At 43.3% G+C, this 220,591-nt stretch overlaps 4 protein-coding genes and 1 pseudogene across 9 annotated transcripts; 2 read left to right on the forward strand and 3 right to left on the reverse strand.

The window, feature by feature from the left end:
• Window positions 1-7,586: 7,586 nt before the first annotated feature.
• Window positions 7,587-60,508, reverse strand: CDC123 (cell division cycle 123). Its single transcript, XM_075552376.1, has 13 exons — window positions 60,214-60,508; window positions 53,209-53,280; window positions 46,538-46,595; window positions 46,050-46,082; window positions 43,458-43,553; window positions 40,516-40,622; window positions 31,116-31,164; window positions 28,097-28,172; window positions 20,042-20,164; window positions 18,632-18,660; window positions 12,250-12,378; window positions 8,762-8,899; window positions 7,587-7,823 (listed from the first exon to the last, which is right to left on the reverse strand). The coding sequence occupies exons 1-13, from the start codon at window positions 60,285-60,287 to the stop codon at window positions 7,797-7,799; spliced, it is 1,011 nt and encodes a 336-aa protein (XP_075408491.1). The 5' UTR covers window positions 60,288-60,508; the 3' UTR covers window positions 7,587-7,796.
• On the forward strand, window positions 20,254-20,846 carry LOC142450585 (ornithine decarboxylase antizyme 1 pseudogene; annotated as a pseudogene).
• Window positions 60,509-60,581: 73 nt separating the features above from the next.
• On the forward strand, window positions 60,582-89,674 carry NUDT5 (nudix hydrolase 5). Of its 5 annotated transcripts, XM_075552381.1 has the most exons (10): window positions 60,582-60,772; window positions 77,371-77,474; window positions 78,696-78,763; window positions 83,394-83,443; window positions 84,401-84,508; window positions 85,966-86,061; window positions 86,660-86,761; window positions 88,084-88,092; window positions 88,222-88,275; window positions 89,430-89,674. In XM_075552381.1, exons 2-10 carry the CDS (start codon window positions 77,412-77,414, stop codon window positions 89,537-89,539), a joined length of 660 nt encoding a protein of 219 aa, XP_075408496.1. In that variant the 5' UTR covers window positions 60,582-60,772; window positions 77,371-77,411; the 3' UTR covers window positions 89,540-89,674. The 5 variants fall into 5 exon arrangements, with proteins under 5 accessions (XP_075408496.1, XP_075408492.1, XP_075408493.1 ...); XM_075552377.1 differs by lacking the exon at window positions 88,222-88,275 and having other exon boundaries at window positions 60,589-60,772; window positions 88,084-88,155; XM_075552378.1 differs by lacking the exon at window positions 88,222-88,275 and having other exon boundaries at window positions 60,589-60,768; window positions 88,084-88,155.
• A 2,216-nt stretch (window positions 89,675-91,890) lies between these two features.
• On the reverse strand, window positions 91,891-132,432 carry SEC61A2 (SEC61 translocon subunit alpha 2). Of its 2 annotated transcripts, XM_075552374.1 has the most exons (12): window positions 132,311-132,432; window positions 128,044-128,111; window positions 126,146-126,211; window positions 113,157-113,235; window positions 108,724-108,855; window positions 108,253-108,362; window positions 101,669-101,826; window positions 100,507-100,663; window positions 98,273-98,470; window positions 96,099-96,290; window positions 95,545-95,621; window positions 91,891-93,171 (listed from the first exon to the last, which is right to left on the reverse strand). In XM_075552374.1, the coding sequence occupies exons 1-12, from the start codon at window positions 132,315-132,317 to the stop codon at window positions 92,985-92,987; spliced, it is 1,431 nt and encodes a 476-aa protein (XP_075408489.1). In that variant the 5' UTR covers window positions 132,318-132,432; the 3' UTR covers window positions 91,891-92,984. The 2 variants fall into 2 exon arrangements, with proteins under 2 accessions (XP_075408489.1, XP_075408490.1); XM_075552375.1 differs by lacking the exons at window positions 101,669-101,826; window positions 108,253-108,362 and having other exon boundaries at window positions 91,892-93,171; window positions 100,507-100,667.
• Window positions 132,433-137,251: 4,819 nt separating this feature from the next.
• DHTKD1 (dehydrogenase E1 and transketolase domain containing 1) lies at window positions 137,252-204,572 on the reverse strand. Its single transcript, XM_075552382.1, has 17 exons — window positions 204,340-204,572; window positions 189,428-189,583; window positions 178,915-179,126; window positions 178,129-178,323; window positions 175,282-175,551; window positions 170,821-170,992; window positions 169,239-169,437; window positions 167,433-167,745; window positions 166,313-166,397; window positions 165,135-165,274; window positions 156,390-156,540; window positions 154,720-154,826; window positions 144,778-144,942; window positions 143,680-143,762; window positions 142,182-142,351; window positions 140,273-140,358; window positions 137,252-139,474 (listed from the first exon to the last, which is right to left on the reverse strand). The coding sequence occupies exons 1-17, from the start codon at window positions 204,476-204,478 to the stop codon at window positions 139,373-139,375; spliced, it is 2,745 nt and encodes a 914-aa protein (XP_075408497.1). The 5' UTR covers window positions 204,479-204,572; the 3' UTR covers window positions 137,252-139,372.
• Window positions 204,573-220,591: the final 16,019 nt, after the last annotated feature.

A 220,591-nucleotide genomic window follows, 5' to 3' on the forward strand; every position in this document is an offset into this window, starting at 1 on the left:
AAATGGCTCTGCGAGGCCTGCCCCCCTCTCTTGCTCTCTGGTAATCTGAGAGTGCTGGAGCATGCGCGCTGCTGCTATAGCTAGTTCTCTGCCTCAACCTGTGAGCTACACTACCTGTGAGTCAGGCCAATCCATGGACCATGTAGCTAGAACCTGAGGCTCCTTCTAGACCTGCTTTGCCACGCTGCTGGTGAGTACACTGTTTGAGCTTGAGTCTGGTCTGTCATCTTGCATTGCTTACATTCAATACCCCATCCCGGCCTGCTTCGCTAAGCTCCCAAGCTACTGAATGTGGGTGACCCACCATGCTGCTTGCTGCCTGTGGGCACTCTGCTTGCCTTGCCCCAGGGAGGACTCTGAAGTCGGCTTCCTTGAACTTGGACCTGGCGGCCCACAAGTTGAAGGACTTCCAGTATATTAATTATTCCAAAGAAGTGAGTTGAACTGAACCCTCTGTACTGCTGTGTGGACCAATTATCTCTTATATTCCTTCTTGCTGTATAACTCTATCCTCTTACATATATATAAAATCATAAATGTGCTGCCTTTGTTTCTCCCTGACAACACAGGCTTCAAAAAGGTGACACCTGGATTTGAGGCGGGGGGCGAACCATATAACCATATAACATCACTTTGGGTAATGAATGAGTAAATGAATAAGCTAAACAAGGTGCTGACTAAAGTAAGATAGATTTTCCTCTGTGGATTATGAATCAGCAGGAACTTCCAAAAATGCAAGAAAATATTTCAGAGTGGTACAATATCACAAAAGTAACTGTGTAGTCTCCCTAAACTTCCCACTTTAAGGTTAATACCCTTTCAAGGACTAGCTGTTTGTGACTTCAGGGAGCCTCAGAATTAGTCACACAGCACACCCTTGAAATACACCTGTCACATCCTAGTACCAGAGCTAGCTTCTCGAAGTGAAGCACCTTCCTCAGTGTTGTGACGCCTTTTGATGTGGCTACATGGCTGGGTCACGGTCCCCAGTAATGCAATCAAACCCGTCTGGGTGCTGACTGAAGGACGGGCTTTTGTGGATGTAACAAAAGTTCCCAGTAGTTAATGTTCAGGAGCCCTTGTGACGTAGGTTACGAGTTGCACTGCTCACTACCAAGGTCAGCTTCTCAAAACTGCCAGGTATCCCAAGGGAGAAAGATGAGGCTTTCTACTTCCATAAAGATGTGCACTCTTGGACACCCACAGGGATAATTTTACCGTGTGTTTGGGGTCACTTGAGTCGGAATCGACTCAATGGCAATGAGTTTGGTCTTGGACTAATTGACTTTCAGTAGTCCTGATTTTACACATAGGGTCTAATAGCAGAGCTCAGACTTTGCTGAGAAAAATCTGCACCTGTGATCGATAGCTTTTGCCGATGCCTGCGTGACCTCCCCCGTCTGCCCGACATTCCAGCTTGCATAGGTCCATTCCCTGTAATCCATCCATTTTATCTATTTAAATATAACTAAGATAACATACAATACAGACATTTTAAGTACAAATATATTTTATATATAGGTGCTGCTTCTGTAGTTGAATCCTGATTGGTGAACAATTTTATTTATAAGAGCTAACAAATCAACTCGCTGAGGGGAAGGGATTGGAAGTTAATGACATAAACACCATAGGTAGAAAAGGTATTTAAGCTGAAAGTAAAACTTGTCCGCTCACTTGCTGTTTATAAAATGACTCTGATATTCTAACTTGCGGGTGTTTTGGTTCCTAATCTTACTCTCTATGGTTCTAGATCAGGTATGATTCATCTGGGGTCTAAAACATGTATGTAGAACTGTTCTGCACCTATAGCTTCTGAATCACTAGATTCTCAAAGAAATCCATTTCCTCTCAAAATACTATGAGGCAATACCCCTGCCTCTATCATTTGTGCTCAGTTTCCCACAGACTGACTGCACCAATGCTGTACATGAATAGTTGCCTCTCTTGCTACTTGCCTGGTTCCAAAATTATGGCTGACAATTTATAGCTACTTTCTCCTCAGCAAAAGGAGCAGACGGTTTGTAATTTGAAGGGGAGCGTCACATTAAATATTTACTTCATTAAAAGTCCATAAATACAAAAGGAGATAAGAACAGGACATATTACATAACCAGTCTCAAACAAGCAAGAAATTCACTGATGCAGAAAACACAATTTAAGTCATCTTCAGTTCATCTTGAGGTTTTAGAAAATTAAATCACAAGCCCCAAATGATTATTTGTATTGCTAGATATTAAATTGTTTTGTACAAAAACTGTAATCAAGTGCAAATTCACATTAAACGCCCGCCTGAAGTCTTTTGACAAACTAAAGAGATCATTTCTTACATATAATGAACAATTTTTTTCTTACTCAAAACGTGTATTCAGAAAGCCACTGTTGGAATAATTTCATAATGGCCCCAGGCCTAGGTAATCTCAGGTTCCAACATGTGCTTACTCCCCCAGGTTTGGCTGATCCGAACCCAAACTACCCAACGTCTTTCACATCTTCCTTGGGAGGAGTCACTCTCTCCCTGCCATCGAGTTGGGTCAGAGCAACCCTGAAGGACACGGCTTCTAGAACTGTCCCCGTGGGGTTCTGAGCCTGACTTTACGTGAATAGAAAGCCGCGTCTCTCTCCCTCGGGGAAGCTGGTGGCTTCAGCTTGCTGACCTCTCAGTTAGCAGCCCAAGTACCCACTATTCCCCCACTAGAGAGGCGTGGATAAGCCACTAGATTCTTAAATTCGTATCCAAAAGCAGCAGCTTGATTTCCCTTTCTTGAGATTCTTTGTCTTTCTCGTCTCAGCAAAACTGTACCACCTTCGTCCAACTGAGAACAGCAACTCAGCAAATTTAAGGGACAGTGGGTTTCACCGGGACCTGGACAAAGGAGGGGGAGAATGGTCACACCACTTCACGTGGCCAGCGTTGCTGAATGGAACATGGAGGAATGTTGACTTGGCGTGTGCTCTGCTGTCTATCCTCAACAAACGCTTTTAAACACCGCACCTCGCTCCACCCGGAACCTCAGTATTAGCCCTGCGCCTCCTTTCCCTTCACGCTCTCACCTCCGGCCGTTGCTCTCCCAATGTATCTCCAACAGAGCCAGGACCAGGAGGAGCTTAACCAGCCATTTATCCCAGCTCCCCACCACCACCACCACTAGGTCTTGTTCTGACGTCGATTTCCCACACAGGAAGCAGAAATACACTCCACAACGAAATCAGATTGTAGTTCTCCTTAACGTCGAGTTCAACCCTCCCAATGGCTTCCTCACTTTACCACGAAATCCCACCATCTGCCCACGGGCGACGAGGCTGTGGCATGAAATGGGCCCTCTCTCCCCTCACCCACATGGTCATTGCTGCTCCACCTCGACTCAAGGCCTCATGGTGGGACACTGATGACAACTCATAGTGATCTGATGTGACAGAGTGGAACTGCTCTCTAGTTCACTAGGCTGCAATTCTTATAGGAAGTAGATTGTCAGGTCTTTTCTGCCGGGGAGCAGCTGGTGGGTTTGAGCCACTGATCTTTCTGTGCGTGGCTAAGGGCTCCCCCTGCACCATCTGAGGCATGCTGTCCCCTCCCCTCCATGGCCTGTGTCCCCTCTTCACATCTTTGGCAAATGCTTTATCATCCTCTTTGAGTCTCAGGTATATTGCCACTTCAGAAATTCTGCATCCTCAAAGCTGATGTCTGTTCACATATTTCATTGCTTCTTCTTTACTGTTTCTTCACCAAAAAACGCCAGGCTAATACATTCATGTACTTGGTTCTCACTGTCTGCTACGTTAGAGCAATGCAGGTGGTAATGCGCAGGACATGTACACAGTACTTCACATGGCCCTGGGCCCAATAAATGCTTGCAACATGCATGTGGGACTATAACAGGTCACTGTAAGAATCCACCTCTCCCTTTCCACCCCACCCTCCTGGTATCACCACTCTCACCATTGGTCCTGAAGGGATCATCCACCCTGGATTCTGTTTCCAATTCCGATCTGTACCAGTACACATCCTCTGGTCTAGCCAGATTTGTAAGGTAGAACTGGGCTCATAGGGGGTGGGGATGAATCATTTAGGAACTAGAGGAGTTGTATGTTTCATTGTTGCTATACTGCACCCTGACTGGCTTGTCTCCTCCCACGACCCTTCCCTAAGGGGATGTCCAATTGACTACAGATAGGCTTTGGGTCCCCACTCCGCAATCCCCCTCATTCACAATGATAGGATTTTTTGTTCTGATGATGCCCGATACCTGATCCCAACACCTGGTGATCGCACAGACTAGTATGCTTCTTCCATCTGGGCTTTGTTGCTTCTGAGCTAGGTGGCCACTTGTTTACCTTAAGACCCCAGAAGCTGTATCTTTTGATAGCCAGGCACCATCAGCTTTCTTCACTCATTTGCTTATGCACCCATTTGTCTTCAGCGATTGTATTGGGGAGGTGAGTAGACAATGATAGGATTTTTTGTTCTTTAATGCCTGATAAATGATCCCTTTGGCACCTAGTGATCACACAGGCTGGTGTGCTTCTTCCATGTGGGCTTTGTTGCTTCTGAGCTAGATGGCCACTTGGTGGAAAGGGGGAACAGATTACAAGGATCTACATATAACCTCCTCCCCGGGGGATGGACAACAGAAAAGTGAGTGAAGGGAGACGTCAGACAGTGTAAGATATGTCAAAATAATAATTTATAAATTATCAAGGGTTCATGAGGGAGGGTGGAGCAGGGAGGAAGGGGGAAAAATGAGGAGCTGATACCTGGGGCTTAGGTGGAGAGCAAATGTTTTGAGAATTATGAGGGCAATGAATGTACAAATGTACTTTACACAATTGATGAATGTATGGATTGTGATAAGAGTTCTATGAGCTCCTAATAAAATAAAATAAAATAAAAAAGAATCTACCTCTCTTCGTTGTTGTTACCACAGTCGATAGGTATTTTGGAGTGTTTTATCTTGGTTTCTTTAATTTAAAAAGGACATATTTGAAAGCATTATCTGGTCAGGTTACCAATGACAAACTCATTGCCCACGTCCCACCACATGGAGCTTTTAGCTATTTCTTCAAATACTTTGTTTCTATGCTTTATATTCTTCAAACCTCTTCTTAACATGTGTACATAATACATCTGTGTGACTCATGAACAGACATTTCACATTTATCTGATTTTTTAAGCATAGTGATTGAAACTGCTATGAACAAGACAATACTTGAATAAAATAAAAGGTTGAGTTAAATACAAAGTCAGACTGTGAAATAGCTTTAAAATGTATGTCCCCTCTCAGGATTGGTCTGGTTAATAGAAACAAGAAAATGTGTTCATCTTTCAAAGGCAGTTATTTCTTTCTCTGTACTTAACACCTCTAGTTAATTCTTCCATACAAAGTATATGAAATAAATTTGTATTTGCTTTTGGGTTTTAAAAATTCTGCTTTGAACACTGTTTTATTAAAATAAGTCTGTACTGTTCGAAACTTATCTATGAAAAAGTATCATGCTAAAAACCCCGAGGGAAAAAACATTAGGCCAGAAATTCGCTCTTGTTTTTTGGTCCCGACGGTGCTATTGTTAAGATCTTCCACAAGGTTTAGCTACTCTGGGCAGCAGTTTTGTTCCTCAGAAGTAAGAACAAAAAGGAGCAAAGAGAAAAAGACAGAAGGAACTGGGGAAAGGAGGTGAGAAGGGAGAAGGGCGACGGGGCAAATATCCGCTCTGCAATCCCTCCCACTCAAGGCCTCCTGCTCCTGTTGGAAGAGCAGTCCCTGACTTGGGGCCAATGCTTCCGCCGAGGCTCACGGTGTGTGACCCACTATACCACACGCTTGCCTGGACGATGTCACCTAACAGTCTTTTTATGATGACTGGTGCCCTTTTACAGGTAAGAAAACATCTAAGCAAAAAGAATAAAATCTGTGACATCACGTTTCTACTTGCTTTTTTAACAAACATAATCGCTAGTTACCAAAAAGAGAAATAGCTGAGTAGATGAAATAATGAACTGAGAAAATGCCTATCAAAATATTAAGGAAACACAGAGGACATATGGCAAAGCTGCTAAATTAGGAGCCCGTGCTATTACATGCCACGGCTTGCTGTCACCGTCAACAGCTGCAATGCCACGTCTTCTCATTAGAAGCTAAGATTTTATGAACGAGCTAACGCAGGACATACAAGCGGAAACCCTGGCTTCTCAAAGAAGGAATGGACGATGTCAGTGAAGGAGCATTCAAAACTAACTTATGGGCAGGCCTAAATGATAACTGACCATAGGGAAACACCACCTTCAGATCACCCTATATTTCATATCAACAGGAAGATGATCAGGTGAAATACAGGACACTGAGGAATCCATGCACAAAAATTAGGTTTCTAAAGTGATGTGTATTAAACCTGATGATTTTATCAGGAAAACAAATACAAAAATGTCATGCATTTTATACCAAGAACGATACTGCTTATGAAATTTTGCCTTGTCATTTTATATCATCCAAAGTTTTTCAAGGTCCCAAATCTATTTACCCCTCCCTTTAACTGCTGAGGATCATTTTGGAGAAGCCGGCTTTCAGTTCGCGCCTTTCAACACATTCCCTCATGGGGGTTAACAGATTCCCCGCTGAGTGGTTTCAAAAAACCCCCATTTTTTTAAAGCACCTAGATGTACTTCACTCAAATAACTGGCCTCCGAAATGGTATTTGATGCGCGGAGTCCACATGTCGCCAGCGCATCTGTGTTTTGCAATCCCGATACCGGCAGAACAGTTGTCGCTGTGGACTTTTTCTGTCAGAAGAGAGCAGCAGTGTGTCCGTGTTCCTAACGGGGCAAGCCCACACCGAAGCCAGCGTTCACAACAACCAAGGAGCGGCTCCACCGTCCTATGACTGTCGCCTGCCTCCCTAACAGGACACGGAAACCCTGCTTCGGGCACCCTCGCCCTGCGGGCAGCACTCAGCCACGTTCTCCAGGGTGCAGAAGCGCATCTCCAATTACTAACACAGCCTGAGAGCACATCACCCCAGGGGAGGGCATCATCTGGTTCCCTCGCACGGTGGCGGACAGAGCACAACACACAAAGCGCCCTGTGCGGGTGCCTGGAACACAGCGAGCGCCCAGTCAATGAGGCGTCACCATGACGGACCAAGAACGACTACAATGGTGATTTAAGGAAAGCTCATCTACCTTTCACGTGTCCAACAGTTTCTTTAAAAGGGCAAACTACAAATAAGTCTCTGATGGTCTTACTAACATCCAGTAAGGTGGTGATGGTCGTATACAGACATACATTTTCATGATTATCTGAAAGCCTGTCTGAAAGTCTATTCTTTTAGCTCTGTCTAAACTGAAGCTAATCTGATAGGAAAATTCTATGAAAATCCTAAAAGTAGAGAAAGTATTTTTGGTAGTAATATAAGGTTCTGCTTTTTTAAATGTAGAAATATGGACTAAGAAAGAATCCACTTCTACATAACAAATGTAAAGCTGCCCGCCTACCTGATAGCTACAAAAATATTAGCACAAGAAATATAGACATCTCTAACAGACTGCACCCAAAGAACAAGTGCTTCCTCAGAAGGACTTCAGCAGCACAGCATGGTTTCCTATGTTTATGATCTATTTATTATGTTTGTTTACAAGTAGCAAAGTCCCTCCATTTTCTTCCAGCTGGATATCCATGAATGTCAAAAACTGTTGGCTTCCGCACTGCCTACCCCACCCCGTCAGATTCGGGCTAAGAGGGAGTGACGCCCTATGACAGCCTCCTGCAGTCGGGCGGTTTCCTCCTGAAGATGGTCTTAAACTTGCGTCAGTCATCCTCTTGCTGATTCCTTTTCTGTCAAAGGAAGCAAGAACACGTTAAAGAACACTCCATAACAGGCAGGGCTGCCCTGCCAAGAGCACATTTTCTGCCAGCAAGTACAATTTTCTAGAAGTCTTGGCAAAGATGTGGTTGAAAAGGATCACAGAAGCACATAGGAGATTCATTAAACTTGTTTATGACTTGGCTCCTGGGAAAATGATCCTCGGTTATTGGCATGTTTTCTTCTCTTGCTTCCATACATGCATCTTTCCACACAGGGGCCCACGTGGGAGTGCACACAAATACCCACACTCCCTCCTGACACACCACAGCAGAGATGTGATCTTCTCTTAGTCTGAAAATAGCATATCTACTTTCTTCAACATCAGAAGTATTATGAAATGATTCAGAAAGCAGGCCCATCACAAAACCATTCATTCTCACTCCCACTATTGCCAGTGAGTCAGGTCCAAATCAGAGGACCTGTTCCATAGAGACCAGGGCAGGACTGCCCCCGGGGGCTTCCCGACTGTAACTTCCTGTATAGGAGCAGAAGACCTCCTCTTTCTTCCATGGAGTGGCAGGTGGTTTCAAACTGCTGGCCTCGTGGTTAGCAGCCCAATGTGAAACCCACCATACCAACAGGGCTCCTTCATTCAATCAATTAAGAGAAATGCTATTCTGCATTTCATTATAAATCATTTAATTCATTAGTTCTGTTCCTTTAGGTCAAAAGCATATACCGTATGTACTTGAGTATAAGCCGAGTTTTCCCAGCACATTTTTAATGCAGCTTTTGTGGTAAAATTAGGTGCCCGGGCTGATCATTGGGTCGGCTTACACTCGAGTATATATAGTTATAAAGTCTAGGCAGCACACAACTAAAATATTTAAAAGTCGATCTGAAAAGAAATATGACTCGCATGATAGAAGATGTGATGGCCACCCCCCATCCCAACCCCCTCTCTTACCAGTTTAAGGAAATCAATCAGTTTGTGAGCATCTTCACCAGTAGAGAGGTCTACAAAATCCTTGGGTAGTCGGTAACTCAGATAGGGACTCGGCTGTACTGTAACTTCACTATCTGTGCAGCGAAAAGCTGGAGAGTCCTTGGGGAAAAAAACCAAAAAGAAGTATTGTAACTCTTTAGGTCGATCCTCGAGATTCAAAAAAGATGCTGCCAAAACCATTTCAATGTTTTGAAATAACTCTACGTATTCAGTAGACAATAAATGGAAGGAATATAAAAATTGCATTCCCCTGGAAAACGGAGGCCTGACTAGGGAAAGAGCACAACATTGCAATCCCCAAGTTCTACTAGTGCACAGATAACACGTGAGTGTCTATCAAGTTAGTGCTGGGGAGACCAGAAGCCTTGGACCAGCCATCTGGCCTCAAGCAAGCGCACATGGGCCAGAATGCCTTATGAATATTCGCATTATTTGAGCGCCTGGTTGGGAAGTGCTGCTGAGGAGGTAAGACTAAGAGTGAGGGCAAACGCGTGACTGGGATCCTATTAACACTTTCATACTCTCTCAAGTCACCTTCCTATTCATTTGCATATCTGTCTCCTCACCTATGTAAAGTGTATCATATCTAAAGAATTTTCATTCTTCAATGTATATGCCTGCAGTCTACGTCTACGATTTGCATGTTGTTCTAGATACAAACATATTTCACATAGCTGACCACACTATCTGTCAAGTTAAATACATTCGTAAGCCAAGACGGAGACCTTGCATGGGCTTGGAGTTCACTGATGGCAAGTGTCGGTGGGAGATGAGAGGGTGTCCAGCCAAGGGAGACAGGCCTTGACACCCTATAGAGGAGACCGCACCTTACAACAGACAGATCGGACAGCTGACAAATACTTGGTAAGCATGTACTTTGTGCTGGGCCTTGTTCCAGGTACTGGCTACATATTGGTAAACAACACTGGTAGACAGACAATAAACAAACAGCAAGCAAATAGAGGAGGCGCACTTTCTGTGGGGTGGGGGCAGCTTGGGAAGAAGGCAGTGCCTATGTCTTTTGTCGTTCCTTTAAAAGAAGAAATGAGGATGAAAGGATTTGGGTCATCTTGCTATTCTTAAACACATGGTTTCTATCCAATTAACTGTGCCCTCAACAAGATGGGTGGGCACGGTGGCTGCATCAATGGGCTCCGGCACAGGACCGGGCAGTGCTGCCGACTGTGCTTCCCAGATGGCTCGACGGCACCTGCCAGCATCGCATTTCAAGATCACAGTGCAGGAGTCACTGAGGTTCTGCTCCGTGGTCTCTGAGAGCAGCGCTAAGGACCGGCAACTCGAAGCTGCCAGCGAGGATGAGATGTCTGTGCAGTAACCCAGCGAGCAGTGACTGTGCGCGGCATCGCACTGTGCTCTGGGAAAGCAAGCGGAAACCAGCACCAGCCTCAGGCAGGGCATCGGCAAGTGGCATGTTGGATGGCAGTGTCACGTAGGTAGAGCTGGTCTGACGCAGGTCTAGAGAAACGGCACAAATGCACCCAGGATAATGAAGGTGAAGAGATGATTTCCGACACGGGAAGAGGCGCGGTGCTCACAAGGGAGGCAGAGAAGGCGGAAGAACATCACGAGGGTGTGTTGCAGTAGCCAGGAGAGAAGCGTGAGGAGGGGCACTCTCCAATAGCGCCAAGTGCTCGCAAGGTAGGGACTGTGTGCGGGTCACTGAGACCTGTGGCAAGTCCGTGATGACTCCGTTAACAGCAACTTCTACTGAGTGGTAGCCACAGCTAAGTGGAGGCAGGTGGGAGACTGCAGACGTGAGAAGGGGGAGAGCCAGTAGCAGGGAGAACAGATTTCAAGCTAAGGAAGTTGCGAGTGATAAGTGGTTAAAAATAAACAGTGACTAAAACAGGTATGATTCCACCTATAGAAGAATATGAGTATATGAAATGGCTGAACAATACTAGCTTAAATTATTACAGATGGTAGGATCTCAAGTCCTGTCCATTCCTAAGTCTCTAGTTTGGTTTTTTAAAATCATTTTATTGGGGGCTCGTTCAACTCTTATCAAAATCCATACATCCATCGTGTCAAGCACTTTTGTACATTTGTTGCCATCATCATTCTAAAAACATGTGCTTTCTGCTTGAGCCCTTGGTATTAGCTCCTCATTTTTCCCCTCCCTCCCCACTCCCCTCTCCCTTATGAACCCTTGATAATTTATAGATTATTATTATTTTGTCATATCTTACACTGTGCGATGTCTCCCTTCACCCACTTTTCTTTTGTCCATGTCTCTAGTTCTTAAAAGGATCATGTAAAAATACAATTAATTTCTTAAAAGATATAAAATGCTCACAAGATAATGTTAAGTGAAAATTTTAGGGTACACTTCAAACACAGTATAAAAGCTCTTCATTTAAAAGGTTCATGTGCATGGGGATGCTCAATTCCAACATAGAAACAGCAGTGCTCAAGGTAAGGGGATTGTGGGTGATGTTATCAATTTAACTAAAAATGAGTGTGTATGACTTTTATAACCAGAAAAAAGAAGTGATACAAAGTTGTTGTTTAAGAAAGGTTGGCTGTGGCAATGAAAAAGAAAGGAGATACCAAGGTACAGATAGGGTGTTAAAGAACTTTTTTTTTTTTTTGTAGAAAGAAAAGATACTGAGCAGGTGACGAGATCAGACCTGAGAAAAAGGTTGCAGACTCATGTGTCAGTTTGATGATAATTAAATGGAATGAATTTTCATCAACACATTTTTTTTGTCCTTCTACAGCAGGAAGGGAAAGAATCAGCCGAGAAAGGTAAAGGCTGACGGCGTAGAAGGTTTGCGAAGGGTGGACAATGAAGGACACAGTTGATTCACTGCCAAAGTCAATGCCGACCCCTGGCCACCCTGTAGGCAGGGAGAACTGTGCTGAGGGTTTCTGAGACTGTAACTTGGAGAGTAGAAAGCCCTGTCTTTCTCCCATGGAGCGGCTTCAGATTTCGAACTGCTGACTTTGCAGTTAGCAGCCCAATGAGTAACCACGATGCCACCAGGGCTCCTGGGAAGCTGATGAGTGAAGCTGAATAGTCCCAGGGTAGGGAAGTGAAGCATTAGAGGCCCCCTTGCAAACAGAGGCCACACATGGGAGAAGATATCCACTCTGTGCCACTGGCTAGGTACCCGCAAGGTTTGGCAGCCTGGGGCTGGGGGCAGACGAAACAGACAGTAGGACTTGATGTGGAGTGCAGATTCTTCCAGGTGGGTGGCAGATGGAGCCATGGGAAAACAACCATCTGGAAAATGCACCAAAGGGTCAGCGTTTTTCTACCTGAGGTTCGCTGAGTGAATCAGAATGCACATCCTCTTTTGACCACCTGCCTGGACAGACACTAGCAGTAATCTGTGTTATATACTACGCATGCCTCGCCAAGAACAAGCAGACAATAACTTAATTGAACTGAATGTATGTCTTTTATGATTTTTTAAGGGTCTCACCTGCTCCAAGGCGTCCCCTTCACTAACATCAGCTTTCAAGTTTTTCCCGGATATCAGTTCTTCCCAAGTAAACAGCAGTGAATCTGTTACTTCGCCAAAAGGGTTAAAATCGATTAGCCACACCTTTCCCTGTAATGTAGATGCGGAAAAAAAGTCACAAAGAATAAATTAAAAATTAGTATTTAAAGTCTAGAGCCATTCTTATCAAAAAGATACTCTTTGGATCATTTGTCCTGAAAGAAGCTAATTTCAGACGGTGTTTCCTCCACGTCCTATCTGAGACAAGGCAGCCTGGTAAGGAAAAGCCCAGAGGACTGAGATCCTAACTCTCCCTCTGGTCACACTGAAATGTTAGGCAAAAAAATACAAGGGAGGAGGACACCGAACGGCTCACAGAGAAGTTCACCCAAAATAGGACAACTGCAAGGCATCCTGGTGGTGCCAGGGGTAAGTGCTCAGCTTCTACTCAAAAGGCTGACAGTTCAAAGCCCCCAACCAGTTGCTCCTGGGCAGGAAGTCTACAGCAGTGTGTTTCTGTAATGATTACAGGTTTCCTCTGTCTTACCAGGTCTCTATGAGGCTGAATTCCCGTGGTGGCCATGTGTAAAGCAAGGGGGAGGAAGCAGCATGACTGCACAGATTCCAAAAGCGTGCTGACTACATTTTGAGCAGGGAGCAGGCAGAGGCGGGGCAGATGGCAGCAGTCTTGGGGAGCGGCCCCTGTAGCTCCTGAAAGGCTGCTGCGAAGGACGGCCTAGCGTTTTCACGAGTGTTTTAATGTAGTATTTATTTTGTTTGTACGGAACACAGCTTAAAAGCACATGAAGCAGAGACTGAAACACTATACAAAGATGTGAGAGAAATTCCTCTCTGCTCCTATTCTGAGAGCAAACCTAAGCCAGGGCCCTCTGCCATGCCGTGGATTCCAGCTCCTCACTGTCCCACGTGGGGCTCCGCAACGGTTCCTGTGTACAGGAGCAGATGACGGGTTCGACCCGCGGGCCCTCGGTTAGTGTGAACTGGCCCAGCAATGGAGAACAGAGCTGGGAGTCTCTGAGATCCGGCGCGAAATTCAACCCAACACATTTGAGTGTCGAGATCTTAGTAGTTAATGCAGTTGTTTAACGTTTCTTTGCATTTTTTATCTTCCACCAAGTTTTCTGATGGAGCCATTCAGATAGTTACGTGGTTTCTTATTTACAATCAAGCCCTATATTTTCTATACATTTAGATGGGTCCTGATCTGATGTGTGTGTGTGTGTAAACAATACATATGCCTAAGAAACTAGGTGAGAACCCCCGGTGGTGCGGTTGGGTAAGGGTTGGGATCCTAAGCACAAGGTCAGTGGTTTGAACCCGCCAGCCTCCCTGGGGGAGAACGATGAAGTGAGCAGCTCCTGTAGAGATTTACGGCCTCTAAGCCCTCTGTGGGGTTGCTATGAGTCAGTTTGGAGTTAATGGCAATGGGCGGGTTGGAAGGAACTAGGCAGCATTACTAATACCCAACACTGTGTCTCACTCACCAACGTTTCAGTAAAATTTTAAGATTAAAAAAAAATCAGGATTTGCTTCAAAAATCAGAAACACGTCATAAGTAGCAAAGGAGGTTTTTGGTTTACACAACACCCGAGAGAAAGCCTGAAACATCTCGTCACTGGAGCTGCTTCCTCACGTCAATTCAGCATCCACGTCTACATTCCTGGCCCATGTGCAATAGTATGAATCATCAATCAACTACTTGGTTCACCATCAGCTTTGTTTTTGGGGCTATTACTAAGCTACTGGTGATACAGTCTCCGTTATTTTAACAAAATGGATGTATTATCATAAAAAATCCTTTCTACGTGATTTTGTAAAGCCAATCCATTATTAACAGAAATGGCAGGGGGATCATTATTAAAAGATAGCCCGTTATTGAAGGAATATTGCACTCTATACACAGCAACTTGGTCACACTAGAAAAAAATGAAAATAAATCATCACTGTTAGGGCTGATAGCTGATAGTTTATTCTGTACCTTAAGAGTTATCCTCTAGTCCAGATAAATCAGAAAGCAGAAACACACTAGCTGTAATCTGGAATAAAACTGTAAAGATCAGGCTTTTATAGCTCTAATAATAGTTCTCATGTGGCCTCTCAGACATAAGACTTCCAACAAAACTCTGTCTTTGGGCAATCCATCAGGTAGTAACTCCTAAGATCTGTCTATCAACTGAGCTGACCATCTGTGATAGTTAAATGCTGGGCCTACTTGGCTGGGCCAGGGTCCTCAGTGGCTTGGCGACAATCCCGTGTGATGGGATAGTACAACATAATCAACACTATGACTGGATCCAACCTAATGTAATCAACCTAATGTGAGCAGCCAGCAGCTGTGGTGGGCTGAAGCCCTTAATTGGGTCACAGCCTTGATAGAGTTAGAAAAAGAAACAAGAACTCACAAAAGAAAAACACGCAGAGTATGTGTATGTGTTAAGGCTGTTATTCATAGTCAGAAGCCATAAAATTATTAGTATAGTTGATTTCTTATAATGAATTAAGAGCAAGCTGAGACAATCACAAAGGCTTAATTTCTATAATACATAATTGTTATTCTTAGCTGCCATTAAGTCAGTCCTCAATTCAAAGCCATTCTATACACGCACAATAGAACTGGACCACTGTGACTGACATGCTTTTTTCTTGGGGGGGTGGGTGATTTTTGGAAGTAGTTCACCAGACCTTTCTTCCTAGTCTATTGTAGTCTAGAATCTTCCTTCAACTCTGGTGCAGCATCATAGCATCACACAGGCCTCCTCTGGCCGACTGCATCTGAGGTGCAGTGGTGCCAAATGAAACCTGCGCCCCCACGTGGAAGGTGAGGAGTCTACCACTGAACCATACCACCCTTCACTACAGAAAGCACTCCTTCCTGCCTGCTGAGGGGCAAACAAACAAGCCCACAGGGGGGTAAAAGGAACAGGAGGCAAGAGTTCACAATTATATAACAAGAGGAAAATTGAATCTCATGGAAAAGAAAAGCAATATAAATTGAACTTACATTATTTCTAATCAATTGGAACAAAACAAAAGCAAAAACCTCAAAACACGTGACAGCGCATCTGTTGGGGAGCTTTGAGGGCGCAGGTAGGTACTGGCCTTCACTCCCACGGAACTCAGTGGGGTCGCATTCACGTTCTCTACTCATATGTTTTGCCATTTTACCCAGGAATGCTGGTTTCTGGTAATTTACTGACAGACAGGCTTGTACACACAGGAAACAATACGTGCGCGACTGATTTACCACTGGGTTTGTGTCTGATAACTGACTGAGGAAATTAAACCATTCTGAACTAGCATGTGTCTAAGAATAAAACCCAGAAGTAAAACAAAAGCTGACAGAATTATAAAGGAGATTTTAGCATACCTTGCTCAGTAACTGACAGGTCAGGCAGACAGAAACGCGGAAATTATAGTTTTTTTTTGTTCATTGCCTTTAAAGATTTTTTGGGTTTTTTTAAAAGAGAACTTTTTTTTCCAGAAGCTGAAAAAAGACAAAGGTCTTTCTTCAGAGCTAACAGAGAAAGAAATCCTTCCCTCAGACCTTGCAGCCTGAATTTAGATGTCTAAGTTCTTAACTGAGAAAATAACTTCCTGTTTATGAAAGCCACACACTTGAAGCACGTCTGTTACAGCAGCACTTAGAAGCTACGACACCCCAGCACTACTAACTTAGTTGGTCACCACTTGGACACATACAATATGGTTAGACTCCAGTAACACGGAGTCATGTGCACAGGCACAGTAATAGAAACATCGACGTTTCACCAAGTCCAGATACATTTCAGTTATATTTCATCTAGGAGATTATCACAAAGAAGAGTTCACTTCCTACAGGAATTGCCAAAAAATCCATACAAAAAATATGGATTCAAGAAAGTGCCAGGTACACGTGGCACTGGGCAAATGCAAGTGCACTTTGTACGCCGGCAGACATCTCTCCTTAGGAAGGGCCCATGTTTAGACTGGCAGCGTTCTCACTTTCAGGAAGTGTAGCTGCTTTCAGTTCAGTGAGATCACAGCAGTAATTATTCATGTACATGTCCAACTCCACTTATTCATAGAACTCTCTCACCGCCTGGCACATGGGTGCCTACCAGCCCAGCCCTACTGAATTACAGCAGCTCTTACCATTTGCTAGGGAAATAGTGAAAAATTGGGGAAAGTCTCCAAATTTTCAAATGCCACTATAAAATACACTTGCCTAAGTTTTACTGTGTGTAAAATGGGGAAGAGGGTGTGTGAGGGGGTGAGAATAGTATATACTTCACAGGGTTAGATGGATTTAGGGGGATACCGAATTCAATGAAAATGGAGTCGTTCTTCTGAGCTGCGTATTCAGGCAGTGAGCTAAGTTTATTTACTCATCCACTGGCTCAAGCCTCTGGCCACCAGGCCATTCCCTGGAATGTTTGTAACTCTGTCATTCCCCATTTGAAGGTCATCTCCTGGAAGGTTAGAATATTATCTTCTTTGAGATTTATTACTGGGCCCTGGTGGCGTGGTGGGTATGAATTGGGCTGTGATCCACAAGGTCTGCACTTCGAAACCATCAGCTGCTCCACAGGAGAATGATGGGGCTTTCTACTCCCATAAAGAGTGGCAGTTCTACAGGGTCGGCAGGGGTCCGAATTGACGCAATGGCAATGAGTTAAAACTTGTCAGAAGCATAGTATCTTACATATTAAAAACAAAACCAACAGACTCACTGCCACCGAGTCAATTCCCATGAATAGCGCCCCTACATAGGTCTTCCGCGATCTGTCAATATTAGGCAGGAGGCACCATCTTTCTTCCAAGGAGCGCTCCATGGGTTCAAACCACCAACCTATGGTTAGCAGTCCAATTACCAGACAGCGCCTCTAGTGATCCTTAACTCAATACATTCTGGCTGCTTGAGTGATGTGACTTGGCTAATGCCTATCTCCTAGCAGCAAACCCAGGACCAGAACCCTGGCCTCGTGTTTCATCACGTTTAAGTGTCTAACCATTTCATCACACGGGCTTCCCACCCGCTGTCTATGGTTTGTTTCCCCGAAGCTGAGAGTTGGCCAGGAAGCAGCTCTCTTCTTAACCCAGGACAGATGTATAGCCCCTTCTTCTAGCTCTTGACCACAAAACCTTGAACAGTACAGTAGGCGATGCCTTGTGATTAACACGTAGTGAAGGCAGCAGCTATTGGAGAATTTGACCATGTGGGCCATGTCATTTTGTCCAAAAAAAGATTCAAAAATGCACATGCATTACTGCAATGAGGTTCTGAGGAAAAGAACAAGTCAATTCTGTGGGTATGCAAGTAACCTATTTGGGAAACACATCTTCCTAAGAGCTAATTCAATGAGCTCTACTCAGAGGGCAACCTTTAATAACCTGACTGTCGTTTTTCTTTAATTACATGATCTTAACAGTAAGAGAGAGACCTGTACGATTTTTACATGGTTTTGTGTTCTTTTTCCTGAAAGACTGTCTAGTGAGGTGAAAAGGAGCCCTGGTGGAGTAGTGGTTACTCCTTGGGCTGTGAACTGCAAGGTCAGCAATCTGAAAGCACTCCACAGAAGGACAGGGGGCTTTCCACCCCCCTAGAGTCAGAGCCTCAGAAACTCACAGGGCCAGTTGCACTGTCCTACAGGGTTGCCGTGAGTGAGCGTGATTTGGAGTCAGGTCTAAAGCATACAGTTACATTGTTCTAATCCTCAACATCTCTAGTCTAAAAATAAAAGGAATGTGAATCATGTTAGCTGACTAAAAATGATTGTTTAAGTAGAAAATGACATATTCCTGGCCACATTTGAGTGTGTAAACGGTACTATTTTAATCAGACCTCTCACAAAAGTACAAACTAGGACACAAGGTGGCCATTTAACCATCTGTTAAACAAATAATCCTTAACCATATGAAAGGTAATTGATTACACTATTACACATTCTTAAAACAGCATTGAGAACTGGCCAGCTCCACATCACAGTGGCCTCCTGTGTCAGAGAGGACCGTTCCCTAAGGCTGTGTGGTACTCGCTGTCCCTGTCACTGATTGTAATCGTCTCAGAACCAGCTCTCCAAGCCTTGCTTCCCTGGACCCAATTAGTGGGTCTGCACTGCCAACTTTTAACTATGTCAGAGAGCATAAACCATTCATGCTACCCAGACACCTGTATGCCTCAGGGTTTGTATATCTTAAGGGGAACTCTGGACCACTGTAAAACATTCACACATAATTTCAAGGCTTTAGCTGATCTGAGAAAATATTCTTTGAGCAGGAGGATATTTACAAACATAATGGTAGATTCTGCTGACTTATAAGATCGACCCTGATTCTAAAGCATATAAATCCAGTTTCTACTTACCCGACTGTCTCGGTATATATCAAATACAACTGAAAAGGAAAAAAGTTCCAAGTTAATAATAAAGTAGTACACTTTAAACAGATGAACTAATAATTTCATGATCTAAGTTTATTTTTGAAAATAAAAATGTCTTCTAGTATTAAACAAACACTATGGACATATCTGGGGATTTAATGTTTCCAAATCTCAAACATAAAACAGTAACCTGCAATGTTATATCGCTATGATCCTCCTTCCCTTGCCCCCCCCCGAAAATCACAAGCCTTCACAATTGAAAATTCAAACCAAATACTAACATCATCTCAACCAGCTCCCTGTAGACAAGTGAACTGCACAAGAACCACAAAGGAAACTGTCCCTGAGGACAAACATCCAACACTCATCCCTAACTCGATGAAGAGTGAAATGAGCTAAATTTAGCATAGGAAATCATAAAATCTAGCTATGCTTAATGGCATGAGTAATCCTTTACAACAAATCTGCTCTAAAATCCAGGTTTGGCAGGTGGAGAAAATAAACATCAGAACCAATTTTATGACCCATAGATAGTTTCTACACATATGGAAGGCTGCAAAAATTTCATGGAAAAATGCAATGGCAAGAGAATGGAATTTTTTCCAACGGCCAGGTTCGCTGCAGTTGGACCACGGCTGGAGGAAGCTCCTAGAGCATGGTCTTAAGTCACTCTTCGCATACAGAACTGAACTCAACCTGGGCTCAATGTCTAGGCAAATGCTACACAAGTCCAGAAGGAGAACAATAACCCCTTTGAATCATCAACCATCCGAGGTCAAAAGGGCAGCACTTCCCTAAAGGCCAGTTCAGCTGGGTTAGGAGAGGGGGAGGAGTGGGCACAGGAGACCCCGGGAGGAAGTGTGACAAATGATGTTACGTTGGGGGAATTGCAATTGGTAAGATGAAATATAATGGGTTGAAAGTGAATTAAAAATTGACCTGCTCTGTAAATCTTCACCCAATTCACATTAAAAAGGGGAGAAAAAAGGTAATGAAAAATGTCCATACACTTTCTGAAGCCCTCTCATATAATATACGCTCAATTCTTACAAATGAAGGACAGCGGTGTACCCTGTGCCTTGTTCTGTTGGATCGTTCAACTAAAGACCCTAGCGAGGAAGATCACTTGGCAAGCGAATTCAATCACATAACTGATACACCCCAATCGCTAAGGATTTAAAAATATCAGAAATCGTAAGAGAGAAAGCTGCTTCCAAAGAAATCAAATCACCTCTAATGAAATGACATAAATTTAACATGTAAACGATCAGTTATGCTAAATCATAGCAAACTGCTGAAACTGCAGGCCTTTTATCCACTTTAAAAATATTCACCACTGTCCAATAAGGGTCAGAAACATTATGCATTCCTGTCCAGTCAATATACAATACTCACAGTCTTCATCTAAGAATTTATATTGTATGTGCTTCTTGAAAAAGTCTTGAATGCATCTGCAAATTTCTTCCTTTTGCTTAGAAATATGATCATAGTATTGTGTGTAGTCTCTCTGAGAAATTCCTGACATAAAATATAAAGGAAAATATTTTATATTATTATCATACAGGATTACAGGCAGAAACACCAATGTGATTTAAACTTTTTTTTAAATGTTTGAAAACTTTTTGGGCAAGAAGTACTACAGTAGATTAAAAACCCAATCAGAAGACTATGGGATTCCAGGCTTCCCCCTCCACTGCTGTAGTAACCTGGGTTCAGGGCCTCAGGGGTGTTCCTGATGCCCCTCACCCACCTGCAACATTACAGATAGGCGAGGGGAGAGTGAGAGGGGTCGCAATCTTTCAGTCAAGTTATTTTACTCGGATCATCAGTGGACTGTACCAGAAGAGCTAGTGTCTAATGACAAGAAGAAGATTCTTAATGTCTAGTCCAGGATCACTGAGGCCAAACACAGCACCTGGAGGGCTGTGCTGAGTGAGCGGCAGCAGCCTCTACAATGAGATGCCAGGTGGTGTCCTGCCCGAGGGGAGCAAAGGCAGTCTCGCAGTGCTCCCCAAGTTTGCTGAGGATCAGCTCTGCGTGCATCACAGGGACAGAGATGGCAGAGCCACCTTGCTCCAGACCTTGAACTTTCTAGGCTTTGAGATTGTGAGACCAGGGTATCCCCTTGTCCCCAGGAGACCCGCCCGACGCCTGCTTCATGGTCTACACGCTGGAGAGGGACTCCTCAAAGGAGGGGTAGCAGCCCGCCACCTGCAGAGGCTGGCCAGCCCAATGGCCCTGCCCACAGAGGCTGATTCCCTTGTGGGTAGGGGGGGTGCCCCAGCTGCCCACTCTTCCTAAGTGTGCCTGCATGTTGTATTGTACAAATAAATGCTCACTCCAAATAATAATTTTTTTAAACTATGGAATTTTAATTAATCCACTGCATTACACAGACATAAAACTATCAGCTGTAGAAAGGGTGACTGCTAAATTTTTATTTATCATGCATTCTTATTTTTGGAAATAATAATTCTTATTTAGTACAATGGGAAATGTATTAAATAAGATCTCAGTCATAAGAATAATTCTGTTAAAAAAGTTAAAGGCAACTTTATTTCTTTTTAATTAAATACTTTTATTGGGGGCTCTTACATCTCTTATCACAATCCATGCATTCATCTATTGTGTTAAGGACATTTATACATATGTCGTCATCATCATTTTCAAAGCATTTTCTTTCTACTTGAGCCCTTGGTATCAGCTCCTCATTTTACCCCCTTTCTCATGAACCCTAGATAAGCTATAGATTATTAATTTCATATCTTACATCATCCTGTCACCTTCACCCACATTTCTGTTGTTCGTCTCCCTAGTAGGGGGTTATATGCTGATCCTTGTGATTAATTTCCCCTTTGTCCCCCCTCCTTCTCCTTATCCTCCTGGTATATCTATTCTCATTGTTAGTCCTGGGGGTTTTTTCTATCCTGGATTCCCTGTGTTGTGGGCTCTTATCTCTAGCAGTGTGCATGTTCTTGTCTAATCCGATTTGTAAGGTAATATTTTAATGTTTTAATCATTTTCTTGGGGACTCACACAACTCTTATCACAATCCATACATAGATCCACTATGTCAAGCACATTTGTACATTTGTTGCCATCATCATTCTCAAATCATTTGCTTTCTACTTGAGCCTTTGGTATCAGCTCCTCATTTTCCCCCTCCCTCCCCCCTCCCTCATGAACCCTTGGTAATTTTTAAATTATTATTGTTTGGTCATGTCTTACACTGTCCGACATCTCCCTTCACCCACTTTTCTGTTGTCCACCCCCCGCTGAGGTTTTATGTAGATCCTTATTTATAAGGTAATATTGAGGTCACGATAGTGGCGGGGAGGAAGCATTAAAGAACTAGAGGAAAGCTGTGTGTTTCATCAGTGCTTTACTGCACCTGACTGGCTCAGCTCTTCCTGGGGACCCTTCTGTGAGAAGATATCCAATTGTCTACAGATGGGCTTTGGGTCTCCACTCCTCATCGTGGCCCCCTTCCCATTCGCCTTGGTATGATTTTGCTCTGGGTCTTAGATGCCTGATACCTTATCCAATTGACACCTCATGATCACACAGGCTGGTGTGCTTTTTCCATGTGGGCATTGTGGCTTCTCAGCTAGATGGCCGCTTGTTTATCTTCAAGCCTTTAAGACCCCAGATGCTATAGCATTTGCTAGCTGGGCACCATCAGCTTTCTTCACCACATTTGCTTATGCACACATTTTGTCTTCAGCGAACGTGTCGGGAAGGTGAGCATCACAGAATGCCAGGTTTATTAGAACAAAGTGTTCTTGTGTTGAGGGAGTACTTGAGTCGAGGCCCAATGTCCATCTGCCACCTTAATTCTTAGCATATAGATAAAAGTACATAGCTCTATTTCCCTATCATTATATATAAATGTATTTCCATATGCACATGCTTGCAGTTAACCTCTATAAATGGCCTTGGCCTCCTGGTCTTTCCTCTATTTCTAAAGGCAACTTTAAATGGCGCACATCGTCAACTGCCATTGCTTTGATTTTCCCAAAACCTTCGCATCAAATTAGTATTCTTTTCCAATTTCTCCAGGAAAGCTTAAAACAACCCTCATTCGCATTGTGCCTCCCACATTCACACTGTATTTCATAGGAGCACTCAAGTTTTCTTTTGATGAAACCATCAAAATAATAAGCCATGGAAAAGCAAGCATTTCTCTTGAAGAGTGACTTGCTGATGGAATTTTCAATACACTAACAGGGCTATTGTAAAAACCCCATCAATTTATTCTAGTCCAGTGATGGGGAACATCCAGCCCAGGGGCTGTGTAAGGCCACCCAAATCATCAATATTAGCCAATACTACACACTTCACCAAGGAGAAACAATTCTAGCCTTCACACTAAGGGTAGGCTAATTAACTGTTGGAACAAACACAGCGGGCTAGTATTGATGCTGATACTTTTGTATGGCTCTCAAATACTGTTACAAATGTCAAAATAGCCCCTATCAGTAAATGGGTTCCCTATCCCTGGCCTAGTCCTAGGAAACAGGTCTCTGCTCTTAAAGAAGGGCTTCTAATCCCTCAATTACATGCCAACAGAGTTCACATCTTTAGATGAAGTCAATAGCATTTTATTCCACAAATATCTGACAATAAAATAAATGTTAACAGTCCAAATTTCAGTAGTTAATATGTGTATCTTTCAAAAAATAAACAGTTGACTGCCAGCCAAATGATGGTTTGGTCAGATGTACCATGCTGTCTCTTAAGACACAAGAGACTAAGTAAAACCAATAGAGAAAACAGTCCTGGAACCTGCACATCATGTGAAAGGATGAAGAATGACATCAAACATATTTGAAGGGGAAACTGATTGAAAACAATGAACAAGAAGAGAGCAAGCAGAGGACCAGCCAGCCCAGAACAACTTGTGCACCTTGAGAGAAAGAGCAGTCATCCCAGGTAAAGTGGACAAAAGGCAACTTCTTCCCAGAATACGCAGTAAGACTTAAGATAGCCGTGGAGACATGCTCACGGCAACCCTGTGTCGCCCTGCAGCATCCTCACAATTACTGTGCTTGAGGCCGCGGTGGAAACCACGGACCAACTTGCCTCCCTGAGGGACTCCCTCCCTCTTTTTCGCTAACCCTGCCCTTTAGCAAGCAGGATGTGCTTTTCCAGGAACTGGTTCTCTCCGGATAAATTGTCCAGGGTGCTGAGTACAGACTCAACAGTCCTCGCTCCTGAGACGGGCATTTTCTGCTCTTCGGGCCGTCCGTGGTACTTTCAATGTTCTTCATCAAAGTCACTATTCACAGGCATCACTGCTCCTGTGGTTTTCCTTATTTGCTGTAATAGGAAAAATTAAAAACACCTGGCTGGGTCAGGCCCACCTGAGTCCTCAAAGTGGCACCTTGATTCTTTAACATTGTAAAGAGGTCTCATGCAGCAGAAATAACCGACACCATATGTTGATTTCTTGACTGTTTCTCCCACCGTGGACTCAGCGAGATGAAATCCTTGGCAGCGTCCATCTTTCCTCTGTGCACCATGTCTATTGGTCCAGGGTTCAGGCTTTTTTTGTTGTTGCTTTTTTCTTACACTGAGTTGTCATCCACCCACACTAAGGCTGGAGTCCTAGATCTTCATCTGCGTAACACAGAAACGAGATCTGCTGGGGTAGGTTTGTCCAATGCAGTACGTTGTCTGATTTCTTGACTGCTGGTTCGTGGATCCGAGTAAATGAAATACTTCACGACTTCAATCCCGTCTCTGTCACAGATGGTTCAGGTATGAGGATTTCTGTTTACTTTCTGTTGACGGGCAATCAGTATTAAAGACTGCTGTCTTTGACCTTCCTCAGTAAGTGCTTCAAGTCTTCTTCACTTTCAGCAAGCAGGGTTATGCCATTACAGGCTGTTAGCGAACCTTCCACCAGTTGTGATGTTGCGTTCTCCTTCAGGGAGGCCAGCTGCTAGCACCACGATGACTTGCTCAGCACAGACTGAGGAAGACGGTAACGTGTAAAGGATCTCCTGTCTGTTTCAACAGCTGCCTGGTGATCTGTGTACAAAAATTCTCATTCTCGTCAGTGTTACTCATAGTTTGTTGTGGCCCATGCAATCAAATGTTTTTATATAGTTAATAAAGTATGAATAAGCATCTTTCCGGTATGCTCTACTTTTAGCCAATATCCATCTGATGTCAGTAATGACGTAATCCTCATTCCATATCCTCTTCTAAATTGGCTTGCATTTCTGTAGCTCCTTTTTGAAGCAGCTATAACTGTTTTTAAAATATCCTCAGCAAAACTTTACACATACTAGTCAATAATTTCTATATTCTGCTGTGTCATCTTTCTTTGGAATGGACACAAATAGAGATCTCTTCCAGCAAGTTAACCATGTGTTTGGCTCCCAAATTTCACGGGCTAGATTAGTGAGTGTGTCCAAAAGTGGATTGGAGCTCAATCAGTTACTTGCAATATTTCAGTTGGTACCCCGTCAATTCCAAAACCTTGTTGTTGGTACTGCCCTCCGTACAGCTTGGACTTCTTCACTCAATACTATCAGTTCTTGATCAAGTGACCTCCTGAAACGGTTGAATGCTAACTTGTTTGGGTGCAGTGACTGTGTATGCATCTCCTTTTAATGGCTTCTGAATCGCTCAATATTTGCCAAGGGAACCCTTCAATATTACAACTCAAGGCTTGAATTTTTCTTCAGTTCTTTCCAGTTTGAGATACACTCAGAGTATACCTGTATCTTGGTTTTCTTATGCTAGGATTTTGTTTTACTATTTTTCCTTAAGCTGCCTTTTGAAATTTCTTGTTCAGCAGTTAGCTTCTCCATCTTTTCCCACACACACAGTCATGTTGATTCCTGTGTATTTCATCACGTGAGGACTACATGTAGGGTCACCATTTGCGTTATTGAAAAAGGCACTTGCAGTGAAGAAGTCACTGGTCTTAAAAAACTCTATCATGCAATCTTCGTTCCCATCACAAACTCCCTATTTTCCAACTGCTCATCTTTCGTCTATGTTTTCAGCTTTCACATGCTAAGCACGGTAATTATTGATGCATCTTGATTGCAGCTCAGTCAATTTCAGACTGAAAAGGTCGGTAGAATCCTTCAATTTCTTCATCACTGGTTTTAGTGTTTGGCACATAAATTTGAATAATTGTTGCTTATCTGATTCCCTTGTAGGTATATAGATATAATCTTATCACAGACATTATGGTACTTCAAAATACATGTTGACGTGTCCTTTGTGACAATGACTATGATGCCATTTCTCCTGAATTTGTCATTCCTGGCATAATAAACCATGATTGTTTGATTAAAGAGGCCAACACCAGTTCTCGGCTCACTAAAGCCCAGGATATCAATATTTATGTATTCCATTTAATTTCATTTGATTGACTTCAATTTTCCTGGATTCATACTTTTTATACTCCATGTTCTCATTAGTAATGGATATACTTGCAGCTGTTTCTTCTCATTTTGAGTTGCATCACATCAGAAAATGAAGTGTTTTTGTTGTTTTTTTCCCCAAAATGAAGTTCTTAAAAGCTTTGCTCCCTCCACATCCTTGAACTCAATGCTACTTTGAGGAGGCTGCTCTTTCAAGGTTGTACTGTGAGTGGCTTATGATGAGGGGCTCATCATCTGGTACTACATCAGACAATGCTTCACTGACTCATACGATCTTCAGTGACTACTCCATCGGGTGTGGCGAGTCTCTTCCTTCTTCCTGCTGTTCTCGGTCTGTGAGCTCTGATGAAAGCTGTTGGCCGTGAATGACTCTGCTGGCATTTAAAATATTGGTGGAACAGCTTCCAGCATCACAGTAACATGCAAGCCACCAGAGTTTGTCAAACTGACAGATGAGTGGGGAAAGTAGAGCATACATGGGAAATTATGCAAACTTCTGAGCCATAATCAAATACCACATCTAGGTCAAATGAATTAATAGAATCCACGAAGACAATGTGCTGCATCCTACTTTGTTAAGTGGTATCTAGGGTCTTAAAAGTCTCAAGGGGCCATCTAAGACACAATAACTGGTCTCTCCCATCCAGACCAGGGAAGAGTGAAGATGAAGCAACCCAAGGGCATGATTAGCCCCAAAGGTTAACAGATCACTTGAACCAAGGCTCCCACCAGGCTGAGACCAGAAGAACTAGAAGAGTCCTGGCTACAATTACCAATTGCTCTGATCAGGTTCACAATGGAAGGTCCTTGGGTATCGTTTGGTCATTGATCAGTGCTAAAGAACTTTGTAACACTTGCCCAAGTCATGCACAGACCAAAGACTGCATGACTGAGAGGTCACAGAGGAATAGGGAACAGAGAGAGGAAGCCCGTGGGCAGAGCTGGAAAAAAAAAACCCAACCAGTTTCCTCACTGTTTCTGATTCTGTAACCTGTTAGCTTCCCTAGTCATCCCTATAATCCTAATAGAGGAGAAAAAAGTATATACCAAAATACAAAATTATAAACAGATCAGACTTCCTAGTCTGATAGAGGTTGGTGGAGCACAGATCAGACTTTCTAGTCTGATAGAGGTTGGTGGAGCCCCTGAGACTACACTACATAGGCCAGGAGATTATATTTTGGCCAAACAATAGAGCTTTAAAGCCAACAGTGATACTATTAGGAACATACTTCTCACAGTATCCGATTATATGAGGCCACAGGGTAACATTTGCCCCAAAAACAAAGTTCTGAAGGCAGGAAGAGATAAAAAAGATGTGGTACCCAGGGAGGAAGAGTGGTTAGATTGAGGAGATTCCAATTAATGTCATAATAAAAAAAGTAGAAATTTTTGAATAGAAAATTAAATTGCTCTGCAAACTTTCACCCAAACCATAATAAAAAATTTTTTTTAATTTTTATAAAGAAGGAAATAGTGTTAATTTGATTATACTCAAATAATAACTTTTCTTAGTTTACCCCATAGAAAACATGCTTAGATAAAAAATAACAAATTATTTTGGTATTTAACAAGGATAAAATGATGACAAGTAAAAGGAAAAAAAGATGACAGGAAAAAGAGAAGGATGAATTTTTAAAAGTAAGGCACTTGTTGTCCTTATATTTTCTCTTGCAGAATAATAAACAGAATACCCCAATAATAGAAATAAAGACCCAAAGTTTCACTTTCATGGTGCCTAAGATAAGCAATGTAGTGATAGCTCTACTTAGGAAAGCTACTAAGAAGAAGCAAGTCTACCCTCAGTATCTGAAGTAGGAATGGCTAAGGTCCTCCCTTGTCCCAGGGGCCCAGACCGCCACCTTGCTCTGTACACTGAATACGGCCTCGATCCTGTCAGCCGAGCTGTCAGAGAACCAGCACCAGTTGGCTGGTTAGAGGTAGCCTCTGAGTTAAAACTGATTGACATACCTGTCCTAAGTATTCATTCTCATCAAAAATCTATCTCATTTAATGAGTACTTATGGGGGGAGGCGGGACTCACCAATAAGCTTGTTTTCCTTGACAAAGCATCGGAATTCAGCTCCAGGAATTAATTCACACCATTTTCGGAGAACAAGCTGTTGAAAAATGTTAACACTATTATGCTACATGGGAATATTCACTAGTCTAACAGCCAACACCATTCTAACACTGTACTGAACAAATGCCATCATCAAATGGTTAAAAAAAGGAAGAGGAAACAAATGTTCTTTATAGGAGAAGTTGGGAAGGTATTTGTGATCTACTATTCTAATCAACAGGCGTCTTTTTGTTAAAATGCTTTATGAAAACAGTATCTTTGCCACTTAGTGTTTTGAGAGCTCAGACAGAATACACAACCCCAAAGGCGACTACGGTAAATCTTCACAACTGTGTGTTGTGATAAAATGCCCTGTGCTTGATAGACTCTCCACCTCCTTAAGGGTATCAGAAATTACCTACCTTAAGTACATGGAGCCCTTGTGGGCTATGCACTGAACTGCTAATCCCAAGGTCAATGGTTCAAACCTACCAACTGCTCCTCAAGAGAAAGATGGGGCTCTTTACTGACATATAGTAACAGTCTGGGCAGTTCTACCCTGTCCTACAGGGTCCTTGTAAGTCAGCCTTCAATAGGTGACAGTGAGTTACCTGAATCATCATTCTGTAACATTTACTCTGATACAATAATTATTGTTAAGCACAAAATATCATTATAATCTTTCCATGGTTTTCCTGTTATTTTAAAGTAAACCAATAGCCCATGTCATAAATCTGTCTCATAACTGAAAGTTATCCAATACATGCAAACTCCTGTATACTATTGAATGGTTGCAATTTTATAATGGCAAATGACAAATATTTGCTTTTATTTTCTTTTGTAAATTGTTCTTTGGGAAGTTTAGACTAGATGTTAGTAATTAAGATATATCTGGGTAGTGGTTTACTTATATTTTCTTTTTTTGAAGAAAAATTATCTATTTATTTATTTTTAATGATTTTATTGGGGACCCAGAGCTCTTATAACAATCCATGCATCATGTCAAGCTCATTTGTACATATGTTGCCATCATCCTTTTCAAAATATTTTCTATTTGAACCCTTGGTATCAGCTCCTAATTTTTTTCCCTCTTTCCTTTACCCAACCTCCCTCATGAACCATTGATAATTTATAAATTATTTTAATTTTCATATCTTACACTGACTGCTGTCTCCCTTCACCCACATTTCTGTTGTTCATCCCCCCAGGAGGTGTATACACTGATCATTGTGATTGATCCTCATATTTTCTTATATTTAAAATTTTGGGGGGTATTAATGTCAATCCTCAACCTACAGCCATGGAGTTGATTCTGACACATAATAACCAGTAACCCATTAGCAAGTTTCCAAGGCTCTAAATCTTTATGGGAGCAGATGCCGTAATTTGACCTGCTGAAAAGCATTACCATAAGTAACAAGTCTTAGGAGTGAAAGACTAGGTAAAATATGCACATATAAGTTATGTTATCCAAGAATGTCTAATTACCCTAGAAAATGTCCCACACTGTGCCATTAAGTAGGGAGAGGGGAAGGGAATCCTCATGAATGATATATAAAGATCTCAACTGTATACATCCTATAAGATCTAGCAATTGTTTGGTGGCCTGGTAAGAAATTAAATAGCATATTAACAGTTCTGCAAACAGATGCTATGCCAACTTACACACTCAACACTACTGAGTCAAAAGGCAAATTTTGTAGGTATATGTATATACAGAGATGGCTGAAAACAATGAAGAAATTTCTTTAATTCCTTGGACTAGTTCTAATTGGTAAGTCTAAAAATATAAATATTTTGCAATTATGGAATAAAGATAGCCATTGTCTCCACATAAAATTATAATCTTTCAACATGTTGTGAATATTTAACTTGCATTTAACAATACAAGTAGAAAAAGAACAAGCAGGAGTGACGATCCAGGAGAGACCACTGTGGATGTAGCAGAAAACCAGAATCAGCGTCTAAAAGAAAGGTCTATGCTTGGATCCTTGATGAGAGTTGAAGAGCAAGCAGTTAGCTACATTCAAGGGACTCAAGAAATGTGTGTGTGTGTGTGTGTGTGTGTGCATATACCTTCAAACTTAGAAAAACGTAGGATAAAATTGGGATTTCCTACATTTAAATTCTTACTAAATTTTAACAAAGCAGTTTCATACTATTCGTTTATGCTTATTTCTGTAAGTTTTTTGTATAAGTGTGAAAGATGGAAAAACTAAAATGGTCCATTGAACCTAAGTGGTAATTACAGATACACACATATGTAAATTCTGCATGTGTGTATGAACATATATATATATATATATATATATATATATATATCACACTTACTGCCATGAAGTCCATGCCAACTTACAGCGACCCTATGAACAAGAGAGAGCTTCCCATGTGAGTTTCCCAACAGAAACTGTCCATGGGAGTAGAAAGCCCTGTCTTTCTCCTGAGGTGGTTAAGACAAAGATAGATGTATGTATTCTGTAAGACATGGTTATGAACCCACTCCTTCCTGTCAACAATTAGGTTCCAAAGACAAGAGTTTTATGCAAGAAGCACTCTTACGTGAAAATGGAAGATTACCACATCAGAACGCAAAGTGGAGGATAACTACCAAATTACATTACTATGTGCCAATTCACCTCACTACCTAGCTGCCAAATCTCTTGAGTACCATGGCCTAGCCAGGCTGACACACACCCTGTCCCAGTCAGTGCTCTCCTCACGGTGCACCCGGCTGCTTGCACAGTGTTAATGTTTACAGTAACTGGATGATACATGGCTTACTACTCTAATAAATGTGAGATGTCAGATAAAGAAATAGTCGATATGCGCGGCGTTGATGTATTTTTTTATGTATAATTCTTCAAATATTTAAAACTCACTGCTCTCGGTTCTCAGAGAAATTAACCCAAAATACTTCATTAATTCCACTAAGAATAAATATCGATTCCCAACACAGCTTCATTTAGGAGTGTCAACTTCAAGATATAAAGAAGTTTCTTACCTCATATTCCATACAAGGATCTGGAGAATCATCGGTACAGTGAATGAATCTTCAGGGGAGACAAAGAGAATTCTTCTATATATGGGTAGCATATGCGTACATTATTATTTCTATTTCAACGTGAATGTACGGTTTTACTAGAACGCATCCAGAAAGAAGAGACTAATTTAAATTCAATGAACATTTAGTCAACATTATTCTGTGTCAGGCATTTCCTAGGCACTTCAAAATGTTTTCATATTCAATCCCGCCTCCAAAAATATGAAGTTGCTATTATAATCTCCTTTCTACCCTCAAAAGGCAAGGTAATTCAGACTCAGAAAAGCCCAGATTAAACACAATGCCAGACTATATCTCAAACTTTCTACCTCCAGATTCTAAATGACACGAACACAGCAATGCCACCTGACACACTCTCACTGTACGCTTCCTTATAGGTCTGCCATTCAAAGCCACCCTGTGTTCATAGAGCCTTTGTCCTTTTTCCGAGTGCCAGTTAAGAAAATATTTGCTAGACCAGTACAGTCCTCTAGTAAGCATATTTCCTTCCTCTGTAAAAGTTCTGTTTCGTGAGTTAAGCCAAGTGCTGTGCAGGGCACTGAGAATGCTAAAAAGACTGAGCCGCTCCTGTTTACTAGGTCAGTTTAGTATAAAAAGCCTAAGAAGGAGAGAGGGGAAAATCATAACACTGGAGCGAAGAGATATAGAACACTCAAAGCACAAAGGAAGAACTGCTAGGTTCTGCTTCCAATATGGTCAGAAGGTTCTGGCAACAATTCGGAGATAATCTTGGTAGAGCGTTACAGAGGATACCAATGGTCATGAAGGTAGTTATGAGGAAGTTCTAGAAAATGGAAAGTGACATTAGTGAAAAAAGAGCAGGGAAATTATGCTAAGGAATTTATCTCCATCATGACAACGCACCCAGTCACTCTTTTACAGAACCAGTAAATCATTTCCCCAGGAGAATGTCATTGGGAGCCTTGCCCCGTGTACCGCACAGCCCTGATCTGGTCTCTTCAGACTTCATTTTGTTCTCAAGACTCACAGAACATTTCACAGGAGCATGATTTGAGTCCCTGGACAATGTGAAAATTGTTATTTTGATGTGGTGTAAATCAGAGAGCACAAAATTCTTTAGGGAAAGACTTGAGAGATGGCAACAGCCCCTTTGGATGTGTGTGAACCTAGGTGGAGGGCATGGGAGAAACACTGGCTTCCCATTTTGCTTCATAAAGGTGTCTGAGAGTTTGTGGAGATACAGTTTGACTTACCCACAAAATCTGAACAAGGAAAAGGTTTCCTATGAGGTACTATTAAAAAGACCACAGGTTTTTCTACCAGGAGGGTTTTCATTCTCAACATTGCTGCGTCAGGCAGGGTGAGAGAGGCGCACTGTGAGAGGTCTGTTGCCAGCTGTAGGCCTCTTTGCTGGATCTGCACCATCAGAAAGCAAAGTAGCAGGGCACAGGGTAGAAGTATCGAGCTGACTGACTTTTGTAAGACAGTAATTCCCAAGCAAGGCCTTCAAACCAATGACTTCAGACAGAAGAGGCAATTAGGCTCCCCTAAAAGCTACCGAGTCACAGAAGTTAGCACGTTTTCAAATGCTTGAGAGTGACTACTATGTGCTAATCCTCCTCAGCCAGGGTTCAGTAAGGTCGATTCATCTTATTAGGAATTCTACTAGAAAAATAAATACATTTTATTCTAAAAACATTCTTCTCACATCCCTTATGATCCAAAATGAAAGACAAAAAATAAAAATATTAGGAATCCTCAAAGTCGTATGATAACAGCAAAGTTCAAATAAATATACAGCCATCGAGTCAATTTTGACTCACAGTGATCCTCCAAGATGGAGTAGAGGAGGGCACAAAGAAGACAGGTAAAACTGCCCCGAGGGTCTCTGCGACTGTAACTCTTTACAGGAGTAGAAAGCTTCCTCTTCCTCCCAGATGATAATGGAAAAGTGCATGACAAAATAATTTTTCAAGAGAAAAAACTTTACAATATAGTATACTTTGTAAAAAAGGAAAAAAGGACCACAAACTATCATTTTTTGTGAAACAAACCTATATATGCAGAAACAACCAAATAATTACAAAAACTTAGCAACAGTCACTTCTCAGCGTGATTATTAATTTCTTTTGTTACTAACATTGATTTTATAAGAATGAAAATACGTTTATTTTAAAAGTTACTATTTAAACTTAGAGTTTACTATCATGATAAGAGTTCAACGTGTTGCCTATCTTCTCTTACTGTAAACGTATCTAAAAGGAGATAAAAAGAGAAAACATGAGGAGTCACAAACAACACAGAATTATCTTAATGGTTCCTATAGCAATAGAACTACTATGAATTTGATTTTCAACTGTAACTTTACCTGTGTGATTGCTACAATCTTTGGAGATTAAAAATAGAGGCTAGTTTCTTATTAAACTACTACAAAGAACAAGGTAGATAGAGGTTTGATACCTATGTATTTAAAAAATACTAAAGAAAAACCAAAAGGGGGAGTTATCAAACAAAGGTCTTCACTGCCAATTTTTTCAAACACCTTTTCATTCCTACAGATTATGATTTCAAGCCTGTTCCTCTTACTGCTATTCTAAAATAAGTATACAGTTAGCGGATCTGCTTGATCTACATTGGACATGTAAAGTGATTACACAGGCTTTTTCTTACTAAGATGATTCGCCAGATGACCACACATCCTTCCTGAGAGGAGCAGAAAGCACTACGCCATCAGGGTAGGACCCAATAGAAAGGTCACCAGGAACACATTGGGAGCTCAGCTGAAACGCTGCGAAGAATGTTTTCTATGTGACTATTCAGAATTTGTCTACATTCTTGACGAAGTAGGTTGAAAAAATCAAAAAAGAAAGAAATGAGTACTACTAAGTCATGGACTTTTAACTTCTCCTAAAAATGAATGCCCCCAAAATTTCAGGTTAAGGCAAAACACCAAGAGTCCTTAAACCAGTCTCCTGTACTGAACACAGTAGTAGAAACAATACTAGCGGAAAAGGTACCGTAGGTATTTTAATAGAAACCATGAAATATTTTGCCGTGTCCATGTCACATTAAAGTAATGCAGGCGCGGGGATAATCCAAACCTTGCACGTGAAATGCTGGGGGAGGGGAGTAGAAAGCCTGCTCGGTCTGCAGAGGAGCTGGTGGCCTCATACTGCTGACGCTGCGGCTAGCAGCTCAACAAGCAACACACGGGGCACCAGGGTTCTTACTCCAGCTCCTAGGATGCAACACAGGGTTGCCAGCCATGCGACTGTCGGAGAGTAGGCGACAACTCCTTCCTCCCTCAGAGCCTCTGGGCTTCCAATCCAGGGCTCCTTCTAAAGCACTCGAAGATACCAGAAACAAAACCTAAATAAATAAAACTGCCACCGACCTGATGCAGAGGGCTTAAGTGGAGAGCAAATGCTTTCAGAGTGATTAGGGCAAAGAATGTACAGATGTGCTTTATACAATTGATGTGTGTATATGTGTGGATTGTGATAAGAGTTGTATGAGTCCCTAATAAAATGTAAAAAAAGAAAAGAAAGAAAATGATTAGGGCACAGAATGTACAGATATGCTTTATACAATTGATGTATCTATATGCATGGATTGTGATAAGAGTTGTATAGCCCTTAATAAAATGTTTAAATAAATAAAACTGCCATCATAAATAGAAAACATTACCAGGAAAGCCTTCCAAGCAGGAAAAACCAAAGACCATCACCGCTTTTCAGAGGCATACTGTCCTGGGTGTTCTCCAGGGGCTAAGTCTCACTGTGAGGAACCCTGGCGGTGCAGTGGTTGTGCCTCAGGCTTCGAGTGGAGAGGTGAGCAGCTCAAACCGGCAGCCTCACCACGGGAGAGCGAGGGAGCTTTCTACTCCCACAGAGTGACAGTTGAGGAAGTCATGGGGCAGTTCTAGCCTGTCTAACAGGAGCACTGTGAGTTGGCTTCAACTCGATGGCAATGAGTTTAGTTTTGGTTTAATCCTCACTGATAAGCTTTCTGAGAAATTAAAAGTTACATTGTACTTCACAGTAAACAACTCATAAGCAAAAGAAAAGCGAGGTAATCATGGGCAGCCAAAGAAAAACAGAATTCAGTGCCAGGGAAGCATTAAGTATCCAAGTTCTGGGATGGCAGCTTTGATTGCTGTTTAGGAAAACATAGGACCTTTCACCCTAAGGTCAATGGTTCGAACCCATCAGCCCCTCTGCAGGAGCAAAATGAGGCTATCTGCTCCTATACTGATTCACAGCTTGAAAACCCTATAAAGGGCCACTTGTGAGTCAGAATCTACTTGCTACCAATGGGACGAGATAAAAATTAAAACACAATCTAAAGAGAAAAGATGTGCTCCAAATAAGTGGTCTGTATATATCACAAGGTAAAAGGTTCTGCTAAGCCCATTTATATACTGTTTGGTGACTGTTTCCTACTGGATTTTATGATGAATAATTAATTATAACCTTAAGAAAAAATTTGTAGCTGAATTTAAATCACTAAAGCAGGTGAAGTGTGTGGACCTATAGGCAAATCTATTCCTCTGTTGTCACAAGTCCCACAGAGAAATAACTAATAGACTTAAGTTGTCACTCAATCAAATGAATACCAGGGTCACTGGTCCCCCATGCTCTGACATACTGAAGTGGCACTCCATGAAATAATTCATGACAGCCGCTTTGTGGCTCACGTAAAATGATGACAGCTAGGCAGATAATTCAGTCAGCAAATACAACACAGAGTATGCTAAATGGATCACTTTCAAACTTACACAGTTTAAAGTTTCCTGTCTATAATCGCCACTTGAAGAATCTCATCTCAGTTGCCCTGCCGAGTCAATGCCAAACCTTAGCAACCCTACAGGACAAGGCAGAACTGCTTGTGTGGGTTTCCAAGACTGTGACTCTTTACTTAATCGCCTCGTCTTTCTCCCACGGCTGGTGGTTGTGAACGCTGCCCTTACAGTGAGTAGCCAGAGCATAGCCACTGTACCATTAGGAAGGGGAGTTGGGGAAGGTCCTTAATATTCTATTCCAAATAACAACTATTGAAGACACTTGCTGGTTGTCTACCCCACTATCACCCTTCCACAGAATCTGACAGCTCAAACAATGGAAGCACTTGTGCTTCAAGATCTCCTCCCTAATAGATGCATATCTGATTACTCGCAGTAGTCCGGGAAGGGGGCATCAGCATCATCTGCGTACTTGGTAGAAAGGCTTATCTTCGGCCCCACTCCAAGTCTACACACCAGAAGCTGGGAGCAGGGCCCAGCAATCTATGGTGATTCTGGTGTATAGTAACATTTAAAAATGCTCATGGCAATTCTTTCTTTTTATAAGACACTAGATTAGGCTGGGCAAGTGTTTAACAAACACTGTGAGGAAATCTCCTGAGACGCTTCCAGGAATGTCTAGTCAGAAAGATGAATGGGAGGAAATTAACCGGTGCCTATTTTTGGTGTCTTCCCGTGATACCTGGAATGGTAGCAGCATCTTGTGACCAAAGCCCAGGCCAGTATCTTGAGAATGACAAAGGAGACAGACTGAAAGCACCTGGGTGGGTCTTTGGTGACCTTTGCAGACCGCTGATTAACACTTGGAATGCCAGATTTCCTGACTCCCTGTTAAATAATATACACTTGTAAAATCCTCTGTGTGTAAACTGTTTGTAGTCAGTCTTCTATTAACTTGCAATCCTTACTGTAAAATCTTTGTTTTCTTCTTTGCAAACCAAGTCAAAATTGTATACATAATAAAACCTCTTTTGTAATTTGAGGAATTTGAAAAGATAAAAATGTGCCTTTATGAAATCAAACTACAAGGACCTTTTAGAATCACATTACTGCAATTACTGGTATTTTAAATTGCCTCATAAGCATGTGAAAGTTGGACACTGAGTAAGGCAGACTGAAGAAGGATCAATGTGTTTGAATTACAGTGCTGGAAAAACAGTGAAAGCATAGGGACAGCCAAAAGAACAAACTAATCTCTCTTAGAAGAATATCCAGAATGCTCTTTAGAGGCAAGGATGGCAAGACTTCATCTCACAAACTCTGGACATGTTGTCAGGAGACCTGTCCCTGGAGAAGGACAGCATGCTGGTAAGGGGGGAGGGGCAGCAGAAAAAGAGCACGGTCCTCCTCTCGTGGGTCAGACTGGCTGACACAGGAGACCCCTACAAAGTACTCTCCATGACACTTAATACATCTGTCAAATCTGCAATTTCTTTCTTGTAAGCACTTTTCAAACTCATCTGTTTGATGGCTCCATCATTTGTTTCTTCACCTCTTCTATATCAACTGTCCTTTCGTGCCCCTCTTTATTCGTAGAAACAAGAAGTCCCACAGAGTAAGGTCAGGTGAGTAAGGTTCATGGGGCAAAAGAGGCATGCTGGTTTTTGTCAAAAACTGGTGCATTGAGATGGCTGCATGAGCAAGTGCATTGTTGTGGTGGCAAAACCAGTTCCCTGTCTGCCACAAATCAGGCCTTTTTTTGTTGCACACTGTTACACAATCGTTTCAGAACCTCTAAATAGAAAGCTTGATGAACAGTGTGGCCTGGTGGAACAAACTGCACTACAAGTCGACATTCTCAGCAGTTTGGGAAGTTGACGGACATCCAGGTTTTGTGGGGAGCGGACAATGGGAAGAGAGTGTCTATGGATGAGTCCTTTATTCTCATAGAGCAAGAAGCCGGTAGGCTGGGTTTCTGGGGTGGAGGGAGGCCTTCACCCTTGTGAGTTGGAGGTGAATCCCAATCACATTCTCATAATTCCTATTGTGCCCCACTGTGTCCTCCCACAGTAGTGCCGCCTTAAAGCTCCCTCTTCCAAGCGCCTGGCTCACTGCTATGTGGTCTGCGCTTTAACTCCAGAGGCAGACGTGCTACTGCTCTGTAGGCGCTGACAACTGCTCCCCTGCCCGCCCCTGGCACGGGTAGGAGGCTCCTCCTCCTATGCACTCAGAGACTTCTAGGGTCAGGGGACAGCCCACTTTGGTATGCATGTGGTTATCGTAATAAGGGGGGCGTGCATGCCCCCCAAGAGTACATAAGCCTTGGTTGGAAATATATTCTCTCTGAGAGGACATAGTTCTGGAAGTCATGGTGGCCCTGATCCTGTCTGATGTCGCTTTAATTTTACCCCTCAATCACACAACTGCCCTTTAGACCCATTTGATTGTGGGGCTGGTACCCCACAGGTGTGTCATCAACCTGTATTAATTAAGATTCATTCCTAAGAGTGCCTTTAGATCAGACTTGCTAAGTCAGGCGGGGCACATGGTTCTTATTTAGGGTTACTGTAGTGCAATAAAGACTCAAAGTCTTCCAAATGGTCTAAAAGCTTCACGTGCGGGAGTAAAGGTCATCGTCATGGAAAACCATGTTGCACGCAGGGCTGATTCAATCCTTGCAAAGTGAGCAGACTTACATAACACTTCAGGACGCATGGGCGTGGCCTGTAAGGCAGACATGTCTAACCCGGGCCTGCCTGTATAACACTCAAACCACGTGACTCCGAGATCCGAGCTAGTGTGCAAGCAGCATGTAATGCACTTCTTTATTTGGCTTCGAAGGACAGAAGACAGAGGTGAGGGTGAACTACAGTGCAGGAAAGGGCAGGAGGGCAGGAGAGCAGTACGTAGGCAGTTTTTGCACCCTGGTTCTCCTGTTTAGCTTCTTCAGTTTGTGATATGTCTTATAAGAGAGGTCCCTAAAAAGACTCAACTGAGATCATGTGATTGCTTACTATGGGAAAGATGGGGAGTCTAGAAAAAATAATTGTTCTTTTGATGACCCACTAAAAACAGCACAAAGAGCCCTGCAAGTGCAGTCTCCTCACCATGGGGGCAGCACCCGAGCTCTTGGGCTAGAGAGCAATTGGCAAAAGGAGGAAAACACAGCAATTCCACTTCCAGAAATGCACCCGAAGGAAGTGATTAAGGAAGTACACTTCAGGAAGGACACAAAGATGAAGCTCGAGGATACTCACTGCAGGAATGTACAGAATCTTCAAAATGAGGACCTAACCTCAGTGCCCACACACACAGTACTGGCCACACAGGTTATACCACGGGAACACAGTGGAGCAGTCATATCACCACTGAAACTAGGACTGAGGCAACCAAGGTAGGCGAAGGAGCGCTGGAGTGTAGTGGTTATGAGTTGAGCTGTGATCCGCATGGTTGGCAGTTTGAAGCCACCAGAAGCTCTGAGGGAGAAAGACTGAGCTTTCTACTCCTGTAAGCAGTTACACGAAACCGTCTCAGAACCCACAGGGGTCACTATGGGTCAGCACTGACTCCATGGCAGTGAATTTGAATGGCAGGTTAAGCTACTCATTAGATAGGGTTAAGTGCAAAAGCAGCCTCCTAAGCAATATGAACTACATTATCCCACTTTTTGTTTTTAAAAAATATGTAGAGACAGAGATACTTATTTTATACTCATACACAGAAAGAATTAGAGAAATATTTATTGTGATATGATCATGCGTGGGTACTTTTACATGTTACTCTTTTGTTTAACGATGGGCCCTGTGGTAGTTATATAATCGTTGGTTAATTTGCGGATCAAGAGTGTAGGGGTGGAGTCTAGCCTGTCAATCAGATCATAGCCAATGAGGCCTCTGTGTGGGTATGGCCTTCTCCTGAGAATTCTGGGAAATCTGGTATTTCTTTCTTGGAGGTGGGAAACATACTCTCTCTTGGCTTACTCCCTTGGAGACGCTCTATTGACAAGACCCATACATGGCGCTAAGCCCTGGGAGCTGGAAAAGCCACATGGACCTACCCTGATGTAGCCCTGCAGCTGGAGAAGCCACGTGGAAACCCCTGCCAGCACTGAGATGCTTACAACACCACTGGATCCAAACACTTTCCACCCACTGGCCTGTGATCTTCCTGCACTCAGCATCATTGCATGTGTTTCATGAGTCTGAAGAGGACTTTATAGATTGGTATTGGACATATGGGCTTCGACTGGACTGGGTTGGGATGCTTTCTTAATGTACAATTACTTTTAATGTAAAACTCTCTTATACACATATGCAAGTTTCTATGGACTTGTTTCTCTAGTCTACCTGGACTAACACAGACCCTGATTTTGTTTTTCTACAATAAGCATATGTTAGTTTTATAATAAGGAAAAAATTACTGAAGTATTCAATGCATGGAGAGATATGAAATACTTGATACAAATGGATATTCATTTTATAACATTTAAAAGAAAAGAATTACAGAAAATAAAATAGGTTAATCTGGGAACATAAAAGAGTTGTTATATGGAACTGCTGTTTATAATACGAGACATGATTGTATTTCACTTGTATAAAACCTTGCACAAGGTCTGAAGAACAAGAGACATATACTTACGGCTGAGTAAAGTCTCGAGTGATGAAATCCGAACTCTTGAAAAGCAGAAAGATGTCGCTGAGGGTTTTACATTTCAGAGAGCTATTCATTGCTATCCAGTATGCATCCTAAATGATAAAGCGCATGCTCGTTAATATGGACTCCGGGTTAATTGCTATGGATGAAACTCAAGCCTACAAACAAATTGATAATGCCTATGACCTGGAGGGCTTAACAACAAAATCAAGCACGAGATTAAGCTATCTTGTCAAACATCAAACTATGCTCGGGAATCACACTGCTAACAGACACTCGAGTTATGATGTTGAGATGTTAGGTCGTCGCCCTTCAGGTCAGGCTCAGACACTGCATGTTTTTCCTACTGATGGGGAAAGAGAGGGAACAAAGTGTCACAACCACTGACATCTGCACTAGAGGATGAAGACCATGAAGAAACAGGCTGAAGAATTACTCTCCAAGGAAAAGGAAGTCCTTTCCCGTCGTCCTGTTCCTGGGAAATGACAAGTGGAACACAGGACATTTGGTGACAAGGGCAATGAAGACACACGTCTATACAGTGTGGAAAAGAAGGAAGTGAGTTATTCTGAACCCTCACAACTTTAAATAGTGATTGTCTCATAAAGTTTATTGAAAAATGCCTAAAAAATAGTAGATGTTATTTTTTAAAATCTACCTCATAGGACAGCACCTTAATCTTAAGAAAATAATTGCAAAAAGCTATCCAATCATCCATACTGCATGGAAGCAGGCACTCACACCTAACAGGCGCTCAATAACCAACGAATAACTTCAACCGCCACAAAAGCCTACCCACTGTAAGTGGGGAGCCTCAACGAGCACGGAATAATGAAAAATATTGCTACTATAGAAATTAAAGGTTTACTGTTGAAGGACTCACAGTAAACCAATAATTTCTTATACTTTCTCTCAATAAAAAGACTCTTAGTTATCAATGACATATTGAATATACACACTGCACTCCACTTAAACAACAGTGTGGACATAGAAAACCATAAAATTGATTAAGGTAAAAATTAACTCCAAGGAAAAGAAAATATGGAAGAAGAAGAAAGCACAAGCACTTGTGTTATTGTTAGGTGCCTTCGAGTTGGTTCCAACCCAGACCCCACGTGCAAAAAAGAACGACACACTGCCAGGTCTTTTGACAGCTGGCAAGTGTTGAGCAACTATGTCAATCCATCTATACAAGGGTCTTGCTCTTTGTGGTAGTTACATAATCTGGTGTTGCTTTGAGGACTAAGAGTATAAGGGTGGAGTCTAGCCTGTCAATCAGAATATAGCCAAAGAGGCCTCTGTGTGGGCAGGTCCTTTTCCTGAGGATTCTGGGAACTCCTATATTTCCTCCTTGGTGGCTGGAAACACACTCTCTCCCTGCTCACTTCCTGCGAGACATCCCTGTGGAGAGGATACATGGAAAGAGGCTGATGGAGCCAAATCTCTGGAGCTGGAGAAGCCATATGGAGACCCCTGCCAGCGCTGAGCTGCTTACAACGCCACTGGATCCACAAGACTTCCCACCCAATGCTGTGATCTTCCTAAACTTGGCATCACTGCATATATTACGTGAGGACTTTATAGATTGGTATCCGACATCTGGGCTAATATCAGATTTACAGACTTGATCTACCTGGGCAGGGCTGTTTTCTCAATATTCAATTGCTCTTGTATATAAAGCTCTTTCTAATATACATGAGTGTCTATGAATTTGTGTCTCTAGTCTACCCAGACTCACACACTCTTTTTCACTGACACTCTATTTTAACAAGCCTGATGTCTTTCTCCAAGAAAAGTAATCACATACTCTATTACAAGTAATCATAAGAGAGTACATTAAAAACTAAACCAAAGTCAGTGCCACTGAGTCGATGCCGACTCACAGCAACCCAATAGGACAGGGAAGAACTGGCCCCTGAGTTCCCAGGACTGTAACGCTTTATGGGGGTAGAAAGTCCCAGCCTTCTCCCAATAGGGTGTATTACCTCAGAAATAGAACAGGAGTATCATTGATGTGTGTATGATACTAATGGTAAATACCGAATCTTGATCGAACCAAAATTATTACATAATGAGGGCGAGAGCCCAGAAAGTAACTGGGACAATGGCTGTGCCTGTCAATTCTTAAGTGGAAAGTCAATAATCACTACCTAAAATTGAAAAACAGGAAATAGAGATGAATAATAAAAAAGAATCTGCTAAAATATTTGGGAGTGGGAGAGCGCTCTGCAAAGAGTATAAAAATATAGCAAAGCAGGCGCCAGACCCACTGACTTCTGTGGCAAGCTTTGAGGTCTAGGTGAAATTTTAAACTACGTACACTACGACTAACTTTCTTAAGTAACCAAATAAAACAAAGCCTAAATACATCATTCCTTTTACAGTAAGAAAAGGCGCACGAGACGATTTTTGAAAACGCAGACAAGTCCTCAATTCCTTCCATGAGTCTGGCTGACATAAAATTGTTTTCTATCAGGTAAGAAAAACAATGGTAAAATGTTCTACATACTCTAACGTCTCAAAATTCCTTTGTCAGTGCAACGTTAAAATAATGAAATACCATTCGAGGAGAAAATATTCCGTTGATTTAGAAAATTACTCTATTTTTAGTTCCTGTGACATTTTTTGTTTTATTTCTCAACAGAAAAAGACTTGCTAAACTTAGGCGAAGGACTAAGGCTTTACAAAGGGCAGAGAACGAATTTCCTCGGAATTTCAACACAAGAAATAAAATAAAATAATTTTTTTAAATCTCTTGCCAGGATATTAGCATTTCACAAACTCAGGAAAGTGCACAGGAAAATACTCTTAACTCTTGAGTATCTTTTCTAGAATTAGGAATATAATTAGACTCATGTGGGAATGAGAGGAATTCAACAGCAAAGCACTGTGTTGAAACAATAAGAAAGTCACATATGCAACCCTACCCTTGGGGCGCTCCAGTTAAGCTTAGGAAAGACACTGCCCCCTAACAAATTGATAGCTTCTTGAACTTCAGTGGTGAACTCAGGAAATTCTGGTGCCTACAGAGAGAAAGAAGAAATGAGTTGGGCCAGTCAGTACAATCATAATAAATACGGAAAATAAGATCAAATTCTAAGTTTTATAGTTTAAGGTACCCAAAATAGAATTTAGAACACAATCACTAGCAGAAATTCTGAACTCAGCTACAGAAAGTTAATGATCAAATAACGTGAACCAGTCAGAGGGGAAAAAAAAAACTGCTTAAATGTCATTAAAAAAAAAGACAGACTTCAGAAAGAACCTGGGCATGCGAGGAAGGAAAAACTGGATGTCATAAAATATATCTAAATTAAACCGGTATTTCAGTGAGATGGAATAATACCCGCACGCACTCTCCACCCCACATTTAAAGTGCAAGAGACTTTCCATTTGGTGGGAAAAAATCTTGAACAGATCCTTCCAAGGCTTCAGGAGAATGAACGATAAATGAAGTGGTACATTGTATTTAAATACAACTGTTTCCAGACAAGTACTAATATAAGTAAAACTCAAAAACAGGGCTCAGATCAAGTTAAAATGTTATTTCCTTTATGGTTTACTTTAAAATGCCTATCTTACATAAGTGACTAAAACATCCTAAGCATTCATTTCAACTGGGAGGTATTTAGAAATACTCCTGTAAAGGAACTTTAAAATGAAGGCCATTTTGCATTGTTTGACGACATCGCTGTCAAAGAAGTGCATGAAAATAAACTAGAGATAACGAGGAGTAATTCATGTTAAGGGGTGTGGAAGTGAAGTTTTCCGGAGACAAAATCATTATAATTAATGTCTGATGATTACACACACACACACACACACACACACACACACACACACACACACACACACAGTTTCTCCGGAGCTGTCTATGTGAGCTATCCTTTTCATATGTGCTGCCCCTACTGGACAGCTGCAGGCTGTCCATCTTCACGGGAACAGATAGCCTAGGTTTTCTCCCTTGCACTGATTGGTGGGTTAATAGTCCAAAACTTCACCTGACCATGCCACATAAGTCAATTATATCCTCCAAAAACAGAGCAACTAGTTTATGCCAAGTCTCAAGTTCTAATCCAGCTCTAACAGAGAGAAAACTAGGACAAGAGTCTGGGGTACAGATCAAAGAAGTAAAGATTTTAAATAGCAATATGGTCTCACACTAGAAATCAGTTTTAAGCAAGAGGGCACTGAGTCAAGGTGGCGCTCGCCTGGTTCCCTGGTTAAGTGCTAGTGAAAAGGTTCGTGATTCATACCCACCCAGTGGCTCTGCAACAGAAACACCTCGTGTCAATATTCCAAGCAAGGAAACCCTGTGCAGCAGTTCTACTTTGTCACGTGGGGTTGCTGAGTCAGAGTGGACTACATTACACCCAATGAGTGCATACAGAATGGTGAGACCAAGGGCAGATTAGGCCACATTGCCTTCTGTTGCACATATAAGCGGGCTTCGAAAAAAAAGTTCATAGAACAATCCCTATCTTTTAATCCCATTTTTTCCACAAACTTATTGAAGCCCCTTTACAAGTTTGGTTTCTACACTGGCTAACAGGATTTTTTTAGTCTATTGACTCAATCTACTAGACTACTTCAGTTTCAGAGACTTGAAGTTAAACTGCAGCAATTTAGAAAGGGTTTCAAGATGAATGACAGCATTCAAAATTCCACCCACCTCCTCTACCCAAATGACCTATGATTACCTTTCTATGATGGAAAGAGGTAAAATCTGTTATGTCTTATTTACATATTTTTCAACATCCCTAGTATATAAGTGGGTCTATTTGGAATTTTCTTTTCAGTTAATATACGTGCTTGGTGCCCTCATTTATGAGTTAAAGAGACTTTCTAATATGTGTTGAAGATTTTTATAAAGTCAACTTAAAGTCAACTTTACTATTTAGTGAAAATTACATTTTAACACCAGTAAGCGTTTTCTTAGAGTTGTGCTAGAATACAGGCTCTCTGTAAAAATAGCTTTCTATTTTGTACCTATACATTTATCTTTAGAGAATTTTAGAATACTATTTCTTGCTCAGTCTTTTCCTTAAAATACAAGGGCACTTTCATCCTGAAAGACTATACTATGGTCAATTGATTTCTGCATTTTTATATAAAATATTTAAGTCAAGTAGTTCTCTACCCTTATTTAAAGGAATTGTAGGTTTATGTCATGTACAAGTATTTGAGTAGGTATAGTTTGCTTGTCTTCACTATAACTTAAATTCCTCAGATCTCAAGGAATTCAGAATCTCGTGTTAGGCTAGATATCTTCCTTCAACACTTAACACAAATAAATCAAAGCATCACACATTCATTTTGTAACTAGAGAGGGAAAGAAAGCAAACCATGCTTGATTATTTAAGAGTGATTAAAATTATTTCTCAAAATAGTAAGGACAGGCTCACAGAGAAGGCTATTTGAAATGGGGAGTACATGGGGATATGCATTTCAATGTAGTGTCGACCCTTGTGTGAGTCGAAGCATGAGGCCCCCTCACCGTGGTGCTACTCTGTCCTTACCGTCAGTGTGGCTGTGTTCTCGTCATCCGACCACTGCATGGGGAAGAAGGCAGAAACCAGACATTAAACCCAAGTAATGTCAACACTAGAGTGACGCTCCTTTAAAAAATCATCTCTGTGACACCAAACATGCAACAATTACTTTGAAATCAAATGAGAATGTAAGGGGGCAGGTAAACCAGATTCATGGAAACAACAACTAGATTGAAATAATGAGAATGCTCCTGCTGCAGAAAGAACATCACCAGTCACTAAGCAATTTATATAGAGTTTGTTGATGAGTTCTTACTCTGCTACTTAAAAAAATCTTCATTGAAAGTATAAAAGATGATTTATAAACACAAAATACATGTAAAGTACTATGTAAAGTGAGACATTCATGCAAATTTGCATTTTTATCCAGCGTGTGCTCAGATCTGAAGTTTAGGACCGTTTCAGAGATCACCAAAAGGGGGAAGTGCACAGCGGACATCCTGCTTGGTACCGACCTGAATTTCTTCTGCCTCATCATCACTGTCTGCTTGAGAATGAGTTGGTGGGTCCTCCCTAGAAAAATGTATAGGAAAAGGCTTTGGTGTCAGAAGAATAATTTCCGGGGTACTGAGTATATATATATATATATATATATATATATATACACACACACACACACATATATATACTAAAGAAAGTCTTAGCATTGGAGGACAACTTTAGGGAAGTTCGCTTTCTGAGACGGAAGCTAATGAACACCAACATGAAATAAGTAAGAACACCTACCCTTCCAGGGAGAGACAGACTAAAACCACTCAGCCCTCTTCTCAGAAATCACTCGAGCAAGAGAAAGACCACCTCCAGCACTACCTGTGATGGCTGAGAACGACCTATACCTCTGACCCCAACATACCAGAAGGGGTGGCAGAGGAGGAAGATAAAGTAAGGACTGCAAAATTAAGCATAATCCTCCCCAAAAGGAGAAGACAACGAGATGAACAAGAGAGAAGAAATTAATAAATGTGGAGGATTAATCAAATAGATCCTACATCTAAATAATAGATATCCCAGAAAAAGACAAGAAATTAGCAAAATATATTTTTAATTGTCCAAAAACTAAAAATGTAATCAAGAAAATGAAAAGGCCAAGCAAGTGCACAGCAAAATGGATGGTAACAAAAATTGAAAAGAATGCTTATAAAGGTGCCCACAAGTCTTCCTATCTCTTTATGCATGACTCTGCAGGGCAACTGTGCCAGCCTTCCCACTGAGAAATGGCGTTGATCTCTAGCCCCCTTTAACTTAACGTGTGAAGAGCCCTGAAGGTCCAGTGGGTTGTGAAGTGGCCGCGAACTGACAGGTCAGCAGTTTGAACCAACACACCACCCCTCAGGGGAAAGGTCAGGCTTGCTGCTGCTTTAAAGAGTCACAGCCTGGAAAACCCACAGGAGCAGTTCTACTGTGTACTGGAGGATGACTACGAGTCGTAAGCAACTAGATGGCAGTGAGCTTGTTTCTGGTCTTCTGCTTTGTTCATTTGTTTTTTCAACTTAATGTCTCTTGGAAGTGCCAAAGAGCCCTGGTGGCACAGTGGTTAAAGTGCTCAGCTATGAGCCAACAGACTGGCAGTTCAAACCGGCAGCTACTCCCGGGGAGAAAGATGGCACAGGCAGCTTCCGTAAAGAGCACAGCAGAAGCCCTATGGAGCAGTCTAACTATGGAGCAGTCTAGCCTGTCCTATCAGGTCTCCGTGGCAGAACTGAGGAAACGACAGTAAGTTTCAGTTTGGGTTTGGGAGCGCCAAGTGTTTGCAATGGGTTGCTGACCTAAAAGCTGGTGTTCAAACTCTGCTACCAGCTCTGAAGAAGAGAGGCCTGGAAATCTCCTTCTGTAAAAATTGCAGCCAAGAAACTCCTGTGGAACAATTCTACTCGGTAATAGATGGCCTTGCAGGAGTTGGAACTGACTCCAGGCAAGGGGCACTTACACACGAGGTTTAAGGATATTGCTTATATGCCTATCTCTACGGACATACGTCCAATTGAGATGTGAATGAAACCACAAATTTCCTGTAAAAAATTCATTTAAAAATAACATAATTATACACTATGAGCTTATAAATGAAACCCTGTGAAGCTATGTATTTACAAAAATGTATAATATTTAACATTATACAACATAGGAGATACTGGGTCACCTGGGTTGGACAGTATGAGGAGCCCCACTGCCCTGCTGTTTTTACATTTGATATTTACGCTCTAAGAACTTTTTGACTTCTTTTATAGTTATTACTGAAGTAATGTGTTCATGAATGACACTGGTGTAATGGAATTAAAACTCAAGCTTATGCTCGGGTCAAGCTGACGTGTATCCGCAGAGACAGGTATTACCACACAGAAAATTTCGAGATCAGAAGGCTTAGCGGAAAATGAGTTTGGATGTACAGTTGCCTCATTCAATGGCTGAAAGTCAGCATAAATGGTAGGAGGGAAATGTAAAAGGTGTCTGTAATTTTGGTTGAGGAAAATGAAATGCATCAAAATGACATATGCATTTAACCTACTGTTAAATTACGCTTATTTCAATACTCATTTTGACCAGGAGGATGTGGCTCAAGTGACAGCATGTAACTCTGAGCCCAAGTGTCAAGAGTCCTTACAGATTCCCCTGTGGCAGCAGCTCTCAACCTGTGCATTGTAACCCCTTTGGGGTCAAATGACCCTCTCACAGGGGTTGCCCGGTTCCTAACAGTAGCAAAATTACAGTTATGAAGTAGCAACGAAAATAATTCTATGGTTGGGGGTCACTCCAACATGAGGAACTGCCTGAAAGGGTCGTGGCATTAAGAAGGCTGAGAACCACTGCCCCAGGGCATTTCTGGACTGCTGCTGCTGCTGCCAGGGAAAGAAACTCGGGCTGGGCTTCCTTGGGATGAGCGAGCACATGGAAAAGCAGCCCAAGACGTACAACAGCATGAGAGGCCCAAGGAGAATTGGCCCAACATCAGCTGAGCCATCAGTGACATAAAAGTGCTGAACTTTGTACTTAGTACTGTCAGTCATTGAGTTAGGGGATGTGCGTTAAGCACCAATTGATGGTAGATACAGGTGATTATCAGGAAATACACAAATAGGAAAGAGAACATCCCAAGAACGTTAGTAAATACAAACAGGTCACAATAAAGGAACACAAATCAAAGTGACATGGGATTTTGTAGCAAACCACAAGAGTGAACAATACCTTCAAACTTAGGTTGTTATTGCTATGGGTTCTGACGAAAAAAGAAAAAAGCTCTGCTGGGCGGGGCTTTCCTAGTACAGTTTTCCCACTGGGTGAGCACCAAGAACTCCCTCTTGAGCTAGTGCACCCAGTGGCGTAGCCCGGGAAGGGTCTCCCTGGTACAGTTAATGTTTTTCCTAAAAGCAGTTTCACTCAAACCTCGTTTTTTGTGATGGCCGATTTAAGAGAACGGCATCTGGCTGGGGAATTTGTTTGCTGCTCAGGAAAAATGCCGCAGAGACTGTTGTAATGTTAGACTCAGCTTATAAGGACAGCGCTATGGGAAAAACTCAAGTGTACAAGTGGTTTTCTCCTATCCAGAAAGTTAAAATGTCAATTGATGACAAACCGCATTCTGAACATCTGTCAACTTCCCATATGGACGAAAATGTCCACAAACTTCACTTGTGCTTGAAGACTGATGACAGACCATGGAAGACATGGGGAAGTTATCTGGGTTATCTTAGAGCTCCGTTTGGCTAATTGTAATGAACGCTTTGAGAATGAGCGGGTCACTGGGCAATCCGTGCTGTGGGTTCTGACTGATCAGCAGAGAGCTTGCTTGGCGTGAACATACCGCGCTTTGGAAGAGCAGTTCCACAGCGGCTCAGACATTTTCCCAAGGTATTGACTGTGAAATCAAACATCAATCAAGCCAGTGGAAAATGCCATCACCACCTCGGTCCAAAAGAGCTTGTCGAGGAAAATCAAAGATCCAGGCGATGCTCATTTGTTTTTGTTTTTTTGATGTGGGAGGAATAGTGCATTGGAGTTTGTTCCACCAGGTCAGACTGTTAAATTATTTAGAGGTTCTGAAAAGATTGCTTAACAGTGTACAGCCAATAAATAAATAAATAAGGCCTGATTTGTGGCAGATGGGGGACTGGTTTTGCCACCATAATGCACCTGCTCATGTGGCCATTTCAGTGCACCAGTTTTTGGCAAAAAACAGCATGCCTGTCTTGCCCCACTCACCCAAGCTTGCTTCATGTGATTTCTGTTTGTTCCCTTGAATGAAGAGGGACATGAAAGGACAGCGCTCTGATGACGCAAAGGAGGTCAAGGAAAAACAAGGAGGGAGGTGCTGTCAGCCATCCAAACACACGAGTTTGAGATATGTTTCCAAGAAAGGAATTGCATATTTGACAAATGTATTAAGTATAATGGAAAGTACTTTGAAGGTGATAAGTATGTTTTATAAAAAACTTTAAATACATAGCTTTGAAAAAGAATCCTTTTTTGAAGGTGAACTGATAACAAGGATCTACATATAACCCCCTTCCTGGGGAACGGACAACAGAAAAGTGGGTGAAGGAAGACATCGGACACTGTAAGGCATTACAAAATAATAATAATCTATAAATTATCAAGGGTTCATAAGAGAGGGGGGAGCGAGGAGGGGAAAAATGAGGAGCTGATGCCAAAGGCTCAAATAGAAAGAAAATGTTTTAAGAATGATGATGACAACAAATGTGCAAATGTGCCTGACACAATGGGTGGATGCATGGATTGTGATAAGTTGTACGAGCCCCCAATAAAATGATTTTAAAAACAAAAAGTATATATACCTCATCTAAATTTATACCTACAGTTTTCAAGGTTTTACCTATAGGACTGCTTCAATCCCAAACTAGTACCTTTTTGCAAATAAAGCCCTTCTCAGTCTCAATAAATGGCATTTGTATTCACCCAAATGCTCAATCAGAAATCTGAAACTAATTCTTGACACTTTCCTTGCCATCACCAAAAAATATTTCAAATCCATTCACTTCTCTACTACTTTCATATCCATCATCTTTGTTCAAACTACTAGTAGTCTCATCTGGGCCAATACAATAGACTTCTTAAGGAGCCTTTGATTTCTCCATAGAAACCCATCACATGCTGCAACCAAATGTCAATCAAGTCACTTGCTAAGATCTTTACCCCATCTTACCATTTTCCTCAGAACACATTCTAAGCTTGTTATCTTGAACCACTCCCCAATACACGTAACCTTTTCAAAATGCAAACCACCTCCCCCTTCCTACCAACTAGGAATCGTGTATCACTCTCCACTCCAAGGCTCAAGGCTCCTGTCAAAGTGACACCTGAGACCAAGATCCCTTTACTGTGACTCCTCCTCTGTGACCCACTCTTTTACCTATTTCTGTAGCAAATAGCCAGGGTAGCAGGGTTCACCAATCAGACCTCCATTTAAGGCAGAAATGGGAGGGAAACAAAATCCCAGAAGCCAAAAGAATTAAAGGACCAGGTGCCTATTTGGGGGGCACATGCCATTTCAGTCACAGACCTCACGCTGCTCCTTGTCTGCACAGACAATAAAATCCCTTTCTGGTTCTTTTGCACAGAGTGTGGGCTTTATTTCACTTGGTTGATAACGTAAGACAAGGACCCACAGGTTTCAGCACCAACCAACCAACCAACCTCACCGTCAAGCAGCCATCGAAAGGATAATGGCTCACAGCAATCCTATAGGACAGGGTAGAACTGCATCCGTGAGTTTCCAAAACTGTAACTCTGCATGAGTTATGTACATAAACTTTCTCCCATAGAGTGAGTGGCTAGTGGTTTTCAACTGCTAACCACGTGGCTAGCAGCCCAACACATAACCACGAGTCCACCAAAGCTCCAAGCAACAGAGGATACTCATTTCTCAAATATGTCATGAGCTTACATGCCTATGAGCCTTTGTTAAGGTTGCTCTGTCAGCCTGCCGGGTTTCCTAACCTCCTTAACATTCTTCAACTGACTTCCCTCAACCTTTTTATTTCAGAGACAAAAACATTACTTCAGGGAATTTCCTGACTCTGACGACAATCCCAGAAGCCCAATGATCTAATGTCAGTTGCCTCCAACCGTCTATATCCTTCATAATACATTTCACTTACATATTTACTTGCATATTCATTTAATGTTCACTCCTACTAATAGCAATGATGATGATGCGAGCAGTCAATGTTTAAAAACACGCACTAGACTTTGAGCTAGTATACTGTCCCTTGCATATTATTTCTTTTGATTTTCACATCAACCCAATGAGGTGCTATGCAGAATAAAGGAAAGAAACAGATAAAGAATGGTGGGCTAGCAAAAACTGCTATTATGCTATTTTTTTTAAGACCAGGAGGGAAGAACACAAACGCTGTCTGGTTTTTTAGCAGAATTATGAAGAAAACATTAAATTCAATAATTCATTAGCTTTTTCAAGTTCACTCGGGGAAAAAAAGATTTACAAATCGTCTCCTCCCCTTTATGAATATAGGAACTAACCGAACAACGCAGATGTGGGTGGGTGGGGGTAAATTCTAAGGAACAAAATGTTAAGAAATTAAATGATAATTCCTAATAAAACTTTCAGTTTATGATGAAAAAAGATATGTTATCTTAAAAACAAAAGAATTTAAAACACAGCTTCCCCACCCCAGCAGCTCCAGAGGAAAAGTTGTCATATTCACTTTCTAAAGGCAGAGATTAAAGTAGCATAATTTCTCAGCTAGTAACGACGAAGGGGCACTAAGTCATGCTTGGTAAAGAAGAAGGGCAGTGAAAAAGAGGAAGGCTCTCGCGGAGATGATGACACCCAGTGACTAAACAATGGCCCAGGTACAGGACCAAGTGTGAGGATGGTGCAAGATCGGGCTGGGCAATGCTTCATTCTGTTGTGCATGCGTCGGAAGTGAGTGGACGGCATCTAACCATACCAGGTCTTGAAAATATGTCTGAGTAAGCATCGGGCAGAAACCAGGGAGAAAGATCAGCACGCAACTGTAGCTAGGAAAAAGGGAAGGCCTGAGGGGACTGAAGGGTGCCTAAGCTAAGGGGCAATTCACTGTAGATGGTATAAAATGTTCAACATTCCTTCATAATAATGTTCACAGGGTAGGTGTTTTCTGATATACGTTACCTTCCCGAAACCACCAGCGTTCCATCATCCAGTAAATAATCCTTCACATTCTGAGGAAGTGGAAGAATGACACTAAAAACAAAACACACCAGAAAAGGAATCACTGTAAAAGACCAAGCACACGCAGAGGAAAATCAATTCCAAACTAACCTGTGAAGGACTTGCTTCCCTTACTTTAATATGAAGTGAAAATGGTTAATGGCCTACACTTGGTAGCATTGAGTAATGTGAATAAACACTGCAATAAACTAGATTGTTAAAACTATCACACTTGTGTTTGTGGTTAAAAAACAAAACAAATCCAAAGACGCAGATGGAGCTCATGGTATGAAAGCAAGACGCTCAGAAGAATTGAGTATACACAATATTACATGCATTTGAAAAGAGGCCAGTACATATTGACAGGAAACCTAACGAAATAAAATAGAAGACTAACCACGCTTGAGCACTTGCTAAGATAAATGGCTGAGTAGAACTGACCTGGAAACCACTCTGTGGTTGGCAATGGCATGTAAGGCTAAGAATTCACGATGTGTTTGGGGGCAATCTATTCAATTAATAACCAGAAATATAATGCTGATTAATGGGGTATTCTTTGTGTTAATTTGTTTCAGATAATCATTCAGAAGGCAAAGCCATTCTTGAACTTAGTTAGAAATCAGTGGGACAATGTGCTTCGTACTCTGTTCATCATTAGAAATTCCTGCCACTGATATCTAAGATATAGTGTTGTTTTGACCTTAAAGCACATATATTGTAAAACAGTAAAAAGATTATCACCTGCTTTTTAAAAATTGTTCAAACATCACTGAGGTTTTATTGATGGGTTGTGGATGGTTCTTGTGCACAAAAAAGATTATCCATGGGCATTGTAGTTATAATTATTAATATTTTATTTATTAATATTCAATTTTAAACATCTAGTCTTTTCTCATGCTTTAAAGTTAAATTAGCAAATCAGGTTAGTCTATTTCTAAATCTATTAAATTGTAAGCACTTTTAAGTGAAACTTTGCCTCAAACTCCCTTAATAATTTTCCACTCTATAAAAATAAGCTATTGGACTTTCTTTTTAAATTCTTCAATTAAGTACAAATTGGCTTTCAAGTATGTAGTTCATAAGGTTAACAAATTATAGGGAATCTAAGATTGTTCTAAACATTCCAAATACTACCAGAAATGCAAAATATTTTCTATATATTGTAATTTATTCACAATTCTAAACCAATTGTCCAATTTAAATCAGAACCATAAGGCTAATTTATTATGTATACATTAAATTGTCCTCCAAATTTTGTTTGTTTTTTTAATCATTTTATTAGGGACTCTTACAGCTTTTATCACAATCTATGCATCCATCCATTCTGTCAAGCACATTTGTAATTGGTTGCCATCATCATTTTCCAAACATTTTCTACTTGAACCCTGGGTATCAGTTCATTTCCCCCTCCCCCACCTTCCTTCTCCCATGAACCCTTGATAATTTATCGTTTTTTTCATGTCTTACACCAACCGCTGTCTCCCTTCACCCACTTTTCTGTTGTCCGTCCTCCTGGGAGGGGATTATATGTCAATTATTGTGATCAATTCCTGCCACCTGCTCCGTCCCTCCCCCATTCCCTTTGCCCTCCTGGTATCGCTACTCTCAATATTGGTCCTGAGGGGTTTATCTGTCCTGGATTCCCTGTGTTTCCAACTCTGGTCTGTGCCAGTGTACACGCTCTGATCTAGCCAGATGTGTAAGGCTGAATTGTGGTCATGACAGTGGGGAGTGAGGGGACCACATTAAAGAACTAGATGAAAGTAGTGTGGTTCGTCGGTGCTGTATTGCACCCTGATTGCCTTGTCTCTTCCTTGTGACCCTTCTGAAAGGGGATTCCAATTGTCTACAGATGGGGTTTGGGTCTCTACTCTGCCCTCCCCCTCATTCACATTGATATGATATGATACCTGATCCCATTGACACTTCATGATCACACAGGCTTGTTTGCTTCTTCCATGTGGACTTTATTACTTCTCAGCTACATGGCCACTTGTTTATCTTCAGGCCTTTAAGACCCCAGACACTATATTTTTTAATAGCTGGGCACCATCAGCTTTCTTTACCACATTTGCCTATGTACCCATTTTGTCTTCAGTGATCATGTTGGGGAAGGTGAGCATCACAGAATGCTAGGTTATTAGAACAAAGTGCTCTTGCATTGAGGGAGTACTTTGTTCTCCAAATTCTTAAAGATACCAAATAAATTTAGCACAAAAAATAATAAAACTCCAAGTCTGAGCTATTTTATTATCTCTATATTTTATTCTGGGAGAAAAATGAGGCTTTCTACTCTCGTAAATAGTCATAGAAACCCAGAGGGGCAGTTCTGCTGTGTCCTACAGGCTTGATATGAGGTTGAATCGACTTCATGACATTAGTTTTGGTCTTTTTACAGTTCTTCCTGGGGTTAAAGACACTTAGCCACTAAGAAAATATCCTGCTCATAAGAATTAGGGATTACCTTTCTAAGAGAATTTGACATCTACCTTCTCAGAGCAGGGGAGGGAGTTCTGAAGACAACTAGAGTAGTTTTCTTCATCATAAGAAGAGATGGAGTCCACTTTCATGCCAACAATGTTTGAGAACCCAAGATGGGGTGATTTCTGAGTCCACAGCCCTTGGTTTTGAGTTATACTCATTCTCAACTCTAATTTAAACATACACTCCTCCCTCCAGGGTGCATCTTCCCTTGGCTGGATAAAAAATATCTACTGTTTGATTCTATTCTGAATTCTTTGCATGTTTCCCATCAGGCAGGTCCACAAGTCCACAGGTATTAAATGAGATTGAGTCAGACCCTGTAGAGTTCTCAAGAGTCACCCACCTTTACAGTCACAGTTCTAAGGAAATCCTAATGACATGATATTGAATTTATATTATGAAAGGTGACAAGGATACAAATATTATTTTATTAACTCAAAACCTAGGAGAGGAAGAAGATCACTATGGAATAAGTCAGAGTAGAACAGGGCTACCTCACAGATGACCAGTGCTCCCAAGACATAACAGGAAAAGGAAATAAGCCTGAAAGACCTGAAGCCAGGTAAACCATACAAAGCCAATGAGGTTGTCAAAAAAGAGCTCATATCTGTTACTGAAATCCACTGTGCAGGCAAAGGGTCAAATGAGGCCTGACATTAAGCAACAACAAAAAAAAAAGAAATACAAAGTACCTACTGAGCCAAATGGATGTAAACAAGTTGCACTAACAGGATTTTTAGAGCCCATAGGGACCTCTGAAAGACTGCTCTCCACGATCTTCCTATTTTCGGAAAGATGCAAATTGAAAAAAGGTTAAAAGACTTGACCAAAGTCACCTGGCTGTTCATGTTAAAGCCTAAGCCAAAGTTCTGGAACCTGTCCAAAGAATGAACTTGTGGTCGTTCCTACAAATGAAGCGTCTTTTAATTTGATAAATAGACATGGGCAGGTCTCGGAGATATTGCAGGTTTCGTTTCCAAGCACCGAAATAAAGTGGGCATCACCATCAAGCGAGTCTCAGGGCTTTTTTGGTGTTCCAAGCACGTAAGAGTTTACAATATCTAGCAGGTCAACAGCATTGTGAAAAAGTAGGAAACACCGTGAGAATTGTGAAAATGTCCCATGAGACATGAAGGGCACAGATGTTGTTGGGGTGGATAAACAGCACTGATAGACTTGCTCACTGCAGGCTTTCCAGAAGCCTTCCATTTGTTTTAAAATTTTAATTACCCACAAAGCGCAAATAAATGAGAATAAGCAGCAATTTGCTGAAGATGCTGGAGGGTGAAGGTGGAGGAGGTGAAGAGCCAGAATTCAAAGCCAGTCAGATTGCTCCACTCCCCAGTCCGATTCTTAACCACTCCACGTCGCTACTGAGAGCAAAGACGAACTAGGTCACAAGCTACAAAAGGTATTTGCACAGAAACCAAATGTCAGTTTGAAGTGTACTCTTGAGTTAAAAAGTCTGACAGGTTCACCAACACACCTCTACCCATACCAACCAAAGAAATAACCCTCCTGAGGATGGGAGGGTGGGGGAGAGGGGTTAAAAAAGAGGAGCTGATACCAAGGGCTTACCAGTGGTTCTCAACCTGTGGATTGTGACCCTTCCACAAGGGTCGCCCGGTTCATAACAGTAGCAAAATTATAGTGATGAAGTAGCAACGAAAATAATTTTATGGTTGGGGGTTACCACAACATGAGGGACTGTATTAAAGGGTCACAGCATTAGGAAAGTGAGAACCACTGGCTTAAACAGAAAGAAAATATTTTGAAATTGATGATGGAAACATATGCATACATGTGCTTGACACAACTGATGTATGAATTGTTATAAGAGTTGTAAGAGCCCCCAACAAAAGGATTAAAAAAATAACCCCAACATCATCTCAAACCTATTTTTAATTATGCAAAGGGCTTGGAATTTCAATTAGAAAAATCACATCCATACTTGAAGACAAATGTAGATATAGAGTTTCTACTGTGGTCTTTGTTTTGGATGGTTAGATAGTTTATTGTGCCAGCCTGGTCAATAAACAAAAGTGGGATTAACTGAAGGGCGGAAAGGTAATTGCCGGGTGAGCCTCACCTTTCTTGTCTCTCGCTCTTTAATCATGGGACCAGTGTGCAGCTGCCTTGCTTGTTCTGTTCCTCAATTTAAAGGGCACACTACCTGCGGGACGCCTAGCCTGTGGACTGTCTCTCTGTAAGTTGAGGTCCCTTTAAGACCACTCAAATGAAATTTACATCTCCGGAGCTGAGGACTGACAGGTGGTGACCTGGCTGATGATTGGTGCTGATGGTTGGTGACCTGCCTTGCTGTTTGCTGCCTGTGCTGGGATAGCCTAGCTCTCGCTCTCTAAAGAGGACTACCGGGCAGCCCTCAAGACTTGAAGGACTGCCAGTGTCTGACAACTCTCTCACGGCAGTGAGTCACACTGAGCCATTTGTACTGCTTTATAATTTATCTGTTCGTTTCTTGTGTTATATATCAATCTATTTATAACTTAACTGTTCATTTCTTGTATTATATATCTGTTTATAATTTAACTGTTCTTGTGTTATATATCTATCTTTATATATATATATATATATATATATATATATAAATTATCAGCAACCTGGTTTTATCTCTCTAGAGAACCCTAACACAGATGGACTTCAATCACCATTAAGGACAAAGATGATGATCTTTTGAGCTGTCCTTTGAGGCTCCCTCACATACATACATCCACACATCCTCCTGTGGATAAACTGGAAACAGATTCTGTGTATGAATAACACAATTGCCAAGAGTATTTTTGATTTTTATGACCTCCATGTGCTTTTCCAACAAGATTTCAAAAGGTTCCTCTTCTGCACTCTGCACCCAGATGAAAATGAAAACAAGTACCTTAAGTGGCAATGGGGAGGATACCAAGAGCTCAAGTACAAAGAAAATGTTTTGAAAATGATGATGGCAACATGTACAAATGTACCTGACACAATGGATGGATGATGTATGGATTGTGGTAAGCACTGTACAAGTCCCAATTAAATAATTTTTTAAGAGAGAAGTGGCCATCTAGATCGAAAGATGATTCTAGTCCCAGAAACCCAGTTTTTGATCTAGCCTTCTTAGTGAATGAAAGCCTATTTTTGCATCATGTACCAGATGCTATGATTGCTTCTGAAAATCTGGGGGTGTTCTTCGAGCTGCTTTGCCTACATTAATTCAAATGAGAGGGTTTAGTGTAGGGTATAGTGTATATAGTGTAGGGTATGGTGGTATTGTGTATATAGTGTAGGACAGTGGTATGATGTATGTAGTATAGGGTTTAGTGTATATAGTGCAGGGTATGGTATATATAGTGTAGGGTATAGTGTATATGGTATGGGGTATAGTGTATATGGTATGTGTAGTGTAGGGTGAAGTGTACATAGTGTATCTGGTATAGGGTATGGTGTATATGGTATAGGGTGTAGTGTATATAGTATAGGGTGTGTGTGTAGTGTATGGTACAGTATATATAGTGTGGGTATAATGGTACCGGGTATGTAGTATAGGGTATAGTGTATATGGTGTGGGGTATGGTGTATGTGTGTAGGTTATAGGGTATATAGTGTAGGTATGATGGTATGGGGTATATCGTATAGGGTATAGTGGTATGTGTATATGGTATGGGGTGTGGGGTATATAGGGTGTGTTGTATATAGTGTGGCGTACAGTGTGTATAGTGTATATTATGTAGTATAGTGGGATAGTGTAGGACTGTGACCCCATGACCCCGCAGGCTTGCTACTCCTGCTCTGAATTCCAATCTCGCGTTAACTCACAGGAGTACTTCTACCCTATCCTGCGGGGTCTCTCTGAGTCAGCATCGACTTGTCAGCAGTGGGGGGTGTTTTTTGTTTGTTTTTCTTGTCCTGCAAACCTGGGATAGAGTCCTTTTTCCAGAGCATAAAATTAAGAAATTAATATTGTTCAATTCCTTTTCCAATATGCTTTTTCACATAGCCCACTGCCATACCTAACAATATACATCTCATGTTTTCGGTTGGACAATGGGCTGAGGTAGGAAGGTTATGCACCACGGTTCTCATTTTACCACAAGCAGTTAAGACCCTCAGAGTCAGTCTGTGGTAAAGCCCAGTTCTCCTGAATACACTTGCCTCTCGGTGCTTGGCTCTCATCTTTAAGAGTGAGGCCAACTCTCAAGCCTACACTAGGTTAATTCACTACTCATCCCTCGCCAACCCTCACTGCGCCACGGCCCACCGTCCTTACGCCTCTGCACACACCCCGAGACTCAAACGAGTGCGCGACATAGACTAAGCTTGTCACTTAATGCCTCCACTTCAAATACCACTCGGAAGTCGAAATCTCGACACAGGCTCCCAACCAGTCGGTACAAGGCCTGTACGTCTCGGCAGAGATGGGATTTGTCCCCAAATGCGCACTTCCCGTGTGATTATCGGCCCCGGGTCACGCCTCCCTCGTACCTCTTGATAGTCAGGCTTCGGAACAGGGGGTACCACGCGGAGAACTGACAGTGCAGCACATGCTCCTTCTTCATCTCCAGCTGCCACGACCGCTTCTCCCCGTTCTCCCCAGGCCTCTCCCGGAACCCCGGTCTCTGCTTCCGGAAGTGCCCGCCGAACTATTTTGGTGAAAGGACTCTTCCGGTCTCCGCATTAAACTGATGAGACAAGAGTGGGACAGGTGCTTTGAGCACGTCCGCACATGCCACAAAAAGCGGTCGGGCCCCGGAAGCGGGAGTCCGGAAGTGTTGCGAAAGGAATTTCGAGAGGCGTCCGGTGCCTCGGCGCGCCGTCGGAGCTCGCTGACCCGGAAGGGAATCAGCCGGAGCGCTAGCATCGCGGGAGTTCTACGGGAGCCGCGAGGGATGCGAGCGCGCATCCTCCTGAAGCGCCGCGAAACGCCGCCGTCCCGGCAGTGGCGCCCCATCGACGGAGGCGGCTGCCTTGGCTCGGCGTGTTGCTCTTTGCTCCTCACACCCGTCGGAGCCGCTCCCTTCCCTGCACCCTGTGGAGTGAGTGAGTGAGTGGGCGCGGGCTGTGGCCGTGCCAGGTTTCTTTGGGGAAAATGAGGAGGGAAGGGAGGGAGCGCCCCTGGAGCGTGCGAACCGTGCAGGCAGCGCGCGCGTCTCCCCTCCTGCGGACGGGGCTCGTTTCCAAGAACGCGAGGGGGATTGCTGTAAGCGCCGAGAGAAAATACCATCAGAGGAAAACTGGGAATTAGAGGGAAAAGATACCTGGGATACTTGGCGTAAAAGGAGCGGGAAGCACCACAATTCAATGATAATTTGCCAATTGAGGGAATGGCCCCTTTTCGTGTGTTCGTGAGGGTTATGAGAGCGAGGGCATCTCGTCTGTACCGCCTTGGGAAGCTGGGCTCTGCAGATGAAAAAGGCAGTCAATGTTTCAGAGGAGAGTTGTGTTCTTTAAGAGTAAACTTCGTTTTTTCCTGCCCCGCGGGAGTAAGCAGCCTGGAAACAGAACAAAACACAACCAGATGGTTTTTATCAGCATCCTTACGATGAAAGGATCATGCTAGCACTTGAATTCTAACTTGAAGGACCATGTTTCGCTATTGGCTTTCCCTACCCTCATAATTCAAAACGTTCGTGGGGGAAATTCCATGTCCTTTACATTCAAAGTACCATGAACTTTGTGAAGCCTCCTAGTATTTTTCCTCTTTCAGTTCTGGAGAAAGATGAAGCTTTCTGCTCCCTTACAGTCTTGAAAACCCCAAAGAGCAGTTTTACTCTATCTTGTTTAAAACAAAACAAACAAGAGAAAGAAAAAAAAAAAAACAACCTACCTCACAGCCAACCAGTCGATACCGGCTCATAACAACCCTATACGACCGGGTAGAACTGTCCCAGTGGGTCACCCAGACTGTAACTATGTGGGAATAGAAAACTCAGTGTTTCTCCCATGGAGCTGCCGCTGGTTTCAAACTGCCGAACGTGTGGAACAAGGGCATCCTAGGGATCGCTGGAGGCATAGTGAATTAGGGTTGTCCATCTCCAGGTCAGCGGTTGGAAACCACCTGCTGCTGCTTTCTGCTCCGGTAAAGATTCACAGTCTCGGAAACCCAGAGGAGCAGCTCTACACTGTCGTAGTAGGATTGCTGTGGGTTCTAATTGACTCCATGGCAGTGAGATTAGTTGTCTTAGCAAATCACCAGGCCTTTTCATCATCTGTGGTGCTGCTGAGTTTTAAGTGCCAACCTGTGGATAGCAGCTCAGTACTTTAACCAGTGCTTCACCAAGGGTCGTCTTACTTCCTCACCCCTCCCCATGATAACATTTTTGATACAGACCAGAAAAGAGAGGATTAGGAAACCTCTATTTTCCTTGTTTCCCTTAATAGAGATCCAAAGAAGACTTGATTGTTTTCCAGGCTCTTAAGCCAATGGAAATCCTGCAGCCTCTGGAAGATGGGGCTGTCTGCTCTCGTATCCACTCACATAAAGATTGAACTTGTCTGAAACCTCAAAGGGCAGTACTATGCCACCTTATATGGTGGCAGTGAGTTGGGAGGGAAGGGGTTGCTTATTTGTGGTTTGTGTGTTTTGTTTTACACAGAGGGAGGGGGCGTGGACGCACACACATTTACATATCCTTAAAATCTAACCTCTTCTAGTGTGGTGGGTTGTGCATTGTGCTGCTAGCCACAACGTCAGCAGTTCATATCCACCAGCTGCTTCACCGGAGAAAGATAAGACTTGAGTTGCCACAGAGGTTTCCAGCCTCAGAAACCCATGGGGTGGTATTTTACTCTGAACTTGGGGTCAGCAGTCAACACATAACCCACTACACCACTAAGGGCTCCTACCCTGAAACATGGCCGCAATTATGATCTCCAACTTAATTGGAGGTGTTGCAAGACCCTGGAAATGCTGATTGCTGAGTCAGAGCCAACTCAACCATCTGATAACCGCATTCTTAGCCTCTTTGTTTGCCTCTACTGGAAGCCTGGCTGATAACCGCAAGATGAGCATTTTGAAACCACCAGCTGCTCCCGGGGAAAAGATGAGGATCTCTACCCCCCTGGAAAGAATTTCAGTCTTAGAAAACCCACCGGGCCAGTTCCCTGTCTCCAAGATCCCCATGATCTGAATCATCTCCATGGCAGTGGGTTTTGATTTTTGTAGTTGTTGTTTCGGAAGTTTTGCTTTTACTTCGTTTTGAAGTGCTTTTCGAGATCTTTGAACAAAACGTTTGTAGCTTTGTTCCGTCAAATCCATTCCAACTTACAATAACCCATGTGAGAGAGTAGAACTCGCTCTCGTAGGGTTTTCTGGGCTATAAACTGCCCTATCTCTCTACTGTTGGTGAGGTTTGAGACACCAACCCGTTGGTTAGCAGCCAGGCGATTATCTGCTATGCTACCAGGCCTCATGTGACAGTGGATATAGTTGCATTTTCTGAAGCGTGCTGGAAAAAAAAAATGCCACACTCAGATGATTGTGGGGAAGAGGCTTATTGTACAAGTCCAAGATTAAATAATGAAAAATACAGTTCCTTTTCTGAATCCACAGTAGTTGACTTAATGTTCTAGATCAAGAGTTCCAGTGACCTGCTGGTTTACTTTATTGGCGCATCTGTCCTGCATCTCAAATATGGGGTGTCCAGATGTGCATGCTGCACTTCTTTCTCTTTGTGGTCTAATCTCCTTAGCAGAGCTGCTTCTCCTTGGAATTGGTGTCATTTGTCTGGAAGCTGTTTTGGTGCAGTGAACTCCGCTGCAAGGAAGTAAGGTGTTAGCTTGCCTTTGAGGCCGCCCTGATCTAAGCCGGTGCTAGCTTTTGCCTGTTCCTCAGAAGAAGTTCTTTACAGATGAATTCCTGCACTGCTGGAAGTGATTCATCTTCCCAAGGTTAAGGGGAGTCACTTCACTGTGGCTTAGCCAGAAATGTAATTAACTAATTATAAGGGGCCTAACAAATAATCTCAATGTTGGTTTCCTCCAGAGACACTCCACCAGACCTGCCAAAAATCAAAAGAAAGGGGTGGGGGGGAACCCTTTGTGGATTTTCATCATTACCAAATTAAATTGTTTCCAGTCATTATCAAGTGAAATTCAGGAAGTCTTGTGCATAATTGGTATCTATAAGGGAAAAGTACTGACAATGAATTACTTTGCATCAAGTAACAAAGTGTTACTATAAACGGTACAAAGGAGGGGCTGATGCGAATATTCCCTTAAAAATGAACGTCCTAAACATTTTTATGATTATAGCCAAAATTATTAAATATGGCTATACCAATTTTTGGTGCCTTAGAAATCAAATGGCTTTTTACCACTTAATCATAAGCAATATTTTCTTTCAAAGTATTTTGTTGTTTTTCTAACCAATTCTTAAACTTCTAACTGCCTGGTTCTCTTTTTGTTGATCAGAAGCTTTCTTTGCTTAGGATTTCAGCTCGTACCTCTTTTATTTGGTTGTGAATAACTGGTGTTCCCAATACTCAACTTTTATCCGGGAGTGAGTAGCCAACAAATAATGTATTTGTTGCACTATTTGGAACCCTTCGGTAAGTGGCTAGGATTTGTGCATGGTGATAATTGAGTAAAGAGAGGCCTGAATGTGAACGCAGTCTGGTTTTTGAGTCTCGACATATTGAATACCTGCATTACTCTGGTCCAGCTGTTGTTACTAACCCTGAACCACCCACGTTTGTGAATCACGTGTCTTCTCTCAGCGGAGGATCACTACCTAACTCCAAGCGAGCATAGATAGCAACCAGAGTTTGTGTTGTGCCATCTGCATGGTTGTGTGCTTTGTTTGCCCGAAACTTTGAGGAGGAGACCTGGTGGCCTCGTTGGGTAAGCGTTGGACTGCTAACCACAGTGCCAGGAGTTCAAACCTACCAGCCACTCCTCAAGAGAAAGATGAGGCTATCTGTTCCTGAAGGGTCGGTATAAGTTGGAATCAACCTGATGGCAGTGGGTTTGGTTCTGGGTGTGGGGTGAGTTTGAGGAGGAGAGGCTGAGATCCAGGCAACACTTGTGCACCCCTGCAAGTGTTAGCATCACCCACTACATGTTAGCTTCATCCACTCGAAGTGTGTGCTTTTAGTTTGCATGGAAGTAGAGAGGCCTGAGACCGATGGGGCTTGCCCAACTATGGTGCAATTTCCAAACCTTGCCCCAGTTAGTGTCTCTGCTTTTGTTTTTGTGCCTCTATTTAATGGAATGCCTTCTGTGAGTTCTTTGGTGCCCAAATCCTATCTTTTAGTAGTAGCCTTATCATCTAACCAGAAATCTTGCAGGGATGAACTACTAGCCCTGGGGGGCTCAAGATCATGGTCAAGCGGGTGGAGAGGAGCATTAAGATCAGTGGGCATATCACTGTCCCCAAAGATTGTGTTCTACATGCTACTTTGTGAGTAGCAACTGGGGTTTCAAAGACGTGCGTTTCCACCTAAGGTACAACTGAAAGAGAAGCAATGAAATCGAAGCCCGTCACTGTCTCATGCTCTGGCTCTGCTGCTGCCACTGATAGATCCGTTGTCTGTCTGCTGGTGCCATTGCTCTGTCTCCTGGACGGAGGAGGTTCAGCGTGCAGGGATCTCAGGGCCCAACGTACATGCTCCTCTCCTGGCTCGTCGTAGTGGGTGGTAGGAAGATCCTCCTTCCTGTTGCCCAGGCAGCTCATTTTATACCCAGCAGGATGGCAATATTGAACAAATCCCCATGTTCACTCCGCATCACAATGAGCCCTGTTAACACCCACTCACAGCTGAATCAGTAACTCCATCAGCATCTTCCTTGACCTTCTACTCAACTTTCCCCACCAGGAAAAAGTTGTTTGGGGGGGAGTTAGTTGCAAAGACCAGGCTGGAAGAGCTACATCGAATCGTTCACTGCACCACAGAAAACTAGTTGTTGAGTCTGACTTAGCTGAAGATTAAGGACAATCGCAGATGGCATTGTAGGTCACTCAGCACTATGTATGTGCACAATTTTAAACAAGCAGCACAATCAGTCACAAAATGTAAATGACCTTAAACGCTCATAACTGAATAAGATACAAATTAAACTTTCAAATCTGGAAGTCACATTTTGAGCCAATTAAGAATGCCCCGTTAGAGTATTAGCGTATGAAGCATGGGAATTAAGCCTCACTAGTGTCTTTCCACGGCACGTGACGTTAGTCCTTGTCCCCTGAATGGCACCATTAGCTTCCGCTTCTGAAATGGTTGAAAATGATGCTCTCTCCAAGTTTCCGTAGAGATTCTTTGAAATGCTTTTACGGTTCTTTGGACACACTTATTCTCCTACTGTTTTCTATTTTACTTTGGGTTCCAATGTCCACGGCAGTGGCCACGCAGAACTCTCAGACAAACTAAATGATTAAAGGGTTTATTAAGGAAGTTACCAAATTGTAATGCCAGCAAGAAATGCTTAGTCGCTTATCAGGACATAACAAAAGTGTCTCTGGCCCCACTGCGGTGCTGTAAGCCTCACCCTGAAGGCATCCGCTCTACCTCCATGGCTCAGCAATCTCCGGCTTCTTAGAGGGCTCCATTTTACACAGCAGGATGGGCGTTCCAGGGAATCCTGCTCCCAAATTACTCACAGGTAAATCCTTCCTATCAGACCCAAGCAGGGAGGGGTCGTTTGGTAGGAGTTAGAGACTTTGGCTGGAAGAGCCACATTCACTGCCCCTGCAAGAGTTTAGGGATCGTGTGTAATAAAGACTACTTTTGGAAACACCCTTTAATGACTTTGCCCTATGCTACTGCGTTGTCTATAGATTGCAAAAGGTGCCTTGGTGGCGTAGTGCTTATGAGTTGGCTGCCGTTATAACTCAGGAAGAAGACAGGGCATTTTGCTCTTAAAGAGTTGGTCTCAGAACCCACAGGGGCAATTCTACCCTGTTCTGTAAGATCACTATGAGATGGCATTGTCTCAAAGGCAGGGGGTTTGTTTTGTTTTGTAGGCTGCCACAGGGTGTGCGTTTTCTTTAGGATTGGGGCTGATGGTATTCTAAGTAATTACTTCCTCTAGAGGGCTCCGAGGTGGGGTGGAGCTGTAATTGAAGTCTGTAGACTTTGTCCAGGCTTGGGAGGGCTGAAGGCCTTGGAAACAATGCATGTATGGGGTCCCTGAGTGGGAGGTGACTGATGGCAGTGGGTTTGGGTTCAGGTTGGGGGCACAAGGGTAAGCACCCTGCTGCTAACCCAAAAATGAGCTGCTCACACCTGCTAACCCCTGTTTGAGAGAAAACACAAACCACCCAGGTGATCTGATGACAAAGACAGACGACCTTAAAACCGGCCTGGGGCAATTCTGCCCTGACCCCTAAAGCCCCTGTGAGTTGAAGTAGCACACAACAAACTGTGTTTGTTCTGTTTTGTTTTTAACATTTAAAGCTTTTATTTATAAATGATTAAAAATTATTTTAATTTTTTTATAAGAAACATGCTCTTATGGGTATCAGAAAACATTTTTAAAGGCAGGAAAAAAAACCCAAAATTAAAAATCAGCTTAAAATGAATGGGAACTGCTCAGTTTAGAGACTGTAATTATTGTTGCTGTGATGGACATGTAGAAATTGCTGAATTGGTGTGTTTTGCTCTATTTTTAACAATTGAAAAAGAAACAATCATCTCAGTTGAAAAATAGGCAAAGGTGGTGGGGTTTATCAAGCACAATGTAGCCCAGAGGAATTACTGAGAGCCAGAAGAAGGTCAAACATGATAGTGGGACAGGAGGAAAGTAAAATAAGGTGACCAGACATCCCGCTTTGGGCGGGACAGTCCCAATTTTTAACAATTTGCCTCGCGTCCAGCGGCGTTTTTAAAAAGTCCCGATTTTTTGGCTGCCGTGTGGCTATTTCGTCAGGATATGAGTTTTATCAATGGTGTCCCGCTTTACCAATGTTAAAATCTGGTCACTTTTACAGTAAAAGGAAATAGAAGAAAGAACCAGGGGCCAGAGGTCATGAGACCTCACAGCGATTGCTTACAAGCTGGTTTTTAGCTCCCTAACATTCTGGCACGTGTGTGCCTGGTCCCTCCGAGTTGATTCTGACTCACAGCAATTCTGAACAACAAAACACCGCCCATTCCTGCACGGTCCTCACAGTCATTGTGTTTGAGTTCATGATTCTGTGTCAATCCATCGTATTCATTCTAGCATCACTATTTTAAATCTAGGTCAACATTTGCCAACCATGAACCAAGCTTCAAATTGCCAACACGCTTGTATTTGAGCTTCAGTAATTTAATTCAGTGAAAGTCGTAGCTCTCCGATTCTCTGCCATCCCGAGTGCAGTTGCCTTCCATCATCACAGTGTCCTTTCATAAGACTTTCAAAAGCAAGAGGTTCCTGGCCAAGAAACAAGAGCAGAATCGGCCCAATCCCCAAGGGATTTGAATGAAAACTGGTCCTAAGATCAGGTGTAGCTCCTAGAGAAGATGTAGGCAGAGAACCAAGCGTTGTCTGTAAGGGATCTCCTGTCCCCTGTGGGATGGCACGCACACGGGCGTTCACCGACGTTCACGAGCATTCCCCCAGTGCTGAGTTTAAGACGTTGCCACCGTCTGATCGATTAAATGTGTATTGATCAAGAATCCTTGATCAAGTCAGGAATCCCTGTGGAAATCCGAGAGAAAATGTAAAGAAACTTTGCCGAAGAGCCCTTCATAGATGATTGAAATACCGGAAGTTTTCTGTAAGCCCATGGTGGGTGACTGGTGGAGGGGTTCTCCCCTGCCTTGCAGTAATTCACTCGGAGGCGAGGAGAGTACCATTCTTCCCTGGGTTATGGGTTAGCATTGTGTCTAGAGTTTCTGGGAATCAGAATTCTTCTCATGGAGGAAGTAAGAAATTGTGTTCTTTCGGTGTCTCTTGTTAGTGGGGGAAATTCTACTTCTCCAGAAACTTTAAAGGCCCCATGTACATATGAGCACCACTGTTCCCTGTCTTGAAGAAGTCTGGGCATGCATAGAAAAGCTACATGGGCTCAGACCATCACTTTAAAAGGGAGCTAGAAACTTGGCGCTAGTGCGAACATTATTTCCGTGCACGAAAATGAGACTGCTTGGTTGCTTCAATGTTATTTGAAGTGTTTGAATTCAAAGCAGAGGACAGTTTTCCTTCATTATCATATATGTTATGAACAGAGAGAAACGGATAATTAGAAGTTGTGGTGAAGTAAAACTTCTGAGGATGGCTCTTCTCCATTTTCTCTCCAGCTCTTGCCTAATGATTGGGTAGGACCAGGCAAATGAGGTTTAGAGGACTCTGACTCTGGGACTGGGCAGTGCCATTCCTTTGGCTAGAAGAATGCGATCTATCCCAGGAGCTAGTCGAGAAGACTCCTCAAGGGCATGTTAGAAATCCCTGCGTGAGCTGATGAGAGCCACAGACGCCAGGCCATTTCCAGAGCAGAGACTGCGTGAGGCGACATTGAGACAGCAAAGGCACAGGGCCAAGACTGTGACACAGCGATGCGGATGGGCTGCCAGGCCCTCGGAATAAGGCAGAGGTGAGGGGACTGTGTGGTTTAGAGACTGTGGATCAGAGAGACTTGACTGCTGGCTGAGGAGAGATGTGTCTGTAGCCAGTGATTTTCTCCTTAATGTTTCAGGATCCTGGCCTCTCGCAGCCTCTTAATTTCCCTTAATAAACCCCATAATCCTGATTATTGCCTGTGGGCTCTCTGTGGCTACTGTAATTCTTTTCCAAAATCTTTATTGCAGAGGAGACCTGGTGGCATGGTGGGTTATTTGTTGGGCTGCTAACCACAAGGTCTGAAGTTCAAAACCACCAGCTACTCCATGGAAGAAAGATGATGCTTTCTGCTTCCATAAAGATTTATAGCCTCAAAACCCAAAGAGAAAGGTCTATCTACTCTGCCCTATAGGGTTGTTTTGAGTCAGGATAGATAACAGTGAGTTTAGGGATTTGGGGAAATGGGATTCTAGGACTTCCCCCAAAATAGTCCACAAGCAATCATTCTTGATAACGTGGCAAACCTGAACATGGTGTGGCTAATCAACTGGGAAAAATCAAACTGTTGCCATTAAGTCTATTCTAACTCATAGTGAGCCTGCATAAGAGCAACAGTTTCATGTTTTACCCATGGAGTGACTGGTGGGTTTGAACCATCAACCTTTAGTTTAGTAGTCCAGTGCCTAATCCACAGCACCACCAGGGCTTTTTGTGTATTTAATACAGCAGAAACACAAGTTCAGCATGATGCAAAATAGATACTCAAAGGATAGTGAAATGATTAGTACCTTAAAATTGACCGTATTGAGTCATAATGGTCTGTGCTTTTGCACTTAATAGACTGCAGTGTAACGTAAATATGAATTATACCTGTTGTGTTAGTCTGGGTACTTTAGAGAAACAAATCCACAGAAACTCGTGTATAAGAGAGAGTTTTATATAAAGGATAAGTGCACATCAAGAAAACATCCCAACCCAGTGCTGCCCTGGCCCACAATTCCAACATTAACCCATATGTCCAACACCAATCCACAAAGTCCTCCTCCATCTCACAAAATGCATGTAATGACACCGACTGCAGGAGGAAAGCCGAATCAGTGAGCGTGTAAGCATCTCAGCGCTGGCAGGGTCTCCACATGGGTGCTCCAGCACCCAGGACTGCATCAAGGTAGGTCCATGTGCTTCTGAGCGTGTAAGCATCTCAGCGCTGGCAGGGATCTCCACATGGCTTCTCCATGGGGATGTCTTGCAGGAAGTGAGCCTTGCCAGCTGAAGCAGGGAACTGGCTAAGGCAGCTGCACCTTGTCCGACCATCAGAAAGCAAGAGACCTGAGAACTAGAAAGGCAAAGGCGAAGCTCACCGAGCCATTTATCGCTCCGCCCTTCAATTAACCCCACATGTGTTTATTAGCCAGGTTGGCACAATAAACTAATTCTCTCACCTGTGCTGAGAGTGGAGGCGGGGTGTGGTTGCTTTATTGCAGTGCCTGGTGAACTGTGTTCTGGAGCCAAGCCCACCATTGGCCCAGGTCTGCCTGAAATTCACTGCTCTGCACAGCAGGCCACCATCTTGATTCGCAAAGCTTTGGAGTCAGTTTTGCAATCAGGAAATGTGCTTCCTTTAACTTTGTGCCAAAATTTTGTGTGACTAACAGTCAAGTAGAGGAAGAGAGGAAGAACTATTCTTTAGAATAGGTCTAAGCCGGTCCCAAACTAGCTCACTGCGTGAAAATAGAATGAATTACTTGACTTACCCAGCCAAGGTTCACTTCATTCAAGCATGATTTCTGGGAAATGTTCATCTCGTATAACTCAGCCATGTTCAAGGTTGGGCAACACGAAGAGCACAGAGCCCCAGGAATAGTTTGGGATAATTAGAAAATCATTTCACCCCAAGCTGAGGTTTTTAAACAGCAGTGGTGGTAGAAATGGAACACTTCAGATAATAGAAATAACACCTGTGGGAAACGCGCTCTTCGGCCCAACCAGCAATACAAGACCAAGAAGGCATCTTTTGTCAAAACCTTAGAAGGCAAGAAATGGCTGGAAAGATGAGCAGATGGACAATGGGGAAGCCATAGAAGAATGTGTTTACACTAATGTCACAAAAACAAAAACATATATATCAATATTTTGAAACTAGCTCTGTAATCTTTCACCCAAACTACAACAAAATTCTGTTCACCCCTCCCCCCTCAGAAAAAGAGGGGGGGGAATAATAATGTTTGTGTGTTATGTTGTAAAATCAAAGTACTACCATATTCAATGAGTTATTCTGCACAATATGAGCATCAATATAATTACAATTGTTAAAACAATTAACAAGGATGGACTGATTTTCAGATTTCCAAATCAGAGTCAACTGTGCAGACTTGTCTTTGACTGAAGCCCAGCGGGTGCTGGGTGCTGATCAACAGTTAGAAAAGCAGCTGCAGGTTTGTTACCCAGGATCTGAGGCAAAGGAAGGGTCAACGGGGTTATGAAATGACCTGTCAACAACTTCATGCTTGCGCATCAGCTGATTCTGGAGGCAGTGGAGTCTCAGGATATTTGCTCTCCACGTGCTGCTTGAAGGTCCTGGGGTCTGGCCTTTGAGCCCTCCCAACAGTGCAGGATCGATTAAAGCCGCTTTGGCTGTTGCCTTTGGTCGTGTCCTTGCTTCTTTTGGCCAGTGTGCTTTTTGGCATTTTTCTGCTGCTGCCCCAAGAACCACATGCGGGCTGGGGCAGTCTTGTGTTGGAGAGCGAAATAGAGACATTTTAGGACTTTTGCCTCATAAGTTATGGCTAGAAAAGAAAAGATTCGAGTTACTTCTCTTTCTTGCTTGGGGATGATACAACATTTTCTGTATTTTTGCTTTGTTTTTGTAAAGGTGTATCTCAGAGGGGTTACATCATTGGAGGTCATGCTCATGAAGGTGTGTTATTTTTTTAATATTTTTTGGGATATGAACCCCAGGATTGATGAACCTATAGGGACAGCAAGTAGGATAAGAGTTTTTTTTTGGAGGGGGGGGGTGCGGATATATAAAGGAGCCGATGTCGAGTCCAGGAAGAAAAAGAATGGAAACTGGTTGTGGTAGCAATTGTACAATACTGTTTGACATGATTGAACTATGGAATTGTGTGTGTGTATAAACTCCTAATTAATACATTAAAATAACTTTTTTAAAAAGTAAATTCGGGTTTAGACAGGGTTAGTATCAGCTATCATCAAAGCTCTGAAGATGCCAGGCAGAAATAAGCAAAGAGCTGGTCATTATGAATATGTAAGTAGGTAGATGGGGCTAGCCAGAAAGATAGCTTAGCTAGGGAAGTGGTCGGGAAGGAGTGTGAAGGCCGCAGTGTTTGTAAGCAGTGGAAGGAATGGTTTCCTGGAAGTGGAGGAGAAGATAGCGACAGCCCGAATAAGCAGTGGTACCATCCATTCTCTCAGGAAATCTGGCAAGGTTGGGAGAGGAGGCTCTAAGAAGGTTGCCCGTTTGTGTTGTTGGGTGTTGAACTTTAGGGTGGAGGTAATTTGAAGAGGAACCCCTGTTCCCTCTAAGGCAGGTGGTAAGAGTTGAGTTTGGATGCTCTTTATTGACTCGAGCTAAACTTAGGAGACAACGTAGGACACTGGAATTTAAGAGCAGTCAAGATTTAATATAACCACTGCGAAATGGAGATAAAACCAAGAAATGAAAAAGGAAAAATTTAACAATAGTAATAAGGCAGAGAATTAATCCAGGAAGCTCAACAGTTAAGTAAAGTTCCTGAAAGAGGAGATTCTCAGCATAATATTCAACTACAGTTTCCTGTAAAATTGTACAATATGTAGTTTCAAAACTAAAAGGGTCTGCTTGAGTGCACAGTAACTACAATGTATAAAACACTGCCCCCAGGCCCATTCCTATTAAGACATGAATAAACCACAAACTTCTCGAGAAAAAACAGGGAGCGAGACTCAGAAGACCTCAAACTTCTCAACAGCAGCAACAGAGAAGGCATCTGAGCAGTACCTTCAGATTTCTGATAGGAAAGGGTTTTCAACTGTGATTCTGTATTCAGGCCGATGATCAATCCATTGTGAAGGCGGGCAGTCAAAGATCCTCAGAGAGGCGAGATGGTAGGAAAGGCATGGGAACTGCATCCTGGTCTCTTCTGACTACACAAGAGAAGGAGAATCACCCACATCAGCCCAAGGCATACCTCACCTCTCTTCCCTCTTCCCTGCTGCCCTTCCCACCCTCTCTCTGCTGCTAAGCTGGGTTCAATTATTCCATGCAGTGGCCACACAGAACTCACAAGCGTGACTCACGTTATGGGCTTACTAGGGAAGTTGATAGATAAGGTAAAAGTCATGGTCAGAAATATTCAGGATACAGCTCTTCAGATCAGGACAGCCTCATCCCAATGACACCCACAGGCATGTTTCTCTCTGGTCCTTCTCAGCATTGTGGTCCCTTGGCCTCTGCCCTACTCAGGCAGTCTCACAAATTACTTTAAGCCCCACACCCCCACCCACAGAAACAGCATAAAAGTGCTCTGCTCTGGCTCCCCAAGTTAGCAAATCTAGCTGCTCCAATTAAGTGCCTTAATGCACCCCACTACACAAGGCAGCCCTCTTCCTAAAGGCACTCAGCTCTCCTTGATCTACAGTCCAGGAAGCCCCCACTCTTCCTCACGCTCTGGCTCTTGGCTCTGCCGTTGCTGCTTCCATGGGATCAGAGCTCTCTGTCCCTTGATCGAAGGGTTCCATGGGTTCTAAGAGGGCATGTTCCCCACCCCTACCTTTTCTTGAGATTCTACCCTCCTCTTTCTGCGTTAGCTCATTTTATACCCAGCAGAATAGCAAAATCAGCCAATCCCCAGTTGTAAAAACCACAATTAACCCTGTTTACAGTCATTCAACATGGAATCATATAATCCTTTTAAGCATCTCCCCCTCCTCCTCTTCCTCATACCCATCAGGAGAGGAGGAAACACGTAGGCGGCATACCCCCCAAGTCTTTTGGTGGGAGTTACAGAGACCAGGCCTATACATCGCTACATCACAGGTCATCCCCTCTCTCCTCTAACCATGTTTCCTTTCAAACATGAGGCATTAACACCCTCTCCCCGTCCCCTTCCAATACTATTTACTCTGAGCACACATGAACACATATGAGCCAACCACGTCATACCTTTATCTTCCCACATCTTAGATCCTCATTTCTAAATTGCCTGTACCTGACCCCAGCAACCCAGTGTTCTGAGGAGATGAACTTGTTCCCTGAGCTGAAGGATCCTCCGTTCCTCTGGAACTCTGGGTGTCTGCCATAAACAAAGTCCAGTCCCCTCAATGCCCCTTGGCTCAGTTCGCACATCTCTCTAACTGCAGACTAGCCAGTCCTCCCTCTCTTCTCTCGAGTCTCTGGACCAGGCCAACAGGTGTAAATGGAACATGTCCAAACTCAGCCCGTCTCTTCCGCACTGCCTCTCCCTGACTCGCCTTCACAGTGGGCCTGCCTCTTGACCACAGTGAGCACTCCAGGCTGCTCCCTGGCTCCCTATAACTTTCAGTTGTAAAAGAAGGTTTGCTGTGGTGGGCTCCGACTTTTCCTACCTCAATGAATCTGATGTCAGATCACTTACTTGAAGATAAAAATGTCACCCAGTCATCTTTTCCTCCCTGCAGGCACTTTTCTGCCAGAGAAAATCTGCTTCAGTAGTTCTCAAACTCACAGCCCTTGAGTTGATTCAGACTCATGGCAAGCCTGTTGGACAGTAGGACTGCCCCTGTGGGTTTCCAACATAGGGGGAGGAAACCTCTGTCCTGAGGAGTGGCTGGTGGTTTCCAACTGTTGACCTTGTCGTTAGGGGCCTGACATCTCACCCACTATGCCCCCAGTGCTCCTTTCAGCAGTTTAGGTGGGTCTAAATGTCTTGACACTCTGAAGGTCCTTTGTGGGGCTCGGGTTTTCTTCCTAAGGTCCCAACTCTACATACACTTTAAGCTTTTCCTTTCCGGGCAATCCTTAACGCTTCTGTTAGCGTATCAATCAAGTCAAACTGAAGGTGGCCTTACCGAGCAAGCTCTCTGCCATCACGGTGCCCATGTTGATTGATCACTCAAGTAGACTTACTGTACAGCACTAAGTGGGAGAACTATTTAATCTCTCTCACACCCACTGGCTTTGAGTTGATGGTTGTGAGATTCCCCTCTTCCTGCTCCATTTTATCCGCAGTCAGGAAAAACCCTCCAAACTCACTGCCATGGAGTCAGTGCTGTCTAATAGGGACCCCTGCGGGTTTCCGAGACTGTAACTTTACGAGAGTAGAAAGCCCAGTCTTTCTCCTGCAGAACTGCTACTGGTTTCGAACTGCCAACCATTCGGATTGCAGCCCAACATTTAACCACTACACCACCAGGGCTCCTAATACTCAGCAGAAAGGCAAAATTAACTAACACCCCCACCCACCCATTCAAGTTTTAAAAATCACAATCCTGTTAGCAATCACTCAAACCGAATCACATCATTCTTCCAGCATTTCCCTCTCACCATCTCTTCCCCAGACCCAGCAGGGCGAAGTCATTGGTGGGAGTTGTAACGAATATGGCGAGACAAGCCCTATCAAATGAATCACTGCTCCACAGAGATCCAGGACTGGAGGCATAAACTACGAAAAGAGGAAGTCCTGATCTGGAACCCAGTGGGATCCCAACATAGCACAGGCGCTAACAGAGCCCCCAGAATGCTGGTGAAGAGAGGCCAGGGACTGGGCAGCCGGTACGGGAGCAGGCCTGGGGCTCCAGGAGAGAACTGAAGAGAGCAAAGGGATGGCGGCAAGGAGTGAATGCCTTGATGCAGACGTATAAAGGGGGAGTGTATGTGGAAAGCTACATACACGTTTCATGGTACACGAGTGATGTGTGCTTGTAAAGTGAGTTGTCATGAAAGGAAAAGGAAATGTAGTACAGAGATGATCATTGCATAAGTTCTGGTGTTGAGCTAAGAGTCCTGCGGGGTTAATTAAGTGCTCAGCCCCTGACCAAGAGGCTTATGATTCAAATCCACGGGAGGAAGAACTGGTGAGGGTTCCTAGGAAATGGCAGCCTGAAAGCCCTGTGGGGTGGGGTGGGGTGGGGTGGGGTGGGGCGGGGTGGGGTGGTTCTGTTCAAGCCCACGCTGTCTCTCTGCGGCAAGATCAGCTCGGTGGCCCTAACAAGAACAGCCTTGTGTGGATAAGCTAGATGCCCTTGGGTTTGCGATCGCAAGCTATGGATCTGTGGCTGTGGCCGGGCAGGGAAGTAAAAGCCTGTTTATAGGGTAGGTCTCGGAATCATTGGCAGTGGTTGCCTCTAGGGCTGGGCTGTGGGCTCGGGGAGGGCTAGGGGCTTGCTCTTTTCCTAAGGACCTCGCAGTGCTGCTAGGTGGTACTTTTTGCGCAGCCGTGACTAATGCACACCAGCAGGACTCAAGACAGTCCAGACAACTCTAACAGTTTGCTGCACGGAGGATGTGAAATATGAAAACAATACTCATAATTCATCAGGGGTTCACGGGGGTAGGAGGGTGGGAGAGAGGGAGGGGAAAAAGAGGAGCTGATACCAATGTCTCCAGCAGAAAGAAAATGTTTTGAAAAGGTTGATGGCAACATATATACAAATGTGCTTGATACAATGAGTGTATTATTATAAAAGCTGTAAGAGTCCCTCCCACCCCAATAAAATGATTTATTAAAAAAAGTTTGCTGCAGAGCATAAGTTTGGCTTATTGCCCACTTTCCCTGCCTCTGCCTCCCTCAAGAAAGATGTGACTTTCTCACCCTAGTTTAGAATCAACTCCATAGCAGTGGGTCTAGAAGATTGATCGTGAACAATAGTTGAAGTGTGTGCTTGGAGAATGGTGTACAATTGTTCTGCTGTTCCCTGGTGGAAAGCATTACAGATTTGAAGTCAGATCTGATTGCGATGAATCTAAGTGTTTGGGGCATATGTAGCTGGCACTGAGTGAAGGTGGCTGAATCTAACCGGAATGGCTTTTCTGACTTGGCATCTACTTATCCATGTAGGCGCTTCTCCCACGTCGTCTTCGCTCAAGATGTTGGATAAATTCTGGTTCGGTTTAAGTGCTTTGACCAGTTTCTACAGTTTATCCAGAAAATACCTTTAGCCTAAATGAATCTCATTTTCTTACAGCGTGAACTTCTTCCCTGTGGACCATAAAGACTAGTTTGAAAATGGAAAACCAAGAACCAAAGGATTCTTCCCCAACTGCCAAACAGTCGATTATTTCAGAGGAGGTATCTATTGGCTTTCACTTCCCTTTGCCCGTCCCCACCTAATCTGAGTTTAAAGGAAACATATTGGCTATTGCTTCTCATTTATAATTTTGAAGGTAATTTTTAAACATTGTCCCTCCTCTTTTGGGGCTAGGGCATGTTACACCGGTATGAGAGCAGTAGCACAACCCACTAGCTTTTGTGTGCTAGTCAAAGTGAGACCATTTTAAAGTGGGTTTTGACTATTGATAAAGGCACAAAAAAAATCAAAAAAACTTTTAATTCAATTCTTAGGAAAAACTTCTGAGTAGAAGGATAAATCGTGTGTGCTATGTAGAGCCTAGATATTTGATAGATAGCTAGATAGCACTTCCTGGGTGTTTGCAGTTCTCACCGGGGGTTGAAGATGAGTAAGAACGTGAATAGTGGTTGTTGACTGATTCCTGGAAGGCCGAGAACTAACGAATGCTCATCTAGTATGTCATTCCCTTGAGCTGCTGAAAAGTTTCTTTCCCAAGAGTCCTCGTAAGGGATACATTTTAATTCGCTCTTAGAACTCTGCTCTAGACACCCTTGGAAATTCCTTTTGATTTCAAATCTTCTCTGTTCGCCACGAGAAGAGATCTGTTGGTGTTTATTAGGTTGCTACTAGCAACGAGTGAAAGAGAGGCTAGTAAGGAAAAGGCTGCTATAGGAACGTACACAGTGGAACTTGCCTCTCGGAGCAGTGAGGTGCTGTAGGCAAGGTCACCCTTGTAACCTGGCCTCCTCGGAGTCCAAGGAGAGTAATCCACTCCAGGAGGCTTACCTCAGGTCAGGTGGGGCATCCGCTTGTCACCATCGGACATGAAGTCCCCCCGGCCAGTCAGCTTGCCTGGGTAGTTTTTGACATGAAAAGCCATCTATCTATCTACGAGTGTTGACAAGGGAAGGACACCAGGGTGACGAGCACCCAGAGGAGCAGGCAGAACGGTGGGAGCATCCCATAAGACACCCCTTCTTTGCCCCTTTGGCCTCTTCCCAGTTGTAGCTCCCCTCCTAGCCCTGACCCCAAAACGAAGCAGCCCTACCACCCTTGAGGAACTGAGCCTTGAGTACTTTGAACCCTGCACCACAATGGAGGGAACAAGATTCCTGGAGGGCCACACAGAGAACACTTGAAAGAACGACCAAAAAGCTTTTCGATTGTGATACAACCAATTTGTTTGGAGTTTCCCAACTTACTGTCTGATCTCTTTTTAGCTAATTTCAGAAGGAAAATGGGTCAAGCTTGAAAAAACAACCTACATGGATCCTACTGGTAAAACTAGGTAAAGTGGTTTTTAGCCTCTTCAAAAATACTCAGCATGTGGGTTATTAGGGTCTCTTTAGTGCTGGCATGAACTTATATCTCCCCAAAGTAACTTGTTTGGACCAAAGGATTTAGGGCCAAGCCTAATTTAAGCCATTTCTGAGAAGTTGGTAAAGTCGTTAACAGTGCTGGGAGCTTCTGGCTTCTTTCTCCTTTCTAATCTGTAAATTCGAAGAACTGAAGAGGAGGAACATGGTTGTGTTTCTGTAAAACATAACCGTTTATGCTTTGTTTATGGAAATGTCACTCGATATACCCATTTGTAAAGTCTTTCACAATTTAGTGTATCCTCTGATATTGTGATGTACAATATAGTGTATCCTCTGATATACTAAATAGTGATGTCCTCAGGAAATGACCTATTGTTTGGAATAATATTTATGGTGGAAACGTGTTCATCAAAATTTTAAATGAAAAAGAAAGCAACCTAAACAACATAAAAATAGAGATTTTTTTTCCTGTTACAAGATATTCATTTGTTAAAATCTATGCAACTGGGGAGAGGGAGCATTAGAATTGATTGTGATAATGTATATAGAACTCTTTTTAATAGCGATGTAACCATGGAAGTGTATGATCTGTGAATACTATATCAAGATAACTACTAAAAAAAAAAGGAACCAAACTTGACCAATGGTTAGCAAGGATGAAGGAGGAAGAGTTGATGCTTAGTGGGGGCATTGAGGTTATGTCAATGGTGGTGGAATAATTTGGAAAGGAATATCAAGGGTTGTACAACACAAAGATTATATAATCAATGGTACTGAATTATACATGTAGAAGTTGTTGAATTGGAGAATATTTCATTGTGTAAATTAAAGAAATTTTTAGAATTAGAAATTTAGAAGAAATTTCTTTTATAAGAAATTAACAATTAGAAGAAAAATCACGTGAATAATATTAAGTACAAAGAAGAAAAATGTTCTAGAATTGACGGTGGTGTTAATTGTACTACTCTTCTTGCTGTTGACTATTGAATTATATGCCGTGTGAATGAAATGCTACTAAAACTGTTAAAACATAAATAAAATTTATGTAGCCATCCAAAAGCAGGCTATGAGGATAACCTAGCAATGCAAAGAAAGCTAATAATAGTTGAGAAAAGACTAGGAGAGAAACTATTGCAAAATATTAATGGTGGGTGTGCAGTTATATACATTATTTACTGAAATGTAAAGTTTAAAACCATTAGAAAATAGGGTTGCATGAGAGATTCCTAAGTTAATACAGTTAGTATCAAAATTTCATTTTCTAATTAAATGGAAGTTACAAGTTTGTGTGTGGCAATAAGGGGTCATCAATCCAAACATGCGTGTACTAGCCAGCAATTTCAACAACTTTGCAGTTCAAATCCCTCATCCACTACATGGAGAGAGGGGAAGCTGGTCGCTCCTATGAAGACGTACATCTCAGAAACCCTTTATCAAGTCACCCTGAGTTGAAATTGCTTGTTGTTTTTTTTTTAACTTGATGATACATGCTAAACCAGCTAAAACATAAATAGGGCCCAGTGTTGCCTAGCTCAGCTCCACCTTTAGCTAGCCATTCAAACTGCATCAGGTCGATTCCTAGGATCTACCCCTGGCCTCCAGCACAGTTAAAGCACAGAAGGAACCCCCACCTAGTTTGCACTTTAAAGAAGAAAAATTTTTAACAAATGAACTTAAAAATTAAAACCCCAAAGTCAGAAAGCTCTGCACACTTTGGCCATCCACAGAGTTAGAGGAACAAGATGATCTCAAATGGCAAGTGTACGGTTTTAAACAGAACTAAATGTGAGTCCGCAGGGCCTGGAACCAAATGTAGCAGGTTGTGGCAAAGCCCAGGCCTTAGAGAACACAGCACGTTCCATCTACTTGTGTTAGCTTTCTAGGGTGGTTTCCCGCTGATCCTGCTTCACAACGCTGAAACACTTCACGCGGCAGGAGCACTTTTGTCAATCCCAGTAACTTTTATGAGGGACAGGGAAGAGTAAGGTATCACCGTCTCAGAAAATACACACTATTCTCTGGAGAGTGCACAAGGCCACGCAGGGACCACATGAGTGTTCATGACTGAACATGGCCATTTCAGGGGAGCATGGAAACTCGTGGAAGGAATACCGGAACAGGATGCAGAAGCAGTATGTGGAGCCAGAGCAGGAAGTCCCAAGAGGGGTGAGCAGGCTCCGAGTGGGCATGAGGGTGCTTGTGTGCCTGCATGCGGGAGGGGTTCCCGCCCTCCCCTGGCAGAGCACGTCGACCCAGGGCAGAAGCAGGGCCTGCCCACAGCCTGCTTTTATCCCCTCCTACCCCTCCTGGCTGGGGAGGTGTGGTAGAGGGGATTGGCTGATCTTTTGGGCTGTGTTTCAGTGCACCTGTGTGATGCCATGTCGCTGTTGCCTAGTCTGTGCCCAGGTGGACCTCCCCCCCGGGCCGGGGTGACGTGGGTCTGAGCACATACAGCTTGGGATTTTCCCTCCGGTGTCTAATTGGTGTGCCTGGTTTCTCTCCAAACCCTTTCGTGTGGCATGGCTAGCTAATTTTCATTTAGCCTAGGCATTCGGTAGAGACAGCCCCTTTACCCCTAATCCCGCTGCCTTTCACTCTTATTCAACTACACTGAAAAAACAGAGCGATTGGAGCCGAATTTATAGTGAGAGTTTGTTCTATTGAGTTCTTTAGATTTCTAATACAGACCACGATGCTTAATACTATAATTAGCTTATAGAGCAGCAGTTCTCAGCCTGTGGGTCGAGACCCCTTTGGGGGTCCAACAACCCTTTCACAGGAGTTGCCCGATTCATAACAGTAGCAAAATGACAGTGATGAAGGAGCAACGAAAATCATGTTATGGTTGGGGGTCACCACACATGAGGAACTGTATGAAAGGGCCACGGCCTGAGGAGGGTGGAGGACCACTGGTCTGGAGCCTATGCCCCGCTCTCTGACTGTGCTCCCCTTCATCAGGGGTGTTCATCCGCTGCCTTTGCGGATGCTGTCAGATGACTAATGGTAGCGCTCACTCCCCGAGGCTCTGTGTCAGCACTTTGTGGGTGGGACTCCAAAGTCTGTCTCATACCAGCACGTTGTGTGCCATGTTTCCTACCGTGTTCACCTTCGTTCTCCCATGCAGAGGGCTTCCATGTGGCCTCAGGAGAGCTTGTGTAAATAATGTCCTTTATCAGAGAATCAGGCTTTGTGGACTGAATTTCTATTTTCCAGCAGACTCTGATTGATCAATGAGCACATGTGGGAGGGGTAAAAGATCAGTCAGAGAATCTTAGAGGGCATGGAATTCACTGTAGAACCGTACAAACATGCTAGCATCATGTTTCTCTTAGTGGCCTTGAATTGGTTGAGTAGAAGGGGAAACAAAAGAATGTTTCCTGTACGCAAAGGCACTAAAAGGTGGAATAACTTAACAAGAACCAGGATTCTGAAACTAGAGGAGGTGGGCAAGGTAGCTTATTCTTAATTTCCAAATAATGACAGCTGTGGGTTTTGCTAATGAGCGAGTTTTAGATTCTCTGCTTCTAATCAAATGTGTCGCTGAGATACTGGATTTTTTTTTCCCTCTTTCTAGAACACAGATGTGTGGTAAGGTCCGAGCCTTGGGGCGAACTAGATCAAAAGTGAGAACAAGAGGGCTGCTCGGAGTAGTGCACCTTACGACCCTTAGCACAGGGGCAGAGCTTGACTCCCTGCCAGTTCCCAGAGCCATTCGGGAGCCCTCTTTCCAGCAGAAGAGAGCCACAGATGGCTTGCCTCTGCCTCTCGTACCCCTGCTCTAACGAGTGAACGGGAATATGCTCCCCCGCCCCTGAAACATGATTGTTTAACTGCTTCTCCGCCCAGTGTCCCCGGAGAAACCATAATGTTCCACATGCTGCGCAAGAGGGAAATCTAAAGTAGGTCAACCAGCCAGACACACACACTCACTGCCGTCCAGTCAGTAAATAAGAAACAAGAGACAGGAGGGTGGGAATCTGTCCTCGGTCACTGTCCTTTGTCCGTTCAGGATCATTGGCCCTCTTAGGTAAGAGCTCCCACATGCAAAGCACTTGCCTCAATTCAATAGTTCCTCAGTTATTCTGTGGAAAGGGCCCCCTCCCTTCAGTTGTGTATTTCAAGTCATACGTTTTAAAAGAATAAACTGGGAAAATAGCTGCTCGGGGTTCACATCCAGTACTGTTTGTTAAGAGAGAGCGCTAGAATGTTCTTGGGGGGTTAATTTGCATAACCTGCCTTCGTAGCCGGTCAGGCTGAACTCATCTGCTGTCTGTCTGCTCACCCGTAGACCTAGGAACCAAATCCAAGTACTGAACTGATTCGCAGGCTTCAGCTCAAGTGCACAGAAGGCCTTCTGTTTAGACGGTGCCTGCGGGCAAGGTGTATGATGGCAGTTTTCTTTGGGAATGTTCAGAAGCTGTAAGAAAGCCCCGCTGGCTTTTTAAACATAGAGTTCTCCATTGTCCTAGTCTTCTGGACCAAGACCAGGTCCAGGTGGCTTTGCCGGCTTACATTTGGAAAGTTCCAGTTGTACACAGAAACCCAAACGCAGTCTCTCCGCTAACTCACGATTGTGTTTTCCTGCCTCTGCCTGCACAGAACGTGGGAAAGTGTGAAACGGACGACGAGGCGAGGGCAGTCTGCCGATGGTATGGTCACAGACTTATCATAACTCTCTTTATAAGCGAAGTGAGCACACCCTGTCTTTCTTTACAGCCCAGGTGTCGGTTTCTGCTTGTTTGTTTGGCTTTTTAAAAGAGTATGTAACAAAGCCTCCGGGCAGTTACCTTCAGTTGTGGGCTCTATTTTCTACTGTTAGGTGGTTACTAAAACTAGGTTACTTTATCAATTCTGTCTCCTCTCATCTAAGCGCAGAGAATGTCTTTGTGGGGAAACAGAGGGATATTTATAAAACCCCAAGCCAGTTGCCACCGTGGCCAATCTGAGCGGGCTCGTGGCTGCACGTTGTCTCACAGGAGCACTGCACTCTGTCGGGTTGTCAGTGCCGGGGTTTCTCAGAAGCAGATCACCAGGCCTTCCTTCTGAGGTACCTCTGGGTGGATTCAAACTGCCAACCTTGTGGCTAGTTGCTAAGCACATAAACATGTGTACCACCTAGGGACTCCTACTGATAATTGTAACCTAGCATAAGCCACCATAATTAAGCCAGATAACTTGCAGGGAAAGGTCTTTTATCCTTAAGAAAAAGAAATGAGTTGCTTTAAGACTTGACAGGTGGTGGTGCTGCAGGTGTGGTTCCTACTGGGATTCCTGTAGACGGACTGTCTAGTCCTTGACCCTATATGCTGAAGGCGTGGGTATCCTCTTGATTTGATGTGAAGATTGACAACCCAAACAAGCTTAATTTTTAAAAAGTGAAAACCATATGGAAGTGGGATTCTTTTTTCTTTCATCACAAATTGCTTCCTAAATTAACCACTGGGATTGTAGATGAAGTTGACTGCTTACTGCTAATGACAGGTAGAAGGTAGATGTTGGGTGTCAGGCTTCTTAGTGTGTGGGGTGTAGTGGGAGTGCTCTAAACAGGTGACTGACACGACTGGTGTTTTAACCCGGATTTCCTTGGTGGGGTGTTCTGGGGACAGGTGTGGCCATTATCCCCGTGCTACAGAGAACTCTTCATTATGAATGTGTCGTTCTGGTGAAACAGTTCCGACCACCCATGGGTGGCTACTGCATAGAATTCCCTGCAGGTGAGTAACTACTGAGGGAGTAGAATTGCTTTTTGGGGGCTGCTGGGGGGGGGGGGAGCAGGGCCCCAGAGAGCTCTTTATTGTCCTAGTCTTCTGGACATCGGGGCTGCAGTCTGCTAGCATTTAATCACTTTGATCTGTCTGTGTGCACGTAAGGAACACACTGCCGCTTCTGCCCCCCCAGACCCAACCTCTCCCTAGTTGCCATCTCGCTGCACCAGGGCAGCCTATGGCAGCAGACACTGGCCCCGCAGCTGTCCTCTCGGGCCACCCCACTCCTTCACGGCTCTCTCTAGCCTGTCTTAGTGTGGTCGCTTGCTTTGCCGCAGCTTGTCAAGTGACTTTCCTTTCTATCAACAACAAATGTTCCCCTGACAAGTTATTTACAGTAATAAGTACGCCGCAGGCTACAAAGAGAAAAGGCATCTTGTCTTTCTTTATTCTAGAATAGTTTTCTACTTGTACAGGAGATAAACCTATCTAGAATCTAATAAGCTATTATTGTAGGACTTGATTGGATTGTTCCAAACTGAAGAGATGAAATCTCACGTATTTGTCATAGTTTTATGTTTTGTGCTGTTTGTAAAAGTCCTTCCATGGTAACACATGGAACACGTATGGAACATATGGAAACATGGAACACGGTAACATATGGAACACATGGTAACCAGCGATTCTTTCTCTTTTGCTCACCATCACCTTGAAGGATTTAATTGGCCTGAGTTAATTTGTAAAAAGGAACAAAATAGCCAATATTGCACTTTTCCGTTAGTGATTCCTTTCGAGTAAAGGAAGCTGAGTTTGTACTCTCCTCCCGTCACGTGCACTGCCCACTCCTCACAGTGGCCTGTCGTGGCCGTCACCGTGAGGTGCATCTCGACTCCGGCTCACAGCCACCTTGTGTACCACACAAGAACACTGGTCCGGTACCATCCTCAGCTGTTACGTTGGAGCCTCTTTCGGCCACTTTGTTAGTTCATCACATTGAGCGTGTCTTCCTTTTCCCTGCTGGCCCTCCACCAGCATGATGTCCTTCACAGCGACCACAGCAGCCCCTGCTGCCTGCAGTTCCTTCCTTTCTGCTCTTCCGCTTCACAGGTGATGCTCATTTGGGCACATCGCTGTGACACCTTCTTATTCTTGTGGACGGGAGGGAGGGGAAGGAAGCTAGGAAGCTAGGCAAGATTGTCATCAGCCTACAGAAGAAATCAGAGCCCTTAAGAGCTTTCAGTAAAAGGAACTGATGACTCTCAGAGCCTCCTTCATCTGCCTAGCGTGTTCCTCTTTGCCTTCCAAAGTTTCCCTGTGAAAGTCCCACCCTATGGTCCCTTGTATCTGTAGCAGCATTTCTCATAACCCACTGAGGGTCCCAGTGGTAACGGGGCTCAGCAGCAGCTGGTTCGGGGCGTACCGTGGGTCCCACCCTCCTCATCCGTGTGACATGGACTCGCTCGCAGGTCTCATCGATGACAACGAAAGCCCAGAAGCAGCTGCCCTGCGGGAGCTGGAGGAAGAGACCGGTTATAAAGGCGACTTTGCGGAATGTTCTCCAGGTGTGTATGGCTTCCCACTTATGTGCTTGGGGACAGACTCTCGAAAATCAATGCAATAGATGCTCCTCGGTACAAAAGGATTGATGATCCGGCCTTTCGTTGTAGTCGGAACGCCGATGACTTTTTTTTTTGAGCCAATTCACGGAGGAGAAAGAATAGGTTCAGATGGGTCACATCTCTAAGTGAACGCCCTCATGAGAACATGTTTGACAAAAATGACCTTAAGTTGAAGAGCCACCGAAATTAAACTGCCTTCCAGAGTTGTCTACATTCTAAACTCTATTATTCACTGGCCTGTCTTCCACGTGCCAAACGCCTCACTAGAAGATTTGATTCTGTTGGTTTGTTTTTCTTCTTCTGGTGGAGAAGACATTTGACCGCTTGTCGGTACCATGTAACCCCTCAGTTGCCAAACTTTACTCCGCAACGTTGCATATGCCCTGCAGTGCACGGTGTCTGTGAGAGTGCGAGACGCTCGCGGTACCACCACAGCCCTTTGCTGCGAACAAAAAAGGACCTCGGGGAAGTGAAATAACAACGGAAGCAATGGAAACATCCGGCAGTCCCTTGTGATGCTGCCTGCTTCTTCTCCCCACAGTGGTGTGTCTGGATCCAGGTTTGTCCAACTGTACCGTGCACATCGTGACGGTAACCATTAACGGAGACGAGGCCGAAAACGTACGACCTAAACCGAAGCCTGGTAAGTGGGGGGCTGTATTTAAGGTGGTTAACCTGCATTCAGGAAAAAAGCAAACAAAACTGCATTCCGTATGTTTTTAACTTACTCCTATTTTTTTAACTTGCTTAAAGATTAGTAGCCTTTCATAGATGGGTCATCAATATTCTTGGCTATTACTCTTGGGCATGTGTTTGTATTTTTAACTAGCCCATTGATAGCTATACTTTGCTAAGTTACCTCTTTATTGTATGTTTGGAGTTTACTCCCGTTTACTATTAGAAACTGTCAAGGCCTGCACCAGCTGGGTGGGAAACTTTACAATTAACCTGATTTCTGTCTTCACGTGGTTCAAGAATGGCATAAATAATGCCATAAATTTCTTGTGATGGGGTGGCAGTGTAATTGTACCTATTGAATTCAGTATTTAGAGAAGCTGTTAGGAAATTCTTTGTTCTGTATTTGTATTCGTCATCAGGTGCTTTGTCAATCCCTTGTCTCCCAGCGTTTTTTTAAAAGAGGTTTTATGTACGTACCACAGGAAATCATGTAGGAGAGTGGTCGTCTTTAATTTCTCTAAGGAGAAATCCCTGGGGGCATAATGGGTACACAGGTCAGCAGTTCAAAACCACCAGCCATGCAGAGGGAGGAGGCGAGACAAGACTTTCTCCCCTGCAAAGACAGTTTCAGAAACTCTCAGGGGGCAGGGCCGCCTTGTGCTAAGGGCCGCTGTGAGTCAGCAATGACTTGAGAGCAGCGAGTTTGGTTGGTTGTTCAAGGGAGGAAGCCAAGATTTACAGACTCTGAAAGCCAAAGGGATAGTTGTACTCCGACCTATAGGGTCCCTGTGAATCAGGATCACTTGATGGCCACGGGTTTTGTTTTCATTTTTCCTTTGTTTAGAGGATCCCTGGCAGTGGCATTATTAGTTAAGCACTGGACTGCTAACCACAAGGTTAGTGGTTCAAACCCACCAGCTGCTTCGCAGGAAAAATAGGGCATCTCCTCTCATAGAGTTACGGCCTTGGGTCACGAGTGAGGATCGACTGATGGCAGTGCTGGGTTTGAGTTGGTTGTCCATAGCTATAGCTCACAATCGCATTGCAGCTCATTTCTGTTGCAGTTTTCAATCAGCAGATATGCATATTGCAGAAGACACTTTTAAGTTTTACTCTTAAATATTTAATTTGGAGAATTACAAGAACGTTGTACTATGAATTTACTACTACATCTATGAATTGTTGGAGATCTGAGTTTCTGTTGAAAGTCTGACACATTGGGGGTATTTTGTAGCGTCTTAACATGTCCAGGCCTTGCTGAAACGCTCTCCTTCTGCTCATTTTCAGGGGACGGAGGTACGCTAGTCAACTCCTGGGGGCTGGCCACATAAATGGCTTAGTGTGCTGATGGCAAGACAGGTGGGGTCGCTGTGGTAGGCCCTCCTGTTCTTTTACTCCGTTTTCACTTGCGCTTTGTTGCTTTAGAATTTATAGAAGTGATTTCCTTACCAAAGAATGACCTGCTGAAGAGACTTGATGGTAAGCATTCTTAAGATTGTTACCCAACGTTTTGGTATTTTTCTGCCTCTACTCCGGCTCCTCCCCCAACAAACAGGGTATTAAGTGTAATTCCATTTCCTTTGTCTTCCTCTTAATTGTAGTCAAAAGACCTAGGAATGACTGTCCAACTGCAATTGATAATGTTCCTTTCTAGATACTGGTAGCATAGTGTTTGAAATTTTGACCAAAGCAATCCATGCAGTAAGGTGGGTTTTTTTTCCCTCCTGTAGTTTCTTATGTGTGCCGTACACGTTGTGCGCATGCAACATGTTTCTTTCATGGGCTTATTGTGACAAGAGTACATATCTGCCAAGCCACTGAGAAGGATGGCCTCGCCAAATTGATAGATAACCTTTACCACCCCAGCCCGTGTGATGCTCACCACGTCCAAATGCTCAGCATTTGTTACTGTCGGGCATATGCTGTTAACAAGCAAAATAGTCTGTTGTCGTTTCCTGTTTGAGTGTGGAATGACGGGTAGGTCCAGTCGATGAGGGAGAGGCTTAAGCGTACTTTCAGTTCAGTTTGCTGCCAGAAACAACACTGGACACGAACAAGCCTCTGCCACGTGCAGTAGAGTGGAACCCGATCAAAACAGATGTCTTTCTGAACAAGAGCTAAGGAAACTAAAGACCAATTGCAAGTCTGATCCACTTCATGTATGTTTATTGTAATAAATTCTGAGACCTCGTTCTCAGCAGCATAATGCCAATGGCAAAGGTGTATTCCAACAGTGGAGAAGACATCGTGAACCTCTAAGTTGTGAAGGGCTTCTCAAAGTCCCCTTTCATGCGGCGTGGACAGAGTGGACTCTGCCCACCGGCTTCCTGAAGGCCCTGGGCTGCATCCCCTCTCCTCCAGAGCAGCCGAGCCGTCTGAATGCATGCCATTCTAGCCAGTGAACCCCTTCTGTCCCGTGTGCGTGCCCGCCCTTTCCTTGCTCTCAACTCCTGCTTGTCTGAGCGCTCGTGTGTCTGTCCTGTGTGCCGCCACCACCAGACTAGAATCCTTCCAGGTGGAAAATGCCCCCGTTCACTGCCGCTGTCACCAGTCTCCGGTGTAGTTACTGTGCTTGCCGATAGGTGGGATGGGATTCGTTGCACGATCTGACTTGTATTCCTTGCTTCCTACAGCTCTGGTAGCTCAAGAACACCTGATAGTGGATGCCAGAGTCTACTCCTATGCCCTGGCGTTGGAGCATGCAAACACGAAGCCGTTCGAAGTCCCCTTCCTGAAATTTTAAGGGCAGAGACGGACACCTGCCAAACGGTTTCACAGGCACGGCCAGCTGGCCGCCTCCACTCAGACTTGGCATGCAACATAATTTAATGCAGATCTGAAGTTAGCTCTTTTTCACGCAATAAAAACCAACCAGGAATGCTTGTGGTGGTATGGAGCTGTCCTTACAGGTAGCCCGTCACTCTCATTTGCATTTGTTCAAAGTCCAGCTCTTGTCAGTGAAAAAGAACAACAGTGTGGATGTATTTCAAAAATATAAAGGGCAAAATTCAACTGGTACGCTTCCAATGTAGGCCTGGAGACAAGGACATTTCTGTAGGAAAAATACACACAGATGGCACGTGAGGGCAACTTCCCCAACATGCGGCCCCTACTATAAAATTTGTTAAGCACTCATTACTGACTGCAGGCATGTCTAAAGGTTTGTTACTTTTTAATTGATCTTATTTGCTATATTTAACTGGGTAACAATGTGTAAAAATCAGTACACAGGCAATAACATTTCTGGTTAGCAATTAGGTACTTACAAATTTAATTACTGAGGCTGTACCAGCTTACCTTATGAAAAATGGAACATTTCACACACATCATGTGGACAAGTGAGTGAAAACTGAGGCCTCTCCTCAAGTGAGTGCACCGGCAGTTAAACTGGGATTTCTCAACCCCCACCCCCAGAAAAGACCTGCAATTTCTAAAAATCAAGTCCATTACAAGAGTTATCTGGCTTTGGCCGTGTTCGTCTTGATGTTAAAGCTAGGAGTTTCTGGGGGAGGGGGGGAACAGTTTCTAAGTGCCAGAAGGCCACTTCTGAAGGCAAAACGCGGGTTGTTGACATCCCGTCACCGGACGGTTCTACCAACATGACTGGTCGTCAAGGGGCTCTCCTAAGCCTTGCTCTCCTGTTCACTGGTAAGCCTCCAGAAGCTCCGGGAATGAGAGGGAGGGGTCATCCTCACTGGCCAGCGGTGTCATGTTTCTAACCCTCAGCGCGACGGGAAGGTTGCTCTGCAGATGAAGTCAGGGTATGAGTGCCAAAAGTGCTCCCAGAATCCATTTGTCTACAGGTTCGCGGGTGTGGCTAGAGTTTGAGTGCAAATGTGGTTATCCTGGACGTCTGAAGGCTGGCATTACAGAAGCACAGCACCTAACAGCTTACTGTATATACTTGTGTATAAACCGAGCTTGTCAGCACATTTTTATACAGTTTTTGTGGTAAAATTAGGCACGTAGGCTGATATTCGGGTCTGCTTATACTTGAATATGTACGGTAATTAAAACCTATTCTTCCTTTCGATTACAGTCTGGACCAGTGGCTACAATAGCAGCCTACCCTTTTGCCTCTGTATGTAACCTTTTAAAAACCCAATTTGTAATGGAGGGAATCTCCAAAGACCTTACTTCAGTGGTTCTCAACCTGGAGGTTGTGACCCCTTTGGGGGTCGCCCGATCCATAGCTGTAGCAAAATTACAGTGATGAAGTGGCAACAATAAGTATTTTCTGGTTGGGGTCACCATCACATGAGAGACTGTATTAAAGGGTCACGGCATTAGGAAGGTTGAGAACCACTCCCCTGAATCAAGGCGCACATTACTTCCTCTTGTCATTATGCTTCAGAATCAAAGATTGGGCATACAGACTGGCCTTTTCAACAGCGGGCTCCCCAAACCACGCCCAACGAGAATGAGAACCCTTTAAATGCTGGAGGAGTGGCATTTTAGTCTGGCCATTGGCCCAGCCCTCCCTTCACTAGAAGCCTGCAATGGCTCTTCGACCGTCTGCCTGAAGGCAAAATGACCACTGCTTTCTGTAATCTTTCCTCTTTTCCTAAGAGTGCATTCGAGAAGTGACTGTTAAGTCCTAGAATATAATCCTAATGCCATCTTTATAAACATCAAGGCTGCTTGGAAAAACCCACGTTTACTAAGTGGCAAACGGGCAAGTTTAAATGTTTATTTGCCAGCATTTTAAAAGTGACGGTCATATAAAAAAGGCCAGGTTTCCAACTTCTGAGAAAAAGATCGGGAAGTAGAAGCCCTGGGTCCACGTTTTTCTAACTGGTTGTAGCTCTCTTTGATGGTCCCTGGCCAGTTACTATCCTGCCTGCTTTTACCTGGGTTTGTGTCTCCGACTCCTTAAGACATACTTCCAACACTTCGTGAGGAGAAACAGACGTTTCTGAAAAGGAACTTTAAGTTGGAGCTTTTCTTCCCCCTTACCTGCAAAGCATATACTTTAAAAAATGAATTATTTAAAAAAATAAAAAGTATTCACTCGGGAAAAAAAGAATTATTTGCAAGGAACTGTGCCATTTGTTTTTTGTTTTAAACGTTTTATTAGGGGCTCATACAACTGAACTGTGCCATTTGAATTGAAGACTAGAGTAATATTGTTTTCATGGGACCACAGTTTTCCTGGTTTTGGATTTTTTTCCCCAAAATTAGTCATACAGGTGATTACCATCTACAATATTCAGGGAAATAAACTATCATCTGATCTCTTTCAATAGACCCCTCCGAATGGAATTTGTGTAAATATCCTGAACCTGTACAAATCATCTTAGAAAGCGTTTAATGTGAGATTTCTTTATTTTGTGAACACAACAGAAACGTTTATGAAAGAAACGTTTATTGTCTGCTGTCTGACACTCATGTTGCTGCTATGTAGTACAACACCACCACCCAAATACACAGATTCCTAGCATGAGCTGCTCGTGGTTCACCCCACTGAGCTACAGACACTATTGAGAAACAGATAGGTTCAATCGGGGTGAAAACACAAACGGGGCACAGCGTCTTGAACGTGTTGGCACGGAACCTGGGTGATCAGCCGGCACAGCCAATGCAGTCGGACAGCGTGGCGCACGTGCTGTCACCAGAGGGAGACATGGAAGCAGGAGGTTCCTCCGCAGCTGGATGGTGCTCACCTGGGTGCCTGGGCGATTTGCGAAGGGCCAAATAAAAGAGGTAGAGGAAATGGGGTGGAATGTGGAGACTATGAGTTAAAAAAGTAGAAAAACTATCTAAAATAGAGATTAGATACAAATGTTCCAGAACTCATCAAATAAGCTCAAAAATACTGGACGGTGGCGATCTGAACTACAGTTACTGTTCAACAAGTCGGGGGAGTCGGTCCTACGGGTTCTGAAGGTCGTGTGCCAAACGAATCCACGTCACCGTCTCGCGGTTGTGACTGAGGGCAGCAAGGGAGGTACACTGGTTTCCAGCATCACAGGCAACACTAATGGACATTTCAAACGAATAATGTAAACTTGAGTCTTAAGGCAGCTGGTACTAATGCTGCACACAGGCTTAGCTCGGGGCCCATCTCGAAGGGCCGTTAGCACTGGAAAACAAGAAACAGGGCGGGAAGGGGAGCCAGCATCATCTGGCAAAAACAACGCCAAGCTAGTTGCCCTTTCTCACACGCGCACACAGGAATATTTGCACATTTAGAAAAACAAGGCCCCCATCCCTCCGACTTCGGCCTGTTCCTTAACAAATATTTCAAAATACTGATAAATGATGGTGACGGCGAGCAGAATGCCAGTGCCGGAGCCGATGGCTCCCAGGAAGTCAGCCAGCACGGACAGGGCGCCGATGCACAGACCGCCGAATGCAGCTGCCGTGGGGATGTACCTAGGGGACAAGAACCCTTCGTCAGTGCTGCCGAGTGCGGGCAGGGGCAGCCGTAGCACCGCGCGGCAGCCAAGGTTTCCCACAGTGATTCCCTCGGGGGAAGCAGAACTGCACTGGGCAAAATGGCCCAGGTGGGCAGCACTGCTGGAGCACCTCAGACCCCAGGTGAATGCACACGTGTGTGGCCATGGCAAGGGCTTCGACACTCCCAACTGCACAAAACCAGTAAAGAACAACAACAACAAAATACATGATTCTTTGGGTGAAAAATTTAGAACCTTCAATTTAGATGTAAGTCTTAACATGTGTACTGTTTGTAATATACAATCTTCAACTCCCTCTTGTGGAATAAAGAAGAAGTTCCAAACGATATAAATGTGTGTGGCAATGATTTTATGACCCTCTTCAGCGCTAATTTAACTTTGCCCGCACAAAAGCGTCACCTGGAGAACTGTCTCATTTAAATTAGCCAGGAGAAATGTAACACAGGCAATGACATGCACATGGATGGGAGGGTGTTGAAGGCAACCAAGACAAGATTGCTGGACATACTAGATTCTATTGAGAAAAAATAGCAACACGGATGCTTTTCAACAAATAATACGAAGACAATTGGATATCCACATGCAAACAACAGCAACAAAGAATTTGTACCACTACCTCACACTAAACACAAAACCTAAAAGACTATAGACCTTAATGTGCGAACTGAAACTATAAAACTCCTAGAATAAAATTACAATAAATCTTTGTTCCTTGAGTACAATAACAGGTTAGATACAGCGTCAAAAGCAGCACAGATAACCAGAGAAAAACAAATCTGGACTTCCTCAAAATGATAACCCTTGTGTATCGAAGGGCACCATCAACACGAGGCAGCCCCACAGGCAAACCCATTTCTCACCGGGATTTCTGCCAAAGTGCATTAATAAAGGAAAATTCTTACACTCACAAATGACCCCGTTTTTAAAATGGGCAAAGTATCTAAATAGGGATTTCTCTAGAGAAGATTATGAGTATAGCAAGCCCATAAAAACACATGGCCATCGAATCAATTCTGACTCAGCAACCCAAAAGGACTAAGGGTTTCTGAGACTAGATCCAGACAGGAGTGGGTTTCAACCACCAACCTTGCCTTGCAGTTAGCCTAGCATTTAACTAGGGTTCCTTAAAATGGCCCAAAAGGCCCACGGAAAGATGCTGCACAGTATTAGTTGCCAGTAATAAGCATATGGAAAGTAGAATCAAGTGACACTTCACACGCCCACTCAAAATAAAATCTCCCTGCCACTGAGTGAATTCCAACTGTAACTCTCGGGCTGAGTCAACCTGCCTCGGTGCTTTCTGGAGGCTCGAAATCTTTATGGGAGCACACAAGCTCATCTTTCTCCTGAAGAGCAGCTGGGAGGTTTGAACCTCTGATCTTGTGATGAGCAGCCCAACACGCAACCCACTACTGGGCATGTGAACTGTGAAAAGCTGCGCAAAATGCTAAATCGTAGACTACATGGCCCAGTACACCCACTGTTCCTGAGAGTTTAAAATACAGCCATACAAAACTTGTGCAAGTATACCCCAGAGGGTTATTCACAGTAACCAATGAATGGAACCAACCTGATTATGAAACATGGTATTGGAATGTTAGCCTAATGTTTGATGTTTGGATACATGATACAACACAAGCCCTAAAAAATGCCAAATTTAAAATGTCATTTTCAAAAGATGAAAAATTTTGATTCCCATTATATGGAAACTGGAGTAGATAAATCTGTAATGATAAAGCAAATTAGTGGGTTGCCTGCGACAAGGGGTGGGAGGGTGGGGCAGGAATGGGGAAGGACTGCACTCGGGCATCGGGATTCATTTCAGGTGATAAAAATGTTTTTAAATTGTAAGGACTATGCAACTGTGTACTACTATAAAGCCCTGAACTGTTCACTTCAAATGGTGAATTACACGGCCTATGAATTACCCCTCAGTAAAACAGTTACAGAAGAACTGATGTCTGGGACTCACGCCAAACCAACTGAATCAAGTTCCTGAAGGCCAGAATCAATATTATTTAAAAGCTTCACAGTGATTCTACATTGCGAATAACATTTTAAACCTGTGCTGAGCAATGAAGAGAATGCAATTTCAACCCAAGTAGCATTTTAGATGCCAAATCTGAGGTGGGTAACAATTATATTTTGTATTAACTCTTGGCTCTCTGGGTGAAGTAAAAGAAAATGTTTTAAATATGAATTTCAACAAAGAGTAACACTTAGGGATAAATTATATACGGAAAGACCAAGTACGTGTCTCTCTCTCTCTCTCTCTCTCTCTCTCTCTCTCTCACACACACACACAAAGGATTAAATCCAATGGTCTTACCTATTAAGCTCATGAACCATTGAGGTATCCCTGTGACCCCTCATGACCATTTGCTGCTCTTTAAGCTGTTTAGCCACCTGCCAAGAGTAAAACAAATTTTAAAAGAAACTGCTTATCACTTCATGTTTATTCTCTATCAGGTGCTGTGGGGGGTGCTTTGACAGACCACCCAAGAGCGGTGGAGCAAGCTGGCTCCCAGCTTCAACCTGGCATAAAACCTGGCTGCCTGACTACAAGCAAATCTCTCACCATGTCCGTTTTCTTGAGCTTGTTGCACAATACCGAGTCGAGAAATTCCATACAGAGCAACTGGATGTTGTTGGGTAGGGTTCAGCTTTGGAGAGGGCACAAACCATTGTAATATCCAAGAAATTTTCACCCTCTAAGAACTAATTTTTCCCATCACGGGTTTGACATTGCCCCCTGAAGTACATGAATTCAAGTTTAAATTGCAAAATAATTCATGAGTTTATGAATTTCTATTTTCACATCTAGAAAGCGTTTCGACCAAGCCCTCAATTTTGTTTTAATTTTGAAATCGACCAAATACGTACATCTTTGGCTGAGGAGCCAGACACCTCTATCCATGTCTTAGAAAAGAATGCACAGGATCCCAACATGAAGATGATATAAACGACTACATGGACTGGATCCTCAAAGATGGCCCCCATGGACTCCGGAGGGGAAAGGTAGTAACAGAGGCCTCCTACTGGGTACGAGCGAGCTGGTCCTCCTCCACTGACATCCTGCAGACCAGCAAGAAAAAAAGATCAGCTAACTCACAAGCCAAGCATACAGCTTTATGAATTTTAACATTTCTCAAACATATGGCGGTTTTAAGCTCAAAGTGCTAGGAACTAATAATGATCCCATAAAATTTTACTTTGACCTGTAATGCCCCCAGTCCTCCTGAATCACAGTGAACATCGATTCTGTGTAAGACACGTGACTATATTAACCAAAAAGTGATGCTGAAAATCAACTCATTCCTACGACACACTGAATAAGACCCTCTCCTCACTTCCCTAAGACGAGAATATTAATTTACAATCAAGATGGCCTTTAGAATCTGAGGATTGCTGAGCTACATAAAAGTATCCAGCATAGTAAAACATATTTGTATTATTCATCTATTGAAAATGATCATTATTTTGTTAATGATGGTGAAATAATCTGAGAAAGGGTATCAAAAGAGGTGACAGAACCTAAAGAGTGTGATCAATGGCACTGAATTGTACATGTAGAAACTGCTGAACTGTGCTTTATTGTAAACATTTTATCAAAAACAATAATACAAGCAATGAAATAGCAACAGAAGACAATTTATTGTCTAATCTTTACATGGTTTGTATCTTGTCATAGGGATAATCTTTTAATGAGTAATTTTAGGGATTTTTATCTGCACAGATATTTTAAAATGTTATAATAATATAAAGAGGAAAATAGCATGTATTTGCTCATTAATCCCCTATCAAAAGAACTATTTATAAACATACTCAACGTTTCCCAATATTCATCAGGAAAAAGAAACACAATACAATTAACATCATAATACAATCAACAGAATGAACCACTCAAAGCATTCATTCACTACTATGACAATCATCCTCAGTCCAAATCCACGCCACGGCAATGAGTGTGGCTTTCTGATTCTGACACTGTTCATTCCTGATCTAAAGGACAGAATCCTCATTCCCCTCTGCAGCCCTTTCTAGTTACAAGGAGCAGAATACAAAAGGTAAGTAAACATCTGCTACATAGATAGAAAAGGAGTATTTTAGTTATAACTGTTCTTATTATCCTCAATTCACATTCAATAGTTATTGTCTTATCCTGTTCAACTTTAAATTAAAAAACAAAACAAAACAACCTTCCCTAAAAGCGGACAGGCATGAATTGCTATAATTTACAATATCAAAGATAACTTACAATTATCATAAAAAATACAATAAGCATCCTATTTCCAGGGTAATGGCTAAATGAAGTAACAAAGAATGACTACTCTTTGGTTAAAATGCCAATTCCAGAGTCATATACTCTACTAGAGATTAAAATATATTTTAGCCCTATGACTTAAAGGGAGCAAACCCCCCTTTTGTCGGTGACAGCTTTCAAACCACTCCGAGTGAATGCGGCAGTAACTCAGAGTTCAGTCACAGCCTGGTGGGACAGCTTGAGGAAGCGGTATGATGAAGTGGATCTAGAGAAGCAGGTAAGAATGTTCTGGGTTCGTTTTCTAGCAGCACCCTTGTCTCCTTGGTCCAGTGAATTGCATTCCTCTCTCCAGACCAGTCAATCACAAGCTAGCTTAGTGCCAGTCAGGATGTGACCAGGGGTGGGGGTAAGAGAATTCCAGTAAGCCGTATATTGTCAGCAAATAGCTTTACATGAATGAAACCAATTATCATGGAAAATAGTGAAATCAGACAATTATTTTCCTGAGAGCAACTATGACAGTCTGAAAATGAAAACAATACAGAATGGGATGGGAAAATGATTCCTAGACAATAAACAACAAACAAACAAAATCCCACTAAGTCACTCTAGTACATCAGAGTGACTCACCAATGCTTCAAGGTCCATAATAAATTCTATTCCAGGTAACGGAATTTCGAAATACTACAGTAACTGCTTCAATGACGCCCCAGCTCTTCCAGGTAAAAATGTAACTGTGAAATTCAAATTCAATGACACTTTACATACATAATATAAATAATAAAATACTTACAGCCCATTGTCCGAGGAAATTGACTAAGAAGTTGCCACTAAAGCGCACGGACAGCATCTGGGAGATGACGTAGAGGTTGGACACTAAGGCCGACTGGAGGATAATGGGGATGTTGGACGTGTAGAAGAGCTTGATGGGGTAGCTGCTGTACTGCCCCCGATACCGGGCCGACTTAATGGGCAGGTCAACTCGGAACCCCTACAACACAAACACGGGCCTTGAGAAAAAATGGTATCTATCAAGAAAAGATGCCCAACCGGACGGACAGAACAAGGAACTCCAAGGAACAGGGCAGGGCACTGAGGGGAGAAATTCCCCTTGCAAACAGACTTCAACCTTTCCTTTCATAAACCCCGGAACAACCCCCACCACACACAAAATATATATTTTCATATTTTTACAAAAACACCTTATCACCTTCAACGTATTCTCCATTACACTTAATGCATTTGTCAAATCTACGATTCCATTCCTGGAAATATTTTTCAAACTCATCTGTTTGAATGGCTGACAGCACCTCTCCCATATTTTTCTGCACCTCATCAAGTCACTGTCCTTTCATATCCCTCTGCATGCGCAGAAACACAGTGAAGGTGCATGGAGCGAGGTCAGGTGAGTAAGGTGTGTGGGTCAGGGGAGGCATCCTGTTTCTGCCAATAACTGGTGCACTGAGATGGCTGCTTGAGGAGCTTCACTGGTGGCAACACCTGTCTGTCCCCTGTCTGCCCCAAATCAGGCCTTTTTCTGTCACGCACTGTTAAGCAATCTTTTCAGAACTTCTAAATAGAAAGCTGCTGATTAACAAGTCTGACCTGGTGGAATAAGCTCCAAATGCCCTTCAAGTCAACATTTTCATCTGTTTGGAAAGTTGACGGACATCCAGAATGAGGTTTGTCATCAATCAACCTTTCACCTTTTTTGAAACAAGTAAACTATGCATAGCGCTGGCCTTGGAAGCTGTGTTCAACAGCACAAGAGTTTCTGTGGCATTTTCCCCAAACAGGAAACAAAATTTCACCTCCACACACTGTTATCTTAAATCGGCCATCACATAAGAGGTATAAATACAGGCATGTACATATGTAAGTATGTTTATAGATATCGATAGGGATATCGGTCTATGTACATATATTTATATGTTAAATATTAAGGTAGCAGACAGACATTGGGCCTCTACTCAAGTACTCCCTCAATGCAAGAACATTTTGTTCCAATAACCTGTAGTGCTCACCTTCCCAACACAATCGCTGAAGACAAAATGGGTGCATAAGCCAATGTGGTGAAGAAGGCTGATGATTCCCAGCTATTAGAAGATATTGGGGGTCTTAAAGGCTTGAAGATAAACAAGCGGCCATCTAGCTGGGAAGCAACAAAGCCCACAGGGAAGAAGCACACCAGCCTGTGTGATCACGAAGTGTCGACAGGATCAGGAGTCAGGCAGGAGAAGACCCAAAACAATCATACGGATGCCAACGAGGGGGGCTGGAATGGAGCCCCAAAGCCCATCTGCAGACAATTGGACATCCCCTCACAGAAGGGTCACAGGAAGGGATGAACCAGCCAGGATGCAGTATGGCACGGATAAAACATACAACATTGCCCTGGTTCTTTAAAGCTCCCTGCTCCACCACCACCACCACCCGCCCCCACTATCATGACCCCAGTTCTACCTTACAAATCCAGCTAGACCAGAGCATGTACACCGGCCCAGATAAGAGCTCTCAACACACAGAATCCATGACAGAAAAATAATCTGTAACTTATTAAGGGTTCTTGGGGAGGGGGGAGGAGACGAGCTAATCCCAGGGGCTCAAATAGAAAGTAAATGTTTAGAAAATGATGATGGCAACATATGTACAAATATGCTTGATACGATTGATATATGGATTGTTAAAAAGCTCTAAGAGCCCCCAATAAAATGATCTTTTGAAAACATGAGGTTTGAGAGAAACTGCTTTTATGAAAGCATTCACTGAGACCAGGGAGAACCATCTCAGGCATCGCCACTGGGTGCACTAACACAGAAAGGGTTTCTCGATGCTCACTTAGCAGGAAAAGCGCCAACTGCGGAAGCTCTACTCTGCGGGGGCTTTTTGGGTGCACCCTCATATACCTTACGATTAAGTCTGAGGAATGGGCTTGATGGTTGGAGTAGTTTTTGAAAGCCGGAGTTGTAAGGTCATTCCCCTGAAAAGCTCACATTCCATTCACTGCAGTGAAGAGAGCAGGCTTACCTGAAAATATATAACAACAGCAAACACAAACACGGTCGCGATGAGGTTCATGAGATTGGGTAAATTCTGGCGGTAGAAGGCCTCCCTTAGCGCCCGGACTTTGTCTGTTCTGGTGGCCAATAAGTGGAACAGGGCGATGACCGCCCCCTCGAACTCGGTACCTGGGAAGTGAAAGCAAACATCAATTGCAGGTTTGTTCTGCACGGCTGCCCCAAAGGTCCAAACAAACATCCTGGACAGTCCAGTGGGCAGTAGAGGCTATGACTCGAAAATAATTCATCAATGTTTCTTTTAGGGAATAGGTCATGGATGGAGATTCTAAGGACAGTTCATCGTTGAGGCCAATGTCATTCTTGAGCATGAAATCTGACACTGTCTCAAGGGAACTAGTCTTGATGAAAATAGTCAAAGTAGAATGCACCAAAGCAAATTTTTAGTTCATAAAGATTTGCCTCTCCTTTACTTTAGGGAAGGAAAAAAGTGTTTTTTAGGGGAACGGGAAAAAAAGAAAAAAGGCGACAGCAGCAAAGCAGAAAAAAAAAAAGATATCAGAATCAAAAGATACATCTTGCTCTATCAAGCTTTTCTTGTTAGTTCGTTTAACCAAGGACATTAATTGGCTGTCAATGCTCATTTTTAAGGCTGGAATAGGTTTGTTTATACGTTAAGCAAAAAGAACCCAGAGTGGGGTCTGAGAGAAATGGAGACAGGAAAAGGGGGCAACAGAATAAGTATTTAAAATATAGGTGCTTGATCACAGCACCGAAAATAGAATATCAGCAAATAGTACCCTTCCTGGTGACACAAAAGGGAGTTTTTCATTTCAAATACTGGACTCTCCCAGCTTGTGCATCCTCAGAATGCTGATGCCGGTCAAAAAATGGCTTAGGCAGCGATGATTTGAGCAAGGTTACAGACCAAATGTTAAAAATCTGCTTGCAATCATTGAGCAAAGGCTACATCCTTGGTTTTCTTTGCTTTTTGGAAGTATCAGTTCGACTCCGCAAATCTCCGCTCGATTAATAGCGTTTGAGCAGCCAGCAGGAGTTGTGTCCTGGGACGGCCAATCAGCCCACGCGGAGAGAGGCATGTCCTGCTACAGGATGGACTCGTTTTCCGCACACATCCCGCAAAACGTCGCGCAGCGCAGTCGCTGGGCAAGGTACCTCGGCCAGTGTTAATGGTGGTGGGGCTGAAGGCCTTCCAGACAATGGTCTCACAGATGTTGGTGGCAATAAAGAGGGAAATGCCGGACCCCAAGCCGTAACCCTTCTGCAGCAGTTCATCTAACAGCAGCACAATCAAGCCAGCAACAAACAACTGCAGGGAGGAAAGGCAAGTGAGCCACAGCAAGGATAAACGCAAGAAGGGGGGGAGATGAACACCATTGACTATTTTCAAACCAGGGGCAGTTTTGGCATTAAAACGATACCTGGGGCCCCGGTGGCACAACAGTTAAAGTGCTCGGCTGTGGAACCTTAGAGGTCAGTGGTTCAAACCCACCAGCTGCTCCGCAGCAGAAAGATGAGGTTGTTTGCTCCCTTAGTGATTTACAGTCTCAAAACTCCCCCGAGGTAGTTCCACTCTGACCTACGGGGTCGCTGTGGTTGGAATCGACCCAAAGGCAGTGGGGTTTGTTTGAGGGACAGCATTGTTATTAGGGCTAGCTGTATTTTTTTTCAACCTGGGTGAGTTTTAACCAGAGGACTGGAAATACTGTAATACATAAGACATTTCCACTTTAACAGTATACTTATACACTATCTGAACAGTTTCCTATACAATGTTTAAATAAGGACGATTTAAAAAGCACCATAAATTACAATTTGTTCACAACTGTAGAACTTTAAATAGCAAGAATCTAAAAATCTCCAAAGTACCTCTAAGCAGGTAATTTATTATGACGATCTAATATTAACAATTATGATCATCATCATAATATGATCTGAGCGGTGCAACTGTATACTGCCATTTATGAATAAGCATGGGAACACTATTGGTACTTTTTTAAAAAGTTTAGCTCATATAGAGTAAGTCAAAAAGGAGAGTAAAAATTAGCAGGGACACAATCATAATACTGGAGAAAATGCACTCTATACAAAACAGTGACAAAGACAATGTAAACTAAAGAGTGAAGAGTTCACCAGGTTCTTAAACTCGTAATTGAAATAAAAAAGAAAGCATACTAACTTTAATGCATGTGACATTGACAATTCTTAATTCTCTTCATGGAGGACACAATTCTGAAAAAGCATGCATCAATTAAAAGCAATCCATAAAGGGACCTCGTCATCATATGCCTCCTTCAGTAACTGAATCCAGAGGGCAAGAAAACATGCCTCCATGCCCCCTCGCCCTCGTTAACAAAGACCCCGCCTGCAGCCGCTGGACAGGGGCTTCCACTCGTGCTGTCCAAGCCTCCCACCCTCAGAACGTACTCACTTTCCCAAGAGCCGCTCTTCAAGAGGCCACTACCATCGGACTATCCTAAGCAGGCTTACCTTACATAGTGTTTGTTTGTTTGTTTGTTTGTTTTTCTCCTTCTCTGTCATCTCAATGGTTGAAATGCCTAACTTGTCTACTTAAGTCTCTTTGCTCGACTTTCCATGCACTGGAAAGGGCACAATGCTCCAGTAAGAAGGAGTGCCCACGCCAGCCCCTTACTGCGCTTGACAACCAAGTCTGACGCTCTGACCAGATGACAGACACGTCAAGACTTAGTGACTTCATTTGGACTGTGATTGTGTAATAAGGAAAGAAATACTTCCAACCACAAACACAGAGAGCCATCCCTGCTCGAGGAGTAAAAGCTTCCCAGGAATGACCAGCCAACCACAAAATATTTTTGTGGAGCTCATTAAATGACTCGGTCCAAGTCACATGGGCGCGTTGAAAACAACTAAGATTCTCCACATCCCCTGGTCAGAACGATATCAACTAATTCTTTTTTTGACATGTGGTAAATGATGAAGATATCAATTGATATCTATCCTGTACAGATTAAGATCTCATACTTTGAGTCAAGAAGGGAATTAGGGAACCCTAAAAGAGGTGTGGTTTCCTAACTAAGAGCAGTAGTGCAAGGAGGCACGTCTATGAAAAGGGGAAACGGGCAGTGGGAGCATTTCACTGCCGACAACAGAATGCTCGCTCCACGTTCTGGGAGAAGGGACAATATAGCGTACGCACTTCTAAAGTGAACATGGATACATGTCACGCCTCAAGCCTGGATTTGCACGTCCGTGCACAGCATACATGCGCACACATACACACACTTACCTGCATGCTTACATTTTCCATTCTCTCTTTTAAACTTAATCAGTGCCTACCACTTAGATTTCAAAGTGCACTAGTTGAAAAACATTAAGAGCCCTGACCACGTAAATGAAGCAACAATACCCGACACAATGGCTGGAGCCAAAGTGGGTGAACAAGTAAATGTGGTGAAGAAAGCTGATGGTGCCCGGCTATCAAAAGAGATAGTGACTGGGGTCTTAAAGGCTTGAAGATAAACAAGCGGCCATCTAGCTCAGAAGCAACAAAGTCCACATGGAAGAACACACCAGCCTGTGTGATCGAGTGGTCCCAAAGGGATCAGTTACCAGGCATCAAAGAACAAAAAATCATATCATTGACTGCACACCTCCATGATAGGATCGCTGAAGACAAGTGGGTGCATAAGCAAATGTGGTGAAGAAAGCTGATGGTGCCCGGCTATTAAAAGAGATAGTGTCTGGGGTCTTAAAGGCTTGAAGGGGAACAAGCGGCCATCTAGCTCAGAAGCAAATAAGCCCACATGGAAGAAGCACACCGGCCAGTGCGATCACGAGGTGCCCAAGGGACCAGGTATAAGGCATCATGCAAAAAAAAAAAGATATAAGTGTGTGTATGTATGTGTATATATGTGTATATGTATATATGTATGTGTATATATGTATATATATATCATATTAAATGAAGGGGGAAGTGCAGAGTGGAGACCCAAGGCCCAAGTGTCGACCAATGGAGATCCCCTCATAGAGGGGTTTAGGAGAGGAGATGGGTTAATTAGGGTGTGAGGTAGTATCGATGAAGAACACAGCTTTCCCCCAGATCCTGGATGCTTCCTCCCCCCAACTACCATGATCCGAATTCTACCTTGCAGGGCTGGATAGGACAGAGGCTGTACACTGGTGCATATGAGGGTTGGAGGTACAGGGAATCCAGGGTGGATGATACCTTCAGGACCAAGGGTGTGAGGGACGATGCTGGGAGAGTGGAGGGTGAGTGGGTTGGAAAGGGGGAAGTGATTACAAGGATCCACATGTGACCTCTTCCCTGGGAGAGGGACAGCAGAGAAGGGGGGAAGGGAGACTCCGGATAGGGCAAGATATGACAAAATAACGATGTATAAATTACCAAGGGCATATGAGGGAGGGGGGAATGGGGAGGGAGGGGGAAAAAAAGGAGGACCTGATGCAAGGGGCTTAAGTGGAGAGCAAATGCCTTGAGAATGATTGGGGCAGGGAATGTATGGATGTGCTTTATACAATTGATGTATGTATATGTATGGATTGTGGTAAGAGTTGTATGAGTCCCTAATAAAATGTAAAAGAAGAAAAGAGAAAAAAATGATTAGGGCAAAGACTGTACAGATGTGCTTTATACAATTGATGTATGTATATGTATGAACTGTGAAAAGAATTGTATGAGCCCCAATAAATTGTTAAAAAAAAATGAAGCAACAATGAAAGTGAAAGATAAGATGCCATACACAAGAGCATGTGGACAGTTCTGAAAACCTATCTTTCTAGGTGAAAATGCACTCATCCCATCATGTTTACTCCGTGGACCCATCTATGTTCAACATTAACAATGCCTTGAAAACACACAACCGAAGCATCGCCAACAATATGGTCACACATAACACAGTTCCTTATCCATTAATCCTAGAATCACTAAACGTAACTCCTATAGATTTGCATAGCAAGATTTTTGTAAACAAATTATCCCATAGCTACTTCACTTGTTTCTTTCTTGGGAAATAAATATTACTGGACTTCCTAATATTGAAAAAAAAATTTTAAATAGCCTAACTCGATTTCACAGACTTTGGAATCTCCGTAGGAAGTCAGTACTTTGATCTAGAATTAGTCAGCAGAGGCTGTTCAACAGCATGAACAGCCTTAGTAACAGGCCAAGGAAATGTCACTGCTGCGGCATGCTTCTGAGAGCTAAATGCCAATTCAGAGCGTCTTCAAAGTCAAGGTTATTCCAAAATACGGGTTGCAAAAAGTAAAAGATAGAAAGAAAACATTTAGAGCACCAGTATACTGAACAATGCATATGAAAAACTGAAACCGTCAAAGACGTTCAAATCAGCTGTCAGAGAATCTTCTATCCCACGGGTCGGCAGAAGAGCCAGTCCTTCACAACAATTTAAAAATTATCCGAGAGCCATAAATATATTTTTACGAAGAAATGAAATCATCACTATCTGAATTATATCCTATAAAACACTTCGATTTTACTTCAGAGCCATACCAAAAGGGCCACACATGGCTTGCGAGCCACATAAGGTAGCTGCAGTCTGCCAACCTCTGTTCCATACCAATCTATTGCACATCCTTTTCCTCTAATTTCCATGAGCGATAAATTAATCAATATAATTATATAATCAATTTTTTTATTAAATGAAGAAATAAAGACGCTATTCTTTAAACAACTGTAAACCTGTTGTTGTAGAGTCGATTCTGACTCATAGCGACCCTATGGGGCTAGAAGTGCCCCATATAATTGTCCAGGCTGTAATCCTTACGAAGAGAGATTGCCATCTTTCTCCGACAAGTTCAATCGACAGCCACCAGTGGAGGGTTTAACCACCACGCCACCGGGATCCTTAAAGAAATGTAATTTATACTCAGTGGGAATATGCTACGGCTCAGACAAACTACTGAAGACCCTGATTATACATTAAACATTCCTAACTTGGTTAATAACTAAAGTGTTCACTCCTTATTAGAAAAGCCAACTCTACTATGCATGGCGTCTACAAAGACTTGAACCACCAAACCGCCCTTGTTCTGAGTCAGGCCTAACTAAATGCCTGCCCTTTGCTGACCTGTTTCCTAAATGTGTTCTTAAAGAAGTCAATCATGCCAGTCAGATAGTCATATTTCGCAATAGATGCTACACTAAACCGGCACTTCCATTTCATGTGAAGCTACTTCTTGGTTCTTTAGCACTTACCTAAACAAGAAAGAGACAATCCTGAAATAAGCAGAACTCTACCCCTCTCACTGTTTGGCTGGCATCTCATTCAAACTCCTATATTATTGCGTAACTTTAGTACAATCCATTCCTGGGCAACTGCTCTAAATGCCTGAGGGTTGTGCAGTAAAAAAAAAATTCTAAATTTTGCGTATTTTAAGATAATTTACTTCAGTAATAATTATGTTGGTTTTTTAAAAAAATGCTATTCCAAAATACCTATTTTAAAAATTCAAAGAATACATGCACATCATTCTACAATCAATTGGAGCAATGATTGTACAATTCTTCTTGATATGATTGAACTGTTGAATTGTATGATATGTGGATTATGTGCCAATAAAACTGTAAGAAAAAAAAGAGAATATATGTACATCAGTATAATTAGTATTTCACTGACTTTAAGATATTACTGATTGTAATGACATCTGTACCGCTAAGACAACTTTTAAGTAAAACAGGACACAATATCTTATTACTTAGAACTTTCTATTTCTACTGGTAAAAAAATAGTTACTGTATATACTTGTGTATAAGCCGAGTTTTTTCAGCACATTTTTTATGCAGCTTTTGTGGTAAAATTAGGTGCCTCGGCTGATATTCGGGTCGGCTTATACTCCAGTACATACGGTAATTGGACGATCAACCCTATGGTCCAAATTTTAGGGAAAAAAAATCACTCGGCCCCACCCGGCAATGAAAAGTGTTGTACCACTACAAGTCAGAATTGACTGGATGGCAGTGAGTTTCTTTCTATTCCCATGAGATGTTAGGCTCCAGATCACAGGGCAATTCTGCCCTGTCCTGGAGTCACTCTGCATCCACGTCGACTGGTGGCAGCGAGTGTGACATCACCCATAATCTAGAACATTCGGGTCTGCTTTTACAGCCCCACTCTTCCCCTCCATCTTTCCAGCACCCTCCAGGGCTCGATATCGCCCACTTTGGGAAACACCAATTTAGAGAGAGATGTATCATCTAGCTTGCCACACTGTTTCTGCACCTTTCTGTATAGATGATACGGTGTCACCTCCGTAGCAGATCAGATTATTCTGAGGGCGTCGACGAGAGAAATTAAACCCACAACACACGCTGTGTCGGCAGCACACACAGCTCGGCTGATGCAATGGCAACACAAGCCTGTGTGACCCAGGCTGACGCACATGCGCAGCTGATGACAGCCGTCTGACAGAGGCAGTGAGAGAGTACCACTGAAGGGCACATCCTGATTTCAGAAAGATCAAAATGCGAAAAACAGGCAGCTGACGATCAACGAAATGGCTATAATCTCTTATCTGAGCCACAAGGCTCTTCACATAAACTCTTCTACTTCTACATGAAAACAACTCATCATTTAAAGAGTGAAAACATTACACTGAAGTGAAATACTTCAAATAAAAGAAAATGAATATATCAAGTACTTCTAGAATATTAGAAAAGGGGAGAAAACGATGGATTATTTTTGCCATCTGGATGTGAAAAAATAGAACCTCTTACCTGAACAATGATAAGGAGACAGATTCCAGCACCCATTTCAGCAGGGTCCCCATACATGCCCGTCATGACATACACAATGGCTTGCCCAATGGTAATAATCATACCGAATACTAACAGAAATTAGGGGAGGAGAAAAGAGGACATGCTTACAACCAAAGGCCTAAGACGAGAAAAACCTCTTCATCCTTTAGCCTTATCTTCTAAGATCAATTTATATGGAACCAAGCTACCAACACAAATGACTAGACCGTAAACCTGGATGGCAGTGAGTTCGTACTCATGTGGGAGAAACACCTCCGAGAAGGAGGGGGGGAATGACTTGCCCTGCTCCAGTGTTGGCGCACCGTGCATGGAGAGACTGTGACATATGCTGGGTAGATGCTCAGCAATAACAAAAAATGTATGTCACATGTGATCGTAAGCATCAGACTTTGGAGAGGACTCAATGCGTGTACGTAATTTAATGCTCACATTTCTGGGCTCCATTGAATAGCGCTCTATCTTTGGGTGTATCTCCAACTTCAATGATTTTGGCTCCAGCTAACAGCTGCATAATCAAACCAGATGTTACAATTGGGGAGATACCCAATTCCATTAACGTTCCTACAAAGGGAGGAGGAAGACATAAAGATGAAAGGATGCTCTAATTTATTACATACAATAATCTTATCAATATATAATTGCGATATACATACGAGTCTTAGAAACATTTCCCCTTTTTTAATTTGAATCCTCTATGGCCTCTTCTGCGAAGGTTTGATGAAAGTTTAATATATCAAATTATGAAGATATGGTAAGCGCCAAACATGGCGGATGTTTCATTTCTTTGGAGCCCCTGCGTATTGCAAAGCAGTGAGGGTTCAGCTAACAACCAAAAGGTTGATTATTAAAGTACACCCAGATGCATCTCACACGAAAGACCTGGCCAGAAGTCAGAATCAGCTCAAAGTCAACCAGTGTGAGTCGGTTTCTTAAAGCTCCCTCAGTCAATCACTGACGCTACGTCTTGTGTCAGCAGAAATAGTAATGAACCAAACTCAATGCCACTGAATCCATTCCCATTCATTACAGCCCCAGGCAGAGGAGAACTGCCTACGTGTCCCGTTCTTAATTCTGTTGTAACACATGTTTAAATTTTAACAAGTCATTTTCACTCCTTAAGCATTCATTTATTAAAAAACCATCATTTTTTAACACAACTTTTCACTCCTTAGTTTATAAAAAAGTATCATTTATCAATATTACCTTGCAATAATGCACTAAATTAAAATAAGTATAAATACTATGAAAATGTAAATTTTAAGAAGTATGAAATATTAAAGAAAACCTCTGGAAAAATAATTCAAGATTTCTGTCCACATGATTATTCTTAAAAATTACACTAACCATTTTCATGTTAATCCAAAATAGAAAATTATACACCAAATACAAAACTAACATACTAAACCAACTTTTAAAACTGAGAAATATTGACTTTTAATGTAAAAATTTTAAATTGCATAGTCATCTGAAACAGTATTTGAATACTACTTAGGTAGTACTTAATAAAATGAAAAATGCTCACGGCACAGTGGCTAACAAAAAAGAAAGATTAGAAGGCAATATGTAAAGTTTGATTTCTTTTTAGATTTGCTAGAAAAATAGATTTCTGCTAGTCTAGTTGACAAAATATTTATTGCTATTACTGCTACTCAAGGGGATTGTAAATCATTATCATTTTCTTCTTTTTTGTGTCTATTTTCCAAGTTCTTTTCTTTACAGAAAATATGCACTGAATTTACGGTGAAAAATAAGAACGCGTAGGAACCTAAAAACTAGAGTCATGACTATATTTTATTGGACTTTCTGTCACAATATACCCTTAAATCTTGCTTTATAAATGCTGAAGTGGTGCTTTCTATGTGAGAAAATATCCCATCGCAGTTTGGTAACTGTAAGGATAGTGGTCTAAGCCCACCAGCTGCTCCGTAGGAGGAAAAAGAGGTTGTCTGCTCCCGTAAAGATCTAGTCTTCAGGACCAAAGTCCTCATGGAGGTTACTGACAGTCTCTCAAAATGCTGACAAAGCTGCCACTTTGTAACAGGGATAGATGAATGAATGATGCACGTGTGCACTGTGCACTCGCATCGGTTCTGATGATGAGGCCCTGCTCCACACTTACTCTCACGAAAGGTCACCGAGAAAGATACGGTGCTATCTCAAATGTGGTGGGAAAAGCAGATGGAGCCAGGCTATCTGCAAGAACGGCACCTGGCGTCTTACAAGACTGTCTTTAAAAAAAGTGGGGTGTCAGCCAAGTCCACCTTGAAGGTGCATGCCAACCCATGTGATCCAAGGATTGTAAATAGTAAATTCCACGGTCAGGGGAGGCGATTGTATTAGAATTTAAATTCTGTGCAACTGGTTTGCAGACGGCTCTGGATGAACAGTGAGAGACCAAAATCCATTTGCAGAGTCCCCACATGGATTAAGTCTCTACTGAATTCCCTTGGACCATGGATACAAGTAGCTTATTTTTTTTAAAAAAATTTATTTTATTGGGGGCTCTTACAGCTCTTATCACAATCCACCCATATATCCATTGTGTCAAACATATCAGTACATATGTTGTCATCATCTTTTTCTTTAATCATTTTATTGGGGGCTTGTACAACTCATCACAATACATCCATACACCCACTGTGTCCAGCACATTTGTTGCCATCATCATTTTCAAAACATTTTCTTTCTACTTGAGCCCTTGGTTTCAGCTCGGACTTTTTCCCCTCACTTCCCCACCCCCATTCCCCATAAACCCTTGAAATTTATGTTATTCTTTTTTTTATGTCTTCTACCTAGTGCTGTCTCCCTTCACCCACTTTTCTGCTGTGTGTCCCCAGGAAGCGGGGCCATACGTCAACTATTGTGATTGGTTCCCCTTTACTCCCCCCACTTCCCTTACCCTCCTAGTCTCACTGCTCCCCTTATTGGTCCTGAGGGGTTTATGTGTTCTGGATTCCCCGTGTTGCGAACGCTTACCTGTATCAGTATACATGTTCTGTTCTAGCCAGATTTGTAAGATAGAATTGGGGTCATGATAGTAAGGGGTGGGGGGACATTGAAGAACTACAGGAAGGATGTGTGTTTCGTTGGTGTTCTATTGCACCCTGGTTGGCTCGTCCCTTCCTGTGGCCCTTCTGGCAGGGGGTGTCCCATTAACTACTGATGGGCTTTGGGTCTCCACTCTGCCCTCCCCTTCATTCCCATTGATATGATTTGTTGGTTTTGTTCTGGGTCTTTGATGCCTGATACCTGATCCCACTGACAGCTCATGATCACACAGGCTGGTGTGCTCCTTCCACAAAGCTGGTGGGCTTTGAGATGCAAATAGCTTTGTCTTCAGAGAAAGTGCATCAGAAAGTGAATTAATGCAGACATAGGTAAAATTTTAACATCTTATCATTTATTTTCCCGTTTGACCAGTTTTTATTTGTTCTAGGCTTTATTATTTTCTGCTTTCTTTTTGATTAAGGCTTTTCTGTTTTATTTTGTTGGATCTTGTTTTGGTTTGGGGGTTTTTTCAGTAGGATTTTCTTTATATGAAATCTGCTGTTGTTGCCTTTGCTGTTAGCTGCCATCGAATTGGTTCTGGCTCACAGTGACCCTGTGCACAGAATGAAAGACGGAAATCCTGGACAGATGAATCGAGGGAGACAGTAACCACGTATGCAGTTCTGACGGTTATGGCAGGAAAGGGTGGGGGAAATGGGGTGCTGATAAGCAATCTCATCTATAGACTGAAGGTTTCTTTTTTTTAAATCATTTTATTGGGGGGCTTGTACAATTCTTATCACACCCATACATCCATCCATTGTGTCAAGAACATATGTACACTTGTTGCCATCATCATTCTCAAAACATTTGCCTTCTACTTGAGCCCTTAATATCTGCTGCTCATTTGCCCCCTCCCTCCACACTCCCCCCAAGACTGAGGGTTTCTTTTGCTGCTCTTGTTCTATGTGTTCACATTACTGGGGTTGAGGCTATTGATTTTCAGTTTTTCTTCTTTTTTGATGTGCACATTTATTACTATAAATTGACCTCTGACTACTGCTTTGGCTGTGTCCCCTAAATTGTGGAACATTGTGGCCGATTCATGTGTGTGCACATTACTAATTTCCAGGCTGCGGTGGCACTGATGGGAAGGGGGTTAGTGATCACACGGGAACACCAGGCTGCTCGCCTGCCACGTGGAAGGAGAGGGAGACAGGTAGGTAAGGGTACAACTTCCTTCCCACGTGCACTCAGGAAAGGGGCTGGAACTTGCAGCTTCCCTTGTTTTTCTTCCTCTGCAAAGATGGATTCCCTGCCTTCATTAACAATCTAATGACCCAGTGTTCCCTCTGAACTCCCTCATCCCAGCATGGCCCACCCCTGGATGTATCCTTCTCACCTTGTCTTTTGTTTCCAGGTGTTCTGTGCACTTGATGCCAGCTAATAGCTAGCCCCCTTTGTTCCTCATTCTGGGTTCTTATTCCATGTGGTCCCAGAATGGTCACACTGTTCCAAACAGGCAAGCAGGTCTCCATTCGTCTGCAAATGTTTCTCTGCTACTCTAGTTCTGCCTCTCCTTTCAGTTGGTGGTGAGTACGTATTTCTATCCTTACAGTAAATAAGAAGGGGTTTCAAAAAGTTTGGGGAATAGAATTGAAAGATAATGAATTATTTCCACAAACTTTTTAAGCACCCTTATACACTGGAAATAATTTACATGCCAGTCTCTCTTCCTAGACAATGTGCTTCTTTCCTAATACTCTCCCTCTCCCTGTAGACACTGCAGAGCGATTGTTACTCCACAATTTTAGATCTACTCGATGTCCGAACCAGTGTGGAGGCAAAAAAAAACAACAACCAAAAATGCCTACCTCTGTTGGAAGCAAGAATAACTCTCATCCAGTAGAAGGGATCTGCAGAATCTGAGGACATGATTCCAAAGAGTGGTATCTATAATATAATATAAAGTCCTTTATAAAATGAATATGAGGTTTTCACTTCATTTATACAGTATTCACTTAATGTCTGGAATTTCCAGGCTAGAAAAACGTATGCTCTATTAACAAAAACAAGGATATCTTTAGGGGTAAAGTTCTTTAATAAAAAGAAGACAACAAAATTATTATGTTACTTAGTACAGTTCACTAGTAAATATTCCATCACTAGATTATGAATGGGTTATCAATACAAGAGGGCTTCATAAAGTTTGTGGAAAACTAGATTTAAATGATCATGGATATGTATGTAACAGGATGTTGTATCTCTCTAACCACAGAATAATTTTACAAAGCTATGCACATTAAAAGTAGCAAAGGTCATACTCCTAGATGTAAAATTGAAGCTATCCACAATGAAAAATTATGTAGTTGCTAAAAGTTACATTTATGAAACTTAAAGTATTGTATTATTTTATTAGGAAGTCATAAAAGTGCTTATGTTATAAAATTAGATATAAAACAGTGGTTCTCAACCAGGACCAATTTTGCCTCCTGAGAACATTTGACGAAATCAGGAGATATTCTTGGTTTTCATAATGTAATGTGGGATTTCTAATGACAGCTAGTTGCTAGAGGCCAGGGAGGCTGCTGTAAATCCTAAGACGCAGGACAGGCCCCAATAAACAAAGCTATGTCAACAGTGTTCCAGGTGAGAAATGCTATAAAAAGAAGGATTTAAAATTGAATAGAGGAAGAGATCAAGATTGTACAACTCTCAAATGACTCACTGCCAACTAGTCAATTCTGACCCATCGCCACCCTGTCGCACAGGGCAAAACTGCCCCTGCGGGTTTCTGACACTGTCCGTCGTGATGGGGGTAAAAGCCGTTTTCTCTGGCAGAACTGCTGGGGGTTTCAACTGCTGGCCAACCTGCTTGCAGCCCAATACACCACCTGAGGCGCCACCAGGCTTCCCTGACATACAGGTACACAAATTAAGGAGTTTTTTTTTAATCCTGAATAGTCATAGACTTATGACTTTAAAGAAAAATTCTATCCAGGCTTTACCAAAATAAGTATATATTACTTTTTAATCCGGGGGTGGGGTGGGGGGGAAACCTTAACTTCAGATCGCTTTCTGTTACATGTGCCATGTTTAAGACACAATAAACAGTTGGCCATACTCCTCCTTAACCAGGTGGGGAACAGACACAAGAAAAACACATGTGCTCCCACTTCAAAAACTTTCCCTAAGATCCTGCCAGGAATGGTCCACAATCATTTCACCAACTTGGATCTCTCTGGATGTCTGAATTTCCTAGCTGAGCGGCCAGCCTGGTAAGGCAACAAGTATGGACCCTGTGTGTGCGCCCAGCAGAGATGCATCTCAAGTAAAGGGTGGAAAAGGAAAGACATTCTTATGTAAAGACCCATGAACGCTACAGGATGGTCCATTGAAAAATATTCTGTAAGTGGCTAAGAAGTTAGTCGTTCAAATTCATCTCAATTATGTCCAACAGAGATAGAGCCTTTGCCTCCATGGGACCGAGGACAAAGGCAGCCTCCTCCCTGCAATGGTACGATGTCTGCCTTTCCTGCAGTCATTGGGATTTATGAAAATCAGTCTCTCAGTTGATTTCTCTTAATAAAGTCCGTAGCTACAGGACCACGAGGACTAATAGGTAGCAGCAGGAGCTATGGTCTATGAATCTGGTCATTGAAAAAGAGCTTTGTCCTCTGAATTACCTATAATAAGTGACTTCAACTTGACCAAACACAGTACAGCACTTAGGAGAATGAGGCGCGCCATAGTTTAATAGGAATTCTGATCAGATGACAAAAAGAGAGTTAGCGCTGAGGATTTCCATGAAAGCAGGAGAAACTGAAAACCCAACAAGGCCTGAGCTGGCCTTCAAGGGCCACGCCTGGGATTACTTGACATGGCAATATTCCTCTGCTGTGTGAGGAGTGTCAATCCGAGCCTCCATACGTGTGGTTTGTGTTTTAAAAAAAAAGAACTTGTGGTTTCAAGTTACACCCTAAAGAGGTGCACCGCCAGTTGCCTGCTTAACTGCGTAACAGGAGGCTGGGCCCAGGGAGCTGATGAAGACAAGGCCTGGCCCACCAAAGATACACAGAAGTGGTCAATATATTCACTACCTAACCGTTTCACATGCAAAGGCAAATAGCACGTCTCCATCCAAGCCCCAAAGGTGAGCAAGATGCCATCTCTGTCTCTCCCCGTATGTGCAGTGCTACGTCCCCAGTGAGCACCCTAAAAAAACTGCTGTACCAGGACTCAGGTAGCACCCTGACGGGAGTCCAGGCATGCTCCTTTCACGTGAGACCAGCTCTCCCTTTTGAACATCTCTCACCTCTCTGTGGCGGCACTGAGCAGCTTTGGCTAAATGTACTCTCACGCTCTAGGTCCGGTGGCTGGCTCTGCCTGTCCTCCAGTTTGGGGGACTTGAGCCGACAGCCCAGCACCTGACCTGATCCACCGGGCTCCGCAGCCTTTCGAATGAACCAGCCACGCTGGTTTGGTGAGAAAGAGAACCCTCCTGAAGAGGTCTGAACTTCGGATTTGGACCTTGCTAGTCTCCACAACCAAGTAGTCGTTTCCCAAGGGTTTGTGAGTTCTTCAAGTTGTTTCAGTGAATTTCAGAACCCAAGAAGGTGAGGGAATAGACTACGGGGGGGAGGGGTAGTGGTGGTTGAGATCAGGGATAAGAAGTGCAATACTGGGGAAACGTCTTTAACCTCCACCTTGATGCAAGCAGCTCCATATTACTCTTTTTAAAAGCAATTCTTCTTGCAACGTGCCAAGTTTCCACTGCATTACTTTTCTTTCCCCTGGTATATCCGCGGGCACTTCGGAAAGTTCCTCGGGAAAGAGAATGGATAAGAGGAAATCTTCGCATGTGGTTTCTGAAGCCCCCTAGTAACGAAGCTAACAAAAATGAGGGGTGGGGGAAATATGATTTGGAAGGAGGGGATCATGAAGGAGTCCAAGAAAACTTCCAACAGTGGCGGTCTTGGGGGTGAGTGGGGATAAGAAACAGATCACTGGGGATTTAAGATTCATCACAAAGCTGTGCCTCCGCACTACCACACTGGGGAGTCAACCACATTCTCAGTCTCCCTGGGAACACGTTGAATCTGAAGAAAAGGGAACTGCTGAGACACCCTTATCTTTCCTCTCTGTTGGTGTCAAGTGTAGAAGTAGCAGCTGCAGAGAAATGGGTGAGGCAAACAGAAGCCGACTCTCTGAAACAGAAGTGCTCACCTCTGTGCTGAATTGGAAGTGGGAAGGGTCTGAAACCTGGAATGAAATATCAACATACCCCAAACCCCTGCTACTGACTTGATTTCTAACTCACAGCATTTCTGAGCCTGCACACCTTTATGAGAGCAGGTTAGTGACAGCTTTCTCTCTCTGGTGGCTGATGGGTTTGAACCCCCTACAGTGAGACCTGGTTGTCAAATCCATTCATTCCAAATTCGTGTTCAAAAATCAAAAAGTTCAACAACTGAATACAGTTTTCGCATAAGGAATAATGGAAAACCAAATAATTGGTTCTGAGGCCCCAAAAGCACTCCGCTGAATTCATTTCCCAGGATTCTAAATCACTATGGAGGTTTTTAAGTGTCTCACATAGCACTGTCTCGGGCGGCGTATCGCCATGGATTTGTTACCCATGGACCCAAATACAACAGCAGGTGTTCAACTTCTTCCATGGTCTGGGTTCTTTGTTTTGGGGTGAACGATTTCACACCTTTCACTACATTAGTTGCTTTAATCACTTTTTTTTCCTTCTCAAAAATGTTGATAATGTTGACTTAGCCATGTCGTTGTCAGCCACCAAATCAGACAAGCAGGGACCTGATTCAAATTTCGCAACAATTTCTTTCTTCAACTCTATTATGGTTCTCAGTTTTCCTCTTGGCTTTACTCTGGTATCACGAGCTTCCTTGGAAGCCATAGTTATGATAGTTGACGCAGATGCAGTGCAAAAACAATAAGCAGAGAGGAATAGTTTGACGCATTCACACAAGCACCGTATGTTGTCCGAACATGAGCAGTGCTTAGACTGAACGGTCACCCCTTTGTGTCCGTGGCAAGGTGTGATGTGTGAGTCACTCCCGGCCGATCAAGGTTTTTGCACGTCAGATTTTCAGTTCAATATCGAGCAGAATTATGAACACTGAGCAGATTTTTCTTTAGAACATTGCTGTTCAAATAATGGAAGGTGGAGGTCTTTGACAAACACACACACACACACAGTTAAGCAGTGAAGGGGCCTTGGTAGCGCTGTGGATTAGGCATTGGGCTGCTAACTGCTAGGTCAGCAGTTCAAACTCACCATCCACTGCATGTGATAAGGATGAGGCTATCATCTGCCCCCATATACCATTTCAGCCCCACCCCCACTCCAACCCCATATACCTTGAAGACTCACAGACGGACAGGAGGGAGGAAAAAGATGGTAATGGGAGCCAGGGCACCAATCCACCCAAGGGAGGGTACCGTTTGTCTCCACAGGAAGGGAAGAGAGAGCAGACCTCTCCCTGAGGGCGCTGTTCCTGCTCAGGGCAGCTAATTTATAGAGTACTGCAAGGTTGGCCTCAGCTGCAGACATGACGCCCCCTCCCTAGAAGACAGCACTACAGAAGACAGTCCTGAAAATAGTTTCAGGGAGAGCAGCTAGGCTGACCAGCTCACAGGGAGAAAACCAAAAAGGAAGTGCAACAGATCAGCAATGGGAGCAAAGCCACGATTCCCCGTAGGAATCCCTATCTGACTCATGGGGACAGCATGTGGGGCCTCACCAGGAGGCACACTGAAAGCCAAAAAGTGTGGCACTCAATCCCTGTCCGCAGGAAAAGCAATGGGTAACTGTGGGCGGCAAGCCTTTCGGACGTAACGCTAACAGGTCTACATGCTCTAAGGCAAGCAGGTCCTGGGATAGGGAAGCCTGAAAGAAAGGGGGCTGGGCCGATGGGTTAGAGCAGGGCCTGCTTGCATTGTAACAGACAGACAGTCATCTACTCCGGATCAGGATACAAGTTAGACTTAGAACTATTTGTATGGTCTTCCTCTCTCTCCTTTTTGGTGTCTTATCTCTACAAGATAGGCAGGATAAGCGATCACAAGGAGACAGGACAGGACTGATGGTTCCAGAGAGCATGGGAGGGGACGAGGCAGGGGGGAGCTGAGCGGCAAGCCAAGAACAACAGGGACAGGGTATAGCAAGGGATCTAAAATTGACAGAAGGAGGGTGTAGCGTCCTGGTCATGCTTGATCAACCGAAATGAATCCAAGAGGGCTTACTGGTAACTGAACGATGATTAGCATGGTGGTGGGGCAGGAGGAAAGAAACAAGAAAAAGATGAAACTAAAAATTTTATACTTGTAATAGTCTGGGTACTTTAGAGAAACACATCCACAGAAACTCATGTATAAGAGAGTTTATATAAAGGTTAAGTGTGCATCAAGAAAACATCTCAACCCAGTGCTGCCCAAGCCCACAAGTCCAACATTAACCCACATGTCTGACACCAATCCACAAAGTCCTCCTCCATCTCACAAAAGACACAATGATGCCAACTGCAGGAGGAAAGTCAAGTCAGTGATATGTGTAAACATATCAGCGCTGGCAGGGGTCTCCACACAGCTGCTCCAGCACCCACGGCTGCAACGAGGTAGGTCCATGTGTCTTCTTCTCAGGGATGTCTTGCAGCAAGTGAGCCTTGCCAGCTAAAGTAGGAAACTGGCTGAGGCAGCTGCACTCTGGTCCAACCATCAGAAAGCAAGAGATCTGAGAACTCAAAAGGCAAGGCTCACGGAGCCATTTATCCCTCTGCCCTTCAATTAACCCCACATGTTTATTGGCAAGGTTGGTACAATAAACTAACTACCTCACTACTTAAGTATAAACATGTATGTATATATGTAAAGACAACAAGAAGGCAGGTGGATTTTGGACTTCTACTTAAGTCTTACCTAAGTACAAGAATAACTTGTTCTAATAATGTGGCACAGGATGATACCCACCTCCCTGATGTGATCACTGAAGACAAAATGGGTACATAAGCAAAGGTGGTGAAGAAAGCTGATGGTGCCCGACTATTAAAAGATATAGTTTCTGGGGTCTTAAAGGCTTGTAGTAAATCAAGCAGCCATCTAGCAGGGAAGCAACAAAGGCTTCATGGAAGAATTGACAGGAATGGGTATTAGCAATTCGAAAGCAAGCAATCAAACGGATGTGAAGATAACTGGACAGCTCCTCTCAGAAGGGCTAAAGGATGATAAATACAGGGTGCACTATAGCACTGATGAAACATGTAACTATCCTCTAGTTCTTCTATTGCCTCCCTTACTATTATGGCTTTTGTTTTACCTCATTAATCTTGCTAGACCTTCGTAGGCTCATTTGAATAAATAAGACCACGGAATGCATTGAAGCCTGGATAGATAACCTTTCAGAAACAGTAACAGGAGTAATGATTCCCTGAGGGTATGGGAAGTTGGGAGGGGGGGGCGAGGAGGTGACAGCAAGGATGACTGTGCAACCCCACACAAGGAGAGCAAATAACAGAATTGTAGGTGAATGGATTTATTGGATGGGGTAGGACATGGCATATATATATATAATAACAATAAGGGCTCCTGGGGATTGGGGTGGGGGAGGGAGAAGATAAAGGGGAGCTGATATCAAGGAGCTCAAGAAGAAGGAAAATGTTTGGAACCTGACTGTGGTAGCAACTATACACTTATACTTGAGCTAACTGAATTGTGGATTGTTACAGTAGCTGCACGAGCTCCCTGTACAAAGACTTAAGCAAGACAAAACAGATTTTCAGTCTCAGAAATCCACAGGGGCAGTTCTACTCCGGCCCACAGTGTCACACTGAGTTGGAATTGACTTGAAGGTTGTGAGGTTGGAGTTTCCTTGGTAATCAGGCACTGAGAACTCTCACATAAACATATAACAAAAGTCTGAGAAGAAGCCAAGTATCGTTGGCTGCACTTAGCACTGAAGAGCGTCCTTCCCTACTCCCCAAAGAAATGTGGACACAACAGCCGGCATCGCACACTTCCTCTGCCTGGGAGCGGAAAAGTAGCTTGTTTGAGACTCATTGGAAAAAGCACTCTCTCTCTCACTGTCATCGAGTCAATTTTGACCCCTGGTGACCCTATAGCGCAGGGTAGAACTGCCCCTGTGGGGTCTAAAACTAACTCCTTACAGAGTAGAAAGCCTCGTCTTTCTCCAGCAGAGTGACTGGTGGTTTCGAACTGCTGACCTTGCAGTTAAGCAGCCAAACATGTAACCCACTATGCCAACCAGGGCTCTCAGTGGGGGGAAAAAGGGTGAAGAATCACTCACCCTGGGCAGAGCTGCCTCCACATAAAAAAGACAAAAATATGAGTTCAACACGGTGTTAACATAGAGCAGGGGAGGGAGGGGGAAAAAAAAGAGGACCTAATGCAATGCGTTTAAGTGGAGAGCAAATGCTTTGAGAATGATTGGGGCAGGGAAGGTGTGGATGTGCTTTATACAATTGATGTATGTATATGAATGGATTGTGATAAGAGTTGTATGAGCCCCTAATAAAATGTTAAAAAAAAAAAAAACATAGAGCAGGAAAAAAACACAAAAAGCACAAATTGTGTCATTCGTTTCCTTGAGTTAGGTCGTTGTTCTTTTTAAAACAATCATGTTATTGAGGGCTCTTACAGCTCTTATAACAATCCATACATCATTTAATCAATCACATTTGTGCATATGTTGCCAGCTCTTCGTTTTCCCTCCCTACCACACTTGCAATTATAAATTGTTATTTTCATATCTAACACTGTCCGCTTCTCCCTTCACTCATGTTTCTGTTGTTCATGCCCCTGGTGGGGGAGGGGGTTATACATTTATCATTGTAATCGGTTTCCCCTTTCTCCCCCTTTTCCCCTCACCTTCCTCCTGCCCTCATGGTATCGCTACTTCCATTCCTGTTCTTGAGGGGTTTATCTGTCCTGGACTCTGTGTGTCAAGAGCTCTTATCTGTACCAATGTACATGCTCCGGTCAAGCCAGATTTGTAAGGTAGAACTGGGTCCATGATAGCGCGCGCGCGCGCGCGCGCGCGCATGTGTGTGTGTGTGTGTGTGTGTGTGTGTGTTGGGGGTGTGTGGGGGGGTAAGAAGCATGAAAGAACTAAAGGAATGTTGTGTGTTTCATCAGTGTTAACTGCACCCTGGCTGGCTCATCTCTTCCTTGTGACCCCCCATGAGGGAATGTCCAATTGTCTACAAATGGGGCCTTGGGTCTCCACTCCTCCTTGTTCACATCAATGTGATTGTAGGTTTTGTTGTTCTTGAGTTATGGCTGCAAAGGCTAAAATGTTTACTATCTGATCCCTCATAGAAAAAGTTTGCTGATATCAGAAGTAGAAGATTCAATATTGAAAAACAGGGTACTTTTCTCTAAAAAGATGTACAGAGTTAAAAAAGCAATCCAAATAATCTCAGCAGGCTTATAGAAATTAACTGAATGCATTCTAATAGTTCTACACGGTTAATATGCCTCTTCTAGCCAAAGCCTCTAATCCCATCAACAACCTTTCCCTGTATGGGTCTGGTAAGACGGTGAAGGAGAATACTGACAGGATTCACCTGTGAGTCATTTGAACAAGATTGCCTGGCATGTCGTCCTGCTGTGTATAAAATGGGCCCTCTGAGAACAGGAGAGACCTCATGACCAGCACAAGCCAGAAGTGAAGCAAGTTCTCTGGACCCAACATCCCTGTGTGGTGGACCTCCTGGAGCCAACGCACAGCAATCATATCTGAGCAGCAGCAGAACCGAGTCGGAGCATGGAACACAGGAATGGACTTCCCAAGCCAGGAAGCAAGCGCAGCTCAGTGCTTTTGTGCAGAGGTTGATTTGCAGAGCGGGGTGCCTATGGGCACTTAATTGGGGGAGTTGGGCTTGCTGACACACAGAGGTGGAGCTGAGTGCCTTTGGGCTGAAGCTTTTTGTGGGGTGATCCTGGACACTCAATTTAGGGAGCTAGGTTTGCTTATCCATGGAGCAGAGCGGTCTGCCCTGTGGGCTTTTATTAGCAGACCTGCCAGACTTTCTAACATGCCCTGATGAACGGCTCAACCTTGAGCATTCCTCACTGCTATCACAACGAAACTTCCTTAATAAAGCCTTTAACCGGGAATTTTCTCCGTGAGTTCCATGCTGCCATTGCGAAGGATCTTAGAACCCAGAGGGGTAAAATAGAGAACACCAATTAAAACAGCATCGGTTCTAGGAAAAAGGTAGACATCGTTTTTTTAAAAGAACAAAAGTGGAAGGACTTTCAATGGTCTAATTATAGAGGCTAAAAGATTCAAACCACTGTGGCTTCAAGTACAGATAGATATACTCATAAGATCAAGGAAACATGGAACAATGCACAGAAATAGACCTATAAAGTCAACTGATTTTTAACAAAGCTCCAAGGTGATTCACTGAGAAAAGCATAGGCTTTTCAACAGAGGATGATGGAGCAACAGCATATCCATGTCCCCCCACCCCCCCCCAAAAAATCTAACTTGGAATGGGAGCACAAGACCAAAATATGAAAGGTGAAAAGCTACATTGTTTTAGAAACCCATCTTCCCACTGCTAGGACAGGCAACTATGGCTTAGACAGAACACAAAACACACGAACCATCAGAGAAAGAAATAAATAAATACAATATTCATCAAAATATTGTTCAGAAAATGACAGGCAAGTCACCGACTGGGAGACAAGACTCAAAAATCTGTCACAGGATTTGCAGCCAGAAAATATAAAACACTTACAATAAGATAATCCAATCTTCAGCTGGCAGACATCTGAAAAGACATGTCACCAAAGATACCAAATACACCTACTCCTCACTTACTGCTCTCATTAGCCAACATTTCTCACTTACAACATGGAAAAAATTCTCATGTGGCACCTCCCATGGTCTGGGCCTCAAGCAGGTTCATGGCCAGGTCCAGGGTGCCCTCCTCAGAGCACTATGAATGATATGCCGGAGCCCACAAGGACATGTCCATGCCAGAGACAACAGCTGATCAGGACTGATCTGCAGTTTCCTGGTGTGACACTGAAGGACACGAGGCAATGATTAGAAGATACAACATCACGGTGGGCAGGGGTAGACCAAGGGAGGGCCCCAAAGGTGCCCCAGGAGGCAAGAAGGGGTTCAAACTAGGCTGTGAGGCCAGGACAGAAGGAGAATAAACTGGGTCCTCACCCAGGCAGGAGGCAGGAAGCGGCAGGTAAAAGGGGAGGTTCCTAGTCCAGGGTGGGCTGTGGCGAAAGGCTGGCGGTAGCCCACACCCAAGCAACCACCCCCACCCCACTCATCAACAAGCCCCACAGGCCCCATGGTGGTGGAAAAGGCGTGGTGGGGAGAGATGGTCCCTGCACCATTCACATTCCAAGATGCACTGGGGGGGCCAGCACAGCTCAGGACTCTCGAATCAAGCCGATTTTGCATTCTGACTTCCTCTTTGGAACGTAATCACATCTGTGAGAAGTGGGTACAGCAAATAATTAAATGAAAAAATAGTTCGGTATCATTATCAGGAAAACACAAATTAAAATCATACTCATTAGAACGGTTAATATCGAAAAACCCAACAGGAGCAAGTGTTGACAAGGATGCAGTCGCCAGCCCCACACATCCCCCTGAAAGGGACAGGAAATGGGACAACCACTTAGAAAACAGCCTGACGGGTTCTAGCACTGTAAAGTCACATGTGTGTTCGCCACGTACACCAAAAATGCCACTTAGCTATTCGCCCAAGAGAAATGAAAACACTTGTCCACACAAAAGCCTGTCCGAGAATGTTCACAGCGGCGTCACTGTTTACTACCAAGCACTTGACAACCGGTGAATGGGTGCACAGCCTCCGGGGACTCAAACAGGACAGCCGACCCAGAACTACAGAGGAATGGATTACAGATATATCAGCAACACGGATGAATTCAAAACCAGCAACGGCAGGGAAAAGATGGAGCAATGAAGAGAAAAAAAATACTATCCGGTCGTATTTAACGGAACTGGAAAAGACAAAGCAGATTTGAGGGACAGCAAAACCTGCGTGGCTGGCTGGGGACCGGGCGAGAGGCCAGCTGATGGAGGAAGCACACAGGCTCCGTTCGCTGTGGTCGCTGACAGTTACCACAGGGATGTACACGTGTGCCCAAATCCTTCCAAACGTGCATTGTTTAAATGGATGCACTTTATTTTATGTTAATTACAGCTCCAAAAGGCTGAGCTTTTTTTAATTATGGAAAAGAGGGCACTTTCTGAGATGATAAAGACAAGGATGCTTGCTCCTTTATATTTTGTATATCTTTGTATTTCTTTCCAGCCACTCCACAGGTGGGGAGAGGCAGGGAGCAATGGCCTAAGCACAACGAAGTGATTGCTTTCAATTGCCAAAGAGAAAATACATATTGACTTTTCTCCACATAATGGACCTTATCAAGACGGGGAGCTTTGGTGGCATTCCTGGTTACACACTGGGCTGCAATCCAAAATGTCAGCAGTTCGAAACCGCTAGCCGGCTCCTGGAGCATTCTACTTCGTAAACAGTGACAGTCTTGGAAACTCAAAGGGGCACTTCGACCCTGTCCTACAGGGCTGCTTTGAGCCGGCATTAACTTGATGGCAGTGAGGGGGGACGACCTGCTATTCACAACACAATCAAAAGCAAACAAACTAGAAAAATACACGCAATACAAGCGTCAGTCAAATAGTACTGCTGCGTGGGTTCCTGTTCATACATGCATATCCCCAATGAAGCATGCTGCAGACATGTCTCAGGCAACCACGGGAGAGTTGTAGGCGTGCTCTCTCAGGAATGCCCTTGACTCGGTCTCCTGGTGGTGCTTTCAAAAAGAGGTCCAATCAAGACAATGGTGCTGAGGGGATCTGCTGAGCCAGTTCAATCTAAGGCAGCTCCAAGGAAGCGGTGACTGTTGACATCTTGATAGATTTTCTCAAAGACACAGGACAATCGCAGAGGTTTATTATGAAGGTATTTTAAGGGAATGAAAAACTGGTAAGGAAAGGGCTTGAAAATCATGCCACATAGTTAGGTTTTTTTTTTTGGTGTGTTTTTTTTTTTTCATAATAATACACCTGCTAATTCCTGGAGAGGAGCCCTGGTGGATAGTGGTTTTGCGTTGGGTTGCTAACCACAAGGTCAGCAGTTCGAAACCACAAGCTTTTCTGCAGGAGAAAGACCATGTTTTCTATTCCTGTAAAGAGTGACAGTCACAGAAGCCCACGGGGACAGTTCTACCCTGTCTTTACAGGGTCACTATGAGTCAGTACTGACTCGATGGCAGTGAAGGCTGATGTAAGAGAATTTCACTGGAAACCTTATCCCATTCACACTACAGCACTGATCTAGCTTTTGTTCTCCAAACTCAAAGAGCGTTTCAAAGAAACACAATCGGCGCCCCTGGAGGATGCAAACTGACAGGACGTAAGTGAGGAGCACAGGGCTCTTTGGGGAAAGATTAGAGCGATGGAAACACTGTCTTCAGAACAGTGCAGACCTAGATAGAGGCCGTGTTCCCATTTTGATATTGTTGTTTAAAAAAGGTTCTATGATAAGATAGCGATACTTTCTGACTTACTCTAATAAATGGCAAAGGCTTTAGCACCATTGTCATTGAGAAGTTATTCTAAATCATAAGGGGGGAAAAATCAAAAGAAAGAAGGGGAAAACAGATAGCTGAAACTTAAAAATAATGATGCTGAATACATTGATTTCTATACATTTATTTTAATGTAAATAAATTTTTCTAATTGTAATCCGCCAGAACCGCCGAAGAAATGTACAGTCCTTTATAGATTGTGGTTACATACCTGACAACATACTAGGAAAATGAAGAGTGTTATAGCAGTCCACAATACCTTCTCTCTAAATTGAATCTGCAGAAACACAAAGAGCCAATCAAGATCAACCAAACTGACAAAATAGCAGATATAAAGCAAAAGCCATTTTACATGATAAACAACATTCTTCCACCATGAAATCTGCCTATTATTTATTTTTAACCTATTCCTTTCACCCTACTTAGTAGTAGCTACAACCAACCATTAAGATTTCTACAAAATAATTTTGACTTTTCTAAAAAGAAAGGAATTTGCAGGTAGGTAGTCCTCACTCACTACAATGCAATGTTAACGGAACTGGACAGAAAGTGCGATGCAGCTCGAATCTGTGCCATGCAAGCTGGCACTGCCTAGAATGCCATTACATGGAAATTTCAAAGACCAGGAAAAGCTCCAGTTTCTTAGGATGCCGGCTTACATGGGACCAGAGTGACAACTGTTATCATCTCAAAGCAGTAAAGAAGAAATGTACCGAACTTCTCAATACAGTCAGTTTAATCAAAGCTTGACTTATCGCTCTCTATGTCTCGCTGCCTGTTAGTCTGTGGGAAATCAAAAGTACTGTGATAAAGGAATGTCAGGGAGCTGACCCATTTAGGATTACTAATAAATATCCCAGAGATTTAAATATCGTAGCTCCCCAAATGCACAGTGATGGATGTATTATTCGATCCAGTCATGGCATCTTCTGAAGGAATACTTGTGATTTTTCTTTCAATAAATGGATCAAGAGATGAGAGGTATATTCATGCCCGATTGCCATTCATCTCTTTAAAACAGTCAGACTCATCTATCCAAATCTATACGTGGGTCACATATAGCCCAAGAGATCACATTACTAGCAATCACAATACACCCTGCGATACTCAAAACTCCCTGCCATTGAGTTGATTCTGACTCATAGAGACCCTACTGGGCAGGGTGGAACTGTGGGTTCCTGTGGGTCCCTGTGGGTTTCTGAGACTGTAACTCTTTACTGAAGTAGAAAGCCTCACCTTACTCCTTCAGAGCAGCTGGTGGTTTCAAACTGCAACCTCTTTCTTTAGCAGTCCAACCACAACCACTATGCCACCAGGGTTCTTTATACCCTGGATTACAGTCATCAGATAGGAACATTACAGCCTAAGTCAGTGGCTCTCAACCTTCCTCATGCCACGACCCTTTCATACCGTTCCTCATGTGGTGGTGACCCCCAGCCATAAAATTATTTTCACTGCTACTTCATCACTGTCATTTTGCTACTGTGATGAATCGTCATGTAAATATCTGATAGGCAGGATGTATTTTCGTTACAAATTCAACATAATTAAAGCATAGTGATTAATCACAAAAACAATATTTCATTATATATTGTGAAATATTTATTTCTAATGACTAATAAATGAACGTTTGCTTGAAGGATGGTGTAGCATGGGTAACAGGTATGTGGGCGTATGTGCATGTGGGCGGACTCACATGGAGACGGAGAGAGGAGCAGTATCTCGGTTCCTAAGACTTTTGGAAATATGTTTTTGGATGGTCTTAGGCGACCCCTGTGACAAGGTCGTTCAAACCCCGCCCTCCCAAAGTGGTCGTGACCCACAGGTTGAGAACCGCTGGCCTAAGCCTTAACTAATATATAGGCCAAAGAAATAACTGGTCTGGAAATGTTCCAATTTAGCTTTTTTTGAGTCTAAACCCATAAGATAACCTATCTCGACTTAGAACAGATCCACACTAACTTTACTCATGTTGTGCCGCTGGCCAGGAGGATGAACAAGCAATATTTTTCCAATTATAGTCAAAAAAGATTTTGGGGCTGTAAATCTTGCTTTTAAGAAAGTTATGTCCTATCACTACCTTACACAGTAACAAAAGTTGATACTTACTTTCCTTTCAGGTTTCTGAATTTCTGGTAGGACTGCACAGAAAGGCTTGATAACTTCTAAAAACTTGACTGTCAAATATAAAAAAGAAAACATGACCCAACGACAAAGGTTAAAAAAGAGGGCTGTCTCTCCCCTACCCCCAACCCGCATCAAATACAAATGCTAACTTTTAAGGGCCATCAACCCCATTCCTGCTCAACCCCACCCGCAAAACTGGTTAATTTTAAGATCTCCCCATTTCAAGTGGACATCCAAAGACAGGGATAACTCCAAAGGAAAAAAGGATCCCAAACTTTTGAGGGCTGGTATAAACAAAAACAAGCTCATTCAAGTATCCATTTACCATTTCTTTGCTTCCTTAGGCTATGCTTCCAGCACATGCGTGTGTGTGTGTGTGTGTGAAGTTATTAAAAAAGCATCACCTTTAAGTAAAAAAATTAAGAGAAACTATTAAGGCACCCATACTGGTGGAATTGAGTGAACGATGACTGGACTGGAAAGTACCCACAAAACAATGTTGTTGTTTTCTCTTTTTTTAAAACAAACAACCTGGAGAAATGAAAGGAGAATGCTATTCTCCACTGAAGAAACTAACCGAAAACGGACTCACACTGCAGAAACTACTAAATTCACACAAGCGAAAGATGCAGAAATGCTTCTGTGAGAAAATTCGCACGATCACCTTTTATAGATAGCCTTGTGAAGTATGCAATCTCCACTTTGTTTCCTTAGGCCACATTTTTAAAAATAAATCATTTTATTGGAGGCTCTTACAGCTCTTAAAACAACCAATATATCAAATGTATTAAGTGCATGTGTACATACGCCATCATCATTTTAAAAACATTTTCTTTCTTCTTTAGCCCTTGGTATCAGCTCCTCTTTTTTCCTTTCCTTCCCCACCGCCCCACCCTCGTGAACCCTTGGTAAATGATAATTTTCTTATCTTACACCATTCCAGGTCTCCCTTCACCCGTTTCTGTTGTTCATCCAATTGCCTCCCTCTTTCCTCGCCCTTTTCCTCCCACCTTCCCCATATCTTCATGGTATCTCTACTCCCATTACTTCCTAAGAGGTTTATCTGTCTTGGATTCTGTGTGTCAAGAGCTCTTATCTGTACCAGTGTACATGCTCCGGGTCTAGCTGGATTTGAAAGGTAGAACTGGGTCATGATAGTGGGGGAGAGGAAGCATTAAAGAACTAGAGGAAAGTTGTGTTTCATCAGTGCTACTCTGGCTGGCTTGCTCCTTCCTTGTGACCCTTCTGTGAGGGGATGACCAATTGTCTACAGATGGGCTTTGGGTCTCTACTATGAACCCTCTTTTGCATCGATATGTTTGTTTTGCATCTTCTTATACCTGATTCCGTCGACGCATCATGATCACACAGGCTGGTGTGCTTCTTCCATGTGGGCGTTGTTGCTTCCCTGATAGATGGCTGCTTTTTTACCTTCAAGTCTTTAAGACCCCAGATGCTTTATCTTGTAATAGCCAGATACCATCAGCTTTCTTTATCACATTTGCATATGCACCTATTTTTCCTTCACTGATCGTGCTGGGAAAGTGGCATCCATCACAAAACGCCAGGTTATTAGAACAAAGTGTTCTTGCGTTGAGGGAGGACTTGAGTATAGACCCAATGTCCGTCTGCAACCTTGATACTTGGCATTTAAATATATGCACATAGACCTATATTCCTATCAATATATATATTTATATATGTACATGCCTATATTTATACCTCAATAACTGTCTTTTGCCTCCTGCTTCTTTCCTCTATCTCCTTTTACTTTCATCCTGTTCTACTATCATGTTCGACCTTCATTTACTCTCAATAATTCCTCTCAGCTACATTGCACTTGATCAAACTCCACCAGGCATTTTCTGCCCTCCTCCCCATCAATTTTAGATCTCTTGTTGTTCCCTTGTCCCTGGGTTTGTTGGTTCCCCCCTCCTTTCCCCCCCCTTCTCTCCCCTGTTCCCCCAGCGCCATCGGCTTGTTGTTTTCTCCTCAGGATTGTGTATCCTGCTTATTATAGATACACATGAGAGAAAAGAAAGAAAAAAAAAAGTTGGGGGTAGCCTTATAAGTAATTCCAGGTCTGTCTGTTGACCCTTATGAATGTTTTCCAATCAGGTCTGGTGAGGTGCCAAGCCCTGCCCACCGATTCTGAAGTTTATTTTCAGGATTCCTGGATGACTTTCTTGCTTTGCTCCCCTTGCTGCTCTGTTACGCTCCCTTCGTGTTTTGCCCTGGTGAAGGGGTCATATTGGGCACAATTACTGCATTTGTATCCCAGTACTGTCCCCCATAGTGCTGTGATCAGTAAGGGGGCATTGTGTCTCATGGTAGAGCTGACCCTACGGTCCTCTCTGTGCACTGGCTGCTCCAAGCAGGAATGTACTAAGGCTTGATAGGCCGGGATGTGGTTCTCTCGCTCTCTTTCCCTCTTAGTTTCCTTAAGCCACATTTTTAATTGTTTGGTTCTTCTTCCAATAATAACCTCAAAGTACATGTTTATGTTCCACAGTCAGTCCAGAAAACAAATATGTTTTCATTAGAAAGTACTGTTTTCCCTGCTGTCTCTTACAGTCTGAGGGGACTTCAAAAAGTTTGTGGAAAAAATCCATTATCTTTTAATTCCATTTTTCCATGAATCTTATGAAGTCCCTACATATAAAAGATACAAAAATGAACCAAGGTTCTTTAAGAACTGTCAGACAACTATCTTCTGGCATGGCTTAAGTCAAACCGTGCCAGGGAACTGGGGGATGAAGATGATAATCTTTTCAAGGGTGAGTCCTTTGCCAAGAGTCTGTGACACGGAAGAGAAACACAAGAAGCCCTAGCTAACTATACGATATGATCACCTTCCCTTATAGGCACTGGATCCTGGAACTAACATGTTGACACTGTTTTATGACGGTATGATTAATTACACTTCCAGTTAGCCGAAACTTGGCTATATTATCTTTCTGAAAACCAAATAACCAAATCCACTGCTATAGTTGATCCAACTCATTACCACCCTATATATAAGTCAGAGTAGAACTGACTCTGTTTCCAAGGCGGTAGTTTTAATGGCAGCTCAATGCCAGCTACATCTTTCTCCTACAGAAGGGCAGGTGGGTTTGAACCACCCACCTTTGGTTTAGCAGCCCAGGACTTACCCCTGAGATACCACGGCTCCTTATCACTTTAGAAAACCTCTAGAAATGAATGCAGTCATTGATATTTCCTAAAAGAATTCAGCAGTTCTCCTGGGCTATTTCAGAAGTAAATCTGTACCTCTGAATTACAAAAGCATTGAGCTCTACCACAAAGCAAACACCGTTCACATGAGACACTTCCCAGAATCCTTTTCCTCTCCCCCTCAATCCAAGGCAGTCTACTGGAGTTGTTGAAATTATGATCATCTGTGTTGGTGTATTTATTTTCAAGCAGTGCTTTTGTCTGCCAGTCGATCTAGGCTTGTGACGAATTTTACCCATGATGGTGTAAATTCAAGGTCAGGGTCTCCTCTACTTCCTCTGGCAAACTTCCAGCAAATGTCCAATAGCTGGGCAAGGAGCATCCCGCCTGAGTACGTAGTTTTCCATTCATTCTGCAAACAGTTGAACAGCTACAGAAGTCTACACAAGTGTTGCGTGTTGGGGCACAGGGCCGCCCAAGATTCCCCCTAATAATACAAGGTCTTCGTTCTATGCCTTACACAACCTTATCCACAGTAACTTTGCAGTAAATGCTTGGGAATCATTCAGATGAAAAACGTAAACTCTATGCTATCGATACTATTCATTTCATCTCCTAACATAGTTCATGCATTTCTTTTTTTAAGTAAAAGGCACACGGAGCTTTATTCATCACAACGACATCGGCACGAAAGAGTAATTAACCGAAATACGCTTGCCAGCTTCCAAACCAGCTCCTGAAAAATTTAAAAAGGGGGTCCAGCATTAACCGGGTTCCGTGCCGCCGCCCCCCAAAAGCAAACCAATGGCCTCCTCGCCCCCTACGGAGGTCACAGTCCCCTAAGTTGGGCTGCCGAGGCCCCGGGCGGCAAGAGGAGACTCGGTGGAGGCTCCGCGCCGGCCCCTGCGCAGCGGTCGGGCAGCTCGCGCATCCCGGGCCCGCAGGCTGAGCAGCCCGGGCCCCGACCTGCCCGCAGCGCGGCCGGTCCCCGAGCCCCGGGCGAGCCCCGCACGCCCCGCGCCCGTCTCGCACACGCGCGCGTGCAAGCCGGGGTCGGCACCGCCGCGCTACTTACTCCCCATGGCGGCGGCCGGGGAGGGCCAGCGGGTGGCAGCGGCCTTGGCGGTGCCGTCCTCCGGGTCCTGCCGCCTGGGCCTCGCCGCCGGCTGCCGACGCGCCCCGGCCGGCCCCGCACAGGCCCCGCCCCCGCGCCACGTGACCCGCGCGGCCGCCCAATCCCCGCGCGCCCCAAAACCGCGGCCCCGCGGCGGGCTGCCGACGTCCGCACCATTGCCATGGTCACCGCCGGCGCTGCGGTGGGGGCGGGCCCAGGGCAGCCGCCTCGCCCCCTCCTCCTCCTCCTCCTCCTCCTCCTCCTCCTCCTCTTCCTCCTCCTCCTCCTCCTCCTCCTTCTCCTCTGCATCCCGGTCTCGGGGACGCGTGGGTGTCGGCCGTGACGGGATTGCCCTGCAATCTCTAAAGGTCTCCGTCCTCTTAAGGGACCGTGGTGGCGCAGGTGGCTCATTTCTTGAGATGCCAGGTGCGTGCGAGCGAGCGTTCAGACGATCCAAGTTCGTCTACCTTGGAGCGACGCTAACGAACTCAAGTTCAGTGTCAAGAAATGGCCATTATCGGTGTCGCCAGGGTCGGCCGAGGCCGCGGTCCTGTGCTACCAGGAGGGGCCGGCTCAGGCTCCGGGCTGTGCAGCTGCCGCAGTGGCCACGGGTTCTTCAAGGCGCGGGGCCGAGTCTCCCTGACAGCTAACCTGACCGCATCACCTTTTATTTGCTGCCATCCTGTACTCTCTGAGCTCATTTTTGTTGTTTTGTTTTTAATTTATGGCATCTAGTCCATAATTAATAGCTTATGAGCTCTCCCCCTACGTCGTGCTACTTAGGAGGCTCCTCCGTCTTCCGAGAGATCAGGGTTGGATGCCTTCTGCGGTTTAACATGACCTGAAGCCAGTTTTCTAGCCATCTGACTCATATTGCCCTATACACCAGTTTCCATTTGTCCTCTAGAAAACCGTGCTGGAAGAGGAGGCAGTCTTATCAAGACAGATCTACATTTTATTTTTTTTTTAATTTTTAATCGTTTTATTAGGGGCTCATACAACTCTTATCACAATCCATACATGCATCAATTGTGTAAAGCACATTTGTGTATTCGTTGCCCTCATCATTCTCAAAACATTTGCTCTCCACCTAAGCCCCTGGCATCAGCTCCTCATTTTTACCTTCTTCCCTGCTCGCCCAGATCTACATTTTAATTCCTCTACTTTTTAACAGTTGTGTGGCTTTGGAGGATTCACCTTTCTGGGCTACATAGATAAAATCAAGATTACGCGCGTGAGGGAAAGCTAGGAATTTAATCCATCGTAGACCCTCAAACTTCTACACTTTAAACCGTGGCAATTTATAACGTCCACGGAAGCATTTCCAAGGTGATCTAATAGAGGAGGGTACCCTCCCCAAAATGGATTTTCCCCCCAAAGCTATGTATTTTTTTTTTAACAAAACAACCTTATCACCTTCTAAGTACACTCCATTACACTAAAATACATTTGTTAAATCTGCAATTCCATTCTTGGAAACATCTTTCAAACTCATCTCTTTGGATGGCTGACAGCACCTCTGTTGTGATGGTTGTTGTTTTCTTCACTTCTTCTATATCATCATATCTCTTTCATTTCATGGCCCTTTTCATTCCCGGGAACAAAAAGAAGTCACACAGAATGAGGTCAAGTGAGGCAGGTGTGTGAGGCAAGAGAGGCATGCTGTTTGGTGCCCCAAACTGGCACACTGAAATGTGTGTGAGCAGGTGCATTGTCGTGGTGGCAAAACCAGTCACCTGTGTGCCACAAATCCAGCTTTTTTTGTCACACATGATTAAGCAGAACTTCTAAATAGAAAGCTTGATTAACAATCTGACCTGGTGGAATAAACTCCAAATGCGCTATCTCCCTCACATCCAAAAAACAAATGAGCATCGGTTTTATGGGGGGAACCCTTTGTATAAATGTCAAATTCAATGATTTGTCCAACAAGAGTGCAAAATTTGCATACATAAATAGGAGAGGGACATTTCAGGTGCGGCTCGAGCAGGTCTCAATTTCACTTGAGTTAGCTTGGGTAGCCCCAAGGTTGAGGAGCAGGAGACTTGGAGGCTTGCTCACACACCTCTAGCACTTGATACTGGCTGTCAGCTAACCTTTGCTGGCGCACCTATAGCTGGCCCATCACATGGCCTGTGCTTCCTCACAACGTGTGAGCTGGGTACCAAAGGATGTACTTGGAAGTGATGGCAAACTCACTTCCACAAACACAAAGGCCTGTTCAATTTCAAAGGGAGAAATAGACTGCCTTTCTAGCAAATGTAGCAAAATTTTGGAAGAGCCTCTGGGTCTCCATATTGTGGTCGTCTTTTTGAAAATACAATCTGCTACTGTCATAATCTCCCACCCTTCTAAATCATGCTTATCTCACTTTCACTAACATACAATTCACATATCATACATTTATGTTTTTTTAAATTTTAGTTATTTTATCAGGGGCTCGAATAGTCCATCCCAATTCATCCATCCATCACTGGGGTCAAGCACATTTGGACATATGTCAAGCCACCATCATTTTCAAAACATTTTCTTTCTACTTGAGTCCTTGGTATCAGCTCATTTCCCCCCTTTCCCACCTTCCCTCCCTCATGAACCCTTGGTAAGTTGTAATTTTTATTTTCATGTCTTACTCTGACCGCTGTCTCCCTTCCCACACTTTTCTGTTGTCCATCTTCCTGGGAGGGGGTTATTATGCAGATCATTGTGATCGGTTCCCCCTTTCTTCCCCCACCTTCCCCTTCCCCTTCCCCTTCCCCTTCTGGTATCATGACTCTCATTATTGGTCCTGAGGGGTTTACATAGATCATATATTTAAATAGCTCAATCACATTTCTAACAGTTGTGTAACCATCACCACTATCAATTCCAGGATATTTCTTCTTTGTACTTCTTGTTAGCTCTCGATTTCCTGCCAACCTCCCCTGCCGTGTCTCTTTCAAACTATTAATTCAGTTGTCTCTATAGGTTTACATGGTGTTTTTGCTTGATCTTAGCCTGCAAACGGTTAGCTTAAATTGCTTTGACTGTGAGCTCATTGCATGAATATATTAGCCTTTCAAAAAAAGATGCACTCAGTTGGAAAATTCATTGGACACAAGGAAGAAAGTGGCCTATCCCTCTCTGTACAATTTCTGGGATAGATCCATGTTCCAAGAACCTAGGAATAGGCTTTCACCCTCTTGTTTCTTCAGTCGTCCTACTACTACATGTGCTGTCCAGACTGTCCTGAAGGACCACATATAACACCTAATCTGCATCTATGAAGAGCATTCCTCTACTTTGACCTTCCACCTTGTTCCAGCACACCCAACCAAAAAATAATATATGCCTATGTATGTGTATGTAAATATGTGCATGCATACTCTATCTTCTCAATGCCATTGTTAGTCTATTGAGGAGTGGATCCATCCATTTTAACTTTTATTTCTTTGTATTCCCAATGCTTAGAACAATGTCGTTTATGTAGTAGGTATCAAATATTTTTTGATGAAATACCATTCTTCTCTTATAGGGTCATTTCCTGTTTTAATTCAATTATATTTTGAAGCTCTCAATGAGACAAAAACTCAAGGTAATAATAGTAAAATAATATACTTTTAACAAAAGTCTCCTAAAATTAAGTGGTTTTATAATTGGCAATGGAGAAATAACAGTCTCCGTGACATCTGACTCAGATGAAACGGGATTATTTCTGAAAAAATGATGAGGTGCTCATTTAGGTAACCCTGTGTTCTAAATATTGAGGATTTAAACATTCTATTCAAATTTCTCTAAAACTCAATTTAACTTGAACCCCATGAGGAGATGAAAGTGGAAACTAAATGTCCAAGTACATCCAAGAAACATGCCAGAGAAGCATTTAGAACTTCAACACCCCCCCCCCCACCTCAAGAGACTTCATTCTTAATCTGTGACTGACTTCCTGCACAACCCCTAAGGTTTAGCTGTTTCCTCAATGCTGTAAAAGGAATTGTTCTCCCTATGGCCAGTCAAGGAATTTCTTTAAAAGAATAGTTACAACTCCAAAATTAATATTGAATCAGATGGAAACTGTGATAGGTTTCGTGTCAACTGTGTTTGGTCAAGATTCTCAGGGGTTCTGCAGTTAAAGCCTAGTACTCCCTCATGACATGACCTAATATAATGTAAGCAATTCCATAATGGGATCTGCTGTGAACAGTCAATCAGTTTAAGAAGATTAGGCCAGAATGCAACTCCCTTACGAAGGCCACAACCTGATGCAATTGAAAGTAAGTTTCCTGGGGGTGGTGCACGACCTATTTCCTATATACCTAGATGCTGTGGGAAACCTTATTTGCTTTTTGCTGGATCTGGATCCTGCATCTGGTTCATCGACTTCTGATTCTTTGGACTTGAGCCAATAGGCTGCCATATTGCCTGCTGATCTGGGAGCCATCAGTTACTTGCCAGCTGACCTGCTAACAGTGGTTCCATTCACCTCTCTAGTCATGTCTAATAACCTGCTGACCTTTGATTAATCTGCCTCTGCAACCACCAGCCTGTGGTCTTCCTGATGGCCTTGAGTTCAGCAGCCCCCAAAGCTATGTGATCAGCAGAAGCCTCCAGCTTAACAGCTGATCCATGGACTTCGAATTTGCCTAGACTTGGGCTGGCTGCCCATTTTGACACCTTAGGTGAGGCATTTTCTTGATAGAAATTTCTATGTATATAAAGCACATCTATAAAGGGTCACTGGTTTGGGTTTTCTAGAGAACCGAAGCTAACACAAAGTCTATGCTTTGGAATATTTCCCTCAAGAAGTATATATATAGAAAACAAAAAGAAGGTGAGAAAAATGGTCTTACAAGGCATTCGTTTTTATTTTACTAAAAATAATATCTCATTTAAGACAAGAGTATTTTTGTTATTGCTAATACTTCCATTCATTAACTATACCCAATTTAAACTCCTTTCTTTAATGAACATGAACATGGCATGCATACACACACAAATATAATATCACATCTTAAGAGGAGGTAAAGAATAATAAAGTAATGCTGACCCATTTTTGAAATAGTGACTTGGAGTAAGAAGATCAAAATAATGAAAGATACATTTTGTGATTCAGGGATAAGATGTAACAAGAAACCATAGGTGTAAAGTTAGGGAGAAATTTGAAATGGTAGAAATAAAATAGCAAAAAAACTCCTTTTCTATCTCATCTTATATCCAGCCTTTTGAAATCTTTTAACTCAAGTATCAACAGCATTGAAAAGTGAATTGCACTTTATATTTTTCTAATTAAATTAAAAACATTGATAGCCAACCTTCCCCAATGGATCTTTGTAATTTTACTGATTACCTAAATGGCACTGAGTTACATGATTTATAAGGTTTGATAGAAAAATAAAACTTTAAGGCATATAGAAAGAAGATGGATGTGACTATCATAGAAATGTTAAATTGTTGTACTCATGCTTAACTATATTAAAAATAGAAATCATGTAGAGACTGGTAGGACCCCACCCCCACCCACCAAGACTTTGATTTTCACCTCTAAGCTAGAATAATCAACCATTTCAGATCAAAAGGACAGCAGTTACCCAAGGACAAAGTTCAAAGGCTGAGGGAGGAAGGACCAATATAAACAGGAGACAGGGAGGAAGTGGGATCATCAATCGTACATGGAGGGGGTTGCGATGGATTGAATCAGAACGTATACAAATTGCTAAATGGATGATATGCCTTATAAATCTTCACCTACTTCACAACAACAACATTAAAGAATCTATAATACGAACTTGCTACGGTAAGATGACCGATCTACTTTGATTTTGAAAGATGCTGCTAGCTGCCACGAAAGTGAAGTCGGCAGCCATCATTTCTAAGGAAGCCAGTGTGATGATGCATAGCCTAAAGTCAAGTGCAGCCACACAGTTTTAGACTACCTATTCTAAGCTTAACTTTAGACTGAAGGAACGGGTGGGTAACCTCTAGAAGTCCTCAGGCACCTGCTGTTGGGAAGTTCCCTGAGTCAAGGTTACAGTGCTCGTGACCATGTTACCGAAAGCACGTCTCTGAAGAAGGGCATGCTTGGGAAAGTCAATGGCCTGGGAAAACGAGCTAGACTCTCAAGGAGGCGAATCGGTACAGTGGCCGCAGCAATGGGCTCAGGGGAAATTGTGAGGTTGGCACAGGACTAACTAGGGTTTCGTTCTGTGGCACATTGGTCCTTGTCAGTCAGCACCAACTCGACAGCACCTAACAACAACTGCAGCAGAGACATTTGGAAATAAGGCTGATGATCCACCGACCGGGCTGAGATCCAGATATCAGAATCTCAAAGTCAATTTAAAACACTGAGATGTAACTGTGACGACAAATTGAAGAGGAAAAAATATTATAATAAAATAGACCACAAATCAATGTTATCACAGCTAAAACTCCCTTATAACTACGGCTGGACGATAATATACGCAGGAATTTATACTGAGTAGCACTTCTATTTTAAAATAACGGACAAAACAACTCTCTAGAAGAGCACAGCTTGGAATGACCTAGGTTTGCTACATTGTTTGGTGAAACTTCTTCACAGTGGCTGGAGAGCCGCACCAGCGATGACATAAAATGAAAAGCCCGGTAGTCGGAAAAACTGGAAACAATAATTCATGCAAGTGGTATGTACCCAACCAATCAAGAAGCAGCTCCTGAGGTAATGCACATGAACCTGTAAGCGCAGGCTGAACAACATCCCCTGAGCAGCTGCCATGCATTACAAAGAGCAGAATTTGAACTAATGTGAGGCATGACCTAATCTACACCTCACTCAGATCTAACCCAAACATATCACGATTACACTATGTGTATTTGCTGACTCCATGCACTGATGAACGGTTCCCTTACTCCTCACGGATTCCAGATTAGATTGTCCTCTTCGGTCCCAATGTCTTGGAGAAAGAAGGCTTTGAATGTTGTTTCAGAGAAAGGGGAGAAAAGAAGGAAGCAGGCCTTCCTAGGCTGCAGCTATCTAAAGAGGAAGTCAGAATTCTTCACAGGGCAACCTCAGGCAAAGGTCTTGGTGAGGACGTCTTCTTGTTGTCGCAGGTGAACGGTGCCAATTCCTACGGCAGGGGTTGGCAAAGGGGGCCGGCTCACAAGACGCAGCTGGAATTGGAGCAGAGACGAAATAAAATGACATTTTGATTACATCAGTGTTCTGCTTGGCTCCCCCAAGGAAGGGTGTGGATCCCCTTAGCTTCTCTGAACATGTGTCACTTGAGTTACATAGATTACATTGTAGGGAAATGCATGTCACACGAAACTGGTAAATCCCAAGCATGAGCAGAAGAGAGGTGCCCCTGGGTTTGTCCCACTATGGGAAACATTAGTTTGTTTTAGCTCTGAACTTTCTGAATTAGAATCGTTAAAATGGAATGATTTGAGCCTAATAAACAAGTATGTCATGCGTGAGCTGAGTTTAACCAAAACAGAACAGAAAGATGATTCTTTCTCTAATTGTTTTCCTCTAGTACCACCAGGAAGTGTGTGCCTTTGATGTATGTGCACTTGGTAGGCAGACTGGTGTGTTATACTGTGTGTCTCTAGTCCGTGTTGTACAACAAGCCTGATCATCAACCTGACTCTCGGGGTCCTCCATATGAATCTGGAGGGCAATATATTAGGAGCTGGCTAGAGAAGGTAGCAGAGGATGGCTTCGACTTTTTAAAAAATATATAACAACTTTTTAAAAGGTCTTTAATGTGTACGCATACAGAGCTAGATAAACCACTCAGCATGTTGTTTTGTAGGACTGGATTAAAGTTAAAATTTGTATTTTGGCTTATCTCTAAAGAAAAGAATGTGATTGATAATGAGGGTAGATCCATTGATTACTATTCCAGAAGAAACAGCACACACCCAGACACACAACAATGAGAGGGAAAGAGAGAGAGAGAGAATTACCTTGCAGGCCAACTGTTTTTCAAACCTTCGCGAAACAAAAAACCATGGACCCATGTTCTGAGGCTCCTCCTGACTCCAAATAAAATCTATAAATAAAAGAAAGTTGATTTCAGCACCCTGGGCAAACACATACTTTAAGTAAACCTATACATACACAACTAGTACCTCTTTTCCAAAGTAGGATAATGTTGCTGGTCTTTTGTTTCTTTCTGACAAACAGTCTTTTTTTAATAATTAAATCATTTTATTGGGGGCTTGTACAATGCTTATCACAATCCACACACACATCCATATGTGCACCACTACAACCATGACCATACAAGAGGTCCGTCAACCTCAAAAGGTCCCCGACCCTCTCCTTTGTAGTCAGTTTCTCCTCCCACCTCCAAACTCTGCCAACTGCTGATCGTTTCTCACTGCCTACATTTCGGCATGTTCCAGAATGTCATGTACATGGAATCATACGGTCTGCAGCCTTTCGGGCCTGATTCCGCAAGGGAGCAAAATCTAATTGCGATTCAGCCAGGTGGCTGTGTGTGTGATTCACTCCTTTGTGCCCCTGGGGAAGGCCATCTGATGGCTAGACCATGGAGGATGTCGGTACTTTCTAGGTTTTTCTTGCAATAAGGAACAAAGAAGTTTCATGCATGCAGCTTTTTGTGTGAAACAGGTTTCGTCACTTTAAAATACTCAATCTTATCTCGATTACAAAAAATAAAAGTGTTTTCCTTTCTCTAGGGTTAACGACCTAGGAGGAGCCCAGCTGAATCACGTGGAGACTTTACAACAAACTCTGTCGGAGACTGCCGGGCCATTTGCCAGAACAGAGGCACCACTTTACATTTCCTCGAGTGGGTGTGAGCATTCCGCGTGTGCTGCGTCCTTGCATTTGATACTGTCAACACGGGTGGGTGGCTGTATTTAATTTTAGCCATTTTAATTGGCGCATAGTCATTTCTCGTTATGGCTTAATTGGCAATTCCCTAATGACTAATGATGCTGAGCATCTTTTAGTGCACTTGTTTGCCAGCTGTTTCTTGAGTAAAGTGTCTATACAAAATCTTACGCAGTGTTTAAGTGGGATGGTGTGCTTTCTTATTGTTCCATTTTTTAAAAAGAGTTTTAAAATACCCTGGATAGTCTTTGTCACAGAGGTGAATTGCAAATATGTGTGAGTGGTTTCTCCCCCCCCCCCCCCACCTTTTCTCCCTTTTCATAGTACCTTTCACAGTACGTCTCTTGCTTTAAGAAAGTTCCATTTCCCTTATTATGACTTGTACGGTGGGATGTCTGATCATTTCCCTAAGCCCAAAGCAATTGTCCTACAAGTTACATCATTTTATGTTATACATTTAAGTAGCTGATTCGTTCCGTGTTAATGACTGATTAAGGGTACATATTTTGATATCCAGGAGCCCTGGTGGCCAAGTGGTTATGCAGTCGTCTGCTAACTGCAAGGCCCGCAGCTCTAAACCACCAGCTGCTCGGCAGGAGAGAGACGAGGCTTTCTACTGCTGTAAAGAGTGACCATCTGAGAAACCCAGAGACAGTTCTCCCGTGCCCTAGAGGGCCATGTAAGCCAGCATCGACGGGATGGCAGCAAGTGAGATATCGATATCCAAATGCTTCCAGCCTCATTAATTAAGATCTGTCTTGTAAAAGCCTACTCGACATCTTATCAATGATGGCATACTCTTCGTTATCCCCAAATCCTCAAGGTATTAGCTGCTTTAGGTGAGAGAAAGGGAGATTTTGAGGAACCCCAAGAGAGTTAGAGTACCTGGTTTCCCAATGACACTTTCTAAAATATCCCGAGTCCACAAAGTTATCCCTCACTGCCTGCACCTGAGCTAATGTGAGAGGTTTCTGATGTGTGAACCCCGGGACCCTGGCAAGTACCACCTCTTACCTTTCACGTGTTGGTACTTGCTCATCTCTTGTTGCAATGAATCCAGTGGGAAGGGGCACAGTTCCTCGATTCGGATGATGGCAAACTCATGTTTCTTGGCCCCCAAAGATTCCCTGTGCTTGACTAAGGCATAGAAGTGCTTGCCACTGCAAAACACCAGTCTCTTAACGCTGTTGGTGTAAAGGGGGAGCAAGATGGGAGAGAGATAACTGAAAGTAAGCGAGGGGCTGAGTGTTCAGTTGGAACGAAAACATTTAGAATAAAGGCGCTCTCATGAGAAGAAAGGGAGACTGTGGGGGTTTCACTGTTTCACCAGTGAAGCCGTGGGATGCTATGTCATGGGGCCCAGGCATGTGACACCCAAGCCATCCTTCTTCAACACCAAGGGTCTCCCAAGTCCACTCGGGAGCACACCCTAATGCCTACCCCACCAGATCAAACAAACTTTACCAGATTAGAGGAGATTTGGGTCACTTGGCATCCCCGAATATGAACTAGTTTTCACACTAACTAAAAGTGTACCAAAACAAATTTACATCAAATTACTTTTTTAGAATCCACAAATGACCAATTTAAATGTGCAAGGTGGCACAAAAAATGTTTTTAAATGAACCAAACTCACCGTCACAGTGTCAATGCAGCCTCACACTGATCCTGCCGGACAGGGCAGACCTGCCCTTGTGAGTTGCCATGGCTGTCAGTCTTAAAGGAGCAGAAACACTCATCTTTCGCCCTGGTAGCCACTGCTGGTATTGGAATGCAGAGCAACTAGCAGCCCACGCTGCCACCGATACTCCCACGGGTTGAACAGTGTCCCGTCAAAGCTCATGTCCTGGAGGGCTCGCTCCCCACCCCTCTGCCTTCCCAACTTGGGTTGTACTCTCTAAGACAGTGATTCTCTGCCCCGCCCCCTGCCCCAGAACAAAACATGTCAATCACATGCAATACTCCTCACTGTGCCGAATTAGCAATAACCGAGATTAAAGCGCTCTCTCTCTCTCTTTCTCATGCATTCATGTCTACTTGGAACCTCAGGATGAGAATGTATTTAGAAACGGGGTGTTTGCAGATACAATTAGTTAAGATTAGGCTGGAGCCAAACTCCAGTGTCTGAGGTCCTTTTCAGGAAGCCATGTGAAGACACACGGATAGTAAAACCATACGATGATGGAGCAGAGATTGGGGTGGTGCATCTATAAGACAAAGAACATCAAGGGCCACTGTCGACCACCAGCCACTAGGGGAGAGGCAAGGGACTGATTCTCCCTCAAAGCCTCGGGAAGAAACCAGCTCTACTGCTACAGAACTGTAACAGAATGCATGGCTGTCGTTTTAGACGCCCCAGGTTGTGGTATTTCGTTACGGCAGCCTTAGGAAGGGAATACATCTACGTAGAGGAGATTTTGCTCACTTTGGATTATGCCACATGAACTAATTTTACATTACTTAAGATTCTTCTGCGTGTAGACTACGAACACAGTGATATGCATCAAATTACTTTTTTGGATCCACGGATGAATCGCCAATGACTGTTTTGAATGCTGTTCCTGGTGCCATTTCTTCAAGAGCTGACACAGCTGCCTAAGAGGGAGGAAGTCACAGATTGATCAAACAACGGACATAACCTAAAGACTTGTTTATTGATTAGATCTTTACCAAAAACTAGAGGAAAAATTTCTAACTTAGCACACTAATAAACAGTATTTTTAAAATTTAGATCGTCTACACAAATTATTTCTGTGAGGACATCCAAGGTTAGATTTCATGGCTGGTGAAAAGAGTTCATGTATCTGGTTGGTGGCTGGAGTCCACCTAGAGGCATCTTAGAGCTGGGGTTGAAGGAAGCAGGGCAAAAGCCTAGGGATACAAATGAGAAGCCGAGTCAAAAATCCTTGATGTGTCTCCTTCCTAGACATAACTCACAGTGACGTACTCTGACCTGGACCTTGACTATTGCTACCTAGGAATACTGGTGCCAAAGGGATCCCGTCTGGGAAAATGGCGCAAAAGGGATTGCATTAGCTTTTCTTGAATGTCCTATGATGCCTCTTGGCTCAAGCAGCCATGGTAAAATAGTTGTTTCCAGGTGCAGTGGACAAGTGAGCATGAGCACCAACACCAATGAACTACCCCCGCGGGTAGAAGAACTTGAAGGGGATTTCCTCCACGTTGACTCCCAGGGCTGGGGCTACGGATGACTTCTGAACACAGCGGGGTACCAAGAGCGGGAGTCACATGCCCTCCAGGACAAGAGACACTTAGAGCTAGCTCTATCTCCAATTCCACTTGAAATGTTCAAAAACACATATGAAAAACTGCTAAGGCCAATTAAAGCCCCAAACAAATGTGTTTCTGCAATTAAGAAATATAATTACATACACAAAACCCAAATGAACTAAACGAACAGCCATTGAGTCGGCACCGACTCAGAGCAACTCTAGAGGGGAGTAGAACTGCCCCTGAGGGTTTCCAAGACGATGAATTTTTACAGAAGTGGAAAGCTTCATTTTCCTCCCAATTATATACACCTGATCAGGGAAGAGATAACAATAAAACCACAAGATGTGAACAGCTGGCGAGCGGCTTTTCTACTTACAGGGAACCTGAGTAACATCTTGGGGGAAGCAACAATGAGGGGCTTTCGGAAATTCCGGACCATCTGTCTTCTCAGTAAATGGAAATACTGTGCGGGCGTAGTAGGGTGTACCACAAACATGTTCACCGTGTCTCCATCCACTCCCTCTTCTGCACTGTCACACATCTGGAAGGAAAATGTCAAACTTTCAGATCCTCCACAAGGAGGCTTCTAAAAGCTCATGGAAAAAATGAGATGAAAACGCAATAGACTTTTTCAAGACCCTTCATCATTACAATATGCTACTCAAAGGGGAAAACACAGATTCTCAGTTGGTAATAGAAGATCTTTCTCTCACAACACACGGCATCCAGGACAGATAAGCCCCCAGGACCAATAAGGGAAGTATTGAAACTAGGAGGGTAAGGGATGGCTTGCGGGGGTTGGGGATTAAGGGAGAACCAATCACAATGATCGACATATGGCCCCCTCCCAGGGGGACGGACAATAGAAAAGCAGGTGAAGGGAGACAGCGGTCGGTGTAAGACATGAATATATATATAAATTATTAAAGGTTCGTGGGTGAGGAAGAGGAAAACTGAACTGATATCAAAGGCTCTAGTATAAAAAAAGTTTTGAAAAGGATGATGGCACCATATGTACAGATCCATACAATCGATATATGTATGGATTGTGATAAGAGCTGTAAGAGCCCCCAGTAAAATAAAATTTAAATAAAAGAGAAAGCTCTTTCTCCAGCAGAGAACAATACCAGAAGTTAAACTTCCCACCTGCAGACGGTGACCCCAAAGAGAGCCCTGACAGAGCCCCCCTGTGCCCAGTCTGTGTCAGCAAACTTGGCGGTTCCCAGACATGGCTGAGTACAGACATCGTCCGGAAAGCCTTTAAAAAAGAGCTCCATAGGACTCTACATTTAGGTGGCGGAAGGAAACACTACCGGCACCTCATTCTCTTCGTGACGTAAGCACAGCGGTGCTGTTGCTTTTTAAGTGAAAAAAGAAAAACTCAAAAGTAGCCAAACAACCCCCAAAGCAACGTTTGACAACTTGAGAGCAAGGGAACTGATCTCAGAGGAGCTGGGGGCGCAGCTCTGTGCGGCCAGGCTCCCCATCCTCCTCCAGAAGAGGGAAGAGGGAAAGGACGCCATCCCGGGCATCTTTACCGACGGCCTCCACGTTGCAGAGAGGGCGTGCGCTGGCTACCCTGGGAGAAAACGGGCAAACTCTCCCAGAGTAGAAGCTCCGTCAGGTCTCAGTAGAGGCAAGCAGGGCTCCTTAGGGTCCTGCTGGAGAAGGGACAGCGGCTGTGAAGTGACACGCGGGAAGGGGACCCCCTGTACGTGGCATTAGAGGAGCTTCAGAAGTGATAGCAGAGGAAAGCCAGGCCCAGCAAGACTCTCTCCCCCCACTTCCAAGTCCCCCACTTCCAGCCCACACTCAACTGTGGTCCCAACAGGGTAAACTGGCACCCATGGGGAAGGACGCTGAAAGACTTCTCCCCGGCCCATCAGAGTTCTTGACAGAGCGACTGCAAATGACCAGAGACAAGAGGAACAGAACTTACGTACCCACCCAGTAAACAGCATGCAACCGAAATAACTTTGGGAAAAGAGAGGGACACCGCATGCCAAGAGGCAGCCGGTGTTAGAGAAAACGCAGTAGAATGAGAGGAGAGGAGAGCAGAGCGCGGTGCTAAGGAAGCACCGTGGAAACCCACACATGCCATTACACAACCAACAAAGGAGAAAACCTAGAAACAGGCGAGGGGGCTGAGAATAAATGGCACGGACACAGCGTGAGATAAACACAGTGAGAGCAGAGGAATTGCACAAGCACGTGTAAGCCACAGATTCTTGTAAGCACTTTACATATCTTCCTCTTGAATGTGGCTAAAAATAAAACTCTGAATGGTATAAAGTGTTAGAGACCATCATAGTGGGCGAAGATTAAACGATAAAAAATAAAACCAGGAAATACTTAAAAGGCAATTATTCTAAACAGTGTACATATGTTGACTACTGCTTTTAAACAGGTTTTAAAAATATATGTAGGGTTTTTGCATATTCTTTACATATCATAGTTTAATCTTTACCCCAAGCAATTTTAGAACATTTCCTACTTGTACATGTTGCTGTAGCTCCCATTTCCCTATATGCTCCGCTGCCATGCCCCTGTGAGTTATTAACCCAGTTACTGACACTGAAGATCTCTCTAGCCTGGATTTCAGATACCGAAAATCATACAAAAGACAACTAGGAAGCAAACAAACAGGGAGAGAAAAAACCAACAGCAATGACGAGACAAACCTAGCATAAAATATTAACAGCTGCAAGATGAGATTACATTTTAACCTCTATATATCTACCATAATCAACTGAGCCAGTAGGCAACACAATGATAAAGGAGAGAGGACTGAAGCTGTCAAGGATTTCACCTTGCTTGGATTCACAATTAATGCTTATGGAAGCACCAATCAATCATCAATCAAAGAAGGCAGAGCATTGGGTAAAACTGATCTACTATAGTCTTGAATACCCTAGGGTGCAGTTCTGCCCTGTCATGTAGGGTTACGGTGAGTTGGAATTGACTCGATAGCAATGGGTTTGGTTTTGGGGGTTAGCATATTTACCTAGGCGTGAGACTACTAGGTCATAAGGTTGTTGTATTTCTAGTTTATTTGTTTTTTAGTGTACTATTGTTGTCTACATTGGTATTATTTTACAGTCCCACCACCAGTGTAAAGGGGTCCCAGTTTTCAGCTCCTCTGCAGCACCTGTTTCTGTCTTTGCTATACTTTGGTTTATTTAGCGATCATAAGAAGGCCTCTTAGTGTAGCTTTGACTTGCATGGTAATGAACATCCTTTTATTTTGTTGGCTGTTTGGATGTCCTGTTTCATGTTCATATCCTTTCCCCATTTGGATTGAGCTGTCTTTTTGTTGTTTAGCTTTTTAAAAAAAACATTTTATTAGGGACTCATACAACTCTTATCACGATCCATACATACATCAATTGTACAAAGCACATCTGTATATTCATTGTCCTTGTCATTTTCAAAGCATTTGCTCTCCACTTAAGCCCTCTGCATCAAGTCCTCTTTTTTCCACTCCCTCCCTGCTCCCCCTCCATGCACCCTTGATAATTTATAAATTATTATTTTGTCATATCTTGCCCTGTCCGGCGTCTCCCTTCTCCCCCTTTTCTGTTGTCCGTCCCCCAGGGAGGAGGTCACATGTAGATCCTTGTAATCGGTTCCCTCTTTCCAACCCATTCACCCTCTACCCTCCCAGTATAGCCCCTCACACCCCTGGTCCTGAAAGTATCATCCACCCTGGATTCCCTGTGCCTCCAGCTCCTATCTGCACCAGCGTACATCTTCTGCTCTATCCAGACTTGCAAGGTAGAATTCGGATCATGGTAGTTGTGGGGAGGAAGCATTTAGGAAGTGGAGGAAAGCTGTATTCTTCATCGGTGCTACATCGCACCCTGACTGACTCATCTCCTTCCCTAGACCCCTCAGCGAGGGGATCTCCAATGGCCGACAAATGGGCTTTGGGTCTCCACTCTGCACTTCCCCCTTCATTCATTATGGTAAGATTTTTTTTTTCTGATGCTGCCTTATACCTGATCCCTTCGACACTTCATGATCGTGCAGACTGGTGTGCTTCTTCCATGTGGGCTTTGTTGTTTCTGAGCTAGATGGCTGCTTGTTAACCTTCAAGCCTTTAAGGCCCCAGACACTATTTCTTTTGATAGCCGGGCACCATCAGCTTTCTTCAGCATATTTGCTGTTCACCCACTTTGGCTTCAGCGGTTGTGTCAGGAGGGTGAGCATCACAGAATGCCAATTTAATAGAAGAAAGTATTCAAGCATTGAGGGAGTGCTGTTGTTTAGTTTTCTATGGATTTTAGAGATTAGACTCTTATCAGATAAATGATTTCTGTAGATTTTCCCCAGACTGTAAGTTGTCCATTTGGTTTTTAAATAAGGTCGTCAAGTGAGCATAAAATGTTAATTTTATGAAGTTCCATTTACATTTCCTGTCTACTTCTATTTGTGTATTTGTTACCCTATTTCACAAAAGATTAGTTACCGTCCTTTCCTTCCTGCATTGTCCTCCAGGAATTTCAAGGTTTTAGATATAAAATTTACATCTTTGATCTATTTTTACCTAGTGATGGTTAAGGTTGTACGTAAAAAAATTTTTTAAAAAAAGGTTGTACGTCAACTTGGCTGGCTAAGATTCTATGTCACAAGGTAATGTGGCAATTACGCGATGATATAATCATCTACCATGAAGTGGTCTTATGTGATCAGCCCTGATTTGATGCAAGGGGATAGGGTGGAGTGTACCATCCTCACTCAGATCATACACAGCCCTGTCTCAGGACTGTGGGCCTCTCTGGAAACTCGAGGGAGCTTATACAGTTATTGAAAATTTCCCACTCTCTTTAATCCCATTTTCCCATGAACATTTTGAAACCCCTTCATCTATGGACAACTGAAACAAACAAACAAAACCCCACCTTTTTGCTTCCTCTGGATCCTGCACCTGCCTCTCATTATCTGCTCTCCAGTTCTTGGGACAAGGGCCTGCCATATTGCCTGCCAACTTTGGGATTCATTAGCCTCTAAAGCCTGTGAACCTGCAGCCTGCTATCTGGTCTGCTAAAATTGGATTCATCTGTTCCTATGGATATAGGAGTTAGGAGAAGCCTTAATTCTGACATCTGACTTAAAGATTTGGATTTGCAAGATTCTAAAACCATGTGAGACATTTCCTTGAGATAAAGCCATTTCTCTCTCTCTCTCTCTCTCTCTCTCTCTCTCTCTCTCTCTCTCTCTCTCTCTCTCTCTCTCTCTCTCTCTCTCTAACTATCTATCTATCTATCTATCTACCTACCTACCTACCTACCTACCTAGTAAGAGAGAGCCCTGTGGCATACTGGGTTATGCATTAGGTTGCTAACCACAAGGTTAGAAGTTTGAAACAGCCAGCTGCTCCCAAGCAAGAAAGATGAGGCTTTCTACGTCTATAAAGATTTACAGTCTTGGAAAGCCACAGGGGAAGTTCTGATCTGTCCTACATGGTTACAGCAAGTTGAAATGGACTTCATAGCAAGGGGTTGGGGGGTATACTTATATTTTTCTCCATAATATATAAGCATATATATATTCCAAGGCATACATATATATATATAAAGGCTTCATTTGTTTTTCTTCTCTGGAGTACCAGCCTAAGGCAGTTTGTGTATTGTATGGGATACAGGTTCTGTTTCATATTTCGTCAGGTGGCTATTCACTTTTGCCAGCATTTATTAAAGAGAATGTTTTTGTTCCACCGAGTAGACTTTGACCCTTTGTTGAAAATCCACTGGAGATAAATAGCTGGGTTTAATTATTAGTTCACAGTACTGCTCCCTTGGTCTAAATCTCTATCTTTGAACCAATACCAGGCTGTTTTGATCATAATAACTGCACAGTAAGTTTTGATATCACAGAGAATGAGGCCTCCTGCTGAGTATTTGCAGCTTCTTGTATTTGCAACTTGGTTTTCTGTTCGGATCTGGGAAATTATCTCCAAGTATTTCTTGGGGAAAAAAACACATTTCTATATTTTTATTTTTGGCATTATGCTCTGGAATTCCAAAAATTCCAATATTAGATTTCTTAACGGAACCCCTAGTTCCTTTTGTGTTGCTAGTTTCTCTTTGCTTGCTTCTTATGAAACTTGATAATTCGGTTATTTTGTCTTCTAGTTTATTTATTTCATCTTCCATTTGTTGGACTCCACTGCTGGGCATTTCTCTTCCTTTGTCTGATCCAGATGTTTTATTCTTGAGTTCCACTTGAGTTTATCGAGTTCTTCTTGTTATTGTTGTTTTACTGTCTTCAGTTTCCACACAGAGTCTCTCATTTTCTACCCCCATTTGTTCCCAAATATCTGATAGTTTGCTTGCTTTCTGTGCTTCTTACTTTCTTTAAGCATTTACCAACATAGTCTTAAAATGATCAACTTTGCATTATTCTGACCTCCATATGAGAAATGACTCTTCGTGTTTTGCTTTCGACTGGTCCTTCTTTTGTGACTTTTGTGTTAAACTTGGACCATTTTGCTATCTTCAGGGTGGGGGGGAGTTACTCTGAGGTTTGTATTCTTGTTTTTGTGGGAAATTTTTCTGATAGGACACCCTGGTGGTGTAGAGACTAAGCCCCTGGATACCGCCTAGAGGTTGAGGCCTCCACCCACAAGCTGCTCTGCAGGTCAAAGACAGAGCAACTCACAGCCACAGACTCAAAGCCGTGGGAGCCCCAGGCACAGCTTCCCGCACGCTCCCAGGGTTGCTCCATAATCAGTCGCACCAGGTTTGGTGTCTTCTCTTGGGAACACTAGAGGGCACTCTTTTCTCATTTTGTTTTTGTCTTTTTCCCCCTTCCATGCTGGATGTCTGATCCTGAAATTCAATGCATCCACTGGAAGGGGGCTTTATCCACTTTTACACGCAATTAAAGTGATGAGTTCAACTTTCCTGCTCTGAAGGTGGAGGTACTCTTTATGCTTTATCTCATGGGTACCTGCACAGGTTCTCCTCACTCTGAAGTATCCCCTTCACGCTGCTGCCTGCTTATTACTCCTGGTCCTAGTGACCGTTCTTCTCCTGCCTCAGCCAGCTTCAACAGCACTCTCACACAGCACCATGGGCTCCCTCGACCTTCACCCAATTGGGTATCCTGCAAACGCCCACAACTAATTTGTACTGCATTAAATTGGGCATCCCCTCCTAGAAGGGTCACAGGAAAGAAGGAGACAGCCAGGATGCAGCATAGCATTAATATACATACAACATTCCTCTGGTTCTTTAATGCACACACACCCCTCCTCGCCGCCCCACTATCACGACCCCAGTTCTACCTTACAAATAGGTAGGCCGGAGCATGTGCACTGGTACGGATAAGAGCTCTCGACACATGGAATCCAGGACAGATAAACCCCTCAGGAACAGTAATAAGAGTAGCAATACCATGAGGGTAGGGGGAAGGCGAGGGGAGAAGAGGGAGGGAGAAACGGGGAACAGACTACAGGGATCGACGTATAACTCGCGCTCCCCACCCTCTCTAGGGGGAGAAACAACAGAAACATGGATGAAGGGACACAGCGGGTGGTGTAAGATATGAAAATAATAACATAATTTATCAGGGGGTCCATCAGGGTGGGAGGATGGGGGAGGGAAGGGAAAAGGAGAAGCTGCTATCAAGGGCTTAAACAGAAAGAAAATATTTTGAAAATGATGCTGGCAACGTATGCACAGATATGCTGGATACAATTGATTTGTGGATTGTTATAAGAACTGTAAGAGTCCCCAATAAATCTATTTATTAAAAAAATAAATAAAATGGGTCAAAAAAAAAAAAGAAAGAAAGAAAATCAGGCTACCGCTTTCTCAGAGTAGCTCGTTTAATGTGCTCCCAGTTTGGGGTGATACCAGCCCCGTTTCACAATGGCTATGATGAGCTAGCCCCCCCAGCAATAGTGCACAGTCTCAATGGCACCTCCTGCCCCTCCCTTTCCCACTCTGGACTCACTCCAGGTCGCCAACCCTCGACTACAGTCTGAAGTTCTGAGAGCTCAGTTGTGCCTGCTTTTATTTGCTGCTCCATGAGTTCACCATCTTACTCAACCACCTCACTTCAACTCTTGACCAAGAATCTCAAGTGAGTCCTGGACGCTGCTGGCCTGTTATACTATCTTCCCCACACCGACGCATTTCCCTTCTCTCCCAAATGTCTACTTCACATCTTTTAGAACCCCATTGCCTCCTCCTCCATCATCTCTCTCAGCTAACAACGTCAAGACCACTTCTTCAGGCTCCTACCACCCTACTCACGTACTATCATCTACACCTTCCAATTATTATCACAGACACATGCGCTGGGTTCTTCTCTACAACCGATCCATCCCTGTGTGCACACATGCTGTCCTATCCTGACCACCGAAGGACACCACTCCAGTTACACCATTTTACCCTCTCTCTCCTTCATTATTGCTGTGTGTGTGTGTGTGTGTCTCCTGCGTATGTCCCATAGAAGCATGCTGTATATTGGTTTTTGTTTTTCTCTAAGTTTAAAATAAAAACAAACAAATCTACGATCAAATGATTTTTGTCATGGGTGCTGAGTCTATTCACTGCGTGGGATGGGGGTAGGGGTCTCTTCAATGACTGGTGTTGGGAACATTGGATTTCCACATGCAAACTAGTGAAAGAGGATCCATGCCTCACACATACAGAAAAACACGTTGAAAATGGATTGAGGACATACATAAATGTGAAACTAAATTCATACAATTCTTCGAAGAAAATTCCAGGTGCAGCTTTTAACAATTCAGTCATCTAGTAAAACAACAAAAGCACTGACAGCAAAAAATAAAATTTAAAAATGGCACCTCATAAAAATGAAAAACTTTCGTTCATCACAATTTTGACCAGCCAAGAAAGTGAAGACAGGCTATGAACTAGGAGACTGTCTCCGGAGGCTATCTTATGAAAAGCTATTTGATTAAAAATTAAAAATCTAGTAACCTAATATATGAAACTTTTTTATTAATCATTTTATTTGGGTTCATATGACTCTTTTCAAAATACATAGTACATCCATTGTGTCAAACACATTTGTACATTTGTTGCCATTGTCATTTTCAAAACTTTTTCTTTCTGCTTGAGCCCTTGTTTTTTCCCCTCCCCCTCCCTCATGAACCTTTGATAATTTATAAATTATTATTATTTTGTCATGTCTTATACTGACCGATGTTTCCCTTCACCCACTTTTCTGTTGATGTCTCCCAGGGAGGGGGTTATATGTAGATCATTGGTTTCCCCTTTCTCCCCCACCTTCCCCTTCTCCTCCTGGTATGGCTACTCTCATTATTGGTCCTGAGGGGTTTATCTGTCCTGGATTCCCTGTGTTTCCAGCTCTTATCTGTACCAGTGCACATCCTCTGATCTAGCTGGATTTGTAAGGTAGAATTGGAATCATGATAGTGGACGGGAAGGAATAATTAAAGAACTAGAGGAAAGTTGTAAAAACACAAAACTTTTAACAACAAACGACAAAGAACCCAATCAAAGATGGGGAGTTTGAAGATGCATTTAATCACAGAGGACATTCAGATGGCCACCAAACATACCTTTTCTTAATCATGAAGAGAGATGTAAATAAAAACCACAATAATATATCACTTTCATTAGGATGTTTTAGGTTAAAACAAGCAAGCAAACAAACAAAACCCAGAAAATAACAAATGCTGGCAAGGATGTGGGAAAACGTGAACCTGTTCACGGCGAGGGGGGGATGCTATAATGGTGAAGGTCTTGTATAAATCAGTGTGGCTGGCTCTCAAACGGCTAACAATAGACTGCCCTATGACTCAAAACTCCCGCTCCTAAGTATTTACCAAAAGACTTGAGAGCAGAGACTCAGAAACGTGTATACCAATGTTCACCGCAACACAATTCACAATAGCCCAAAGCTGGAGACAAGCTAAACGCCCCGCAACACATGAATGCAGAAGCAGAACGTGCCGAATACCCACGGTGAAGACTTGATACATGCTACAGCGTCCACAGAACTTGAAGACCTTCCGCTGCGGGAATGAAGTGACTCACAAAAGGAAAATTCAACAGCCAGTGATCACAGGTATTTCCATTGTTAATTTTTTAAAAAGCACATTAATTCAGAAATCCATGTATTTCATTGGATATAAAAATGAACATACCTATTTCCAAGGAATATTGATATTCTATTGGCTCTGTTTTATTCAAATATTATAATGTCTTACAGTTTAAAGTACACGTCAATAATATTTGGAGAAGAAGATTCTGTATGTTTTAAATATCTAGGGAGCAAGAAAAAACACGTCTTGGAATCCAGACGGCATCCAACATACCTGCAAGAACCGTTCTATCCTGCAGGACGAGTGGTCTGGGCCAGCGCCATCGTAGCCGTGTGGCAGGAGAATGACAATGCCGCTCTGCAGGAGCCACTTGGCCTCTCCTAGGAAAACATGGCAGACAGCATAAGAACACCAAGAATCGGGGACAAAGCCTGAGATGCTTGACTTGTGAGACAAATGCGAATGAGCCGCCAGGGCCCCTGGAGCCACGTTCAGGATGGACACTCTTGAGCGTTTGTCATGGCGTCCGCAGAACAGGGGCAGGGGCGGGATGTCAGTTTTACAGGGTGGAAGTCTCTGATGGATGTGTACTGAGTGTAAGCAAGCACGGGCCTAGTCAAAGAGGAAAGTTCCAGCTCCTAGGACGGCACGTCCTTTGATTTCACCTCAGACAGAACATTCACTGACCACAGGTCGCTCCCAGGGCACCATGGGCCACTGCCCTCAAACGAGGGCGGCGAACACTCTAGAAGAGCCTGTGCTCACATCAAAGCCCAGGCCAGTGAAGGCCCCTTTCCCTCACAAGTGCAGCGCTCTAGAGAAGCACAGCCATGGCAAAGACCTCAAGTGTAGCCCCAAGTTTACCAGCGGTTACACCCTGAAACGAAGAGTAAGAGGCGGAGAGGAGATTTTGAATTTTCACTTCATATCCTTTTCATGTTTACAATGGTGATAAAAACAGTCTGAAAAAAAAGGCATGCTGCTTTATCATTTTCAGATCCCCGAGTGTCCCCAGAGTGAGGGTCACCTCCACTCCGACCTTCCGCACTGTGTTGTTCTTAGTGACAGACACCACTGAGCCCGGTCCAATTCCCGGCGACGCCCCCTGCAGAGTAGAACGGCTACTCTGTAGGGTTCCCAAGAAGCAGACTTCCAGTCTGTCTTTGGAGATGCCTCTGGGTGGATTCAAACTGCCAATCTTTCGACAAGCAGACACGCGCTTAACGGTCTGCATTATTCAGTGACTGAGAAGTCAAATAGCCTAGGATGTATCTCCAGCGTTTCCTACAGCCACACACATTCCCCAAGTAGACATTGTGCCCCGCGCAATGGAGCTGAGAGATTTCCTTCACAGCACCTTCTCTGTTTTTTTATTTAACATTTTATTAGGGGCTCATACAACTCTTATCACAATCCATACATACATCAATTGTGTAAAGCACATCTGTACATTCTTTGCCCTCATCATTTTCAAAGCATTTGCTCTCCACTTAAGCCCTTGGCATCAGGTCCTCTTTTTCCCCCTCCCTCCCCGCTCCCTCCTCCCTCATGCGCCCTTGATAATTTATACATTATTATTTTGTCATATCTTACCCTGTCCGGCATCTCCCTTCACCCCCTTTTCTGTTGTCCGTCCCCCAGGGAGGAGGTCACATGTAGATCCTTGTAATCAGTTCCCTCTTTCCAACCCACCCTCCCTCCCCCCTCCCAGTATCGCCCCTCACCCCCTGGTCCTGAAGGTATCATCCGCCCTGGATCCCCTGTGCCTCCAGCTCCCATATGCACCAGTGTACACACAGCACCTTCTTGAACTGTCAGATGGTCCCACACCCCACTGGATAACTGTCTGGAGCAGCAATCAGAAGTCGCCACGCCCCTGTTATCTCATTGTCCCCATGAGGCTGTTGCCTGCATCTGTTACACACCCACAGGCTGATACCAACCTCCAGAGATGAACGTATCAAAGATGATCTGGGCACCATTGAAGAAATCGCCAAACTGAGCCTCCCAGAGCGGCAGCAAGTTAGGGCTTTCAATGCTCATCCCATATTCAAATCCCAGAACAGCTTCTTCGGACAGGGGGCTGTTACTGACCTAGGCCAAAGGGGTAGACGAGAAACACTGTCACGCAAGGGAAGAGCTGGCCTGAGTCGTGAAGGTAAAGCGTCGCACGCGTATACAGACCTCTCAAGGGGGAAGGGAGCTGCAGGGGAGCAGCTTTTTCATTCGCCACCACACGCCTTTGAGAAAGGAGGTCTACTGCTGTCTACTGTGTTGCATGTTGGGAAAAGTCGCAGCCAAGAGAGGAAAAGATAAAAGAGGTTGGAATATGGACATTAGAACTTTTCTTCAAGGACAAACACAGTGAACTTTTCAGATGGCCCACCTTCGGAAATGAGACTGGAACTGAGTCTTACAAGTTCCCTATAAAATGTTAAAAGGTTTACCTTGGAGTAGACGCCATTAGCCTGACATCATATTAGTGCAATAAACCAAAAGAACAATCACTGAGTTGGAATTAATGGGATGGCAGTGGGTATCATGATTTAAAAAGCAGGGTACAATTTGCAGTTCTGCACTATCCCACTTCGGTGAGTAGCAACTGGGGTGTAACTATTACTCTCTCCTTGTCCAGAAGAAAGAAGGGTGATAAAAATCAAAGGCACATGGAAATAATTAGCCCAGTGGCTCAGTGAGGCGGCAAACATCCTCAGGCTGCATGACCCAGAGACCGGAAGAGCCAGGTGGTGCCTGGCCACCCCTATCAGCTACTCTGAATGGGGCCACGTTAGAAGATCCTGTATATAGTGGGAGAAACAGATGGGACAAACTCCAAAATAATCCGACATCAAGCTTGCTGATCAGACAGAGAGAGACCGGTGGAAGCCCAGGACTATTACCACTCAGATAATAATACCCTTAAGGGCTGTAACTGAACTCATCCCCGAGGCTCAATTTCCAGCCAAACATTAGTCAGGTTTATAATGGGAAACTTAACACTAGTGTGACATGCAAAGCTTAGACTCATCAACCATGTGAGATCAAAAGGGCAGCATTTCCCTTAGGACAAAGTTCAGAAGGATTAGGAAAGGAGGCGGCATGGAGACAGGAAACACACAGAGGAAGTGGGATAAGTGATGGTACATGGAAGGGGCGGCAAGGAACGAAACGGAACATAACGTGTATGAATTCTTGAAGGTAAAACGGATCATCTTCTCTGTAAGCCTTCACCCAATTCAGAATAAAAAGTTGTTTTTTAGTTACATCTCTGAGGTGTCTAAAAAGACACGATAATTAAATGCAACATCATTCTGAACTGGATTATAAGAGAACATGGTATCAGGTGCACCTTACTCCTCAAAGTAACATCCTTGCTTTTCAGTACTCTCCAGAGGTCTTGTGAAGCAGATTTACCCAATGCAACCCATCTTTTGATCTCCTGACTGCTGTGTTCAGGCAGTGATGGGGAAGCCAAGCGAGACACGATTGTTGACGACTTCAGCCTTTTCTCCATTATCACGATGCTACCTATTGGTCCAGTTGTGAGGACTTTGGTCCTCTTGACATTGAGTTGGAATCCCCATGAAAGGCTACAACCCTTGATCTTCATCAGCAAGTGCTCCCAGCCACTCTCAGCAAGCAAGGTTGTGCCATCTGCATGTCCCAGGGTGTTCATAAGCCTTCCTCCATTCCTGATTCCACTTTCTTCTTCATATAATCCAGCTTCTCTGATGATTTCTCAAGATACAAATTGAGTGACTATGACCGGAAAACACAACCCTGACGCACACCTTTCCTGATTTTAGACCACGTAGCATTCCCTGGTTCTGTTTGCATAGCTGCCTCTTGATGCGCGGACAAGTTCTTCATGAGCACAAAGCAGTATTAGGCATGCCCATTCTTCTCAAGGTGATCCACAGTTTCTTATGGTCCACACATTCAAATGCCTCGCCATAGCTATTAAAACACAAGTGCCTTGGCATAGTTAATAAAACACAAGAAAACATCTTTCTGGTTGTCTCTGTTTTGATCCAAGATCTACCTGACATCAGCAACGATATTACCCTTGGTTTCAAGGCCTCTTCTGAATCTGGCCTGAACTTCGGGCAACTCCTGTCAAGGGCCTGTTGCAACGGTTATGGGATATCATGTGGCAGTAAAATGACAATCTGATACACCTACCATAGGGGACAATGTAACATCTTATCATTTGATCTCCCTTTTGACCCATTTTAAAGCTGTTTCAGTTTTTGGGTTTTTTTTTAAGTAAGGGGAAATACATGTGGATTAAGTCCCTGGTGAATCCGCTCTGACCATGAACCAGGGGTGTGAACAGCCTTGCTAACACAGCCTTGCCGTGTTAGGTTAAAATTTAGCACCTTATCATTTGATCTCCTTTATGATCTATTCAAATTTGTTCTGATTTTAAAAAATATTTTCTGCTTTCTTTCGATTGAAGTTTTATCTGTTCTATTTGTTATGCTTGTTAGTTTAGTTGGCTTGTTTTTAATGCTTGTCTGTATATGAAATCCAAGATAGGCAAACCCACAGAGACAGTCACTGGATTCCTTCCTTAGGAGTCAGGCAGGGGAGGATGAAGGGAAAGGGGGAGCTAATGAGTACAAGAAGAAAATGTTCTAAAACTGACGGTGGTGATGATCGTACAACTCCTCTTGATGTGAAAGAAGGAGTGAATTATAAACTACAGAGAACTGTTGGGGGGGGAGCAGGGTGAACCTTGAAAATAGTATGCTAAGTGAAAGAATTCGGTCACAAAAGGCCACATACAGTGTGAATGGTGCAAAGCAGGCAGATGAAGAGAAACAGAGAATAGATCAATGGTTGTCAGGGAAGGGAGAGCGGAAGAGTCCAATCCTCCTTATTACAAACAGACATGAGATTGCTTTGTGGGGTAATGAAAATATTCTAAAATTAGGTATTGGTGATGACGGCACAATCCTGTGAAAGTCTATGTATATTTAAGAAATCCCACCAAGTTGTACTCCTTGAAAGGTGGCATTTGGTATGTGAATTATCTCTCTAAAAAACTTTTACTAAATAAAGACTTATAAAAATATCTCGGCATTATAACTATTAAAAAATCTGTGACAGATGGACAAAAACTCAAGACAACAAAGGATAATAAAATGCCTTATTTATTAGTAAGTATGGTTGTGGAAAAAATGGATATCATTGCTGATGTTGGACTGACCTTGGCTGAAAGCAGAGAATACCAGAAAAATATTTCCTTGGGTCTTATTGACAATGCAAAGGCATTCAGTTGTGTGGATCGTAACAGATTACAGATAACATTAGAAAGATTGGGAATTTCAGATGCCTGGTTTAAAGTCAGTGTGTGTGTGTGTGTGTGTGTGTGTGTGTGTTGTATCTTTCACTATACTTATCTGATCTCTATGCTGCTCAGGTGACTTGAGAAACTAGACTATCTGAAGAACACGGCATCAGGATTGCAGAAAGACCGAACAGCCTGGGATGTGCAGATGACGCAACCTTGCTTATTGAAGCAAAGACAGCTTGCAGCACTTACTTATGCCGATCAAAGAATACAAGCCTTCAGTATGATTTTCACCTCAACAGAAAGAAAACAAAAATCCTTACATTAAACCCCAAAGCAGCATTGTGATAAACAGATGATGTTGTCAAGGACTTCATTTTATTTGGATCAACAATGCCCACAGAAAGCGGATGACACATCGCACTGGGCGGATCTACTGCAGAAGGCTTGTGTGCATAAAGAATCCAAAAGTCACTTTGATGACTAAGGTGCGCCTCACGAAAACCATGGTATTTTCTTTTCTTTTTAAAAAAAATTTCTTTGGAAAACCATGGCATTTTCAATGGCCTCATATGCATGCAAAGTGGGACAATGAAAAGGGAAAACCAAAGAATTGATGTACAAAAAATTATGAGCTGATACCAAGGGCTCAAGTAGAAAGAAAATGTTTTGAAAATGATGATGGCAACAAATGTACAAATGGGCTTGACACAATGGATGTATATATGGATTGTGATGAGAGATGTACAAGACCCCAATAAAATGATTTTTTTTAAATGAGTGTGGCAAGACTTCAACTCATGTGCTTGGGCTATATTGTCAAGAAAGATCACTCCCTGGAAAAGAGCATCATGCTTGGGAGAGTAGAGGATCAGCAATAAGAGGAAGACTCTTAAGGAGCTGGATTGACACAGTGGCTGCAACAATGGGCTGAAATCCAGCAAGGAGACTGAGGATGGGGCAGGATGGACCAGGGAGAGTTTGCCTCTGTTGTATACAGGGTTGATATGAGTTGGGACCAACGACCAACAGGATTATATTTGTATAAATTATCTTTTCTGGTTTCTATTTCAGTTATGATCTACATAATAAATACATTATTTTTTTAAAACTGCTACATGTCTCAGATTTATGTATATGTATACGTTGTAAATAAGGTTGAGACCAGAGACTCTATTTGCACCTCTGTCTAGCCTCACTTCCTTATTTCTCTTCCTGGCCAAGGCTGAAACGGCCACTTGCATTCTTAATCCTTGATGCTTTCAAGGATTGCCTTTACCTGAATCCACGGTCCATGTTCATGGAAGCAGAAATAACTAAATCCAATAATGTACTGCATTGGGCAAATATGCTGCTCTAGGCCTCTTTAAACTGGAGACCTTTGGGACATGTTATCAGGAGGAACTGGTCCCTGGAAAAGGACATCATGCTTGGTAGAGTAGTCAGTGACAAAGAGGAAGACCCTTGATGTGATGGATTGACACATGATTGCAAGAGCGGGCTCAAACATCAACAATTGTGGGGATGGCGCAGGGTGTTTCGTTCAGTTGTCTGTAAGGTGACTAGGAGTTGGAACTGACTTGACAACATCCAACAACACAAGTAATATTTCTAATCTATTCCTTCTTCCTGCTTCTTTCCGAGCCTGGCTCCATCACTCCTCTTTTCTGAGCCTCTCCTCATTGGCTTCCTTTTATGTGTAAACAATATGTACAGTTTAAAATTCAGACAAGAAATAATTCCCTTACCGGTGTCCCTCCAATCCTGGTCACATAGTGGATTATGAATTGGGCTGCTACCTACGAGGTCAGCAGTTCCAAACGACCAAGTGAGAAAGAAGAGGCTTTCTGCTCCCATACAGCTTGACAACCCAGAGGGCTGTCCTGCGGGGTCACTATGAGACAGAATCAACCCAACGGCAGGGAGTTTGGAATTCTGAGTGCTCCTCTAGCCGCTGCTTCCTTCCAGTGAAACTTCTATCGAACGAATAATCTGTAAAATGAGGAGCTGAGACCAAGGGCTCAAGTAGAAAGCAAATGTTTTGAGAATGATGATGGCAGCAAATGTGCAAATGTGCTTGACACAGTGGATGGATGTATGGATTTTGATAAGAATTGTATGAGCTCCCAATAAAATAATTAAAAAGAAAAGAAAGAATAATCTACTTGTTTCTATATTTTAAACTCTGTTTACCCTTCAACTGAGTATTCTACTAAGTATTCTACTGAACTAGCTCTGGATAAGGTCAGCCCTTGACCTTCTAGGTCCCAGAGGGCATTTCAGTCACCTAATTTGGCTTGCCCTACCTTGAGATCAATGACACCAGTGACTCCTGGCTCTCCCCTGCCTTTCTGTCCCCTCTTTCAGGATGCTCTTTCTCAGTGGTGTTTACCCTTCCACTTCCTTGTTCTTTCCCTCATTCTACTCTTACAAATTCTCCCAATCCCGTGATTTCAAACACCACTAGTCTCTGATTACTCCCCAAATCTCTGAGATCCCTTTATTACCTCTTTAACCTCCCTCCTTTTTTGTCGGATAGAAATTTCTGTGTCAAACATCCAAAATCTAATTGATTGTCTTCCCTCATTAAACTTATCTCTTCTCCTTCACTCTCTAGATGCATGGATGCCACCATCATAATCCCAGTGTCTGAGTCAGAAAGCGAGGAGATCACTTAGACTAATCATTCTTGACCTCCGCCTGCATCCCCAAGTCCCATCACTTTGGTTTTCTAAACAGATCCTAAATCTAACCTCACATTCCATGTGCACTGCTATTCCTCTAATTCAGCATCCATGATTCCCTACCCAGACGACTAAGAAGCCTCCTTCATAGTTGCCCTTATCTGACTCTCGTAGTTCTTCAATCTGGGCTTCAAAAGTATTTTTTGGACATGGTCTTTCTAACAAGAAAGTCTAATCACCTGGTCAACATTCCTTTTTTACAACCCATCAACAGTCTTTCACAATTTGGGTAGACCTATCCTTCTGTGTCCTCAGAGTATTCACTTAGCAGCTCAACCTCCAGTCATACACAGCTATCTGTATTTCCCTGAGCGTGTCAGCTGATGCTGCTGGGTAAGCGTTGGACTGCTAACCAGAAGGTTGGTGGTTCAAATGCAACAGCCATTCTGTGGGAGAAAGGTGAGGCTATCTGTTCCTATAAACCTTGAGCTTCAGCAATCCTATGTAGATTGCTATGAAGCAGAATCCACTCAATGGCAGTGAGTTGGAATTTCTTTCATTCTTCTTTTTTAAAAAAATCATTTTATTGGGGACTCATACAACTCTTATCACAATCCATACATCCATCCATTGTGCCTTCCTTTCTTCTTTTGAGAGCACCTTGGGGTCTCTTATTTCAAGTCCTTTCTATGTGCTGTGTCCACCCAGAATGTTCTCCCTGCATCATTAGACCACAAACCCATTGCCATTCGAGTCCACTCTGACTCATAGAAACAGCTCCTAATGTGGCTCAGGTGTGGCTCCCTCTACCTAGTACTTCCTAAGTAGATGTAGTTGCTCCTGCTTCTATACATCCAGTGCGTACTTGTTTACCTCATTTTTATTGAAACTATGAATGCTTTTACTTTTTCTCCAAAAGTAATGAAGGCAGTTTACAAACATATGTGATATGCAACATGACAGTGTACATTTTAAGTTAAGGGAAACTACATAAATAAATAAAGGTTCAGCAGAGCTGGGAAAAGGTAGAGTTGATGATCCCCACAGCCGGCACCACTAGAAGCCAACATTGAAAAGAGAATGCTCATCTGTTGCAGAATTCACAGCATACAAACAACAAAGGCAAGCCAATTGCTCAAGGGAACTACAACTATTCTCAATACCAGGGCCTTCATAAATAATTTTTTTAATCGGTATTTTTAACAGCATCTAAAAAACAGCTGCAAGGAGTTTAATTGAGGCTTTTAAAGTGGCAATATTAAAAGCAAAAGACATGAAGAAGGGAGGAATTGCAATCATTTCACTATCTAGATCACTAGTCCCCCTTGATACAGGGGTGAAATTTAATTTACTTATTACTGTGTTATGGAGAAACGTTGGCAGAGCAAATTGGTTTTCCATTAAGCAAGTCACACACATTTGTTGCACAACATTGACTGCAGTCCCCGCAGTACAACAACACTTTGCCCACATCCTCCCTGTGCTTCCCAGTTCCAGCAGTCTTTCTTTCCTAGCCCTGCGGAGCCTTATCCCTGGGCCACTGCTGCCATGTGAGCTTATGGAGCTGATCGTTCCCAGGAGTCCTTACCTCCCTGGTGCCATTGTGTACCCTACGGGCCAGTCTACTGTTCGGCTGAGAGCAGAACCACTAGGGTGAATTCAGTTTCAGTTCGTGTCTAAGGGCCATAAACTTGGAGGTTCCACCAGTATCTCTCAGACTAGTAACCCTGATTTTTTTATTATTGACTTTTGTTGCCCGTTTTTCTCCTAGTCTCTCTAGCAACGATTACCGTGATCCCTTTCGGAGCTGTAGGCAGTGGTAGCCGGGTACCATCTTTCTCTTCTGGTCTTGGAGGCATGGAGACTGGGGTTCGTGTGGCCTATCAACTTTTGGGATGGATTCTTTTCATGGGCCTTTGAATTTTCTATTCTTTGTTAACAGACAGGGAAAAACAAAACGTTGCACCTTGGATGGTCATTCACAAGCTTTTAAGACCTCAGTCACTATTCACCAAATCAGGAAGTAGCACATGGTGTTGTTGGATGATGGGAGGCCACTTGACTTTGGTGTCCCCTGAGACTGTAACTCCGAGGTACCAGACCGAGTAACTCTATTGGGATGAGTTGTAGTCCTTTAACAATCTCCCTTAAGTATTCGTTTGGCCAAGTAAATTTTAAAAGAAAGACTAAGTATCGGTGTAATACTTTCAAGCAAATGGCTAGAGAAAGATGATTGGTGCCATTAATCTTACCTTAACAAAGAATTGATTTTCATAAATATCACATGCCACGGGCTATGCTTGTTCTTAGGGGAACAAACATGAAATGACTCAGTCCCTGTCCTCCAGAGTCTACAGAGCATAGCACAACAGCGGGTGCATGGTAAGAAGTGATAAATCACATTCACCAAACCCACGAGAGATAAAATAAGGTGACCTTAAAGAAGTGGTTTGTTTTTGGTCTTTTTTTAAAAGAAGGCAAAAATATTGCTTTATTAATCACATCGTTGACTTGCTTTAATGAATTATAGCAATAGATAGATTATGGTGTCACTTTGGGGCTGGCAAAATAACCGTTTATTTGAAATCTGTACGGTCACAGGTAAGAAGCCATAGGAAATAGATCTGGCCCACTCCCTAGTATGTGTTCCTTTCATTGAAAATTGATGGAAGAGATTGAAATTTACCACATAGGATGAGACATCCTACCTCTAGAAATCCCTTTTGCTTGGGATCCATATGGTTCAGAGGGATATAGGTGTCGTCGGTCTCCTGGCAAACCACCATTGCATGCCTCTGACTAAACGTTCCACGGCCAACATCCTGGCCACTTAGGCGAACATTGAAACCTGAAGGAAGGAAGAGAGGGGGGAAACCCAGGTCAGCATGAATGATCTCATAAAAAGATATTTTTCTACTGAGTCACTTCTGACTCACATTGACCCTATAGAACAGTGTAGAACTTTACCAGAGTGTTTCCAAGGATCCAGTCTTCATGCAAGCAACTGGTGATTTCAAGCCAAAGACTTTTGGGTTAATAGTTGAACATTTAACCACCACACCACCAGGGCTCCTAATTTTAATGTAAAAAGTCAAAACCAAACCTACTGCCATCCAGTCCACTCTGACTCATTGTTACCCTATAGAGCAGAGTGGAAGTGCTCCTTTGGGTTTCTGAGGCTGTAGATCTTTAAAGGAGCAGAAAGCCTCATCTTTAACTCAAAGAGCTGCTGGTGTATTTGAATTGCTGACCTTATGAGGAGCAGTCCAACACATTATCCCCTATGCCAAAGGGCTTCTCATCTCAATATATGTTCTATAACTATTTTTTTAAACGTTTTATTAGGGGCTTCTTTACAAGAATGAACAGGCTCATCTTTTTCCCTGGAGAGGTTGGTGGTTTTAAACTGTAGACCTGGCAGTTAGCAGCCTTGCCCCTAGCCACCAGAGTTTCTAAATAAGGTATAGTGAACCTGAGTCATACACTATTCATGCTGAGGACTTTCCTGAGAATAATAGATTAACCTTATTTAAATAAACCTGTCCTATATTGAGAAGCTTGTAGGCAAGGTAAGCTTACATAAGCCTGGAACGCTAGCATTTGCCCTCCAACTTGTAACGAAAATTATCTTTCCAGTACGTCCAACACTGAGTTCTTTGTATCCTGAGTAGAACTGATCTATATGTAGCCAACTCTCTGATGAAAGTTGTCAACATGACCTATACTATGATCAGGAAAGAAAAGTTAACACATTTTAGAACTTCTCTAGCCAATGAAAGGACTCGAAATAAGGTAGTTACAACTTAGAAAACCACAGAGGTCAAGTACAATAAACATCATATGAAGCATTGCCTATCAGCTATGCAGCGACCCAGAAATGTCTTACCTTGAGCAAGTAGTGAGCCCAAGGCAAGAGCTTCTGCCGTGGCCCAGTCTACCTTTGTTCCATCCATCACTTTCTCCATTCTGGACTACACAATTGGGGACAAGGAAAAAAGAAGCCTTTAGGAGTCCACATCTTTTTCCACATTGAGTTCAAACCATTTAACCCAATAGAGGGAAGTTTCGAGACCATAAATTTGAATTTTAAAAGGGATGCACAGAAAGATATATTAGACCATGATAACAATTACATAAACATTAAAAGCAAGAAAAATCAACCTGAACTCCAGGTTACTGGTTACCACAGCAGCTGTGTAAGAGGAGATGGAATCAGGGAGATAAACATAGGGAATGGTAATTGTAATATTCAGTTAAGTTGGGTGTCAAGTAGACCATTTATGATGAGAGTTTCTATCCAAGCCCACTGCTACCAAGTTGATTCTGACTCACAGTCCCCCTGTGTAGGGTTTCCAGGACTGCGCATCTTTCCTACAGTGAAAACTTAAAACGGAAGTGAGTGCTTTAACAGAACCCAGAAGGAAATGTTTCTTAATTCAAGTTTAAGAAAAATGAAGCATTTGACTTGGGTGACCAATTGCCTCTGTTTGTTCCTGGCTCTCGAAGGTTAAGCACTGAAAGCCACATGTTTAAGAAAACCCTTCAGTTCCAGGCAAACCAAGACTATTGGTCATTTTACACTTAATATGAAACAAAACGTGTGACAATTTTTACTTAAATCTCTAAAGAATTATATTCTACTTAGAACTCAGAACTATCAAAACAGACACTTCTGTACTTTTACAGTATACATGTACTGTGTATTCTTAAAGAAAGATACGCAGAGGGAGGGAGGAAAGAGAGGGGAAGAGCGATGGCTAAAGACAGGAAGAAGGGAAGAGAAGGAGGAAAGAGGGGGAAGACAGAAAGAAGGAAAGGACGGGAGTAGACAGAATCTGAGCTGACTATCATCACAAACACGAGGATCCAATCCGAGAACCTAATGACCCCCAGCAGGTACCTGTCAAATGACTTAGCCAACCAAAGTGACCAGACCAACGTCAACCTCTTTGCTGAGCAGGAAGACAAAACCACAGAGATTCCAGTGTCCTCTGGCAAAGACCTACCTGAGCATACATCTTTAGAAGGTGACTGTGCATCTGGAGTTCCTCTGGTACCTCCACAGACTTTGCACCAATAAACCGCAGGAGATCTACGGGCATCCCGGTGCTCCAGGTCGTAATGCAAGCTTCAGGCTGGACCAGGCCCTGCCAGTGGGCCTGCAGGTGAGTGGCAGGTGGGCTATAGTGGGCCATGTTCGTTAAATGGTCATTTAACTTTGCATAGTAGGAGGCCTTTATCTTGGACACCTCCTCCTGGGTCATGAGGCCAGTGCCAATCAGATGCTCTGCATATGTGTCCGGGATGCTTTTTCGGGCTCTGTCCAAGAGAGAGGGAAGAAAAACCAATCTGCTCTGTGGACACCTCAGAGAGGAAGATGCCGCCCTCCTTAGAGGCGTTGCAGAGCATCGCTGCTACAAACAGGCACTGACAAGAACCGGCTTCCTCCAGGCAAGCAACAGAGAAAGCAAATGGGTCCTTATGAGCTTCTGTGTACCTCCAGGTAAAAATAACTAGAGAGAGTTTTCTATGGGTTGGAAAATTCTTTACCAGGATGGTCACCTACACGCTCCTTGATTTCAGAGAGCACGGATCGCAACATTCCCAGCACCTGTTTCTAGTGTCATGGCGAAACCTGTCACTCCATATTAATCCCCACTTGCACTTTAGAGCAACAATAACAACACCATTCCACACTCATGGAGTATTTTAAACTATAAAGACAGGCTAAATAAATTATCATACTCCATCCTCACAAACATGAGAGGTAGGCAGGGTAAGATTTCCAAAAATGGGCGGTGAGGGTCACCAGGTGATTGAACTGCTAAGTTCAGCATTCACGAAACGTATTTATCTTCCCAAGCCCTGCTCTTTCCATCCATGACCAGGAAGACTCGTAGCATGTCAGCAAGCTTATCCTCTGCTTTGACTTCCATCTACAAGTCAACAAAGTAGGGGATAAAGACCTATTTGCCTTCCAATATCTTAAAAAGCAACTTCCAAATTAGCATATTACCCGTCAGATTAACCTTCTGAAGGAGTGCGCTGTCCAACAGAAATGTAAGGCAAATCACATGTCATTTCATGACATACTTAACCAGCTGTATCATACTACAAAAAGGAATAGGTGGAATCATTGTTGGAAATATATTTCAAAATATTATTTTAACACAATGTACATAAAATATTGCCATTTCCATACCCAATCAATATAAAAATCATTTAAGAGGTCTTTCACATTCTTTCATTTTCATACTGTCTCTAAAATAAAGTGTGTCTATCACACTTACACCACATTCTCATTAGGACTAGATATAATTATAGTGTTCAAAAACCACAGCTGGTTAGTGGCTACTATACTGGACAGCGAAGTATTGACATTCATTAAAATTCCTCCTGTTACTTCTCTCCAAGGCCCAGAGTTGTTCCACGTGGACAGTTTGCAGACATGAGCCCTGGAGGCCGATTTCTGATGCTGTCAAAGCCACGCTAAGTGGCTTTGGGCTCGTACTTCAATCTTCCCTGGGCCTGCTAAAGAGAGGCTATTAAGTTACCCGTTCTCTATTTAATGAAGAGGTATGTCGAGTTGTAAAACCAGGAACTCTACTGAGACCCACAGGAGAACCAACCATTCCACTGGACCCAGATTGTCCTAACGTTAACATTGAATGCTTCCTGTCCCAGGAAACCCTGGTCCCAGGCCAACAGCTGGTCACGGTCCTGGAGAGCATCAAATAAAAAAAAATAATACTAATAGCAAGTACTGTGCGTGGATGGATGGCGAGGGCTAAACGAGAGACTTACAGTCGTACCTGATGATTTTGTACATGACCGGGTTGGTGAAAAAAGGCTCATCCAACTCATTGTGGCCCCACTGCCTGTAGCACAACAAATCAGTAATCACATCCCTGCGGAACTGGCGCTGGTATTCGAAAGCCAGACGCGTGGCTCGGACCACTTCCTCTGGGCTGTCTCCATTGACGTGGATGATGGCACAGCCGACAAGCTTCCCTAAGATAAACAAGGCCGAGTTGAGGGTTAACCAGACCCGCAAGCCCACCTCTTCTTTGCCCCATTGCTTGTGTGGGCAGGGCAGGCCATGTCTTCACAGGACCTTTGGGATGGTTGTCAAGAACCCAAACTTTAGAGTCCACCATCAAAAACGAGTTCAGGTCTCAGCTCTATGATTTACTGCGTGACCCTGAGAGAGTTATGGAAATATATTCAATCACAGTCTTCTCATCCACAAAACTGGGGCAATAGCTTGAGCTCTCTGGGGTGGCACATAAAGAATAAAGGGGATGATGCATAGAAGTTGTTTAACACTGCCCGGAAAATAAGAACAGAGGAAACAAGAAACCCAAACCCACTGCTATCTAGTTGGCTCCAAACGGGGTTTCCCAGGCTGCAAATCTTTATGGGAACAGATAGCCTCTTCATGCTCCCTTGGAATGGCTGGTGGGTTTGAACTGCTGACCTTTTAGTTAACAGTTCAGTGTTCACCTGACGGCACCACTGGGAACCCCTTGGGTACTTAATAGCTAATAGTTGGTTTTTTTCTTATATCTATTATATTAATAATAATATTGTATAATATATAGCATAGTATATCACGGAAGGTACATGATATGAGATAAATATGAGAAGAATTTTCTCCAAAAAGATCGAAAATGGTCGCCCAGTGTCTCGAGCAGACTAATCACAAAGGCTTTTCATACAGGCATCCAAGAGGCATCGGGTTCAGACTCGGGGCGTAAAAGCAGAATATCTCCTACCACCTAACGGTTCTTGTAACTGAGCCCTGACTTTGCTCACGTTAGAGCAAGTTGACTTCGATCCTTCACATCTTATTTCCCACCAAATGAATCATCCAAATTTAGTAGCTGAGTATGCCCTGGCTGACTTTGATCTGAGACAACACACGTTTGAATGCCTTGTAGACAACCTACTGTAGTGCTAATTGTATCGATCTTTGGTTTCTATCAGATTATTCAACTGACTACCTAATCAGTTTGAGATCGCAAACTCTCAGTTCCAATCTTTACTTATTTCTTTGGCTTTAAAAAACACACTCAGACGTCCCCAACCCCAGCCAGTCCTGGGGCTTTGGGGCTTGGCTCAAGGGGAGTCCCTCTCATGGGGGTGCAGTGAATGGTATGACCCTTTGCTGGGCAAGCCTGCACAGTAGGGTTTGCTGGGCCCCCCTAGGGTTTCCCATATGGGCTCTAATAAATTTTTTCCCTTTTGCTTAAAAGAAAAGAAAAAAACATACACACAGACTCTGAAAGGAATATCAAGTTGGCAACACTGAGGGAGTGTTCCGATGGGATCAGAGGTTTCTCTTCGAAGCCTCTGTGTGCTTCTGCAGCATCCACTGCTTCCGGTGTTACATACCGATATCGCTGCAGTATAGGGAAGACCTTCCTCTCTCTGCGGGAGTGGTATAGCCCAGCTGGTTATTGACAATCAAATGGACACTGCCACCAACTCGGAAGTGGGGGAGGTTGGAGAGCGTAAATGTTTCTGGAACAATCCCCTGACCACAGAAAGAAGCATCACCGTGAACCTAAATTATGGGTGAGGGGGGTACAAGGAAGAGAGGAAAATAAGAGATTAGGAAATTTAGGTTTTGCAATTGGAATAAATTGTTTGGAAAATGCTAAAATGGGGGAGAAAAATTTTAAACCAATCACTACTCTCCCGTCCTACATTTTGCTGATTATGGAATATTCTAGAATATATGTGCTGGCCTCAAAAGCCTCTCTCAGAGATGCTATCTCAGTTCTTTGCCTCTAACAGCTACCTTCAGTTGCTCCATCTGAAACGTACCATCACCTGTCCTCATCAATCAAACAAATGTTCTAGGATAGGTAGATGGACCACTGAGGCAGTCGACAAGACACAAAGGCAATAGCACACTGCACAAATCTTGACCTCTCTCCCTCTGCCTCAATCATCCTGGCTCCCTGAAAAGAGCATGCATGTATTGTGAATGCATCACCTCAGGCTCACTGGGTGAGGTGCACCCCAGGGAGATGGATGTGACAGCATAGACAAGGTCGTGTGGGAGACACATGCATCATCGATGAGTGAAAGAAGGAAGGCCTGAACGAAAATAATGATTCTTAGAGAATGTCTATAATGTGCCATTCTTACAGAATGTCTTGGGGAGTTGGGGGAAATAAAAAGGAGGAGGGGAGCGAGCAGGAGAAGCAAGCAAGCAAATCATGTGGAAACTGGAAATATTAGAAGAAACTATGAGCTCTGCGGATTTCACGCTACGAGGTGATCACTATAAACCACCCAGATGCTGAATTAAACAGGGAGATCAAAAGCACCCTAATTTAAGGCAACCATTGTGACTGTAATAAGAGGAGAAACAAAAGAATGAACTATGAATGAAGAACAGATACTTGGAGGCAGATTTTTTTTTTTAAATCCCATTGAGTACGTCCTTGAAAGAAACTGTCATTTTAAAAAAAGACTATTTTGGCTAAAAAAAAGTAAATAGTCCATTCCCTAAGAAAATGTTCCAGCTCACACCTTCTTGGGTCTGGTGAAACAGCAAAGCCACCTTCTCCCATTGCTTCTGTAAAGATGTGCAGCCCTGGCAACCCAGTAAGGCAGTGCTACTCTGTCCTACAGGGTTGCTGAGAATGGGAAACAGCTGGGCGACAATGGAGAGAGGTCTGACTGATGTCTCTGGGTGGTGCAACTGGTTAGCATACATGACAGGTAAGTCACAGGTGGGGGTTCAAGTCCACCCGAAGCCTTGAAAGAAATGCTGGGTGACACTCTTCCAGAAGGTTAGCCATTAAAATCCCTCTGATACACAGTTCTACTCTGATAACTTGGGGTCGCCATGAGCCTCCGCATTCTTGGCACTAAAGCTTGCATGTGTTGGTCATCGCACATTTGATTTTCCATCTTACTTCACGAAGGTAACCACTACACTCACTCCTGTGCAGCTCGGTGGGGAGAAGAGGCGACTGTGACACACAGAGAAGGTCACCATCGAGCATGCACTTGCGACAGGTCCAGGCCATGATAACCAGCGGACAGGCAGAAAGAGTAGTGGTAGAAATCACGTCAGCTGGGATTTTATCGGCTCCACAAGACAAGAAATATGGTTTACTTCTATTACCAATAGACAAGACTTTGATGACTACAGAGTGGCCACGGAAGGGGTGGGAACAGGAAGAAGTGAAGGGTGGGGTGGGGATGGGGACAAAAATAGAGGATTTAGCACACATATACATACACACACACACACGTGCGCGCCAAATAAAACTAAATAAAAAATTGTTTCATTAAAAAAAAAGTTGGTGAGGAGGGTGTAGAATGCCTGGTGGGGTCTGATCAAGTGCAATAGCCGAGAGAAAGTACTGCGAGCTGAATGAAGGTCGAACATGAGAGTGGGACAGGAGAAGCGTAAAAAGTAAAAGAACAAACTAGGAGGCAGAAGAGATTTATAGAGGTATAAATATAGGGATGCACACATGCAAATATATTAACATATAATGATAGGGATATAGGCCTATGTACATATATCTAAATGTTAAGTATCAAGGTAGTAGATGGGCATTGGGCCTCTACTCAAGTCCTTCCTCAATGTAAGAGCACTTTGTTCTAATACGAACCCAGTATTCTGTGATGCTCACCTTCCCAACACGATCGCTGAAGTCAAAATGGATATATAAGTTAATGGGTAAAGAAACCTGATGGTACCTGGTTATTAAAAGATATAGGTCTTGAGTTTTAAAAGCCTGAAGTTAAACAAGCAGTCATCTAGCAGAGACGTAACAAAGCCCACTTGGAAGAAGCACACCAGCCTGCGTGATCATGAGGTGGTGACGGGATCGGGTATCAGGCATCGGAAGACCCCAAACAAACAAATATATTGAAGCAAATGAGGCAGTTTGCAATTGAGACCCAAAGCTCATCTGAAGACAATTGGGCATCCCCTCACAGAAGGGTCACAAGGAAGGAGCGTGTCAGCCAGGGTGCAGCATATCACCCATGAAACACCCAACATTCCTCTACTTCAGCAGAACTGTATTAAAGGGTCACAACATCAGGAAGGCTGAGAACCACTGCTCTACTTCCTTACTCCCCCCCCTCACCCCTGCTATCATGACCCCAGTTTGACCTTACAAATCCTGCTGGGCTGGTGCATGTGCATTAGGCATTGGTACAGATAAGAGCTCTCGACACACGGAATCCAGGACAGATTAAACCCCTCAGAAACAGTAATAGGAGTAGCAATACCATGAGGGTAGGGGTAAGGGAGTGGGGGTGGTGTTGGGACAGTGGGGGAGAGAAACAGGGAACCGACTACAATGATTGACATATAACCCCCTCCCCCAGAGGGATAACAACAGAAGCATGGGTGAAAGGAAACAACGGACAGTGTAAGATATGAAAATAATAATGATTTGTAATTTATGAGGGGGTACACGGGAGGGAGGGGAAAAAAGAGGAGCTGATACCAAATGCTCAAGCAGAAAGAACATGTTTTGAAAATGATGATGGCAACATATGTATACATGTGTTTCATACAGTAGATGTACGGATTGTTATAAGAGCACCCAATAAAATGATTTATTTTTTAAAAATTCAGATTCTTTACCCCTCAGATCTAAACATTGGTGTGAGTGGCTAAAAAAGGAGGAAAACTAGAATGAAAGATAATTAACTAAAAAATAGTAATAATGATTGTATGTGGGAGCAGAAAGCAAAACATACACAGGCAGAGCAGGGCAAAGGACACTTGGATGACCGAGGAGAAAAAGGAGGGCAGTCGGTTTTCATTGCTTTAAAAGATAAGGTTATTTTCACCTCTGACTTCAGAAATCAATGTTTAAATCAAAATCAAACTTACTGCCATCGAGTGCAGTCCGACTCACAGTGACCCTACAGGTGGAGCTGCCTCGGGGGGTTTCCAAGACTGATTTGGACAGGAGTAGAAAGCCTCATCTTTGTCCACCGAGACACTGGTGGCTTTCAACTGCTGACCTCCTGGTTAGCAGCCCAGCCCGTAGCCACTACACCACCAGGGCTCTCAAGATTAAGCTCTGATTAACACACTGGGTAAAGACGAATGACTAAAATAGTTCAGGTGATCGTGAAATCAGTTATTAACTTTGAGAATGTCTGGCTCGGAATTTGAAGGTTCCTGGTTTGCAATAGTGTACCCTCATCTAGTCCAATAGTCATCTGCCTCCACGTTGATTTACTACACGTTTCTAGCCTGTGGAAAATGAACATGGATAGGCTAATGTTTCTCTTTTGCATACTTGGCAGAGTATTCTATTACCTTAAAATATATTGATTTCTGTTGGGTTTGAAGGCTCAGTCACTGATGGATACACAGATGGGCTGTTCCCCAGAGTGGTGAAAGGCTCCTATTGAAAGGAGACGATGTGACCCACTGTTCAACCCTCTATAGGATACTTGCCAAGCTACCAAAAAGTGGGAGTTGAGGGAGCCATCAGTTATTTGTCTTAATGTGAAAACCCCATTGTGACATAACAACAAACGGGCTCTATAGTTCGTGGCCTGGCTAGGCACGTGGCTATCCAGCAGTTTCTTGGGGGACATACTTTCAGAGCAGCTCTGGCATCTGACTTCTCAGCAGTGGCATGTATGCCAGTCAGCAACCCGGTAACCCAGTCAGAACTCAAGAAACAGACAGGCAAAACTCACAGCTCAGCCAATGGCTAGACATCCTACCTATCACTCTTGTTTGCAAAGGTGCCAGAATATTATTTTCCCAAACGCTCTCCTTCCAAACCTACCGACCCTGACCTTGGTCCTTGCTGACTTTCCTCACCTCTGGTCTGCTAGGGCAGGTACCTGTAAGCAAAGGACTTTGTCCCCTGGCTGAGCGGAACTGTCTGGGGAGTAGTCCCCATCCTGGCGAGACTGCTGCCTTCCGCGAGTTTTCCCCACAGCCACGGGGTTGACCGCCTCGAGGTGTGAGGGGTTAGGTAGCATTGTCACGTGCAGGGGATGGTGGGCCCCAAAGTCCAGGTCCACAGAGGAGGTCAGGTGAGACAGGACATCTCCGGTGGCTGAGATGTTCTCCGGAAATTCGCTTAAGCCTTGCATTTTGCGGAACATCAGCTGTTATGAATAGATATGAAAGAAATGAAATTTTAGCACATTAAGACTAGGGAAGAAGTGTTGCTGTTGTTGTTGTTTTAATCAGACAATCCAAAAAGAAAACCACTCAAAAGCTTTTATAACCATTATTACCAGGAGCACATCAAATCAACTGAGCTCATGGCAACCCCGTGTGTGTGTGTGTGGTGTGGTGTGTGTCTGTGTGTGTGTGTGTGTGTTTAGACTTTCACAACAGGGTCCACAAGGACAGATTTTTTGGCAAGTGGTTTATCAGGCCTTTCTTCCACAGTACTTCTGAGTAGGCTCGAACCTCCAACTTATCGGCTAGCAGCTGAGCATGCTAACCATTGGCGCCAAACAGAAAGAAACTCCTTATAATTATTATAAACACACATTATTTAAAGATAAACAGGAAATTATAACTAGATGCTCAATTGCATAGAATGTTTGGAGATCTTGAGAATGACGTCAAGTGAGACCATGAGAGAAATCTAAGAAAGCACACTGTTGTCGAGTCAACGCTGACTCATGTAAGACAGGGTAGAATTGCCCCCGATGGACTTCTGAGACTGGAAGTCTTTATGGGCATAGAAAGTCTCGTCTTTCTCCCACAGAGAAATCTAGCACGATGCAAATATTAAGTTACATGTGACTAGTAGTGTGCCAAAGAGTGTAAGAGCTTCATATTAATCTCATTCACGTTAGACACAAAAGTAATAGACTGAAAAAAAAAAGGTAAGCACTTCATATTTAAACTCATTTAGGCAGATAACGAAGCATCGGCTTAGCTCAAGCCAGATACGAAGGACTGTATCATCTAGTCCTCAGGGGACTTTTCTGTATTCATCATCACATTTCATTTCCACACTCTTCTAGAAGACAGGTGGTTTTACCTCATTTCCAAATGGGTAAACAAGAGAAGCAACTTGCTAAAGATTTGGCTGGTGCATAACAAAGGCTATCAAACCAAACTATTGATCGAAACTGGCCTTTTCCATAACTTATCTGAATTATTTAAATGGCCCGGGGGTTTCTTATCCCCTGTGCAAATAGGAACATACAGCCTTACACTATATGAATACCCACATCATTCACAAACACAATCATCTATAATAACTTCTGCATCTTTGCTGAGTTTCTTTCACCTGGGACACTCTGGGAAAGAAAATGGTGGTTTAAGGGTCTGCGTGTATTTCAGCACATGCCTCTGTCTGCCAGTTTCTTTTCTTTGCTATATTCTTCTTTTTTGCCATACTTGTCTTATAAAAGCTGGTTATCAACTTCTTAAGGAAGTCCCAAGGTGGCATAAATGCTTAATGTGTTTGGGTGCTTATTTAAATATTGGAAGCTCGAGCCAACTCAGAAGAAAGGCCTGGTGATTCACTTCCCCCAAAAAAATGCTAGCCGAAGCCCCATGGAACACATTTCTACCCTGACACAGGGTCGCCACGCTTTGGAATTGACTCAAGGGCAACTGCTATTTGTATGTTCTCAGCATCAGGGAAAATGGAAGTTAGAAGTAGTAGAGGCAAATGTTGGTCCTTAACCAGGATGCCACATATTTTCTAATGGTTTTAAGGGCGGCACATCATTCCATAAGCAGTAATCACTATCCAACTTTGACAGGCACGTAAACATTTATAATTATTGTTAACCACCATGGTAAAATGCAAGTCATTGGTTCATGAGATGTTGTGGTTGTTAGGGACCATTGAGTGTTACAACCCAGAGCCCCGTTGTACACAACACCATGAAACCCTGTCGGGTCCTGCGCCATCCTCACAATTGTTCCTGTGTCTGAGGCCATTGTTGCTGCCACTGTGTCCATCCATCTCAGCGAGAGTCTTTCTCTTTTTTTGCTGCCTCTCCACCTTACCAAGCACAATGTCCTTCCCCAGGGACTGGTCTCTCCTGACAACGTGTCCAAAGTATGTCAGACAAATTATCACCATCCTTGCCTCTAATGAGCACTCTGGCCAAAACTGGTCCAACACAGATTGGTCTGTCTTTTAACCGACCATGGTACATTCAATATCCTTCTCCAGCACCACAATTCAAATGCACCTGTTCTTCTTCAGTCCTCCTTATCCATGTCCAAGTTTCACATGAATATGAGATGATGGACGCATATGATGATGAGGTGGTATTTTCAATGGACGCATATGATGATGAGGTGGTATTTTCAATCACCAAATATGTATGTGAAAAGCCATGGCTTGGATCAGGTGCACCTTAGTATTAGCAGTTCTCGACCTGTGGGTCACGACCCCTTTGGGGGTCAAACGACCCTTCACAGGGGTTGCGCGATTCATAACAGTAGCAAAATGACAGTTATGAAGGAGCAACGACAATAATGTTACGGTTGGGGGATCACCACAACTTGAGGAACTATATTAAAGTATCCCAGCATTAGGAAGGCTGAGGACGACTGGTATTAGGGCCTACCAGTTAACTAAGCTATTTCATAGACCAATGACTCATATGCTCAGCTAACTTTCGAAAAGAAGTACCGTAGCCCTATTTATCTTGAAGCCATCAACTATTCATTGCCAGCGAAGAACACGGACAACCCCTTACCTCTGGAGGGAACTGCAGCAGGCCAGTCAATAAATTAAGCCTCCCTCTATGGGGCATCCCGATAATGACATCGGTTATCCCACTGTAGGCCGACATTTTCAGCAACTCATGGAAAAAGCCCATCATGCTTTCAGCTCCTTCACCTCCGTAACGCTTCACGGTGGCAAACTTGGTGGCCAAGAAGTGGTCAAACTCCTGTGGAACATCACAGCAGGCACAGTTACAGGGAGGCAGCTACCTACCTTGGTGAAAGGGAGACAGGCCGAGATAGGCTGTAAAAAGATGCCACACTACTTCACGTGGCTAGAGCAATGCCTTTGTGCTATATCCCCCAGAGAGGGAGCCTGCTCACCATCCTGTCAGAGATTGGATGCAATGTATTTTATTGAGAGCTTCCCCCAGACAGAGTCCCTTTTCATCACTTCAGATAGTAAAAAGAGAAGTGAGATCTTCAAAGATTTTATCATTTTGTGTCGAATGAATAGGTAAATTCCTAACGGGTTTCTTAACTGAGGAGAGCTCTGATGTTTGGGAATGGACTTGTTTCTGGTTAGAATATAGTGTGTGTGTGTGTGTGTGTTGTGTTAATTGTTTGTCATGCCGATGGAACGGTGGGGGAAAGTTCATAGAGTTAAATATCTTAATTCCCCGAAGAGCTGAACTTAAGTTTTAATAACTTAAGAATTAATAACTTAAGAATCAATAACTTAATCTCCTTTCTTCAATATTTCTCTTTGTAGGAAATGAGCGGATCTGGCCCATCAACATTAGCTGGTACTGTTATACCTGAGATTCTAGCATTAGTTTGGACAGGTGCTGCCGCTCCTCTGTGGTAAATGTCTCCTTCTTCAGCTCCTCAAACCGCTTGGCAAACCAGTCTTTCTCCTCCTGGCTCTCAAGTTGGGAGGTTTCAATGGAAATGTGTCCACAGTAGGTTTGATTGAGGTAGGCCACTACTTCCTCAAGAGAAGCCTCTTCCTTCCCCATGTTCAATAACCCTATGGAATGGAACCAAAGGGAGTTTAAAGGATAACCAACCATGTAGAGAACACATGATAAAACAGACTAAAAGATTGGTTTCAATGAAGAACATGACTTCAATGCTATTAACTTATGTTCTTAGCAATGCTTAGATTTTTCAAGAAATAAGACTAAAAATATGGTCAGAGATCATAAAAGTAGTAAAACTAGGAAAGAGAGAAATAAAATCTTTTCTTAAACAGGACAAAACCCTGTTGTTTTCTACCATGTTTTAATTCTTCAGTAATTTCAAACTAAATTTTGAAAAGTGTTTTCATCAGCTTGATAGCTAAAAATCATATCATCTACCATGAGTTGAAATATTTATGTATCGAAATATTCAAATCTAGTAACAGCTACAAATCAGTGTCTGTTGTTTATGGGAATTTAAACATAATTCAATAGTAATATCAAAGCAATATCTTAAAAGAGAAGGAAATGTAGCTGAATCTTAGTGAAGAAAGGAAAGATTTGTATGACAGTTCATTAGCACAGCACCAAATCAGTTTTCAGTCACCGGTCAATGCCATAATCCTGGATCTAACACACCAACATTTACTTTATAATGTTTAGCTCTTTGATGTTGATTGACCACTTAATTGTTAAAATTGCCTTGGGCTTCTCATATTTTTTTAAAACATTTTATTAGGGGCTCATACAACTCTTATCACAATCCATACATATACATACATCAATTGTATAAAGCACATCTGTGCATTCTTTGCCCTAATCATTTTATTTTTTTACATTTTATTAGGGGCTCATACAACTCTTATCACAATCCATACATATACAAGGCTTCTCATATTTTTGGTTGTTTTTATTAACTAAGTATTTTTCAAACTATTATAAAAGGGGGATAGACATGTAGCTATGGATCAACAGATAACTTTTTTATCCAATAAGCAGGTTTGGGATATCCATACATATCAGGAAGTATGCTGGCACCAAGTATACAAACATGATTAAGAGATTTTCCACAAGGTAAATTTATAGGAGAAAAAAGACTTAAAGATAGCAGTACAATGTCATATAGATTAGTCATCCACGTTCCAGTAAGAGCAATGTACTTTATATTAAGTAACTTTATATTAAGTGTTTCGGTCAAATGCAGAATGGAAGACATGAAAACATGCTCAGGGTGGTCTCAGTCTGATGTCAGGTTAGGTGTTTTTTGGTGGAGAGGAGGTAAATGTGCTATGTTTTAGGGTTGTGCAGAGAGAATATTGAATATTGAATCTACTTTGGCAAGTTCTAGGTAGCTCTGCTTCACAGAGCAGGTGATACTTGTTGATCCTCACCCCTTGAAAACGACCCCACAAATGAGTTGAAAAAGCTGTCTGGAGAGTACAGGAAAGGGAATCAGAAAGAGAGGTGTCAAGGAAACCAAGACTATCCAAATTCTTTTCTCAGGCTGTTGGGGGTTTATGTGTGTTCGGCTGAGCTGTGGGGAGGAAGCTGGAATGGGTGGGCTCAAGTTCTTGGAACTCCAAGGAGAATGATCTTGTCAGGTTGGAGTCACTCAAAAACATCAAATGCAAAAGGGAAACAGGGCAGAGAGGCAATTTCAAAAAATGAGAAAAGAAAGAAGCAAGAAAACATGCTCTTGGTCTGACAAAAAGCACAGACAAAAAATGGAAGGAAGGTACTTTGTATAAGGCACCAATGAAGTGGTCAGAAGTTCATAGCATCACTTTTTAACAGATCAAACAAGGACTAAAATGTTCTATTGGATTTGGAAATTAAGTAAACTGGTGACGTTTGTGTGTTAGACAGGGTTCTCTAGAGAGATAAAACTAGTTTGCTGATAATTAAGATATTTATTTATAAAGATAGATAGATAACACAAGAAATGAACAGTTAAGTTATAAACAGATTGATATATTATACAAGAAATGAACAGTTAAATTATAAAGCAGTACAAATGGCTCAGTGCGACTCACTCCCGTGAGACAGTTGTGATAACTAGAAGTCCTTCAAGTCTTGAGGGCCACCAGGTAGTCCTCTATATATAGAGAGAGCTAGGTTATCCCAGCACAGGCAGCAAACAGCAAGGCAGGTCACCAACTGTCAGTCCTCGGCTCCGGAGATGTAAATTTCATTCGAGTGGTCTTAAAAGGACCTCAACTTATAGAGACACAGTCCACAGGCTAGGCGTCCCGCAGGTAGTGTGCCCTTTAAATTGAGGAAAAGACCAAGCAAGGCAGCCGCACAGTGGTCTGATGATTAAAGAGCGAGAGACAAGAAAGGCGAGGCTCACCGAGCCACTTATCTCTCCACCCTTCAATTAATCCCACTTGTGTTTCTCGGCCAGGCTGGCACAATAAACTATCTCAGTTTGCAAGAAAAAATTCACTAGAGCAGTAGCGGCAAAAGGCAAATTGAAATGGATATAATAATAAATTAGAAGTAAGGAAATAGAAACAAATTCCATCGGCTACTCAAGAAGCTGAGCTAGAAAAGCTAGAAGAAACACAGGTTAAAAGTGGGGGAGAGGTATCCACACAGGAAGGATCTCCAAGATGCCAAATCCTTGCTTCATATACTGAAAAGAAGACACCCCTGTCGAAAGAGGGGTTAAAGATTTGGGGGAAGAGGAGATGAACAGGAACTGAGATACCAAAGGAGACAAACAGAGTGACAGCCAGAGACTGTTAGAGGATTGGCCAGGGATGAAGTCAACGATGGTTCTTCCTCAAGGAGAGGAGTCCTGGTGGCACAGTGGTTACGAGTTGGGCCATGATCCTCAGCAGGTAGAAACTATCAGCCGCTCCTCAGTAGGAAGACTGGGCTTTCTACTCCCACAAACAGTTTCGATCTTGGAAACTCACAGGGCCAGCTCTACGCTGTCCTGTAGGGTTGCTATGAGCCAACACTGACTGGTTGGCAGTGAGTTTGGGTTTCTTTCTCAAAAAAGACTTGTGGTTGGGTCTCGAATTAAAAAGCTTTGTAAGTAAAGAAGCAAAAGTGGTTTTTATCAGTGATATGCCACATAGATCTTGGCTGAAAGCAGAGCATACTTGTGATTGATCAACTCTGCAAAGGCATTGGACTGTGTGGATCATAACAAGCTATGGAGGGCCATGAGAAGAATGGGCATTCCGGAACGCTTTGCTGTGCTCTATGGAACCTGTACATGGATCAAGAGTGAGTTGTGCAAACAGAGCAAGGGAATCCTGCGTGATGTAAAAGCAGAAAAGAGTGTCTCGGGGTTGTATTCTTTCACCATATTCATTCAACCTGTCTGCTGAGCAAATCACAGAGAAGCTAGAGAATATGAAGAAAAACGCAGCATCTGGTTTGCTGAAGGCTTATTAACAGCCTGCACTAGGCAGACGACACAACCTTGCTTGCTGAGAGTGAGGAGGATTGGAAGCGCCGGCATACAGAAGGACTGCTGTCTTCAGTAGGGATTACACTCAATGCAAAGAAAACCAAACTCTCACAACGGGGCCATTAGGTAACCTCACGATAAATGAAGACCAGGTTGAAGTTGGCAAGGATTTCACCTTGCTTGGATCCATCATCGATGCTCATGGAAGCAGCCGTCAAGAGATCAACAGACGAGTTGCTTTGGGTAAATCCGATGCACAAGACCACTTTAAAGTGCTGAAAAGCAACGATGTTACTGTGAGCAGTAAGATGCACCTGACCTGTAGTATTTTCTTTTCTTTTTTTACCCGTAGTATTTTCAATCGCCTCATATGTACGTCAAACATGTTAACATTGGACACTGAATAAAGAAGACCGACGAAAAATCAATGCATCTGTATTTTGGTGCTGGCAAAGGATATTGAAAGTACCACTAAGTGCCAAAAGAATGGACAAATCTGTCTTCAAAGAAGGACCGCAGAGTGTTCCTTAGAGGCAAGGATGGTGATGCATTGTCTTACGTACTTTGAACATGTTATCAGGAGAGACCAGTCCCTGGAAAAGGTCGTCATTCTCGGTAAGGCAGAGGGGCAATGAAAAAGGAAGACCCCCCCCGCCCCCACACACACACAATGGATTAACGCAGTGCTTACAACAATGAGCTCATGCAAAGGAACAATTGTGAGGGTGGCACAGGACCGGGCAGTGCTTGCTCGGTTGTACATAAGGTCGATATAAGTCAGAACTCACTGGACAACACTTCCCAACACCATCAGTGAAGTAGGAGCGTGAGGGCATGAGGATTAGGTATTATTATAGAAGGTGACCGGGGATTGGGCCACGGATTGCTAAGCAACAGGAAGAGAATGGGATCGTGTGCAGTCATGAATGTGGATGAAGCCGTGGCTGCATGATTCAGACAGGCTTAGTTCACTCCGAGGACAGAAAAATTAATAATGTTGTAGTGACATGTTTGGAAATCTGTAGAACAAAAGCAGAAGATAAAGCAGCAAGACATTTGAGGGCGGTAGTGAAACGGATTGACATGCGGAGGATTCTATTAGGGCGTAAGGGAGGACAGGACAAAAATGACTGGTGGGGCAGAGTGGAGATGTGAAAGAACCAGGACCACACTGAGTTCCAGACTCGAAGGAGGCAGTGGGCCTGAGAAAGTAAACTAGCTGGAAGAATGGAGTGTTTATAGTCAGAGTGAAACATCAGAATACAATTTCGGAGGCATAGCAGCTCAAGTGGAGCGTGGGTGACAGTCTTGGACTCCAGAGTAGCCACGGTGGTAGCCTGTGTTCTCAGGGATGGGTTGCTGGTGTCACCCAAGCAATATCAGTTGTCCTACAGGATGACTGTGAGCCAGCGGCCTCAGGGAGTACACCGAAGGGCAGCAGTTGCTGCAGGAAGACAAAAGGAAGCATAATCACGCCACACACCCTACAGAAAAAGAGGAATTTCTCCCAGAAGGTAGAAGAACGTACTTGTGTATGGTTTCCCAGGTAGCTTCTACTTGGGAGGTCAAAAGAACCGAGAACTTGGGGGGTGGGGGGTGGATAGCAAACTCATTGCATTTAAGACAGACATGGAATTTTGTGTAACCAAGTTGAGGATCAGAAACAGAAGTCTGGCATGGGAGTTCCAAACGACCCAGGGAAGAGTTGGGAGAAAACACAGTGGAAGGAAGATGAGATAAGGGAGAAGCATGTGGTGAGATGATCAGAGATGTCAGGTGGCCAAGGACATAACAGTTGGGGCAGTGACCGAGACAACAACAAATACACTCACCTCAGTGCCATCGAGTCAACGGTGACTAGTAGCGACACTTAACCACGGCACCACCAAGGCCGCCTATTGTGTTAGCATGCATTTACACAAGCTACACTCCAATTGTCCTCTGGCACGTAGGCAGTAGACACGCCTCAAACATTTAATTCAGCTATTCTTGTCCTTCATACATATGTGATCAACTAATACTCAATATATAACATTTTATAGATTCTAAAATGTCTTCCACACTTTACAATTTTTTAAGTTTTATGGATATAATTCACACATTTTTAAAGCATTTTATTGGGGGCTCGTACAACTCATCACAATCCGTACATGTGCTTATCAAGTACATTTGTACATTTGTTGCCATCATCATTCTCACAACGTTTATTTTCCACTTGAGCTGATGGTATCAGATCCTCATTTTCCCCTCCCCCACTAGCCTTCCCTCATGTAAATCATTATTTGTAAATCATTATATCTTACAATGTCCGACATCCTCCTTCACCTACTTTTCTGTTGTCTGTCCCCAAGGGAGCGGGTTATATACGAACAGACGTCCCGATTTTTAACAATTTTTCCCACGTCCCGCGGCATTTTTTAAAAGTCCTAATTTTGGAGAAGAATGTACGACAAGCTAGGGTATACAGTTTTCTGCTGCCATGTGGCTATTTCTCCAGGATATGAGTTTTATCAATGGTGTCTCGCTGGTATCCCACTTTACCAATGTTAAAATCTTGTCACCTTATTAGATAGATCCTTGTAATCATTTCCCCCTTTCTACCCTACCCTCTCTCCATCCTCCTGGTATCGGCACTCTCACCACTGGTCCTGAAGAGTTCGTCTGTCCTGGATTCCCTGTGTTTCCAGTTCCTACCTGTGTACATCCTGTGGTCTAGCCAGACTTGTAAGGTAGAATTGGGATCATGATAGTGGGAAGTGGGGGGGTTAGCATTTAGGGAGTAAAATTGTATGTTTCATCATTGCTATACTGTACCCTGACTTGCTCATCTCTTCCCTGTGACCCATCTGTAAGGGGATGTCCAGTTGCCTACAGATGGGCCTTGGGTCCCCAATCTGTACTCCCCTTCATACACAATGATTTGATTTTTTGTTCTTTGATGCCTGGTACCTGGTCCCTTTGACACCTGTGATCACACAGGCTGGCGTGCTTCTACCATGTGGGCTTTGCTGTGAGCTAGATGGCCGCTTGTTTACCTTCAAGCTTTTAAGACCCCAGATGCTGTATCTTTTGATAGCTAGGCACCACCAGCTTTCTTTGCCACAGTTATTTATGTACCCGCTTTGTCTTCAGCAATCGTGTCGGGAAGGTGAGCATCATGGAATGCCAGTTTAATAGAACAAAGTATTCTTGCATTGAGGGAGTATGTGAGTGGAGGCCCAACGTCCATCTGCTACCTTAATACTAAACGTATAAAATATATGCACATAGCTCTATTTCCCCATCGTCATATACAAATACACTTACACATGTACATGCCTGTATTTAGACCTCTGTAAATGTCCTCTGCCTCCTAGTTCTTTCTTCTATTTCCGTTTACTTTCTTCTTGTCCCACTATCATGCTCAGCCTTCATTTGGGTTTCAGTAATTCCTCTCAGTTACATTTCCCTTGATCAAGTCCTACCAGACCTCCTACACCCTCCTCACCATCAAGTTTAGATCACTTGTTGTTCTCTTGTCCCTAGGTTTGTTAACACCCACTTCCTTTCCCCTGCCTCCCCCTCTCCCATGTCCCCCACCCAACCTTCGGACCCGTTGTTTTCTCCTCCAGATTGTTCATCCAGCCTATCTTATTTAGACAGACCTGTGGAGATCATAACATGCACAAAACAAGACAGAGCAAAACAAAGCAACAAAAGAAAACAAAACAACACAAACCAATGACAAAATAAAATAAAAGCCTGTAGATAGTTCAAGGACTGTTTGTTGGCCTTTAGGAGTGTTTTCCAGTTGAGTCTGATCGGGTGCCATGCCCTGGCCCCAAAGTCTATTTTTGGTTTTCCCTGGGGACTTCGTTGCTCTGAGTTGAACATTCCTAAAGCTAATTTTAAGAAATACCATGCGAGGTCAGACCCAAAGATCATGACTGGCGAGCCAAGCTCAACTCTGGTGTAAGTCCTCAGATTGGCGAGAGTGGAAGGTTAGGGCAGGAGCACAGCATGCAGAAGGGAGCACGGGCTTTGGAAAGGGTCACACCTGGCTGGTCTTCATCCCACCTCTGCCATTGTCTAGCTAAAAGTCACTTTAATTCTCAGTGTCCCCATTACGGTGTCCATAACTGTTGGGGGTGGTTGTTAAGGATGTATTAACAAAACGTCTGACACATTTGTTGTATTGCTGGGTGTCAGCCCATCCATCTCGACGCTGAGTGACTGAGTGACAGCATAGAAAACAGCTCAGAGAGCTTTCCAGACTGGAATCTTTTCCAGAGTAGATGACTATGTCTTTCTTTGTGGGGCTGGTAGATGGGTTCGAACTGCCAACCTTTCAGCTAGCAGTCGGGCACTTAACCATGGAGCCAACAGAGCACAAACAGGAGCTGAATTAAATTTTTAGAAACAAGAAACAGTCCCTCTCCGAGGACCACTCAAGACTCCTTCACCTGACATGGCTTGACGCATGCTCCTTGTTGACTGCTCACACCACATGGCAACCTCCACTCTAGTGGGTGTAAGGAAGTTGAGAGGCGCCAGAGACCAAATCAGTCAAACTAGAGCAAACAGGCTTTATTGGGAAGAAAATCTCAGCCTTGGCGAAGTCCAATGGTCCACAGTGTCTGGGCCGGAGGAGTCGCACTGCAGGCTACAGGGGTGATGCTTATATATTGACAGGTATGCCTGGGTTTCTGGAATGTAAGGTGTCTTCCTGGTTCCAGGTGTATTCGTGCCGGTGGGACGCAGGCACTGAGACAAACGGGCTGTGCGGGTACAGAGTGGAGGGTCGAGAGCAAAGCAGGCACTGAGCCAAATGGGCCATGCACAAAACGGGCCGTGAGCAAAATGGGCCGTGAGTAAAAGAAAGAAAAAAAAACTTGCAAAGCTGCTGACAGGTTACATAGCCAGCTCTGGTCAGCTCCGCAGGTGTGTGTGGGAGATTCAAGGCCACTTGCTGCTAGTTGTTTCAGCCAGCTCTGGTCAGCTCCGCAGGTGTGTGGGAGATTCAAGGTCACTTGCTGCAAGAAGCCGGCCTGGCATTGATCCGGTCATACAGTGGGCATGAGGCTCCTCAAGAACAGAGAGTGGAGCCTATTACAGATTGAACTGTGCCTCCCAAGAAGACTCATGGAAGTCCCAACCCCTGTGAGCATGGCTTTGTTTGGAAATGGGGTCTCTGAGGATGTCAGCAGTTAAAGGTCACATGAGGTACTGTGGGGAGCACAATGGGTCCTATGCCTACATGAGTGGTGTCCTTAGGAAAAGACACACAGAAGTAGGAGGAGGGCATGTCACTGTAACTAACTAACTCATTGCCATTGAGTCAACTCTGACTCCTGGCAACCCTAAAGGGCAGGGTAGAACCGCCCCTGTGATTTTCCGAGATGGGAACCCTTTAAGAGAGTTGAAAGCCCATCTTTCTCCTGAGAAGTATCTGAGGGTTGAGACCTGCAGACCTTGCAGATCGCAGCCCAACACATAACCAATGCACCACCAATCAAGGCACAACATATCAGAATTATGCTGCAGCAGCAAGCCAAGGACTATCTGGGGCTACTAGCTAAAAGCAGAGCAAGACACAGAAAGATCTTTCCTTCAAGTCTTCAGAGAGGGCATTTGGTGGGGGTGGGGGTGTCAGATGTTCACAGGCATCCTCCCTGAGGGCGATCAGTTGCCAGACTGCAGAGGGCCCCACTCCCTGCTGTTAAGGACAATGGAAGCCTGCAGTCATTGATTTGGTTCCTGTAAGTGGGGTTTACACCCTACTGATAATGATTCCTGTGGAGAGCCAGAGAACAGGTCAAAGTTAAGCTGCCATCCTAAATCTAGGATCCGCCCATCTTGTCACATGTATGCCCCCATCCCTCCTCTTCCTATTGCGTGTATGTCCCTAGACCACCCCTTCTCATTGCTGTATAACCTATAGTGCAACCCCTTCCTGTGACTTTACCTGTAATTAGTGGGCTTGCACGCCCCCAAAGGTATATAGGCCTGGGTTAGCAAGAAAGAGGGTCTCCTCTCTCGTGCCCTCACTTGCTCGGCTCCTCCTGTCCTCTCCCATCCTCACTCCCTTGTTCCCTTGCCCTCCTTCCCTTCCCCCTCTCTCCACGTGAACCATCAAGTGGGGCTGACGAGAGCTATGCTACCATGAAATGTGTTTGACTCCATTATTGTAATATCTCTTATCTCTCATGCTCTCAATGACTTTAATAGAATATACTTCTATATCTAAACCGTACAATTGTGCTTACTGAACCTGAGATTAGTGGTGATGTTAGGCAGATAGGCAGGGATGGGATGTCCATTGACGCATGCCCAGGAGAGCCAAGCATAGAACAAAAGCCTAGGGGTGGGCAGGGGTGGGCCAGGTGAATTCAATCTAGCCAATGGGGTCGGCCAGGTGAATTCAATCTAGCCAATGGGGTCGATCTGGGGTCATCCACCAGGCCTCTCCCTGGAATCCTTGAAAAGGGCAGGAGCGAGGGGGAGGGAGGAGGAACTGGGGAGAGAACTTGAGACAGGTCTTTTTTGGAGGAAAACTTGGGAGAGAGATCTTTGCGTGACACCGAGCAGTCTCTGCCAGGCTGCATGGTCGAAAGGAATCCTATGGGTACAGCGTAAAACCTGGGACTTCTTCTAACTCTCATTAAACTCACTTGGATCACGAGTCAGGCTTCGGCGTGAATTCTTCTCATGTAGAGCCAAGGACTGAGGTGTAACTCTAGCCCAGAGAGAGAGAGATCTTACAGTGAGGGGCTGGCACCCCCAACTCAAACCACAGGCATGGTCCTGCTGGCACTCCGGATGTGAACTTCTCACCTCCAGAACTATAACAGAATACTTCTCTGTTCTTTTTTAAGCCACCTACTTTGTGGCAGCCTAAGATACAAACACATATTCCCACCCCACGCTGGCAGATCTCTGCCCGCCATGTCTGGCAGTGAGCTTTACCTGCGGTATTGAAGGGTCCCTGAAGCGTCTGTACAAGAGCCTGGATTTCAGGCACGTTGTCCAGCAGGGCTTGTCCAGCAAAGAGAGGGTTGATTTTGGCAGCCTTATGACCATGTTCGCAATATACCGTCACCAATCTGGCAAGGCCATGATCAACTAATTTGAGAAAAACAAAATAATACAGTTTAGGAAAGGTCCCCAAAACCACTGTCATTGAGTTGATTCAGCTGAAAATCTTTAAGAGCGCAAATAGTCTCATTTCATCCCATGGATTTGAACCAGTCCAACGCTTACCCAACAGTGCCACTTGGGTAGCTCAGGAAATGCCCACAAGTGGTAAAATCAGTTATTGAAAGAAGTCTTTGTGACGTTAGGCATTTTTTAGGCATTGCTCCTACCCAGCACATCTACCAATGGTTTCCATGTGTAACAACTATAATGTTTCCTTAAATTTATCTCATGATGCCTAAAGTTACTTGTGGGAAAAACAAACAAAGACTAGAACTGAGTATACATTTATAACTATGCAAATGGAAAAAAATTAGAAGGGCACCCTACAAATTAAAAATAACTGATAAAATGCCTTGATAACTATAGTTCTTTTTCTCTCCTGAAATACCTGAAATGTTTTCAAATTGTATATCTTCTATTTTACATGAAAAGGAAAAATTTGTGGGTAGAACTACACAAGAAAATTTAAATTTCTTCCCTTATTTCTCAACATTCCCAGGTACATAATTATTTCCTGACTCATACAATCTTTGACTAGGAAAAAATGTAGAGAGATCATTTTGTCACATCTCTCTCTCTCTCTCTCTCTCTCTCTCTCACACACACACACACACACACACACACACACACACACACACACACCTTTTATAAGGCCCCAGATGTGTGATAGCTCAGCCACCACTTCAAAGGAAGCCATTGTCTTTTAATTTACCCAGTTGGGTCTTAGACTATTTTATACTGAGCCAAAGGCTGTTTGTTGCACTCTTCCATGCTCACCTAGGTGAGCCTTCCGCCCTCAAGGTAATCTTATCTAAACTAACCACAAACTCCTGAAGACATATAAGATCTATTATTGAGGGTATATTTTAGGAGAACTTTGTGTGTGCTTTTGCAGATTGAAAGGAAATTGTTAGCATATTGTGAAACACCGACATGGCCATTTTATGAACAAGTATGCTTACAGTGATTTCAGAGCCACATATCTGCTTAGGTTGAGGTTCAGAATACTGCCCAAATATAACTCTTTACTTGCTGTATAAGAATGAGGCATCAGGGTGGAGGGAGGGTGGGGTGGAAAGGGGGAACCAATTACAAAGATCTACATATAACCTCCTCCCTGGGGGATGCACAACAGAAAAGTGGGTGAAGGGAGATGTCGGACAGTATAAGATATACCAAAATAATAATTTATAAATTATCAAGGGTTCATGAAGGAAGGGGGTTCGGAGAGGAAGGGGGCGAAAATGAGGAGCTGATGTCAGGGGCTTATGTGGAGAGCGAATGTTTTGAGAATGATGAGGGTAACAAATGTACAAATGTGCTTTAACAAATGTACAAATGTGCTTTACACAATTGATGCATGTATGGATTGTGATAGGAGTTGTATGAGCCCCTAATAAAATGATTTTTTTTAAAAGAATGAAGCATCAGGATTGCAGGAAGGCTTATGAACAACCTTGTGCTGAAAGTGAGGCGGAATCACAGCCCTGCTGATGATCCTCAAAGACTGAGGCCTTCAGTACAGATCGCAACTCAATAGAAAGAAAACCGCAACCTTCTTAACTGGACCAAGAAGCGACATCCTGATAAACAGTAGAAAGATTAAAGTTGTGAAAATTTCACTTTGCTTGGATCTGTTAGGTAGCTAGAATAGGGACTGGGGGTTGTCCCTCCCATGCCTGCACAGGCTCCCTAAAGGAGGTGGAGAAGGAAACCAAGTGACCATTAAATGCCTAACTGAGCATGCTCCAATTCAAGCCCCCAGCCAGGTGGGAGGCACACCTGGGGAGTCCAAAGTAGGCCCAGGCTGATGAAATCACCCAGGTGGGCTAAACACAGCCAATGAGGTCAAGTAATACCTGCCAGTAGGCCTCCCCCAATCAGGAGGTAGGCCAGGATAAAGGCAGGGAGCACGCTTGGCAAGCTCTCTTCCCACGGCTCTCTCCTTCCCAGCGCTCGTGCCACGCTTTCTGGCCTCAGCTCTGCACATGTGGGTGCACAGTTCCACGAGGTTGCTTGTGTCCAATTGTGGACCCCAGCACAGCTTCCACGTGGCTTGGCATGCCTCCTTGAAGTAGCGTATACCCTTTTTGAGACTAAAACCTGAAACCTCTCCTATCCTTCATAAAAACCCACTTGGGTTACAAAACAGGCTTCCGCGTGAATTCTTTCTTCTGCAAAGCCAAGAACCGAGGTATTACCCACTCTAGAAAACTTACAGATCCACAATCAATGCTCATGGAAGCAGGAATCAAGAGATCAAATGGCATAGTGCTTTGGGCAAACCTGCTGGATGTCACTTTGAGAACTGGGGTGTGCCTGACCCAAACTCTGGAATTCTCAAGCACTTCATATGCATGTGAAAGTTGGACAATGAATAAAGCAGACTAAAGACAAATTGCTGCATTTGAACGATAGTGTTAATGAAAAAGAACTGAACATACCATAGACTGCTGGAAGAGCAAACATAAATCTGTCTAACCATGCTCTTTGGAAGTGAGGATGGAGAGACTTCACATTCTTTGGACATGTTATCAGGAAAGACCAGTCCCTGGGTAAGGTCATCATGCCTGATCAAGTGGAAGGTCATCTAGAGAAAAAGAGGAAGCGCCTCAAAGAGATGGATTGACTAACAAACCCAGGGGCAAGGGAACAACAAGTGATCTAAAATCGATGGTGAGGAGGGTACAGGAGGCCTGCTGGTAAGGCTTGATCAAGGGCAATGTAACTGAGAGGAATTACTGGAAACTGAAAGAAGGCTGAACATGAAAGTGGGGACAAGAGGAAAATAAAAGGAAATAGAGGAAAAAAACTAGGAGGCAAAGGGTATTTATAGAGATCTAAATACACGCAGGTACATATATAAATATATTTTATATAACAATAGGGAAATAGATCTATGTACATATATTTATATGTTAAGTAGCAAGGTAGCAGACGGACATTGGACCTCTACTCAAGTATTCCCTTAATGCAAGAATATTTTGTTCTAATAACCTGGCATTGCATGATTCTCACCTTCCTGACAGCATCACTGAAGACAAAATGGGAGCATAGCAAATGTGGTGAAGAAAGCTGATGGTGCCTGGCTATCAAAAGATATAGTGTCTGGGGTCTTAAAGGCTTGAAGACAAATAAGCGGAAAAAGCACACCAGCCTGTGTGATCATGCGGTGTTGATGGAATCAGGTATCAGGCACCAAAGACGCAGAACAAAAAATTATATCAATATGAATGTGGGGGAGTGCAGAGTGGAGACCCAAAGCCCATCTGTAGGCAATTGGACATCCCCTTGCAGAAGGGCCACAAGGAAGAAATGAGCCAGTCAGGGTGCAGGATAGCACCGATGAAACATACAACTTTCCTCTAGGTCTTTAATGCTTCCTCCCCACCACTATTAGGATCCCAATTCTACCTTAAAAATCTGCCTAGACCAGAGCATGTACATGGGTACAGATAAGAGCTGGAAATGCAGGGAATACAGGATAGATAAACCCCTCAGGACCAATAATGAGAGTAATGAGACCAGGAAGGGAAGAGGAAGGTAGGGGGGAAATGGGACTGATTACAAGGATCTATATATAACCCCCTCCCTAGGGGAGGGACAACAGAAAAGTGGGTGAAGGGAGACATCAGTCAGTGTAAGACAGGAAAAAAATAATAACTTATAAATTATCAAGGGTTCATGAGGGAGGGCTAGTGGGGGAGGGGGGAAATGAGGAGCTGATACCAAGGGCTCAAATAGAAAGCAAATGTTTTGAGAATGATGATAGCAACAAATGTACAAATGTGCTTGACACAATGGATGGATGTATGGATTGTGATAAGAGCTGTATGTGCCCCCAATAAAATGATGTTTTAAAAGAGAGGGAGAGAGAGATAGAGATGGATTGACAGTGATTGCAATAATGGGCTCAAATCTAACCATTGTGGGGATGGCACAGGACCACACACACAGTGTTTGTTCCGTAATACACAGGGGGGTTGCTGTGATATGGGACCAATTCACAGGCACCTAATAACAACACTTGGTGGAGAGTCACTGGGAAAACAACACAGGTGTATTAAATATGTGAATGACGTATTTACTCCCAATGTAATGGCTGGGCGCTCCATAATGTTATATAAACAAATCAAACCATCCCAGTAAATGAACTGCTTTCAGTCTGAAGGTTAGTTAGGGTAAATTGCTAGAAGAATCTACTCTGAATCTTCTTCAAGTTTCCAGTCCCTGTTTTACAACATAGAAAACCATGAACTGGGTCAAATCTGTTGTTCGGAGTCCAAAAAATTGCTTCGCAGGGTTTTCCTGGCGGCAGTCTTTGAAGAAGCAGAGGACCATTTTTTCTGCTGCAAAGCGGCTGAGTCGGTTCAAATCCCCAATGTTTCGCTTTCAGGTGAGTACCTACCTGTTTGCTTCATCAGGGCTGCTCTGGATTAACAGCATCCCCCCACCTCAGCCATCTCTCAGGTTTGTGTCTAATTCAGAACTTCAGAACGTGACTTGGTCTGTAAGTCGGGTTGTTGCAGATCTCATCAGTTCTGTGATTAAATGAGTTGGCCCTGGATTGGGATGGACCCAAAGTCCAAGGGCCAGTGTCCTTCTAAGGAGGCCATGTGGAGCCACACAGAGACACAGAAGGAAAAACACCTGTGAATTCAGAGGAGAGATGATGCTTCGAGACAAGGAATGCCAAGGACTGATGGGAACCACGGGAAGCTAGGAAGAGTCATGGAAATGTCCTCTCCTACAGCCTTCAGAGAGACCCCAGCTCTAATCACACCCCTATTTCAGGCCTTCAAAATAGTAAAACAGTAAGTCTGTGGTGTTTTAGGCCATCAAGTATTAGTAACGGTAGCCTTAGGAAATGAATCTGCCTTCAGAGTTGTAACTGATATATAGGCTACATCTAAAGCATCACCTCTATTGACCACTCCCGACTTTAAAAAGCTAAGACAATTCTTGCCAAGGGGCAATGATGATGCATGCGCCTGGCTTCCTCCTCCCACACTGGCTTCTTTACTGAAGCCACTTCCAGGAGGGTCTCTTCTTCGCCTCTTTCTAAAACACTGGTTGGTGTTCCTGGAGTCTGTTCAGGGCCTTCTTCCCACTCTCGTTTCTCTCTAGGTGGTCTGCTCCACTTCCCCTGGCTTCCTGTATCGTCTACAGAGCTCCCTCCTTATCCCTAATATGAGAAGTCCAATAATAAAATAGAGAGTTGTGACCACCTTCGTGACCAACCCATGCCAGCTTCCAAAGATCACTGCTTCTAGTTCTCATGGCTCTCTAAACCCCAAACCCCCTGCCATCCAGTTGATTCTGACTCACGGCAACTGGAGGGGACAGAGCAAAACTGTGCTGCGGGCTGTCAGAGACTGTAAATCTTCACAAGAGCCGACAGCCTCATCTTTCTTCCAAGAAGCAGCTTGTGTGGGTTTGAGTCACTGACCTTGCAGTTACCACCTCAGGGCTTAACCCACGACACCACGGGAGCTCCTTAACCGCTCACTGGCCAGGATTCTGGTGACAGCGCTGGAATGTCGAGAGGGGTGTGGGCACAAAAGGATGATGGTCTTGCCAAAGCATACATGGCACATACTCTTCTGGCAGAACCAGAGAGAGGATTATTTTCCTCCCCTATAGTTCTGGGCACCGTATCCTATGCCAACCCGACAGCGTCCTATACCAACCGTGGCAAGCTACTTTCTCTCAGGCCTTCCTTTCACTGCTCTGATTTCTTCTCATGATCCAAATCTCCCCTGCCTCCCAGATCTTCCCACGGAGAACTCTGGAACTCTGTTTCACATTCCATACACTTATCTATAATCTTAAGCTCATCTGTGGACATATCGTATGTACCTCGTCTTCACTGAAACCGGGTCTTCACGGGAGGACAGAAACTGAGGGTGAAGCCATTACGTCTCCCGCTCCCAAGCCCTCAAATTTGAAAGATGGAATGGGATGCTCCTCATTCTTTATGACATATCTGTAGTATAACCTTGAACCTTCCGATAATCTCTGTCATCTGAGGGACATGCGATTGTGATTTGAACTACTCGTAATTTGAATGTTGTGTCAGTCTGGGTACTTTAGAGAAACAAATCCACAGAAACTCATAGGTATAAGAGAGAGTTTTATATAAAGGGTATGTGCACATCAAGAAAACATCCCAAAAAATTTAAAAAAAATTTTAAAAAAAGAAAGAAAACATCCCAACCCAGTGCTGCCCAAGCCCACAAGTCCAATATTAACCCGTTAGCCCATATGTCTGACACCAATCCACAAAGTACTCCTCCATCTCACAAAACAGATACAATGATGCCAACTGCAGGAGGAAAGCCGTGTCAGTGAACGTGTAAACATCTCAGCATTGGCAGGGGGCTCCACACGGCTGCTCCAGCACCCAGGGCTGCATCGGGGTAGGTCCATGTGTCTTCTCCTTGGGGATGTCTTGCAGGAACTGAGCCTTGCCAGCTGAAGCAGGAAACTGGCTAAGGCAGATGCTCCCTGGTCCAACCATTAGAAAGCAAGAGACCCGAGAACTAGAAAGGTGAGGCTCACTGAGCCATTTATCCCTCCACCCTTCAATTAACCCCATCAGCCAGGTTGGCATAATAAACTAACCACCTCAAACATATCGATAGCCATTACAAAATAGTGTGTCACAGAATACTTAATGGAAAAGCTTCAGACTCTTAAAATGATGAGGGGAAAGGGGACTCCAAAACAGTGCACAGCAGGGATTTCACAAAGTGTGTGAAAGAATTCTATTTCCCCGTGAACTTTTTGACGCCCCTTCAAATACAGCATGAGCCTGGTTTGGGTTAAAGTGTGTGTGTGTGTGTGTGTGTGCATGCAGAAAGAGAATTCGTGTATATATGATTGAAACCCACTGCCGTCACGTCATTTCTGACACATAAGGACACTGCAGGACAGAACAGAACTGCCCCCTAGGGTTTTGGAGGATAGACATCTTACAGAAGAAGACCCCCTGGCTTTCTCTCGTGGAGTGACTGGTGGGTTTCAACCTAGCAGCAGCTCACCACATCACCAGTACTCCGATAGATGAATGAAAGAAACCAAAACCGTAACCGTGATTATCTGAGCGCCGAAAGCCCTAGGTTATGTGTCCTTTCTGCTCACTGTTAATTTCTAACTTCTCCAGAGGGCCTGGCACAGGTACTTCGGTCGGGGTTTCTCCGTGGCAGGGTGAGCCACAATGGTTCACGTCACTCAACTGCTGTGGAGGGAGCAGGTGCTAGCTGCTATGGATATCATTCAAGAACTGCAACTGGCAATCAGGCCTCCCCGTCCGGAGCTGGGCCACTTGCTCCGCGTCTTCGCTAAGATCACAACAGCATCCCACAAAGACTCTCTCAGCAGTTTTTGCACTCTAAAGCCAGAGAAGGGCAAGCTAAGGCTTACCCCCTCTCCCATATCCCTTTCCTGATTTCTCTTGGTTGGCTGAGCCAGTGTGTCTGCCATGCTGCCGGAGAGACGGTGTGCACCACCTCTACTGTTAGCATTTGCAATGGCTGATTTAGTTGGAGGTAGATTATCTCTGCGTGGACTCGAACCTCCAACCTTTCAGTTACTAGCAGAACAAATGAACTGGCTGCGCTATTCAGAGACACCACGCTGACAGGAAACGGTAAGTAAGTTAAGTCAATGGGAGTTTCTTTTTCATCATCTAGTCATAAACAGCCTCCCAAAGAATATCTAGAACATATCCACAGTTCTATTTCCATTCAAGGCAGCATGTTTCAAGCAAGTGGGAGAGTTGAATATCTATCTATAAAAACAATAAAGACTAAGCAAAAAGGGGTGGTTTCTTCAGAATGCTATTAAAACATGGTGGGTGTGTCCAACTGCACCTTAAGAACTTCATTTATGACCACATTAAAAGCAAATGGTTCGGGATTAGGGTACTGTATTTTGCACAATAAACTCACAGAGATCTGGGTTACGCAACTGAGTTCATTTTATATCCTCCATCTGTATCTCAAACATACATAGCTCATGAAATGCATTTATTTTGTCCTATAATTCTTGCTTCTAAATATTCTTTAAAAGGTGGCTTTTCCTGGTGTTCAGTTTTATTTTATTCTTTTCCTATATTTTCTTAAGTTACTGCCACGATGAGTCAATGAAGGTCCCAGATGGTTAATAAATGATGTTGTACGGTGCCATCAAGTCAGCTCCGACGCACAGCGACCCTGTGCAAAGCAGAACGAAACGCTGCACTGCCCTGCACCCTCCTCACCAGCGTTCTTCTGTCTGAGCCCATGGGTGCAGTCACTCGGTCACCCCATCTCACTGAGGGCCTTCCTCTTTTTTGTCACCTCTCCATGTCACCAAACATGATGTCCTTCTCCAGGGACTGGTTTCTCCTGACAATATGTCCACAGTATGTGAGACGAAGTGTTGTCATCCTTGTCTCTAGGGAGCACTCTGACCTTATTTCTCCCAATACAGATGGGCTTGTCCTTTTAGCAGTCCACGGTACTTTCAATATTCTTCATCAGACCACGATTCAAATGCATCTGTTCTCCCACAGTCTTCCTTATTCAATGTCTAACTTTCACATGCATACGGTGCAATGGAGAATACCATGGCTTAGGTCAGGCGCATCTTTGTCCTCCAAGTAACATCCTTGTTCTTCAATACAGTAAAGAGGACTTGGCAGCAGACTTACCTAATGCAATACACCTCTTGATCTCTTGTATTCCCTTGTTCTGTCCACACAACTGCCTCTTGATCCACGTGCGAGTCTTGACTGAGCACAATGAAGTGTTCTGGAATGCCCATTCTTTTCAAGGCAATCCACAGTTTATTATGGTCCACGCAGTCGAATTATAATATATAATAATGGCCATTGATTTCGTACCAAATTGTACTCACACCATCTTACCGAATCCTTGCAACAACGCTCAAATAGGTCTTCTTACACGAAGAGAGTAACCTGAAGCCCACTGTGGGTGAGACTTGCAGTAGGAGATAGAGTTGGGTTATGGAGAAGCTGGGATTTGAACTCAGGGGTGTTTGGCTGAAGGTGCAGTGCTCTCCTGAACACAGCAGAATAAATGTCAAAAAGGAAAGTCTAGAGCCCATAGCACAAAAGAATAAGCAAACTAGAAGCCATTGAGACTTTGTGAGAGAGACAGGAAGATTGAGTGTTAATGCCCTTGGCCTTTTATGTTCTGCATCTGTGCTATAAAATTATCTGGATTAAAAAAAAAACTTTTACCCTATGCCTTCAGTATGCAATATGCTTAGAATCTCACTTCAAAGACCAAAGCTCAGGGGCAAAACTAGTAACCGCTAGAGGCTGTTTGGAATCCTCTGGCTCCCTGCATCCTCTTGCTCTCTAAATCCTATTTATTTATTTATGATAATTGGTCCCAAACTCTTTCAGTTTGAAATGCTGAATCGTTGTTTCTAAATCCACCTCCATTTTACATAGAGATTTCTTTTTTTATGCTTAATTATGTTCAATTTGTTTGTTTTAATAAATCTTTTTATTGGGGCTCATAAGGCTCTTATCACAATCTGTACATACATCAATTGAGCAAAGCACCCTTATACATTCGTTGCACTCGTCATTCTCAAAATTCACCTTCCACTTGGGTTCCTGGAATCAGCTCAGTTTCCCTTTTTTCCCCCCTCCCCCTCCCTCCCCGCTCCCCCCTTCCCCCTTGGTCCCTTAATCGTTTATAAATAATTATTATATCTTATCTTACACTCCCCGGCATCTCCCCTCGCCCACCTCCCCATTGCCCATCTCCCAGAGAGGAGGTTACACATAGATCTCCGAGATCGGTTCTCCCTTTCTACACCCCCTTCCCTCCTGGTGTCGCCACTCCCACCGCGGGTGTTGAGGGGTTCATCCGTCCTAGATTCCCTGTGTTTCCAGATCCCTACTGCACCGCTGTGCATCCTCTGGTCTAACCAGGTCCGCAAGGTAGAATTGGGGTCATGATAATTGGGAGGGTACATAGAGTTTCTAACAAACTCAAGTTCATTTGGAAATTGAGGTTTACAGAGGGGTTAAAGTGCAAACTGTTACTAACAGTCGGCTACAAAGAACATGACCTACGAGTCAAATTTTAACTAGTGTTACCACTGCTTTGTAAAAGGTACTGGAAGGCAACTCAATGTCTCTTTAAAGCCTGAGCACAAGGCAATTTTAGTAAATGATGCAGTCATCCTTTGCAGGCATTTCCTTGATCTAGGCTAAGCACACGAAGAAAGAAGCTTGATGAGTGGCACAGAGGGGAAGGGCAGCACCGTAACCTTGACCATTGCTGCCTCTTCACTATAGCATGCCTGATAGAGATGACAATGATGGACAGTATCGGGATGCAGTGATGGGTCATTCTGAGCCAGCGTTGAGAGCAGCGCCCATAGGGTGGTAGAGGAACATGGCAAAAGATGCTTGAGCCTCTATGGCTTTGCAGAGTAAAGATGTCCTACCAACTCACTCTATCAGTATCCCAAGACTCTGTCGCAGCACCTAAACTCACCCTCTCTAACACAAAACTTGGTACCATGGGTGCTTTGCTGCCATAAGGAACCTAAAACACAACTGGAACTAGCTTAGCCTTCAGGCGATGGATGTTAAGAACATAGACATTTCAGACTTGGCAATTGGTGAGTACGTTTATGCTACATAAGAAACATTTTCAGACCTTGAACTAGTTTCAGTCTTTTGTTTTGTTTTTGGTCGTTGGGTTTTTTTTGTTTTGTTTTGTTTTCCAGTGGCAACACTGTTGGTGCTGTTTTTTATTGACAAAGTCATACATTATTTTAAGGTAATAACTGTTTAACTATTTATTTTTTAAGTTCTCATTCAGCAGGACGGAGGTTGGAGTTTGAACTTTGAACTGAATATGTGGATAAGAGAACCCCAAAATTCTGGAAAATATTCTCAAGTATTTTGTAGTATTTTTTAAAATCATTTTATTAGGGGCTCATACAACTCTTATCACAATCCACACATACATCAATTGTGTAAAGCACATTCATTGCCCTCAACCTTCTCAAAACACTTGCTCTCCACTTAAGGCCCTGGCATCAGCTCCTCATTTTTCTCCTCCCTCCACCAACCACTTCCCAGAAAATGTTTTGAGAATGATGATGGCAACAAATGTACAAATGTGCTTGACACATGGATGGATGGATGAATTGTGATAAGAGCTGTATGTGCTCCCAACAAAATGATTTTTTTAAAGTTCCCATTCTTCTAGTACCTCTCACTGCAAACATATGCATGGATATTAATTATATATTTATATATAATATTTATTTCTATGTCCTAAATTATATATTTCTTAATCCAGATGAGTTCAAACTCTTCTTTTGTTTTTAAGTGTCACACTTTTTATTTAAAATAGTTGACTTTTAAAAATAAATAAGATGGATGATTGAACATTCAACTAAATATATATATATATATAAAATCTCCAAAGAAAAGAATGGTCAATCTTACAGTGACTAGTAGAGAGCCCTTAGGCACACTACAAACATCAAAATCCAGAGCAATAAGTGCTAAAAACAAAAGTTCAGAAGGCAGGAAAGCAGGATGCATGCAAGTGCGGCAGCTGAAAAGGCAGTGGGGAGAGAGCCGTTACATTGAAGGGATGACCATGTATAAATGGTTGACAGGGAGAGGAATGTGCTCTGAGAACTTTCACCTAGATCACAGTGAGATGCTAAAGAGAAAGAAAAGAATGGTCAAGGAACAGCCTACTAAGGTCACACCAGAGGAATGGACAAAAGGCAGAGGTCAAGTAAATTCATGACGTTATTACCCAGCCTCATCAAGGAACTTTTAAAATTTCTACCCAGCAGAATTTGGAAACTCCTTTGAGCCAGTGATTGCTATAGATTCCTCATTCTTTCTTTTCACAAATGGGGTCTCTTTGCATGTGGACTCTGTTCACGCGGGGTGGGTGGCAGTTCATTCAATGTCTGACCAGCAGCACACACAGCCAGACTTGACGGAGAGAACTACACATGCCCAAGAGACAATGGACTTGGAGTTGGGTTCAAAGACTTTGGGGTTCTCCCCTCTTGTGGAGAAGGTAAACACATGCCACATGTAGAGAGAAAAGCTTAGGATACTTGGAGAAAGATGGAATGCGGGGATTGCTAGTTGGTGTCCAACATCAATTCTCTTCTCTGTTTTAAAAGAAGTTTTAGCTGATACGTGGGCCACTCTGAATAAAGACTCCTCTTGGCAGCCTCTCCTTTATATGTGTGTAGACACGTGACTGAGTTCTGGTCAATAGGATGCTCATGGAAATGATATCTGCAACTTTCTTTGCCCCTTCCACCCACTCAGCCTAGCAGGAAATAAAGATCTACAAGAAGTTATTTAGAAATACTAAAAAAAAAAAAAATACTGTGATACTCTCTGAAAAACAGGAAAAAAATCACAGATCTATATGCAATGGTAATATTGAAGAAAGTGACAAGATGGTCTACTGGTCTTTTATTCAAATTATGAAAAACACTAAAGAAAATAAAAGTGAATAGTCTTAGTATCAAAATATCTTAAGTCAGAGCTTACACCTATGCAACGATTTTTCCCTCAATACTGATTTTTTTCATGCTTCTCTCCCAGTATCACACAAGATCGTACACTTGGTCTGAAATTCTGACTGAATACTGTCCTTTCAAATTTCACCTAACATTCCACCATAAAGCAAATGTACCAACAGAGAGACGGTAAAGCAATTTGATGGTGACAGTGGGGAGAAGAAAGTGATTATATACATAGAATCAATTCCATAGATTTTTTTTAAACCACACCAGTCCATAGGGCCCAAGATGAAGCTGATTCCATCTTCCAGTTCATTTCCAAGGCAAGTCTTAATGGTTGTTAATAGCAATATGATAGACTTGGGTATAAGGTCACAATTGCCACCCTAAGCAAGATCGCGATGCTTGTGTACTGCGCAAAGGCTGAAACGATCCAAAGAAACACTGTCTCGCTGCCATCAGTCAACGCTGACTCATAGCGAACCCGTGTGGGTTTCCCAAACTGTAACTGCTCATGGAAGTAGAAAGCCCATCGCTGCTGGTGGTGCTATTAAACATGTTATGCACATACTCATTTACCCATGAACTTTTTGACAACCTCTTGTACATCACTTATAACAGTGTTTGGTCAAGGCTGCCTATGAACTTCCTGCTAGAGTACCGGTGGGGAGTAGATAGATAGTAAAGGTACCAATTTTGGACCTAATTTCTGGTTGCTGAATTAGAAACTCAGGGGAGGAGCGGTCTTGGGAACTGGCATTTTGGCCCTGGTGGCCTACTGGGCCAGAAAGATCAGAAGTTTGAAACCACCAACCGTGTCCCAGAAGAAGAACGAGGCTTTCTACTCCCCAAGAAGAGTTACAGCCTCAGAAACTCGCAGGGGCAGTTCTACCCTGTCCTACAGGGATACTGTGAGTCAGAATCAACTGGATGACGATGAATTTGGTTTTTTTTGTTTTGTTTTGTTTTTCCAACGTGATTTAAATGCACAATGTAGTTGGAGAACAATTGAGGTATAAAATTTTAAACTGTCAAATTGCGATAAAATATATGCAGTCTTATCTTCAAAGGACTACCACTTCAGTTGACAAAACAAAAAAGTTCTCCCTAGAGAACCTCACTGCAATGGAACGCTGGGCTATTCTAAATTCCGCCCAAGTGAAGAGTGAAAGACGGAGGTTCCGATGTGTGATGTACGATACAAAGGTCAGGTACTTGGATGATGAAAGGCATTTTAACTGTTAATCTGATGGTTGGATCCCTAGAGCTCCAAGGGTGTTCCTCTCGTAATCAACATGAATTCATTTTCTTCAGCTCTGAAGATGAGTGAAGGTAAAAATACCAAAGGTACCATGGACTGCCGAGTGTGTAAAGTGTAAACCAACGACTCAGAATTTATCTCTTGAAGATGTGCATGTAAACTGTCCAAAAATGGATGTTCACTTCTCTGAAGCCATCAAAATTAAACCCATCAGCAACTTGGTTTTAAAATGACGAGTGCAACGAATGTATAAGGGTGCTTTGCTCAATTGATGTATGTATGGATTGTGATAAGAGCTGTATGAGCCCCAATAAAAAGATTTATTAGTTAAAAAAAATTCAGTGAAGGCGGCTAGGCCTAGGAGACAACAAGCTAAGCCACGCTGTTAGCAAATCCGAGCAGCAGTTTTGGGGCCCACGCATCTCTGACTCACCCTCTTACCTGCCAGGAGCAAGCTTTGGACATGGCCCTGGGAATATATCCTAGTGAAGGGGGAGCCATCTGGAAACTTTTCTTTCCCTACAGCCCCGCCTCCACATAGCGCAAAGTGCCCACAAGTTTACGACCAAATAAATAACAGCTTCCCCAGCCAGGTCCCGACTCCAAACGTGGAGCCATCGCTGGGACCCCGGCCCCAGGAAGAACAGGAGGGTGTCCCTGACACCGCCCACACGCACCCTGGCCTCCTTCGGTCCTTACTGCGAGCCTAGCGCGCAGGCCACCGCTGCTTCCTCGAGCCCAGCGGCCTGCACACACTCCTGCCCGATCCCCTGCCAGGACCCCGCGCCGCGGCCCAGACAGCGCCCCCTGCCCCCTGGCCGCCCCCACCCCAACACCAGGGCCACACACACACACACACCCCCGGCCTGGCACCCACCTGGGGGGCGCGCCACGCCGGCCCGGGGCTCCCGGCTCTCCGCCTTCCTCGGCCGGTAGCCGTAGACGCCCCGCTCGGTCTGGTAGCCGCGCCGCAGCAGCGGGGGTACCCGGCCGAGGCCCCGAGTCGCCGCCGCCATCGCTTAGCCCGGTGCCGCCTGCAAGCGAGCAGCCGAAAGACTAGCGAAGCAGGTGCAGGGACAGAGCCAGGAGCTCCGCAGGGACCCGGGACCGGGCGCGCAGCCCGCGGACCGGAGCCCCGCCCCGGACAACGCCCCCGCGCTGGATTGGCCCCGAGGGTCCCGCCCCCGGAAGCGTCCCGCGGGGAGACTCCGCCCACCAGCAGCCAGCCCGGCCCGGGGTCATCCTAGAGACTCGAGGTTAGTCTAGGACCGGGCTGGAGGCGTTTAGGAGTACAAAGCATGCCCAAACCAAAATCCAAACCAAACCAAACCCAAACTCATAGCCATCGAGTCGATTCCGACTCATGGTAGCCCAGTAGAACTGCGCTGTGGGTTTCTGAGACAGTACAATTTTGTGGTCGTTGTTAGATGCCATCTGGTCAGTTCCGACCCATAGCCTCCTTATGCACACACAAAATAAGAAACACCGCCCCGTGCTGAGCCATCCTCACAATTGTTCTATGCTTGAACCCATTGTTACAGCCAGGGTGATAATCCATCTCCTTAGGGCCTTCCTCTTTTTCGTGTACCCTCTACTTTACCAAACAGGATGTCCTTTTGCGGGGACCAGTCTCTCCTCACAACTTGTCCACAGTATGTGAGAGGAAGGAGCCTCAGTCTGAGGAGTCATCTGGCTGTCCTTCTTCCCAACAGATCTGTTTGTCCTCTTTGCAGTCCATGGTACGATCAACATTCTTCACCAGCACACAATTCAAATGCATCTATTCTTCTCCTGTGTACTTTATTCATGCATATGAGACCATTGAAAATACCCTGGCTTGGATCAGGTCCACCTTAGTCCTCAAAGTAACATCCTTGCTTATTAATACTCTCAAGAGGTCTTGTGCATCAGACTTACCAAATGCTATATGTCTTTTGATCTCTTCTTGACTGCTGCTTCCATGAGCGTTGACTGTGGATCCAAATAAGACAAAATCCATGACAACTTCAACCTTTCTTCCATTTATCATGATGCTACCTATTGGTCCAGTGGTGAGGATTTTGGTCTTCCTTACCGTGAGTTTCGATCCACACTGAAGGCTGCAACCCTTTACTAGAGTAGAAAGCATCATCTTTCTCCCCAAGAGCACCTGGTGGTTTCGAACTGCTGAGCTTCAGTAGCAGCCTGATGCTTAATCCCCTGTGCTACCAGGCTTCTGTTCAAAGCAAATGACAGTTTATTCTGCATGCTCTCCTTAATGAGTACTCAACCATCACTGCTCTCCTGAAAATCCCAGAACACACACACACACACACACACACACATACAATGCAATAAGGGTTTTCATACAGAAAGAAAACTTCAGGGTGATAGTGGCTGGGAATGAAACCAAGAGACACAAATAGACAAGAACTAGCAGAGAGCTAGAAAATCAATCCCTCCCTTCATCTCCCACTCACAGCCCACCCCTTTGATCCTGAAGAAAAGAAAGGAGGGAGAAATGTGTATTATGGCAGTGAAGTTTCCCAAACTATTTTATTCCATGACTACCTGCAATGAATTCGTTAATAGTGTCCTTCTTGGCATAGTCTTTGTAACTCCCACTAATTGACTAGGTAGGACTATGAAAATGTGTGTTGTTTATAACCCACGAAGAAAATCACCCCTAGCTTGTTAACAATATAAATAAGGCATTTGACACTCATGTGTGTGGGCGGGGGGCGGTTGGCAGTGAGGATCTTGTAAATAAGGTATATGGAACCTGAATGTGCAGATTGATCCGTTTGGCCTTGCTACTAACCTTAAAAAAGGAGCCATTCAAGAGCTAGAAGGGGGTTCTTACAACCAACAAGAAAGAAGAGCCAGGAGTAGAGTTTGCCATTTGGGCCCAGAATCTCTGTACCGAGAACCTCCTTAATCCAGGATATAGAGAATTGTGACACTGAAGATGGAGACAGACAGCAAGAAGCAGTGGCAAAGAAACAGAAATATCAGAAGCAGCAAAACCAAGAGACTAGCAGGAGACAGTGCAGTATGTGTCCCAGCCCATAAATCAAGGCAGCAAATAACTGGGTAGTTTAAAAGGTTTGCTGGTCATGTGGGTGCCTATGAGCACTTATTGGCAGAGTTAAAAGAGCTTTGAGCACTTGCCTAAGCAGGGCAGAGGTCCAGGGGCTGAGGGCCTGTGAGATCAAAAAGTGTACCTACAGGCACTGCTTGGAATTATCTGATTCAAGAGTTGTATCCTGAGTTATTTCTGGTCATGAATTATAACCTGTTATTTCTTAATAAAGCCCATATTGTGAGAATTGTCTCTGAGTTGGGTGTGGCCATTGTGGTAGATGTCAGATGACTATAAATGATTGAAACCAGCAGATGAGTAGAGAATGTCATGGAAGGAAAACTTGGTGTCAGAATTGATTAAAGGGTTGAAGGGTGGCCCCATGCTGGCTTCCACCCCTCCATGATCATCGTTGGTTACTGATCTTCATTCTGGAGGTCAAGCATCTCTGTGACGCCATTTTTACAAAGACTTGAACCTGGCTGTATGGCGAAGGAGAGGAATCTCAATCCTAGCCCAATCAGCCATTCATCATTCCAGGCAATTGTGCAACCATACAACCTGGCTCCAAGAACCTTATACTTATGATCCCCAAATATCTTTCCTCTTCGCTCATTAAACCAAAGTCCCCATAAAGTATTCAGCTGGGTTACAAAATTCACGAAGTAATTTGTCTTCGTTCAACTCTGTCTAGTTAAAAACTAGGTTCAACACAGGATGGCAGACCCTGTGAGACAGGTAGATGCAAGCGCCCCAGAAGCACAGAGGAGTAGATCCAGCACAGACAGGCGTGCCAGGGGAACCTCCCAATAGCAGTCTTCTGTTCTCCAGGGGGAAGAGCTAAGTGAATGCAAAGGAGAAGATATATCAAGGAAGAGGAAAAGCACAAGCCGAGAAGCCAGAGATGTAAGATATTCAAAAAGGCTTGAACACTGGGTGCTTATTAAGAGCTAGAGATGGAACGGGAGTTATAGGATAACTGGATACTTTTTAAAGACTTGGAGTAGAAAGGAGGGAGCTAATTGCTGTGTCAATGTCCTTTATTTCAAGTCCAGGAAAAGACTTGATCCACAAGTGAAAAATTAATCCTGGACAGAACTGGAGATACCTTAGGTAAATAGGAAGAGGAAAGACAGAATAAGATTACATATTGAAGGGTGTCGATAGACTTAATTGCAGGAGGAGGAAGAAATCATTGTCTGGTTTATTTGGTTTTACAAAATGGTGAGCCAGGTGAAGCTGAAAGGCAGTGGGAAGGTATGGGAGGAGGTGTGAAAAGAGCAGCTGGACTATCACAATGGTAGAAAGGCAGCTCTCGAGAGCAGACAATCCTTTAAAGTGGGTGTCATTAGATGCTATTGAGTGGCCACTTTCTTCCCTGACAGTCTTAGTCAGGAAGCTTCAGCATCTCAGCAACACGTAAGCCTCCTCTGAGAGATGGGTGGTGGCTGCGCCTGATAGGCATTGGCCGAAAATCACACCTAGGTCTCCTGCATGAAAGGAGAGAATCTACCACTGAACTAACTACCACAGCCTTGTGAAGGTGCGTGCTACCAACTTTCTTTATAGACTTGATTTCCTACAGACCCCAGGCATATACAACTAATAAGTAGAACCCCCAAACCCACCGCCATTTCCTACTCACAGTTACTCTGTATAGGGTTTCTGAGGCTGTTGATCTTTAAGGGAACAGGCAGTCTCATCTTCCTCCCTCAGAGTGGCTGGTGGATTTGAACTGCCGACCTCACAATTATCAGTCCAGTGCTTATAAACAGTGCCACCAGGGCTCCCTGCTGGTGGCATAAAACTGAACCCACTGCTGTTGAGTTGATACAATTCTCATACAATTCTCTCCTTTGATCTTGGATTTCATTTTTGAAGATTCTTGCATCACATGGAAGGGTGTGCTCCTTTTGTGTGGACTTAGCTGACGCCTCACTTAAATGGCTGCTTCTTTTAAAACAAGCATTTAAGACCCCAGGCACGATTCTTTGTGGTGGCCAGGCACCATCTGATTTCTTCACCGCACTTTGCTATAGCACTCATATCTTCTGTGTTCCCTTCCTGGCGGCAGGTGTCTAGCAGGGCCTTGATTTAACAACGAATGGTTCTTAAATTGGAGCTAGAATTTAGTGAGAGACCCAACCCCATTCCTGGATCTATGTTGTTCTTTTTTTTTTTAATCTGCCTTTGGCTCCCTTTAGAAACTGCCTTGTTAATTTATGGTACAGTTTTATGGCTCATCTCCCTGGGTCATAAAGATCGTCCATTAATATTGTCATTGATTATCCCCAGTCCTAATTTTTTCCTTTAAAAAATCATTTTATTGGGGGCTCATACAACTCATCACAATCCATCCATCCATCCATTGTGTAAAGCACATTTGTACATTTGTTGCCATCAACATTCTCAAAACATTTGCTTTCTACTTGAGCCCTTGGTTTAGCTGCCCATTTTCCCCTCCTTCCCTGCTCCCTCTCCCTCACAAAGCCTTGATAACTTATAAATTATTATGATTTTGTCATGTCTTACACTGTCCGACATCTCCCTTTACCCACTTTTCTGTTGTCTGCCCCTCAGGAAGATCCTTGTAATCAGTTCCCCCTTTGTATTTCACCTTCCCCTTCCCCTCCTGGTATCGCTACTCTCATTATTAGTCCTGTGGAGTTTATCTGTCCTGGATTCCCCATGTTTCTAGTTACTATCCCCATGTTTCTAGTTACTATCTGTCTACATGCTCTGGTCTAGCCAGATTTGTAAGATAGAATTGGGATCATGATAGTGGTGGGGAGGAAGCATTAAAGAACTAGAGAAAAGTTGTATGTTCATTGATAATATGCTGCACCCTGACTGGCTCGTCCCTCCCCACAACCCTTCTGTAAGGGGATGTCCAGTTGGCTACAGATGGACTTTGGGTCTCCACTCTGCACTCACCCTCATTCACAATGATATGATTTTTTTATTCTTTGATGCCTGATACCCGATCCCATCAACACCTCATGCACACACAGGCTAGTGTGCTTCTTCCATGTGGGCTTTGTTGCTTCTCAGCTAAATAGCCACTTGTTTATTTCAGACCCCAGACACTGTATCTTTTGATAGTCAAGCACCATCAGCTTTCTTTACCACATTTGCTTATTCATATGCTTTGTCTTCAGCGATCGTGTCAGGAAGGTGAGCATCATGGAATGCCAGTTTAAGAGAACAAAGTGTGCTTGCATTGAGGGAGTACTTGAGTGGAGGCCCAATGTCCATCTGCTAGCTTAATACTAAACCTATAAATAAATGCACAAAGATCTATTTCCATATATATATATCAATAGGGAAATATATATTTATATATGTACATAACTGTATTTAGACCACTATAAATTCCCTTTGCCTCCTAGCTCTTTCCTCTATTTCCTTTTCCTTTCCTCTTGTAGCACTATCATACTCAGCCGTCATCTGGGTTTCAGTAATTCGTCTTGGTTACATTGCCCTTGATCAAGCCCTACCAGGCATCCTATGCCCTCTTTGCCATGGATTTGAGACCATTTGTTGTTCCCTTGTTCCTGAGTTTGTTAACACCCACTTCCTTTCCCCTGCCTCCCCCTCTCCCATGTCCCCCCAACCATCAGTCCCATTGAATTCTCTTCCAGATTGTTTATCCAGCCTATCTTATCTAGATAGACCTGCAGAGATAACAATATGCACAAAAAAACAAAACAGAGCAAAGCAAAGCAACAAAAAAAACCCCAATGACAAAAAATAAATAAAAGTCTGTAAATAGTTCAAGGTCTGTTTGTTGACCTTTAGGAGTGTTTTCCTGTCAAGTCTGATGGGGTGCCATGCCCTGGCCCCAAAGTGTATTTTTGGCATTCCCTCAGCACTTCCTTGCTCTGCTCCCCTTGCTGTTCTGTTGCACTCCCTCAATGTTTTGCCTCGATGTGGTAGGGTCAGATCAGGTGCAATTCCTGCACTGTGTCTCCAGTGTTGTCCCCCATAGGGCTATGGGTCAGTGAGGGATGTTGTGTCTTGTAGTGGGGCTGGCCATATAATCCTCTCTGTGCATTGGTTGCTCTGAGCAGGGATATTGTCCTCTAGGCTTAGTGGGCCAGGATGTGCTCCCCTCTCTCTTCCTCCCCCTTCATTTGCTCCTGTGAGCTCTGATCAGACACATCCCTCTCCCTGAGCTCGGAGTGCTGACCTCTGAAGTAAATTCTTCAGGGGAGAGGGAGCTGTCCATATAGTTGGAATTTTTAAAAGCACTGTTCAGAGAGAGATATTGGGCCAATGTCCTGCCATACCTGAATTATTCACTTACACAGAATCCTTTCCTAGCTGGACACTATTTACACAAACAATGAGAGTTGGTTGTCAGGGAAAATTTACAATGATATTCACTGAGAATGTCCATCACAGGTTCGCCAGAATAATATATCTCATAATACAGCATGCCAGGCATTCATGTCGTCGTTCAATGATTGTCCTACCAACAACTCAGTAATCTTGGTATAGCTGTCTTCTGCTTCTTCAAACACCATTACTTTTCAGTCTTAGGTCCTCAGGTTACAAATGTGTTTGAGGTAGAGCCCAGTTCACCTAGTGGAGTTTCGGCAACAGATCTCACTGGGGCAGCCTTTGGAGCCTTGAAGATCCAGATTCAATGCCCCAGTGTTCTATGGCCTTGGTCCGGGTCCCCAGGAATACCCCAAATCTCAGGCCAGTGTGGCCTATTGGTGCATATTGCCAGATATACCTCCCCCTTAAGGTCCTTAGAAGTATTTTTAGTCATTTCCCCCCCCTCTCTTGTAGGTTGGTTCTCCCACTTCTCTTACCCATCGTCCTAATAAAGCTAATCATAAAATAATACAAATGTCATATTATCTTCAATTTCTACTCACCAGTTCTTAAAGACAACGCTAACTTACTCTCCAGAATAGAGTTACATAGTTCTTGCCCAGCGAGCATGTAGGAGCTTGGTGTCACTGTGGGTGACTCATTGGACTGCTAACCACAAAGTCAGCAGTTTGAAACCACCAGCTGCTCCACAGGAGAAAAATGAGGCTTTCTCCTGCAAAGACCCAGTGGCAGTGAGTTTTTAAGACCGAGCATGTCTTTCATGACTAGAGAAAAATGTGGAATAGAGAGAGATCTTGATTTGAATTCAGGCCCTGCCAATTACTACATACCCCTGAGAAGATTTTTTTAACTCTTAGACAATATATTGATCTGTAAAGTGCTTACTTATTTTTTTATAAAAGGTTCTTACTACAAAGGCTATAAAATAGCATATACTCAATCAATGCTAGCTATCATCATTATTAAAAGGGCAAGACAGTAATAAAAATTGGAATTATATAGGTGGGGGTGAATAAAGAAATATTAGAATAAAGATAGACTGACAGAAAACGAGAACTCATGAAACTTGATAAGGCAGATGAGGAGGTGAAGGAAAATTAGAAAGGAGAGTCACTGACTTTTATGTGTGAAAAATGTTGAAACAGCGAATGTTTTGTTCTAGGAATATGGACTTATCACACACCTAAAACCTTAAAAGGATAGACAGGTAAAGGATCTGAAGTAATCAGCAAGTGATACATTGATGCTTGAGATTTTGGAAATGGGAATTTTGTCCGTTGGTCCTGACACAGGGCATGTTACTTTGGGAGGGGCTTACTAAGGCATGGTAAGGTCCACAGGCTCAGAGCCAAAGTGAAGCAGGGCAGGATGCTGGACAGGGTCTTGTACGTGTACAATGAAATGGCCTAGGATACGGGTGGGACTTTCACACAATTTTGTCATTATCAATTCTGCCTGTCTTTCTCACTAGGTTCTGGCCTTGAGGCGGGAAAGAATTCTTTATTAATTAAAAATTTTTTAATTTCCCAAACAGTGACTGGCCCATACCAACACTTATTAAAAATTAGGTTGACACATGCGTAGGTAAATATACTGATGAATAAAAGAAAATCAACTGTGTTCTCAATGCAGAAACCTGTTGAATTTATGTAAGATTAAAGGGCATTTTCTGAGTCTGTGAGTCAGATCTAAATTCTGAGGAAATGAGGGGGAAACTACCAGGAGTTTTGAGAATGACAGTATCACGGTTGATAAAGCCAGATGGTCTGAGTTCTGCAGGGATAATGTTTTTCTGTGAAGGCGGAAGAGCATTGTTTGAAAGTGGCATGCATCTAATCCCCTGCCCACAAATACTGCGGTGGGAATGGGGTTTTAGGCAAGCCAGGAGTAGAATGATAAGCACATTCTACTTTAAGTGTGTTATGAAAGCAACAGCTTCTTCCCCCACCCCCTATCCATAGCATCATCGCACTACCATTTAAAATGCTTTTAGAAGTGGGTGGATAATTATACTTTTTCCTATAGAGAAAAAGGTTCTGTGACTCAGTTCGTTCTGTAGAATAAAGAAAAGGAGAAGTGATGGTTAGCATTGCTTTTACACAAATGCTGCTCTAAGAAGAGGCTAGTACCGGAGGTCTAGGGACTCTGGGGCTTAACTGTTAATATGGCTGTAGTTTGAACGTGCGTAGGCTTGAGCACCTCCAGTTCATCAAGCCCACGGTTGCTGCTAGTGGCATACATTACTACACTGACGTTACAAGGCAGTCCGCTTTAAAGTCCATCTTATTTGCTGGCTCCATTCAAGAAGGCGATTTGGTATTTCGACTGCAGAAAAATCACAAGATGTCAAATTCTCTCGGCATGGCCTTTGCCAGTTAATTACCATATCCAAAGTCAATCTCACCTAGTCGCCTTATCTTTCAGTCTGCAAGAGTAAACATTCTTGGACTGCATATGGTGAGGCCTAGATATTAAACAAATATTTCTTCCTCTTAGGAAATAACTTTGGAATTATGGTCCTTTGCATATTAGAAAAATCGCTCTATCAAGTGGACGTACGGGTAACAGTTGAAAAGCGCATGGTGAGAAGACAGAAACAAAGCAGGGGCTCTGCTTCCTCTCCATTAGTTCCGCAAGAATGAAGATTCAGAAGGATGACTTCTCTTTTCTTGAGCCTTTGCTAGTGACCCAACTAGGGAGAGAACCTCATCCTGAATATTCTGATCGTCTTATCTCTTACAGAAAAGCAAAGCATATACACAAATGAATTCAAATAGGGACATTGCATTTGTAAAATGTAGTTAAATAGCTGACTGTGGGAATAGCATGGTTACAGTCAGTAATAAGTTATTAATGCTCTTTGAATTCCGATTTTATTGTGGTGGACTACAGATAACATTAAACTAAACCATTTTCCACCGACTGATTTGGCAGCATTAGTTAAAATTACAGTGTTGTACAATCTGCATCCAAAGGGTTTTCCATCACCCCGATCAGAAACTCTGTATTCATTAAACAAGGCATTCCTGTTCCCTCCTCTCCCCAGTCCCTTGAAACTTCTGGTCTACTTTCTGTATTCATGAATCTGGATATTCCATATAAGTGGAATCATATATAATACTTGACTCTTTGTGTCTGGCTTATTTCACTTAGCATAATTTTTACTTTGTTTCAAATAGTGTAAAATGGAGGTACAATCAACACATCGTACAATTCATTAGTGCAATCAGATCAAGAGAGGTTGTGCAGCCATCGCCACAATCAACTTGGTGACATTTTCTTCCTTCTTGCACCCCATGCTGTTGACATACTTAGCTTAGTGCATTCAAAGTTCATTAATGCTGTAATGTGTATCAAAATGCCCTTCCTTTCGATGGTTGGGTAATATTCTATTATGTCCACAGTTCCTAACCTGTGGGTTGCGACCCCTTTGGGGGGTCGCATGACCCTTTCACAGGGGTCACCCGATTCATAACAGTGGTAAAATTACCGTTATGAAGTAGCAACAAAAATAAAGTTATGGTTGGGGGCTCACTACAACATGAGGCACTGTATGAAAGGGCCACTGCAGTAAGGCTGAGAAGCACCGTATCATGGGAATATGCCCATCACCATCAAGGCAATTCTGACTGACAGGGAGACTTATTTTTCTCCCATGGAGCGGCTGAAGGGTTTGAACCAAGAGCCTTGAGGTTAGCAGACCAGTGCTAACCCAACAGTGGCACCATTCATTTCTCTGTTGATGGACACTTGAGTTAGTTGTTCCTTTGGGCTATTGTGAATAATGTTGCTATCATCATTGGCAAGCAACTATCTGTTGAGTTCCTGCTTTCAGTTATTTTGAGAATACACCTAACAGGGGAATCTCTGGGATTAGCACTGCTTTTTTTTTAATGTCTATATAATTTAGCTTGAGAATTTTATTATCCCTGGATGACATTAATAGCTTGCTTTCTTGTTTACATCTATCCTATTTCTGTATAAGTTATATGAGGGTAACTTCAATATTGCTTCCAGGATTCGAGTTCATATATGCACAGGTTTATTTGTTGGCTTTTAAAAAAATTTATTTATTTATTTTGTTGGCTTCTAAAAAAGTGTTTAAACCTGTCTCTGCAATTAGTGTTTTCAACAATGCGCTTGTTTTAGGCCCATTAAGGTATCTTCATAACAAAGTGCAATCACAACAGTGGTATCCAAGGGGACTTGCTGGACCAGTTAAATTCAAGGCAAACAGGCTAGCTCAGAAGGCGAGGGTGACTGTGTAATGGAGTCATCTTCACAAATGATCGTTAAAGGGCACTGGATAATCACAGGGGCTTATTAAGAAAAGTCTTAAGAAAACAGAAAACTGCATTGGTGAGAAAAACCTTCAGGAAAGTTATGCCAAGGAATTTTTTAGTAGTCGAGCACTTAACTGTTTGAGTCATTCTCTCAGAGACTCCTGCTAGGTTATAATCCCATTTTTCACATTGATGTGGCTATTTGACCGTGACAGGGCATACATAACTTTCCTGTGTGATCATGGCCTATATCACAGGTTCCCAAAATTACTTGACCACTGCCCCTTTTAAAGGAAAAAACAGCAAAAAAACTCATTGCGCCCCTGACAAGTAAAGCTTCTGTGCTGTGTGGCCCACATTCCAGGATAAAGTGTAGGCATCTGCTTTTTTTGGGGGCGGGGGGCATCTGCTTTTGTAGTGCACTCCCCAACCCTCGCCCCGCAATCATTCCAGTGCTTTCTAGGGGGCAGTATTGCGCACTTTGGGAAACAGTCTGCTTCGTCATTAAGGTTCTTTAGTGGGTTTGATTCTAAGATTGAATACAAAAATGAAAAGGATATATATTGAGCAACTCGATTAGAAGTTAAGAAATTGGGCTTCAGTTATGCACAGAGTGAAGTGCTACACAGAAGCTAAATGAATGAATCATCTCTATAAATATCAACACAAACACATCCAAAGACCATAACGTTGAAAGGGGAAAAAACTATAGGAATGATAGTCACGTAAAAATGACAACACATCAAACTAATCTCTATGTTTTATGACTATCTACATGTGTGTAGAATTATAAGTATATGCAGAGGCAGGCTGCATACGTGCAAATTTCAGTACATTTGATTATGTGGGGGGACATGGAGACGAATGCGAGAGGAGGGATGGGAGCTATGATTTCTGCTATGTTTAGTTCTTTAGAAAATTCTTCCCCCAGAATGGCAAAATATTTCCTGAACTGTAGGTTTTGGGAAGATGGGTATCAGTATTTTTAAATATTTAAAATTTTAAACCATTAACAATGATTTAAAAGTTGTAACCCTTCCCCCTCAAAAAAAGGGATCTTTTTTTTAATCTTCTCAATAGGGCCATTATGATATTCTTTTAAAAATTGCAACTGATTTCATGACCTCTTAGGCTTCTGATATTCTAATTTGTAATTGTTACTATTACACCTACAATATCCTAACATACTAAATGTAGTCTCTTTACCATTTATTGCCTATATCCTCTGACTCAAATACAAGTGGCATGAGAGGAGAGTTGTAGGCTGTGCTTACTGGTTTACTGACAGTATGTAGAACGGTGCTGGCATGAAGCAGGTGCTCAATAAGTGATTCTTTAGTGAATGAACGGTGGGAGAGGCTGACCGCCTGTGCTCAACTAGGTTGTGATTTACTTTCACTTTCCCATTCTCAGAGTCTTTATCTACAAAGCGGGAATTGAAATAGCATCTATTTGATGGGGTTGGTGTAATCACATGGAAAACACTTTAGGATGGCCCCTGGCACACTATATGTGCTCAATATTTAAGAGCTGGTTTTTAAAATACTATGATTCCAAGGTCTTATCTGTGCTAGTCACCCTTGGCATGATTCCTGGAATTTAATATGACCCTGGGAAGGCAAGAGGCCTGATAAGCCAGACTGTGTATCAAGAAACAAAATAATTAGCAGGCTGAATATGAGAACAGGAATCTTTCAGTTTTCAGCTTATTCCATCTAATTAATAGAGGGTTCAAATAGATAAGTGGTCAGTACACCAAAACAGCCAATAGTCTATTTTATTTGGAAACAAAAGGTTTTGTTGTTGTTGTTGCTTTGGGGTTTAAAGTATGGAACACACTAGAATTCATACTTTTGAAGCTAGACGAATATCCTCTATTTGTAGCATTTTGTTAAAGCATTTTTCAAAGTATCGTCATACTGAGGCCCAGGCATGCCTTATTAAGCTTTATGTGTAACTCAGAACTTACCTGCCATCACTGTTTAGATGACTCTTATTAAGAACAAAAAGGAGCAAAACATGGAATGACAATTCTGACAGATTCCACGGAAAAACCTTAGGGAAGTATAAAGTATACATGATGATGTCTACAGTAGAATATCTTCCAGTGGAAAAAATATGCTGGAAGTGACACCTATCTTAACTGATAAAAGTAATCTGATCTTCTGTTTACCTTCTGAAGGGGTTCCAGAAGAGTCTCAGCAATAATTTGTTCCCAGTTGTGTTTCTCAATGTGGCAATAGAACCGTGGATTGTGAAGGTCTTCATTTTTCATTTGGATTCTTTGCCACTTGGAAGTAGTGATGTGTTGTTAAACCTACATTAAACTCATGAGCGTCCAATGAAAAACTCGAATCTACTCATTTTTAAATAATTAATTCCATTCTCGCTATTGTTGAGAATATGCACCAATTCAACCATTTTTACATGGTCTACATTTCTACACTTCTACACTCTCCTCCCACCTGTTCCTGTGTTAACATGAATTCATTGGCCCCTAAGTTCTTATCGAGTCTTTCTTGTTGCTGTTGATGCTCTGATCCCATGTAGATCGAGTCCACTGATTTCTAAAATGAGAGTTGAGGTCACAGGGAGGTTGGAAATGACTTGCTCTAGGTTCACAGGTTGTACATGCAGTGGCAGGTTCTCCAACTAGACATCAGTCTTTGATTTTCAGCCCAGCACTCTTCCCGTCTAGAGTATAGACTTAATAACACATTGGTATGATCCAGACATATGCTCTTGTTTCACTGTAAGGATTGGTTGGTCTTATAAGAACTGGAATATGAAATCATCCCTTTTCTAGTTCTATACTCTAAGTAAAAGGAAAATCTTTATTATTATATGCAGTGCACTCAGTTGTACTAGGTAGGGGAAACATCCTAGAGTGGGAAGAAATAGTACACGAGGATAAACTTTATCATTAAACAGGCCGGAAAAAAATTTAAAAATAAAATAAACATGCCCCTAATAAAATGTAAAAAAAGAAAAGAGAAAAAAAAGAAAATGATTAGGGCAAAGAATGTACAGATGTGCTTTATACAATTTATGTATGTATATGTATGGATTGTGATAAGAGTTGTATGAGTCCCTAATAAAATGTTTCAAAATAAATAAATAAAAAATAAAATAAACAAAAATAGGCCTGAATTGAAGTCATATATAATAGTTACATGATCCTGGGCATATTATTTAACTACACTGAGACCCAGTTTCCCCATATACAAAAAAGAGAAAATTGTGCCCACGAAAAAGTACCATTGGATAGATTAATGCCCCACACAACACTAATATAGAACTTACCTATTTATCTCCTTCCATCCATTCAATGTATCAACGTCAAAATCTTGAGTTAGTTTTCTTACTTTCTTTTTTTTTTTTGAGTTAGTTTTCATGTAGATCCCAACAAGGGGTAGGAATCCCACGTACGGTTTCGTGAGCATTGGCATAAACACCAAGCCAAACTCGCTGCCATTGGGTCCATTCTGACTCACAGCGACACTAGAGGCCTGGGTAGAACTGCCCCTGTGGGTTTTTGAGACTCTATCTTTTTACAGGAGTAGAAGCCTCCTCATCTTTCTCACGAGGAGTGATTGTGGTTTCCAGCTACATTGGCATAGTACTTGATAAATAAAAACAAACCTCCAGTCTATGATAGTTTCTTCTCCTTTAAGCCTACACACTATGGAGCCAATACACTGTTTTCCTCCACTTACCACTCCAGAAAGGCACTCACTTATTAATCATTTTGATAAGATGTTGTTACGTGCCTTCTAGAGTTCTAGGTGGTGCTGTGGTCACGTGCTTGACTGCTAACCGAAAGATTGGCAATTTGAACCCACCACCTGCTCCTCAGGAGAAAGATGTCAGTCTGCTTATGTAAAGATTATAGTCTAGGACACTCTGAGTTCCACCTTGTCACATAGGGTCAATAAGAGTAGGAGTCAACGCACGGGCAATGGTCCTAGGACACAAAGATTAATCAGAACGATGGATGCGCGTCTCAAGGTGATCACAGTCTTGTGGGAAAACAGAAGCAAATTCTGTCAGCACAGCATAGTGAACATTACAACAGCGGTGTTCAGAGGCCACTATGACAACCAAGGCCCTAACTGAATGTATGTGGACGGTAGTGAGACAGAATGGCTTCTGTTTGAGTTAACTATTCTGGAAGCATCTGTGGGAGGAATCGGAGTCTAGGCAAAGGGATAAAATATGCATTAGGGGCCAGGGATCCCAGTATATACAGGTTATTTGCAGGGAAGTAGCAGGAAATGATACTAGATAGAAAAACCATATATCCACAGCATAAATGGCTCCTGATGGCCACCCTGAATTCTTCCTGTACACACATGGCTTCCGTGGAGTGCAAGATGATCCATGTAGGGAAAAATATTAGAACTTCTGTTGGTATTTATTTGCATCTTATTTTTCCTATTTTGGAATGTGTATGGATTTGATGGCAACTGGTTTGGGAAGGGGGTATACTTTAATGTCCATAATGCATTTGGGTACTACTATTTATCTATACCTAAATTTAATTGGGGAGTAGTATATAGGTAATACTAGTTATATCTAAATAAATCAACATACACTGATTGGAAATGCATGCCCTTCCCCATTTCCCCCAAAATTGCTTGACTAAGAAGTTTGGAGAGCTTTGCCTTTGTAGGGTTTCTAGCAGGGGAATAAAATATTTGAAACAATAGAAGGGGTGGGCCAAGATTAGAAGCCATTATGGAGAATCGCTAGCAGATGGTGAGGAAAGTGTGGACTTGAGATGATGTGGCCGTGGACAAGGGTGTGGCAATACTGACATGAGCACAGACAAGGTCTGAGGTTTTAATTGCCTTTGGATATGGGACTCCGGGGTGGTGCACGAGCACTGTAGTACCATTGACCAAACTATATGAGTTCTAAAAAGCAGTAGATGAGGTAGGGGGGAAACAATACTATGTTGAGTGTTGGCTGTTTTAGGTTTGAAATACCTGTGGAATATTTCATCACAGATGTTCTACAGGCAAGGACTTAGAGATACAGGTAAAACAGTTTAAACTTAACACCAATTACATGACACAATGTTACTTTTCTCATCATTTACCTATTTGTTTTCTAACTATTAAGGTTGGGTTTTGAAGTGAAACCAGAGATTAGAAAGGGTACTTATATTTACAATTATTACTGTTATTACTGGTTACCATACCAAGAAATCAAATCCACAGTCATCGGGTTAGGTCTGAGTCCTAGTGACTCTACAGGACAGAGAATGGGGTTTCCCACATGTGCGATCTTTACAGAAGCAGACTGTCACAACTTTCTCCCGCAGAACAGCTGGTGAGTAGGCCTTTTAGGGGGCAGTAGAGTGCTTTTACTCACTGTATTCCATTGTTTTGGTTACAGCAACTAAGGAATTACTGTACCTGGTGGGGTGGCGGGTTATT

The sequence above is a fragment of the Tenrec ecaudatus genome, chromosome 6, assembly GCF_050624435.1.
Source record: "Tenrec ecaudatus isolate mTenEca1 chromosome 6, mTenEca1.hap1, whole genome shotgun sequence".
NCBI classification, from domain to species: Eukaryota; Metazoa; Chordata; class Mammalia; order Afrosoricida; family Tenrecidae; genus Tenrec; species Tenrec ecaudatus.

What these genes read in the sequence shown, in the direction of transcription:
- CDC123 (XM_075552376.1), bottom strand. Translation starts at nt 60,287, where the DNA reads ATGAAGAAGGAGCATGTGCTGCACTGTCAGTTCTCCGCGTGGTACCCC. An exon ending in CGAAGCCTGACTATCAAGAG is followed by an intron (nt 53,281 to 60,213) that starts GTACGAGGGAGG and finishes TTTTGTTTTTAG; the next exon opens with TGTCATTCTTCCACTTCCTC. An exon ending in TTAACTGGAGCGCCCCAAGG is followed by an intron (nt 40,623 to 43,457) that starts GTAGGGTTGCAT and finishes TTTATCATTTAG; the next exon opens with GATGCATACTGGATAGCAAT.
- NUDT5 (XM_075552381.1), top strand. Translation starts at nt 77,412, where the DNA reads ATGGAAAACCAAGAACCAAAGGATTCTTCCCCAACTGCCAAACAGTCG. An exon ending in GATCCTACTGGTAAAACTAG is followed by an intron (nt 78,764 to 83,393) that starts GTAAAGTGGTTT and finishes CTGCCTGCACAG; the next exon opens with AACGTGGGAAAGTGTGAAAC. An exon ending in GCGAGGGCAGTCTGCCGATG is followed by an intron (nt 83,444 to 84,400) that starts GTATGGTCACAG and finishes TTCTGGGGACAG; the next exon opens with GTGTGGCCATTATCCCCGTG.
- DHTKD1 (XM_075552382.1), bottom strand. Translation starts at nt 204,478, where the DNA reads ATGGCGGCGGCGACTCGGGGCCTCGGCCGGGTACCCCCGCTGCTGCGG. An exon ending in TGCTGCAGTTCCCTCCAGAG is followed by an intron (nt 175,552 to 178,128) that starts GTAAGGGGTTGT and finishes TATTCATAACAG; the next exon opens with CTGATGTTCCGCAAAATGCA. An exon ending in CAAGTACCAACACGTGAAAG is followed by an intron (nt 140,359 to 142,181) that starts GTAAGAGGTGGT and finishes TTTTATTTATAG; the next exon opens with ATTTTATTTGGAGTCAGGAG.
- SEC61A2 (XM_075552374.1), bottom strand. An exon ending in TTCAGAAACCTGAAAGGAAA is followed by an intron (nt 126,212 to 128,043) that starts GTAAGTATCAAC and finishes GTGTTTCTGCAG; the next exon opens with ATTCAATTTAGAGAGAAGGT. An exon ending in CTGTTGTTATATATTTTCAG is followed by an intron (nt 98,471 to 100,506) that starts GTAAGCCTGCTC and finishes TTTGTGTTGTAG; the next exon opens with GGGTTCCGAGTTGACCTGCC.